The 288,358-nt window shown below is 40.3% G+C and overlaps 5 protein-coding genes and 1 pseudogene across 10 annotated transcripts; 4 read left to right on the top strand and 2 right to left on the bottom strand.

Annotated features, from left to right (window-relative positions):
• Window positions 1-2,905: 2,905 nt before the first annotated feature.
• CDV3 (CDV3 homolog) lies at window positions 2,906-19,368 on the top strand. 4 transcript variants are annotated; one of them, XM_082839738.1, is made up of 5 exons: window positions 2,906-3,480; window positions 4,208-4,284; window positions 13,871-14,016; window positions 15,300-15,459; window positions 16,829-19,368. In XM_082839738.1, exons 1-5 carry the CDS (start codon window positions 3,241-3,243, stop codon window positions 16,830-16,832), a joined length of 627 nt encoding a protein of 208 aa, XP_082695864.1. In that variant the 5' UTR covers window positions 2,906-3,240; the 3' UTR covers window positions 16,833-19,368. The 4 variants fall into 4 exon arrangements, with proteins under 4 accessions (XP_082695864.1, XP_082695861.1, XP_082695863.1 ...); XM_082839735.1 differs by having other exon boundaries at window positions 16,651-19,368; XM_082839737.1 differs by having other exon boundaries at window positions 17,109-19,364.
• Window positions 19,369-54,724: 35,356 nt separating this feature from the next.
• Window positions 54,725-132,306, bottom strand: TOPBP1 (DNA topoisomerase II binding protein 1). The gene is made up of 28 exons (XM_082839221.1): window positions 132,154-132,306; window positions 131,428-131,518; window positions 129,082-129,216; window positions 127,467-127,610; window positions 126,617-126,798; window positions 125,185-125,381; window positions 123,546-123,725; window positions 122,661-122,821; window positions 120,788-120,951; window positions 120,389-120,639; window positions 94,091-94,434; window positions 93,268-93,440; window positions 89,066-89,277; window positions 87,309-87,595; window positions 80,524-80,697; window positions 80,322-80,431; window positions 77,613-77,736; window positions 76,874-77,020; window positions 76,654-76,756; window positions 74,874-75,066; window positions 73,252-73,472; window positions 72,297-72,463; window positions 71,946-72,057; window positions 69,903-70,066; window positions 69,226-69,363; window positions 66,385-66,474; window positions 66,086-66,247; window positions 54,725-55,545 (listed from the first exon to the last, which is right to left on the bottom strand). The coding sequence occupies exons 2-28, from the start codon at window positions 131,509-131,511 to the stop codon at window positions 55,402-55,404; spliced, it is 4,563 nt and encodes a 1,520-aa protein (XP_082695347.1). The 5' UTR covers window positions 131,512-131,518; window positions 132,154-132,306; the 3' UTR covers window positions 54,725-55,401.
• A 13,182-nt stretch (window positions 132,307-145,488) lies between these two features.
• Window positions 145,489-185,784, top strand: LOC309962232 (inhibitor of carbonic anhydrase). 2 transcript variants are annotated; one of them, XM_082839910.1, is made up of 17 exons: window positions 145,489-145,597; window positions 155,126-155,298; window positions 158,533-158,641; window positions 159,458-159,619; window positions 160,891-161,038; window positions 161,855-161,910; window positions 163,864-164,042; window positions 165,372-165,543; window positions 166,437-166,579; window positions 168,610-168,700; window positions 169,859-169,915; window positions 172,822-172,977; window positions 176,099-176,240; window positions 182,447-182,511; window positions 183,140-183,324; window positions 184,579-184,765; window positions 185,591-185,784. In XM_082839910.1, exons 1-17 carry the CDS (start codon window positions 145,555-145,557, stop codon window positions 185,623-185,625), a joined length of 2,103 nt encoding a protein of 700 aa, XP_082696036.1. In that variant the 5' UTR covers window positions 145,489-145,554; the 3' UTR covers window positions 185,626-185,784. The 2 variants fall into 2 exon arrangements, with proteins under 2 accessions (XP_082696036.1, XP_082696035.1); XM_082839909.1 differs by having other exon boundaries at window positions 166,431-166,579.
• LOC309962451 (small ribosomal subunit protein eS21-like) lies at window positions 151,745-151,996 on the bottom strand (annotated as a pseudogene). The gene has a single exon. The product of its transcript is annotated as a small ribosomal subunit protein eS21-like (transcript).
• A 27,314-nt stretch (window positions 185,785-213,098) lies between the features above and the next one.
• TF (transferrin) lies at window positions 213,099-244,389 on the top strand. The gene is made up of 17 exons (XM_082839908.1): window positions 213,099-213,229; window positions 215,186-215,358; window positions 221,257-221,365; window positions 222,144-222,320; window positions 223,062-223,209; window positions 224,008-224,063; window positions 224,590-224,768; window positions 225,497-225,674; window positions 226,884-227,038; window positions 228,983-229,073; window positions 229,673-229,711; window positions 231,042-231,197; window positions 233,962-234,106; window positions 235,273-235,337; window positions 238,883-239,067; window positions 240,316-240,505; window positions 244,190-244,389. The coding sequence occupies exons 1-17, from the start codon at window positions 213,187-213,189 to the stop codon at window positions 244,222-244,224; spliced, it is 2,124 nt and encodes a 707-aa protein (XP_082696034.1). The 5' UTR covers window positions 213,099-213,186; the 3' UTR covers window positions 244,225-244,389.
• A 4,654-nt stretch (window positions 244,390-249,043) lies between these two features.
• Window positions 249,044-287,678, top strand: SRPRB (SRP receptor subunit beta). Its single transcript, XM_082839674.1, has 7 exons — window positions 249,044-249,205; window positions 249,769-249,863; window positions 250,925-251,002; window positions 253,827-253,909; window positions 263,242-263,378; window positions 270,527-270,581; window positions 285,753-287,678. Exons 1-7 carry the CDS (start codon window positions 249,052-249,054, stop codon window positions 285,964-285,966), a joined length of 816 nt encoding a protein of 271 aa, XP_082695800.1. The 5' UTR covers window positions 249,044-249,051; the 3' UTR covers window positions 285,967-287,678.
• The last annotated feature ends 680 nt before the right edge of the window (window positions 287,679-288,358 follow it).

The raw sequence follows: 288,358 nt of genomic DNA, 5'->3' as shown, positions 1-288,358 counted from the left end.
CAGTAGGTACTCATTAAATAAATGTTTTACATAAATGAATGAGTTAATGAGTGGATGAATAGTTAAACAACAAATCATGCAAATACCAGGAAAGCATCAAATACCCATACCAAACAAAAGGTCTCTGGGCCTTTAAAGGTCAGGAACCAGGCTGCCTGTAGAAGTCAGTAGAGGTTTCACCAGAGGAAGTGACCTGAAAGTAGCTGCTCCCCAATTGGAAAAGGTCATCAGTGGAACAGGCCAGGCAGTAGCTCACAGATCTGAGAGAGGAAGCCACAAATGAAAAGTTACTCCCCATTTCCTGGCAAGTCTTTGGCCAGCATGAGCTGCATTCCTTTGAGCTGAGCATGTGTAGAATTTCCAGCCTAGGTAGCAGAATGGAACTTGGAATGAATAGCTCAGCAAAAAAGAACCCAGGGATAATGGGGCTGGGCCCAGCTGCCCTGTGCCAGCTCTTGAGCTCATGCAATATTGGAGCTCAGTGGGCCTTGTCGAGGGAGATAAATGATGTCCTTTGGATTATACCACTTCAGAGGACTCAGAGAGAAATTTCCACATTCAGACAGCATTAGGATACTTAGAAGATGTGCTGAAATACCTGGTAATGTTCCGAGTGCTCGCCACTATTCAACTTTCCATCTACCGAGTACAAATGAAGGTCTGTTTTGCTTTAAAGATGGGGAAGGTCCAAATATCGAGAGAGCTGGATGATGCTTCATGATGAGAACGGGGTGAAGATGAGGATTCAGGGCTCTGTGTAACCCATCTGGAGGAGGGTAGCAAGGGAGATTTAAGAGGAAAACCTGGTAGGAATATATGCTGTCAGTTTCAGGTCAGGGGATTCAAAGTGGAGGAGACCAGCTCCACGCGGGAGACTATTAACTACAGATAATGACACAACCACAAAGACCCTTGTCTCTCTACTGGCCTGACCTGAGTTTTCTACATATGATCAAGTTTGGGGAGCATGCCATCAATCACACTGAAAGATGTAGTAGAGAATTTTACTGCATTAACCCTCAACTGCTGTACCTTCTCTGCTTTTTTCCCATCATTACTTCTTTCAAGACACGGATACATTGATGGGGACCTAAGAAAAGGAGGACTGAATTTCAGTTATTCATATCTAGATCTTCTCTTCTAGATTATAACGGAGTTGAAGGCAGGAATGACAAATTACTCTGCCTGGAACAAAGCACATTGTCTTAAATATAGCTAAATAGGTCCTTCACAGATGATGAAAGAAAGAACAAAAGGAAGGAAGGGAACGAGGAAGGAGGAAAGCAAGGGAGGGAGAGAAAGGAAGAAAAAGAAATTTGATCAGAGATGTTAAGGAAGGTGGGGGAGGGGCAATACTGAACTTGGCCTGCATCACAAGAAGATACCTGGTGTCACAGAAGGAAGTTACCTAGAGACCCATCCCAGGTGGTTGAGGGCAGTTTATGTTTGCGGAATTATACGTAAGCTTGCTGTTGGCCAAGGCCAGGCCCTTGATTTGCTTCTTTGACATATTCTAGGCTTAGTACGTTAATAGTGTAGGTGGAGGGGGCATGGGGGAGACAAACTTTAACGGAAAAACTGTAAAGGAAAAGACCAAGAAGTAGCTCCATTTACTGGCTGTGCTCTATCTACCCCACAAGGCTACTAACATAAGTCTGAGTCATTTCCTCAGTGGTTGTGACAGTTCTCTGTCTTTAGAAGGAGGAAGTGGAAAGTTTAATACCTTACATTAGAGGCCCTTTTTCATATGCAAGGATTCATTTCATTCTCAAGGCCAAAAAGGTACTTAAATGGGACAACCACGTATAGCATGGGCACATTTGGTCCCCATTACTATGGTATGCCATTCCCCTCCTCTTATCAGGGATAAAAAAAAAGGTAGATTACAGTCATCTCGTCAGGGCAGGGGATACTATTTAAATGTAAAATCATTTATCGCATCCAATGTGTATTAAGCACTGCAACTAAGAGGTACTCTTTCCCCAAGTATCTTGCAAGAGCTAACATCTCCATTTTACAGATCAGGAGCTTGAGGGTCAGATTTAGCTTGACCTTGGTAGATAAATCAATATCTAGTAGAGTACAGATAAAACCAATAGATAAAACCAATCTCCTTTTAACTACCTACTGGCTTACTAAGATCTTTTAGTAAATGAGAACTAAACTTCAAGGCCACTGCTCCTCACTTTCATAACAATCATCCCCTATGATGAAAATGAATAGTTGGCAGACCAGAGAGGGTGAAACTACAGAGGCCAGCAGAGCGGATGGTACCATCTTTAACATAGCTAGCTTAACACAGGGCCTTTCCGTCTCGCTAAAGTTCAAACGACTAAAAGGCCCCAGCTCGCCCCTGACGAGCAGACACACGTGTATCGTACGCATGCGCCCAGACGGGACCTACCCGCCCCTTCGACCGGACCTCTTTAGCCAAGTCACCAACCAGCCCTCTAAATGCCCGCCCCCAAGGCTAAACCTTCGACCAATCGGGAGGCAAGAGTCATCAGGCACGTCACATTTAGCATATACCCTCTCCCCGCCCCCAAGCCATGGCCCCGCCCCGTCCGAGACAGGGATGGTCGCCAAAGCACTTCGTTCTGGCATCTGATTGGCTCCTTTTCCAGCCCCGCCTCCGTCTCCTCCCGCCGCCCTCCCCTCCACTCTCCCACACTGGCGGGCGGAGCTAAGTTCGCAGGCGTGGGTGTTGCCTCTCTCTTCTGGGGGCCCGCCCGCCCTCCTCCTCCTCCTCCTCCCTCCCTCCTCCTCCTCCCTCCCTCCTCCTCCTCCCTCCCTCCTCCTCCTCCCTCCCTCCTCCTCCTCCCTCCCTCCTCCCCCTCCCTCCCTCCCCAACCCCCTTCCCCTCCTCTCTGGGCCTGCGTGCGCGCGTCCTCCTCCTTCACGCGCCGCCGCTAGCCTAGCACTCTCGCTGGAACCTCTGGCCCGAACGTTCCCTTTGCCCTCCGGCTGCGGAGCGGGCGGGATCCTGCACGGCTGTCGCTGCAGCCCGGGCGGGCGGGGCGACGGCAGCGGCACGCGAGCCCGGAGGAGGGCCGTACCACCATTCGCCAGCACGCGGGGGGAGCCGCTCGCCCCGCCGCAAACGCCTCGGCGACCCCGCGGGGCTGAGGCGTCGCCGCGCCCGGGAGCTTGAGCGGCGAGCCGGCCTCGACCCCGAGCTCGGAGCCCCGCGGGCAGCGCCCGCCGCCGACCCCACCCATCCGGGCCGAGGAGGCCGCGACCATGGCTGAGATGGAGGAGCGGAGCCTGGACAACTTCTTCGCCAAGAGAGACAAGAAGAAGAAGAAGGAGCGGAGCAACCGGGCGGCGAGCGCCGCGGGTTCGGCGGGCGTCGCCGGCGGGAGCAGCGGAGCCGCGGGCGCGGCGGGCGGTGGGGCGGGCGTGGGGACCCGGCCGGGCGACGGCGGGACCGCGGGCGCGGGGGCCACGGGCCCCGGGGCCGCCACCAAGGTTGTGACAAAGGTGAGGGGCCAGGGAGACTGGGAGTCGGGGCCCGGGCCGCGCGCTTGCGCCCATGTGCCCGCCCCCGCCCGCCTGCCTGCTTGCCTGCCCGGGGAAACGGCCGGGAGGGGCGGCCGGGGCCCGGCTGGCGGGCTGATGGGCGCGGAGGCTGCCACGTGACGCGGGCTTCCCACGGCGGGCCGCCTCGCACTCCCCGCTGGACCCCCGGCACCCCGCTCCCGACCCGCGTCTCTTGGCTCGGGCGAGGACGCAAGCTGGCGGCGGCACCCTCCCGGGGAATCGGCCCGGGTCGGAAGTGCATCTATCGAATGACGTCTACTCTGAGTAATTTAGCGTTCTGATTTCAGACCAGTAGTCTGAGCTGAATTTTCTAACAATCACATTTGTGGCGGCTCTAACTGGCACGACTTGGTCCCGAAGCCCGTAAAAGAAAAGTCTCATGGCAAGATTGAGCTAGACGTTTAGTTGTGGGCTTCCTGTTGATTTCATCTGGCGTTTCCTGGTTGCTTTTAAAGTAACAGGTCTCATGAAGGAACGCGGTGGAAGTAAAGTTTACTCACGTTTGTCCTCCAGCCTAGTTGGCCTTGGGATTGAGCAAGGGCTTTGGCCAGAAAACGAGTCCACACTTTAGGTTCCAGCCGCTTCATCCCTTTTTCATAGTCTGATAGTTGTCTTAGTTGTGTTTTTACAAATAGCTTTAATTGACTAAGTGGTACCTGTTTTACAGGATGAAGATGAGTGGAAAGAATTTGAGCAAAAAGAGGTTGATTACAGCGGCCTAAGAGTTCAAGCAATGCAAATAAGGTATGGTCTGGTTACAGATGTGCTTAGATAACTCAAGGGATAGATACTGTATGTTTGGGGGTTTTTAGCCCCAAAACAGCATCACAGTACTCTTGTGCTTTAGATATGCTTATTAGGACTCTAATGGATTGTGTCTTTTCCTCTGATGGCGGCCCTTCTATATGCTGATCAAATTAGCTGCCAGCTCTAAAATCCTGTGAGAGCTTGCCTGCTTCAAATCTTGGTTAGGCCTTTTGGAGACAGCTAAAATGGATTTTGTGGTTTCAAAATTTTTACTTTTAATATTGGTGGGTCGAAGTTAGTTTTTCTTTTTGTTTCAAAAAATAACGGGTGGTTTTCAGATCCTCTGTGACAGACAAGTTATATATGTATTTGTAATTGAAGCATAGTTAGAGGGAAATAGCAGATTTTACAAACAAGTTATATATGTATTCGTAATTGAAGCATAGTTAGAGGGAAATAACAGATTTTACGTATTCACACAGTGAAACCAACTTGTGTAATTAGCACTGAGGTCAAGAAACTGAACATTACTGGTAGAGGAGAAAGCCCCCTCGTAGTCACTGTTTTCACCCCTCAAATGACCACTAACCTAACACTAGATTAATTTTCCTAGAAACTTATGGAAATGGAATCATACTCTAAGTATATTTTTAAAGTTCAAGAAAACAGTAATTTCTGAAAATTGGATTGGTTGACTTAGAGAATTTGAAATTAACGTATTTTATCAAGTCCAGTCTATGGTAGTCACATGTACTTTAGATTCATGTAAATAAATGTCATGTTTTTGAGGGTCTCATGAAGTAGAAAATCCATTGGTTTAGATTAAAAACCCTTTATTCTCAGTTTCAAGAAATAAGTGATCCCTGGGAATTCCCTGGCAGTCCAGTGGTTAGGACTCAGCACTCTCACTACCAGGGGCCTGGGGTCCATCCCTGGTCGAGGAGCTAAAGTCCCGCACGCCACACAGCACAGCCAAAAAAAGAAGTGAACCCGATGCACTGCCTTCCAGTTTGAAGTCTGTGATTTATATATGCCCGTGACTGCCTAGCACAGTGGAGGAAATACTTTTCCTTAACAAAATACTGTCTTTTGACCTCTCTAGATGGTAACATTTATGGTGTTAAATAACTTATTAAAAAACCAGGGCTAACTTTTATGACATTTGTTGGATACTTACCACAACTAGGCATTCATGTCCTAGGTTCTTTCACGTCGCTGTGTGAGCTTAAGCAAAGTGAAACCTGATTGATAGTGGGAAACTTTTAGGAAATGCAGCTTCCCCACATTTGAAATACCTTCCGTGGTGGTGTGAAGTAGAGGTGATTAGACTGGAGGTTTATTCCCAGCCACTTCTTGGCTTCCTTCGTGTGTTAGATGTTTTTTGTTTTTTCTTTTTTTGGTTGTGTTGGGTCTTTGTTGCTGCGCACGGGCTTTCTCTAGTTGCCGCGAGCGAGGGCTACTCTTCATTGTGGTGTGCGGGCTTCTCATTGCCGTGGCTTCTTTTGTTGCAGGGCATGGGCTCTAGGCACACAGGCTTCAGTAGTTGCGGCACACAGGCTTCAGTAGTTGCGGCACACAGGCTCAGTAGTTGTGGTAAGCGGGCCCTAGAGTGCGTGGGCTTCAGTAGTTGCGGTGCACTGGCTTGGTTGCTCCGTGGCATGTGGGATCTTCCCGGACCAGGGATCAAACCCATGTCCCCTGCATTGCCAGGAGGATTCTTTTTTTTTTTTTTTTTGCGGTACGCGGGCCTCTCACTGTTGTGGCCTCTCCCGTTGTGGAGCACAGACTCCGGACACGCAGGCTCAGCGGCCATGGCTCATGGGCCCAGCCGCTCCGTGGCATGTGGCATCTTCCCGGACTGGGGCACGAACCCATGTCCCCTGCATCGGCAGGCGAACTCTCAACCACTGCGCCACCAGGGAAGCCCAGACCAGCTTTTTTGTACTGCTTTTTTCATTATTTAGCATCTAGTCATTGCCCCTCAGTGGCCATCCAGAGATCTTTCTCTTACCTGCTAACACTGAGAAACATACCTTCTTCAGGAAGCTGCTTTTGTGGATTCTCAGTCACTGTGGAGTCTGGGGTCTGTCTCCGTTGCCTTCATAAATCAACAGAGGGGAATCTAATCAACAGGGGGCTTCCAGGAAAGGCTTGAGAGTGAGAAGCCATCAGAGGGTTAATAATAATGACAAAAACTTTCACTTTATACAGCTGACGCTTGAACAACATGGGTTTGTACTGCATGGGTCCACTTATATGCAGATATTTTTCAATAGTAAATGCTGTATTACACGACCTGCGGTTGGTTGAATCTGCCGATACGGAAGAACTGCAGATGAGGCATGTTAACACCCCTGTTGTTCAAGGGTCAACCATGTACTGAATATCTTTATAAACTTTGTATTAAATGCTCTTGACATTGAAACTCAGTAGGAGTGGGAGTCTACAAGGAAAGACACATTGGTTCAATAGAATGGGAAGTAGGTTACTCACACAAATAGGATATAGTTGATAATGTGGCAAAAACATGGACTTTAAGGAAAGACAGACCTGGGCTTGCATTTTAGCCCTGCTGCTTATGTGTGACCTTGGGCGAGTTACTTTACTTGTGAATGTTATCTGCAAAATTGAGATGACTACTCAGGATTTTTGTGAGGATTTTGAACAGGATGTTCATAATATATCCACTTGGTTAATGTTAATCAACCTCTGTTTAGTGGGTAAATTCGAATGTCTTACTCTTGGGAATTTCTCTGCTATTTAACCATGAGGCACCTGCTTTATAATACCAATATTTGAGGAGAAGGGGTAATGGAGGCACATAATATTATCATGACTAAAGTCCTACTCTGGTGAGTCAGTTCACTATGGACTTAATAGGAGAACATGACATGTTCAGGTAGGCATTAGTATAACCATATAAAGAAAAATCCTTCTCAGAGTTGCTGGAGATCTTGAATGATTGTCTTTTATGACTTGGTCTTACCTTTTGTGCAGAAGCCCTCAGAAGGGGAGAGAAATGAGATCTCTCTCTTCTGTGGAATTGGAGGGGGGTGGTTATGCCTTTAGTTTGTTACCTTTTCTATCCATGAGAGAGACAGCCTTGCTATTTCAATATGAAACAAGGGAAAATGACACTTTGAAGTTGACTTAAAAATATCTTGAAATTCTCCATCTATAGTCTTAATTTTTTTTCTCCCAACTTATTGTGTTGAAAAATTACAAACCTCAGAAAAGTTGCAAGAATAGTAGAATAAGTACCCTTATACTCTTGCTGGAGATGTACAAATCATTTTTGCCACACTTAACTTTCTCTTTAGTTAGCTGCATACAGTCTTAAAAGTTTTTGACACTAGTCCTCGTAGTAAGTTAGCATGCTGGACGTTTGTTGAAGGTGAGTGTGCAATTGAAAGGGGGAGAGTTTTCAGCAGCAGCAAGCATACTGTATTAACGTCCTAGCTCACATTTACCCATTAGCTCAAGATTTAAGGACCAAGAGTATTATGAGGTCATGTGTCAAGTTTTGTGTCTAGGTTAATCTTATTCAAGATCACATTGTTTACAGACAAGTTCTGAGAGGGAAGCCATTGAGATGGTGATAAAAGAAGGGGCCTAGCGCTTGAGCTTAGATTATTGGTTGATAGTAGGACCTATAGGCCTTTCCCATCTTTAAAATGGATTTGAGGAAGAAAGATTTCATTTACTACTTATTACTAAATGGTGAGCATTTGTCATGTTTCAATAAAAAATTGAGTCCTTGGGTCCCAGTGGTTTTCTAGGAATCTTAAGAAATCTAGACTTTTAAACCCATTAGGTAGAGCTGGTTAATTTGTCCTTTGAAGAGAAGAAATTATTCCAGCATCCAAGCTGGATTCGTAGTAGCAAATATTTGTGGGACTGCTGTGTCCTGGATATTGGGCATCAACTGCTGGGTCTTGGAGTTGTAAAAAAATAACTCATGCTCTACTGAACACTAGTAGATCATTTCAGTGATGTGCAGGGGCCGTGGAGTCCAGGAGAGACGCTTAGGTCTACCATGAATGGGTCAAGAAAGAGTCCTTGGATGAAATACAGTGACATTTTAAGCTGCCAACCATGGCTCATCAGGCCATTTCTATCCCCCCAGTTTACTGTTGTAACAGTGATTGGATAATAGGGTCAAATCAGTGGCACTGCCCAGCATTCTGGCAAAAGTGCAGTCAAGTCTGGATTTTGTTTTAGCTGCTTTTGGGGAAGGGGGAGTTAGGATACATAAATTCTCCTGTAATGTCCCTTGAGATAAGGAGGTAAGAATGTTCTGTTCTTTATAGATACACCGCTGTAGAATGTGTGATCCTGATCAGTCTTACTAAAAAAAAGTGAATTTCTCAAATCTCAAAATAGGGAAAATTTTTGTTTCATATTTTAGAGCTATAAAGAGAGTGAAATGAAGTAATAGGCAACCTGAAAGAATATGGGCTCTGGAGTCCCACTGACTTGGCTCTGCTACATTGTAGCCCTGGTGAAGGTACTTAAGTATCTGAATATCAGTCTCCTCATATGTACAATGGGTCTTCTCCCCGCCTTAGTGTTCTTTCGATTTTTAACTTTGTAAAACGGGTACAACACTGCCTGGTATAGTAGATGCTCAGTAAATATTCCTTTTTGTAGCATTATCATTCCCAGTACCCCAAAATAGTGCCTTACAGACTAATGCATATTCAAGACAGTATACTTTGGATTGTGATAATGAATTTACAGTAACATAGTAGTTTTTATTTTTATTTTATTTACTTACTTATTTTTTAAGCATTGTAGTTTTTAAAACATCAAATTTAGCTGATGAGACGTTGTATATTATATTTGGATCAGATGCCAAATTTTAGCCTAGTTGTCTTCTGTGGAAATAATTCTCTGCAACATGATTTTTGTTCTTTGGCATTTGGAGGTTTGACATTTTCTGGAATATGTAAATATGAAAGAGTAGTAGGCTATTTAAGTTATTTCTATCCTGCCATTGTTACTATAGCACTTGGGCAAGGCTTTTAGCACCTCTGGGCCTTATTTCCCTCTGTTGGGTGAAGTGTCTTGACTAGACAATTTCCAATGTTTAGTTTAGCTGATATTTCAGAATCTTATGAAGCAAAATACTAAGTTGTCTTGTGCCTATTATCAATATACAATCCCTCTAATTAAAACAGATCACTCTTATTTTCTAGTAATAGTTTGTAATCTAGAGGTATTTTAGATTTGTGATTTTTTAAATTCATTTCTTCACTTGTCTCTGAGGGTGAAAAGGTGATGAACACTAGACAGTAAAGGAATCTTCTTTTCTTTGAGACTCTCAGCATTCTATCAGACTAAATTGGAGTTTTTCTTCAAACTTTATTTTTTTGCAGATTAGGAAAACAATGTTTTTGTTCTTTAGAACATTTGAAGAGTATAACAGCATAAAGAAATATTCAAGAATTATTCATAATCCCTTCTGCTTAGGGATAATCAATGTTAAAATTTTTTTGGTTTTCAGTTTATTGCAAGCTGATAATTCTGGAGTTTAAATATTAAAATAATTTAAGGGAAAAGCTATTTTAATTCAGTGCATTGTTGAAATTAACCATTTCTAAATGTAACTGATCAAATGAAAGCTATCACAGTTTGGGGATATAAGAGTGTAAAAGTGCCATGAAGTCACTTAAATCTTTGTGGGGATCTGATCACCCTGTCTGGCATGGATTGGGTTGCTGCGACATTGCTAACTACATAGTCAATTACAGCTAGGTCAATTATAGCTAGTCAGTTATACCTGTGCTTTTACTCATGGACCAAGCAAATTACATTTTAGTGTAATTACATAGGTGTGGCTTCAGAGGTGGGTAACTTTTTAAAAAAACTTCTTTTGGGACAATTTTGACATTTGGATACCACTGTTAGACTCCTGGATAAATTATGACTTTCATACTCTTACCTGATCATTCTACTTAAAAGCTTTAGGAAGCAAGATCATACTGCTTAGTGTCCATTTTAAAAGAACATGTTTTCATGTTGCTTTTTTTTTTTAATGAAAACTATGTTTTTTCTTATTATAAAGGTGGTATATGTGGTGCTTATATGAAAACCTAAATATTAAAATGCTGGAGAGGGTGTGGAGAAAAGGGAAACCTCTTGCACTGTTGGTGGGAATTAATACAGCCACTATGGAGAACAGTATGGAGGTTCCTTAAAAAATTAAAAATAGAACTACTGTATGACCCAGCAATCCCACTACTGGGCATATACCCTGAGAAAACCATAATTCAAAAAGAGGCATGTACCACAATGTTCATTGCAGCTCTATTTACAGTAGCCAGGACATGGAAGCAACCTAAGTGTGCATCAACAGGTGAATGGATAAAGAAGATGTGGCACATATATACAGTGGAATATTACTCAGCCATAAAAAGGAATGAAACTGAGTTATTTGTAGTGAGGTGGATGGACCTAGAAACCATCATACAGAGTGAAGTAAGTCAGAAAGGGAAAAACAAATACCATATGTTAACACATATATATGGAATCTAAAAAAAAAAAAATGGTCAGAAGAACCTAGGGGCCAGACAGGAATAAAGACACAGATGTAGAGAATGGACTTGAGAACACGGGGAGGGGGAAGGGTAAGCTGGGACGAAGTGAGAGAGTGGCATGGACATATATACACTACCAAATGTAAAATAGATAGCTAGTGGGGAGCAGCCGCATAGCACAGGGAGGTCAGCTCGGTGCTTTGTGACCACCTGGAGGGGTGGGATAGGGAGGGTGGGAGGGAGACACAAGAGGGAGGGGGGATATATGTATACATATAGCTGATTCACTTTGTTATAAAGCAGAAACTAACACCATTGTAAAGCAATTATACTCCAATAAAGATGTTAAAAAATAATAAATAAAAAGCATGTAATACCAAATGCTTACAGCACTTACCATGTGCCAAGCACTGTTATCAGTGCTTTGTGTCTGTTAATCTTCATAATGGGGCTGTTACCCCCTTTTTACACGAGAAAACTGAGGCATACAGAAGTTAGATGCCGTACTTAGTCTTCCTGGCTAGTAAATGGCAGAGCCTGGGTGTATTGAACCAGCCAGTTTGGCTTTAAAATCTGCTCATAACTGCTTGCTCCATGAAGAAAATAAAGTCATGCATTCTAGCACCCACTTTTTAACATTTACCCAAGAAATCATTCTAGTTGTCTTTCTATCTATATTAGGTGCATAGATTTTTAGTATTGATACGTTGTTGGTTTATGTGACATGATTATTACTTCCATGTTAGTGTAGGCCTAACATTTTAAATGGCTCCATAGGATTCTATTATGTGTTAGCAAAAAGGAAGACTGAAGGCTGGCTTAGCCATACTCCCCACGCTTTTTTCCTCTCAAACTATAGTCTTTAGTAAAATCGTGCTCTAAATGCAGATTGAAGGTAAGTTTGTTCCCTTTCTCGCTTTCTGTTGCCACCCTAAGCCTCTAAATTCTGGAATCATCTCTGGTTGGTGGGCAATAAGTGATGGTACTATTATCTGAGTGTCTTTAAAGAAGACCATTAGCTATTCAAGAAATTTGTCATATAGCCAGAACTTATTTTAATAGACATGGAAAGAAAGCACCCTTAGATGTCATTTTGCAGAAACCAGGATATGCCCTGATGTTCCCAAGGTCACAGTCAGGGTAGGAGTCATATATACATTGTTATGGCCATTGTCATGGATCAGATATCAAAAGGAGAAAATGTCTGAAAGAGTGGAAGGCCAGGGACAGAGCTTTAGGCAGCAGCATGTAGCATTTTCTTTTTTCTTTTTGTTGGCGTTGGGTCTTCACAGCCGCGCACGGGTTTTCTCTTTGTTGCGGTGCACAGGCTTCTCATTGCATTGGCTTCTCGTTGAGGAGCATGGGCTCTAGGCACACAGGCTTCAGTAGTTGCAGCATGCAGTCTCAGTAATTGCAGCACGTGAGCCCTAGAGCATGGGGGCTTCAGTAGTTGAGGCACATAGGCTCAGTAGTTGCAGTGCGTGGGCTTCAGTAGTTATGGCACACGGGCTCTAGAGCACAGACTCAGTAGTTGTGGCACACGGGCTTAGTTCCTCCGCGGCATGTGGGATCTTCCTGGACCAGGGATCGAACCCGTGTCCCCTGCATTGGTAGGCGGATTCTTAACCACTGCTCTACCAGGGAAGTCCTGCAGCCTGTTTTTTTTAATAGAAGAAAGGACAGTTAGATTGATGACAGAGATTGATAAGCTGAAGACCTGGGAAACACCACCACTGTCATGGAAAGTAATCCAGGGAGAAGGTTGGTGGTCTGTGCCAGGTGCATCATCTGCAAGGGCAAAGAGTTGCAAAAAGGAAGTTTGATTTGGCAGTTATCTTTGTGCTGTCAAGCCAGCGGTATAGAGGCAAGATATATGTACTTGATAATTTAGCAAATTCAGGCTTACATAAAATAGTAATAAGTAATCCAACACAAGGAGAAATAAAGATACCTTGCAGAGATCACAGACTTCTGACTCAAGTCGATTCAAGAATAAAAAAATAGGGACTTGCCTGGCAGCCCAGGGGTTAAGAATTCGCCTTCGAATGCAGGGGGTGTGGGTTCAGTCCCTGGTCGGGCAGCTAAGATACCACAGGCCTTATGGCCAAAAAACCAAGAAAACATAAAACAGAAGCAATATTGTAATTCAGTAAAGACATTAAAAATGGTCCACATCAAATCTTAAAAAAAAAAATTAAAAATAGGCATTAAATAGAACAGTTCAGTCAGTCTTAGAATGGTATGTCACCACTGAGGATATATTTTGCATTTATAATCACTAGTAAGCCAAAGACTGAGTTCTTGTATTCTCTTCTTTAAATGCGTGACACATCTCTGATGATAGGGACCAGTTCTATATATTTCCTATGTCTAGACAGTAGAGACTGACACTAATAAAGTATGAAGCACTGATGTAAATACTGAATGCTAACTTGTTTTCCTCTGTTGGAATGTGAATTAATTTTGAGAGTATTTTTTTACATGTACTAAAGGATTAGCAAATGAAATTATACAACTTTTAAAACCCATACATTTGATCACTAAAAATATGCTTACCATAAGTGCCTGTTTGTACACTTTGGTCCTAGAAAAAAATCAAGTAATTGTACTTTTAATCTTTCAAGTTGCCCTTTTCTCTACATTTCAGGTTAGATTGACCTCTCTTCCCTCCCTCAGTAGGGGCTGTTATAAATAATCAACACAGATTGTTAAAAGCCTGGCATGTCAGTACGTTAAATATTTCTAGATATTCTTGAGTGTATGGAGTTTGCAAAAAGGGAAATGGAGACTGTCAGACAGAGAGGTTTTCTCAACCTCTTTCCAGCGATGAATCCTTTTACATGAAGTCCTAATGCATAAAATAGATAAAATCCCCTAATTCTTCCTCTTTTTTTTTTTTTAAAAGCAAGTGAGGCATTTGGGCTTGAAGAGGTTAATAAGTACCTTCTCCAGAATCACAGATCATTATTGGTAGAATTAAGAATTTGGACTGACAGTTTTCCTGGTGTTTCTGTAATTGAATTCACTTGTTTATTTTCCAATAGTGAAAAGGAAGAAGATGAAAATGAAAAAAGAGAAGATCCAGGTGATAACTGGGAAGAAGGCGGAGGAGGTGGTGGTGGTGTAGAAAAATCTTCAGGTCCCTGGAATAAAACAGCTCCGGTACAAGCACCTCCTGCTCCAGTAGTTGGTAACCTTCATATTTCATTTTCATAAAGATGTCTATTTGTGTATAATTTATATGCAGTCAGCTTTCAACTAAATGCATGCTTGCACTGGGTGAGTAGGGTCTTCTTTCCATTCCTAGGAGAGAGATTTGTGTCTGATCTAAAGACTTTCATATCCTCAATAAAGAAATTTGGAAGTTAAGGCTGTAGGCTGCTTAAATCTTACTGCAGCCCTATAGCTTGCCAGATTTACATGTTTAAGCATTTTTTTTCAATGTTTGACGGCTGACTAAGGAATATTGGGTACCTGTGTCTTTTTTTTTTCCATTCCCCATTTTACTCTCTCTGAAGAATGAATTCTCAGACAGGTGGATTTTATCACTCCCAAGAGGATGAAAAGTGCTTCTTGGCTCGGGGGAGAGTGGGAATGGTAAAGAAATCTTAGATCTTACAGTGGTTTGTGGCCCATCAAAGGGCCAGAGTATGTAAACATATGTACAGTGTATCTGTGGTATTAACATTTTTTGCTTGGGGCATGGGGACAGTACTGTTCAGAAGAAAGTTGTCTAAAAAGGCTCTTTTAGGAAGGCAATAAAGAAAAAATGTTGAGAAATAATGCTCTGATGTATGCCCATTTTATACAGAATAATATAAAGAATAACAAATCACCCCCAAATGTTACTGTCCAAAGATCACAGATTACTACCATGCATAGTTTTTCCCTGTTTCCTTCTAGCTGCATTACACTTGAGCTAATGAATGATGTAGAGATGTTCATTTGAAAGGAAGCTTTTGATAACTAGAAAACGTGTGTAAAACACTGAATTCATGTTTAGGTTGGGGGGCGGTGAATGGTATGTAAGAAAAGCTGAAAGGCTGTGTCCTCAAAATCTTGGTCATGGTACAAGACTTTGGGCTGCTTAATTTTTTCTCCTGTTTTACGAGAAAATAAAAAATTCATTGATGATGTAAAAGTGGTCATACTTTGAAAGGTAGTCCCTGATGAGACCTGTCTCCCAGGAACAGCAGATGCCTTTCCCTCTTCCAATAAGTTGACTTAATAGAACTCATTTACATAGATAATTAAAATTGTACATGGAAGAGAAATTGGAAGACTACTTTTACCCTAGAAAAATAGGCCTTTGCTTTTGGACATTTCCTCAGATAACTTTCCTTCTGTTGTTCAGAGACCCTTAATGTAAGTATTGTTTTTTTCCATAACTGTTAAAATGATCAGGAATTCAGGAGTAGCTTATTAAAATGCCAAGCACTTGAATAGTTTCTCTAAACTGTTTTGAAATGTTAGTTACAGAAACCCCAGAACCGACAATGACTAGTGGCGTGTATAGGCCTCCTGGGGCCAGGTTGACCACAACAAGGAAAGCACCCCAAGGACCACCAGAAATCTACAGTGATACACAGTTCCCATCCCTGCAGTCCACTGCCAAGCATGTAGAAAGCCGGAAGTAAGTATTCTCAATATTGTGTTTTGGAGCCCTATCCTTTGGCCAGGGAGTGGGGTTTTTGGGATTTGAAAACCCACCTGGGGTGTTGCAGTAAAGCCCAAGCTGCAGCTGAGAGGCAACTGAGAATTAAGGTGGGACTTATATGCCCAGGACTGGGGGGAGAAGGGGGGAAGGACCCGGGGTGGGGGGGGGCGAGGGGAAAGAGCACCAAAGACAAACTTCGTCTGCAAGTTTCCCTTATCCCTAGTTTATGTCATTCTGTAGCCATGACAAGTCTCATCTAGTGAGAATTCTTAATAAATATTAAGTACATTATTGCTGCTTCTGTGTTCCGTGTAATATAGAAACTAGAAAAGTCAGCAATACTTCATTATATTCCCAGTTAATGTGAGTAGATGAAAGATGTTGGCATTTATAAATCTAATATTAAAAATAATCTTATTTCAGCAGGTACTTAAAATGAATGCTACCTGGAGTTAAATGACCACATATGGCACATCCACATCTTATTTAGGGACATGAATTTTTTACAAAGTAAATAAAATGGGAAGAAATGTAAATGATATCAGATGGAAATTTTTCGGGGTGGCTTTTAAATTAAATCCCAGCGTTTTTGCCTCTTTGAGAGCACAGCTGGCTTGAATTTAAGCCTCCACTTGACTTGTTCCTCTGCTCTGTCCTCCACGAGAGGCAGTGATTCACCACACTCATCTTTATCTGACCCACTCCCATAAAGTAGATGTGTGGAGAGTTCTTTGAATAATGAGTAGAACTTTACTTGAATGAGGAAATTGTTGTTCTTACTTTATGCATAAAGAAAGAGATGTGTATTGTCTATTATTTGCTAAGAGTAACAATGAGTCTTAGAAGGAATCACCATGTCATTAGACAGCTTTTTAACTTTCCAGTTGTCTTGAAGTTGGTCCCAAAATAGGTTTTCAGTTAATAGTATTCAGTAGATTTGCTACCACAGAAAATAGGACCCTAGAGCTTCAGTACAGTATTCTATATTTTCTATTCATTTGAAGCCTTAAAAGTGGTTTTGGTAAGGATTTATATACCAGTTTCCCCCTCCTGTCCCTTCCTCAGGATTTTTCTAAGGGGTGGCTTTTTTTTAAATTCAAGGAAGGATATTTTCAAAACAACCTAGTGAAGAAGAAATATTTACTGATTACATTTCTTTTCCCTTAGGGATAAAGAAATGGAGAAGAGCTTTGAAGTAGTAAGACACAAAACTAGAGGTAGGGATGAGGTTTCAAAAAACCAGGCCCTTAAACTTCAGCTAGACAACCAGTATGCTGTGCTTGAGAATCAGAAAAGCAGCCACACACAGTACAATTAAGGAATGGTGTTTGCTAACCCTTCTAAGGTAACTAGACCACAGCTAACCACCACGGACAGCCATCATCATCTGATCTCTGCTGGATCTACAACTGATGCAGACCACTCAGTATACGGGACCGGCCCTATTGCACTATGGAAGTTTAAAGTATCACAACTGCTCTTTATGTGTATTGGATTTAGGGGGATTTTCATTGTTATATAAGTGTGTCAACTAGATTCAGCAGTGTTCTTTCAGAGTTACTCTGCAAATACAAAATAATCAAAAACTGCAGCCAGTGGTCATTTCAAAATCTTTTTATGTTCAGATACTGAGCCTTCGTAAGGGTTGACTACCTCAGATTTGCTGCACTCATTGTGGACTTCATGTGGATCACAACTTCTGGATAAGAAGGTTACAGCTTTTAAGTGTCGATGTGAAACTTGAAACCAGCTCTACTGGATTCCTATCAGAAATCCTGCAGAAAGTCAGCCATCTTCTGGGTTCTGATCTGCTGTAAAAGATGAAGATTTAAGTGACCTTAATTAACCTGTCCTGTGCCCCATTCATAAGGAACACTCTGTAGTGGGTATTAGACTTCCTGGAACATGCCGCTCTCTAAAGAACTGATGTGTTCAGATAATCTGTGTAGGGCTGTGATTTATAATTTAAACTTTGAGTTGTATTCTGAGGTAACCACAAATTAAATTCAACCAAACTCGGGTCACCATGTGGGAAAAGGGGTGTGTGGGGGGGAATAATCTTATTTTTTTAGTAATTTTTTATTTGGGTAGTACTTTTTCTGTGTTCCATATTAAGGCTTTTTTTTTTCTTTCTTTCTTTTTTTTTTTTTTTTTTTTTTTGCTTAGACTTGGAATAGTTCTTTGACAGAGCATATTGCTTGGCTAAGTAACCTGAAATATGCAGTGGAATTGTGAAACGTCTCGTGAATTTGCCAATCCCTAGAGCAGAACCAGATGGCCTTTGATACAAAGGGCAGTAGATGCAGGGGGCTCTACTTCAGGTGCTGCTAAAGCTTCCTCTAATCAGGTCTAAGTTGTATAGTAAACTGGTGGAAAGAGTATATTTTCTGCTCAGGCCAAGGGAGTCACAGATGTGTCCTTATAAATTCAAAGCAGTGAGAGCAGAACCTCAACCTAAAACCCACTGAAGTTTCATGGATCTTGCATGATCTCTGACAAGAATTCCAGATGCACTTGTGCCGAAACGTTTAAGGTATTAGACGCAGTGATTGTCTCAGCCTAGCTCTGTCATCAACCTCCTGGTGTGTCTTTTTACGTTGTTCATTTGGAGAGTCAGGGGCGAAAGACAGGTGATGTAGCACTTCTGTTTTTAATGATTACAGCTTAAACTATCCAGTAATTTTTAGTCCTGGAAAAGGACATCAGGACGCTACCCAGGATTACTGAAAAGTCTTTCCATCTAATGAGATAGTCTGGTAATTTCCTAGTTTTGTATCTTCGGTTCAATAGAAATATTTCAAAGTGGCATGTGACCACTTGATGCAGAGTCTGGATTTCTCTGTAATAAAATCCCTTTGCCAAATGTAGGAGTTGCAGACTTGCTACTGGCAAGAGTGAAGCAAATGGGTGAGTAAAACTATCCTGATGTGGGAGCATTTTCCTCTAGGAGTTCAGTCTTGATAAGTGTCAGTGCAGGAATCGCACTCCTAGGAGTGTTACAGAGTCATCTGCTGTCAGATGCGAACCATATCTGGGCAATAATGTTGGCATTATTTGAAGTGGCAGGCAGGATGCCTACGTTCTGGTGTACTTGGGTGAGTAGCTGAGCCAGCCAAGGAGAGGTTGGATGAGTGAGAAACAAAGGATTCTTGGTTAATCTGAAGACTTCATTTGAGAACCAAAAATCTTTTAACAAATAACCTCTTGGACCTTGAGCCACATATTTCCCCTAAAAAGTATGCATTTTTTTTTCCAGCAAAATTTCGTTGGGGGTTATGTTATTGAGGAATGAACTGAGACGAATATGTGGAAATGTTACTTAATGGCATAGAAATCTGAAGACCTGCAGGAGATTTAAAATTCCAACCCTTATAACTTTTTAAAAGATTGTGAAATTATCAAAATGCACATGAATCAAGTTTTAATATGCTGTATGATGGGTGGATGAGGCTGTCCATTGTACCATTTCTTTCTTTGAATTCTCAGGCATGGTTTGGCAGTGCAAAAACTCTGTAACATTAACAAATTCAATAAAAAGTAAATATGTAGATTTTGGAGTCTGGTGGTTTTTACTCTTAACTGGTAACTGATTATCTTTGAAAATGGAGAATTGATGACATTCCTCCTTTGCTCTAAGAGTCTGATAATGTCATCTCGAGTGACCTTTCCATTTGAGAAATGTTTGTAGAGTACTCTTAATGTTAAAACCAGACCTGGAATGAAACTGGCTTTGAACCTGTGATGGATATTATTTTCCAAAGATAAACATTGAAATGTATTCTTGTCTTCATTGCTGTATTAAATTGTGTTATCTTAGACCATGGTAGGGAAATCTACAGTCTCTACTATGTAAACTAAAGATTTCAGGGCTTGTCCTCTGAGAAGCTTACGAATTTCTCAAATGAGAGCCATTTTAAATTTCAGGATTTAGTCTGGATTATAGTCCCTAAATTTCTAAACTAGAGGAAGTATATTTTCAGTCATTTTTGGTTGGAGTGTGAAATTTTTGAAATATCAAAAATCAAATATAAGTGTTTTTTTAACTGAACTGTTCATTTTGGAATGTAAGTATATGTATTTTTTTCATACCTACAACTCATTTATTTTGTAACTGGAAGTATGTACCTGTTAATGTTCCTCATCTATTTCACCCATCCCCACACATACCCCTCCCCTCTGGCATGTGTTGTTCTCAGTATCTATGACTGTTTCTTTGTTTTTGTTTTATAAATTCTACATATAAGTGAAATCACTATTTGTCTGAACTATTTCACTAAGCATAATACCCTCCAGGTCCATCCATGTTGCTAATGGCAAATTTTCATTCTCTTTTATGGCTGTTATTTCATTGTATCTATGTAACACATTTTCTTCATTAGGTTGCTTCCATATATTGGCTGTTGTAAATAATGCTGCATTGAACATAGGGATGTACATATCTTTTCAAAATAATGATTTTACTTTGCTCGGATAAATACCCAGGAGTGGTATTGCTGGGTCGTATGGTAGATCTATTTTTAATTTTTTGAGGAGCCTCCATACTGTTTTCCATAGTGGCTGCACCAATTTACATTCCCACAAATAGTGCATGAGGGTTCCCCTTTCTCCACATGCTTGAGAACTCTTGTTATTTGTTGTCTTTTTGATAATAGCCATTCTGACAGGTGTGAGGTGATAACTGTGGTTTTGGTTTGCATTTCCCTGGTGATAGTGATGTTGAACATCTATCTGTATGACTTTTGTGGGAAAATGTCTTCTCAGGTCCTTCAGGTCCTCTGTCCATTTTTATTTTTATTTTTATTTTTATTTTTGGCTATGCCACGTGGCATGCAGGATCTTAGTTCCCTGACCAAGGATCGAACCCATGCCCCCTGCAGTGGAAGTGTGGAGTCTTAACCACTGGACTACCAGTGACGTCCCTGTATGAGTTCTTTTTATATTTGGATATTAACCACTTACCTGATACATCCTTTGCAAATATCATCTCCCATTTAGTAGTTGGCCTTTTTATTTTGTTGGTAGTTTCCTTCACTGTGCAAAAGCACAAAAGCTTTTTAGGTTTATGTAGTCCCATTTGTTTATTTTTTTTTGTTTCTTTTACCTGAGAAGACATTATATATATATATATATATATATATATATATATACACACACACACACACACACACACACACATACACACAAAACTGAGACCAATGGTAAAGAGCATCCTCCGTATGTTTTTTCTTCTAGAAACTTTATGGTTTCAGGTCTTACATTTTGAGTTTATTTTTATATATGATGTGAGAAAGTAGTCCAGTTTATTTTGCATGTAGCTGTCCAGTTTCCCAAATCATTTATTGAAGATGCTGTCTTTTCTGTTGTATATCCTTTATCATAGATTAGTTGATGATAAAAGTATGAGTTTGTTTCTGGGCTCTCTATTCTGTTCCATTGATCTGTGTGTGTTTTTATGCCAGTACCATTCTGTTTTGATTACTATACCTTTGTAGTATACTTTGAAATCAGGGATCATGTTACCTCTAGCTTCGTTCTTTCTCAAGATTGTTTTGGCCTTTTGGGGTCTTTGGTGTTTCCATACAAATTTTAGAATTATTCTAGTTCTGTGAAAAATAGCATTGGTATTTTGATAGAGAGTGCATTGAATCTATAGATTGCCTTGGGGGGTATGGTCACTTTAACAATATTCTTCAATCCATGAGCACAGTACATCTTCACATTTGTTAGTGTCATCAATTTCTTTCATCAGTGAATACAGGTCTTTTACCTTCCTAGTCAGATTTATTCCTGGTATTCTTTTTGATGCAACTGTAAATGGAATTTCTCTTTCTGATAGTTGTTAGTGTATAGCAATGCAACAGATTTCTGTATATTAATTTTGTAACCTGCAACTTTACTGAATTCATTGATAAGTTCTAATAGTTTTTTGGTGGCATCTTTAGGATTATCTGTATACAGTATCATGTCATCTGCAGACAGTGAGAGCATTACTTCATCCTTTGAAATTTGAATTCCTCTTATTTTTTTTCTTGTCTGATTGTTGTGGCTAGGACCTACAATACTGTGTTGAATAAAAGTGGTGAAAGTGGACATCCTTGTTTTGTTCCTGATCTTAGAGGAAATGCTTTCAGTTTTTTACCATATGATGTTACCTGTAGGCTTGTCACACATGGCTTTTATTATACTGAGGTATGTTCTCTTCTGTACCCACTTTGTCGATAATTTTTTTAAAATATTTTTGTATTTATTTTGGTGGCTCCAGGTCTTAGTTGTGGCATGCATGTGGGATCTAGTTCCCTGACCAAGGATCAAACCCGGGCCCCCTGCATTGGGAGCACAGAGTCTTACCCACTGGACCACCAGGGAAGTCCCTTTGTTGAGAATTTTTATCATAAATGGATTTTGAATTTTGTCAAAAGCTTTTCTGCATCTATTGAGATGATCATGATTTTTATTCTTCAGTTTGTTAATATGGTGTATCACATTGATCGATTTGGGGATAAATCATCCTTGCATCCCTGGGTTAAATCCCACTTTTATCATGTTGTATGATCCTTTTAATGTATTGTTGAATTTGATTTGCTAATGTTTTCTTGAGGATTTTTGCATCTGTGTTTATCAATGATATTGGCCTGTAATTTTCTTATTTTCTTAGTATCTTTGGTTTGGGTATCAGGGTGATCGTGGCCTTGTAGAATGAATTTGGAAGTGTTTCTTCCTCTGCAATTTTTGGAATTTGAGAAGGGTAGATGTTAACTCAGTGTTTCGTAGAATCAGCTGTAAAGCTGTCTGGTATTGGACTTTTGTTGGAAGTTTTTGGGGTTTTTTCTTTGTTTTGTTTTTTTGTTTTTATTACTGATTCAATTTCCATTACTGTTAGTCTGTTCATGTTTTCTCCTTCCTGAATCAGTCTTGGGAGAGTGTACATTCCTAGGAATGTATCCATTTCTTCTAAGTTTTCCAGTTTATTGGCATATAAGTGTTCATAGTATTCTCATGATCTTATATTTCTGTGGCATTGGTTGCAACTTCTCTGTTTTCATTGCTGATTTTTACTTACTTGGGCCTTCTCTCTTTTCCTTGATGTATCTGGCTAAAAGTTTATCAATTTTATTTATCTTTTCAAAGAATCAGCTGTTTCATTCCTTTTTTTTTCTATTGTATTTTTAGTCTCTGTTTCATTTATTTCTGCTCTGATCTTTATTATTTCTTTCCTTCTACTTAACTTTGGGTTTTGTTTGTTCTTTTTCTACTTCCTTTAGGTATAAGGTTGTTTGGGTATAGGTATAAGATTTTTCTTGTTTTCTGAGGTTTACCTATAGGTATAGGTATACCTATAGGTATAGGTATAAGATTTTTCTTGTTTTCTGAGGTTTGTATTACTATAAACTTTCCTCTTAGAATGGCTTTTGCTGTGTCCCATAGATTTTGGATCATTGTGTTTTCATTTGTCACCAGGTTTCTTTTTATTTCCTCTTTGATTTTTTTCAGTGACCTATTGGTTGTTCAGTAGCATATTGTTTAGCCTCCATGTGTTTGTACTTTTTGCAGTTGTTTTTTTTCTTGTAATTAATTTCTAGTCTCATGGCATTATGGTTGGAAAAAATGCATCTGTTAAGTCCATCTGATCTAATGTGTCATTTAAGGCCAGTGTTTGTTGATTTTCTGTCTGGATGATCTGTCCATTGATGTAAGGAGAGAGGCGTGTTTAATTTAAAGTCCCCTACTATTGTGTTACTGTCAGTTTCTCCCTTTATGTCTGTTAAAATGTGCCATATATATTGAGGTGCTCCTATGTTGGGTGCATGTATACTTACAATTGTTATACATTAACAATTGTTATATCTTCTTGGATTTACAGTTGTTATATTTACAGTTATTATACCTTCTTGGATTGATCCCTTGATCATTATGTAATGTCTTTCTTTGATTCTTGTTACAGTCTTTGTTTTAAAGTCTGTTTCGTCTGATATAAGTATTTCTGCCCTGGCTTTCTATTCATTTCCATTTATATGGAATACCTTTTCCCATCCCCTCACTTTCAGTCTCTGTGTGTCTTTAGATCTAAAGTGAATCTCTTATAGGCAGCACATAAATTTGGGTCGTGTTTTCTGGTTGTTTTTGTAGTTCTTTTTGGTTCCTTTTTTTGTTCTCTTCCCTTGTGATTTGATTGGCGTGTTATATTTGGCTTTCGTGTTATATTTGGCTTCCTCTCTTTTGTGTGTATCTATTATAGATTTTTGGTTTGTGGTTGCCGTGAGGTTTATACATAACTATATATATATATATATATATATGATTACTTTAAGTTGATTATCTCAAGTTTGAACACATTTTAACAGCCCTGCATTTTCAGTCCCCCATGTTTGATGTTTTTGACACCATATTTTACATTTTCTTGTTTTATGTATCCCTTAACTACTTGTGGATATAGGTGATTTTACTACTTTTTCATATAACATTCCTAGTAGCTTCATAAGTGATTGATCTACTACCCTGACTATATTTGCCTTTACCAATGAGATTTTTCTTTAGTAATTTTCACATTTCTAGTTGTGGTCTTTTCTTTTCCACTTAGAGAAGTACCTTTAACATTTCTTGTAGAACCAGTTTAGTGGTGCTGAACTCTTATCTTCAAATATGTTCTTTGCCTCTTTATTCTCCTGGGACCTCTATCATGAGAACGTTAATACACTTGATGTTGTCCCAGAGGTCTCTTAAACTGTCTTCACTTTTTTTTTTTCTTTTTTCTGTTCAGCTTGGGTGATTTCCACTACTCTGATTTCCAGTTTGCTGGTCTGTTCCTTTCTATCATCTCGTCTCCTGTTGATTCCATCTAGTATATTTTTTTTCAGTTACTGTATTCTTCAGATCTTTTTGAGTCATCTTTATATTTTCTAACTCTTTGTTAAACTTCTCACTGTGTTCATCCATTCTTCTGAGTTCATTGAGCATCTTTATTATTACTACCTTGAACTCTTTACTGGGTAGATTATCTCCACTTCATTTAGCTCTTCCTCTGAGGTTTTATCTTTTTCCTTGTTTGGAACATATTCCTCTATTTCCTCTTTGCCTGATTTGCTGTTTTTATTTCTATGTATTAGGTAGGTGTGTTATGTTTCCTGATCTTGGAGAAGTGGCCTTATGTAGGAGATGTCCTGTGTGTCCCAGCAGCACACTGCCCTCCGGTCACCAGACCTATATTCTCTAGGGGTGCCCGCTCTGTGAACTTCTGGGATTTTCTGTTGTGGTGGAGCAGACTGCCGTGGGCATGCTTGTAGTCATGACTGGCCCCTGGTCCAGTTGGTCACAAGGACCTGCTTAGTGCACAGGCCACCAGCCACTGGTGGGCAGGGCTGATTCATGGGCAGCTGGCTTCAGGAGGTGGCGGGGGGGGGTGGTTCTAGGGCTGGTGCCAGCTTGCTGGGGAGAAAGCTGAGTCCTGGGGTGGTTGCTTGCAGGCCCAGGTGTCCCAGAGCTGGTGTTAGACTGCCAGTGGTTGGGGCCAGGGCCTAGGGCTAGTGCTGGCCCACTGGTATGTGAGGCCAGACCCCAGGCTGCTGGCTGAGGGGCCCAAGGTGTCTCGGAGCTGGTGTCCAACACTGGTGAGTGAGACCAGGTCCAGGGCTAGTGCTGGTCTCACTAAACCCCCACTAAAGGGTGGAGCTGGGTCCTGGGGTCTCTGGCTGTAGGGGCCCAGGGTTCTGGAGCTGGTATCAGCCCACTGGTGGTCAGGGCCAGGTCCTGACATGTCTGGCTTATGGGCTTTGGGGGCCCCACGAGTGGGTGGGGCCAGCTCTTGGGTTCTATGTTATGAGGGGCCAGGTCAGGGACCTTGGGGGCCTCAGGCAGGCCCACATCTGCTGTTGGTCTCCTGATGGGCAAAGCTGTGTCCCCATGCAGATAGCTGCTTGGCTTGGGGGGGCCCAAGGACTGGTGCCGACAAACTGGTGTGTGGGGTGGGGTCCCGGTGCTAATAATCTAGAAGGAGGATTCCAAAATGGCACTTGCCAGCACCAGTGTCCTTGTGATAGAATGAGGTCCCCAGAATGGCTGCTGCCAGCCATTAATGTTAACGATTTACTATTTGGTCATTCTTTGTATTTGATTGAGATTATTCTCAAAGCCCTATTTAAAATAGAACACACACAAGAACACACTTCCTATCACTCTTCCCTCTTCTAAGTTCCTCCATGGATTTTTTAACCAACTTTTTTTTCTGAGATAAAAGTCACCATTTTAAATTGTACAATTAAGTAGTTTTCAATATATTCTCAAAGTTATGCAACTATCACTACTTTTAATTCTGGAATGTTATCATTATCCCCAAAGAAACCCCATACTCATGAGCAGTCCTTTCCTACTTCCCTTCAAATCCCCAACGCTAGGTACCGACTATTATTTTTTCTCTATAGATTTCTCTATTCTGGACATTTCATATAAACTGGGCTTTATAATATGTGGTCTTTTTTGACTGGCTTCTTTCATTTGGCATGTTTGTTTTTTTGTTTATTTATTTTTGGCTGTGTCGGGTCTTCGTTGCAGCACATGTGCGTCTCTCTAGTTGTGGCACACGGGCTTCTCTCCAGTTGTGGCATGCGGGTTTTTTTCTCTATATTTGTGGCTTGCGGGCTCCAGGGTGCATGGGCTCTGTAGTTGTGGTGTGTGGGCTCCAGAGTGCATGGGCTCTGTAGTTTGCGGCAGTTGGGCTCTCTCATTGAGACGTGTGAGCTCAGTAGTTGTGGTACAAGGGCTTAGTTGCCCCACAGCTTGTGGGATCTTAGTTCCCCATCCAGGGATCGAACCCGCATCCCCTGCATTGGAAGGCAGATTCTTTACTATTGGACCACCAGGGTAGTCCCAGTACTTCATTCCTTTTGATTGCCGGACTTGTGTGGATATACCATATTTCATTTACCCATTCATCATTTGATGAACATTTGGATTGTTTCCACTTTGTCCTTGTTATGAATAATGCTGCTATGAACTTACAAGTTTTTATGTCAACATATTTTTCAATTCTCTTGGGTATATATCTAGGAATGAAATTGCTGGGTCACATGGTAACTTTTTTTGAGTAACTACCAAACTCTTTTCCAAAATGTCTGTGCAGTGTCTGAGGATTTTGATTTCCTCATAGCCTCATAATTACTTGTTACCTGACTTTTAATTCTAGTCATCCTAGTTGGCATGAAGTGATATCTCATGGTTTTGATTGCATTTCTGTAATGATTAATGTTGTTGAATATCTGCTCATGTGCTTGTTGGCCATTGGTATAACTTTGGAAAAATTCATCTATGCAAATCCTTTGCTAATTTTTAAATTGACTTTTTGGCTTTTTATTATTGTTATAAGAGTTCTATATATATATATATTCTGGATACTACTCCCTCATCAGATACATGATTTGCAAACATTTTCTCCCATCTTCACTTTCTTATTAGTGTCTTTTGAAGCACAAAAGTTTTTAATTTTGATGAAGCCCAATTTATCTTTTTTTTTTAATTGCTTATGTTTTGGGTGTATCTAAGAAATTACCTACCAAAATCACAAAGATACTTGTTCTAAGAGTTTTGCAATTTAGCTCTTTCATTTAGAACTTTGATCCATTTTGAGTTACTTTTGAATATGGTGTGAGGTAGGAGTCTAACTTCATTCTTTTACACGTGGATATTCAGTTGTCCAGCACCATTTGTTAAAAAGACTCCTCCATCATTAAGACTCCTCCATTATTTTGCACATTAAACATCTTGTTTATCTCCCTCCACTAGAATGTGAAATTGGAGTAGAAACATATGGGAAGTGATGTCAGGTTCGGAGTGTGGCATAGGATTTGGGGAGAGAGGTCAGGTGGAGGGTGGTAGATATGAAAGGATTGTGATCAGAATCTGTATTACAGGAACTTCCCTGGTGGCACAGTGGTTAAGAATCTGCCTGCAAATGCAGGGGACACGGGTTCAAGCTCTGGTCTGGGAAGATCCCACAAGCCGTGGAGCAGCTGAGCCCGAGGGCCACAACTACTGAGCCTGTGCTCTAGAGCCCGTGAGCCACAATTACTGAGCCTGCGTGCCACAACTACTGAAGCCCACATGCCTAGAGCCTGTGCTCTGCAGCAAGAGAAGCCACTGCAATGAGAATCCCACACACCATAACAAAGAATAGTCCCCACTCGCCGCAACTAGAGAAAGCCCACACAAAGCAATGAAGACCCAACGCAGCCCCAAAAAAATGTTTTTAATAAAAAATTTTAAAAATTAAAAGAATCAGTATTACACAGTGGAGACAGAATTTAATGGGATAATCAGAGCTAGGAAGGAGAATCGAGGAAGTAGAGAATCATATACACAGATGCTCTAATAACCAGTGTCTTGAAACTGCAGGCGTATAATAGTTTTAATTTATCACCCAGCTACTTTGACAAGGCATAATGGGGCCTGCAGAATGCAGGCAAGTTATGAATTGCTTCTTTTGTTTGTTTGTTTTTTGGCCATGCTGTGCAGCTTGTGGGGTCTTAGTTCCCCAACCAGGGACTGAACCAAGCCCTGGCAGTGAAAGCTCCAAGTCCTAACCATTGGACCACCAGGGAATTCCGATGAATTGTTTCTAGAGCTTGATATAAAGGTAAAGAATATTATGAAGAATAAATTAATCAAAAGACATAGATAAAGACATAGATAACTGATCTAACTGATAGATAGATAACTAGATAACTGATCTAAATAAGTGTTTTTATTATCTAAAAATCAATGAGAAGGGATTATATCCACATCAAGGATTTAGAATATATTTATATATTTATATATATATATATATATATATATATATATATATATATATATATATATATAAAATCATTAAGGTATTTTAAGCCTTTTGAAATTATAACCCAAGTGAGAACTAGCATTTTAGACAATAACTGGATATAGTAACAGAAGATGCGTTGAACTTAAGTTGTCAACTATTATTTCACCTGCGAATATCCTCCCCACTGAACACCCTCCTGCAACTGCACTCCACAGGGATCCAGTCAGAGCAGGCAGCAAGAAACTTGTGTGTAAGAATAAGATTCTTTGTCTCCAAATAGATGGAAGATAGTGTGTAAGTATGAAGGAAGCGGCATCCATAGTCTGTCTTAATTGGTAATAGGCCTGAGCAGACAGCTTTAATATCAGGTGAAAACATCTAAGGAGGTGGCCACATTCTCCTTAAAGAGCGTAGCAGATTCAACTGAGGGGATGATTTTAAAAATTTATTACAAATATTTAGGGACTTCCCTGGTAGCAAAGTGGTTGAGAATCCATCTGCCAACACAGGGGACACAGGTCCGATCCCTGGTCAGGGAGGATCCTGCATGCCATGGGTCAACTAGACCTGTGCACCATAACTACCTCTAGAGCCCACCAGTCACAATTACTGAAGCCCATGCACCTGGAGCCCATTCTCCATAACAGCAGAGGCCATCACAGTGAGAGGTTTGCACACCACGGGCCCTCGGCAGCAATGAGGACCCAGCGCAGCCAATAATAAATAAATAAAAATAAATAAATAAATTTATTTTAAAAAATTATTGCAAATATTTAGTATGATGTTCTACATATTTGCAGTGCCATTTTAGGAAACATGGTCTTCTGTTTTTGTTTTTCTTTAAACCTGAGAAGTTTTGACCGAAGCTCTCAGGTTTTAAATCTTAAACCAGGGTATTTACCTTTCCTTACTTTGTTATGACAAAGTGGCAATAATTTTCATACCATCTCTTAACTCCTGTTGTATAACTTAACCTTTTTTTCCCCGAAAAACTCAAACTTTGATTTTTTAATCTTTTTTGTGTAAGGAGGCAAAATGTACAAAATAAACTATTGATAATTTTGAATGTGAGTGTATGGAAACACAGAACATTACCTCGGGACAGAGACTGTGTCCTGGATTTTCAACTCCAAAGTTCAGTCAGTGTATCATCCCTAAAAAGACTGCAGCTGAAGTTTTTATCCTGTAGTGACTTTCTTCTTAAGAAGTGAGGCAGCTCTATGGGTTACATCCATGGTTCTCAAACTGCTTCATTTTGGAAAGCCAGGAGATCTTTCTAAAAATACTGATGTCTGTAGGAGGAGGAGTTCAATCAAAACAATGTATCAGAGGGCAGACAGCAGAAGCAAGAAGAACTACAATCCTGCAGCCTGTGAAACAAAAACCACATTCACAGAAAGATAGACAAGATGAAAAGGCAGAGGGCTATGTACCAGATGAAGGAACGAGATAAAACCCCAGAAAAACAACTAAATGAAGTGGGGATAGGCAACCTTCCAGAAAAAGAATTCAGAATAATGATAGTGAAGATGATCTAGGGCCTCAGAAAAATAATGGAGGCAAAGATTGAGAAGATGCAATGTTTAACGAAGACCTAGAAGAATTAAACAACAAACAAACAGAGATGAACAATATAATAAATGAAATGAAAATTACACTAGGAGGAATCAATAGAATAACTGAGGCAGAAGAACGGATAAGTAACCTGGAAGACAGAATAGTGGAATTCACTGCTGTGGAACAGAATAAAGAAAAAAGAATGAAAAGAAGACAGCCTAAGAGACCTCTGGGACAACATTAAATGAAACAACATTCTCATTATAGGGGTCCCAGAAGGAGAAGAGACAGAGGAAGGACCAGAGAAAATATTTGAAGAGACTATAGTTGAAAACTTCCCTAACATGGGAAAGGAAATAGCCACCCAAGTCCAGGAAGCGCAGAGAGTCCCATACAGGATAAACCCAAAGAGAAACACACTGAGACACATAGTAATCAAAAATTAAAGACAAAGAAAAATTTTTGAAAGCAGCAAGGGAAAAATGACAAATAACATACAAGGGAACTCTAATAAGGTTAACAGCTGATTTCTCAGCAGAACTCTACAAGCCAGAAGGGAGTGGCATAATATACTTAAAGTGATGAAAGGGAAGAACATACAACCAAGATTATTCTAACTGGCAAGGATCTCATCCAGATTCAATGGAGAAATCAAAAGTTTTACAGACAAGCAAAAGCTAAGAGAATTCTGCACCACCAAACCAGCTCTACAAGAAATGCCAACAGAACTTCTCTAAGTGGGACACACAAGAGAAGAAAAGGACCTACAAAAACAAACCCAAACAATTAAGAAAATGGTAACAGGAACATACATATCGATAATTACCTTAAATGTGAATGGATTAAATGCTCCAAACAAGAGACACAGGCTCGCTGAATGGATACAAAAACAAGACCCATATATATGCTGTCTACAGGAGACCCACTTCAGACCTAGGGACACATACAGACTGAAAGTGAGGGGAAGGAAAAAGATATTCCATGCAAATGGATATCAAAAGAAAGCTGGAATAGCAATACTCATATCAGATAAAATAGACATTAAAATAATGTTACAAGAGACAAGGAAGGACACTACATAATGATCAAGGGATCAATCCAAGAAGAAGATATAACAATTATAAATATATATGCACACAACATAGGAGCACCTCAATACGTAAGGCAACTGCTAACAGATATAAAAGAGGAAATCGACAGTAACACAATAATACTGGGGGACTTTAACACCTCACTTACTCCAATGGACATCATCCAAAATGAAAATTAATAAGGACACAGAAGCTTTAAATGACACAATAGACCAGATAGATTTAATTGATATTTATAGGACATTCCATCCAAAAACAGCAGATTAGGGCTTCCCTGGTGGCGCAGTGGTTGAGAGTCCACCTGCCGATGCAGGGGACATGGGTTCGTGCCCCAGTCTGGGAGGATCCCACATGCCGCGGAGTGGCTGGGCCCATGAGCCATGGCCGCTGAGCCTGCGTGTCTGGAGCCTGTGCTCCGCAACGGGAGAGGCCACAGCTGTGAGAGGCCCGCGTACGGCAAAAAACAAAAAAACAGAACAAAAACAAAAACAGCAGATTACACTTCCTTGTCAAGTGCACACGGAACATTCTCCAGGATAGATCACATCTTGGGTCACAAATCAAGCCTCAGTAAATTTAAGAAAATTAAAATCATATCAAAGCATCTTTTCTAACCACAATGCTATGAGATAGAAATGAATTACAGGGGAGAAAACGTAAAAAACACAAACACATGGAGGCTAAACAATACATTACTAAATAACCAAGAGATCACTGAAGATATCAAAGAAGACATCAAAAAATACCTAGAGACAAATGACAATGAAAACATGTCGATCCAAAACCTATGGGATGCAGCAAAAGCAGTTCTAAGCGGGAAGTTTATAGCTATACATGCCTACCTCAAGGAACAAGAAAAATCTCAAATAAACAATCTAACCTTACACCTAAAGGAACTAGAGAAAGAAGAACAAAGAAAACCTAAAGTTAGCTGAAGGAAAGAAATCATAAAGATCAGGGCAAAAAATAAATGAAATAGAAACAAAGAAAACAATAGCAAAGATCAATAAAACTAAAAGCTGGTTCTTTGAGAAGATAAACAAAATTGATAAACCATTTGCCAGACTCATCAAGAAAAAGAGGGAGAGGACTCAAATCAGTAAAATTAGAAATGAAAAAGGAGACGTTACAACTGACACCGCAGAAATACAAAGCACCCTAAGACTCTACTACAAGCAACTCTATGTCAATAAAATGGACAACCTGGAAGAAATGGACAAATTCTTAGAAAGGTATAACCTTCCGAGACTGAACCAGGAAGAAACAGAAAATATGAACAGACCAATCACAAGTAATGAAATTGAAGCTGTCATTAAAAATCTTTCAACAAACAAAAGTCCAGGACCAGATGGCTTCACAGGTGAATTCTATCAAACATTTAGAGAAGAGCTAACACCCATCTTTCTCAAACTCTTCCAAAAAACTGCAGAGGAAGGAACACTTTCAAACTCATTCTATGAGGCCACCATCACCCTGATACCAAAACCAGACAAAGATACCACAAAAAAAGAAAATTACAGACCAATATCACTGATGAATATAGATGCAAAAATCCTCAACACAATACTAGCAAACAGAATCCAACAACACATTAAAAGGATCATACACCATGATCAAGTGGGATTTATCCGAGTTATGCAAGGATTCTTCAATATATGCAAATCAATCAATGTGATACACCATATTAAGAAGTTGAAGAATAAAAACCATATGATCATCTCAATAGTTGCAGAAAAAGCTTATAACAAAATTCAACACCCATTTATGATAACAACTCTCCAGAAAGTGGGCATAGTGAGAACCTACCTCAACATAATAAAGTCCATATGCGACAAACCCACAGCAAACATCATTCTCAACAGAGAAAAACTGAAAGCATTTCCTCTAAGATCAGGAACAAGACAAGGATGTCCACTCTCACCACTATTATTCAACATAGTTTTGGAAGTCCTAGTCATGGCAATCAGAGAAGAAAAAGAAATACAAATTGGAAAAGAAGAAGTAAAACTGTCACTGTTTACAGATGACATGATACTCTACATAGAGAATCCTAAAAATGCCACCAGAAAACTAGTAGAGCTGATCAATGAATTTGGTAAAGTTGCAGGATACAAAATTAATGCACAGAAATCTCTCGCTTTCCTATACACTAATGATGAAAAATCCGAACAAGAAATTAAGGAAACATTCCCATTTACCATTGCAGGAAAAAGAATAAAATACCTAGGAATAAACCTACCTAGGAAGAAAAAAGACCTGTATACAGAAAACTATAAGACACTGATGAAAGAAATTAAAGGTGATACCAACAGATGGAGAGATATACCATGTTCTTGGATTGGAAGAATCAGTATTGTGAAAATGACTATACTACCCAAAGCAATCTACAGATTCAATGCAATGCCTATCAAATTACCAATGGCATTTTTTACGGAACTAGAACAAAAAATCTTAAAATTTGTATGGAGACACAAAAGGCCCCGAATAGCCAAAACAGTCTTGAGGGGAAAAAACAGAGCTGGAGGAATCAGACTCCCTGACTTCAGACTATACTACAAAGCTACAGTAATCAAGACAATATGATACTGGCACAAAAACAGAAACATAGATGAATGGAACAAGAAAGAAAGCTCAGAGATAAACCCACGCACCTATGGTCAACTAATCTATGACAAAGAAGGCAAGGATATACAATGGAGAAAAGACAGTCTCTTCAATAAGTAGTGCTGGGAAAACTGGACATCTACATGCAAAAGAATGAAATTAGAACACTCCCTAACACCATACAGAAAAGTAAACTCAAAATGGATTTAAGACCTAAATGTAAGACCGGACACTATAAAACTCTTAGAGGAAAACATAGGAAGAACACTCTTTGACATAAATCACATAAATCACAGCAGAATCTTTTACCTCCTAAAGTAATGGAAATAAAAATAAACAAATGGGACCTAATGAAACTTAAAAGCTTTTGCACAGCAAGGGAAACCATAAACAATATGGAAAGACAACGCTCAGAATGGGAGAAAATATTTGCAAACAAATCAATGGACAAAGGATTAAGCTCCAAAATATATAAACAGCTCATGCAGCTCAATATTAAAAAAACAAACAACCCAATCCAAAAATGGGCAGAAGTCCTAAATAGACATTTCTCCAAAGAGGACATACAGATGGCCAAGAAGCACATGAAAAGCTGCTTAATATCACTAATTATTAGAGAAATGCAAATCAAAACTACAATGAGGTATCACCTCACACCAGTTAGAATGGGCATCACCAGAAAATCTACAAACAACAAATGCTGGAGAGGGTGTGGAGAAAAGGGAACCTTCTTGCACTGTTGGTGGGAACGTAAATTGTTACAGCCACTATGGAGAACAGTATGGAGGTTCCCTAAAAAACTAAAAATAGAATTACCATATGATCCAGCAATTTGACCACTGGGCATATACCCAGAGAAAACCATAATTCAAAAAGACGCATGCACCCCAATGTTCATTGCAGCACTATTTACAATAGCCAGATCATGGAAGCAACCTAAATGCCCATTGACAGACGAATGGATAAAGAAGGTGTGGTACATATATACAATGGAATATTACTCATACATAAGAAGGAACGAAATTGGGTCATTTGTAGAGATGTGGATGGATCTAGAGACTATCATACAGAGTGAAGTAAGTCAGAAAGAGAAAAACAAATATCGTATATTAATGCATGTATGTGGAACCTAGAAAAATGGTACAGATGAACCGTTTGCAGGGCAGAAGTTGAGACACAGATGTAGAGAACAAACATATGGACACCAAGGCGGGAAAGCTGTGGCGGGGTGGGGATGGTGGTATGATGAATTAGGTAATTGGGATTGACATGTATACACTGATGTGTATAAAATTGATGACTAATTAGAATGTGTTGTATAAAAAAAAATTAAAAATTTTTAAAAAACAAAACAAAAAAGTACTGATGTCTGACTCCCACTCCCAGGCATTCTGATTTAATTGGTTTGGGGTGTGACCTGCACACAGGGATATTTTTTCTCTTCAGTTAATTCTAATGTGTGGCAAATTATGGGAACCACTGGGCTATGTCAAAGTGAGAGACAAATGGTCTCTCTGTGACTGAGTGGGAAAACATTCACAGAGCTCATTAGACTATGTAGGAAATTCTTTCTACTGTATTCTTAGCCCAGAAAAGATTATCATATTTCTAAATGCATTATTGGAGACTGTGAAATGGGAGGAAATGGATACTGAAATGGGAAGGGGGAAGACCTGTAAGCTGAAATATTAAGTTTTTTTGATTTTTCCATACACCTTTTTATAGTTCAGTAATTATCAGCATAAAGGCTATGTTAAATATTTCCCAGAAAACTGCCTCACCATCAATATAATTACCATAGCTACTTTGTTTTCCTTCTCATACAGTAATTTGTTTGACTTGTGTCTTGACAATAAGTCTGACCATTCCAGAAGTTACTCACTGTACATGTTAATCTGCCTTACACTGACTACTTTTAATTTGTCCTTCCATTATGTTGCCCAGTGACACCACCTCTAGGTTTTAAGGGTTTCTTTGTAATTCTGAGTTCTCCCTGGTGACTATGAAATGAACATGATTAAATTTACCAGAGACAGGCTTTAGCAACTGCACTATCCTACGGCTCACCTACTCAGCCCTGGAACCTCAGACGCTTCACTGCCCACACTCCTGGCCGGTGGTTTACTTCAGTCACCTTCTAGGGGTTGTTGGGTTGCACTGAAGCATCCTTTTGAATGGCGTGTGGGCACAGAGAGGAATCCTCTTAGGCTTGTCTTTGGCTTTAGATGGCTGGAACTAATGCAGTTGTCTTCCTGGGTTTCTCTGATTTTAGAGTTCAGATGTATGCCTTTAATTAGGACCTGAATTAAACTTGCATGTCAGGGACTCCCAACCTCAGTTAACACCACGTTAGTGTAATGGGGATGAAAGCAGGTTGCAGCTTCTGTTATGTTCCTGTGTCCTTTTCTGACACTCCCTTCTCTTTTTTTAACCTTAGCTTCTCTTTTTTTAACCTTAGCTCTAGTCTGGCAAGAGTGTTAAATAGCAAATCATTTGTTAGAATTTTTTTTTAGAGAATTATTTTTTTAATTAATTAATTTATTTAGGCTGCACCAGGTCTTAGTTGCAGCACATGGAATCTTCGTTGTGGCATGTGGGATCTTTAGTTGCAGCATGTGGACTTCTTAGTTGTGGCATGCATGTGGGATCTACTTCCCTGACCAGGGATCGAACCCGGGCCCCCTGCATTAGGAGCATGGAGTCTTACTCACTGGACCACCAGGGAAGTCCCCATTTGTTAGAATTTTTAAAAATTACTCATATAGTATTTAACCTTGGGCCAGGCACTCTTCAAAACAGGTAACAAATGTTACTCATTTAATTCCTGGCAGTCCCTTAAAGATGGGAAAATAGGTTCTGAAAAATTAGGTAAACTTGCCTGAATCACAGAGCAGGTGATAAAGGAGCCAGGATTCCACCCCAGGTGTTTTGGCCCTGGCGTGTTCTTAACCATGAGGCTTTACTTCCACTCCACTTGCTAGATTTAAGGCTAGAGAAGGAAAGTGGGAAACTAACGTTTCTTCGAATTTGGCTTGAAAATGCCTTTTGCCATATTCCCATCCCAAGGTCGGCATGAATGTCCTAGAGGCTGGTTTCCTTACAGACTCCCTCTCAAAGTAGCAGAAGATAGAGTTCCTGATACTGAGGTGAGGTGTACTACCTTTAAATTTTTTTCTGGGTGTGGGATTTTATTTTTTAGCATGTTTTATGATTCAAATACACTAGTACAGAGAATAGTATAATAGATGTCCTCAAACCCATAGCCCAACTTCAACAATTACCAATCTGTGGGCCACTCTTATTTCACCTGCAAACACGCTCCCCATTTCCCGGATTAATTTAAGCTAATCCCAGACTTAGTTCATCTATAAATGTTTCACCTAGGGATAAAGATCCCTAACCATAACACCATTATCACGCATAAACAACTAACATTTTCTTTCTTTTTTAAAAATTAATTTTATTTTATTTATTTTTGGCTGCATTGGGTTTTCTTTGCTGCACGTGGGTTTTCTCTAGATGTGGCAAGTGGGGTCTACTGTTCATGGTGGTACATAGGCTTCTCATTGCAGTGGCTTCTCTTGTTGCAGAGCACGGGCTCTAGGCACACAGGCTTCAGTAGTTGTGGTGCGTGGGCTCAGTAGTTGTGGCTCGTGGGCTCTAGAGCACAGGCTCAGTAGTTGTGGCGCGCAGGCTTGACAACTAACATTTTCTTAATATCAAATATCCTATTGGTGTTAAAATTACTCTGATTTCTCCTGGTGCTTTACAGTTGGTTTGTTTGAAACAATCCAGACAAGGATGACCCCATTGCATTTAGTCTTTAAGGCTCCTATAATTTTCCCACTGTATTCTTACCACAATTCTGGTCATTTGGCTTGTAGAATTGTCCACATTCTGAACTTAGCAGGTTACTTTCCTATGTCTCCTATAAATGAGTCGTGTGCCCGTTATTAATTGATAGCCTTATTTTGTGGTTCAAGAACTCTGGACCCTGTACACATCTGTGCTTTGCCAACAGAGGGCGCCAGAGGAACACTGCAGAGTTAGCAAGAGGACCGTGTCTTTCTTCAGGTCCTCTGGGAGGATTGACATGTGGAGCCTGGGATGTTCACCTCAGCAGCCCTCGCGGTTCAGCCACCCTCCAGAAGTTACTTCAGCCCATATACCCCAGCAAGTTTCTCTGCCACTGGCAGGTTGGCTGTTGCAGTGGCAGCCATGCTCTCCCCTCGCAGGTTTGAACCTCAGCCTTGGGAGGGACCCTTGCCTTTAAGTTTCTAAGTTCCTTTCTTGTTCACTCTTCCTCAGCTCTAGGACTAGTGGCTGCTTTCTGTAGTTGCTACTGCTGTACCCCTAAGCACACTCTTTTACCCTTTTTAATTGTTAACCACTTTAACTAGTTAATAATTCTTTATATTTTTCCTGTCTAAATTACTGGTCTTTATATTTTTCCTGTCTAAATTACTGGTTTAATTTTTTTCCTGACTGAATGCTGGCTGATGAAATGGTACCAGGAATGGTCTCAGGAGACAAACCTTCAAAGATTGGATTTGGGGATTGGTTTGGTGGTACCTTTGGACTCAAGCAAAATGATGAGCTCCTTGCCAGTGGGAAATGGGATACTCATAATCCACGACATGCATTACAGTTCAGCTACCACCTCTGTTTGTGATGAAGTGTCTGCTGAAGCAAGTGCTTTGGGAGCCCCTGGGACTTGGGCTGCACTTGAGTTTTATGGCAGTAATGATGCCTGCAAGGGCTAGTGTGGGGCTGGTTCTCCATGCACTGGAGTGCTTACAAGAAGAAATGACAAGCTCAGGTCCTGAAACTCTCAGCTCAAGTCACCGTCCAAGGACCAGAGAGCATCCATGGCAGCCCTAAGAGAATCATTTCACGGAGCCAGGGAGCTGATGTTGCTGAAAATCAAACAAGACTTAATTGTGCAGGTTGTAGAATTATGACATCAGTTGAATTCACAACCTCATTAAGTTGCTCATGTGAAATTTAGGATATTGACTGGGAGAGATGGAGGAACTTGGAATGGCAAATTCTGGTTGGACTCAGACTAAACTGAGAGTGTTAAAAAGTCAAGTCTCTCTGAGCCTTCCTTGTCAGTGGACATAGTTTGCCCTCCTGTGTTAGCTGAGGAGGCGAACATTTTCTTGAAAATCCTGAGATTCTTCACTTGGGTCAGAGTGCCTTGCAAAGACATGCTCATTCTCAAGAACTTCTTTGATGCCAGTAGTTGTGTCTGACAGGCTCTAGAGTGCAGGCTCAGTAGTTGTGGCGCATGGGCTTAGTTGCTCCGTGGCATGTGGAATCTTCCCGGACCAGGGATCAAACCCGTGTCCCCTGCACTGGCAGGTGGATTCTTAACCACTGTGCCACAAGGGGAGTCCCTTCTGCCCATTTTTTTAATCAGATTGGTTTTTTGCTATTGAGTTGCATGGATTCTTATACAATTTGGATATTAACCTTTTATCAGTTATATGGTTTACAAATATTTTCTCCCATTCAGTAGGTTCCTTTTCATTTTGTGGATGGTTTTCTTTGCTGTGCAGAAGTATTTAGTTCCACTTGTTTATTTTTGCTTTTGGTGTCAAATCCAAAGTATCATCACCAAGACCTATGTCAAGGAGATCACTGCTATGTTTTCTTCCAGGAGTTTTATGGTTTTAGGTCTTACGTTCAGGACTTTAATCCATTTTGAGTATATTTTTGTGTATGGAATAAGATAGCGGTCCAGTTTCATTGTTTTGCATGTGGTTGCTCAGTTTTCCCATCATTATTTATTTATTTATTTATTTATTTATTTATTTATTTTGCGGTACGCGGGCCTCTCACTGTTGTGGCCTCTCCCGTTGCGGAGCACAGGCTCCGGACGCACAGGCTCAGTGACCATGGATCACGGGCCTAGCCGCTCCGCGGCACCTGGGATCTTCCCGGACCGGGGCACGAACCCATGTCCCCTGCATCGGCAGGCGGACTCTCAACCACTGCGCCACCAGGGAAGCCCCTTCCTATCACCATTTATTGAAGAGATTATCTTTCCCCCATTGTATATCCTTAACACCTTTTTTGTAAGTTAATTGACTATGTATGTGTGGGCTTATTCTCTTCCATTGATCTATGTGTCTGTTTTTAATGTCCGCACCATACTATTTTTTTAAATAAATTTATTTATTTTTGGCTGTGTTGGGTCTTCGTTGCTGTGCGCGGGCTTTCTCTAGTTGTGGCAAGCGGGGGCTACTCTTCATTGAGGTACTCAGGCTTCTTATTGTGGTGGCTTCTCTTACTGTGGAGCACAGGCTCTAGTTACATGGGTTTCAGTAGTTGTGGTGTGCGGGCTCAGTAGCTGTGGCCCACGGGCTCAGCTGCTCCACCGCATGTGGGATCTTCCCAGACCAGGGCTTGAACCCGTGTTCCCTGCATTGACAGGCAGATTCTTAACCACTGAGCCACCAGGGAAGCCCCGCACCATACTATTTTGATGAATATATCTTTGTTATATAGTTTGAAATCAGGAACCATGATGCTTCCAGCTGTGTTATTCTTTCTCAGGTTGCTTTGGCTATTCAGGTCTTTTGTGATTCCATACAAATTTTAGGACTACTATATATATGTATAAAATATATATTATATATATAATATATATTATTCTTTAATCATCAAATTATATATATAATTACATATATATTTTATTGAAATATAGTTGATTTACAATGTTGTGTTAGTTTAAGGGTAGAGCACAGTGATTCAGTCATATAGCTATATATATAGATATATGACAATATATTCTTTTTCAGATTATTTTCCCTTATAAGTTATTACAGCATATTGAGTATATTTTTCTGTGCTATATAGTAGGTCCTTGTTGGTCATCTATTTTATATATAGTAGTGTGTATATGTTAATCCCAACTTCCTAATTTATCCCTCCGCCACCCCTTTTCCCTTTGGTAACCATAAGTTTGTTTTCTATGTTTGTGGGTCTATTTCTATTTTGTAAATAAGTTCATTTGTATCTTTTTTTAAAAAAAGATTCCACATATAAGCAATATCATATGATATTTGTCTTTGTCTGGCTTACTTCACTTAGTATGACAATCTCTAGGTCCATCCACATTGCTGCAAATGGCATTATTTTACTCTTTTTTATGGCTGAGTAATATTCCATTGTATACATATAACACACACACACACACACACACACACACACACACACACACACACACATCTTCTTTACCCATTCATCTGTTCACGGATATTTGTGTGGTTTCTGTATCTTGGCTATTGTAAATAGTGCTGCTATGATAATTGGGGTGCATGTATCTTTTTGAATTAGAGTTTTTGTCTTTTCTGGATATATGCCTAGGAATGGGATTGCTGGATCATATGGTAACTCTATTTTTAGTTATTTAAGGAGCCACCATACTGTTTCTCATAGTGGTTGCATCAATTTACATTCCCACCAACAGTGTAGGAGGGTTCCTATTTCTCCACACCCTCTCCAGCATTTATTACTTGTAGAATTCTTCTTTTTTTTTTTTTTTTTTGGTCATGTTGCGCAGCATGTGGGATCTTAGTTCCCTGACCAGGGATCAAACCCGCACCCCCTGCATTAGAAGCATGGAGTCTTAACCATTGGACCACCAGGGAATTCTATTTGTAGATTTTTGATGATAGGCATTCTGACTGATGTGAGGTGATAGCTCACTGTGGTTTTGATTTGCATTTCTCCAATAATTAGTGATGTTGAGCATCTTTTCATGTGCTTGTTGGCTATCTGTATGTCTTCTTTGGAGAAATGTCTATTTAGGTCTTCTGCCCTTTTTTGATTGAGTTGTTTGGCTTTTTTTTTTATATGAAGTTGTATGAGCTGTTTATATATTTTGGAAATTAACCCCTTGGCATTATATCATTTGCAAATATTTTCTCCCATTCTGTAAGTTGTCTTTTCATTTTGTTTATGGTTTCTTTTGTTGTGCAAAAGCTTGTAAGTTTGATTAGGTCCCATTAGTTTATTTTTGCTTTTATTTTTTTGCCTGGGGAGATTGATCTAAGACTATATTTCTACGATTTATGTCAGGGGATGTTTTGCCTATGTTTTCTAGGAGTTTTATGGTGTCATGTCTTTTTTTTTAAAATAAATTTATTTATTTATTTTTGGCTGCGTTGGGTCTTTGTTGCTACATGTGGGCTTTCTCTAGTTTCGGCAAGGAGGGGCTACTCTTCGTTGTGGTGCACAGGCTTCTCATTGTGGTGTCTTCTCTTGTTGCAGAGCACGGGCTATGGGCATGTGGGCTTCAGTAGTTGTGGCACTCAGGCTCAGTAGCTGTGGCTGGCAGGCTCTAGAACGCAGGCTCAGTAGTTGTGGCGCGTGGGCTTAGTTGCTCCGAGGCATGTGGGATCTTCCTGGACCAGAGCTCGAACCCATGTCCCCTGCATTGGCAGGCAGATTCTTAACCACTGCGCCACCAGGGAAGTCCAGTGTCATGTCTTATATTTAAGTCTTTAAACCTTCTTGAGTTTATTTTTGTATATGGTATGAAGGAATGTTCTTTTTTTTAAAAAAATAAATTTATTTATTTATTTTTGGCTCCATTAGGTCTTCATTGCTGCACGCGGGCTTTCTGTAGTTGCAGTGAGCGGGGGCTACTCTTCATTGTGATGTGTGAGCTTCTCATTGCAGTGGCTTCTCTTTGTTGTAGAGCATGGATTCTAGGCACACAGGCTTCAGTAGTTGTAGCACACGGGCTCAATAATTGTGGTTGGTGGGCTCTAGAGCACAGGCTCAGTAGTTGTGGCGCATGAGCTTAATTGCTCCACGGCATGTGGAATCTTCCTGGACCAGGGATTGAACCTGTATCCCAAATAATTTTAGGATTATTTGTTCTAGCTTTGTGAAAAATGTCATGGGTAATTTGATAGGAATTGCATTAAATCTGTAGATTGCTTTGGATAGTAGGACCATTATAACAATATTAATTTTTCCAATCCAAAAGCATGGGATCTCTTTCCATTTCTTTGAATCATCTTCAATTTCCTTTATCAATGTTTTATGGTTATCAGCGTATAGGTCTAGGATTGTTTTCTTAATTTCACTTTCTGATAGTTCATTATTAGTGTACAGAAATGCAATTTATTTTTGCATATTGATTTTGTGTCCTGCTTCATTACTGAATTCATTATTTAATTCTAACAGTTTTTTGGTGGAGTCTTTAGGGTTTTCTTGCTGTAATACCATGTCATCTGCAAACAGTAACAGTTTCACTTCTTCCTTTTCAATTTGGATGCCTTTTATTTCTTTTTCTTGCCTCATTGCTCTGGCTAAAGCTTCCAATACTATGATGAATAAAAGTGGCAAGAGTGGACATCTTTGTCTTTTTCCTGATCTTAGAGGAAAAGCTTTCAGCTATTCACTGTTGAGTATGATGTTGGCTGTTGGCTGGTCATGCATGGCTTTTATTATGTTGGGGTACATTCTCTCTATAACCACTTTTCTGAGAGTTTCTAAAATGGATGTTGAATTTTGTGAAAAGCTTTCTCTGCATCTATTGAGATGATCATAGGATTTTTATTCTTCATTTTAATATGGTGTATCACATTGACTGACTTGTGGATATTGAACCACCCCTATCCCTTGCATCCCTGGAATAAATCCCACCTAATCATGGTTTCTGATCCTTTTAATGTATTGTTGAATTCAGTTTGCTAATATTCTGTTGAGGATTTTTGCATCTATGTTCATTGTTGGCCTGTAATTTTCTTTTCTTCTAGTGTCTTTGGTTTTGGTATCAGGGTAATGCTGGCCTCATAAAATTGGTTTGGAAGTGTTCCCTCCTCTTTTGTTTTTTTGAAAGAGTTTGAGAAGGATTGGTATTCTTTAAATGTTTGCTAAAACTTACCAGTAGAATCATCTGGTCCTGGACTTTTGTTTGTTGAGAAGTTTTGGATTACTGATTCAATCTCCTTACTAGTAATCAGTGTAATCAAATTTTTTATTTCCTAGATACACCAGAAATACATCTACACGTGGAACAACTCATACAGAGCACCTACTGAACGCTGGCAGAAGACCTCAGACCTCCCAAAAGGCAAGAAACCCCCCATGTACCTGGGTAGGGCAAAAGAAAAAAATAAACAGAGACAAAAGGATAGGGACGGGTCCTGCACCAGCGGGAGGGAGCTGTGAAGGAGGAAAAGTGTCCACACACTAGGAAGCCCCTTCGTGGGCAGAGACTGCGGGTGGCGGAGTAGGGGAGCTTCGGGCCGCGGAGGAGAGCACAGCAACAGGGGTGCGGAGGGCAAAGCGGAGAGCTTCCAGCGCGGAGGATCAGGGCCGACCGGCACTCACCAGCCGAGAGGCTTGTCTGCTCACCCGCCGGGGCGGGCGGGGCTGGGAGCTGAGGCTCCGGCTTCAGTGGGAGTGCAGGGAGAGGACTGGGATTGGCGGCGTGAACACAGCCTGCAGGGCGTTAGTGCACCGCGGCTAGCCGGGAGGGAGTCCGGGGAAAAGTCTGGACCTGCCGAAATGACAAGAGACTTTTTCTTCCCTCTTTATTTCCTGGTGCACGAGGAGAGGGGATTAAGAACGCTGCTTAAAGGAGCTCCAGAGACGGGCGCGAGCCGCGGCTAAAAGTGCGGACCCCAGAGCAGACATGAGACGCTAAGGCCGCTGCTGCCGCCACCAAGAAGCCTGTGTGCGAACACAGGTCACTATCCACACACCCCCTTCCGGGGAGCCTGTGCAGCCCGCCACTGCCAGGGTCCCGGGATCCAGGGACAACTCCCCCGGGAGACCGCACGGGGCACCTCAGGCTGGCAACGTCATGCCGGCCTCTGCCGCCGCAGGCCCGCCCCGCACTCCGTGACCCTCCCTACTCCCCGGCCTGAGTGAGCCAGAGCTTCCGAATCAGCGGCTCCTTTAACCCCGTCCTGTCTGAGCAAAGAACAGACGCCCTCCGGCGACCTACACTCAGAAGCGGGGCCAAATCCAAAGCTGAGCCCCTGGGAGCTGTGAGAACAAAGAAGAGAAAGGGAAATCTCTCCCAGCAGCCTCAGAAGCAGCGGATTAAAGCTCCACAATCAACTTGATGTACCCTGCATCTGTGGAATACCTGAATAGACAATGAATCATCCCAAATTAAGGAGCCGTGTGGATGAAAGGCTCTTGGTGCTGCAGCCAGGAGTTAGTGCTGTGCCTCTGAGGTGGGAGAGCCAACTTCAGGACACAGGTCCACAAGAGGCCTCCCAGCTACACATAATATCAAATGGCGAATATCTCCCACAGATCTCCATCTCAACGCCAACACCCAGCTTCACTCAATGACCAGCAAGCTACAGTGCTGGACATCCTATGCCAAACAACTAGCAAGACAGGAACACAACCCCACCCATTAGCAGAGAGGCTGCCCAAAATCATAATAAGTCTACAGACACCCCAAAACACACCACCAGATGTGGACCTGCCCACCAGAAAGACAAGATCCAGCCTCATCCACCAGAACACAGGCACTAGTCCCCTCCACCAGGAAGTCTACACAACCCACTGAACCAAACTTAGCCACTGGGGACAGACACTAAAAACAACAGGAACTACGAACCTTCAGCCTGCAAAAAGGAGACCCCAAACACAGTAAGATAAGCAAAATGAAAAGACAGAAAAACACACAGCAGATGAAGGAGCAAGATAAAAACCTACCAGACCTAACAAATGAAGAGGAAATAGGCAGTCTACCTGAAAAAGAATTCAGAATAATGATAGTAAAGATGATCCAAACTCTTGGAAATATAATAGACAAAATGCAAGAAACAGTTAACAAGGACCTAGAAGAACTAAAGATAAAACAAGCAAAGATGAACAACACAATAAATGAAATTAAAAGTCCTCTAGATGGGATCAATAGCAGAATAACTGAGGCAGAAGAATGGATAACTGACCTGGAAGATAAAATAGTGGAAATAACTAATGCAGAGCAGAATAAAGAAAAAAGAATGAAAAGAACTGAGGACAGTCGCAGAGAGCTCTGGGACAACATTAAACGCACCAACATTCGAATTATAAGGGTTCCAGAAGAAGAAGAGAAAAAGAAAGGGACTGAGAAAATATTTGAAGAGATTATAGTTCAAAACTTCCCTAATATGGGAAAGGAAATAGTTAATCAAGTCCACCAAGCACAAAAAGCCCCATACAGGATAAATCCAAGGAGAAATACGCCAAGACACATATTAATCAAACTGTCAAAAATTAAATACAAACAAAGCATATTAAAAGCAGCAAGGGAAAAACAACAAATAACACACAAGGGAATCCCCATAAGGTTAACAGCTGATCTTTCAGCAGAAACTCTGCAAGCCAGAAGGGAGTGGCAGGACATATTGAAAGTGTTGAAGGAGAAAAATCTGCAACCAAGATTACTCTACCCAGCAAGGATCTCATTCAGATTTGATGGAGAAATTAAAACCTTTACAGACAAGCAAAAGCTGAGAGAGTTCAGCACCGCAAAACCAGCTCTACAACAACTGCTAAAGGAACTTCTCTAGGCAAGAAACACAAAAGAAGGAAAAGACCTACAATAACGAAACCAAAACAATTAAGAAAAGGGAATGGGAACATACATATCGATAATTACATTAAATGTAAATGGACTAAATGCTCCCACCAAAAGACACAGATTGGCTGAATGGATACAAAAACAAGACCCATATATTTGCTGTCTACAAGAGACCCACTTCAGACCTAGAGACACATACAGACTGAAAGTAAGGGGATGGGAAAAGGTATTTCATACAAATGGAAACCAAAAGAAAGCTGGAGTAGCAATTTTCATATCAGACAAAATAGACTTTAAAATAAAGACTATTAGAAGAGACAAAGAAGGACACTACATAATGATCAAGGGAATCAATCCAAGAAGATATAACAATTGTAAATATTTATGCACCCAACATAGGAGCACCTCAATACATAAGGCAAATACTAACAGCCATAAAAGGGGAAATCGACAGTAACACATTCATAGTAGGGGCTTTAACACCCCACTTTCACCAATGGACATATCATCCAAAAGAAAATAAATAAGGAAACACAAGCTTTAGATCCATTAAACAAGATGGACTTAATTGATATTTATAGGACATTCCATCCAAAACCAACAGAATACACATTTTTCTCAAGTGCTCATGGAACATTCTCCAGGATAGATCATATCTTGGGTCACAAAAAAGCCTTGGTAAATTTAAGAAAATTGAAATTGTATCAAGTATCTTTTCCGACCACAACACTATGAGACTAGATATCAATTACAGGACAAGATCTGTAAAAAATACAGACACATGGAAGCTAAACAATACACTACTTAATAACGAAGTGATCACTGAAGAAATCAAAGAGGAAATCACAAAATACCTAGAAACAAATGACAATGGAGACACGACGACTCAAAAATCTATGGGATGCAGCAAAAGCAGTTCTAAGAGGGAGGTTTATAGCAATACAATCGTACCTTAAGAAACAGGAAACATCTCGAATAAACAACCTAACCTTGCACCTAAAGCAATTAGAGAAAGAAGAACCAAAAAACCCCAAAGTTAGCAGAAGGAGAGAAATCATAAAAATCAGATCAGAAATAAATGAAGGAAACTATAGCAAAGATCAATAAAACTAAAAGCTGGTTCTTTGAAAGGTTAAACAAAATTGATAAACCATTAGCCAGACTCATCAAGAAAAAAAGGGAGAAGACTCAAATCAATAGAATTAGAAATGAAAAAGGAGAAGTAACAACTGACACTGCAGAAATACAAAAGATCTTGAGAGATTACTACAAGCAACTCTATGCCAATAAAATGGACAACCTGGAAGAAATGGACAAATTCTTAGAAAGGCACAACCTGACAAGACTGAATCAGGAAGGAATAGAAAATATGAACAGACCAATCACAAGCACTGAAATTGAAACTGTGATTAAATATCTTCCAACAAGCAAAAGCCCAGGACTAGATGGCTTCACAGGCGAATTCTATCAAACATTTAGAGGAGAGCTATCACCTATCCTTCTCAAACTCTTTCAAAATATAGCAGAGGGAGGAACACTCCCAAACTCATTCTACGAGGCCACCATCACCCTGATACCAAAACCAGACAAGGATGTCACAAAGAAAGAAAACTACAGGCCAATATCACTGATGAACATAGATGCAAAAATCCTCAACAAAATACTAGCAAACAGAATCGAACAACACATTAAAAGGATCATACACCATGATCAAGTGGGGTTTATTCCAGTAATGCAAGGATTCTTCAATATACGCAAATCAATCAATGTGATAAACCATATTAACAAATTGAAGGAGAAAAACCATATGATCATCTCAATAGATGCAGAGAAAGCTTTTGACAAAATTCAACACCCATTTATGATAAAAGCCCTGCAGAAAGTAGGCATAGAGGGAACTTACCTCAACATAATAAAGGCCATATATGACAAACCCACAGCCAACATCGTCCTCAATGGTGAAAAACTGAAAGCATTTCCACTAAGATCAGGAACAAGAGAAGGTTGCCCACTCTCACCACTCTTATTCAACATAGTTTTGGAAGTTTTAGCCACAACAATCAGAGAAGAAAAGGAAATAAAAGGAAAACAAATCGGAAAAGAAGAAGTAAAGCTGTCACTCTTTGCAGACGACATGATACTATACATAGAGAATCCTAAAGATGCTACCAGAAAACTACTAGAGCTAATCAATGAATTTGGTAAAATAGCAGGATACAAAATTAATGCACAGAAATCTCTGGCATTCCTATACACTAAGGATGAAAAATCTGAAAGTGAAATCAAGAAAACACTCCCATTTACCATTGCAACCAAAAGAATAAAATATCTAGGAATAAACCTACCTAAGGAGACAAAAGACCTGTATGCAGAAAATTATAAGACACTGATGAAAGAAATTAAAAATGATACAAATAGATGGAGAGATATACCATGTTCTTGGATTGGAAGAATCAACATTGTGAAAATTACTCTACTACCCTAAGCAATCTACAGATTCATTGCAATGCATATCAAACTACCATTGGCATTTTTCACAGAACTAGAACAAAAAATTTCACAATTTGTATGGAAACACAAAAGACCCCGAATAGCCAAAGCAATCTTGAGAACGAAAAATGGAGCTGGAGGAATCAGGCTTCCTGACTTCAGACTATACTACAAAGCTACAGTAATCAAGACAGTATGGTACTGGCACAAAAACAGAAATATAGCTCAATGGAACAGGATAGAAAGCCCAGAGATAAACCCACACACATATGGTCACCTTATCTTTGATAAAGGAGGCAGGAATGTACAGTGGAGAAAGGACAGCCTCTTCAACAAGTGGTGCTGGGGAAACTGGACAGCTACATGTAAAAGTATGAGATTAGATCACTCCCTGACACCATACAGAAAAATAGCTCAAAATGGATTAAAGACCTAAATGTAAGGCCAGAAACTATCAAACTCTTAGAGGAAAATATAGGCAGAATGCTCTATGACATAAATCACAGCAAGGTCCTTTTTGACCCACCTCCTAGAGAAATGGAAATAAAAACAAAAATAAACAAATGGGACCTAGTGAAACTTAAAAGCTTTTGCGCAGCAAAGGAAACCATAAACAAGACCAAAAGACAACCCTCAGAATGGGAGAAAATATTTGCAAATGAAGCAACTGACAAAGGATTAATCTCCAAAATTTACAAGCAGCTCATGCAGCTCAATAACAAAAAAACAGACAACCCAATCCAAAAATGGGCAGAAGACCTAAATAGACATTTCTCCAAAGAAGATATACAGACTGCCAACAAACACATGAAAGAATGCTCAACATCACTAATCATTAGAGAAATGCAAATCAAAACTACAATGAGATATCATCTCACACCAGTCAGAATGGCCATCATCAAAAAATCTAGAAATAATAATTGCTGGAGAGGGTGTGGAGGAAAGGGAACCCTCTTACACTGTTGGTGGGAATGTAAATTGATACAGCCACTGTGGAGAACAGTATGGAGGTTCCTTAAAAAACTAGAACTACCATATGACCCAGCAATCCCACTACTGGGCATATATCCTGAGAAAACCATAATTCAAAAAGAGTCATATACCAAAATGTTTATTGCAGCTCTATTTACAATAGCCCAGAGATGGAAACAACCTAAGTGTCCATCATCGGATGAATGGATAAAGAAGATGTGGCACATATATACAATGGAATATTACTCAGCCATAAAAAGAAACGAAATTGAGCTATTTGTAATGGGGTGGATAGACCTAGAGTCTGTCATACAGAGTGAAGTAAGTCAGAAAGAGAGAGACAAATACTGTATGCTAACACATATATATGGAATTTAAGGGAAAAAAATGTCATGAAAAACCTAAGGGTGAAACAGGAATAATGACACAGACTTACTAGAGAATGGACTTGAGGATATGGGGGGGCGGGGAGGGTGAGCTGTGACAAAGCGACAGAGAGGCATGGACATATATACACTACCAAACGTAAGGTAGATAGCTAGTGGGAAGCAGCTGCATAGCACAGGGAAATCAGCTCGGTGCTTTGTGACCGCCTGGAGGAGTGGGATAGGGAGGGTGGGAAGGAGGGAGAAGCAAACGGGAAGAGATATGGGAATATATGTATATATATAACTGATGCATTTTGTTATGAAGCTGAAACTAACATACCATTGTAAAGCAATTATACTCCAATAAAGATGTTAAAATTTTTTTTTATTTCCTCATGACTTAGTCTTTGTAGTCTGTATGTTTCTAGAAATTTATCCATTTTTTATAGGTTGTCCAATTTGTTGGTGTATAATTATTCATAGTAGACATCGTAATGTCTCTGCTTTCATTTCTGACTTTGAGTCCTCTTTTGAGTCTAGCTAAGGTTTGTTTCTTTAGTTTATATTTGATATTTGATTTTTCAAAAACATCTCTTAGTTTCATTGATCTTTTCTATTGTCTTTTAGTCTCTACTTCATTTCTGCTCTGATCTTTGTTATTTCCTTCCTTCTAAATTTATAAATTTCGACTTAGTTTTTTCTTCTTTTTGTAGTTTCTTGAAGTCTAAAGTTAGGTTGTTTGAGATCTTTCTTGTTTCTTAATAAGGCTTTTATCACTATTAACTTCCTTCTTAGAACTGCTTTTGCTGCATCACATAAGTGTTGGTATGTTTTATTTCCATTTTCATTTGTTTCAAAGTATTTTTTTATTTCTCTTTTGATGTCTTCTTTGACCCATTTGTTGTTCAGTAGCATGTTGTTTAATCTCCACATATTTGTTGATTTTTCCAGTTTTCTTCTTGTAATTGATTTCTAGTTTCATATCATTGTGGTCAGAAAAGATGCTTGGTATGATTTCAGTCTTCTTAAATTTATTGACTTGTTTTGTGTCCTAACGTATTATCTATGCTGGAGAATGTTTTATGTGCACCTGAGAAGAATGTGTATTCTGTTGCTCTTGGATGGAATGTTCTATATATGTCTGTTAAGTCCATTTGATCTAATGTGTCATTTTTTTTTTTTTTTTTTTTTTTTTGCGATACGCGGGCTTCACACTGTTGTGGCCTCTCCCGTTGCGGAGCAGAGGCTTTGGATGCGCAGGCTCAGAGGCCATGGCTCACTGGCCCAGCCGCTCCGCAGCATGTGGGATCTTCCCGGACCGGGGCATGAACCCGCATCCCCTGCATCGGCAGGCGGACCCTCAACCACTGCGCCACCAGGGAAGCCCTAATGTGTCATTTAAGGCCAGTGATTCTGTATTGATTTTCATTGTGGATGATCTATTCATGAATTAAAGTAGAATATTAAAATCCCTTACAACTATATTGCTGTCTATTTCTTCCTTTATGTGTGTTAATTTTTGCATTATATATTTAGGTGATTCTATGTTGGGTGCATAAATATTTACAAATATTGTATTCTCTTGTAGGGTTGACACTTTTATCATTTGCATAATGACCTTCTTTGTCTCTTTGACTTAAAATCTATTTTGTCCATTATAAGTATAGCTAGTCCAGCTTTCTCTGGGTTCCATTTCAAGGAATGTCTTTTTATATCCCTTCACTTTCAGTCTTTTTGTGTCCTTACATCTGAAGTGAGTCTCTGCTGAGGCCCATATAGATGTTTTTTGTTGTTGATGTATTGTTTTGTTTTTTTATCCATTCAGCTACTCTATGTCTTTTGTTTGGAGAATTTACTCCATTTACATTTATAATAATTATTGATAGGTACATAGTTATTGCCATTTTGTTAATTGTTTTCTGGCTGTTTTGTAGTTCCTCTGTTCCCTTGTTCATCTCTTGCTCTCTTACTTTTTGATTAGATGGTTTTCTGTAGTGGTATGCTTTGATTCCTTTCTCTTTGTCTTTTATGTATCTACTGTGGGTTGTGCTTTGTGGTTACCATGAGCTTACATAAAACAACTTATATTTTTATTTATAACAGTTTATTTTAAGTTGATAACAACTTAAGTTTGATCTCATTCTAAAGCTCTACATTTTTACTCCCCACACCATGTTTTATATTGATGTCACAATTTACATCTTTTAATCTTGTGTATCCATTAACAAATTGTTATTGTTATTATTATTAACAATATTATTATTGTTAAAAAATTGTAGTTTTACTACTCTTGTCTTAACCTTCCTAGTACCTTTATAAGTGATTAACTCACCAATTTTACATTAGATTTTTCTGAATTTTACTATATATTTATCTCTAACAGTGAGATTTATATTTCCATGTTTCTCATTACTAATTAGTGCCTCCAACCCTCTTTCAGCTTAAAGAAGTTCCTTTAACATTTCTTGTAAGTCTGGTCTAGTATTGATGAACTTCTCTAGCTTTTCCTTGTCTGGAAAACCCTCTATCTCTCCTCCAATTCTGAAGGACAAGTTTGCCAGCACAGTATTTTTTTCTTTCAGCACTTTAAATATATCATGCCACTCCCTTCTGGCCTGATGTCTTCAGAAAGTGAGAGTGACCCCAGGGCATGGGGTTTTTGGGTTTTATGGGCTAATTTCATAGGCTAATGAGTGGGAGGAATATTCTTGCTATTTCAGTGAAGCGTGGGTATTTCCCAGGTATTCAGCCACTGCCCACTTTTCTGGTCCACGTAAGGGGGAGTGATTTTTAGTATTACAACAGGGGTCCCCAACGCCCGGGCCACACAGCAGGAGGTGAGCAGCGGGTGAGCCAGCAAAGTTTCATCTGCCCCTCCCCTTTGTTCCCATTACCGCCTGAACCATCCCCCACCCCACCACCCCCCGTCCGTGGAAAAATTGTCTTCCTCGAAACTGGTCCCTGGTGGCAAAAAGATTGGGGACCACTGTATTACAATATAGGTATAATAAGCTAAAGGTCAATGACCAGACTATTCTTGAAGGCTCCTTGGTTTCAGCCAGTTCCAGCTCCTTTTTATTGAATCCCAACAGCTGTGCCCCTCCTTCATTTTCTAGCTGTTCTGTCCTCCCTTTTCCTTCCTGTCTTTTAACAGGTTTGGACTAGAGCAGTGGTTTGTCTTTTTTGGGTGGGAAGCCACAGATGTGAACTCTAAAACTCTGAGCTCTACCCTACGAAAGCGTGCTTATGCCATTCCTGAGCATTATGGTGCAGTTTGTGAACCTCTGCATGGTAATATTGTTATTAGTCTGCTGGGGCTGCCAAAAGAGAATACCACAGAGTGGGTGGCTTGAACAACAAACTTCTCACAATTCTGGAGGCTAGAAGTCTAAGGCTGAGGTGCTGCCATGGGTGGCTTCTGGTAAGGCATCTCCTCCTAATTTGCAGACAGCTGCCTCTGTGTCCCCACATGGTCTTGTCTTTCCTCTTTCCTCTGTGCCCATGAACTCCTGGTCTCTCCTCATAAGGCCACCAGTCCTACCAAAGTAGGGCCCCATTCATAGGACCTCATTTAGCCTTAATTACCCCCTCAATGGCCCAATTTCCAAGTACAGTTATGTATGGGGTTAAGTTTCAATTTACGAAATTTTCTTTTGGGGGTTGAGGAAGAAAGACACGATTCAGCCCATAATATAAATACTGAGTATAACTGAGTGCTGTGTCTGCACCGAGGGCCCTGCTTCTGTAGGCTGTCTCAGAGAGCACGTGCTCTAAGTGGTTTGCTCCTGAAGCCCACACACTACCTTACAGCTAAGGTGTCTTATTTGTTGAATTAATGGTGATGAGATCAGACCAATGAACATGAAAAATTCGTGGAGGAATATAAGATGCTTATTTAAGCGGCACAGATTAAAATACTGTAGTAATACTAAGGAGAAAATAAGAATAATCAAGGAAAGATTTTTGTTTTTTTTTCCTTTTTAAATGAGATACCTACCTATGCTTGGAATTATTTGCATGCTAAGAAGAACTTGCTGGCATTAGGACATTTACAGTCTAAGAGCCAAAGCCTGAGTTGAAATGATTTATGCAGGGTGTAGACCGATCTGGAGCCTTAAAATTGTAAACTGTGTGTTGAAGGCCTGAACTGAAAAAATAGTTCATAATCTTGGCAGAAAAGAAAATGGTACATTAGTTAATTTTTCCTGGGATAGAGAAATAGAATAACATTTGTTTTGTCAACAGTGTGCTCATCAAGATTTGTAGAGTAACTATTTCAAAGAATTTTTAAGTAGTGAAATTCAGGGAGAAACTTACTGCAAACTGCCAATGAAAGGACCCAACTAACACAAAATGGCTCTAATAAAACCAGGCCCATGTGTTTTTTTGCTTGGGGGAGGGACAGGAGTACAGTTTATGTAACAGTGCTACCTGTTTGGCAGTGTAGGAATTCGTATTGTGAAGGGCAAGGATAACCCCTACTCCATTTAGAGGAAAACGTGATGAAAACTTCAGGGGTTTGATGTCCAGGTTGAGGACTTTAATCCATCACCATTTGAATTTGGCTTTAAAACAATTATTAGGAATTGAACAGTTTACATCAAAATTACAGTCAAACAAAATGAGGTAGCTTTATAATTAGAGAATTGTGGTCATGCATGCAGTACCTGGTGTTTAGGTTTAGATTAATAGAGGCTACTGCAATTTTGTAGTTCCTTTTTTTTCAACCCACTAGACCAATATTCTATATAAACAACATCAGAAACATGACTAGATTCACTTTTTAATGTGTTTTACAAATCTTTTATTGCTTCAACAAGAAAATGGATACCAGAATGCTTTTCTTTTTAAAAACTTATTTGAACTACTTTGAGTCACTACTTTTATTCTTTACTGTCCTTATTTTCGAAGTTTTGGCGTCCAGACTTGGAAAACCTCTTGGAGATTTGTATAAACATGCATATACATATATACACACACATTAAGTTTAAAGCCTCAGTTCCTCATTAAACCTTGCGCTCAGGCTCCTGTTAAAAAGAGGTAAAATGGTGAGAAGCTAAAAATCATGGAAAACAAGAATAAATCCCAATTGATAATTTCCTTGTTGTTATGAATTAAAACAGACATTTTAAGGCAAAATCTATCACCTTGCTAAAACTTCTACTAAGCTACAGACTCAGATATTTACAAGAAAATAAATAAACAAAAAGCCCTTTACACATGTCAATATGGTTTAATGACAAGTTAGCTGAGGAGTTGCACTTTGTTATTTTAGGTAACTTTCCATTCAGGAACAGTTAATATTTCAATGATTAAAATTTCAGGTGTTAAAAACTAACTTCAAGCAGGGTCATTGTTACACTGAAGCTGAATTCTTCAAGTTCTTGTCTTTAAATTACTATACAAATCCATCACAGTTACATTCAAGCTATTAATTTAAAACACATTTAATGTTTGGTAACTGAGTAAATACAATTACTGTACTCTAGGTCGTTTGATTTTATTTTTCTCTGTAGGAGCTTTCCTCTTTTGTGAGAATCCAGGCCCAGGTTCCTTATTATTCTGAAGAAATGAAACAGCTTCTGGTAGACAGTAATTTTCTACTTGAGGAGGAGATTCCTATAAAAGGGGATAAAAACCCCAACATTGTTCATTTTTTTCAGATTTCAAACTGTTAATTAGGTAATAGATTCCTTTACTCTGCTTTATGACCAAAAAACTTAAACATTTGTCTTTCAAGGTAGCTATTTAGCACCTGTCACCATTAGTGACAGATCCTGTGTAACAAAATTTCACCTTTTATCAGAAAAATGAGTTTATAGCTCAGGCAGAGTGGGGCTAGCTCAGATCTTAATGGTTTCATCTGTAAAATATGGATTAAGTACAGAATATGGAAAATATGGTAAAATACAGTTAATAGCTATCATTTAACTGTGAGATATTATGTTTAGTGTAAATTTTTGAAAATCTTTGAATGGAATGGGATGAATTCCCCTTTTCATTTTTTATGGCTTTTAGTCTGAGGAGAAGCCCCTGTCTGTGTCATGTTGACTGGCTAAAACTTTAACAGAAAACTTTGAAGAACCAGAGGACAGAATGGCAACCACAGCACTAGAAAATGAGGTGGGAAATTCCAGAAAGTTTGGGAGGAGCTCCAAACTCTGTGTTATAAACACTGACCAAATCCTTGCTTGACCCCTAAATCATGTATGTGCAGAGACTCAAGGTAAGGCTCAAAGAACCCAACTAAGATTTGAGCTGCCACTCACTGCGGAGGGTCAGCCAAGTAAACTGCCTGCTAAACAAATAAAATGGTCCTCTTCAGAAGAACATGACAGGATCTAGTCTCTACAACTGATTTGTAATTTCTAGGATACATCCATAATTACTATACACGTGAAGAAGCAGAACATGAACTATTCTCAAGAAAAAAAAAATCACCCCCCCAAAATGGAAATACTTAAGTATCAACTTAAGAAAAAAATATACATATACTGAAAATTACAAAATGCCCATGAAAGAAATCAGACAATCTAAATAATGAGATAAGCTGTCCTCAGTGACTAAAAGACTTAACATAGTAAAGATGTCAAACACTCAAACTGATCTGTAGGTTTAATGTAATTCCTATCAAAATCATAGAAAGGTATTTTTATAGACAAACAGACTTATTTAAAAATTTACATATAAAGACACAGTCAAAAAGAAGTACAGGCCCTAGAATAGCAACAACAATTTTGAAAAAGAGGAATAAAGAGGAAGGAATCACGACCTAATATTAGGACTTATTATGTATACAGTAATTAAGAGTCTTGCAGAGGGAAAGACACATAGATTGATGGAACAGAACAGAGAATGCAGAAATAGACCCACACAAAATGCACATCTGAATACTGACCAAGGTGCAAGTGCAACTAAATGGAGTATAGTTCTTTTAACAAATGGTGCTGGAGCAACTGGACATGCTGAGGCAGAAAACCCCTCAACCAACCTCCTAACAATTTTGACCTAAACCTTATACCTCTACGTATTATCAGACATAAAAAGTAAAAACTATAAAACCTTTTTTAAAACTTGTTTTGCAAAAATTCCTGTTAAGAGGATAAAGGTAGGGGATCCCTGGTGGTCCAGTGGTTAGGACTCAGTGCTTCCACTACCGGGGGCACGGGTTCAATCCCTGGTTGAGGAACTAAGATCCTGCTAGCTGTGTGGCTAAGCCAAAAAAAAAAAGAGGATAAAGGTAAATGGATGAATATATAAGCCACAGACTGGAAGAAAATATGTGCAAATACATATCCAACAAAAGACTAGTATCTATTATAAACAACTCTCAAGTGTAAAAAAAAACAATTCAATTACAAAGTGGACAAAAGACATGAAGAGACGTTTCAAGGAAGAGGATATGAACATGGCAAATAAGCACACAAAAAGATGTTCACTTTGATTAGCCATTAGGAAAATGCAAGTTAAAATCACAAGAGAGATCATATACCAAATGAAATGGCTAAATAAAAAATGACAACTAAATGCAGATGAGGATACAAAGAAACTGGATCACTCATACATTGATGGTGAGAATGTAAAATATGCCCACTTTGTAAACACACTCTTGAGAATTTATCCCAGTGCAATGAAATCTTATTTTCACATATGAAACTGTACATAAACGGAAACAACCCAGATGTCCTTCCATAGGTTAATGATTAACTGTGGTACATCTGTACTACTCAGCAATAAAAGGTAATAAAAGTATTCATTGTTGCATAAGAATGCAACAATCTGGATGAAACTCAAAGGAATTTTACTGAGTGAAAAAAGCCAATTGCCAAAGTTTACACACTATTATTAATTCCATTTATTTAAGTTTTAAAAAATGAGGGATTCTTGGGCTTCCCTGGTGGCGTAGTGGTTGAGAGTCCGCCTGCCGATGCGGGGGACATGGATTTGTGCCCCGGTCTGGGAAGATCCCACATGCCACAGAGCGGCTGGGCCCGTGAGCCATGGCCACTGAGCCTGCGCGTCTGGAGCCTGTGCTCCGCAACGGGAGAGGCCACAACAGTGAGAGGCCTGCGTGCCGCAAAAAAAAAAAAAAAAAAAAAAAAAAAGAGGGATTCTTGTAGTGATAGAACTGTTCTGTATCTTGACTGTGGTGACAGATACATGAACTTACACATGATAAAACTGCAGAAATCTAAATACACAAATATACGTGAATAGAAGTAAAACTGGGGAAATCTGAATAAGCTTGGATTGTATAAAGCCAATATCCTGGTTGTAAGGATATCCTTGTTTTTGCAAGATGCTACCCACTAGTGTAACCTGGAGAAAGTGTACATGGAATCTCTCTGTATTATTTCTTACTACTGCATGTAAATCTACAATTATTTCCAAATAAAAAGTTTAATTAAAAAAAAAGTAACAGAACATCTTGCTCATGACCCAGATGTTGGAAATAGTAGACAATTGCAACATAGCTATTATAACTGTTCTTAATGATATAAAGGAAAATATGCTTGAAATGAGTGAACAGAGGAAATCTCAGCACAAAAACAGAAACCACAGAAAAGAACCAAAGAGATTTTAGATATAAACAAGTAATACTTAAAAAAAAATTTTATTTATTTTTGGCTGTGTTGGGTCTTCACTGCTGCATGCAGGCTTTCTCTAGTTGTGGCAAATGGGAGCTACTCTTCGTTTTGGTGCGTGGGCTTCTCATTGCAGTGGCTTTCTTGTTGTGGAGCATGGGCTCCAGGCACGCAGGCTTCAGTAGTTGCAGCATGTGGGCTCAGTAGTTGTGGCATACAGGCCCTAGAGCACACGGGCTTCAGTAGTTGTGGCGCACAGGCTCAGCAGTTGTGGCGTGCGGGCTCTAGAGCACAGGCTCAGTAGTTGTGGTGCACAGGCTCAGTTGCTCCGTGGCATGTGGGATCTTCCCAGACCAGGAATTGAACCCGCGTTCCCTGCATTCGCAGGCAGATTCTTAACCACAGAGCCACCAGGGAAGTCCAAAAATATAAGACTTAAATCAAAGTCTCACTGGATAGGATTAAGAGCAGATGAGAATAACAGGAAAAAATCAGTGAAGTTGGAGATAGATACACAGGAATTGGGCAATCAGAAGAGCACAGAGAAAAATAATTGCAAATAAGTGAATACAGGCTTAGGGGCCTGTGGGACAATATCAAAAGAGTAACATGAGTAACTGAATTCCCAGACAGAAAAGAATGAAGCAGAAAAATAGCAGAATGAAGAAATAATGCCCCAAATTTCCCAAACTTGGTGAGAGACATAAGTTTAAAGAAGCTTTGTGAATACCAATCAGGATTCATACAAAGAAACCATACCTGGAAATATAAATGGTTGAAAATCAAAGATGAAGAGAAAATCCTGAGAACAGCCAGGAGAAAAATGACACATTGCATAAAGGGGAACAATTCAAATTATCATTAACTTCTTATCAGAAACAATGGAGGCCTTAGGACTTCCTCAGTGGTCCAGTGGTAAAGAGACCACCTTCTAATTCAGGGGACACAGTTTCGATCTCTGGTCAGGGAACTAAGATCCCACATGCCCTGGGGCAACTAAGCCTGTGCGCCTCAACGAGAGAGCCCGCATTCCACAAAACTACAGAGCCCAGGCGCTCTGGAGCCCATGTGACCCAACTAGAGAGAGAAAAAAACCCACACACTACAACAAAAGAGAAGCCTGTGTGCCACAATGAAGAGCCCATGCCACAAAGATCCTGCATGCCTCAACGAAGATCCCAAGTGCCACAATTAAGACCCAACACAGCCAAAAAACATTATTTATTTTAAAAAATAAATATTTTGTTAAAAAGTAAAAAGAAAAAGAAACAATGGAGGCCAGGAGAGAATGAAGTCTTTATTGAAGTACCAGAAGAAGAAAAAAAACTCAACCCCAAATTCTATATCCTGCCAAGAATCTTCAAGAATAAAGGTAAAATAGACATTTTCAAAAAAAAGAGAAAAAAAGAAAACCAGCATTGGTCCCCATCATATTTGTACTACAAACTAAAGAAAGTTCTTCAGGCTGAAGGAAAATGATACCAGATGGAAACTTAGATATTCAGAAAAAAAAAACACTCAAAATGGTATACATTAGGGTAAATATAAAAGACTTTTTCCCCTTTTGATTTCCTTAAAATACATTGGATTGTTTAAAGCAAAACTTACTTAAAGTATAACACTGTACTTGTGGGGCTAAAACAGATAGATGGGCCAGACATTAAATATTTTAGTAGTTGCAAATTTCTGTTGCGACTACTCAACTCTGCAGTTGTAGTGGAAAAGCAGCCAAAGAGAATATGCAAATGTAAGAACGTGGCTGGGTTTCAATAAAACTTTATTAATAAAACAGGCAGAGGGCTGGATTTGGCCTGTGGGCTATAGTTTACTGGCCCTTGGTTTGAAGAACAGGGGAAGCAAAGGAATCTATATGGTTCAAGATTTCTGCATTTTATGCAGTGGCACAATATTAACTCTAGGAAGATTATGAAAAATTAAGGAAGTATATTGTAATCTGTAGAGCAAAACACCCCCGCCCCTCTAAAAAAAAGAAGAGAAGTTTTTGCTTTAAAAAGACAATGGAGGGTCTTCCCTGGTGGTGCAGTGGCTGAGAATCTGCCTGCCAATGCAGGGGACATGGGTTTGAGCCCTGGGCAGGGAAGATCCCACGTGCTGTGGAGCAACTAAGCCCATGCGCCACAACTACTGAGCCTGTCCTCTAGAGCCTGTGAGCCACAACTACTGAGCCCGCGTGCTGCAACTACTGAAGCCTGTGCACCTCGAGCCCATGCTCCGCAGCAAGAGAAGCCACAGCAATGAGAAGGCCATGCACTGCGATGAAGAGTAGCTCCTGCTCTCCACAACTAGAGAAAGCCCACGTGCAGCAATGAAGACCCAACACAGCCAAAAAAAATAAAAATAAAAAGAGACAATGGAGGGGATTTCCCTGGTGGTCCAGTGGTTAAGACTCCACACTCCCAATGCAAGGGGCCTGGGTTTGATCCCTGGTTAGGGAACTAGATCCCACGTGCAGCAACTAAAGATCCTGCAAGCTGCAACAAAGATCCCACACATGGCAACAAAGATCCCCCATGCCACAACACAGCCAAATAAATAATAAATAAATATTAAAAAAAAAGACAATGGATGAAATGGAATTCTAAAAAATATTAAATACCAAAAAAAGCAAGAAAAGAAGAACTGACGAACAAAGAACTGAAGAGACAAGCCAAAAACAAATGGCAAAAAAAAAAAAAAAAAACAGTATCAGTAATTACGGACTAAACATTCCAGATAATAAAAAGCAAGGCCCAACTATGTCCTGTTTACAAAAAAGCCATTTTAAATATAAAGACACAAATAATTTAAAAATTAAAAAAAGATAAATTAAATACCTGGGAAAAAATTTAACCAAGGAGGTAAAGCATCTGTAAACTGAAAACTGTAAGACACTGATGAAAGAAACTGAAAAAGATACAAATAAATGAAAAGATAAGCTGTGCTCATGGACTGGAAGAATATTGTTAAAATATCCTTACTACCCAAAGCAGTCTGCAGATTCAATGCAATCCCTATCAAAATTCCAATGGCATTTTTCAGAGAAACAGAACAAACAAACCTAAAATTTGTATGGAACCACAAAATATCTCAAATACCAAAAGCAATGTTAAGAACAACAAAGTTGGAAGCATCATGCTCCCTGATTTCAAACTATATTACAAAGCTACAGTAATCAAAATAATACGGTATTGGCACAAAAACAGATCAATGGAACAGACTAGAGAGCCCAGAAGTAAACATATGCATACATGATCAATTAATTTACGACAAAGGTGCCAAGAATATACAATAGGGAAAAGACAGTCTTTTCGATAAATAGTGTTGGGAAAACGGAACCCCCACATGCAGAAGAATGAAACTCGACCACTATCTTATATCATACACAAAAATAAACCCAAAATGGATTAAAGACTTGAACATAAGACCTGAAACCATAAAACTCCTAGAAAAAAACAGGCAGCAAGCTCCTTGACACTGGTTTTGGTGATGATTTTTTGGATTTGACACCAAAAGCAAAGTAACAAAAGCAAAAATTAACAAGTGAAACTATATCAAACCAAAAAACTTCTGCACAGTGAAGGAAACCATCAACAAAATGAAAAGCCAACTTATCAAATGGGAGAAAATATTTGCAAATTATATATCTGATAAGGGTTAATATCCAAAATATATACAGAACTCATACAACTCAACAGCAAAAAAAAAAAAAATCTGATTAAAAAATGGGCAGAGGATCTGAATAGACATTTTCCCAAAGAAGACATACAGATGGCCAACAGGTACATGAAATGGTGCTCAACACCACTAATCAACAGAGAAATGCAAATCAAAACCACAATGAGATACCACCTCACACCCATTAGGATAACTAACATAAAAAAGACAAGAGATAACACATGTTGGCAATAACATAAAAAAGACAAGAGATAACACGTTGGCAAGGATGCAGAGAAAATGGAAACTTTGTGCACCATTGGTGGGAATATAAATGGTGCAGCCACTCTGGAAAACAGTATGGAGGTTCCACAAAAAATTAAATACAGAACTACTATATGGTCCAACAGTTCCACTTCTGGGTATTTATCTAAAGGAAACAAAAACACTAACTCGAAGATATCTAACAGCCAAGACATGACTGTCCAGCAATGAATGAATGGATAAAGAAAACTGGTATGTACACGTACACACACACACACACACACAAAATGGAATATGATTCAGCCATTAAAGAGGAAATCCTGCCAATTGTGGCAACATGGATGGACCTTGAGGGCATTATGCTAAGCAAAAAAAGTCAGAAAGAGAAATACAAATACTGTATGATCTCTTGTTAAGTGGAATCTAAAAAAAACAAAACCCTCAAAACTCAATAGATACAACAGAGAACAGACTGGTGGTTGCTTGACAGAGGCAGGGGGGTGAGGGGTGGGCAAAATGGATAAAGGTGGTCAAGAGGTACAAATTTGTTATAAAATAAATAAGCTGTGGGAATATAATACACAGCATAATGGTTATAGTTAATAATACTGTACAGTATATTTGAAAGTTGTTGAGACTCAATTTTGGAAGTTCTTATCACAAGATTAAAGAAAATTGTAATTATGTGTGGTGATGGATGTTAACTAGACTTACTGCGTAGATCATTTCGTAAAATATACATATACTGAATCATTCATTATTTTGTACACCTGAAACTAATGTTATATGCCAATTGTATCTCAATTCAAAAAAAAAAAAAAAAAAAAGGTGGCCAGACTCATCATTTAGGCAGATCAGAAGACTCCTCTTTGGATAAAAATGAAACAATTCAAGAAGCACATAAAGTTATGAATCTAGGAGACGTGTCCAATAACTAGTTCATCCACACCATCTCACCCAGCTCAAAATGGACAAGACCCAACTATGCTCAGTACTTCTAAGCAGCTTTTTACCCCCTATTTTTTTTTAAGTGATATTTAAAAAAATTAATTATTTATTTTTACGTTTGGCTGTGTTGGGTCTTCATTGCTGTGTGCAGGCTTTCTCTAGTTGCGGCAAGCGGGGGCTACTCTTCATTGCGGTGCGCGGGCTTCTCATTGCAGTGGCTTCTCTTGTTGAGGACCATGGGTTCTAGGCTCGCAGGCTTCAGTAGTTGTGGCACACGGGCTTAGTTGTTCTGCAGCATGTGGGATCTTCCTGGACCAGAGCTCGAACCTGTGTCCCCTGCACTGGCAGGCTGGTTCTTGACCACTGTGCCACCAGGGAAGTCCCTACCCCCTACTCTTAATCATGGACAGAAAACCAAGAATTACTAGATATCTGATAAATTCCTCTAACATGGAAGATAAAAACCCAGATAAAGGGAAAAACACAGCTTGGTAGAAGTAGAAACTATGCAGAGATAAGAAAACTTAAAAAAAATACATCAATAAATCCTCTGAGAGCTCACAGAAGGTATTAATCAATGAAACAAGAAAACATTAAAACAATAAAATATAAATTCAAAAAATGAAAACAGGTCTAAAACATGATAGCAAAATGAAGTTGATAGAATATTGAACTGCAAGAATCTCTCAAAAAGATAAAAATAAGTGAAAAATAATAAAATCTAATATACAAATAGCAGAAGTACAGAAGGAGAGAACAGAAAGTGGGAAAAAAAACCCTCATCATTGAAATAATTCAAGATTTCCCAGAACTCAAAGACAGAAGTTACCAGACCAGAAAGGGCCCAAGTGCCCAGCATAATATAAACAGATCCTCATGAGAGTGTATCATTTTGAAATTTCATAAAACTGGGGCAAAAAGAACTTCCTAAGTAGATTACAGTTACATATAAAGGATTAAGAATCAGATGGCTTTAGACTGCTCAATGGCAATACTAGAAGGAGACAAACAATCAAAAGTCTAAGAGAAAGCAGTTTCCAACCTAGAATTTGAGGCCCAGCCAAACTATCAGTCTAGTAGGAATGAGAATAGAAAAAAGAATTTCCACACATAGAAAGTCTCAATTTACCTTCCATGTGTTCCCTCTCAAGAAGTTACGAGAAGAGACCTCCATCACAATGAGACAGCAGATCAGGATGACATGCAATTCAGAAAGAGGAGATTCAACAGAAAAGAGACAAATGGTGGTGAATGGAGCTCCCGGGACGATGGCAGTGTACAGAAGTAGACAGAGGGTGACAAAGATCCCTGCAGCCACCACACCTAGTTTCTAAGCTGAAGTCAGAACACTGGGGTGAGCCTATCTCAGAGTCCTATCTGTGCTTGGCTTATCTTGGCCATGAACTTGACATGAAGCTGCTGCTCTCCCCTCCTTAGCCTGCTGCTTCACACTATAGAAGTGTTCTGTTTTGACTTACTCCTGAGAGCTAGAGATAGGCAATAATAAGCTCAGATGCAGAAATACAGAGCAGCTCACTCCCCCAATGTGTTTCTCCAGACATCTAGTATTTGACACACATTACAACCCTGAGAAAGGCAGGAACAACCGGGAAGGAGCAACAGGGAGTTCCTATGGGACTAGCAATCTTCTATTTCTTATCCTTGGCACCTGAATGACATTTTGCTATTCTTTAACCAGAACATATTTTCTATACACTCTTTTTTATGTAAAAAGAAAAAATACCCCCAAATTATAGCACATGTACAAGTTTAACACAGCACAAGTTTAAGCAATTAATCTATGTTGGGTCCCATCTTAGATGGCAGCTGTATCCCTGAAACGATCAGAAATTTCTGGAGGGATGAGGTATGGGAAGTTCTCTACATTCCCCCAATCCCTGCCCTTTTCCCAGTGGGTAATATTTTAAAACCTCATGTCTCAACAAATAGAGATTTTTAAAAAGTTATTTAGATGTTCAAGGAGAGCTAGTACTGGTTTACTAAGTCCTAATCAATACACCCCACTGCTTTATGACAGAGGCTTTGCATGCATGTTTCAGGCACTCCTATTAAAAGCTGACCAACTTCCAAAAACAAGCAACAACCACCACAAAGCAGGTTAGTTTTGGCTTCCCCCTACTTCTACACTAACCTGTTTGAAATCCTTTGTTGTAAGACATTTACAATCATGTGTCATATCTTGCTGATTCCTGATGGCATTTTAGGCACTCCGGTGTCAAGATTTTTCTTTGCCCATTCAAATCACCCAACATAGGCCAATTCTGAACAGGAGTATAGTGAGCCCTCCATGTAGTAAGTGTTTCATTTCCCTTACTGTCTAACACAGGTATTTACAGTGTATCAAAACAAAAGGTCAAGAAAATTTAAAAAGGACCCTTGGGTAAATGTTTCTCCTTGGACTCGTGCAATCAATTTCTGCTTTCTTTATATTCCAACATTTTAGAGGGCACTTTTAGAGGTACCCAGATTTTTATACCCATTTCATATTTAACTTCTAGGCTAAATGTTTACATAGGTTTTCATTATTTTAAAAAATAGACTGAAACTGAAAGGGGTTGAATGGGGGAGACTAACAAGAGATTAACAGTCTATGAATAACAAGCCGAGGGTTTTGTTGTGCAGTTATGTCTCTATGCATATAAGCACATTTCTGGTGGTGAGGAGGTCAGGGACAGGATCTTACAAACCTGCATAAGAAAATCAGCAATGTATTCCGTTTTCAAGCAGTACACATTCTGGGCAGCAGCTTCTGCTATATTAACTCCCAAGTCATCTGGTTTTAGTTTATTAAAGTCAGAAAAGAGATGTGTAGCTTCTTTAAATAAAGATACAGAATGACCAGGTAGCACCTAAGGAAAAAACACAAAGCATCACAATCTATCAGTGTTTCAAAGTAGTTCAACTGTATAATCTACACATAAAGGATTACCATTTCACAAAGCACAGAAAATCAAGAATTGATCACAGCAACCTTGTCAATACAAACCTTTGCTCCTCCTGACTGAAGAAGGCGTTTGAATCCTGCTTCTCGGGACTGATCGACATGTAAAATAACCTTCCACCCACTAAATGCCCCCTACAAATAAAAAAATAATCAGTGTTGAAATTATTTGGAAAAATAAATGACAAAATAATATAAAAAATACATTATTTTCTCTGTCAATGAATAACCTTATAACCTTTACTTCTGATGAACACACTGATAACTATCTTGGTCAGAATACTCTGAAACACATAGCCACGGTGTCTGGCACACAGCAGCCCATCAATAAATACTTGAAGAATGAAGGAAAATGATTTAATGATTTGGTAACATTAAAACAAAGCAACGTGACATTTGTTTAGTCTTTTCTACTATTTTTTTCTTAAAACTAATCAAAGGTAGAGCCTAAAGCACAGCTTCTTAGATGAGATGAAGCCTCCAGTTAATATTTCTCTTGAAAATATTTACAAATTTGAAACATAAAATATTTAAGTACAGAATTAGCAATTAACAGAAGCCTGTGGAATTACTTTAAAAGAAAGGGAATCAAGGCTAACAGGGACTTAGAGACAGCAGAGAACTCAGAATATAACACAAAAGATGATATAACTCAGGTTCTTAACCTTTCTGTGAGCCATGGATCCATTTGGAAGTCTAGTAAAACCTATGGATCTGTTCTCTAAATAACTTAAAAAAAATAACAGCTTATATTGAGATGTAATTTCCATACCATATGAATGTTTTTTAAATGTCCAAAATAAAATACAAAGTATTACAAAAGAAACCATTTTATTGAAAAGTATCAAAATGTTTCAAAATTTGTGACATAATAATAGACGTGCTTCTATATTAAACCCATCATAGGGTTGAAAATACGGTTCAGTCAAAAATGCATTAAGGGACTTCCCTGGTGATCCAGTGGTAAAGAGTCTGTCTTCAAATGAAGGGGATGCACGTTCGATCCCTGGTCAGGTCCCAGGGATCCCACATGCCGTGGGGCAACTAAGCCTGTGTGCCACAACTCCTGAGCTTGCATGCCTCAACGAGAGAGCCTGCGTGCTGCAAACTACAGAGTCCACATGCTCTGGAACTCACGCGCCACAACTAGGAGCCCATGCACCCTGCATGCCACAAATAGAGAGAAGCCCGCACGCCAATGAAGAGCCCATGCACTGCAATGAAAGATCCCATGTGCCTCAATGAAGATCTCATGTGCCACAACTAAGATCCAACACAGCCAAAAAAAAAAAAAAAGCATTTAAATACACCTAACCTACTGAACATCATAGCTTACCAGCCCAGCCTATCTTAAATATGCTCATAACACTTATATTAGTCTGTGGTTGGGCAAAATCAACTAACACAAAGCCAATTTTATAATAAAGTGGTTGAACATCTCATGTAATTTATTGAATGCTATACTGAAAGTGAAAAACAGAATGGTTTTAAGTATATCGGTTGTTTACCCCCATGACCACGTGGCTCACTGGGAGCTGTGGCTGCTGCCTCTGCCCAGTATCACCAGAGAATACTGTACTGCATAATGCTAGCCTGAGAAAAGACCAACATTCAAAATTCAAACTATGGTTTTTACTGAATGTGTATCACTTTTGCACCATCATAAAGTCGAACCATCGCCAAGTTGGGGAGGTCTGTATGTACTATTTTAAAGTTGTGACAAACATAAACAGTATTTCAAGTTGCAATCATAATACAAGCAAAAATATCTGATTCCTGTGGGGCAAAATCATAGTACTGTTCATAGTGTTGCGATTTGTTGCCTAGACTTACAATGAAGGAAATGTTAACTTTCAATTAGAGGTTAGTAAAAATAAGGATGTATTTCTTCCCCCATCCAAAGTGTATAGCCTTCCTGGATCCCAATGTTCATTGTAGCACTATTTACAATAGCCAGGACATGGAAGCAAGCTAAATGTCCACCAACAGAGGAATGAATAAAGAAGATGTGGTACATATATATGATGGAATATTACTCAGCCATATAAAGGAACAAAATTGGGTCATTTGTAGAGACGTGGATGGACCTAGAGGCTGTCACAGAGTGAAATAAGTCAGAAAGAGAAAAACAAATACTGTATATTAACGCATATATGTGGAATCTAGAAAAACGGTATAGATGAACTTATTTGCAAAGCAGAGAGACACAGATGTGGAGAATAAACGTATGGATACCAGTGAGGGGAAGGGAGGGGGTGGGATGGATTGGGAGACTGGGATTGACATATATACAGTACTATGTATAAAATAGATAACTAATGAGAACAGAATGTATAGCACAGGGACCTCTTAGTGCTCTGTGGTGACCTAAAAGGGAAGGAAATACAAGGAAGAGGGGATATATGTATACATGTGGCTGATTCACTTTGCTGTACAGCAGAAACTAACACAACATTGTAAAGTAACTATACTCCAATAAAGGACAAAACAAAACAAAACAAAAACAAAGTGTATATAGCCTTCCTGAATTTGATCTATAAAACTCCTTTGGGAGAGTCTGTGGACCCCAAGTTGAGAAGCCCTGAAGCTGGATGCTAGAAAGACTCTTTGGAAGAAATACAGTATGGGTCACATTTTACACATATAAATGATTTTTAAGAGAGCTATCAACATTATATATATCTTACTGCTGATCATAATTAGAAGAATTAGAAATCAACACTAAGCTCAATTTAGAATGTCCAAATTAAGTATATCAATCAAGTGATAAAAGACAAATAGAATTATTCTTATTTTGTCAAGCACATTCTCTGAAAAAAAAAAATCTGGACTAGTCATGACATCGAATGCCATTTATACTACCTACATAATTATATACGTTAATACCTCAATAATGCCTGATTCTTGTCTTTGCTGGATTTTCTTCCTCCATCTCATCGCTGCAAGTGCTAGTTTTCGTTGCTGTACACTGATTCCAGTCAAAACATCAAGTATGGAACTACTTCCCCATTCATAGTCTTCTTCCTAGAGAATTAGTCCAACAAACTTTTGAGTTCATAGAATATGTCCTCAAAGAATCCACAATCTAATAAGAGTTACAAGCTATACATTCCATTCCTCTAAATACAGAGGATACTAAGTAAGCATCAGTTTATGAGCATGGAGGAAATGTAGATTAATTTGGCTTCGTATGAAAGTCAAGTATATCTGGCTTTTAATTAGAAATCAGAAGAATATTGCATACATTTCTAAGAAACAGATAACTATATCTTAGCAATTGGTAATAGATTATTGGGCTTCACCTACTGTAAGATGAACTTCACAGAAGGACATGGTCTCAAAAGAGGTATGTATTAACAGCTTGATTACCTGTCTACACAGGCGAGATCCCTGAATGATCTTGATTGAAAACGTCAAAAAGTACACGATAGATATTACTGCAATGGTCAGTTAGGAACCAAAATATTTCAAATAATTAGCTTAATATTTTATGTGCTGGAATCAGTTATTAAGACCTTTACTTTTAAAGAAAAACAACCCTTCACATGAATTTGCATACACACCAGCATGAAGCGCCCAGCAGTCCTGCAAGCTTCAAGGTAGGAGCGATGGAGCACCCACTTCCCAGCTGCCACTGAAGCTAAATACTTCTCGTTTCGAAGTGGATGTCCCACAACAATGTGTGTACAGTTGGGATCAAAGCACTGCTTCTCAATCACTAATCCACCTTGATTAGAAAAAATATAGGTACTTTATTGATTCTTAAATTTTCCTCAGGGAAAATGTACCTCAACTATGCAGAGGAATTATTTATAAACAAAATGTAGCAATAAACAAACCCCCTAACATACTTTACATATATTTTTTAATAAAATAATGTTTATTATGAAAATTTAAACTCCAACAGTAGATAAAACAGTAAAATGAACCCCCATACACTGGCTACCTAGGTTCTAAGATTATCAAAATTTCACCATCCTTACTTCAAACTACCCCGTTTTTGGCTTAACCATTTTAAAGCAAATACCAGATATCATTTTAATTTATCCCTATGTATTCAGTATGCATCTCTAAAATACATGGAAATTTTCTCATACAGCTACAATGCCACTATCAGATCTAATATAATTAACAAAAATTCTTTGCTCTCTCAATACTAAATCCTTGTTCAAAGGGGGAAACTATTTCTTCTGCTTTTAGTGGAAATAAGGTCAGTAGACCCACACAGAAGCTTGGGAGGAAAACACTAAGTAAATAGAGATGAAGAAGGTGGGAGCTGAACCCTTTTTTCAGATATGTATTATGAAGTCTGACTTTGAGGACAGAAGAAGGCATAAGTAAATGTAAGCTTATGTAAAGCATGGCTTTTGATTACACTTTAGAGGTTAGGCAGAGTATCAAGAACTTTCTAAGATTCCAACAAAACAATGGAACTCCACTCATGCTTTACAGATGACTAATAATAGCAACAAGACTTTTTGAGCACTTACTATATACATGCCAGGGACTGTTGAAAGTTGAAAGTATTAACTCATTTAATCCTCACAACTCTATGAATGCACTATTGTTATGTGCAATTTACACATGAGGACACAGGTACAGAGTAACTCACCCAGAATCACAGTGACAAAAGAACAATAGGTAAAAATTCCATTACTAATATCAATATCTAACTCTACATAACAAATTTATTCCGTGACCAACAGAATAAATAGTTCTCCACATCCTTAAAAGGATAGCACTAAATGACATTTAATCTTTTCTTGATGATTCAGGGCCACTATTAAAAACAACCATTATTTCTTAATGTTTTCTCTAGGTCAAGCTGTCATATTAAGTTCTTCCCAGTAATGTTCTTAACTCTATAGGGCTGCTTTGTTCAATACAGTAGCCACTAGCCACATGTGGCTACGGAACACCTGAAGCACAGCCAGTCCAAGTTGAGATGTGCTGTACGTGTAAAATATATCCCAGATTTCAAAGACTTAGTAAGAAAAAAAGGTAAATTATCTCACTGATATTTTATACTAATTACACATTGAATATAATATTTTGCATATACTAGGTTAAATAAAATATATATTTAAAATTAATTTCACCTCTTTCTTTCCTCTCTTTAAAATGTAGCTCCTAGAAAGTTTACCTTCCTAGTATGCTGCTTTCAGAATGGTGTCAGATGGAGAGCCTGACAACTAGTGGAATAAGAATGTCACATGAGGAGGAGCTCCTGTCTGGATGTCACTGTACCTTCAACTTCATAAAAATGTAGTTTTAATCATATTTTAAGTCTATAATTCCATTGATTTTGTCCAAGGTTTCAACAATGAACAAATGCTCAAAGCAGCATAAGATTCTTAAACCTTAATGGTTGGTTTCAATTTAAATCTTTAAATATTTAAATCCTATGACCCAGTGACTTTAGATTTAGATTAGAGCTTTATAAAATCAAAGTTCTACTGGTGACTCAGTGTATGGTCTGAGGCAAGTTACCCATCTTTTTAATCTCAATTTCCACAGCTTACAAATGATATCAATAATTAGCTACATTTGACTTCCAAATAAGGTTACTATATGGGACATTTTTGACCTAAGTAAAATACTTGTACCTAGTTTTTCAATCAGATGACAATAATCAATACGTTCTTGAGGATTCAGAGATGACAACTGAAATATGTACTGTTTTTTTAAGTCTTCATGAGTCTCCTCTATCGTTATAATCTGGAATGGAAGAGTTTATTTTAGAAAAAATTAACATTAAAAAGTTATCAGGCCTATGGTTCTTTTATAGTGACATTTTACTTAGTCGTCTGAGTTATCAAATATAGAAATAATAATAGAGTGCAAAGAAATGCAGTTTTCAACATTCGATGAACCCTTGATATTGATATCAATAAATTCTGAATGCAGCATAAGAGTAATATCCAAAAGCCTTATCACCAAACTAAGGATAAACGAACCTTTTCTCTAGGGTGTGGAGCCACAGGTGGGTTGGCTAGGGGGAAGGCAATGCTGGGGGCTTGAGGCGTAGGGATCAGGTGGCTGTCTTTTATTGGAGTTTCCAGTTCTTCAGAGATCGGGTGTTTTGGGGCTTCAGTCACACATATGTTCTCAGGATCACAGACAGCTGAGGGCAATAAAATGCTGCAGTGTGATGTTATCCAAATACGACTAAGAACAAAGTCTGGGAAATACCCTCATCTGTCTTAGCCAAGATGAAATTAAACACAAATTCTGGAATGTAAAGAGTACATGCAAAAAAAGTAACCTATTTCTAGAGCTTATAATTAAATGCAATTAGTTAGCTTTAAAAGGGCAAATCTCTGTGGGTTTGCCTAACCCTTTAAGTACCACGCTCTCACCAGTAAAATGTAAACAAAATTTTAAAAGTGAGAGCAATTCTACACCTCAAGAAAATCAGAAGCAGAGATAAATCTATATATCTAGTATAGAGATATAATCATGTGAAAGAGAAAGGGGGGTAAAATGACCAATGATGAGAGATGGGAAGTATTTTGTTTTCAAGGTAAAGTCCAAGGAAGTTGGATAGGGAATCCAGAAAGAAACACATACAACTCCAAATGTAGGTATGTGCTGGGTGGAATTCAGAAGAAGACTTAAATGTAACTAAGATGACTGGAAGAAAAACCAAGCATTAACTACACAACACAAAAAGGACTGGAAAAATGTACAGGAAAAAAATGCCTAACCCTAAATTTCCAAATTTAAGAATCAAAATATATTTTTCAATTTACCCAAATCTAAGGTTTGGGTTTAAACTTAAAACATCTAGTGAGTTTTTCATTTGCATGTACAATTCAGAGAACCACAGTAACCACAGGTGCTTATCTGTTTATTGTCAAGAGGTCAACATGTACCTAATACAAACAACTAAATAGATTTCTTTCTCATTACCCTGTTCAGCAATTTCTGAATCATGTAAAGGCTCCTGGAAAGGAGAATCCTCCAATTTTTTAACATCAGCCTGAAGCTCAGAGTATTGTGTGGGACAACTAGGCCACTGCAAATTGCTGGCAAGTCTTGCTCTCTCTTCCCTGGCTGTAGGGTCATCCCAAATGATCTGTTCATTTTGGGAGGGCTCTGTGTTGACATCAGGTACTGTTTGACGAGATTGCCTAAGGAATAAAAGTCACAATTTTACTAACGGATAGCCATAACAAAATCCCACTCATAAATTCTGTAAGTCTTGTAAATTGGTGGTTCACCTTTATATGTCCACCATCTAGCACATAGTAAGCACTTGAAAATACTTATTGAATAAGTGAACTTCGGGAAATGTTTAATTTTTAAAATGTTTCTTCCAGAAACTTACCTGTTTTACCTAGAAAATGAAACACATATTTTGACTGAATGTCCATATATTTAAAACTTCAAAGGGGGAGTTTACTGTCAAGAAATTTTAAAAAATTCTAAATGATTACTGCTTTTAAAAAGGGATTTCTCTTAATTATATAGTCTTAGGGTAACATGGTAATGTTTAGAAACCTGGTTACTTTGCTGACCAATCAATAGTTGTATTTTTATCACTGGAAATAGTAAGAACTATAATTACACAGGAAGTGTACTATCTACAGGCTGCCTTAAAAGCAGGTTCTTTTGGCTACTGGTAACCAAACCTCCCAAAGTCTAGGTAGAACAGCCTTACAGTGAACTAGGGTGAAACATGTTTTTATGGTATAACTGTAACAATTCCACTGGAAAGTAAATAGAATTCCAATATCTTCCTTCACTGTGTATACTGAATATTTCAATTCCATATATATATGGAATCTTAGTAAAAATAATTTGCCAAAGCTGATGGTACTCCCAAAGTGTTCATTTGCCTCAAATACAAGGAAGATGGCCTTTTATTCTCAGAGCTTATTTATTTACTCTGACTTTGACACAAGATTTAGGCCCTCTAAAATGATAAAACATGATCTGGTCTATTAAACAAAAAACCGTTTTTGCTCAGTACTCAGATAAAAGAAATAGTCTCATGAAATATACAGTTAATGTAGATAAATGCACAGTTAAATTAATTCAAGATATAAGTACCATAATTCATCAGAGATTTTTCTATCAAGGAAAAGATGAAGTTATTCTACTGAACTTAAGTCACATCACACTAAGATCTGTAATCACCTTCCCTAGAAGACAGATTTATAAAGAGAATACAAAACACATGTAGTTCCAATAAGAAGTAACTGCTTAAATATATATATACACATATATATATGCACTTACTGTTTAATACCAATATTATTTAATTCTAATATTAAGAACTGAGGGGACTATCCATTGAATCAATTTCAAACAAGGCAAACTGGATCTTAAAATCATTTCTTTCTCAGGGGAGGTAATAAAATGTATTAATCATGCCTCACAGGAAGCAGTTGCTTCGTATGGAATTAACCTCTGCTTCCTGTCCCCAAGTAAGAATTCTAGAACTGCCTGGAACAAGAGAAGGAAGAAGGAAAAGTTAGGAAGGAAGGGAGGAAGGAAAAGCTATTCTGCCACCAGCGACAGGTACGGACCTCAGTGCCTCTAGGACTCTACTTCGTCCGCTGCGGGCAGAGCGAGCGCTGTCAGGGGTTGAAGAGGCACTGTTACAACCACTTCTTGAAAGGGAAGTCCTCTGCCCTTGGGGTTTCACTAGTGAAGTTGCAGACATTATCTCCTGCAGCTGCTTTTGAAAGTTCTCTCTCATCTCCAAGGTCTGTGTCAGAGCTTGAAACAAACACAAATACACCAATCAAGGGAAGTTTCTCCTTTCTATCACACCCTATTCACATTAACTATTTTGTCTAGATTTGGTTGAACATAAATTTATTAACTTGACATTTATCAGATACTTACTATAGGCTATAGTAATGTACTAAGACTATGAATCCTGCAGAACATAAAGGCAACCCTTACTACGAGGACTGTAGAGGAAATAATCAGGAAGCCCTTTGCAGACACTGTGCTAAGACCCACAGTCGTCATCCTTTTGTAGAGCTCCCTGCCTGCTTCTGACCCTCTCATGTTCTGTACTACACCAAGGTACATTACAGTCATTTATGATTTTCCCCTATGGTCCTCAAAAACACAGACCACAACATACTTATCTTTGGTTTCCTTGTAGACTAAACATTGAAGTAGGTACTAAATAAAGATTTTTGGAATGAACAGAGTGTGACTAACTAAACAGGTAAATCATAGACAGGGAAAGCTATGGTAGGGTGAGAAAAATAGAAAATATTAATCTATTAAAAAGAGGACACCTATAGATATAAGGTTATTCAATGCTGTACTCTTTATAACAGCAAGAAATTAGAAATAAACTACATTCCCATCAACAAAGAACTGGCTAAATAAAGTGGGCCATTCATACTGTGAATACTATACAGTTGCCAAAAAAAGGGAAAATGACTGAAAAAGATCCTATGTACTAATAAAGACACTCCACAGGTAGAACTGCTAAATAAAAAGATCAGGATCAAAGTATAAAACAGAATATACAATAGTCAGTATTTACGCATTTTTTTAAGTGGGGAAGGAGAAAACTTATTTATTTATTTTTGGCTGTGTTGGGCCTTCGTTGCCGCGCACGGGCTTTCTCTAGTTGTGGCGAGCGGGGGCTACTCTTTGTTGCGGTGCACGGGCTTCTCATTGCAGTGCCTTCTCTTGTTGCGGAGCACGGGCTCTAGGTGTGCAGGCTTCAGTAGCTGTGGCACACAGGCTTAGCTGCTCTGCGGCATGTGGGATCTTCCCGGACCAGGGCTCGAACCCATGTCCCCTGCATTAGCAGGTGGATTCTTAACCACTGCACCACCAGGGAAGTCCCAGAAAACATGTTTGATTGTACGCATGAAACAGCTCTAGAAGGCTCCATAAGAAAATAACATCAGAAGGGTGGGAGAAACTTTTCACACCTCCTTCTGCACCTTTAAAACCATGTGAATTTATGTTAAAATATATTGTGCACATAATAAAACTTTTTGAAAGTCACTGAAAGGAACTGAACCAAAGGACAAATGTTTAAAAAATTACCAACTCCACCTACCTTTAATAGAATAGGGCTGTGTCACATTAACTCTGTAAAATACCTAGTTCCACACATTTCACAGGTTTCACACTAAAATCACTTAAAGCTTTGTTAACTATTACTTAATGATTGGCATGGAACCTCAATTCAGCCCTCAAACATATGCTTTACTTGTATTCAGCAACATAGAAAAAAACTTTTATTTGTCCATCTGATGCAAAGGAAGCATTCCATATTAAAGATACATATTTATAAATTTTTTTTGTTTGTAATTTGAAATATTTTACCTCCTTTAGAGTCATTCCTGCCATTTCCATTTGATGTTGCTGGTTCTTTATTACTGGTAGTCATACTGTCTATATCATTTTCTTCTATAGGCAAATGATCTGGCTATTGAAGGAGAAAAATTACCATTTCTCAAACCAAGCCCAGTATAAGGTTTCATAGCAGTATATGATTGTACATTCAGCTTAAAGAGGGGGTAAATGTATCATCGATATCATCTACCTCATCATCCTTCGTTGTCAAATCAGCTGAGAGTAGTCGGTTATTACAAAGTCTGCCATCGTGCACTGCACTGATATCCAAGCTCATTTTGGGATTATAAGTATGTGGATAAAGAGATTCAGGAAGATGTTTATACTCTTGGGCACACTGCAATACAATGGTGTGCTTTAAAACAGGACTGAAAAAAAATCTTAGCAAATAAATGATGTTAAGTAGAATAAAGACAGCCAATACATTATGTTCTAAGATGGCAAGAGTCCACAAAATTAAAGTTTTGAAAAGTAGTTGACACTTAAAAATTCCATCAAATGACAAACTGTCCTCACTTTTTAAATGTCATGTCCACTAAAGTATAAAATCTAATTCTATTTCTATGCTTTTGCCAAGGTATCTATCACATTCCAGGCAATACCCAGAAAGAAAAGGAAAGGGAAGAAGAGGAAAGAAAAGAAGCTGTATTGGCATGCTAAATTAATTCTCCTCAAATTATTATAAAATTTTCTTTCATACCATTTTTAATTAGCAAAAAGAATCAGAGAATCTGAAAGAGTACCCATTAAAGACTCGTTAAGCATTTAAGGATTAAAGATCTTAATTTTTTGATGCCAAAGATATGAAATGTGTAATTAACTAAGGTTATCGAACTTGTTTACATACAAAGAAATGGGTTTGTGCCTTGAAATACTGTTTACATGCATTTTCATTTAATAGGGAGGGGAGGGAAAAAAGTATGGCTTACTTCTAAAAGCCAGTGCTCTGAAACAATGTGTATTCCTCTCTCTTTTACAGATTTATACTCCCGATTAGTGTCATTTGGTCTCCCTTGATAAATGAAATGAGTCACTGTCTCATCAAAACTCCACCTGAAACAAGCAAACACACAAAAAAATGAATACCTGAGAGAAATAACTACATTTGTTTAAGATGATCATTACTGTCTATAAACAGAATACTCTGACCTTCTCAAAACTTTCAAGAACCAGAGTAAGCAAAAAACATTAAATGACAGGCTCCACTTTCATTGTCAAATTTTATACATATATCTCTAGGTATATAAATGCAGAGACATATTTAGAAGGATATTCTTGAAAATATTACTTTCCTTTGTATACTTTTCTAAATTTTCAATTTTCTTTTATAATATCATTTTATAAAGGTGATATAACAATAAAAGTATTTTCAAGTTAATGAAATGGCAAAGCATCCAATCTGTCTTCCAGTTGTTGGCAGTCACTATTCACTGTACATTTGCTCTGTGCCCCATAACACACTGTACTTTACATAGCATTATTTCATCCATTCCTCACAACAATCCTAAAACAATGTATTATTTTACTCATTTAACAGATAAGAAAACTGAAGGGCATGGTTAAAGTAACCTGTTCAAGGATATTCAGTGAATAAGAGGTAGAGCCAGTTTTGACTTCAAAACTCACACTCTTAGCTATTACATTATGCTCCTGATTTCTTTCCATTTAATATTTTCTTGATTATTTTAGGAAAATAATCTAAAAAAGTAAAATATGTCATCCTTCAAAAGATCAAGTAAAAATCAAGGAGGAAATAAAAAGTGTAATTCTAAATGTAATCACCAAAATAAAGGGAGGTTTCTCTTTATGGATACCTAACATACTTCCCATTTCCTAATTAAGAAATATCTCTGAACGTGTTTTTTTTTTTTTTTTTTTTTTTTGCCACGTCGCTCGGCTTGCGGGATCTCAGTTCCCCAACCAGGGACTGAATCCTGGCCACAGCAGTGAACGCCCAGAATCCTAACCACTAGACCACCAGGGAACTCCTATTTCTGAACTTTTTAAATAGCCAAGTTAAACAAATTAAGAAGGAATATTCCCTCCTAAATTATATTATAAACATTCTATTTCTCACTGTCCATGTGTCCTTAGAAATAATAGTGAAAAACCCCCTGCTAATTGAATTGCCAGTCTTTCTAATAATTGTTTCTATTTCTGCTGTGAGGTAAAACAGTAAAATGTAAATAAATTATCAAGATAATTCAAAAAAAAAAGGAATATCTTTTGCCTGAATCATCTTGGTTTACATCTGACTCCACTGTGATAATACAAAAACTGTGCCTTTTAGTCCTTCAAGAACAGACCATCAATGGTTGTAGACAGTAGATGGAGATAGATCAGGAGCTGGCAAATTTTTTCTTTCTTTCTTTCTTTCCTTTTTTTTTGGCTGCACTGCATAGCATGCAGGATCCTAGTTCCCCGACCAGGGATGGAACCTGTACCCCCAGTAGTGGAAGTGCAGTCTTAACCACTAGACCACCAGGGAATTCCCAGGACTGGCATTTTAAATCTTATAGAAACACAAGTCGTATATGTTCCTTTTAAATCTTACATCAAGTCCACATCCAAATGGAATACTGAAGGAAGCATTCAATTTTGACAAATATGAATACTCTCATAGGGCTATTGTGAGAATGAAATGAGATAATACTTGCCTCATACTAAGCCCTCAGCAACTAGTAATATAAATATAATAGTAATTATATAATATTAGACAATTACATAATAATTATTATAGAATAATATGTCTATAAAATAGACAATACAAATAATAGTTATAATAAGTAAGAAACCTTTACCCTTCGACAATAGATGAATTAAACACTAAGGTGCTTATAACTATCACAGACCCATTTTATTTTTACATTCTCCTGATCTAATTTCTTTATCAAAAAGAAAGATAACTGAAATGACTTACCAAAGGGAAAGATAAAGCTAATCATGTTCCTCAAACTGTTTGTTACTTGTAAAACCAATCAGTGTGCTATCTATGAATGGCTGAAAACAGGTGATCAAGAAAGCAAGCACCACAGACAATGGAGGAATACAATCAATTCAGGATTGGCCGGAATAGGCAAGGGTCTCTCATTCCCTGATACTGATGCCATTTATGCTAGAGACCTGTCTCTAGTTTGGCTGTCAGGTTGAGAGTGGATCTGATAAACTATGCCTCCAGAGTAGTAAAAATGATAGAAATTCAAACATCCTCAAAAAGACACTTTTAATTCAGGAGTGCTGCAGTACTTAGTACTACTTACAGAAAGGTTCTAATTTGAAAATCACTAAGAAACATGCTTAATGTCAGACCTAAATGTATTACTAGACTATAAACTCCTTGAAGACAAGGATTTTTTTCTAGATTATACTCATTCATGGATCCCAAGTTTTTAGAATAGTGAGTGGCACAAGTTCTCATATATTTGTTAAACATGCCCTAAAAACATACTTGTAAGAGTGAATTGATATGGGAGAGAATATTTTAAAAGGATGTGCTAAATTAAAAATCAATTGGAGAGATTTTGTAGATAATATGACAAACTAAAAGTGAAAATAATGTTTTTGTAGATGCTCACAACAGTTTTAGGTTTCCCTATAAATTTAGGCCGTACCACCAAACAGAAAGATGAACCAACTACCTGTAGTCTGCACCTAGAGAGGCTGCAATCCCATTTAGTTCACTCTGCTTCTTACTGAGTTTTTTACTAACACATACCACTACCTTGTGAAGTGGCTTTGGAGCTTCTTCCTGCCCATGGAAAATAAAAGAAACAGATCAACGATTATTGTTTTAAGTGTTTTTTATCTAAAACTTCCTTATAATGAGAGATTTAATTCTACCTTTTCTGACTGGGCATCTTTCAGTTGAGGGCTGGCAGAAAGAGCGACAGTATTTCGAGAGCTATTTGCCAAAGCAAGTTTCAAGTTTCTGACAATGACTTCTGAGAGTGGTGTACTCAGTTTCCTTTTCTGCTGGCTGGGACCTCCTGGAGTTTCCAAGGCTGCAAGTGCATCCTGTATGTATGGATGGGGAGAGGGAGAAAGGAAGAGAGGAAAAGGAGAAGAAAAGGAGAGAGAAAGGAAGAAGAGGGGAGAGAAGGGAAGAGAGAGAGGTAAACAGAAAAAGGAAAAAGGGAGAAAAAAGAGGTAAAGAGAGAAAGGGAATAATCCTCAATATTAATTGGATTATAGTTTTAACCTCCTCCAGTTTTCCTCTAAACAACAATAAAAAGACTGAACTAGTATCTATTATGAAGAAAAGAAATTTCATACTGTCCAGCAAATTAGTTCAAAGAGACTGACAAGTTTACATTTTCAGCAGCACTTACCACATTTGTCTGATCTTAGAGTTGAAGTTGGTTAAAATTAATGATACCAAAAAACAAAATAAACGAACAAGTAAACAAACAAAACACACAGACGGAAACAAGTAAGCAAGGATGGATATAAATAAGACATGAACTATAAAGAAGGTTAAAAAGTTAGACTGAGCTGAGAATTGTGAAAAATCTTCAAAGGTACAAAATGTATTCCTGTTCCCAAGCCACCCACAATTCCCTCGTGAGCAGAGGCCACTGCTGTCCAGGGCTTGTGCTCATTCTCTTTCCCACTACATAGTATTCCATGTATACAGCAGAAAGTATTTAACCAGTGCTCAACTGATGAATATTTAGATTAACAATCTTTTGCCAGTATAACAATGTAGTGAATAACCTTGTACACACACATTTTGTACACACAAGAGTAAAGGGAACCATTTAAGCAAAATGTGCGCACCAACACTGACATTCTCATGAGCAAAGCATTAGTGTTTCCCAACATGCTTGACAGCACAGTGGGTAATCAGATTTTTCTTTTTTGCCAATCTGATAGGTTAAAAAATATATCTGCATGCTCTAATTTTCCATCCTCTTATAGTGAATGAGATTAAACATCTTCATGCATGTATAGTTTTCCATCCTCTTATACTGAATGAGATTAAACATCTTCATGCATGTATAATATTTCTATTCAATTTTTTGTGACAGATATCTCTTCCTATCCTTCGCTTATTTTCCCATTAGGTTATTAGTCTTTTTAAAATATCCACTTGCCTAAATATATCTGTGTATATTTTTATGCACATATATACCCACTATGATATACACATATTTGTTCCCAATTTGTCATTTGTCAAATTTTTGCCATGGAGAATTTTTTTTAAAACAAATACTTTTATTGCATATTTATAAAATCTGCATAGTTGAATGTAGAGAATTTTTTAATGCTGTCAAATTCATATGAATCTTTTATTTCTTTTGGTATTATGTTATAGTTAGAAAGGCCTTCCTCACAATGGAATTATTTAAAAACAAACTCACTCTCTCATGGCCTGTTCTAGTATTTTTATGCCTTCCTTTCTTGTACTTAAGTATCGGATCCTCTGAAATTCATTCTGATGTAAGGTTTGAAGTTTTATCCTAACTGTTTTCTCAGATGGCTACCCAGTTGTCTGATTTGAATGTCCCCTTAGTCATATAATGCATTCTTCTATCTATGGGGTGTAATCTTCTGCATTGATTTGATTATTCATGTAACAATAACACACTGCTTCAATTACTGAAGCTCTATAAGATGTTTTAATAATTAGTAGGGCTAGTGCCTTCCCTTAATTATTCTTTTCAGAATTTTTATACTATTTCTGCTTACATTTTTAATAGGATCTATATTATCTTTTTAGATCTTTAGGATGTTTAATCCTTTTTTTGAGAACATGGTACAGCTTTCTATTTGCAAAAGTTTTTTTTTTGTTTTTTTTTTTTTAATTTCTCTGCAGCATTTAAAAGAATTCTTCATATACAAAAGAAATCAGAGCTCCCACACCATGTCTACCCGCCTTCTGAACCTATGCCATGAGCACTGCTTTCCTTCTGGTACTTTCCCCCGCTTAAACATTAGATCCCAACCCCTCTCACTAATTCTCCCCTCTCATCTGCACCATCAACTGGATCTCTACTGATCCATCACATTGGCATACAGTTATTTCTTCCATTATAAAAACAAAACAACCTTCTTTTGATCATACTTTGCCCTACAGCTAGCACCCCATTTCTTGATTCCCCTTTACAGTAAGACTCCTCAAACGCATAGTTTATAGTCAATGTCCCGAACTCTTCCCACATTCCTGTAGGAACCCACTTGCTTCCACCTCCACAATGTCACAATAACCCTTATTGTTAAGATCACCAGCGTCCACAATGCCAAATCCCGTGGTCAACATTCTATTCTCACCTTTGTTGATCTTTCAGCAGCATCTGACATAGTGAACTACTCCTTCCTCAATACTTTCTTACTTGGTCTCTAAGACAATCTCTAGGCTGTCTCTTCCCTCACTGGTGGCTCCTCTCAGTCTCCTTTGCTGTTTCCTTCTCTAAATGTGAGCCCCTATGGGTGTTCCTTAGACCTTTTCTCTTTTCTTCTTCTGCTCTCTTGGCATCTCTTCTTATATGGCTTTAAATATTACCTACAAACTCGGATCTCCAAATTTCTTTCTCTAGCCCAGACCACTCACCATTCCTCAAACTCCAGGCTTTATGTGTAACTGCCTATCTGACAAAAGTACTTGGATGTCTAACAGGCATCTCAAACTTTATGTGTCCAAAACACGAGCTCTTGATCTTTAGGCTCCAATCCCAAAGCATTCTATTCAACTCAGTTGACTGGCAGCTCCATTTTTCTAATCTCAGACCAAAATTCAGAGAAGCCAAATTCTAAACATTTAAAAACTCACCATGTATTAGGGAAAATTGATTGAGAATGATCAATATCTAGACATATCCTTGTAAAACTATTAGACTTTAAAAATAAAAGAAAAATCCACATGGCTTTCAGGCAAAAGGAAATAATTTACAAAGACAACATAATTAGATTGGCATTACAATTTTCAAAAACAACATACATAAAAGCAAGGTAGGGCTTCCCTGGTGGCGCAGTGGTTGAGAGTCCGCCTGCCGATGCAGGGGACGCAGGTTCGTGCCCCGGTCTGGGAAGATCCCACATGCTGCGGAGCGGCTGGGCCCGTGAGCCATGGCTGCTGAGCCTGTGCGTCCGGAGCCTGTGCTCCGCAACGGGAGAGGCCACAACAGTGAGAGGTCCGCATACCGCAAAAAAAAAAAAAAAAAAAAAAAAAAAAAGCAAGGTAGCAGTGGACCAGCATTTTCAGGAAACTCAAGGGAAAAAAAAAAAAGCAAACCAAGAATAGTACATCTGAACAATTTGTTGAAGAATCAAGGCCTTAGTAAAAGTTTTAAAGGTGCAGAACTTCATTCCTACCAAAAGAGGACAGGGAAGCTTCACAAAGGACAGACAGTGAGCATTTCATATATTTAAATGCAGAGTTAAGATTAAAACAAGGGTGAGGGCCATGGGTTGAAGAATATATAAACATTTTATTTTCTGACAAAGTAGACAAATGTAACTAAAAATAGTGGAAGGGAGAAAAGGTGGAAACAGGATAAGATCATTGACTGCAATAGAAGCAGTAAGCAGGGGATCTAGACATAATTTAAAACTGTCATATAAAAGGTTAAGAAGGGGGATTAAGAACGCTATAAGAAACCATGAGGATAAAACAAACACTTTCCTAAATACCAAAAGGAAAAAAAAACACAAAGAGGACACAATAAGTGAAGAAACATATAATAAAAATATATAAAACATAATCACAAAGCAATTACAATATAATATATGACAGAAATGAGACCAAATACAATATAAGTCATATTAAATGTGAATGTGCTTAACCTGCCTAACTGAAACATTTTCAAAATGGTTCAAAAAGCAAACCCAACTCTATGCTGTATACAGGAGACCTACTTAAAACACAGCAATCCAAAAAGGCTAAAAATGAAGGAATGCACAGATTTATAAGGGAAATGAAAACAGTAAGAGAGAAGCGATTGAAATCCTGATACCAAAGTACACTTCAAGCCAAAAGCATTAAATGAGACAAAGGACACATTCCTACTTACATAACAGTTATGAATATCTATGCACTAAGTAATACTGCAATTATCTATTCAAAACAAAAACCACATCAGATGCAGGGAGAAATTAAAAACACACCAATATTAGGAAACTTGAAAATACCACTTAGTATAAGAAGAGTTAAATGAACAAAAAATAGTAAAGGATATAAAAGATCTAAACAATATAATCAATATGTCAGACTTTTATCTATAGAGAGAAAACCCTGATAAAGAATATATCTTCTTATCAAAGAATGTTCTCAAAAATCAAAGAATGTTCTCAAAAACTGCTCATATATCAGGGTACAAAGAAAAGATCAGTAAGTTCTGTGAAGTAGAAATATTACAAACAAAAGTCTGATCACAATGCAATAAAACTAGAAATTAAAAATGAAACAAACAAAATCCTTCCATCTGGAAATTAATGAAAACTCTACATATCTGAGTAAAAGGTTATGTGAGTATTCCTTATACTATTTTTATTTTGCAACTTCTTGTAAGTTAGGAATTATTTCCAAGTATAATATTAAAAAAAAAAACTTATAATACTTCTTTGGCAAGGATGGGGAAACTGGGTGCTCAATACACTGTTGGTGGAAGTATAAACTGGTACAACCATTTGGACAGCCTGTCAGTCTCTACTGAAGGTGAAAGATGACCCAGCGATTTCACTTCTAGGTATATACCAAAAAGCAAAGCATGTATACATATTCCAAGAGACATGCACAAGAATGTTCATAGTAGTCCTATTTGTAAGAGCAAAAAACTAGTAACCACCTAAATGCCCATGAACAGTAGACTGAATATGTAAATTGTGATATATCCATATACTGGATTATTACACAGTAATAAAATCAATGAATTATAGAGATAGCAACATGGACAAATCTTCTAAATGAAGGTTGAACAAAAATAGACAGACTCATAATACATGTTATGATTCCACCTATTTAAAAGTGAAAAACAAGCATAACAAAGCTAGTGGTAGAAGTCAGGAGTATTACCTTTGGGGAGGAAGGAGGAAGAAGTGATGGGAAGGGGGGACTTGAGGAAGATTCTATAGAATTGGCAATGATCTCTTTCTGAATATGTATTGTGTCTTCCCAACTGTTAACACTAATGTTTCATTTATCAGCACATTTGTTGTACTTTTCTGGATGTGTGTCAATTAAAAATTAAGTTAAATAAGGGGCGCTTTTTATTGTGAGGGCTAATGTATGTTCAATTTTGTGACCCATATGGAATCATGGGTCCTTCTGTTTTCAGAGAAAAAATTCAAAATACCATATTACATCAATTTGAAGAACCACTGATTATAAGATGAAGAACTATTTTATATATCACAAAAGACAGAGAGAGAAAGACACTGCTAAATACACTATGACTAAACAATGAAACCTTTAAATGTGTTTTGTACCTTCACTGAGACTATTTCTATTTCAGAACCATCAGCTTTTCACTGCAAGGTAGAAGAATGGTCTCAATGACTAGAAATATTTCTACTATCTTCTTGTCTCCTAATATTATTTCATTTACTATTCAAAGAGTCTATGAGCTTTGAGACCTTGGAAATCATCTAGATATGCTCCATGATTTTACAGACGGGGATAATGAAACCCAAAGAGGTTGACTCGCCTTAAAAGGCTGCAAGAGGAAAAGCAGAGGCCTGACTCTAGATCTTGCAGTTCCCAAACCAGTGGTTTTCCTCTACTTCTTAAGGCACAAGGAACAGTGTTAATCACAGCACAAAATGTTACTTCAGAAGAAATTTGATCAAAGATTTAGCTTGGAGAAAACTGTCCCGGGTATCAATTTATATTTATTTTCTAAAGATGAACAATCTGTAAACTTTAAGTCTGCTCCAAAACATACTAGTAAAAATTATTAAACTCTATGAGTAAAACCTCAATAGATAAACCGTACAATAATTTTGCAAAGTCATGGATAAAAAAAAAACATGGTTTGAATAGCCATTCGAAAGGCCAAAAACTACTAAAAGAATAGTGAAGAAATTATCTTTGGGGAATGAAAGGAAACCATTTGAGAAGCTTGAATTAGCCCTTGATTTGTGAATGAATTTTTCAGAAGGGGAGCCATACTCCAGTGCTCAGAAGATCAAAGAAAGATGCACACTTAACTCATCTTTTTAAGGGAAATGATTGAAAAGTAAAGTGATAACAGACATTTTCAGAAAGAGCACCGGGTGTACACCTAGAATCAAAACGTAAGTAGCAATGTGTTTATGTTATTTTACAGTTTATGAAACTATTTCATCACACAATTACACTTAATCCTTATGATAAACCTGTAAGTTTTCAGAGTAAGTGATACTATGCTCTTTGTACAAAAGGAACTAATGCTCAGATACGTTAAATGATCTGTGAGTCATACCGTTCATGGCAGATATAAGACTTGAATCCAGATGTCCTGATTTCACACCATATATATCTCTAGCTGTTACCTCAAACCTGGATATATGTAGGGATTCAATACTATGCATCTATTTGCCAACAATTCTGGAAGTTACTACTACAAACTTCAGAGGTGATGGAGAACTTGGTGCTTTACTTTATAAGCTATAAAACTGTTATCTCCAGGACCACTTTCTATAAGCCTTACCTTCACATCAAAGGAAGGCTTGAAGAGTTTGTCCTTGGACAGAAACTTTGATGGTGTATCCAGGCATAATGAGGGCTCCTTCTGAAGTGGTTGTCCTGCTGCAGGGGAGACTGAAGCCTGTCCGGAGTGCTGTGAGATCACTGCATGGAAAGCTTTACTCTGAAAGCGGTTCATATCTAAAGGTGTAACGGCTGTTTTTCTGTGAGTTTCCAGGTCTGTGACAGGATGCTCTGGAGCATCTGGATTTAGATTCACCCCGTTTGTTGTCTCAGTTTCCAAACTTTGTTCTAGAGATTTAAAATGAAAAGAAACAAATGTGAGCCACTAATGTCTTTTGTGTCTAAAGAGGCACACAAGAAGTGATGTTTTTACATCTTATTGTGAGTTTTCATGTGAATTCTCAAGTATACTTCAAACCACAAAGTTATATACCTACTTTCAAAGAAACAAACCAGACAATATACTAAAATATGTGTTGAGTTAGACAAGTACATCAACTGAAAGAAATAATTAATGAAATTAGATTTCCTGTTTCATCTTGTTGTAACTTGAAATATTCTCAATAAACCTCATAATTTGCCCAAAATTATATAAATAATGTCATCTTAGTCAATGGCAGAGTAAAAAAGAAAATCCCAATTACATGTACTCAGAGTTAACAACTACGGTCAGGTTTTTGGAAAGTGCTTAATGAAGTTTTAATATTACTTTGCCTGCATTGTAAAATTTCCAGGTTGTCTAAATAAAGTAGTAAGTATGGGCTTCCCTGGTGGCGCAGTGGTTGAGAGCCCGCCTGCCGATGCGGGGGACACGGGTTCGTGCCTTGGTCCGGGAAGATCCCACATGCCATGGAGCGGCTGGGCCCGTGAGCCACGGCCGCTGAGCCTGCGCATCCGGAGCCTGTGCTCCACAATGGGAGAGGCCACAATAGTGAGAGGCCCGCGTACCGCAAAAAAAAAAAAAAAAAAGTAGTAAGTAATAGCTTTGAGAAGCTTCCCTGGTTTGCCCAGGGATGCCACCATCTTACAAGAGAGGCTACTGTGTCCTCCCACCCTGCCTCCTACCTTTTTTTCAACATTTAACAAATACACTTATTAGACGGCTGCTCCGTGCCAGGCCCAAACTAGACAATGAAAATATATAATGCACAAGACACATGTACTCCTTGCCTTTTCAGAGCTTATGGTTGAGCGGGGAAACATGAAAGTAAACTACAACGGTAACACTGGGATGAGAGCTACAAAAGGCCAGGGTGTTATGGCAAGACAAAAGGCCATACGTGGTGAGTCAAGGAAGGCTTTCCAGGGAAAGTGATATCCAAGTCGAGAACTGAAAGATAAGGAGAAACAGGCTAGCATGAAGCAGGCAAGAGATAACATGCAAAAGCCCAAAGATGAGGAATAGAGAGCACTTTACTCACAAGATGTGTCAGTATGAGCCACTGAAGGAACAGTAAATGGGATCTAAGCTCATTAGACTTCAAACACTGAGACCCTAGAATGCTCCTATATTGTTCTGTACCCTGTAGCTTTCAAATAGTGCCTACACTTGATAGTACAGATACAAATTAAACATTTGTGTTATGAACGCATATTTATTTGGCCCCACACCCCCAATAATGAGTGCCCAAGAGTGGCTCACATGAAAGGGAGAAATTTTAATGACCTGTCCTAAAAATAAGTTTTAGCACATTCATATCCCAGAAACCATCAAATTGTAAAAATATATACATAAAAGGACAAAACAGAAGTATGAACCTTCTTTAGGTGAATTTTTGATCAGAAAATGGCTTTCATTTGCTCTCTTTCCCAATCTAGCAGTCTCCAACAGCCAAGCTATAGTGACCGCTGGTAAATTCCACTTCTTGGCAGCTTCATATTTAGAACCACCTGGTTCTTTCAATACAAGATGTGTACTGGCAAACATGCCTTTCTTTGCATTGGATTTGCGAACGAAGAATTCTTGAACACTGAAAGTTACATTTAAAGAAAAGCAAATGTCATATGCATAATTAGCCAGCAAAGTAAGAATGAAGTTTCTAATACAATGGTTTTGTTAGAGTTCTGAATATATGAAAATACTCACAGATTAAAAGTTGGCTCTATTTCTTAAATTAAGCTAATCCCCTTACAAGTGCTTACTCTAGAATGAAATTAAACTTTTTATAAAAACATAAGCAAATTAAACTAGACTTACAAGAAATAACCAGAAAAACCATCTATTTAATTAGTCATCACCCATCCACCTTGTCTTTCCTCCCAAAAGAAGGCAGCATGGAACAACTACGGGAGCAAAGGAAGAGTATGAATAACACATTATATCTTTTAGCCCACTACAACTTCTCCAAGTATTTTCACATATTTCATTCGATCCTCTCAATATTTGTGAAATACCAATATTTTACAAATTATTGTAAAAATACGACCTGAGAAAAGATGCAGAGAAATTAAACACCTTCCTCATGATCACAGAATATTAAAGGAAATATGGGGGCAAAAACAGAATATGAGATATAAACAGAATTGTCTTTTCTTTTAGGACTTCTGGGGTTTTAGGTCTAGATCCCCACTTTTAAGATGTTTTTAATATTCCACATTTTTCCTAGTACTTTCACAGATTCATTTTTCACATTTAACCCACTGATCAATTAATTTGGTACTTATTTTGGGATGAGATGTTGCTCCAACTTTACTGAATCATATTTATTAAATAAACCATCTCTTCCTCAATAAGTTGAAATATCACTTTTATCATATACCAAATTCCTGTTTGTGTTTAGGTCTATTTCTAGACTTTCTGCCTGTTCACTGAACTTTCTGCTACTTACAGACACACTATTTTATCTAGTGAGGTTTACAAAATATATTTAAATAACTATTCTATTTCAGAATTTTTATGACTTTCCTGCTTGCTAATATTTTCTTTGAATTTAAGAATTAGTTTGCTTATTGCCCTCTCTAAAAAATTTCTTTATAACGTTTAGTCTTCCTGTCCAAGAACAGATACATCTTTCATACTGTTTAAGTCTTATTTATTTCCCTCAATAGCATTTTACAAGTTTCTGTAGCTCTTCCAAGTTTCCCTTTAAAATTTTTTTAAAAATCGAAGTATAGTTGACATACAATATTGTATTAGTTTCAGGTGTACTACGTAGTGACTCGACATTTAAATGCATTACAAATGATCAACACCAAAAGTATAGAAGCCATCTGTCAACATACAAAGCTAGTACAGTATTACTTTTTTCCTTATGCTCAATATTACATTCCCATGACGTTTTAACTTTATAACTGGAATTTTGTACCTGTTAATCCCCCTTCACCTTCCCCTCTGGTGACTACTAATTTGTTCTCTATATCTAATTTGTTCTCTATGAGTCTATTTTGGTTTTATTTTGTTTGTTCCTTTGTTTTGTTCTTTTAGATTCCACATCATGTTGCTAGGTGTTTTATCTCTTATTCCAGATTTAGTAAGAGACCTTTGTTTTCATTAGCTCTTCTAACTGGTTGTACATATGAAGGTCAGTGACTTCTGTATATTAATATTCTACATAACCACTTTGCTGAATTTTTCTGTGAGCACCACTTTAGTGTGTTGCCATATTTTGTTATTGTTATTTGTTACAATTTCAGTTTTTTCCAAAAGCTTACTGTTTGGTATAATCCAAGTACACAACACAGCAAAAAAGGAAACATACAATTTAATGAATTATCATAAGATGAAAACCCTTATATCAACCACCCACGTCAGAAGACAGAATCTTACCAGTCACTCCAGAACCTCTCCAACGTGCCTCTTCTCAGTTACTAACCCCCTTCCCTCCCTTGCTAACAGTAGCCACTATTTGGATATTTATGATCATCACTTCCTTACTTTTCTTTTGTTTTATCACATAGTGCATCTTTAAACACTACATTTAATTTTTTATGTCTTTTAGCTTGCAGGTTCCCTCTTCTTTCCTTGCCCCCTTGTTGAAGACACTATAATGTAGAGTTACTTCAGAGTCTGGATTTTGCTGATTGTATTGCTGTGCTGTAGTAGAACATGTTATTCTCCTGTATTTCCTATAATTCAGTAGTTGAATCTAGGTTTTATTAGATTGAGGTTTCATTATTTTGCTAAGACTACTTCAAGGTGGTGATGTATTCTTCACAAGGAAGCATATGTCTGGTTTTCTCTTTAGTATGTGATTAACTGTTGGTTTTCAATGCCTAGAATCTTTCATTTATTAGGAGTCACAATCTTATCATTCCTTTTTCACTTATTTGTTGGAATACTTCTATAAAGGGAAATTGTCTTATCCATTATTATGGTACTCTGATACAGACAGTATAGGAAAGGCAGGATAAATACTTTGATCCTTTCTCTTTATTTACCAGCTTTCAAAATAATGAGTTGGTTTCCTAGCATCCTTCAAACATGACCAATTAGCTTAGTTTGTTTGGTGCCATTATGAAGTTATGATTTAAACATTATTTGATGTGTCTGGATCCACTGCTATTATTATCTCTAGTGACAACTTTTCCTGTCTTTAGCCAGTGGAGGTTCTTTTGACACAACCCTTCCTACTAGTCTTCAATAATATATCAATACTTGCTCTCTGTTCTGACAAAATGTTCCAGACTCACTGGTATCTTTTCTGCCCCAGACCTAGAACTGATCATTTCTTTAAGCTTTAGTTTCTTTTAGTGGGAAGTGGTATTTTAAGGTCACAATGTGGGCACTGGTGTTGCTTGTTACTATCAGGTTGATAATGATTTCTAGGCTTAAAAGTGGTTTTGAATTCCTCTTTGAATCAAGAGTTACTAAAAAGTTCTAAAATGCTGAGTTGATAAAGTCTTTTCATTTTCTATTTCTCCTACTCATTTCTAATTTTGGGGCTTTTTTTTTTTGTACTGTGATTACAGAATATGGTCTCCACTCTTTCTACTTCAGGGAACTTACTGAGGTTTTCTTTGTGGCCAATTTCTATACAGGCAACGTTTATGAGTGTTCCACAGGTGCTTGAAATGGTATGGTCACTGTTTTAGAGTGGATAGCTAACTATGCTGTTTAAATCTGTATCCTTTCTTGTTTTCCATTTGACCTGTCATGAGGTAAAAGGTATGAATTAAAGTCTCTTACAATTAATGTTTCTGCTGATTCCTCATTGAATTTCCTGCTGTTTTTGTTCTATGAATGGTAGTCATGCTGTATTTGGTATATACATATTTTTTACCTTCAGTGTAAATAGCACTCTTTATTTACAGTGCTCTTCTTTTTCCTGTTTAATGCCTTTTGATTTGAATCCAAACTTGTCTGACGTTAAAACTGCAACACTCTCTTTTCTTTTGATATATCTTTGCCCATCTTTTTTTTTCCCCAAATGTTCTGAATCATTTAGGTTTAGATGTGTCTCTTGTTTAAAAGCATTTTAAGCGCTGCTTAATGATATAATCTAAAAGAACTTTTCCTTTAATGTAAAGTTTAGTTCATTTATATTTATTTATATAATGAGTTTTCTACTTCCTTTTTAAACAGCCACCATTAAAGTTCACTTACAGGTTGGGCTAATCTGGATTTGGGAACTTTAAAATTCATTTTCTTTCTCCCAAAGTATTCATTATTTCTGCTTAACATTTGCACTGCAGAAAAACAATGAATGTACACTGAAAAAGAATAAATCATCCAGATGGCATATGGAAGGGAATAAATAATGCTTAGATAAGCAACACTCAATAAGGACCCACGTATCAGCTTTAAATATTCCCTTTCCTGGTAGGTAAGCATTAACACTTGGAGCCTTAATATTTGCCAGGCATCCGTCTAACAGCATTCTCCCTCTCCCACTTTGAGCCATCACATAGATATGCAACACACTCCTCATAAATATTATAAAGACACCCAGTGAAATCCTAATTTGAATGCTCTTCTATAAGTCAAAACAAATAAAAAGTACACCAAGACAGCAGGTACATACCTTGCTCCAAGGCGATTTGCTAAGAATGTCAACGAATCTTTTTCAGCTCCTGCACACTGGCTGAATGAAAGGACACAATCCTCTAAAGGAGTCATTCCTGCCATTACTGGGACTGGTGTGAAGAGAGGATTTGACTTTGGATCAGTTAAAGTCTGATAGTCTATACAAGTTACCTTTCAAAAACAAGAGAAACAATAACATCAACCTGAAATAAGCGACTAGTGGTTAACACTGGTTCAGTTACAGTAACAGTAATTTTAGTTTAGATGAAAACCAATTTTACTTTCATATAAATGTGTATATATGCTCATTCTCAACACATTTAAAATTATAACATTAAAGAAATACATACACACCAATCCGTTATATAGGATGTTAAAATCAGTCAGATTTATCATCGAATTTATTGAATTTTGCTTAAAATTTAATTTCTTCCAATGTATTATCACTTTTTCTCTTTGAAAGTTGAAAAATAAATCAATGATGAAATTATTAGTGATAAGCCAACAAGATGGAATAATACAAAAGTGTATGTCATGTTTTGGTAGTAAGAAAACTAGGAAAATTGAAATAATATGAGATGACCTGGAGTAACTTCCTAAGAAGGAACACTGCTGGTGTAGCCCCTCTATTCTACCAGGATTAGGACCAAGAAGCTTGCATAGTTTATTATTTACACTTTCCATTGTTAAAAGCAAAATCCAGACAGTGCTCAAACTCAAATACCAATTTACTGAAACTGAACTGCCTAAGAAATAAACGTGTACTCTTAGTTTCAGACATCCTTCAATACTATATTTCAACTGCTACAGTGTTTTCTTACCAGCCATGTATTTGTAACAACTTCTCCCACAGTTGCCTGTACTTCACACCCCAGCAGAGGAACCACAGCATAATCAGCAACAACTCTGCTCTGAAGTGACACAATTTTTCCAGCATTTTCTCTTATGATAGTTGCAATATTAAATTCATTTTCATTACTAAAACCTAAAATAAGAAAACTCTTTTGGCTAAATAAACCTTCTTCAGTAATTGTAGAAGCATCAGGGAGGCAATGACTGACGGAAGACTGGTTTTCTTCTTGCAGAGAAATATGAGTAGAATCAATAAGGGGCTCCACATGAGCAGAATCATTAAAGGGTCCAACTTCAGACTGCGCAACTTCAACTGGAACAGAAAAAGAAATGTTTTCTAACAGGTATTTTATTTTATAAAGTTTATTTCCTAGTAAGGATATTAAGGTAACATGGAACCTGAGAACTGTGACCACACATATAAAACTAAGGCTTTATAAGTATACAATGAAGAAAGAATATGAACCATCCCATTCTCTGGGTTCCCAGGAGTGTTATCAGTATTACTATCCTAGGACAACAGCAATCATGTTACTATTCTAAGTATTACTAGTGTACTAGAAAACTCTAATTAGTTGAAAATTATGAAGCTCCAATAACTCCATGGGCCTGTTTGAGTTCCGAAACTGGTTCAGATAATTCACAACAGAATTAAAAAAATATCATTAAGGAAAAAAATGGAAGCAACAGGCCTAAGTGGTCAAGCCCATCACATGGAAATAACTGAATAAATGCAATAATAAGAGAATTATGGTTACTTCCCTTTCAAAAATTTCTATAAAGTTTTATAATGAAATTGGAGCTATTTAGCTTCTATACAGATTCTTAAGAAAACAACTGATCAAGGACCCAACAGTCTCAACAATTTCATTTCAGGATAAAGTTGGCTTATAAATGGGTAGTAGAAGAAAAAAAACATAGATATTTTAAAATATAAATGTCAATAATGAAAATGCAGCTGCTGCCAGTGTCCTAGTCCTCACAGTGAGACACAGCTACCCCCTGCCTCTGCAGGAGACCTTCCAACACTAGCAGGGTGTTAGACACTGGAAAAGTCCTGGTTTAAAAATAAAGGGATTAGGAGAGGGCAGACAGCAGAAGCAAGAAGAACTACAGTCCTGCAGCCTGTGGAACTAAAACCACATTCACAGAAAGACAGACAAGACGAAAAGGCAGAGGGGGCTTCCCTGGTGGTGCAGTGGTTGAGAGTCCGCCTGCCGATGCAGGGGACACGGGTCCGTTCCCCGGTCCGGGAAGATCCCACATGCCGCGGAGCAGCTGGGCCCATGAGCCATGGCCGCTGAGCCTGCGCGTCCGGAGCCTGTGCTCCGCAAGCAACGGGAGAGGCCACAACAGTGAGAGGCCCACATACCGCAAAACAAAAACAAACAAACAAACAAACACACAAAAAAGGCAGAGGGCAATGTACCAGATGAAGGAACAAGATAAAACCCCAGAAAAACAACTAAATGAAGTAGAGATAGGCAACCTTCCAGAAAAACAATTTAGAATAATGATAGTGAAGATGACCCAGGACCTTGGAAAAAGGATGGAGGCAAAGATTGAAAAGATGCAAGAAATGTTTAACAAAGACCTAGGAGAATTAAAGAACAAACAAACAGAGATGAACAATACAATAACTGAAATGAAAAATACACTGGAAGGAATCAACAGCAGAATAACTGAGGTAGAAGAATGGATAAGTGACCTGGAAGACAGAATGGTGGAATTCAGTGCTGTGGAACAGAATAAAGAAAAAAGAATGAAAAGAAATGAAGACAGACTAAGAGACCTCTGGGACAACATTAAACGCAACATTCGCATTATAGGGGTCCCAGAAGGAGAAGAGAGAGAAAAAGGACCCGAGAAAATATTTGAAGAGATTAAAGTCAAAAACTTCCCTAACATGGGAAAGGAAATAGCCATGCAAGTCCAGGAAGCACAGCGACTCCCATACAGGATAAACCCAAGGAGAAACACGCCAAGACACACAGTAAGCAAACTGGCAAAAATTAAAGACAAAGAAAAATTATAGAAAGCAACAAGGGAAAAACGACAACATACAAGGGAACTCAAATAAGGTTAAAAGCTGATTTCTCAGCAGAAACTCTAAAAGCCAGAAGGGAGTGGCATGACATATTTAAAGTGATGAAAGGGAAGAACTTAAAACCAAGATTACTCTACCCGGCAAGGATCTCATTCAGATTCCATGGAGAAATCAAAAGCTTTACAGACAAGCAAAAGCAAAGAGAATTCAGCTCCACCAAACCAGCTCTACAACAAATGCTAAACGAACTTCTCTAAGTGTGAAACACAAGAGAAAAAAAGACCTACAAAAACAAACCCAAAACAACTAAGAAAATGGTAACAGGAACATACATATAGATAATTCCCTTAAACGTGAATGGATTAAATGCTCCAAGCAAAAGACACAGGCTCGCTGAATGGATACAAAAGCAAGACCCATATATATGCTGTCTACAGGAGACCCACTTCACACCTAGGGACACATACAGACTGGAAGTGAAGGGATGGAAAATGATATTCCATGCAAATGGAAATCAAAAGAAAGCTGGAGTAGCAATACTCATATCTGATAAAATAGACTTTAAAACAAAAAATGTTACAAGAGACAAGGAAGGACACTACATAATGATCAAGGAATCAATCCAAAAAGAAGATATAACAATTATAAATATATATGCACCCAACATAGGAGCACCTCAATACGTAAGGCAACTGCTAACAGCTATAAAAGAGGAAATCGACAGTAACACAATAATAGTGGGGGGACTTCCCTGGTGGTGCAGTGGTTAAGAATCCGCCTGCCAATGCAGGGAACACGGGTTTGAGCTCTGGTCCAGGAAGATCCCACATGCCGCGGAGTAAGTAAGCCAGTGCGCCACAACTACTGAGCCTGCTATCTAGAGCCCATGAGCCACAACTACTGAGCCCATGTGCCACAAGTACCGAAGCCTGTGCACCTAGAGCCCATGCTCTGCAACAAGAGAAGCCACTGCAATGAGAAGCCTGTGCACTGCAACGAAGAGTAGCCCGCTCCCCGCAACTAGAGAAAGCCCACGCACAGCAACGAAGACCCAATGCGCCAAAAATAAATTAATTAATTAATAAAAATAATAACAGTGGGGGACTTTAACACCTCACTTACACCAATGGACTGATCATCCAAACAGAAAATTAATAAGGAAAAACAAGCTTTAAATGACACAATACACCAGATATATTTATAGGACACTCCATCCAAAACCAGCAGATTACAGTTTCTTCTCAAGTGCGCACAGAAGATTCTCCATGATAGATCACATCTTGGGTCACAAACCAAGCCTCAGTAAAGTTAAGAAAACTGAAATAGTATCAAGCACCTTTTCCAACCACAACACTATGAGATTAGAAATCAATTACAGAGAAAAAAAACGTAAAACCCACAAACACATGAAGGCTAAACAATACGTTACTAAATGACCAAGAGATCACTGAAGAAATCAAAGAGGACATTAAAAAATACCTAGAGACAAATGACAATAAAAACATGACAATCCAAATCCTATGGGATGCAGCAAAAGCAGTTCTAAGAGGGAACTTTATAGCAATAGAATTGTACCTCAAAAAGAACCAAACATCTCAAATAAACAATCTAACCTTACACCTAAAACAACTAGAGAAAGAAGAACAAACAAAACCCAAAGTTAGCAGAAGGAAAGAAATCATAAAGATCAGAGCAGAAATAAATGAAACAGAAACAAAGAAAACAATAGCAAACATCAATAAAACTAAAATCTGCTTCTTTGAGAAGATAAACATAATTGATAAACCATTAGCCAGACTCATCAAGAAAAATGGGAGAGGACTCAAATCAATAAAATTAGAAATGAAAAAGGAGACGATACAACAGACACTGCAGAAATACAAAGCACCCTAAGAGACTACTACAAGCAACTCTATGCCAATAAAATGGACAACCTGGAAGAAACGGACATATTCTTAGAAAGGTATGACCTTCCAAGACTGAATCAGGAAGAAACCGAAAATATGAACAGACCAATCACAAGTAATGAAATTGAAACTGTGATTAAAAATCTTCCAACAACAATAACAACAAAAATCTTCCAACAAACAAAAGTCCAGGACCAGATGGCTTCACAGGTGAATTCTATCAAACATTTAGAGAAGAGCTAACACCCATCCTTCTCAAACTCTTCCAAAAAATTGCAGAGGAAGGAACACTTCCAAACTCATTCTATGAAGCCACCATCATCCTGATACCAAAACAGACAAAGATACTACAAAAAAAGAAAGTTACAGACCAATATTACTGATGAATATAGATGCAAAAGTCCTCAACAAAATACTAGCAAACAATCCAACAACACATTAAAAGGATCATACACCATGATCAACTGGGATTTATCCCAGGGATGCAAGGATTCTTCAATATATGTAAATCAATCAATTTGATACACCACATTAACAAACTGAAGAAGAAAAACCATATGATCATCTCAATAGATGCAGAAAAAGCTTTTGACAAAATTCAACACCCATTTATGATAAAAATTCTCCAGAAAGTGGGCATAGAGGAAATGTACCTCAGCATAATAAAGGCCATATACGACAAACCCACAGCAAACATCATTCTCAATGGTGAAAAACTGAAAGCATTTCCTCTAAGATCAGGAACAAAACAAGGATATCCACTCTCACCACTATTATTCAACATAGTTTTGGAAGTCCTAGCCACGGAGTCAGTGAAGAAAAAGAAATAAAAGAAACACAAATTGGAAAAGAACTAAAACTGTCACTGTTTGCAGATGACATGATACTATACATAGAGAATCCTAAAGATGCCACCAGAAAACTACTAGAGCTAATCAATGAATTTGGTAATGTTGCACGTTACAAAATTAATGCACATAAATCTCTTGCATTCCTATACACTAATGATGAAAAATGTGAAAGAGAAAATAATGAAACACTCCCATTTACCACTGCAACAAAAAGAATAAAATACCTAGGAATAAACCTACCTAGGGAGACAAAAGACCTGTATGCAGAAAAGTATAAGACACTGATGAAAGAAATTAAAGATGAAACAAACAGATGGAGACATATACCACGTTCTTGGATTGGAAGAATCAATATTGTGAAAATGACTATACTACCCAAAGCAATCTACAGATTCAATGCAACCCCTATCAAATTACCAATGGCATTTTTTATAGAACTAGAACAAATAAATCTTAAAATTTGTATGGAGACACAAAAGACCCCGAATAGCCAAAGCAGTCTTGAGGGAAAAAAACGGAGCTGGATGAATCAGGCTCCCTGACTTCAGACTACACTACAAAGCTACGGTAATTAAGACAATATGGTACTGGCACAAAAACAGAAACATAGATCAATGGAACGGGATAGAAAGCACGGATGTAAACCCACACACCTACGGTCAACTAATCTATGACAAAGGAGGCAAGGATAAACAATGGAGACAGTCTCTTCAGTAAGTGGTGCTCGGAGAACTGGACAGCTACATGTAAGAGAATGAAATTAGAACACTCCCTAACACCATACACAAAAATAAACTCAAAATGGATTCGAGACCTAAATGTAAGACCAGACACTATAAAATTCTTGGAGGAAAACATAGGAAGAACATTCTTTGACATAAATCACAGCAAGGCCTTTTTTGATCCACCTCCTAGAGTAATGGAAATTAAAAACAAAAATAAACAAATGGGACCTAATGAAACTTAAGTTTTTGCACCGCAAAGGAAACTACAAACAAGATGAAAAGACAACCCTCAGAATGGGAGAAAATATTTGCAAACGAATCAATGGACAAAGGATTAATCTACAAAACATATAAACAGCTCATGCAGCTCAATATTAAAAAAAAAACAACCCAATCTAAAAATGGGCAGAAGACCTAAATAGACATTTCTCCAAAGAGGACATATAGATGGCCAAGAAGCACATGAAAAGCTGCTCAACATCAATAATTATTAGAGAAATGCAAATCAAAACTACAGTGAGGTATCACACCTCACACCAGTTAGAATGGGCATCATCAGAAAATCTACAAACAACAAATGCTGGAGAGGGTGTGGAGAAAAGGGAACCCTCTTGCACTGTTGGAGGGAATGTAAATTTATGCAGTCACTATGGAGAACAGTATGGAGGGTCCTTAGAAAACTAAGAATAGCATTACCATATGACCCAGCAATCCCACTACTGGGCATACACCCAGAGAAACCATAATTCAAAAAGACGCATGCACCCCAGTGTTCATTGCAGCACTATTTACAATAGCCAGGACATGGAAACAACCTAAATGCCCATCAACAGATGAATGGATAAAGATGTGGTACATATATACAATGGAATATTACTCAGCCATAAGAAGGAACGAAACTGGGTCATTTGTAGAGATGTGGATGGATCTAGAGACTGTCATATGGAGTGAAGTAAGTCAGAAAGAGAAAAACAAATATTGTATATTAACACATATATGTGGAATCTAGAAAAATGGTACTGATGAACCGGTTTGCAGGGCAGAAAATGAGACACAGATACAGTGAACAAACATATGGACACCAAGGGGGGAAAGTGGTGGGGAGGGGGTGGAGGTGGGGTGGTGTGATGAATTGGGAGATTGGGATTGACATGTATACACCAATATGTATAAAATGGATAACTAATAAGAGCCTGCTGTATAATAAATCAAATTAAATTTAAAAAAATAAAGAGATTAGGAGCAGTTGCTCTACTGACTTGCTGTATAAAAAGAAAAAGAAAATGCATTCCGTAATATGCAATAAATATTATGAAATCAATGCTAAAAGTTTAAGAGGTAAAAACTTAGTATGTTCTTGAAAACTCTAGTGGTGCTGTGTTGAAGGGTAATGCCTTACAGCAGAGATAGGCAAACTACAGCCTAGGGGCTAAAGTGGGCCCATGGCCTGTGTATTATCGTTTTTACATTTTTAAATGGTTGCAAAAACAAAACAAAACAAAATAGAATGTGTGACAGAGGCAGAATGTGGCTGGTAAAGCCCAAAATATTTACTGTCTGGCCTTTTACAAAAACAGTTTGCCAAGCCCTGCTTCATGGGATTCCAACAAGCCTGGAAGGTATTCAAGGATTCTTAACATTTATTTATATAGGCACTGTGCCTAAGTGCTTTACATGCATGTAATTAATGGTCATGATACTATTAGGCTCATTCTATTGCTGTATCTATACCCTTTCTTCAAGAAGAATACCAGGCTTAAAGAGGTTATGTAACTTACCTAAAGTCATACAGTTATTAGGTGGCAGAAATGAGATATAAACCGAAGTCTGTCTGACTCCAGGGTCCATAACATTATGTTATAGTGCCATCTTCTTATTTCTATCTTCATCTTCAATAGACACGACCGTTTTCACTTTTAAACTAATTACTGTTTATATATACTTTAATTCCTACTTAATACAAGTATTTAAATTGCTCTTACTGACACTCTGAAGAAGCAGTTTTGTCTAGAGCATTACTGATCAGTAGGTCAGGAGACTCTATGACCCTCAGTTTCATATTATAAGGAATAAGGGATAACAGTATATTTATAATTTATAGAGATGTATGAGGATGAATAAGCTTAGATGGAAGTAAAGGTGACATGATACTATAAAACATTTTGGAAAGTAGTTTTAAAAATAGATATTTCTAATATAAAATGTAAAAACAAAATATTTTGCCATTAAAATTGTTCACAATCACATCTAGGAGGAAAAAAACAACTTTGTTTGATGTCTATATATAGGTGGTGAGATAGGAAGAAGGAAGAAGCCCAGGGGAATTTTAGACTACTATAAAAACAAACTAGAAATACTAAGTTTTATAAATGATAAGTAAAACCCTGAAGTTATTAAAGACACAGAATAAATTAACATGTTCTACAGTAGTTCTTCCCATTTATTTTAGAAATAAAACCCTTTCTCAAATAGATGTCATTCAGTAGCCCAATAGACTACCAAATAATAGGCTTTTTGACAAGACTATTATTGAAAAAGCTCTCTCAAATCAAAAGTAATTTTAAGAGGTAACTGAAAATACTTGATTACATTCTTCTAAATTTGATGCTTGGGGATTCACTGAGATTTACTGTCACTAAATCCTTTCAAAGTCAGTAGACTACTAGCTGCTTTAGAAAGGAAGGTTTGAGAAACCAACTGCCTGCCTCCAGCAAGTACCCTTGTTGAAGGATAATGCATAAAACTACTTCCAGTCAATCTGCGGCTTCTTTATACTAGAACATCCTAAAAAATTAGGATGATCTGATATGATACACTACTAAAGCATAAGCAAGTGGTCTGACAAAAGTCAATTCTGCAGTACACCATGAAGAGAAACAGTGTGGATAAAAAAATAAGAATACTGAAAGTTCCCTTCTAGAAATATGGTAGGCTAGATATTCAAAACCCACTCACTAAAAACACCTAAAATACAGGATGAAATATTAAAGGTATCCTTATAAATACATAGCTGAGTTTGCAAGAAAGCAAGAGAAATTCTCAAGGGCTAAAAAGGAAGTAGTAGCATGAATTCAGATCATTAAGTGATTACTAAAGCTAACGATTAACATCTATTTTGGCAGTGACCTATACCCTTAGAATTTAGGGATATCACATAGAGGGATAGGAGTCAAGCCTTTGATCTCACACAAATTAGACGTGGGGCAGAGTATTCCTTACCACTCAGAAACACTAAAGGGAAATGCCTTCAGTGAAAATGTCGACCAAAACCCAATCAACCACCACCACCACCAAGTCCACCCTGCAAAAGGAGATGACAAGTACACTTTATTTTTCTGAGGCACAGAAGAACATTTATGAAAATCACTTCCTAAACACCTCATAGACCAAAGATATGATAAAATTAGAAAATATTTAGACTTGAACAATTACAAAAATGCTACATAAAAGATCTTTTGAAATATAACTGAGTTACTACTTGCAGAGAAATCTACTGACATAAACACTTAGATAAAAAGACTACAAAAAAACAAATTGTGCAACTTAAGAAATCAGAAGAAAAAAGAGAAGAAAAAAAGAGTAAGACAATAAATTAATGAAACAAAAATCAAACTTGGTTTGTTAAAAAGACTAATGAAACTGGTATTTAAATCTCCTAGAAAATATAGCTTACCAAAACTTATTCAGGAAAAAATAGAACAATGAAATAGTTTCATATCCATTAAATAAATCCGTACTATAAAATCAGGCCAGGCCATTAGACCAGGCCGTTAGACAGATGAGTTTCATCACACATTCAAGTATAAGGGAACTCGAATCGTACATAAACTGAGATTAAAGAAAAAAAAATCATACATAAACTGAGATTAAAGAAAAAAAAAAGTAACTCACCAATCCATTTTATCAATAATAACAAAACCCAACAAGGACAACAAGAAAAGGAAAATTATAGGCCAATATCACACCGAATAGATAAAATCCTAAATAAAATATTAGTAAACTGAACACAGTAAAAAAAAGATGAATATATCATATCCAGAAGAATTTAAACTTGATTTAACAATGTAAAATCTACTAATGCAATTTACCACACCAAGAAGAAAAAACCATATAATTCTAATGAGCAGAGGAAAAGTACATAATACCCAGATCACAGCCCTAAAGAATAAAAACTACAAAACTTTTAGAAGAAAACATACAAGAAAAGCATCATTACATTAGATTTGGCAATGATTTCTTAATTATGACACCAAAAACACGGGCAATGAGAAAACAATAGATAAATTGGACTTCATCACAATTAAAACTTTTGTCCATCAAAGAACACAGGGTGAAAAGGCTACCCAAAGAATGGGTGAAAATATATGCAAATCATGTATCTGATAAGGGATCAACATTCAAAATACATAAAGAACTCCTACTACTCAGGAACAAAAAAATCAACCCAACTGAATAAACATTTCTCCAAAGAAGATTTATAGATGGCCAATAAAAACATGAAATGATGCTCAGTGTCACTAATCATCAGGGAAATGCAAATCAAAACCACCAGTGAGATACCACTTCATACCCATTAGGATGATGTTTATTAAAAAAAAAGCAGAGAATACAATATGTTGGTAAGGATGTGGAGAAACTGGAACCCCTGTGCATTGCTGGTGAGAATGTAAAGTGGTACACCACTGTGGAAAACAGCAAGGTGGTTTCCCAAAAAATTAAACGTAGAATTACCATATGACTTATCAATTCCACTTCTGGGACTGTATCTAAAAGAAATGAAAGCAGGGACTTGAACAGATACCTGTACAGCGACGTTCACAGCACCATTATTTACAAAAGCCAACCACAGAGAAAACTCAAGTGTCCATCAACAGAAAGGAAGAGACAATTCCAACATACAATTAACTATTATTCAACTTAAATAAGGAATGAAATTCTGACACATGCTAAAACATGGATGAAACTTGAGGACATTATGGTAAGTGAAATAAGACACAAAAGGACAGATACTGTATGAGTCCATTTATATGAGCTACCTAGAATGGTCAAATTCAGAGACAGAAAATAGAATGGTGGTTGCCAGGGACTGGGCAGAGGGAGGAAGACAGAGTTACTATTTAATGGCTATAATCTTTCAGTTTGGGAAAATAAAAAGTTCTGGCATGAACGGTAATGATGGTGGCACAAGAGTGTGAATATAGTACCACTAAATTGTACAACTAAAAATAGTTAAAACGGTAAATTTTATGTTAGGCATATTTTACCACAATTTTTAAAAACTCAATACCCAAGGAGAGGAGGAAGATGGTGGAAGAGTAAGACGTGGAGTTCACCTTCCTCCCCACAGATACATCAGAAATACATCTACACGTGGAACAACTCCTACAGAACACCTACTGAACGCTGGCAGAAGACCTCAGACCTCCCAAAACACAAGAAACTCCCCACGTACCTGGGTAGGGCAAAAAAAAAAAAAGAATAAACACAGACAGGACGGGACCTGCACCAGTGGGAGGGAGCCGTGAAGGAGGAAAGGTTTCCACACACTAGAAGCCCCTTCGCGGGCGGAGACTGCGGGTGGCGGGGTGGGGGGAGCTTCAGAGCCGCGGAGGCGAGAGCAGCCACAGGGGTCCGGAGGGCAAAGCGGAGAGATTACCGCACAGAGAATCGGTGCCGACCAGCGCTCACCACCCCGAGAGGCTTGTCTGCTCACCCGCTGGGGCAGGTGGGGCTGGGAGCTGAGGCTCGGGCTTCGGTCGGAGCGCAGGGAGAGGACTGGAGGCGTGAACACAGCCTGACGGGGTTCGTGCACCACGGCTAGCCGGGAGGGAGTCCGGGAAAAAGTCTGGACCTGCCAAAGAGGCAAGAGACTTTTTCTTCCCTCTTTGTTTCCTGGTGCGGGAGGAGAGGGGATTAAGAGCATTGCTTAAAGGAGCTCCAGAGATCGGCGCGAGCAGCGGCTAACAGTGCGGACCCCAGAGATGGGCATGAGACGCTAAGGCTGCTGCTGCCACCACCAAGAAGCCTGTGTGCAAGAACAGGTCACTCTCCACACCTCTCTTCCTGGGAGCCTGTGCAGGCCGCCACTGCCAGGGTCCCGGGACACAGGGACAACTTCCCCGGGGGAATGCACGGCGCACCTCAGGCTGGTGCAACGTCACACCGGCCACTGCTGCCACAGGCGCACCCCGCACTCCGTGGCCCTCCCTCCCCCCGGCCTGAGTGAGCCAGAGCCCCTGAATCAGCAGCTCCTTTAACCCCGTCCTGTCTGAGCGAAGAACAGATGCCCTCCGGCAACCTACACGCAGAGGCAGGGCCAAATCCAAACCTGAACCCCAGGAGCTGTGCAAACAAAGAAGAGAAAGGGAAATCTCTCCCAGCAGCCTCAGGAGCAGTGGATTAAATCTCCACAATCAACATGATTACCTGCATCTGTGGAACACCTGAAGAGACAACGAATCATCCCAAATTGAGGAGGTGGACTTTGAGAGCAAGATATATTATTTTTTCCCCTTTTCCGCTTTTTGTGAGTATGTGTATGCTTCTGTGTGAGATTTTGTCTGTATAGCTTTGCTTTCACCATTTGTCCTAGGGTTCTATCCAACCGTTTTTTTTTTTTTTACTTAAAAAAAAATATTTTTTCTTAATTTTTTTATTTTATTATACCTTATTTTATTTTCCTCTATCCTTTCCTTCCTCCCTCCCTCCCTTTCTTTCTTTCTACTTTTTCTCCCTTTTATTCTGAGCAGTGTCGATGAAAGGCTCTTGGTGCTGCAGCCAGCAGTCAGTGATGTGACTCTGAGGTGGGAGAGCCAACTTCAGGACACTGGTCCACAAGAGACCTCCCAGCTCCACATAATATCAAACGGCGAAAATCTCTCAGAGATCTCCATCTCAACACCAACACCCAGCTTCACTCAACGACCAGCAAGCTACAGTGCTGGACACCCTATGCCAAACAACTAGCAACACAGGAACACAACCCCATCCATTAGCAGAGAGGCTGCCTAAAATCATAAGTCCACAGACACCGCAAAACACACCACCAGACGTGGACCTGCCCACCAGAAAGACAAGATCCATCCCCATTCACCAGAACACAGGCACTAGTGCCCTCCACCAGGAAGCCTACACAACCCACTGAACCAACTTTAGCCACTGCGGACAGACACCAAAAACAACGGGAACTATGAACCTGCAGCCTGCAAAAAGGAGACCCCAAACACAGTAAGTTAAGCAAAATGAGAAGACAGAAAAACACACAGCAGATGAAGGAGCAAGATAAAAACCTACCAGACCTAACAAATGAAGAGGAAATAGGCAGTCTACCTGAAAAAGAATTCAGAATAATGGTAGTAAAGATGATCCAAAATCTTGGAAATAGAATAGACAAAATGCAAGAAACATTTAACAAGGACCTAGAAGAACTAAAGATGAAACAAGCAACAATGAACAAAACAATAAATGAAATTAAAAATACTCTAGAAGGGATCAATAGCAGAATAACTGAGGCAGAAGAACAGAAAGGGACCTGGAAGATAGAATACTGGAAATAACTACTGTAGAGCAGAATAAAGAAAAAAGAATGAAAAGGACTGAGGACAATCTCAGAGACCTCTGGGACAACACTAAATGCACCAACATTCGAATTATAGGGGTCCCAGAAGAAGAAGAGAAAATGAAACGGACTAAAAAAATATTTGAAGACATTATAGTTGAGAACTTCCCTAATATGGGAAAGGAAATAGTTAATCAAGTCCACCAAGCACAGAGAGTCCCATACAGGATAAATCCAAGGAGAAACACGTTAAGACACATATTAATCAAACTGTCAAAAGTTAAATACAAAGAAAACATATTAAAAGCAGCAAGGGAAAAACAACAAATAACACACAAGGGAATCCCCATAAGGTTAACAGCTGATCTTTCAGCAGAAACTCTGCAAGCCAGAAGGGACTGGCAGGATATATTTAAAGTGATGAAGGAGAAAAACCTGCAACCAAGATTACTCTACCCAGCAAGGATCTCATTCAGATTTGATGGAGAACTTAAAGCCTTTGCAGACAAGCAAAAGCTGAGAGAGTTCAGCACCACCAAACCAGCTCTACAACAAATGCTAAAGGATCTTCTCTAGGCAAGAAACAGAAGAGAAGGAAAAGACCTATAATAACAAACCCCAAACAATTAAGAAAATGGGAATAGGAACATACATATCGATAATTACCTTAAATGTAAATGGATTAAATGCTCCCACCAAAAGACACAGACTGGCTGAATGGATACAAAAACAAGACCCAGACATATGCTGTCTACAAGAGACCCACTTCAGACCTAGAGACACATACAGACTGCAAGTGAGGGGATGGAAAAACATATTCCATGCAAATGGAAATCAAAAGAAAGCTGGAGTAGCAATTCTCATATCAGACAAAATAGACTTTAAAATAAGGACTATTAGAAGAGACAAAGGACACTACACAATGATCAAGGGATCGATCCAAGAAGAAGATATAACAATTTTAAGTATCTATGCACCTAACATAGGAGCACCTCAATACATAAGGCAAATACTAACAGCCGTAGAAGGGGAAGTCGACAGTAACATATTCATAGTAGGGGACTTTAACACCCCACTTTCACCAATGGACAGATCATCCAAAATGAAAATAAATAAGGAAACACAGCTTTAAAGGATACATTAGACAAGATGGACTTAATTGATATTTATAGGACATTCCATCCAAAATCAACAGAATACACTTTTTTCTCAAGTGCTCATGGAATATTCTCCAGGACAGATCATATATTGGGTCACAAATCAAGCCTTGGTAAATTTAAGAAAACTGAAATTGTATCAAGTTTCTTCTCCGACCACAATGCTATGAGACTAGATATCAATTACAGGAAAAGATCTGTAAAAAATACAAACACATGGAGGCTAAACAATACACTACTTAATAATGAAGTGATCAATGAAGAAATCAAAGAGGAAACCAAAAAATACCTAGAAAAAAATGACAATGGAGACACGATGACCCACAACCTATGCGATGCAACAAAAGCAGTTCTAAGAGGGAGGTTTATAGCAATACAATCCTACCTTAAGAAACAGGAAACATCTCCAATAAACAACCTAATCTTGCACCTAAAGCATTTAGAGAAAGAAAAACAAAAAAACCCCAAAGTTAGCAGAAGGAAAGAAATCATAAAGATCAGATCAGAAATAAATGAAAAAGAAATGAAGGAAACAATAGCAAAGATCAATAAAACTGAAAGCTGGTTCTTTGAGAAGATAAACAAAATTAATAAACCATTAGCCAGACCCATCAAGAAAAAAAGGGAGAAGACTCAAATCAATAAAATTAGAAATAAAAAAGGAGAAGTAACAACTGACACTGCAGAAATACAAAAGATCATGAGAGATTACTACAAGCAACTCTATGCCAATAAAATGGACAAACTGGAAGAAATGGACAAATTCTTAGAAATGCACAACGTGCCAAGACTGAATCAGGAAGAAATAGAAAATATGAACAGACCAATCACAAGCACTGAAATCGAAACTGTGATTAAAAATCTTCCAACAAACAAAAGCCCAGGACCAGATGGCTTCACAGGCAAATTCTATCAAACATTTAGAGAAGAGCTAACACCTATCTTTCTCAAGCTCTTCCAAAATTCAGCAGAGGGAGGAACACTCCCAAACTCATTGTACAAGGCCACCATCACCCTGATACCAAAACCAGACAAGGATGTCACAAAGAAAGAAAACTACAGGCCAATATCACTGATGAACATAGATGCAAAAATCCTCAATAAAATACTAGCAAACAGAATCCAACAGCACATTAAAAGGATCATACACCATGGATCAAGTGGCGTTTATTCCAGGAATGCAAGGATTCTTTAATATATGCAAATGAATCAATGTGATACACCATATTAACAAATTGAAGGAGAAAAACCATATGGTCATCTCAACAGATGCAGAGAAAGCTTTCGACAAAATTCAACACCCATTTATGATAAAAACCCTCCAGAAAGTAGGCATAGAGGGAACTTTCCTCAACATAATAAAGGCCATATATGACAAACCCACAGCCAACATCGTCCTCAATGGTGAAAAACTGAAAGCATTTCCACTAAGATTAGGAACAAGAGAAGGTTGCCCACTCTCACCACTCTTATTCAACATAGTTTTGGAAGTTTTAGCCACAGCAATCAGAGAAGAAAAAGAAATAAAAGGAATCGAAATCAGAAAAGAAGTAAAGCTGTCACTGTTTGCAGAGGACATAGAGAATCCTAAAGATGCTACGAGAAAACTACTAGAGCTAATCAATTAATTTGGTAAAGTAGCAGGATACAACATTAATGCACAGAAATCTCTTGCATTCCTATACACTAATGATGAAAAATCTGAAAGTGAAATCAAGAAAACACTCCCATTTACCATTGCACAAAAAGAATAAAATATCTAGGAATAAACCTACCTAAGGAGACAAAAGACCTGTATGCAGAAAATTATAAGACACTGATGAAAGAAATTAAAGATGATACAAACAGATGGAGAGATATACCATGTTCTTGGGTTGGAAGAATCAACATTTTGAAAATGACTCTACTACCCAAAGCAATCTACAGATTCAATGCAATCCTTAGCAAACTACCACTGGCATTTTTCACAGAACTAGAACAAAAAATTTCACAATATGTATGGAAACACAGAAGACCCCGAATAGCAAAGCAATCTTGAGAACGAAAAACGGAGCTGGAGGAATCAGGCTCCCTGACTTCAGACTATACTACAAAGCTACAGTATCAAGAGAGTATGGTACTGGCACAAAAACAGAAATATAGATCAACGGAACAGGATAGAAAGACCCAGAGATAAATCCACGCACATATGGCCACCTTATCTTTGATAAAGGAGGCAGGAATGTACAGTGGAGAAAGGACAGCTCAGGAAGTGGTGCAGGGAAAACTGGACAGGTACATGTAAAAGTATGAGATTAGATCACTCCCTAACACCACACACAAAAATAAGCTCAAAATGGATTAAAGACCTAAATGTAAGGCCAGAAACTATCAGACTGTTAGAGGAAAACAGGCAAAACATTCTTATGTCATAAATCACAGCAAGATCCTTTTTGACCCACCTCCTAGAGAAACGGAAATAAAAACAAAAATAAATGGGACCTAATGAAACTTCAAAGCTTTTGCACAGCAAAGGAAACCATAAACAAGACCAAAAGACAACCCTCAGAATGGGAGAAAATATTTGCAAATGAAGAAACTGACAGAAGATTAATCTCCAAAATTTACAAGCAGCTCATGCAGCTCAATAACAAAAAAACAAACAACCCAATCCAAAAATGGGCAGAAGACCTAAATAGACATTTCTCCAAAGAAGATATATAGACTGCCAACAAACACATGAAAGAATGCTCAACATCACTAATCATTAGAGAAATGCAAATCAAAACTACAATGAGGTACACCTCACACCAGTCAGAATGGCCATCATCAAAAAATCTACAAACAATAAATGCTGGAGACAGTGTGGAGAAAAGGGAACACTCTTGCACTGCTGGTGCGAATGTGAATTGGTACAGCCAGTATGGAGAACAGTATGGCGGTTCCTTAAAAAACTACAAATAGAACCATATGACCCAGCAATCCCACTACTGGGCATATACCCTGAGAAAATCATAATTCAAAAAGAAGCATGTACCAAAATTTTCATTTCAGCTGTATTGCCCGGAGATGGAAACAACCTAAGTGCCCATCATCGGATGAATGGATAAAGAAGATGTGGCACATATATACAATGGAATATTACTCAGCCATAAAAAGAAACGAAATTGAGCTATGTGTAATGAGGTGGATAGACCTAGAGTCTGTCATAGAGAGTGAAGTAAGTCAGAAAGAGAAAGACAAATACCGTATGCTAACACATATATATGGAATTTAAGAAAAAAAAAAGTCATGAAGAACGTAGGGGTAAGACAGGAATAAAGACACAGACCTACTAGAGAAGGGACTTGAGGATATGGGGAGGGGGAAGGGTGAGCTGTGACAAAGCGACAGAGAGGCATGGACATATATACACTACCAAACGTAAGGTGGATAGCTAGTGGGAAGCAGCCGCATAGCACAGGGAGATCAGCTCGGTGCTTTGTGACCGCCTAGAGGGGTGAGATAGGGAGGGTGGGAGGGAGGGAGACACAAGAGTGAAGAGATATGGGAACATATGTATATGTATAACTGATTCACTTTGTTATAAAGCAGAAACTAACACACCATTGTAAAGCAATTATACCCCAATAAAGATGCTAAAAAAAACCAAACATGTACCAAAATGTTCATTACAGCTCTATTTACAATAGCCAGGAGATGGAAAGAACCTAAGTGTCCATCATTGGATGAATGGATAAAGAAGATGTGGCACATATATACAATGGAATATTACTCAGCCATAAAGAGAAACGAAATTGAGCTATTTGTAATGACGTGAATGGACCTAGAGTCTGTCATACAGAGTGAAGTAAATCAGGAGGAGAAAAACAAATACTGTATGCTAACACATATATATGGAATTTAAGAAAAAAATGTCATGAAGAACGTAGGGGTAAGACAGGAATAAAGACACAGACCTACTAGAGAATGGACTTGAGGATATGGCAAGGGGGAAGGGTAAGCTGTGACAAAGTGAGAGAGTGGCATGGACATATATACACTACCAAACGTAAGGTAGATAGCTAGTGGGAAGCAGCCGCATAGCACAGGGAGATCAGCTCGGTGCTTTGTGACCACCTAGAGGGGTGGGATTGGGAGGGAGGGAGACGCAAGAAGGAAGAGATATGGGAACATCTGTATATGTATAACTGATTCACTTTGTTATAAAGCAGAAACTAACACACCATTGTAAAGCAATTTTACTCTGATAAAGGTGTTAAAATTTTTATTATCAAGTATTTAATACATCTAAAAACATATAAAGAATAATGAGTAACCATATACTACTAATCTACCTATTAGAAAAAATAAAATATTTTACGTGGCCAAAATTCTCCTGTGAATCCCTTTCCATTTTCTTTGTGGTTTACAACATGTATATAACTGTAAGTAATATATACACTACTTCATTTTGCGTGTATTTTGACTTACATAAGTGATACATGGTATGTACTCTTTTGCTATCCTAACCTCAGCATGAGAGGTATTCATCTCATCCAAGTAACTGGTTATGAATGTACCACACTAGTATATGAACATACCACAATTTATTTTTCCACCTAAGGATATTTTTATTGTGTTTTTTTTGGTTTTGCTTTGTTGTTTTGCCAATACAGTACAAACCGTACTGCTGAGATTGTTCTTATGCATGTCTCTGTGCACATGAGCAAGAATTTTTCTAGGGTTGGCTTCGCTGATTCCTGAGATATGTACAATATTCCACTTTCTTACATAATGCATATTGCTTTCTGAAGTGTTTGGTCTAGTTTACCACTTTATACTAGAACAATAGTAAGGATTCCTATTGCACATCCTTTCAACATTTAGAATTTCCCATAAGGCTTGAAATTCTTATTAATTTGATGGATGTAAAGTGGGATCTCATTGTGGTTTTAATCTTATAACTGACTGCTAATAAGGTAGAGCATCTTTTTGAGTGTTATTTGATGAATACTTTAAAGTAGTTGGATTTTTCAATCTTATTTTGTGGTCTGTGGTTTTCTATTTTATACAAGTTTTCCTATCTGAGGGTCATAAAGTTACTTTTATGTATATTTTTTAGAGGTCTTAAAGTTTTGCCTTCCCACGTTACGTCTTCAATCCACATGGAGTTGATTTTTGTATTTGATAAGAAGTGTTCAGATTATCCATGTGGATAATCACTTGTTTTCAAACTTTTTATTGAACAGGCCATCCTTTTTCTACTAATTTGCACTGCTGCCCCTGTCATTTATTAAGGGTCTGTTAAATGGGGATCTGTGTTTAAGCTTTTTATTCTGTTCCATTGAGATACTGCAGTGATAAACCATCTTATTATAATAACTTTGTGTAAAATGTTTTGATATCTGAAATAAAAGGACTCTCCAATTTTCTTTACAAAAGTGTCTTACCCTTTTTTGGACCTTTGCTTCTAATTTTTTAAATTAGTTTGTCAGTTTGCATAAATCAGTATGGGAATTTGGTTGGGATTCTATTAAATTTATAATTTGGAGCAGAATTGACAACTTTACAATGAAAAATTCTTCCTTTCCATGAATATAGAATATCAGCATACAGTTTTATCTTTTTTTAATGTTTTTCAATAAAGTATAACTACACTCATAAGATCCTGCACATGCTGTGTTATAAGTATTCCTAATTTTTTGTTTTCTATTTATATTATGTTCATTTGTTCTTTTTGATATTTTGATTTTTATGTCTTAAAATTACATTTTTGAACTGTTTGCTGGTATATAAGAATGAAATATTTTTAATATTAGATATCATATTAAAAGTTTTCTATAGAACATTCTGTATATTGAGTTTTTTTTTTGTTTTTTTTAACATCTTTATTGGAGTATAATTGCTTTACAATGGTGTGTTAGTTTCTGCTTTATAACAGTGAACCAGTTATACATATACACATGTTCCCATATCTCTTCCTTCTTGCGTCTCCCTCCCACCTTCCCTTTCCCAACCCTCTAGGTGGACCCGCTAGGCAGATGTTTCCCACTAGCTATCTATTTTACATTTGGTAGTGTAAATAAGTCAATGTTACTCTTTCACTTCATCCCAGCTTACCCTGCCCCCTCCCTGTGTCCTCAAGTCCATTCTCTACGTCTGCGTCTTTATTCCTGTCCTGCTCCTAGGTTCATAAGAACCTTTTTTTTTTTTTAGATTCCATATATGTGTTACCATATGGTATTTTTCACTTTCTGACTTACTTCACTCTGTAAGACAGACTCTAAGTGCACCAACCTCACTACAAATAACTCAATTTTGTTTCTTTTTATGGTTGAGTAGTATTCCATTGTATACATTGCCACATCTTCTTTACCCATTCATCTGTCCATGGATACTTAGGTTGCTTCCATGTCCTGGCTATTGTAAATAGTGCTGCAATAAACATTGTGGTACATTAACTCTTTTTGAATTATGGTTTTCTCAGGGTACATGCCCAGTAGTGGGATTGCTGGGTCATAGAGTAGTTCTGTTTTTAGTGTTTTAAGGAACCTCCATACTGTTCTCCATAGTGGCTGCACCAATTTACATTCTCACCAACAGTGCAAGTGGGTTCCCTTTTCTCCACACCCTCTCCAGCATTTATTGTTTGTAGATTTTTTGATGATGGCCATTCTGACAAGTGTAAGGTGATACCTCATTGTAACTTTGATTTGCATTTCTCTAATGATTAATGAGGCTGAGTATCCTTTCATGTGCTTGTTGGCAATCTGTATATCTTCTGTGGAGAAACGTCTATTTAGGTCTTCTGCCCATTTTTGGATTGGGTTTTTTTTTTTTTTTTATATTGAGCTGCATAAGCTGCTTGTATATTTTGGAGATTAATCCTTTGTCAGTTACTTCATTTGCAAATATCTTCTCCCATTCTGAGGGTTCTCTTTTCATCTTGTTTATGGTTTCCATTGCTGTGCAAAAGGCTTTACGTTTCATTAGGTCCCATTTGTTTACTTGTTTTTATTTCCATTTCTCTAGGAGGTGGGTCAAAAAGGATCTTGCTGTGATTTATGTCATAGAGTGTTCTATGTTTTCCTCTAAGGGTTTTATAGTGTCTGGCCTTATATTTAGGTCTTTAATCCATTTTGAGTTTATTTTTGTATATGGTGTTAGGGAATGTTCTAATTTCATTCATTTACACATAGCTGTCCAGTTTTCCCAGCACCACTTATTGAAGAGGCTGGCTTTTCTCCATTGTATATTCTTGCCTCCTTTATGAAAGATAAGGTGACCATTATAGGCAGGGGTTTATCTCTGGGCTTTCTATCCTGTTCCATTGATCTCTATTTGTGTTTGTGCCAGCACCATACTGTCTTGATTACTGTAGCTTTGTAGTATAGTCTGAAGACCGGGAGCCTGATTCCTCCAGCTCTGGCTTTCTTTCTCAAGATTGCGTTGGGTATTTGGGTTCTTTTGTGTTTCCATACAAATTGTGAAATTTTTTGTTCTAGTTCTGTGAAAAATGCCATTGGTAGTTTGATAGGGATTGCATTGAATCTGTAGATTGCTTTGGGTACTATAGTCATTTTCACAATATTGATTCTTCCAAAGCAAGAATATGGTGTATCTCTGTGTTTGTATCATCTTTAATTTCTTTCATCAGTGTCTCATAGTTTTCTGCATACAGGTCTTTTATCTCCTTAGGTAGGTTTATTCCTAGGTATTTTATTCTTTTTGTTGCAATGGTAAATGGGAGTGTTTCCTTAATTTCTCTCAGATTTTCTGTCGTCAGTATATAGGAATGCAAGAGATTTCTGTGCATTAATTTTGTATCCTGCTACTCTACCAAATTCATCAATTAGCTCCAGTAGTTTTCTGGTAGCATCTTTAGGATTTTCTATGTATAGTATCATGTCATCTGCAAACAGTGCCAGTTTTACTTCTTCTTTTCCGATTTGGATTCCTCTTATTTCTTTTTCTTCTCTGACTGCTGCGGGTAAAACTTCCAAAACTATGTTGAATACTGCTGAGAGTGGGCACCCTTGACTTGTTCCTGATCTTAGAGAAAATGGTTTCAGTTTTTCACCTTTGAGAAGGATATTGACTGTCAGTTTATCATATATGTCCTTTATTAAGTTGAGGTAGGTTCCCTCTGTGCCCACTTTCTCGTGAGTTTTTGTCATAAGTGGGTGATGAATTTTGTTGAAAGCTTTTTCTGCATCTACTGAGATTACCATATGGTTTTTATCCTTCAATTTGTTAATATTGTGTATCACATTGATTGATTTGTGTATACTGAAGAATCCTTGCATTCCTTAGATAAACCCCACTTGATCATGGTGTATGACCCTTTTAGTGTGCGGTTGGATTCTGTGTGCTAGTATTTTGTTGAGGATTTTTGCATCTATGTTCATCAGAGATATTGGCCTGTAGTTTTCTTTTTTTGTGACATCTTTGTCTGGCTTTGGTATCAAGGTGATGGTGGCCTTGTAGAATGAGTTTGGGAGTGTTCTTCCCTCTGCTGTATCTTGGAAGCGTTTGAGAAGGATAGGTGTTAACTCTTCTCTAAATGTTTGATAGAATTCGCCTGCGAAGCCATCTGGTCCTGGGCTTTTGTTTGTTGTTTTTGTTTTTTGTTTAATCACAGTTTCAATTTCAGTGCTTGTGATTGGTCTGTTTATATTTTCTATTTCTTCCTGGTTCAGTCTTGGAAGGTTGTGCTTTTCTAAGAATTTGCCCATTTCTTCCAGGTTGTCCATTTTATTGGCATAGAGTTCCTTGTAGTAATCTCTCATGATCCTTTGTATTTCTGCAGTGTCAGTTGTTACTTCTCCTTTTTCATTTCTAATTCTGTTGATTTGTCTTCTCCTTTTTTTTCTTGATGAGTCTGGCTAATGGTTTATCAATTTTATCTTCTCAAAGAACTAGCTTTTAGCTTTACTGACCTTTGCTATCGTTTCCTTCATTTCTATTTCATTGATATCTGATCTGACCTTTATGATTTCTTTCCTTCTACTAACTTCGGGGTTTTTTGGTCCTTCTTTCTCTAATTCCTCTAGGTGTAAGGTTAGGTTGTTTGAGATATTTCTTTTTCCTTCAGGTAGGATTGTATTGCTATAAACTTCCCTCTTAAAATTGCTTTTGCTGCATCCCAGAGGTTTTGTGTCATGGTGTTTCTATTGTCATTTGTTTCTAGGTGTTTTTTGATTTCCTCTTTGATTTCTTCAGTGATCTCTCGGTTATTTAGTAGTGTATTGTTTAGCCTCCATGTGTTTGTATTTTTTACAGATTGCTTTCCTGTAACTGATATCTAGTTTCAAAGCGTTGTGGTTGGAAAAGATACTTGATACAATTTCAATTTTCTTAAATTTACTAAGGCTTGATTTGTGACCTATGATATGGTCTATCCTGGAGAATATTCCATGAGCACTTGAGAAGAAAGTGTATTCTTCTGCTTTTGGATGTAATGTCCTATAAATACCAATTAAGTCCATCTTGTTTAATGTCATTTAAAGCTTGTGTTTCCTTATTTATTTTCATTTTGGATGATCTCTTCATTGGTGAAAGTGAGGTGTTAATACCCCTACTATGATTGTGTTACTGTCGATTTCCCTTTTATGGCTGTTAGCATTTGCCCTATGTATTGAGGTGCTCCTATGTTGGGTGCATAAATACTTACAATTGTTATATCTTCTTCGAGTGATCCCTTGATCATTATGTAGTGTCTTTTTGGTCTCTTGTAATAGTGTCTATTTTAAAGTCTGTTTTGTCTGATATGAGAATTGCTACTCCAGCTTTCTTTTGATTTCCATTTGCATGGAATATCTTTTTCCATCCCCTCAGTTTCAGTCTGTATATGTCCCTAGATCTGAAGTGGGTCTCTTGTAGACAGCATATATATGGGTCTTGTTTTTGTATCCATTCAGCCAGTCTATGTCTTTTGGTTGGAGCATTTAATCCATTTACATTTAAGGTAATTATCGATATGTATGTTTCTATTCCCATTTTCTTAATTGTTTTAGGTTACTGTAGGTCTTTTCCATCTCTTGTGTTTCCTGCCTAGAGAAGTTCCTTTAGCATTTGTTGTCAAGCTGGTTTTGTGGTGATGAATTCTCTTAGTTTTTGCTTGTCTGTAAAGGTTTTAATTTCTCTGTTGAATCTGAATGAGATCCTTGTGGGTAGAGGAATCTTGGTTGTAGGTCTTTCCCTTTCATCACTTTAAACATGTCCTGCCACTCCCTTCTGTCTTGCTGAGTTTCTACTGGAAGATCAGCTGTTAACCTTATGGGGATTCCCTTGTATGTTATTTGTTGCTTTTCCGTTGCTGCTTTTAATATTTGTTCTTTGCATTTAATTTTTGATAGTTTGATAAATATGTGTCTTGGCGTGTTTCTCCTTGGATTGATCCTGTATGGGACTCTCTGTGCTTCCTGGACTTGATTGACTATGTCCTTTCCCATGTTAGGGACAATTTCAACTATAATCTCTTCCAATATTTTCTCAGTCCCTTTCTTTTCCTCTTCTTCTTCTGGGACCCCTATAATTCGAATGTTGGTGCGTTTAATGTCCCAGAGATCTCTGAGACTGTCCTCAATTCTTTTCATTCTTCTTTTTGTTTATTCTGCTCCCTGGCAGTTACTTGCACCATTTTATCCTCCAGCTCACTTATCCATTCTTCTGCCTCAATTATTCTGCTATTGATTCCTTGAGTATTTTTTTTTTCTTTTTTTTTTTGCATTATGCAGGCCTCTCACTGCTGTGGTCTCTCCCGTTGAGGAGCACAGGCTCTGGACGCGCAGGCTCAGCGGCCATGGCTCACAGGCCCAGCCGCTCCGCGGCATGTGGGATCTTCCCAGACTGGGGCATGAACCTGTGTCCCCTGCATCGGCAGGCGGACTCTCAACCACTGCGCCACCAGGGAAGCCCCCTTGAGTATTTTTAATTTCAGTAATTGTGTTGCTCATCACTGTTCGTTTGCTCCTTAGTTCTTCTAGATCCTTGATAAATGTTTTTTGTATTTTCTCCATTCTGTTTTTGAGATTTTGAATCATTTTTACTATCATTACTCTGCACTCTTTTTCAGGTAGGTTGCCTATTTTGTCGTCATTTATTTGTCTTGCAGGTTTTTACCTTACTGCATCGTCTGCAACATAGTTTTTTGTTGTTTCTTTTTTTTTTTTTTTTTTTGATGGATGGTGCTGTATTCCTGTCTTACTGGTTGTTTGGCCTGAGATGTCCAGCACTGGAGTCTGCAGGCAGTTGGATAGAGCCAAGTCTTGGTGCTGAGATGAGGACCTCCAGGAGGTGTCACTCCAATTAATATTCTCTGGGGTCTTATGTTCTCTGTTAGTCCAGAGATTTGAACTCAGAGCTCCCACCACAGGAGCTCAGGCCTGACCTCCGGCCTGGGAACCAAGATTCCGTAAGCCTCATGGGGGAGGGGAGGGGAGGGGAGGGACAGATCAGTACAATATCAAAGAATAGAAAACAAGATACAATTAGAAAGATATGAAATATATTAGAAAAAATAAAACTATAATTGAAACAACTGTAACAAAATAAAACCACAACAGAAAAAAAAAAAGGGTGGAGGGCGGGAACAAGGCAAAACAAGAGAAGAATAACAAAGTATAAAGAGTAAAAAAATAAGAAATGCTGCCCACAACTCTTTACTGGCAATTTTGCTTACCACACTGAGACTACATCCTGAGATGGCAGTCTACAGTGCAGCATTATACCCATCAAAGAGCACAATTACCAAGTAAGAGGCATTTGTTACAAGGTTAAAATAAAAGTTCAGGGTGTTACAAACTCATACAAACCAAGTAATGCCTGTGTATAAAACAGATCTAAGAGGAACAAGTGAGTTGAAGAGAGAAGAGGGAGTCAGAAGGTCCAGAATCCCTTAGCCTTGCCTGCTTAAAAAAAAGAAGTGACACACACAAAACTTCAAGGGAAGAAAAACGTTAGTTTAACTAAATTCTAGAGAACCTGGCAGAAATCACATATGTATGTATTCTGCTACCAAAATATTTAATGACTGTAAACACTAATCACTCTTTCTTACCTATGGTTGGGTTATTAGTCGCATATTGAGAGAGCAGATCTTCATCAGTTTCCTCATGCTTTTCATTTGGAGCAAAGTCTTTCTTAGAGAAGCTGCTCTTCTTCCTTTTTAAAAGGGTTGTTTTACTTTCAGGTTGGTCTGAAACTGGAATTTCCACGGGCTGGTAGTTAGCATGGATATATGGCTCTTCAGGAAGCATATTACCTTTACTAAAACACTCTAGCAACCATTTTGCTCCCACTACGTGAGGCCTACAAAAATAGTACATAGTTATATATTAGTTTAAACTATAAGGACCACAATCCCACTTGTCATGCAGTTTACATAATTGCCAGGACATTCAATTTAAAAAAAATTATCACAGAGTAGAAATTGCTTTGAATTAAAAACTGACAAAACCTGTGGGCTGATTTATCCCAAAACTGCTTCAATTCATCATCATAATCTCCCACAATAACATGAGTTACATCTTCATTGAGCTGATTAAAGCGAACTCCACCTCCACTGTTAATAAGTCTTCTCAGTTTATCTAGCTTTCTGCCACTAAAACCGCAAAGATAGATCTGCAAAGAAAGAAAACATTTACTTTAGATTAATGTATTTAAAATGACTTATTTCTCTCAATAGAAACCTATTTATTAAAAGCATATATCTAAATCCATTGTGCGTGAATAAGACAACTCTTGTTTACACTTTAAGATACATTAAGAAGTGACGTATATTCTGAAGGTCTGAATTTTAAAATATTCTTAAATTTTATCATTTCTTCACAATCCCATAGCATTATTACCCTTTACAGTAGACACTACTTGATAAGTATTCTGAGGCTTTAAATAAAATAGAAGCCAGAATAATTCAATTATCTTCTGAACATTAGTGCATAGCAATTTCTAAAATCAGGTAGCTTCTTAAATTGTTCTTACCACTTTTAAATTTTAAAGTAATTAGAGAAATAAACTGGCATTAAACACTTGAATTCAGAAAAGCTAGGTTTAAATTTTGGTTCAGCTGCCAATGATTAACCACATGACCAGCTCAAGATACTCAGACTCTTTAAACCAATTTTCTTACTTATATATTGAGATATCTTTTTCACAGAGTTGATTAAACAAGAAAATTTAAGTCAAAGAGCTAAGCAGAATGCTTAGGATGATATGTAAGCAGTAACTTATTTTTAACTATCAATATGTATATATATACTTTTGGAGGCACGGATGGGGTTATGTATGTATTTAAACCAATTTAATCACTATAACAATCTTCTTCAACTCTATTTTACATAACGTGTCTTTAAAAAACTTCTTAATGACCAATCTATTCCTAACTGCATTTATATCCCAAACTAAATAACCTCCATCACTAGAATACACTTTAACAAAAATGAGGAATCATATGTTTTTCTATACGAATAATTAAGTCATATTCAGAATTAGTATAGTCTAGATAAAAGATTACACAACACACTTCCTGTTCTGCTAGTAAACTGCTAAGTTTTAAAAGTATAGAAAGGAAGGTAATTTGCCCAATTTCCTTAACAATAAAATAAGGTTAAATCTTTGCTACTCTAGAATTAATGCTTAGCCTATTGATTCTACAAACAAGAATATATTAAGTATTCAGTTCTAGGAGATATATATATGATGATCCCAACAAAGGCACTTATAAGATAGTTACTCAGACACTAAAAAATAAAATAGCCCAAGAGATATTAAACAAAGCAGTACATCTAATGGTTAGGAATATAGGCTTTGGAGTAGATGTCTGGCTACTTAATGTCTGTGAGATTCTGAACAGGAAATTTAATCCTCTAAGTATCAGTCTCAATATTATCTGTTTTAGAGTTATTTGTTGGAATTAAATGGGATTATATATAAAACGTATCAACAATGTATATGAAATAATTAGCACACTGTCTAGTATGTTATAAACACTTAATAAATGATAGCTATAAATAAAAATTCATTAAGTGGTTCAGAAACTAAATGCTCTCAAAACACAGTAGATGCAAAGATTAAGGTAGTTATTAGGAAGGTTCAGAGAAGAGTTGAAAAAAATGATATGAACTTTTAATGGATGAGAGATGAAGGTACACCCCAGGCATAGAGCCCCTAAGCTAAAAGATAGACATGGCCTAATGAGTGCATCTGCTTAGCTAGAGTGGAGGGCTTATGTAAATGAGGAACAAGCCCAACTCTAAAGGGTCTTCAAAGTGAAGCTACAAGTACTAAAGTATATTATCACTTACTGCATTTATTACATGATAAAGACATACCCGACAACCATCTAATAAATCTTCAGGTGCCTGAAATGCACTGACATCCAGATTTTCAAGTGTAGGCTCCACTTTGCTATTAAGAACTGAACTACATATCGATTCATTTATGCAACTTGCACTGATGTTGGAAATATGGCTGACATCTGAAAGAGCATAACCTACATATTGAAAACAAAGATGTAATTTATGGAGATAAAATAATTGTGATTACATATTTTCCTACACATGAACTTTTCCTATACAAAAAGAGCCATGAACAATTTCTAAAGTAAGATTCAAATGCTTTTACTGAAATCTTGGTGGCAAAGTATGAAAAGGGAAAATGAAACTAATTAAGGCTCATATCTTATTTAAATGAAAATATATTTAATACATTCTCTTAATAGTGACTTGCTTCCAATAAAAATCTGAAGTTGCTGGCTTTAAGTCCAGGAAAGTTACATTTGCAAAAAAATTTATAACATTTGTTAAACTGCCAACATTAATACCTCCAAAACAGAAATGGTTTTAAATTTTATATGAATACAGATGATCTATAACAATTGCAGCAAACTAATAAAGAAAATGTACTAATACCTGCCAGTCAAGTTTTAAAAAATTAATTCTCTTAAGTCTTTATTAACATTCTTAATTTCTTTAATAATCTTGTGCATTACATGAGGGTATGAAAGTACGCACTCATTATAAAAAGAAATATCAGGAGTTCTGGACTAATTTTTTAATACAATTCGGTTATTTTATTATACAATTATACCTGGAAGCATAGCAAGAAAAGATGGAATTTCCTACTGTACCTCCCTGATCCTATTAACAAATCAATTCTTACACAGAAAACTGACTGTCTTAAAACTGATTGTTTACTTTAATCCGAAAGATACTTACTATTAGTTGTGTTGATCTGGCCAGTAGGAGTTGAAGTATCAGGCATAGTCTTTGCTTCTGGTCTAGGCTCTGTCTTATATATGGATTCATCCTGACAAAAACCTTTCTCAACACTGTCAAAAAACCACTGCACAGTCACACAGTGTACATTCCATCTCCTGGCACATTCATATTTTTGACCTATTATGTTCATTAAGAAAGAGAAACAGAGAGAGAGAGAAATGCAAACCATTAAAATCTTTGCAGAAATATTTAAATGACAGGTTATAAAAAAAATCTACCTGGGACAAAATTAAAGTTACCAGCAATTACTCTTACTTTTAACAGTATACTATAGTGTATTAAAAGGTAATATATTAGGTTATTGCTCAATTATATTTTCTATGTGTTGTTAAATACACATGCTATGATGCTATGTGAGGGGGTTTATCTTTTACAAAACTGCACAGAGACAGAGGCAACTGTGGGGTAACTCAATATTTTCGAGTACAGCCTCCATCATTTAAATTCTTTAAACCATTTTCTTAATCTGTAACATGGGGATAACTCACAGAATTATGTGGTTTAATAAACTGTATAAAATAACCGTGAAAATTATAAATGTCTGCAATATAAAAAACAGCAACTTTCAAGAGACTATTCCTATGTCAACAGGATTCTACTTGAAGTCCAGGATAGAGAGGCAAATAGTTAAATAAGTCATATTAAAAATACGTATCTTTTATTGCCTTAAAAAAACTTTTTAACACAATGTATTTTGAAATGGTATAGAGAAACTGAGGACAATATATAGTAAACAATAACAAGAAAGGTTTCTTTGACGTTCATGAGAGCTGAGAGATGTACTGTCTTTAGATTCAGAAAACCAATAGCAGTTATCAACTTTACTCACAATCATAATATCATAATTGGCCATACCCAAAGTTCTCACTTAAAGACAATTATTAATTTTAATTTTTTCCCTAATTTTACTTATTTAGGGAGCTTAATAAAACACAGTACAGATATAAAAAGATATAATAAAATTATTAATAAAACTCTGCTCTTATCAATTTTTATATATTTTAAGAGTACTGGTAAAAAATATTCTCCAGAATAAACGTTATAGAACACCAAAATTAACTGCAATTTTAAGGAATTCTTCTTCTTGGTAATATATTTTTCTTCTTTTAGTTGTCTCATGTTCTGCAAGGTGCATCTTCAAGTTAAAACTTGTAGTTCATTGAGTAAGGTTAATTCATTCAACTAAAAACTAAGCCAAGCCTTTAAAATTTATAATTAGAAAGAAATGTAATTTAGCGACATCTATTAGCTTTCTTGTCATTCATCCAAATCTCTCATCTCTTAAGTACTGGGTAACCGTGTGGGGACTTAAAAAACAAACAAAAAAAGATCTGAAAATAAATTTAGATAAAACCCCACTGGAAATTTTTGTTTTTTAATATTTATTCAATGACCTGATAAAGACTTGGGAAGTCATGTAAGTTTTCTAAAGATTATAAACCAAACTATGTTTGCAAGAAAAAAAACCATAGCAGATTTATGACATGTCAGAAATAAAAGGTATTCTATAATGATCTTAAAATGTTAAATAGTAGAAAATGTTGCATTTGTTCATTTGGGAAACAGTTTTTTTTACCTTTTGGTTCTTGCACAATGAGGTGTGTACACTCATTCATTTTCAACTGTCCCATATATTGACCTCCATGCTTAACTGTGAGTTGCTGAACTGCTTTCCTGTCTAAGCCACGTAAGCCAGTGACACAGATTATGCAACCAAGAAAAATAGGACACTTGAAGTCTTCCATGTCTATATCGGTATATCTAACTATTTTTCTGGGGAAAACAAACAATAAAAAAGAAAAAAACATTAACATATTAAATATACCAGATAGTTTAAATTTACCAGAAGAATAATGACAAACAACAGAAATATCACTAATGCTTTCCTCATTTTTTAGGATTTTAATCATTATTAAGAAAAGGGAAACTGATAAACACACTTTGAATGATACTAATTCCTCATGTAGCTCAAACCATGTCTCTAATAAAAACTAATGTTTCAGAGTCTCTCAAATAAAACTGTTTTACGGGAAAATATATATTTCATTAACTGTAAATCCATGCTGGTGAAAGTGGTGCATTTTCCAAAATTATAAGTCTAAATTTCTACCTAAAAACCCAAAGGTTCCTTGGTTGCCTACTAGAAAAACAGACTTTTAATTCCTCCATTATACTATATAAATAATAAGGAATGCTTTTTGGCAGAATGCCAACAAAAATATCATTATCATTCTGTTGCAGTGCTAGGCAGATGTGCTGACGAAACAGGCTAGGAATGAGGGTGCCAACATGGAGATGTGCTTAGGATGTGCTAGATGGTGTTGAAAGGAAGACTGGAAAATGCCTGTTTAATTCAAACAGTGGTACCTGGACTTATTGGTTGTTAATCTAATTCTAATGGAAACTCAATTCTATCCTTTGAAATAGGCTCTAAGCTCCATGAGGGCAGGGATGCTGTCCTGTTCTGCTCTCCACTTATATCTAATGCCTAACTCAGGCCAGGTACATAAAATGGGCTCAGTTAATGTTTACTGAATGATCACATCTCAGTTAATGGCTTATATGTGTTTATATTCAACCTTATCCCTCCCTCTTTTGGGAGGGAATACGAATGCCAAAGTGGCTAAAATTTACTCTCCATCTTAACATGTTAGCACAGTATTGAAGGATAAACGCAACATAAAAGCTACAGTTGCCACACTGATTTTCTCAACTATTTTATAAATGTTTACTTCTGAAAACCATTTTATTATCAAAGCATTGCTTACCTTGTAGCTAATGCTAAAGCCCATAGCCCATTCCACCTATCAACTTATACCTCGATAATAAGAGCTTGTAGATTACCTTTTGTTTTCATTGGAGAGAAGAGTAATGATCCTATTTTTGTCCCCAAATAACAAATCCAAAGAGGATACCATAAAACCTCCCCTATGAAAACCCACAATGTGCCAAAGTGATTGAATGTATCATTTATTCAAATCTAGAAAATATCTGAATATCTTTCTTACTTCTCTTGTGACTTCTCCCAAAGTGTTTTTACCCAAGAAGGAAGTAAAATAGGTTTCTTCAGGTTTGCAGCAACTAAATACTTTTTGCTACCAACTTCTCCTGCAATAAGGTGAGTTACTGATATGTTAAGGTCTCTGTATATGCGTCCACCCATCATTTGTACATATTTATGAACTTCTTCCTATAGCCCCAAAAGAAAATATATTGTTAATACTGAAACAAACAATATCTCTTCCATTTTTTTATACAATACCCCATAAACATCTTTTGTTGTTAGCTTGAATGCACAAATGTTTCTCACCACTATAAAGTTAAATAATTAATGAAATTACTTTTTGGAAGATAAAGTATAAATTTTAGAATAATTACCTTTATATACATTATTTTCCTACATTTATCTCTTGCAACTCCATGAATTTAATTATGTTGGTTCTACAGTAAACACTATATAATATACTACATACACATTGATACTTAAAAAATACAAATTATATATAGAATATATAAAAACATATATTATATGTAAATCTCAATCCTTTTTTAAAAGATTAAGCAACTACGGTGGAAAAATGTGACTCAAAAACAAACAGGGAAAATTACACAAGGAAAAAAGTGAGTTTCCTTTTTAAATCAAAACAAAAAACTTCAACTAGCCAGTTTGCAATAAAAGATTCCACTGTATTCAATTTATTAAAAAATAAAAAAAGATATACACTGTCATCTTGACTTAGTTATCAGTCATAAACACCAAGTCAAGGTCTTTCAAAATATACCCTACACAGTGACAAGTTAAGTGTGGAAATACATACATATTGACCATGATATTCCACTCAATACTGCAACACCTACCCTTTTATCATTTTCCAGGCTTGTACAAGATATGGTTACATCAGACATAACCATGTTATAAACTGGATGTTCAGCTCTTGGGACACATCGTTGGTGGTGCATACAAAATATGACTACTTGAGGACCAACAATTCTGCAGCCAAGCTACAAAAACAGAGAAAGTTTACTAAGTAGAAAAAGACCTCCAGTCTTATAAAATTACATTTTGTAATACTGTATTTACCAATTCTTTACAGAAGTTGATGACCACTGCAGAAAAACCACCAAATTTTTACAAGAAAAAAAAAAACCATTATATAACTTCTCAGACACATCACACGTTAACATACACACACAAGCAAATCAAACAATGCAGGCTATCAAAAGAAATAAGCTCCAAAAGCCACACTCACTCAAAATTGCCATTAAAATTCTAACTTCTGAAACAAACACAATCTTAGTGATAGGAGATATGAGTAACAGTCTTATGCCATAATAATTAGGAAATATCTACATTTACTTTTCAAATGAAGCAGCCAGCCAATGAAGCGGTTAAAAAGTGTTGAGAGCCCAACTAACCCCCCTGTAAAAAACCTATTCTGCTACAAAAAATGTATAATCCTAGGCAGTTCCTACATTTGCTTTTTAAATACTTTGTTCGCAACTCAATGTCTTTCCAAGAAAGACCTACAAAGACTTCTCCTAAGGTATCACTTTCACTGATAACTGAGAAACGTGACAATCTTGCTCAACATCAGCACATCCAACCCAGACTAAAAAGCCTACAGCTGCCAAAGTCACCAAAGCATGACCGATGTAAATATCTACAGGGTAAATGATTATTGCTATCTTTTCCATCAGTCATAAGAAAACTGAGTTTTCTATGCTATTGATTCTATCTTACAAGCGGTGTTATTTCCAAAAGGAGGGTAAGACCAACAATGCTTTTGGCAAAGGTGGGCACAGACCTTCCATATACTGTACAGACAGTACTGCATCTACCTACTCTTCTATGCTTTCTTCTCCTTCAAACAAGAATCACTTCTTTGTAATCTGGATGTAATTACAGCCAGTTTACTTTTATTTCAATGCTTCTCTCTTGTCCAGACACCGAAAAAGTAATGAGTCAGTAGACTCTAGAATCAACAAAAAGAAATAAGATGGCTCAATGGTATATTAGCAATGCTCGGTCCCCAAATGCTTCCTTTAGCATATAATTTTTCAGACCCTATACAAAGTACAGGTACTAAAATTCAAGAGCACACAGGAAAGACAGTAAGTAACCCAGGATTATGTTGAAGTCTTTTCCTACTCTACTATTTTTCCCTAATATATCTTGTAATCAAACTGAGTTTAAGTACAGTAGCACTCCATCAATAAAATGCTTCATTACTACAGGGTTAAATTATTCTAAGTGAAGTTAAATTCCCTGAAATATAAAAATTACATACTAACCAAAGCCTACTGTAATATGATTTACCTTGAAAAATACTATTCTGGTCTTCTAAAACCAAAGGATTCCTCTCAATTCATAATATGCAAACTACTTCATGATTAGTAAAGAACTTACGTCCACTGAAGCAAAAACAAACCAAAAAACAGACTACCTGAAAGAACACACTAAAAGTTAGCAAACCTTTTTGAGATGATCAAAGACTTTGCCACTAAAAGGGTCACAGATATAAAGTGATCTATCATTCTCCTTCATTTTCAATGCCTCTTCTTCTGTAATAATCTGAAGATATTCTTCTGATTGGAACTCTTTCATTGACTGAAAGAAAAAGTAAGAATGCATATGAAATAATTCACCTGTATTTATGTCCTATGAACTCTACCTTTAAAATCCATCTCAAAACCAGCCTTTCTCCTATTGAAAGGAACCGTCATCTCTCACTAGACCTGTGCAGAAGTCTCCAAAGTGGTTCCTTCTCCCTCCCTTCCCCTAAATCTATTCTCTACCCAGCAGCTGGTAATCTTTTTAACAATACAAAAAAGGTCATGTCACCCTGTTAAAACCCTCCAGTGGGGCTTCCCTGGTGGTGCAGTGGTTGAGAGTCCACCTGCCGATGCAGGGGACACGGGTTCGTGCCCCAGTCCGGGAAGATCCCATATGCCGCAGAGCGGCTGGGCCTGTGAGCCATGGCCGCTGAGCCTGCGCGTCTGGAGCCTGTGCTCCGCAACGGGAGAGGCCACAACAGTGAGGGGCCCATGTGCCGCAAAACAAACAAACAAACAAAAAACCTCCAGCAGCTTCCCACCACACTCAGAATAAAATCCACGTTTCTTACAATTGCCTACAAGACCATAGAGTCTGGCCCCTGCCTGTCTCCCCACACTTACCTTCTTCCTCTAATCCCTTTTGTTCCCTCTTCCCTAGCCACTCCTGCTTTCTTTTGCAACCTACAACAAACTAAGCATGACCTCATTTAGAGGTTTTACTCTTTTTCCCGCTGCCTGGAATACTCTTCCCCCCAGGACTTCACCTGACTTACCTTACTTCAACCACATCTGCTCACATGTCACTTCCTCAGAGATGCCTTTCCTTATCACCCTTTTCTAAAATATTCTTTCCCTATCCCTCTAGTGTATTTTATGAAGAAAAATAACATAGATAGTGTATATATATATATATATATACACATACACACACACACATATACACATTTTGTTTTTGTCTCTCTCCCTTCTAAGAATGAAAATTTTATGATCTATCTTATTTGCCAAAATATCCTGGCTCCCAGTAAACACTCGAATATTTTCTGAACAAATTTTGAAGTCCTTATATTAAATACTTAGGGTGATCCTTTTAAAATGATTAAGTCAGATCATGTTACTCTTCCGATTAAAAGCCCCCAGTGGTTCTCCATCTCACTGGAAGAAAAAGCCAAAGTCTTTACCATGGCCCACAAGGCCCTTCATGACCTCCTTACTCTTACTCTCTAAAGCACACCTTAGCATTCTTTCCACCTCCCTTCTTCACTACACTACAGCCACACTAAAGCAGGACAGACACCGCAAGCACTTTCCCAGGGCTTGTGTATGATTATTTCCTCTGCCTGAAACCTTCCTCTGCAGATATCCACATGGCTCATTTTCTCACCTCCTTCAAGTATACTTAAATATCATCTTCTCCATAAAGTCTACCCTGATCACACTCCATTTAAAATAAATTGTAACTTTCCCTTCTCCCCCAACAAACAACCTCCAGAACACCTTAAGCTGCTTTGTTTTTCTCTTCCCATAGCACTTGGCACCTTTAACATTACAGTTTACTCATTTATATGTCTGATTAATGTCTATTTCCTCCAGCTAGAATAGAATGTAAGCTCTGAGAAAGTATGGATATTTGCCTGATCTCATCAGTGATATATCCCAAGTACTAGAACAGTGCTTCTCAGATGATGGACATTCAATAATTGTTTGCTCAATGAATGAACTTTAAAGAAAAACCTGCTACAACAGTGTTCCTTAAACTTTAACGTACACAGGATCTTGTTAAAAAGCAGATTCCAACTGGTAAGTCTGAGTTGGGGTCCAACTCTCAGGCCATGGTGATGCTACTGTGGTCCGTGAGTAGCAAGGCTCTACACTACCTAGATAATATAATACTGTACATAATGAGACATAGTTAACAATTAACAACAACAAAAATGAAGTGTAACCAATATAGGACTGACTCAAATTTTTTCAACACACAAAGGTCTATGGTTACTAGACAAAAGAAAACAATTTCCAAGAATAGTAGGTCCATCACTGTCAATAGAAATGTCATTAAAGATTTCAAGCCCCCCAAAATACAGTGATATACTAATATCAATTCAAAACTGTGTAACAATGAGATACTTATGAATGTAGACTACAGTAAAACTATCATGAAAATAAAATAACTATGACTAAGACAAAAAGGCCTAATAAATCAAAAACACTAAAAACAAGAAAATGAATTCACAGCATCAAACAAGACATTTTCAAGTAGTCTTACCTCAAGAGCTTTAAAAAAACATTCAGAATTGTCTGAAGACTTTAAAAACTTCACAAAAAGCGGTTCTTTGTCATTGTGGGACATTTCTGAACTGTCAAAATAAAGGAACCATGAACAAGAACAAAAACACATTACATATTAAGTTAAATGTTTTAAAGCACCTATTCTGCGAAGACAAGAATGCCACAGCACAAACATTCCGGCCTTGCCCATGAATTCGTCCATTACGATTTGTAACAAACACTGGAATGTGGGTACAATCAAGGAAAAAGATGACAACACCAATCCTTGCAAATCAGAGAACGAAATTAATGTACGCTAAACAATATATCTAGGACCTTTGCTCTGGGGCTAAGTCCCCTAAGCCAATAGTCATTCAATTGCATTATGCTTAAGGATGCTCAGAACGAATCGGTCCCTGTGGGTATCCGCGGCCCTCGAGGTAGGTTCAGCCCTCAGTAAATGGACTTCAAATATAAACATGAAAGCCAGCCAGCAAAGTCAGGCGCCTAAAAGGCCGGACGCTCTAGCTCCCCAGGTCCCAGGGAAAGGCCCGGCTCTCGGTCCAGCCGCAGTTTCTCCCTCTCCGGCGTCTAAGTCCTATCCGCCGGTCCAGGGGCCGGTTACAAGGTCCGGAAACCAGGGCTCGGAAGGCCAGAGGCAGCATCGCGACCCCCCAGCGGGGCGGCGGGAGGGAGCTGGGTCCTTACTCCGAGCCTCACTCACCTCGGTGGAGCCTGGGAGTCTCCAGGCGGCGAGTGGGGGGCCCCGCGGCCCGTGGGACGGCGGCTGGGGTCGGGCGCCAGCCCGGCGCACAACCGCCGCCCCCTGCGGCGCCCCCGGCCCTAGCAAGCGCAGACCCGGAAATTGCCGAACCGCGACCCAACTTTCGCGCCAGCCGCGCGGACGTGCCCGCCCCTTCCGGCGGAAGTGACGCCACCGCAGTTGCGGGAGGAGGGCGGAGACGTAAGGCTGCGGAGGTGGGTGGGGCGCGTGGCGCGCTGGGCCGGGGGCAAGGGGTACCAGGAGTGTTGAGGTCGGAGCCTCGAGGTGGGAGCCTCGCGATCAGGGCTTGCAAGCGCGGGCCTGTGCTCCGCTGGGAGCTGGCCAAGCGCCCACGGCTAGCGGGTGGGGCCGCAGGCCAGAAGTTCCTTAGAGGAGGCCCTAGCACATCAAAAAATATAGGCAGGAAAAAGGTTTCTTTAATAAATATTTTATACTGAGAAACCATATATTATCATCCAAAACAACTCTGTGAGGCAAATAGTGGTATCTCCATTTTACAGATGTAAAAACTGAGGCTTAGGGAAGGTATATGACGGGTTCAAAGTCACAGTAAGTGGTAGAATTAAGACTGCATCCAAGTCTTTTTGATTCCATGGACTGGCGGACTGGATTCTTTTTCCTCCAGTATAGTCCGAATGTACTCAGCAGCTACCACAGCCAAGAGGTCTAAAGGGAAGAAAGATGTCAGGATGACGTGAATTACACACCTGGTGCAAAGAGGTCTTTGCCAACTTCTTCAGGAGTGCCACACCACCCCCTTCAGTGAGCATCTCATTTTCTTTCTCTGTAATTCCCCGAGTGTTGGGCAGATTCTGGGATGGAACCTAATGTTCAAATAGCACAGCTCAGGGGAGAGGAGGTGAAATAGGACTGCAGGATCTCCGCTTGTTGACGGCCAATGACAAACTGCTTAGTTAGCATTTTTCCTCATTTTATTCTTGACTACTGAGATTGAGAAAATCAGGACTTGAGTAATGTGACAGTTTCATGACCTGTACTTCAATTGTTTTTAGTGTCTCAAGATGGCAAAGATCAGCAGTGTGTGAACACACCTGTGGAACGTGAGTCAGAATCAGTAACACTGAGGCTCAAAGGTAAAGGCCTGTTGTCAGGGAGGGAGTGAGGAAAGCCTTACAAATAAACCAAAGTTAGTAGAGTTGTTAAACAAAAAGAGAGAGAGAGAGATGACACTGCCGCAGTCCATCGTGAAGGAGCAGGTCTGTCGTGGGGCTTGTCACAGTGGACAGAGGGCTCCTGCTTGGACTGCTTCTGCTCACTCTGCTCAGCAGTCCTCTAGAACATGCACATCGCTGGCCGCATCACGTAGATGGGCAAGTGAGACTCAGGGACGGTGTGACTTGCCCAGGGCCACACAGCCGGGAAGTGGCTGCACCTGGGTTTGGGCAGAGGCGCCGTGACTGGAGACCCCTGCCCTTCCTGACCCACTGCAGTGCTCCCTGTCACATACTGCCACCCATGTCTGCACCGGGGCAGGAGCCCGTTCCTGACATTTCTGGGGCCCAGTGGATGCCTCAGAGGGGGAGGAGGAGGGGAGTCATAGATGCTGCTACTGAAGAGGAGGAGGATGAAGATGAAATCAGCCCTTTAGCTTTTAGTGGCTGGCTTTGAATAGCTGGGGAGTGACCTCCTCTTCAGAATAGGAGACCAGGTGATGAGTTTTCCCATCTGTGTCTCCACATGGGCAGAGAGGTTCTGTGTCTGTCCCTGAGGTACCTAGTCTTGGGCATTGGCTAGAGCAGTGGTTCTCTAGGTAGTGTGGTGTCTGGACCAGCAGCATCAGCGTCGCCTGAGAACTTGTTAGATGTGAGCGTTCTTGAGTCTGACCACAGGTCTGCTGGGGTCCAGGATGGGGCCGCTGCTCTGTGTTTTAGCAAGCCCTCAGGATGATTCTGATGCATATTAACGTTTGCTTGAATAGCAGTCCCTTAGGGAAAGGTGAAAATGGTTATATGGGTTGTGGTCCATGAAGATATTGGTGACCGCGGGGAATAGTTGTGATGTGTCCTCAGGCAGCTGCCTGTGAAGTTGGGGTCTGGGCATTAACTTCCCCCTTCCTTCCCTGTTTCCTTGGCACTTCTGTCACCTAGAGCCAGTCACTCCAGACCCTGCTTGGAGTAGAATTAAAGGGAACTTTATGTGTTTGTAAAATGAAAAAATACAGGAAACAAATGACAAAATAGTTACTTCTAAAATATGGGTGGTGGGAATATGAGTATTTCTTGTTATGTTTTGCTACGTAAGATTTCTGAAAACTAGAACATAAACTAAAAGTAGATTTTTTTTCAGGGATAGGGTTTTAGATTTGTTTCCAGTGCTGTAAATGAATAAATATGTACAAATAAGGGGATGTATAATTTAAAAATGAGATTAGTAAACCATCTTTCTTGCTGCAGAAATAGTCTTTGCAGTGGCAAAATACTTATTTAAACTGTTGTCTTCAGTACGTGGAAGGTAGAACATAGGCCTACTGAGTCTGCTGAAGTGTTGGGAAGAGGAGGTAAAATAGAATGTTAGTGGCACGTGTTGTTTGCTATTGGCTGCATTTAATTAGGCATTATAAGAAAGTGGTAAACTCAGGGAAGAACTGGCTTGTTTGCAAGCAAAAAATAAAAGGAATTAAAAAGTCCAAAACTGGCGATTTGCAGGGTTGGAAAAGCTGACTGCATCTAGGCTCTAAAAGTAAGAGAGAAACCCAAGAGAGGTTTTCCAGAACAAACGTACATTACAACCCATCCACGTGGAAAAGACCTAGTTAAGAGTGTGGTCCTCCCACCCAAGCTGGGTAGGCACCATTAATTGAGAGAGAAAGGTTTGGGGCCAAGGATAGCAATCAGGCATGAAAATTAGTCCAGGAGAGAACTGTGGTGTGGCAGCTACTGTAGGGGAGCAGCTCTGCCATGGCTTCCTGGCAGACGTGCACACATCCATGCAGGCTAAGGTTGGGATTGCAGCATATGTGAGCCAAAACACTCTGTGATCCTGCAGGAACATGAGAGGATGGAGGCCACCTCCCACTTGTCTTCCTGCCTCCCCCGGAAGGCTGTCATCAGATAGTTTCTCATCACCTCCCAGATCCTGATGAAGTGTGGGGCTTTCTGCACCACTCCCCTCAGAATAGAGCTACAGAATATAAAACGACTTAGCTACCATCTAGATTTGGCCCCCCGGTGATGGGGTTTCCCACAGCTCAAGTTGCAGCCACCAGCCCCTTCAGTGTTGTCCTTTTTGGTGTGTGGGTAAGGACCCAGGGAGCTGGCACCTTTGGCTTCTTCCTTTTTGCTATCTATGGAATAATAAACGTGTCTCATGTATCTTCACCAGCCTCATCAGTCAGGCCTTGCCCTTGACCTTGTCTTGTATGTGTGAAACTGACTGGGAGCAAATAGATCTGAAGGTTACTAAGGTTCTGAAGGTTCATTGTTTTGTGAAGAAAACCAGAAATCCAGAGTATTCAAACTTTATACAACCTTCAAGCTTGCATAGTCGGAAGTGGGTGAAAAGTCATACAGCCCCCACGGAGCACAAGCTCCTCAGTACCCCGTCCAGACCTGGCTAGAGAGGATAATATTGATAGAAAAGGAAGACCATCCCAGAGGGAGGGGCCAGGGACCTTGGAGAGCAATGAGCAAAGGAACTGCTTTCAGAGAGCAGAACCTGGATCTAATCAGGCAGAGGAACCACCCAATGCCTGCCCAGTAGGACTTCAAAGTTAATGCTGATCAGCAACAGCTAGGAGTCTCCCCTCCTTCCCTTTCTGAAAAGGAATTTTATTGTAATTATTCTGTCCCTGCTCCACCATTGTATATCAGGTATGCGACTGGGTCGGGGTGAGGGGTGGGCAACAACTGGTCTTGTTAGTCCACATGTCACTGGACCATCCCGTGGACTCTGGCTGAGACTGTGTAGCAGATCCTTAGTATCCCATACATATCCCCTCAGCCTTACCACTCACAGACATATTGGGAAACTTCCAATTGCCAGCACCTGCATTCCTTTGCATGAAGCCATTCTCTGACACCAGGAGTCTGCTTAGCCACCTGCACAGTATCCCAGAAGGCAAGGGGATTTATGACCCATGGGAAAAAACCCTCAAACAATGACTGACAGAAGTTCGTGTATAAAGACTCTTGTTTGCAAGCCTCTTAATGGGATATTCTACCCTGGCTCCCAGAGTTTCCCCAGTGGAATTAAGCCCCAGTCTCCACAGTGATAACTGACCTGTCAGTACATCCTTTGGATGCCTCTTATCCCTGTCTCCCTTCCCCATTCTCTAACCTTTGTTTCTTCACTTACCAAATAAAACATTTAGAAAGGCTTGTCTAAAAGTGTGCTTTCTGGGGAAACTCAAACTGAGACAAAAGACCCAAGGCATGTGGTCCTCTTTGATAGTGTGTGTTGTTGCTGGGACAAAGTTGCCCAAACCAGGGATTCCAGTTCCCATCCTATTTGCATCTCCGTGGGATCGTGTGACTGAGTTATAGCCAATAGAATATAGGTAGAAGTGATGTTTAGCACTTCCAGGCCTGGCTCATGGAAACTTCTTGTACCGCCTTACACAATTCCTTATTCTAGATGTCAATACACAAGGCAATCTTGGAAACCACATGTTGAAAATGGCAGAGCATCTCTTAGCCTGGATCTCTGAATGACTGACCAGAGCTATGAAGGTGAACCCCCCATCCCTGCCTCTCCAACCAAACAAGACCACTGCTGCCATCTGGGTTTTATATTAGCAAGAAGCCAACTTCCATTATGTTAAACCATTGAGATCGGGAGTTTCATCTGTTATGTCAACTAGTACCAACCTAATCAATTCTGAAGTTGCCAGGGTTTAACCAAATGTGCTGCCACTTCAAAAACTGTTTTTATTACCACAAAGGGCCTTGGAAAGAGGAAAGTGAAACTGCTTCGGAGACAAATGCCAGAGGCCACATGGGGAGAGCTTGGACTTGGAAGCAGGCTGCCTAGTTTGATTGCCGGCTCTGACATGTACTGGCTGTCTGACCTTCGGCAAGTAACTTAACCTCTCTGTACTTCGCTTTCTTTCTGTATGAAATGAGGATGACAATAGCACCTACCTTATGGAGTTGCTATAAATTAATATCTGAAAAGCACTTAGCTCAGTGCCTCGCACACAGTTAATGATAAATTCACAAATTCCTAATTTTCCAAAGGCCATAATGAAGTCTTTAACTTGTTTCCTACAATACAATCTCCTAACCTCCTGCTCTGCTGTTAGGGAGATTGTGCCAAAACAACAGAGATGGCTTTAGGACTATGGATGTCCTTCCTTTGCAATATGACTTTGTTCTGGTACACAGGAATTTTCCAGAGTTTGCTCCACTCAGAGGTCAGAGGGCATCTTGGTCTATTGGATTTAGGCTGTGTTAGCTTTAGGTAGATCATTAACCTTAGGAGCAATGCTCACCTCTTGACCCTATTTGATTTTTGTCCACAGGCCTACAGAGAAGATTGTTCAACCTCCTTTTGAGTCAATCCTTTACATGCATTTATTCATAATAATTATCATATATTTGATCATTTTTTTTTGAGTCTTATACCAGGCACTGTTTTCCAACCTAGGGTTAGCATGTTGAACAAGAAGAATGTGGTCTCTGCCCTCATAGACCCTATTTCCTTTCAAAGGTATGAATAAATGAGGAGTTAGAGCAGTTGTGAGCACAGTAACTTGTAAAATTCATTCATTCAGTAACAATGTACTAGAATCTTCAAAAATAAAGATTAAAAATTAGTAGTTAATGTCCTCATTTGTGCTTCTGTAATGGTGAAGTAGCTTGTTCAAGAACTGTGCTCTTGTTGAGCACATCTAGATGTGGATAAAGCACCAGAAAACCTATTTAAGAGCATTAGACATTAGAGGTGCCAAATTTCTGGAAAAGGGAAGGGGTAAACCAGGGAGGTGAGATGACATTCTGCAACCACATTTCCTTGGGGGAATTTGCCACTTCCTGGTACAAGGTAAGAGGTATCTGGTTTTGCCTGAGCAGAGGGCTACTGCTAGCAGAGCTTTGGCAGTCTCACGGCTGGAAAGACACAAGTGGAGACAAGATCCCAATGAGAAGGGAGGTGCAGAGAACTAAGCCTGATAAATGACCAGTTCTCCCCTTAAGATATTTGGCACAATTTGAAGTTCTGTGGAAAGGGAGGCAAAAAATATAATTCTACACCTTAGAGAGGTCCCAAAGAATATACCAGGTGTATCAGTTTCCTATTGCTGCTATAACAATCACCACAAATTAAGTGGCTTAAAACAACAGATTTATTATATTACAGTTTTGTAGGACTAAAGTCTGAAATGGGTCTCACTGGGCTAAACTCAAGTTGTCAGCAGGGCTGCTCTCCTTTCTGAAGGCTCCATAGGAGAATCCATTTTCTGGCTTTTCCTGCTTTAGAGCTGCTCACGTTTCTTGGCTCATGACTGCAGCCCATTCCATCTTCAAAGCCAGCAACTGCAGGCTTTCTTTGCCTTATTCAAACACTAACCCTTCTGCTTCCCTCTTCCACATTTAAAGGACCCTTGTGATTACATTGACCCTCACAGATAATTTAGGATAATCTCTTTATTCCCAAATTGCCTTGCTAGCAACTTTAGTTCCATCTGCAACGTTAATCCTCCCCTGCCATGTAGCATAACATATTCACAGTTTGTGGGATTAGGACATGGATGTCTTTGGGGGTCCATTTTCTGCCCACCACACCAGGCTTTCAGTGGGTAGACATAGGAGCCTATCAAAACTGCAGGCTAGTCTTGATTCAGCCAAACCTCGATTGGATGAAAGTGATCAGTCCCCATTTTATCTTCTTAGTAGAATAAAAGGATGAAAAAGGTGGAGAATTTCATTTGAGAATTGGAATCTATGAAGAAGAAATAAAAATGGAAATTCTACCAGTGAAAAAGGCAATCGTTCCACTAAAGATGCAAGAAAAAGTGTCTTTGCACTTGTGGCAGCCAAGACTGAATGGGAGAATACAGGAATTACAAAACCATGGAAAGAGAATTTTTGCAACTCAGAAATAACATTCTAAACAGCAAAGAGCCTGTTTTACTCCCCCTAAAAAGTCTGAAATTTGAGTTTACATGAAAAAGGCAATAATTTGTGTCAATTTCTCATTAAGTATATTTAACAATACAATAGATGCAAAGAAGAGAGGATTAGTAAACTGAAAGTTAGTTTAATATAAAATATCCAAACGGAAACACAAGGAAAAAAATGGAAATACAGAAAAAGGCATGATACATGTGTGCATTTGAAAAAGATTACTACAGGGACTTCCCTGGTGGTCCAGTGGGTAAGACTCCACGCTCCCAATGCAGGGGGCCCCGGTTCAATCCCTGGTCGGGATACTAGATCCCGCACGCCGCAACTGAGTCTGAATGCCGCAACAAAGATCCCGCACGCAGCAACAAAGATCCCATATTCCACAACTAAGAGCAGCCAAAATAAAAAAATAAATATTAAAAAATGAGATTACTGCACATACAATTATAGTTGTAGAAGTAGAATCAACAGAATAGGCAGGAGGGATATTTAAACAAACAATGGCTGAGAATTTTCCAAAAGTGATAAAAAAAATTAGCCCAAACCTTCACAGCTAGGGTAAAATCACACTTAGGCATATGATGGTCAAACCAAAGAACATGAAGAAGATAAAGGGAATATTTTAAAAGCAGCCAGAGGAAAAAGACAAATTACCTTCAAAGGAACAACAGTTGACCTCAGTTGACTTCTCAACAGAAATTATAGACAAAAGAACACAATACAGTGACATTATTAAAGTTATGGAAGAAAAGAACAAACTCTACAAACTGTTAGTTAAAAACATTAAAAATCCTGAGAAAATGCTCTGCCAGAAGATTTGCACATTAAAAACAGATGAGCCAAATAGAAAACAAATATAAGGTGGCAGATAACACTCTAACATATCAGTAATTACATTAAATGTCAACAAACTATATGCCAATTAAAGTCTAAGATTGTCACATGGAGTTTTTAAAATATATGCTGCTTGTAAAAGACACACTTTAAATATAAGGACACAGAAACACTGAACACAAAAGGATTAAAAAACATATGATGCATACAATATCCAGAAGAAAGCTGGTGTAACTACCCCAATATTAGACAAGACTCTAAAGCAAGAAACATTACTAGAGATAAAAAGAGGCACTTCATAATGATTAGAATTATAAAGGGAATAACCTAACAGTAAGGTATCACAATCTCAAATATGTATGTACTCAAAAACATAGTTTTAAAATATATAAAGCAAAGGTCAGCAGCGTTAAAAGAAGAAATAGACAAATCCACAATCATAGTGGGGAACACACTTCTCTCCAGTGCTAATAGAAAAATCGGATAAAAACAATTATAGAGCTGAACAACACAATTTTCAACGTGTGTGTGTGTGTGTGTGTGTGTATATATATATATAAAACACATATGTATGTATTTGATTTATGTATAGCATTATAAATAAAACACTTTACCCAACAGCCATAGAATACTCATTATTTTAAAATGCATATTAAACAACAAAAAGTAACTGTATGCTGGGCCACCAAACAACCTTCAGCACATTTCAAAAGACTGAAATCATTCTGAGCATGTTATCGTACCATAGTGGAACTCAGTTAGACATAAATAACAAAAGATAACCAGGAAATTGAAAACACTGGAAATTAAGCAATACATTTCTAAATAAACTATGAGTTAAACAAGAAATCACAATGAAAATTGGAATATATTTTGAATTAGAATATATATTTGAATATATTTTAGATAATCATAAAGATATAATAATATATCAAGAAAAAGGAAATTTGTAGCCTTCAATGCATATATTAGAGTAGAAGAGAGGCTGAAAATCAATGATCTTAACTTCCTTTTATAAAATCCAGAAAAAGAACAAAGCCCAAAGAAAGTCAAGAAAGCAGAAATCAATAAGTGAATTTACCATAAAGAAAATCAACAAAGCCAAAAGTTGGCTCCTTATGAAAATTAATAAAATAGGTAAAACCTTGGCAATACTAATCAAGAAAAAGGAGAAAACATAAATTACCAATATCAGAAATGAAAAAGAAAATTATAGCAAGGATCCTCCACACATTAAAAACGTATAAGAGCTTCCAGGTTGGTGAACACTTTCACGTGCTGGGAGGACGGTGCATCCCAGTTTCTCAAGGACAGAAGCTCCTGTAACAGGACCCTTCCAAACCTCACCAATGAACCTCTTCATCTGGTCATTCATCTATATCCTTTATAATAAACTGGTAAACATAAAAAATGAATAAAGATAATATTGTGCACAACTTTACATCAATAAATTTGAAATTTAGATGAAATGGGTAAATTTCTTGAAAAACTTAGCAATACCAAGACTTGAAGAATCAGAAAATCTGAACATTTCTTTAGCTATTAAAGAAATTTAATCTGGAATTGAAAACCTTTCCACCAATAAAACTCTAGACATGGGTGTCTTCACTGAGATATCAAGACTTATTATAAAGCTACAGAGACTGAGACAGATATAAGTGGAAGGGTTGATATATAGCTTAGTGGAACAGAGTGGAGAGTCTAGAAACACATAGACAGTTACCTGATTTTTGACAAAGTTTATACTAAAGTGCAGTAAAAAAAGAATTATCTTTCAAGTAAATGGTGCTGGGTCAACTGGGCACACATATGGAAGGAGAAATGAATACAGGCTTCCATCCCATCCCATTCACAAATATCAGTTCCAAAAAGATCTAGGCCATGTGCCTTAGCCTTGTCTTCTATGACATCATGCTATAGTTTATATATATATATATATGCTATAGTTTATATATATATATATTTATATATATATATATATATATATATGCTATAGTTTATATATATATATATTTATATATCATGCTATAGTTTATAACATGCTCAGTTTATAACTGTAGTTATATAGCACAAATTACAGGGTCTATACATCATTTGTTAAATTCCAGGAGACCTACTGAGTGAATATTTGGGGCAAAAAAAGGTCATGTTAAGAAAAGTCATCTACTTCTTTTAACCTAATTTCTCGTTCACATGAATGGAAAATAAATGTCTGTGTTTTTTTTAAAAAATCAATTCCAGGTGGATTCTAGATCTAAATGTGAGGGGTAAAACTATAAAGCTTCTAGAAGGAAACATAAGAGAATATTTTCATGAACTTGGGACAGGCAAAGATTTCTTAAACAGTTTACAAAAAGTGCTAAACATAAAGGAAAATGTTGAAATAGGACTCAGAAATATATAAAACTTCTGTTTATTAAAAGACACCATCAAGAGAGTGAAAGAAAACCCATAAAATGGAAGAAGATATTTGAAATACATATGTCCTTCACAGTTCTCATATCTAGAATAAATAAAGAACTCCTACAACATAAAAAATGTGAAAATAATCCAATAAAAAGAAGATATCTGAATCACCAATAAACATGTGAAAAAGTGTTCAACTTTATTAGTCATCAGGGAAATTAATATTAAAACTACAGTGAACTTCATCATATGCTCCAGGAGAGCTAAAATTAAAAAGTCAGCCCAAACCAAGGGTTGACAATGATGTGAGGCAACTGGAACTTTCATACGCTGGTGGGAGTGGGAGGAGAGTGGGAAGTGTACAACTACTTTAAAAACAGTGTGGCAGCACTTATTAAAGCTGAACATAGGCATATGCTGTGATTCAGCAATCGTGCCCTGAGTCCCAACGTGGAATCTCTGGCCTCTAGTGTCTTTGGCATGGGGGGGCAGCAGGTGGCCTTCAGGACTTTGTGTCACCATCACAGCAGGCCCAGAGTAAGGGTTTACACCATAGCAGTCTCTGGGACAAACCCCGTGCCAAGAACCCCCTGATGAGTGTCTCACCAAGGAGGGGACATGTTCATCCTTTCCTTTGAGATGGTGTTCAGCAGATTGCTGGTCTAGAGGTTGCTTTAATCTCTGACCAGAAATATGTTGGCTATTTCCAGCTCATGAGCATATGGGATGTGGTCTCAGGGACCCTGACAGCCTCTCTGCACAGCATGGACCTTGTGTGACCGAGGCTCCTAAGCCTTTCTCTGTGCCCTCCAGCTGGTCTTACTCCAAAGCCCAGACGGTCACCTTGAAAGCTGACCAGATGTGAGAGGTCCCCTCCTCACTCTATCCTGTCCCTAGTTATCTGGCACATAGAGACAATACATTTCTTGAATTGAAAACTCAACTTAGCTGGCTAGAGGTGGTGTGAGGGGGAGAGAATGGGGACAATCTCCCATTAGTTGTACAATGATGGTGATGTCTGTAAGATATGGAAGGAAGAGGATACATTGTTTACTTTGAGGTATATGTGTGAGAGTGTGTGTGTGTGTGTGTGTGTGTGTGTGTGTGTGTGTGTGTGTAAGAGAAGGGGAGGAGAGCCCAGGTTTGTGTATAATAGTCTCATGCCTTTGACCTTGTGAATTCTGTGACTTACAACCTCTTCCTACTCCCTCAGGACTATCTCTGGCCTCAGTGGAAGGCAGGGTTAATCTCTGACAGAGGGAAGAACTTTTCATAATTTTGGTAGGAGCTGAAACAAACAACAGTATTTCCTTAGCAAAGATTCACCCTTTGCGCACAAGAAGAGGGGGGCAGAATAAAGAGTTATGGTGGGCTAAAATAATAAACTGTTTAAATTCAATTATAATACATTCTTACAGTCTTAAGACTCAGTTTTGAGGATGCTTTATTAGATGAGTCTTGGTTTGTGGTTTGAATTACTATATTGCCAGTCCTAATACTTACCTTGAGAGAAAGTCTACTTAAAATGTATCCAGGGCAAAAGACTTGAACAAGAGGGCATTTAAATAGCTAATAAGCATATAAAGATACTCAACCTCATTAGTCATCAGAAAAACTCAAAATTATGGTGCAAAACCAACAACACTCCCAGCAAAACAGTAAAAATGTGGAACAGCCAAACTCTTGTACTCTTAATGTGGGAGTGGAAATTGGTTCAACCACTTGGGAAAAGTGTTTGGCAGTATCTATGAGTTGAACATATGCCTACTCTATTACCAAGCAGTTACTCTCCCAGGAAAATATCCTGCAGAAATGTATACCTGTGTGCAGGAAAAGACATGTATTAGAATGTTCACAGCAGCACTCACTATAAGAGCCCACTAGAAACCACTATCATCAACAGGCAGGATAAATAGCAAGTCCTGCATATACAATATGGGATCATATGCAACACCAAGATCTCCTGACGGGCAACTATACACAACAACATAGATGAATCTTACAAATGTAACCAGAAAGAAGTCAGATGCAACATTGTACATATTGTATGATTCCATCTCTGTAAAGTTAAACAATCAGCAGAATTAGTCTATGTTGCCAGAAGTCAAGATAATGGATATCTTTGTGGGGAGATGGGAAGTAATTGGAGGAGAGGCACCCCCCACTCTGTTAACGTTCTGTTTCTTGATGTGGGTGCTGGTTACAGGGGTGTGCTCACTTGGTGATAATTGCTCAAGTTGTATACTTAGGATATGTTAAGTTTTATGTATGTTTATTACACTTCAAGAAAAATTTTGAAAAATCTAAATTCGGAAGACTTCCCCCAGGCAGAGCTCATAGACTTCAGGAGGATGGGGCTGCGGGCTATACTGGTGAGTAGAAGCAGCCCTCCCAGGGTTCAGCGCTTCACTTGACCTCAGACTTCAGCCAGGGTTGCAGGAGACGGTGTCAGGGGGATTGGGGGTGGGGGAGGGACCCGGAGTGGGCAACCGAGACGCTTTTGGAGGAAGAGTCTGAGGATACCTGAAAATTGCGTTCAAAACGTTGTGTATGCGTGTGCACATGCTCTCCTGGGGGAAGGGTCCACAGTGTTCACCTAGTGGACCGCCCCTCAGTCCCGAAGAGTCTGTGTTGGAGACATCGAAGAGTTGCTTGTCTAGATGAAGGTCCGGGGGTCAAGGAACCCGCATTCTAGTAACTAACCTGGGGCCCGGGCGGTCACTCTCATCTTGGGCCTCGGCTTCTCTGTCCAGCGGGCTCCGGGGTTGCTGTGGTTCGTACCTCCGGGGTGCGGACTACTAGCCCGCGAGCAGAGATCCAGCCTCTCAGTTCCGGGCGCTGGGCAGAGGTGCAGCCGCAGCGAGCCCCTGCGAGCTGTCTGGGAGAGGGGTGGGGGTGTGGCGAGGGCGATGGGCCGGAAGGGCGAACCCTTCGGAGGAGGCGGATCCGCTCCCTCGCGGGCAGGTAAAGTTGGCCGAGGCCCCGAGAGCCGGGTAGGAGTCGCGCGCCGCCGAGGAGAATGAGGCTCGCGGTCTGCTCCGTGCTGTGCGCGGGGGCCCTGGGTGAGTGCGCACTGGGAGCCGGGTGGGGGCCGGCCGTTTAGGATGGGACCGGGTGCCAGCCGAGGGTCAGCCACGGCGGGACACTGCACTGTCTCGTCTAGGAGGCTTCGAAGCAACCCAGCGCCTGGCTGGCTCCAAAGTGCCTTCCACCGCCGGTGGTTCATCAGTGCACCTGACCAACTTTCGCCCTTGCAGAAACCCTGCAGGCTAGGGCAGGAGTTCGCAAACTCTGACCAGCTGACCAAATCCCGCCAGCTGCCTGATATACAGCCGAACGAGCTAAGAATGGGTTTTACATTTTTACATGTGTGAAAGAAAATAAAAAGAAAAATAGCTTGACACATAAGAATTATGTGAAATTCAAATGTCAGCGTCCATAAATAAAACTTCATTGCAACACGATCATGCTCATTCAGGTATTTGTCCATGGCTGCTTTCAGGCTTTAAGGGCAGAGTAGAGAGTTGCCACAAAGACTGTATGGCCCACAAAGCTAGTAATTGCCTAGCTAGCCCAGTACAGAAAAAGTTCATGACCCCTGGCCTGGAGGCTGTTCGTCCAGTTTACAGTGAAGGAAACAGGGTCAGAGGAGAGAAGGGATTTTTTCCGAGGGCTCAAGGACTATTATTAAGAGGGGGAGGGGCACATCAGGTAAGCTTGTCATGTCAGGTATCTAACCAGAAGGATCTTTCCTGCTCTGAACTGTACAATGCCTCCCATCCCGACTACACACTAGGCAGGTGGAGGAATATAGGGGAGAAACAATCACCCTAGAATGGAATCCACCTGCCACTCGGTGCCATGTGACTGGGTGGTCCCTTGCCCTCCTCTCTGAGCTGATTTCCTCCTCAGTTCAGTAGAAATTACTTTTTCACAGCAAACACACAGTTGCTGTGAAAGTGACATGAAGTCATGTACCTAAGGGCAGAGCTGTAGGCACAGGTGAGTTATCACTGGAAAAAAAATCCTGCACGTAAATGTAGGGGACCCCGTCCCGTGTTGGGGGGCTGTCAGGGCTCTTGGCTGGGTAACTGTAAGGAAGGTAATGGTGCAAAGTCACTAACCTCATGCAGGTGGAGACCCCTGCCTGGCGGGACAACTGGGTTCTGTCCAGCCCTGATTCTGTCAGGTCTCAGGCTGTCTTAAATCATTTCTGGGGTAGGGTATCTATCATGGGGGGAGGAATAACCTGGGCTGAGCAGAAGAAGGCAGGAAAGGCAAGGAGTGCTTTCAGGGATGGGGGTGGCCCTCCTTGGCCCAGTGCTGCCACCTAGGGCCACACGGGGAGCTCTGATGGGGCTGGGGAAGGCTGGCAATGTTGCTACAGCTGTGGTCCAACTATGGCTGCAGAAAATCCAGAGTGCAGCCCCCTGGCCTCTCCCGTATTCTTCCTGAACAGGGCTTCTGTTGTTTGTTCTTCCCCCATCCCCTCTCTTGGCAGTGTCAGGCACTGACCAAAAGTTCACTTTCCCAGTCGGCTCTGTGTTTACTAAACAGAGGCAAGAGCTGCCTCTCCCTGGCCCTTCGCCCACTCCATCCCAACATTCCTTCTCTCTTGGCCACTGGACAAGGCTGGAATCGAGGACGTGCTTTCTTCAAAGCTCAGTGTTCTCTTCCTATAAAAACCCTTCTGGTGGCAGATGACAGGAATGTAACCAAACTAGCTTAAACTAAAAGTGTCAGAGGAGTGGGAGTGGTGATCAGTAGGCCTTGCAAGAGCCAAGAACCAGGGGCTCAGTACAGCCTGTACCTCCACCTTGGCTGCCACCTCCTTTCTCTACCTTTTGCTCTTCCGGGGAAGAGATTTCTCCACGCAGTGAGCATGTGGCCACCAGCAGCTTTTCCCTTCTAGAGTAGATTGAAATATTCACAGTGGGCTCTGATTGCCCCTTCTTGAAATTGTCACATAGTTGGATGGAGTGTTGTTGATGGCTGGCCTAGTTTAGGTTACTTGACTCCATTGACACTTAGCTTGCTTGCACATACTCTTTCTTTTTAAAATCATTTTTATTGAAGCATAACTTACTTTTAATAAAATGGTCTCCTACAAGTATACATACAGTTCAATGAATTTCAAGAAATATGCCTACCCCCATAACTACCACCACAATCAAAATATAGAACATTTCCATCACTCCCAAACTGTCCCCTACCCCTTCCCTGTCATTCGCATTTTTTCCCACTTTAGGTAAGTTTTTCCTTTTCTAGGATTTCATGTAAATGGAATCATGCACTACATAGTCTTTTGTAACTGGCTTGTTTCATTCAGCACAATTGTTTAGAGATTTATCCACATTGTTGTATGTATCAAAGTTCATTCCTTTTTATCGCTGAGTAGTATTCCATGGTATGACTTTATCACAGTTTGTTTTCCATTCATTTGTTAGTGGATGTTTAGGTTGTCTCCAGTTTGGGATATTATGACTAAAGCTGCTATGAATGTTAGTGTACAAGTCTTTGGGTGGACATATATTTTCATTTGTTTTGGGTAAATATCTAGGAGTAGCATTGCTGGGTCATAATGGTAACTTGTTAAGAAAATGTCAAACTTTTTTGAGTAGTTGTACCATTTTCCATTCCCACCCACAGTATGATAATTTCAGTTGCTCCACATCCCGCTAACACTTGGTGTTGTCAATATTTTCACATTTAGCCATTCTGATAGGTGTGTGTACTACCTCACAATGGTTTTAAATTGCATTTCCCTGATGAGTAATAATATTGTAGCTTAGCTTTCCATTTTCTTTTTTTTTAATTAATTAATTTTTTTTGAATTTTTGAATTCTATTTTTGTAAACAGCAGGTTCTTATTAGTTATCCATTTTATACATATTAGTGTATATATGTCAATCCCAATCTCCCAATTCATCACACCACCAATAAAATAATTAATTTTATTTATTTATTTTTGGCTGTGCTGGGTCTTTGTTGCGGCACATGGGCTTTCTCTAGTTATGGTGAGCGGGGGCTACTCTTTGTTGCCATGCGCGAGCTTCTCATTTCAGTGGCTTCTTGTGTTTCAGAGCACAGGCTCTAGTCTCGCTGGCTCAGTAGTTGTGGCGCATGGGCTTAGTTTCTCCACGGCATCTGGGATCTTCCTGGACCAGGGCTCAAACCCGTGTCCCCTGCATTGGCAGGCGGATTCACTGTGCCACCAGGGAAGCCCTCCATTTTCTAAATGATACCTTCTGAAGAGCAGATGTTTTACATTTTGATCAGGTTCCCTTACCTAATTTTTATTTTTTGTTATTATGTTTTGTGTCCTCTCTAAAAATATTGATATAATTGGTTACCCCCAAAGTTGCAATAGTTTCCTCTTTGTTTTATTTTAGAAGTTTTATAGCTTCAGCTTTTATGTTTTGGTCTATGATACATTTTTAGTTAATTTTTGTGTATGGTATAAAGTAAGAGTTGGGATTCACTTTTCTCATATGGATATCCAGTTATTCCAGGACTTGTTTTCGAAAAGAATATCCTTTCTTCACTGAATTACCTCTGCAGCTTTGTTGAAAGTCTACTGACCCTATATATATGGGTCAATTTCTAGACTCTCTGTTCTGTTACATTAAGCTTTATATCTCTCCTTGTGGCAATATCACACTGTCTTGGTTACCGTAGCTTTATAATAAGTCTTGAAATCAGGTAGTATAAATCCTCCAACTCTATTGTACTACTTCAATGTTGGTTTGGCCATTTAGATCTTTTGCATATCCAAACACAATTTTGAATCAGGTTATCAAATTCTATAAAAAACAATTAGGCTTAGATTATTATTGAGATAGCATTTAATTTATAGATTATTTTGAGGCTTGGCATCTTAACAATATTGAGTTTTCTGATCCATGAACATTCTATATCTATTTATTTAGGTCTTCTTTCATTTATCTTGGAAATTTTTTGTAGTTTTCATGTACAGTTCTTGTTCATAATTTGTTAAATTTATCCCTAATATTTCATATATATATCTATTTTAGATTTTTTTTCTTATTTTCTTTCATTCTTCTTGGCTGTATCAGGTCTTAGTTGTGGAACGCTGGATCTTCGTTGAGGCATATGGGATCTTTAGTTGCGGCACGGGCTCTTTGTTGTGGTGCGCAGGCTTCTCTCTACTTGTGGCATGCAGGTTTTTCTCTCTTTCGTTGTGGTGCGCAGGCTCCAGGGCGCGTGGGCTCTGTAGTTGGCGGCAGGTGGGCTCTCTTGTTGAGGCATGTGAGCTCAGTAGTTGTGGCACAAGGGCTTAGTTGCCCCACGGCATGTGGGATCTTAGTTCCTCCACCAGGAATGGAACCTGTGTCCCCTGCATTGGAAGGTGGGTTTTTTTTACCACTGGACCACCAGGGAAGTTCTGATATTTCATATCTTTGAAAGCCATTGTCAGTATTATTATTTATTTATTTATTTATTTATTTTTTGCGGTACGCGGGCCTCTCTCTGTTGTGGCCTCTCCCGTTGCGGAGCACAGGCTCCGGACGCACAGGCTCAGCGGCCATGGCTCACGGGCCCAGCCGCTCCGCTGCACGTGGGATCTTCCCGGACCTGGGCACGAACCTGCGTCCCCTGCATCGGCAGGCGGACTCTCAACCACGGCGCCACCAGGGAAGCCCGTAAGTAGTATTTTTAAAGTTTCATTTTACAGTTTTTTCTTTTTAGCTTTGTAGAGATTCAACTGATTTTAGCGCTTTGACCTCAGATCCTAAGACCTTTCTAAATCATTTATTCCTTAAAATTTTCTGTGTAGAGAAACATGTTATCTGTGAATATAGACAATTTTCTATCTTCTTTTCCAACCTGTATGCCTTTTGTTTCTCTTTTGAGCTTTGTTAAAATGGTTAAGACCTCTAATACAGTGTTAAACAGAAGTGAAGAGAATGTCAATCTTTGCCTTGTTTCTGACCTGAAGGGGAAAGCATTCAGTCTTTCACCATTAGGTATAATATTAACTGTGGGGTTTTTTGTAGATGTTCTTTATCAGGTTGAGGACATTCCTTTCTATTCTTACTTTGCTTGGAATTTTGAATTGGCAAGTGCCTTTTCTGTTCTATAGAGATAATCGTATGAATTTTTCTGTTTTATTCTGTAATATGGTGAGCTATACTGATTAGTTTTTGCACATTAATTCAACTTCACATTCCTGGGCAAGGGATAAACCTGTGTGTGTGTGTGTGTGTGTGTGTGTGTGTTCATGTACTTAAGCATTTTTTTTTGGCTGCGTTTGATTTGTTAATATTTTGTAAATGATTTTTGTGTCTATGTTCATGGGGGATATTTGGTTGTAGTTTTCTTTACTTATAATGTCTTTGTTTGGATTTGGTATCAGGTTAATGCTGGCCTTAGAAAATAAGTTAGGAGTATTACTTTCTCCTTTACTTTATAAGATAGTTTTTGCCACATTGGTGTTATTTCTGTTAAGTGTTTGATAGATTTCATGAGTGTAACCACTTGGGTCTGGAACTTCCTTTAACATTCATTATAGTGCAAGTTTGCTGTACCCAAATTCTCCCAACATTTGTTTGTCTGGAAAAGTTTATTTTTGCCTTCAGTTCTGAAAGTTATTTTCATTGGTTTTAGATTTCTAGGTTAGCAAGTTATTTTTCTTTTAGCACTTTAAGGATATTCCATTGTCTATGGCTTGTGTGGTTTCTGACAAAAAGTCTGAGATATTTATTGTCTTTGCTCCTCTGTACCTAATTTTGTCTCTTTTCTCTGGTTGCTTTAGAACTGGGAGTTTGTAGTTTTCATAATATTAGGAAAAATTCTGGCCAAATCTTTCTTCACATATTTTTTCTTGCCCCTTCCCCCCTTTTTTATCCTGGACTCCAGTTACACATATGTTAGATCACTTGATACTGTATGACAAGTCACTGAGGCTCTGCTCATTTGTTTTTCTATCTTTCTTTCTCTCTGCTTCATTTTAGATAGTTTGTAGTAATGTCTTCTAGATCATCTTTTTTCTTCCGCATATCTAATCAGCTGTTAATCTCATCCACTGGAATTTTTATTTCAGATATTCTATTTTTCATTTCTAGGAATTCTTTTTGGCTCCTTACATCTTATATTTGTATCCTCATTATGCTCATGTTTTTCTTTTCTTGGGGGTAGGGTTCACTATTTACTTATGGCAAATATTCCACATCCATGATCCTCTCCAGTCAGAAGTTCTTTGAGAGGATGCCATGGGCCTTGGCCAGTCAGAGAATGGCATCATCTGACTCTCCCATCCTGTGAATGGCCCCACAGATAGCCTAGGTTTTGAAATGGGTGTTGAACCTGCCTGTTACTTTGTTAACCTCAGCCAAGTTCACCTGGACTGACGCGTGGTCTTTGGCGCCGATGATGCAGTTGCTGGCAGAGTATTTCTGCGGCAAATACAGGTCCACGAACTCTCTGGCATCATTTTGCATGTTGAGGGCATGTCTGGTGGCACCACAACAAGCATGGGAGCAGAAAGGAAGCGCCGCATCCCCCAGCAGTGCTGATGTTCATGTTTTTCTTTAACGCTCCGCGCATACTTATAACATTTAAAATAGCTGTTTTAAAGCTATTTTCTGTTAATTTCCTCATCTCTTTCATTTCTGGTTCTGATTGTATTGACTGATTTTCCTCCTGGTTACATTTTCATGCACCTTCACTTGTGTATTAATTTTATTGGTTGCTGGATACTGTGAATTTTACCTTGCTGAGTACTGTATTTTGGTTTTTGCTTTTTTTTTTTAATTTAAGGAGTGTCAACCTTTTTTTCTGACAGGCACTCATAATGTCTTCAGATCAGCTTAACCTTCTCAAGACTATTTTTCAAGATGTTTAGGCAGTGTCTAGAATACCCTTCTTTCTAGATCTAGTTTAGCTTACTTATGGAATCTTTCATAAATGCACTATTTATTCAATAAGATTTTCTCCACTCTGAATGGTGGGAACCCAAATGATTCCTAACCCCATTTGAGTTCTGAGAAATGTTTGGTTTTGGCTCCCTATCAAATTTTCTTTCCCTAGCAGTTGTCCTTGCCTGGCCTCCACAATGCTCAAATTGATATTTAGCCAGAATCTCCAAGGTGTGACAATTCTGGATCTCAATCTGTCTTCTCTTTCTCCTCTCTTTTTGCATTCCCTGCTCTTTGGTACCCTGTGCTGCACATTCTAATTGCCTCCACCTTACCAAACTATGATCTCTGTCTCCTCAACTTGGGGTGACCATCGGACTGTTTCTTTTCTCTTCTCTGCCCTGCTATCTGGACATTTTGTCCAGGAAGAAAGCTAGTGTGATTACAGGGCTTACTTTATTTGTTTCCCTTCTCTCGGGGATCACAGTCCTGCACTTCCTGTTGTCCAATGTGTTAAAACATTTTTTTCGTATGTTTTTCCCCAGGTTTTTTTTTTTTTTTTTCCTCACCTGTTTAAAGTGCTAGGGCAAGTCCCATATCAGTTATTTCTCATAGGTGGAAACAGAAGCCCATCCTGGTTTGATTTTTTGTTTGTTTGTTTTGTGTTTTATTTGTTTTGCATTTGTTTAGTTCCCTGCTTTAGTACCATGTTTTTGTCCAGACTTTAGCGTTTCCCCTAACGATGTGAATATCATTCACCCTATTTTATACTCACACTGAATGAACTAGTGATTACCACTGGGGAGAGGGTGGGGATGAGGGGCAATATATAGGTAGGAGAGGGAATAAAAGGTTATTATAGGATTATATGAAATTATCTGTGTGAAACTTTTGGAAATTGTAAAGCATGGTAGAATTTAAAGAATCTTTCATTCAATAATAAATAAATAAATAATTTAAAAACATCAGAAATTCAAAACTTCAGTTTTAATCATTTGACCATAAGCACAGGTGACTGAAAATAGACTTTCAAAAAGGCTTTCTCAGTAAGTGCAAACCTTTGAAAAAGAAAAAAAAAAAAACGCAATTGTATACAGTGGCTCTTTGTGTAACTTAACCTGCTTACAAAGCTATTTTCATTTATAGAGTTGTATTGTCTCTACAGTTATCAGTCATTTCTAAGAGCAGAAACGTTTTAAGAATCTGTATTGGCAAGCAGAGTAAACATGCTTTGAAAGGCTCAAAATGCAATATGAGCTATTACTCCACACACTTCTATTCTGCGCAAGGGCATCCGTCCTGACAGCTCCATTCTCTCACTGGCTCTTCTACCCTGGTGGCTACTACCGAAGGCCTGTTCAAAACAGAGCTGAAGCACTCCATTTGTCACTCCCTGTCTTTGGTATGGGATTCTCTCTAAGGAAATTTGACATCTCCTGTCCCATTTATTTTGATATTTCCTACTTGCAGACAGTTAAAACACAATACAGGCTTTGGAGTCAAACAGACCTGGGTGTTTCAAGTATTAGCTTCATCTCAAGTTATTTGATGTCTCTGACAGTTTTTTTTGTTTGCTTGTTTAAACTCATCTACAAAATGGGAACACCAGTATTTAACCAGCAGGACAATTGTGGGCATTCGAAGAGGGTCATGTGCCTGGCCCACTGCCTGACACACAGGGCCTCCTCAAAAATTCATAGCTGTGACTGCTGTTACTTGCCTCTGCTAGATTTCATCTAAGATGACATTTTGCTCAAATACCACAGTTCTGTAAACAGCATTTTGCCTTTGCATTATTGTTAACACTAATTACTACAGCCTAAAGTGCCAGTGAAATGAACAGACACTGATTTTAATGCCCCAGCAGTTACTACCATGTAAGGTTAGAGTATCTAATGCCAAGACAAAGATTAAATCATTAGGCCCAAATCTTCCTTCCCATAATGCTATTTTCTTTTTTGGTGTGAAATTCACTAAAATGAAATTAATCATTTAAAAGTATACAATTCAGTGGTATTTAGTATGTTCACAGGGTTATGCAACTACCACCTCTATCTAGTTCCACCATAGTTCCAACACCCCAAGAGAGCATCCTGTACCCATCCTCCTCTTCCCCAGCCCCTGGCCACCACCAATTTGCTTTCTGCCTCTGTAGATTTACTTATTCTAGATATTTCATATAAATGGAGTCATATAATGTGTGGCCTCTTGTGTCTGGCTTCTTTCATTTAACGTATTATTTTTGAGCTTTATCAGTGCTGTAGCATGTAGCAGTACTTTACTCTTTTTACGGTAGATTATATTCCATTTTGTGGATGTACTATATTTTGCTTACCAATTCATTCATTGCTGTGCATTTGGGTTGTTTCCAATGTTTCCCATTGTGAAAAGTGCTGCTCTGAATATTTGTATATATGTATTTGAGTATCTGTTTTCAATTCTTTTGGGTATATACTTATGAGTGGAATTTCTGGGTCATATGATAATTCTGTATTTAACTTTTGGGGGATGCTTTGGCTTTTTTCTCCAAGGGAAAAGGCACAACCAGAGAAATGGGACCTGAGAATTTATGTGAATTTATGTGGGCCAGGCAGCCAGTCCAATTTGTGTCTACCCCTCTCAGCCAACCCTTGACCTTGTCTTTACCTTCTTCTTACAGCAGAGAAAGGTGAGTGCTGTGGGTCACTTACACCCCTGGCCTGTCTCCCGTAGGGCTGTGTCTGGCTGTCCCTGAAAAAACTGTGAGATGGTGCACTATCTCAAGTCATGAGGCCAATAAATGCTACAGCTTCCGTGACAACATAAATAATGTCCTTTCAGTGGAGGGTCCTCATGTCACCTGTGTGGAGAGAACCTCTTACCTTGAGTGCATCAAGGCCATTGTGGTAAGTCACTGGTGCCTAAGAAGAGTGGAAGAAAATCCATACTTTCTCCTTTTTTTGTACTTGTTATAGTTTATTGCTTCAGAACAACTTTCTCCCCCAAGGAACTAGACCATGCTTTAGAGGAGAAAGAAATAAGCTAAATACTTGAAAGTACAGAGACTATGTGTAGATGAAAATATAGGTGCTCAACATTCATTAATAGTGAAAACAACAATAATAATAATTAAACAACTGATAGAGAAGGATTCAGTGAAAATGGCCACAGTAAAGCAAGGCCAGAATTGCACTGAAAGAGAAATCTATAAAGACTCAGAAATAAACAAGAAGCTGTAGTATCACTATTATTACTTAATATTGTTTTTGGAATTTCCTAGTAATGCAATGATATAAAATACATATGAGATAGAAACAAACAAAATATCAATATTTTCAGATGCTTGCATGCCTAGAAAGTACAATGGAATCAAGAGAAATGTTACCATAATTATTAATGAAAAAATTAGTTTGGTAAAAGATAAATATATCACAATTAATGTCATTTTCATATATCAACAGTCACTAGTTGGGGAAAAATAACCCCAAATTGTGATCTCATTTACATTTAAAATGATATACAGAAAAATGTTGCAGGGAAAAAATCATATGAGAGATCCGCAAGATTATTATAAATGTAATACAAAAGTCTGAGACAAATGAACAGTACTTATTAATAAATTAAAGCATATGCCATATTCCCAGATGGGAAGACTAAACTTCGTATATGTGCACATTTTCCCAAAGTTAATTCATAAATTTAATATAATTGTTATCAAAATTATATTATAAAATTTAAAAAGTCAGTAAAATAAGTTTATAATTCTTAAGAAGAAGTATGGGTGAGAATATAAAATAGTATTATGAAAAATAAAATGAGCTGAGGAGTAGCTGAGGCCTTCCTGCAACTATAACATATTTAATAACAGCATTACAAAGAACAGGGTCCTCGGCCAGATGTAGAAGATCTGGAAGAGAACAAAATTCAGACATATTCCGAGCTTTCTATACATACATCCATCTGTCTAATTATCTACATGATATGATGTAGTTGCAAACTATGATGAATGTCCAACACTAAGGCAGTCTGGTCCTAGGCTTAATGGTTACATACACATAGATTTAGATATTGTATGATAAGGCATACTTTACAAACAAATGTCTGAGAAAGGATTCTTTAGTTGGACAACTGGATAGCCATTTAGAAATAAAATCAAGTGAGATTTTTAATCCATTTACCAAAATAAACTCCCAGCTTGACTCAATTTGACTAATGTAGATAGATATAAAAAGATAAATCACAGAAGTAGACAAATTTGGAAACGTAAAAATTTTAAGTCTCTGACAAAGGAAAAAAATTAAAGCCCTAAGCATACAGAAAAATATATTCACATCAGCTATAATGAAACAGTGTAGTGTAAAAGCTATGTAAAGATGTCATTTAAATTTATAAGAAATGCTTAAGAATAACAAGCTATAAACAAACTACTCACAGAAATGACAACTAATAGACGATACAAGTAAGGAAAGGAAAATGTTCATCCTTTATAATAATCAAAGGATGCAAATAAAACCACCTTAAGGTAGCAGTTTATATCTCGTAATGTGATAACATTTCTTAAATGATAGTATTTCTTGCCAGTAGTTTTGCGTGAAATTGGTATGCATTGCTATGGGCATTAGAAATTATAAATTTCTACATCATTTCTGGAGAAAAATTTGGAAATATTCAGTAAGGGTCATAAAGATGTACACAAACTTTATTTATTTTCTCTAATTCATTCATATTTATATATGACCTTATGCAATTGTGGGACCTGGTTAAGAGATATCTGTAAGACTATTGTCTTTGCATCTGATACTGGAACTTGAGGAGGAGGTGGGCAGGAGGGGGAAGATGTGTGAAAAGCAGGAAAGACTGAGAACCATCTAGAACCTCTGTCATGAGCTGGAGCCCATGGGGATGGACTGAAACCTGTTCTTGTTGCTTCTGACCTTGATGGTGTTCACAAGGCCTTCTTGTCTTTTACCTTTATACTAAATCCCTCCTTTTCTTAAATTGGTTTCTGATACATGCAACCAACAGAATACTAACTTGATATATGTATATACATATGTATACATATACTTATATATGAATACACATTGTAAAATATATGTAAGAAAAAATGAGATGGAGTAAAGGGAGGCAAGTATACAGAAATGTAGTATTAAATTTATAAAAAGCCAAATTACTTTAAATGTCAATTAAGAAATGAATAAAAAGCACTATTTACAATAGCCAAGATACAAAAGCAACCTCAGTGTCCATCAGTAGATGAATGGATAAAGAAGATGTGGTGTATATATACAATGGAATATTACCCATAAAAAAGAATGAAATCTTGCCATTTGTGACAACATGGGTGGACCCAGAGGGTATTATACTAAGTGAAATAAGTCAGGCAGAGAAAGGACAAATGCTGTATGATTTCACTTATACGTGGAATCTAAAAGACAAAACAAATGAACAAATATAACAAAACAGAAACAGAGTCATAGATACAGAGAACGGGTGGTTGCCGGAGGGGAGATGGGTAGGAGGAGGAAAGATATAGGTGGGGGAGATTGAGAGGTACAGACTTCCAGTTGAAAAAAAAAGATTTCCATGAGGAAATGAGGGGTAGGGAATAATCCAACCTCATTTTTGAGAAGAGGCTGTGAAGTTACTGCTTCTCTCAGGGAGGAAGGAATTCTTGGCTGAGAGATCCTTGAAGAGGGAATCCAGACTCAAGAGTGCAAACCATGACTTCTTATGGGTGGAAATATTCTACAACTCATTCACTCAATTCAACATTTATTGGACACCTACTGGCAGTCGGTGCTGGGATTTGGCGGGATAAAACAACACAGTAACATCCCCACCCTGGAGGAGGCTGCATTTCAAAGGGGAGGACAAACAATAAATAGGTTTGTCAGATGGTTGATAAGGGCTCAGGAGAGAAACAGAGGGCTTCCAGCATTTATGAGGTGGCAGTTTTAAGAGCACAGTCGGAGGAAAGCTCACTGAGAAGGCTTTTGAGCCAACACTAGGGAGGCAGAGGAGGTCTGAGCCATACCAAGTATCCATGGCGATACTTGTCAAGTGTCCCTGGCAGAAGGTTGGGTGAGTCTTCCTCAGAGGTGAGGGGCTTCATTCATGTCTGGCCTTTTCTCTTTCAGGCAAACAAAGCAGATGCTGTGACCATTGATGGAGGTTTGGTGTTTGAGGCAGGCCTGGCCCCCTACAACCTGAAGCCTGTTGTGGCAGAATTCTACGGGTCAAAAGATGGTGCGTCTTCCACGGGGACCCAGGTCTCTGTTCTGACACAGCAGCCACAGCAGAAGGCAGGGACTCTGTTGGCATTACACTTGCAGGGAACAAAGCTGCTGGAGTTCTTTAGACTGTGAGAGGCTGTTACCTCCGCTAACTCATGGGGGCTGGGATCTTGGCTCTTTCTGGGAAGCTGTGAACTCTGAGCATCCTGATGGGAATGCTGCTTGTGCTGCTGAGTGAGAGCGGACATGTTGTCCAGAGTCCACTGCCCGCCCGGTGGGGTCGCCCATCTCTGGAGACACACAGACCTGGACAGCCTCTCTGTGTGCCAAGTCCTCTGCAGTTGCTAGACAACACAGTTTGAAGAATGGGGTTTGGGGAGGCGAAGAATGGGGTGCCTGCCATACTTGTCCATGAGTGTCACCAGTGTGTGTGTGAGCACGGTCTGTCTCAATTTGAGTCCAGCTTGCAGGGCCCTGGCGAAACCCTGGAGACGCCCTCCATACCTTCCCCCCACACCTTCATCTTTGTGCCCAGGCTGCAGACAGAGAAGGGAGAAGAGCCCATGGGGAGAAACAGTAAATCTCAATGACTGGGAGCTGCAGGCCCTGTAATAGCTGGTGCAGAAAAAGAACTCAAGTGTATTGCCTTGAAGAGGGGCAGTTTCCTTTCTTCTGTCAATCAAGGGCCTTTCCCTTTCCTTTTCTGCCTGCTTACCAGGAGATGTTGCAGGTCCTAGGATCCCCCCAAGTTCCATTGCACACACTCTGTAAGATGAGTGGCAATGACGTGGCATCTTCCTTTGGCCCTTCTTTCTCTGCTCCTTTTCAGATCCACAGACTCACCATTATGTTGTAGCCGTGGTGAAGAAGGGCAGCGATTTCCAGCTGAACCAGCTCCAAGGCAAGAAGTCCTGCCACACAGGCCTGGGATGGTCTCCTGGGTGGAACATCCCCATCGGGATACTTCTTCCCTCTGACTTGGTTGAAAAAGGTAAGCTGGCTGGGACGGGGTGCCCTGAGGCAGGGCTCCTACTCCCAGCACCCACGTGGATTCTATTGGGGCCTTACGAACACTAACAGGCGTACAGGTTTCATAAACTCCAAGATGGGGACAACCTGCTTTAAACGTGTGCTGTCTGGGTTTGCTGCACCAGCGAGCCTTGGGAACTGGCAGCTGAGTCTTTCCTTCTCTCAGCAAAGGAACCCCGGTCTCTGAGCTCCTGGCAGCCCCACATTCACGGTAATCCCAGCAGTTTGGCTTGATAAGGGCCATCGTGGAGGCTGATGAGAAAGGGGAACTGCCTTCCAGCTGCCCAGGAAGGCTCACTGGGGATGATCGCCATACCGCCAGCAGTCAGGCCTCAGTGCTGTGGGTGAGGGCTTGGGATGAAGGTGAGAGGGGATGAGTGGACCAGAGCTATGATTTTTTGTGTACTCCAGTCTCTTGTTCAGTTCAGATGAGCCATGGTGAGCCTAGGGTGCCTTTTCAGCCCCTGAAAGATGACAGCCAAATTTTCTGTGCTCTGCAAAATTGTGTCTTTTTGAGCCCTGCCGGCTCTGCAGCATTTATGTTTCACCTGTGTTTGGGGCTGCAGAGGTCAGATGGGGTGCTGCAGCCTGGGCCACAGCTCTGGCCATGTTTGCCCTTTCTTGGGGTTCCTGCTTGCCCCAGTGTCAGATGCTGTGGGACGTCTGTCTGGGCGGTTATGATGCGGCTGTTGGCACACCCCCGCGCCCATGAGGCAAGTTAATCCAACCCCCTCCCATGAGTTCCTGGAAGAGGGATCCCCGGGAGCCACCACAGACCCTGGATCAGAAGAGGAGAGGGGTGGGTGGGACCACGTCCTGAGATAAGGAAGGGCTGTCAGGGGTTCCTGCGTGTTTAGAGTCCTGCGGCCTCCCCCACCACCCCCGAGCCTCCGTGTTGGTGAGCTAACCAGGTGAGTGGTGCTGGGGCTGCAGCTTGGGTCAGTGCAGCTCAGCAGTTTTCGTGCCCTTCAGGGGACAGGCTGGGAAGCTTCTTTTGGGCTGGAGCCCCGGGACCACGCGTGAGCCAGCCACGCCCTCAGACCCGGGCACTGTCGGCCACCTCTGCACACCCACTTCCTCATGACAGTCCCAGGCAGTGCATGCAGACCTCTGGGCTCTCACATACGGACACACACACACACACACACACACACACACACACACACACGCATGCATGACCAAGGGGCCCCGGCAGCTCATGCCCTGAGGTCCGTGTGTCTCCGTGTTGAGCAGCAGCGGCTAAGTTCTTCGCGGGCAGCTGCGTCCCCTGTGCGGATCAGACAGCTTTCCCCAAACTGTGCCAACTGTGTGCGGGGAAAGGGACGGACAAGTGTGCCTGCAACTCCCACGAACCGTACTTCGGCTACTCAGGGGCCTTCAAGTGAGTGGGGCCCCCTTGCTCCTCTTCCTCACTCTGATGATGGGGAAACTAAGGCACAGTGAGTGGACGGGGCCTGCCCCAGACCACCTAGAGTGTCGGTGTGAAACACAGGGTCTCGAGTGCCTCCCACGGCCCACCCTCGTTCCTGCTCGTCCTGAGGGGCAGTCCTCTGTGGGGGAGCCCCGCTCGTCTCCCCAGATGGAGGGGTCTGGACCAGGGAGGTCTCTGGGATCCATGGACACAGGCTTGGACTCCCAGCTGGGCCAAGGGCTGGGAACCCTCCCCCACACCAGCTGCTTCTCTCTACCTGAGTATCTCTGTGTCAGGGACGCATGCTGCTTCTCCCCACCTCCCTCTCAGCCCCCTGCCTGCAGGCACCTCTCCATACTCCACGCCCTGCAAGAGACATAGCTGCTGCTCAAAACCAGAGCAAAACTGGCCGGGAGTCCAAGCCTGTCTAGAGTTTTTAACCTCTATGTAAAAGGCTTTAAACCTTTTTTTTTTTTTTTAATCTGTTGCTTTTGGCTGCCTTCGAAGAGGAAGGTGGTGGGTTCCTCTTTTGCAGCCTCCCTCCCCAGAGTTGCCTGGGATGTAGCTTAGGGGGCTCCTGCTTGCTTCAGACCTGGCTTGGCTGTGGGGATTCAAAGGGTCTTCAGACAGGGCCATCACCTCTGTGAGGACGGACTGAAGCCTGGGAAACTGTGGGTGAAGCCCTGTTAGCCAGTGGCCCGGGGCAGAGCCTGGGGAGGGGGGTACTGGGGGAGGGGCGAGACTGTGCTGTGGACAGTGCCTGACCACAGCTGTCCTGGTCCTCAGGTGTCTTCAGGACAGTGTGGGGGACGTGAGCTTCGTGAGGCACATGACGGTGTTTGGTAAGTGCCGGATGGAGGAAGAATCCTGCGGGCCACCCTCTGGCCAGAGGAACTCATTCCTTCCTGAGCCGCCTTACATCTAGAGATGGGTGGTGCTAAGATCTTAATGAAATAGGAGAGTTTCTGTATAAAAAACACTTCCACTATTTGTACTTTGTTTAGTGCTCAGTTTGTTCAGTCTATAAATCTACCAAACAAATCTGAGCATTTAAGCATTACTTACCAACTAATAAAACAAGTTTTAATAATCAGATTCTCTTAGTCACTGAAATACCAGTTTCCGATCTAATCACTTTCTCCTGAATACTTCATTATGAAGGGCTCCTAAATGCTTTAATCACCTTAAACAAACACAGATTATTATAATGATTTCAGAACTTATTAGCACATCTATAATTAAATCTGTTGCAAAAGCATTACTACCATGGACAAAGATGTATTTCTATGTTAAAAAAAAAAAAAACCTTCCAGAGTTTTGGGCAGTTTATCAGAAACAAACAAACAAAATAATATTTCAGACAAGTTCAGTTTACAGATTCTGGGTTTTATAACCAATTAAATTTCTGTTAGATACAAAACACACTTGTATCACTTAGGATGTTTAAACAAGAGATGTGTATTTTATGCTAGGTTCATTTTTTAAAATGTGCCTGCCACCTCAAGGAGAATTTTGAGCCCTCACTTTTTCCAGGGGCCTTGGTTCCTCGCAGCCTGGTGTCTTTCCCTGACATGGAGCAGAAGTGTAGTGGCTTTGTTCCCTTGCTCAGCTGTTCACAATTCACTGTCCCCTCATTATCACACACTGACCTGGTTTGCTAGCATTTTGGCAATTCATGTGTATCTTATCATCAATAATTTTAATTAGTGGTGTCATCTATGGGTTTTGTCTCCCAGAATCAAAGTTGTTCCCGATAGCCGTCATTGTTATTTCCTCTGGCTGCTCAAGTTGGCACAGTTAGGCCAATGGGTAGCATCTTCTAATGCTCACCCTGGAGAACTGAAAACATCCTCACTTTCTGAAAACAACCAATTGTCCGAGACCATCCCAATTTCCCTTTGCTGAAAGTCACATGTCCACTATTATATAAGATCCCTCATTGTCTTTTAAGCAGAAGTTTCTGAGTTTCATTGTCCTAGCTTGGCGCTGTGTCAGCCACAGACTAACTCAGACTTTGATGAGTTCCCTTAACCCTCTTAGCCTCAGTCTCCTCATCTCTAGAATAGGATAATCTGGATAATCTACCAGCCTCCCCCAGTTGTTATGAGGATTAAACGAGACAGAGCATGGAGAGCCTTCAGGTCAGTCTTTGGTGTGCTGTGAGCTCTCAGAAAACGTTTGCTGTCACCATCCTTGTTAGCAGAGCCTTGGGCTGAGCATGCCTCCTAGCCCTGGGTCTCTCTGCAGTGAGAACGTGTCATTTCATCTCCTGAGGGCTCAGCATCCTCACCTGTATAAAATGTATTTGGAAAAGATTGTCTTTTAGTCCTCCTCAGGCTGTTAAAAAATGATTAAAGAAGACAGTTTAGGTGATACAAACTTCAACACTTCTTGAAGTGGGCAGTCTCCATTCAGAGAACTGCAAAATAGGGCAGAAGGCAGGAAGCTTTGATAGGGTAAAGAACAACTAAGAGAAAAATAGATAATATCTGATTGGCTGGGGCCACATTGCCAAGGATGAGAAGGAAGAAGGAAGGAAGTATAGACCCAGAGTTGGCTTGGCACTGGGGGCCTGGCTGACTGGATAGACTGCGTTTCTGGTCAGGCAGAACATTTACAGGCACAGGAAGTTATCTAAGTTTCAGTGGTGACGTGGCATCCCAGGCAGGAGCGGCTCCATCTTGGGCTTAGAAAGTTATTTCAACAAATCCCCAAACAATCTGGGATACAGGGAGGGGCAGGGACCACACCTCCTTCTCTGCCTGCCGTCGGCTCATGTGGGCTTCCCTCCACAGAGAACCTGGCTGACAAGGCTGACAGGGACGAGTATGAGCTGCTCTGCAGGGACAACACCCGGGGGCCTGTGGACGAGTACGAGAGGTGCCACCTGGCCCGGGTCCCTTCCCACGCTGTCGTGGCACGAAGCATGGGCGGCAAGGAGGACTTGATCTGGGAGCTTCTCAACCTGGCCCAGGTAGCCCCACCCACCATCCTCTCCTCCTGCGTAGGGGTCCCTGCTTGGATTTGGGGCACTCTCGTTGACTCCCTTTTAGCCACTGTGGAAGTCGTGGGTGTCCAGCACAGCGGGAACCATGCCACATGTCCTCCGCTTCACTGATAAGCCCTCGGTCTGGATACGTGATGGGCAGCAGTGGCCATAAAACTCCCTCCCTTGGCATCATCAACGCCATGGGCCAAAGACTGCACAGAAGCCCCTTGTTGCCCCAATTTATTCTTCTCAGTTGTAAAGAGGTCCTCAGGCTACAATGCAGGTGCCGTTCCTCCATGAGGTGCTCCCCTCTTATCCCATTGGTGGGGACCCCTCAGCGGCAGGTTCCCGGCTGTGAGCATTCTGTGTCCTGCGCCGGCGGCCCTCTCTCCCAGCCCGCCCTCATCGGTCACCTGTCCCATCTCTGTCAGCACCCTCTGCTCAGCACTGGGTGGTCAGAGATGAACTAGACACAGACCTGCCCTTGGGTCACTCACAGACGACTGTGGAAGATACGGTGAGCACATTATAGACACAGATAATCACCAGAGGGCACAACCTTGGGGACATGGATTATGCACTTTGAAGGGACTGACTTGCAGGGCATATCTGGAAAGGTTCCTGGGCCCCGGGGTAAGCTGTGGGCACCCCAAGGAAATGTGGGGTTTGCCAGAGAAGGCAACATGCAGAGCCACTGCAAAAGCAAAAAGCAGACAGACGTCGCAAAGAGCGTGTGGGTAGGTGTTACCGTCAGCTACCATCAGGAATGGCTTTGGGCCAGTCAGTGGGAGTTATACGCAAAGGGCCCTTCGCTTTTTGGGGGGGCCAGAAAGAGGAAGGGACTGCTTGAAGGCCTTCAGTGGCAGGCTTGGGGTGGCAGATGCGCCCAGGACTTCTGATCTCCAGGCTTGATGGTCCTGGATCAGCACCCACTCCAGGATGAAGCCCACCGGAGCCACTTGGGGCAATCAGATGGCCAGCAACAAGGCCACCATCACTGGCTGCCCCATGGGAATGCAGCATAGGAGAGGGGCAGCTGCCTGGCCCATGGTGACCATTACCCTTTATGCAGACCTGGGGGCAGCCTCTGGCAGTCTCCCTGAGGTCCACAAAGCAGACAAGCTGGGATTTGCTGGAGAAGATTTGAGAACCCCATGAGCCACAGGGACTTTGGAGGGCCTTGGCATGGTCTTTACTCTCAGGCACTCATATTTCTCTCGCTCTCTGCTCTCCTTGTCTGGTTTGGGGTTTGGTTTTCCTTTACTTCCTTATGCTAGCCTCCTTTCTTCACTGTTTCTTTTATCCTTTGAACAGGAAAATTTTGGAAAAGACAAGTCAGCAGAATTCCAGCTCTTTGGCTCTCCTCATGGAAAGGACCTGCTGTTTACGGACGCCGCCCTTGGGTTTTTAAGAGTCCCACCTAAGATGGACGCCAAGCTATACCTGGGATATGAGCATTTTTCTGCCATCCAGCATGTAATGAGTGGTGTGTAAGGTCCTGCGGGGGGACCTGGAGAGCTTGGACATGGGGCAGGGTGTGGCCATGGAGGTTTTCCTGGTGCCCACAAGCCTCACCTCACCCAACCTTCACTGGGCTGCAGGGCCCAAGGGAACTACCACCTGCATTGGGTTCATGCAAGGATTTTCTGCTGATCTGGGGAAAAGGCCTGAATTAGGGGGTCACAAAAGGCTTTGAAACACCTTCAGATTACAGGCAACTTGAAGTAATGATGGTCCTGGCTCCCTTGTGTGAACCAGGGTTGCCCCACCCTGCAGTAGGTAGCCCATCCTAAACTGCAGTGGGAACACAGCCTCTGCCACCACCGGGAGCACAGCTAGAATTTCAGAGGGTTTTAATCCAGTGCCTGCTTTCCCTTGGATCTCCATGGTTTATTTCTTCCTTCCTTCCTTCTTTCCTTTTTCTTCCCCCCTTCATTTAGTTAACCAGTAGTTATGGAGCATCTACCAAAGCCCCTGAGATTGATGTGGGCGTCAGAGCAAGCAGGCCCACCCAGAACAAATGACACTGGCTTCCAACTAGGGGATGCTCCCTCGGTGGGAGAACCCCATCCTGGAAGAGAAACCCCAGAAGGCCCTGAGCCAGGCTGGTGCTCAGAGAGGCCTCCCCTGGGGTGGTGACGTCTGAGTAGGGGAGGTCAGGAGGGTGCTGGCTCTGCCTTCACTGCTCTTTCTGGGAACCGAGTTCACCATTTCTCCTGGGAGGTGATAGGCAGCAATGAGCAGTGACATGGGCATGAGACACTGCTGCCAACTCTGCTGTTGGGCAGCCGCTCGTAAGACAGTGGCGCTAACCGCCCCCCTCCACTCCCCCATCTGGGGGCTTCCTTTGGATCCCTGGCTCTTCTCCACCAGACCTAGGGACAGAAGACCCCCAGAGGGTGATGTGGTGCACAGTGGGCCAGCATGAGAAGGCCAAGTGTGACGAGTGGAGTGCCCTGAGCGGTGGCATCTTGAAGTGCACCGCGGAGGAGACCACCGAGGGCTGCATCGCCGCCGTCGCGGTAAGGAGGGCCCCGTTCCTGCAGTTGGGCTTTGACACTCAGACACGCAGCGCTTCTGCAGTCTGGCGGTGAAGCCCCCTTCCCAGATGTCTTCCCATCAGCTGTGAGGCTGAGACGCACTTGTTACGTGCTGCCCTCCCCCACCCCCCACCCCCAACTCTCCAAAGCCACACCCTGCTGCTCCCACAGGCCCGTCCCGCTCGAGGGCCGGCGGAAACACAGAGCAGCCCAGGACCCAGACTGCTTAGGAGCTCAGCTCTGGAGCCCAGGGAGCTCTGAGGGGTCCTGCCTAGGAAGCTGGGTGACACCCCAGGGTGTGGTCAGGACCCCTGTGGATTGGGAAAGCAAATCAACCTTTTCAGTTCTCTGGACAGGTTCAGGTTTTTTTCTGGGGATAAAATTATTACATGCTGGAAGAGAAATGAAAAATAAATGATATCATTTACAACTTTATAACTTAGAAATCAGCACCACATAATTTCTGAGTTATGATGTTGTGTTGGTATCAACCGTCCATTTTCTCTATGAGCAGACAATATTTTTGAGATTAGAAAAAAATTTATAAATAAAAGATTGAAAAAATGACAAGCGTAGGAGACTACAATTTTTCTTAAGAAAGAAGATCTAATTTTGGTAAACATCCCTGGGACCAATTTCTAAGATTAAAGTCTTGCTATTTATACAGTCTCCTAAATTTGTCAATTATAAGAATTAAATGAATTTGAGCGCTTGTAACATTGCCTGGCATATAATAAGCAGTCTATAAATGTTAACAGTTGTTATTATGATTTCAATTCTTGAGCACAATTGGTGCACTTTTTAGGTAATGAAGTATTCATTTAAAATGTTCTTAATGGCTACATAATAGTCCACCAAATATTTATTCAACCAATCTCTAAATGTCTATATCTGAATGATTTCCAAATCCTTTGCTGTTATAAATAATATAGGATTGAACATTTTTGTTCTATACCCATCAATATTTCTAAGTATATCTTTAATATTAATGACAGTGAATATGTCTGGAGTTACTTACTATGTGCCATGCATATGTATGAGCTCTTCACTTGTATTAACTCATTTATTCCTCATGATGAGCCTATGAGGTAGATTTTTCATCCATTTTGTGGATGAAAAAACGTACCTAGAATAGTATTTAGGGATGTGTCCTTTGGATTAGTCAGATCCTGGAGGCTGACACATTCCATAGTGGTTATGAGCAGAAGCTAAGGAATTAAACTACCTAAGTCTTAGTGACCATCTATTGGATAAATTACTTAGCTTCTCTCTGCTTCAGTTAACTAAGGTATAAAAGGGGGAGAATTATAGTACCTACCTTACTGGGTTCTGTGAGGGAGTACATGAGGAAATCATTGTAAAGTGTTTAGAAAAGGGCCTGGCACATAGTAGGGGCTTGATAAGCTTTTGCTTCTATAGTTACTACTGTTTTAAGATAGATTTCTAGAAGAGCAATTAACAGGAGAAGAGCAAAGAGTGCCTGTGTCTGTGTGTTTGTTTCTTGATGACCTTATCTATGAATATAAGTATGCATTTTTTTGTCTCTCTTGTTGGAAAAGTTCATTGATTAAAATCATAAGTTAATTATTAATGAATTATTAATTAGAGTACTAATGGGGTTATAAGAACAGAATTGAACTATGCCATACGGAAGAAAATGTGTTCCATAGAAACAGATTAGACACATACTCTGAGTCTGATTGTCGAGTGAGTGACAGTGGTCACAAAGAAAGTGTAGTGATGGCATGTGCAGTACTCAGAATGGGGTCTCATGCGAGGGCACAGAGATGACCAGGGAGCATGACCTGGGTTGGGTGCTTGCTTCTGGGTTAACAGGCTAAAGGCATGTCCAGCTTTCTAAACCCTGTGTTTATGTGGCAGAAGCTCTGGGTCATACACCATTTGGTTTATCACAGGGACGTGTGACATTAAGCCAATGAGATGGAAACCTCTGAGGATGAGACAGGATAACAGCCTCACTGTTGTGCTATTGGTTTATTTCTTAACTTCAGAAAGGAGAGGCTGATGCCATGAGCTTGGATGGAGGCTTCATCTACACAGCGGGCAAATGTGGTCTGGTGCCTGTCCTGGCAGAGAACTACTGTAAGTGGAGGGGAGGGTCTCCGTGTTTTCTTCCTTCTGGGCTATGGACACAGAAAGGTGAGGAAATAATTTAGTTCAGTGTGGAGATAACAATAGATGTTATCTGGAGTGTAGGGAGCTAGTAGATAACATCTATCTTCCCCAGAGTCAGAACCAGTTAAGATATAGATGCGGAACTTAGGCTGAAAGAAATCAAAATAAAACCTTTATTACTGAAAGAGTGATATTGGAGGGCATGGCATAGAGCTAGCCATGGGGCTTGTCAAATTGTCCTTGAGTTAGAGTCACCCACCAATTCAGGAGGACAGGTCTGCTGGCAGACCGCATGCTGAGGGCAGAGGGAAAACACATTCTGTCATAGGTGAGATCGAAACCACCCTCTCACCATTCTCTTCAACAAAGAAAGAGCCACAGGTGCCTAGATCCTTTTGCCAAATTTACTAATCCAAAATTAGCTCACCCAAGATGCACTGGGACGTTGAGGGATGGGGCCACAAGGTCATGGTCTTTGTGGGGATCCATCCACCTGGAAAAATACAGCCAGGGGAAAAGAGGATTTCACCACTATTTGTTAAATGCCTCATCTGCTATGCAGTGAGTGAGAAACCATACGTTATCCTTCAAAACAAAACAAAACAACTCTATGAAGTAAATAGTGGTATCTCCATTTTACTAAGGCTTGGGGAAGTTGAATGATGTGTCCAAGGTAGAATAAAGACTGCAACCAGGTCTTTCTGAACCATGGGCTGGATCCTTCCCCTCCAACACAGCATGACTACAAGGATTGTCTACACAGCCCAGAGCTCTGAAGGGAAGAATGTCCGTATGCCTAGAATCACATAGCAAATCGAAAGGATCTCTGTCAAGGTCTTCAGTGGCTTCTGTTCCCCACCCCACCCCCTTCAATGAGCATCTCATTTTCTTTCTCTGTAATTCCCTGAATGTTGGGCATGTTCTGGGAGGGAACCTAATGTTCCAGTGGCAAAGGTCAGGAGAGAGGAGGTGAAATAGGACTGCAGGATCTCGCCTTGTTGATGGCCAATGATAAACTGCTTAGCAGCGTTTCTCATTTTATTCTTGACTATTGAGACTGAGAAAGTCAGGACTTGAGTAATGTGAGAATTTAATGACCTGTACCTCAATTCTTTTTCTTTTTAGTGTCTCAAGATGGCAAAGAGCAGCTTGGGTCTAAGTGTGTGAACACACCTGTGGAAGGTGAGTCAGAATCGGTAACACTGGGGCTCAAAGGTAAAGGCCTGGGCTTCCCTGGTGGTGCAGTGGTTGAGAGTCCGCCTGCCGATGCAGGGGACACGGGTTCATGCCCCGGTCCGGGAGGATCCCACATGCCGCGGAGCGGCTGGGCCCGTGAGCCATGGCTGCTGAGCCTGCGCGTCCGGAGCCTGTGTTCCGCAGCGGGAGAGGCCACAACAGTGAGAGGCCCGTGTACCGCAAAAAAAAAAAAAAAAAAAAAAAGATAAAGACCTGTTGTCAGGGAGGGGGTGAGGAAAGCCTTACAAATAAACCAAAGTTAGTAGAGTTGTTTACAAAAAAAGAGAGAGAGAGAGAGAGAGAGATGACACTGCCGCAGTCCATCGTGAAGGAGCAGGTCTGTCGTGGGGCTTGTCACAGTGGACAGAGGGCTCCTGCTTGGACTGCTTCTGCTCACTCTGCTCAGCAGTCCTCTAGAACATGCACATCGCTGGCCGCATCACGTAGATGGGCAAGTGAGGCTCAGGGACAGTGTGACTTGCCCAGGGCCACACAGCCAGGAAGTGGCTGCACCTGGGTTTGGGCAGAGGTGCCGTGACTGGAGACCCCTGCCCTTCCTGACCCACTGCAGTGCTCCCTGTCACATACTGCCACCCATGTCTGCACCGGGGCAGGAGCCCGTTCCTGACATTTCTGGGGCCCAGTGGATGCCTCAGAGGGGGAGGAGGAGGAGAGTCATAGATGCTGCTACTGAAGAGGAGGAGGATGAAGATGAAATCAGCCCTTTAGCTTTTAGTGGCTGGCTTTGAATAGCTGGGGAGTGACCTCCTCTTCAGAATAGGAGACCAGGTGATGAGTTTTCCCATCTGTGTCTCCACATGGGCAGAGAGGTTCTGTGTCTGTCCCTGAGGTACCTAGTCTTGGGCATTGGCTAGAGCAGTGGTTCTCTAGGTAGTGTGGTGTCTGGACCAGCGGCATCAGCGTCGCCTGAGAACTTGTTAGATGTGAGCGTTCTTGAGTCTGACTGCAGGTCTGCTGGGGTCCGGGATGGGGCCGCTGCTCTGTGTTTTAACAAGCCCTTGGGATGATTCTGATGCATATTAAGCTTTGAAAACCATCGTGATGGAGGATCTTGAGATGAAAACAAGTGCTCACCTGGGTTTGGAATTTCTTATGAGACAGAAGAGCTGCAGGAGGTGGGTGGGCACACAAGCTTGGGGTCTTGAGGCCCTGTACCGCCCGCCTCCACAAAGGCCTCAGGGGGGCAAAGCCACTCACCCTGCGGCAGCTGCCCTTTGTTTGCAGCAGGACCCCAGCCCTGGGGTCAACTATCCCTCTTCCCTCTGCTTTCACGGCTTTCTGTCTTCTCTGAATTGGATCTGTATCTTCAACTCTAAGGGCTGGCATTTGGTTGTTCTGATTATAAAATACGTAAAGTCAGAAAGAATTCTAATTGATTCACAAGTGATTGAAATTTCCAGGAACTGCAGTGATATACAAATGTAGGTCAATGAGGATGCTTAGAAGACGGTTCAGGGTAATGGAGAAAGTTAGATTGGAGTAGAGATGGAGAGGGGTTAATCCCAAAGCCACACACACACACACATGAGATGACAATAAATAATACCATTTGTGCAGAAATTGTTACAGCTCAAGAAAGGCACTGTAACAGTATTTGGCCGCCGGAATGGCGTAATAGAACCCAGTCGGATAGACAAGAGCTTGCGGTGGCCTCAGGAGAATCTGCTTCACCAAGAAAGGGGCTCTGGTACTGCTTCTGCATTAGCAATATGGCTGGAAACCTATCCATGTAACCTCCCCTTCCCATTCCTAACGTACAGTGTGCTCATATTAGCATTACTGTTACCATTTCACTGAGGAGAAATTTAGGATCCTAGATGCTAAGCGACTTGTCTGAGATCATTTAGTAACTGGTGAGGCAGGTCTTCCACTGGCATGTTGATTCCCAAATTTTCCAGGCATGAATATATAGATACCTCATCCACAACAGCAAGACAGGGTGTGTGTGTTGGGGGTGGTGGGAGTGGTGGTGGTGAACCACATTACCCATGATTCCAGTCTCTAAATTCAGCCTTGCAGTTTAGGCCTTACTCAACAAGCAGGATTCTGTTACACTCTACTGCAATAGGAATACATCAAGTACCAATGGTGTTCCCATAACAATCAGGAAGAAGACAAGAATGCCCACACCCACCAACGATATTTGACATTATTTTGTAAGTGAATGCAGAAAGATAAGAAAAATATTTAAAAAATATATTGAGGAAAGGAAGAGATTAAATTGTCATTATTAGAAAATGGTATTATTGTAAACCTAGAAAATCAGAGACCTGACTTTAAAAAAGAAGTCATTAAAGCCCTTTCTTTTGGACTTCTATTCAACAGAAATATTTAAGCAGGTGCACACTCCATACAAAGCTTTATTTAGATAAGTGATTTTTCATAGGGAAAAATGGGTCACAACTTAAATGCCCACCAGTAGGGGGATTATAAAACACTGTACTTCTATGCAGTGGACATAACTTAGATTCAACTAATAAATAGAATGAGACAGCCATATCTATTTCTACTGAATCAAAAAGGTATATCATTGAGGAAGAATAAAGCAGTGGCAGAAAAGAATGCACTGGCAGGATTCTGTTGAAAAAGTATGAAGTGTGTGTGTGTAAATATTTGTGAGTGTATGCCTGGAGACATATCTGGAGAGCAGTAGAGTTGCTCTGTTTGGCTGAGTACCTAACAATGATGGTTACTGGGAGGATCTGCTAGAGCAAGGTGAGGGCTTCAAGCTGTTCCCCCTCCCCTGGGAGACTGGCAGGCAGCAACTCTGCAGTACATTTTGGGAGGGCCCTGGAGGTATTGAAATTGCATCCTGGTATCTCTGTTGCAAGGTTATTACGTCGTGGCAGTGGTCAAGAAGTCAGATGCTGACCTCACCTGGGATTCTCTGCGAGGCAAGAAGTCCTGCCACACTGCAGTTGGCACTTCTGCAGGCTGGAACATCCCCATGGGTTTCATATACAACAAAACTGGGTCCTGTAAATTTGGTAAGTGTGCTCTGAGCGGTGGTGCGGCAGCCCCTTCCTTGGGCCTGTGCCTGTGTAGGGGAGAAATTCAGTTCAATGAATGGCATAAGTGGATGGTGTGGACAAGGTCTGGACAGCCATGTGAGTGAGCTTCACATCTCCTTAGCAGGACTCCCCTTTCTCCTCTCCCATTGCTTCTGAGGGGAGTGGTTTGGCCCAAAGGGCAGATCTCAGGGAAATACGCTACTCTTTATGTCTTTCAAATCTGGCTCAGGGAAGAGACCTGGGTTGCAAAGCAAGAGTGGGTCATAGGGAGGCTTCCCTGGTGGTGCAGTTGTTGAGAGTCCGCCTGCCAATGCAGGGGACACGGGTTCGTGCCCCGGTCTGGGAAGATCCCACGTGCCGTGGAACGGCTGGGCCCGTGAGCCATGGCCGCTGAGCCTGCGCGTCCGGAGCCTGTGCTCTGCAACTGGAGAGGCCACAACAGTGAGAGGCCAGCGTACCGCAAAAAAAAAAAAAAAAAAAAAAAGAGTGGGATGTAGGGGTGCACATGTGATATGTGTGTGTGTTTGTGTGTATGTGTTGTCTTTCCACATAAACTGAATTGGCTGCTTTCTTAATTGAAAACCTTACACCAGTAAGTTTTGAGTGCTTTAGCTTTCACTTTCACCCTCACCTCTCTTAAATTTCCGTATTAGTCGTTTCAACAACGCTCTTGCCAATACCTAAAATGCTCCTGCTCCCCGGCTTTCCCCAGCCATCTGACAAATCCGAGCCCTGCAGGAACCCTGTCACCTGCTCTCTTGGCCCTCTGCACCTGATCAGCTGAACACAGCTGGAGAATGTCGCAGGGCAGAGCAGTTCATTCCATGGAGATGCTCCAGCTGCTGACCCCAGCGCTCCCTGCCCTGCCCTGGCGCTCACGAGTACCCCCGCTGTTCCTCTGCTCCACACCCACACTTCCCAATAATTATCCTAATGTCCTAGTTGTCCGTACACTTCCATCCCACGCTTACCTACCTATCACCCTTTCTGAGCACATGATCTCATCTGCACCTGCAAGAGATACTTCAAACCCTCAGGAAGGTTCCCATCAACACCCCACCGCCAAAACTGGGGGCTCCTGCTGGCTGCACCTGCTCAGCCTCCCTCTACAACGCAGCCCATCCTCCTACCTGCACTTGGCTGTGGGCCCTGCCTCGCCCCTCCCCAGAGCTGCACCCTCAGTTACTACCTCTTCCTCTGGTATGTTCAACAATTTCTTTCAGCATGTGAACGCACCCAGTGTCTTCCACCTTTAAAAACCCTCCTTCTCCCCACGTTCCCCTCCAGCTCCTGCCTTCTGTTTCTCCCCTTTATGGCCAAACCTCATAAAATTGTGGTCTCAGCCACTCACCCCACTCACGGCTGCACTCACTGCCCTCTGGCTCCTCCACCTGGTTCCACAGGGAGAACTCTGGTCAAGGCTACCGGGACCTCCATGTTGCTCAACTGGAAGGATGGGCTCCAGTCTGTGCTTCCATGACCTTTCCTGCTTCAGATCACCTTAAACCACCATCTCCTGGCTTTTGTGAAAACACACTGGCTTCTTTTTTCTCCTACCCCTACAAAGTCCCTTTCCCAACCTAGTTAATAAATGTTTGAGTTGCTTAAAGCAACTTTTTTCCCCACTCTAAACTCAACCCCCAAGCCCTCACATCCATGCCTATAGCCTAGATAACGATCTAAACAAACATTATACGTACAAAGCTAGGCACATAGCAAGCACTAGATAAATGTTTGCTGCTGTACGATTATTGTGTCTATATGCTGATAACTGTCAAGTTTTTGTCCCTGGCACAGATCTCTCCTTGCTCTCCAAAACTATGTATATTGAACTGCTTGTTTGACATTATCTAGTCCAGTATTTCAAAAAGTACATTAAACTCAACCTGTACAACATGGAATGCATCATCTCTGCCGATCCTGGCCCTGCTCCAGAGCTGCCTAGCTTGGTGGAGGCCCCCCACAGTCCATCCACTGGCCCCAGCTGGAAATGAGTCTGCCAGCCACCACACACCTGTCCATCACCAGTGATATCAGCTTCTCCTCCTTCCACGTAGCTCCTCCCTCCCCTTTGTGCTACTTCAAGCTGCCCTCATGTCCCCTGGACCCCTGCAGTAGCCTGCTGCCTACACCCCACATCTGTCCTGGCTCACCCTGCTGCTAGACCCCTGGCCCAACATTGTCTAAAGCCCGTCAGAGGCTCCCCATTTCTCTACAAATAAAGAACAAAATATACACAAAGGTGTAAAATATCACATGTGGTCTGGACCCTGACCCCTCCCACTCACTGGACCACTGGGTGGTCCAGGACCGATGGCCTCCATTAAGCTCTCTGTGCTGTTTGCTCCCTCCCCCAACTCCTGCCCTAGGCCTTTGCAGATGCTGCTCCCTGTCTGGAAAACTCATCCCTTTGCCCTTCACTTGGGTAATTCCTATTCATTCTTCATCTCTCCACTTGAGGCCTCTCCCTGACTCCCAGGTATGCACCAGGTTCCTTTATCTGTAGCCGTGGAACTATGTTCTTTTTCCCAGAGCACGGTGGGGAAACACGATGATAGGGAAACATAAATTCACTGGCGTGGTTACTTGAGTCGTGACTGTCACCACAGAAACTTGGGGTCCAGGAGGGCGGGGCTTGTGTGATTTCCTCACCACAGTGCCCTGGGGCTCAGCGCAGGGGTGGGCAGCTGGGCCTCTTGGGCCCCTTCCTGGCCTTTGAGTCATGATGGCAGACCTTGTAAAGATGGACAAGGGCAGTAGAGATCGGAAAGCATACAGGACAGGTTCAACCACCTAGGACTTCCAATTTTGTCCACTCTCTTAGGGTTTAAACCTGTGTCCACCCGTCCACACCACTGACCTGTGCCAGGCCTGCTGTGATCTCAAAGACCCTTGTCCCAGCTTCAGCAAGGCCCCCTTTACTCTGCTTCAGCTGCAACCTTTTTTTTTTAAATTCCATAAGCTTCTTGTTTCTAATCATATGGTACTAAATACCTGAGTGTGTCTTTATGTCACTCAGGCAATTTTAGGAACAAAGTCTGAGGCTTTCTTGCCAGCACAGTCAGGAAGAGCTGACCTCTCGTGTCCTCCTGCGCAGATGAATTCTTCAGTCAAAGCTGTGCCCCTGGGTCTGATCCAGCATCCAGTCTCTGTGCCCTGTGCAATGGCAGTGGCACGCCAGCCCACACGTGTGCTCCCAACAGCCACGAGGGATACTACGGCTCGAGTGGGGCTCTCAGGCAAGTAGCATCTGTCCACCACCTTTCGCTTTGGCACCAGCCTGGTGAATTTCCTGCCCTTTCACCTCTCTCATCATCCCACCATCTGGGTGCTGCATTTAGGAGGAGCCAGAATTAGAGAACAGAACTGCAGATTCCCAGGGGCCCTGAGGACTCAAGCCCAGCCCCTTCCTGGAGCACTCTTGGGCAGAGCCAGCGGACTCAGGGCACCTGGGGAGAGGCAAGACTGATGGACACAGGTCACAACCCTGCTTCTACTTTTGATCTGTTCTTCTGTGTGATTGTGGACAAGTCACAGGATCTTTCAGAGACCCAGTTTAAGATCAAAGGAAGGACACTGGCTACATGCTTCTTACACCTGGTTGAAGAGTATATTTAAAAACACATATTCCTGGGCTCTTCCATCCATTCAAGAAATATTTATTGAGCACCTAGTATGTGGCAGGCACTATTCTAAGTAGAGAGGTTAGAGCAACAGCAAGACACACGGCCTCTGAGTCTCGTGGGGAGAGTAAAACAATAAATACTTAAAGCACAATCACTTCCTGACTGTGATAAGTGCTGGGGGTGGTGGTGGTGACCAAGGGGGGGTGATATGGCAGTGACTCAGGGACAATCTTAGAAAAGGTGGTCAGGGAAGGCCTCGGGATCAGAGGGGCCATGTGAACTGAGGGTTAAATGTTGAGAGGGAATCAGGCCTGAGAAAATATGGAGAAGAGTAATCCAGGAAGAAGGAACAGCAAGGACAAAGGCTGGGGCTGGACAAAGGATGCCATATTTGAGGCCAGAGAAGACGCCAGAGTAGAGCATTGGGAGGGAGGGGATCAGGTGAGGGAGGAGGCTGGAGCTGCAGGCATTGGCTGTCTCGGTGCCTTGCGGGCCTGGCTAAGGAGGTAGAGTTAATTCTCAGTATGAAGGGCACCCTGTGGAGTTAGGGTGTTGTGGAGAACGCGTGAGCCTCTAGAAAGGAGCCTTCTATTCATCACACTGCCAGACTGCTTCATCCCTCCCTCTCCAAAGTTGGGTCACTTTCATAAGCCGTACATAAATTACATATTTTCACAGATCCCACTACAAAAATATATGCTGAACATTAAACCTAGGCTAAAATAGTTGAACTTCTCTTTACACTGGGAAGTACATTGGTATTAGGGTCCATGGTCCCATTTTGGTATGATTACAGTAGAATCACAGAGACCTAGAATTCTGTCCTCGGAGTTCTATCCAGAACCACGGAAGTTCCAAAGTGCAGACGAGCACACGAAGAACAATCTTAGCTCTAGACATCTCATCCTGCCCGCCACCACCTGCCTGCCTTTGCATGCCTTCTAGCTTCCCGGCTCCACCATTCCTACTGACCTGAGGTCCGTTGATCCTGTTCACACCCACCCTCATGTCCTTTTCCCCCTCCGGATGCAGCATACATTCCACAGCCAACCGTGATAATTATTCCCCTGGGCACATCCTCAAATGCCGGTCATCTCTCCTGGCTGAACCTCGACCTGGGTTGGGTGCAACATTCTACTTCGGTGCCAGTGCCTCCAGGCTGACTGGCCTCCCTTTAAAGTAATGCGAACCCAGCTCAGATGAGCCAGAAGTCTCTAGTCCGTTACTACCCCACGCTCCTACAAGACCATTCCATACTCTTTCCTCTCCTCAATCCTCCAACACTTCTTCCTCCATCTGTCACACCTTTGTTTCCTATTTCACCTGAGAAAATTGAAGCAATCAAAAGAGAAACTCCACAACGTCCCACCGCCACATCTGCCGAGTGCTGGCATGTGTGCGCCCCTGGACGCTGCCCTCCCTCCTTTTACTGGGGAGGAGCGGGCCATCTCCTCGCCGAGCCCAGCCCTGCATCTGCAGCGATTGTCTCCGGCAGGCAGCCCGCTCAAGGGCGTTGCCCCAGCGCTCCTCCCCCTCTTTTCTCCTGTGTTCTCGCATCTTATTCTCTACGGGATCATTTCCATCAGCATACAAACATGCTGCTGTTTTCTCACCTTAAACATAAAGAAATAAGTAAAACCTCTCTTGACCTCACTTTCCTCTGCAGCAGCTTTCCATTTCTGTCCTCTTTACAACAAAATTCCTTGAAGGAGGATATTTTAATGTCCTTGCTCGGTTCACTTTCTCTCCTTTCAATCTCCCCAAAGCCTAGTTTAGGAATCTGTTCACCTCCCCCACCCCAACCAGTGGAGTTGGTTTTATTATTGTATTTAAATTATCTACAGAAAACATTCCTCCTTACTGTTGGCACGTGAGAAGAGTACTCCCACCATACCTCCCCACTCCCCGCCTCCCAACCCCCTCCCCTGTATACCACCTCCCACCACGCAGCTGAAACTGCACTTTTAAATTGCCAGGGACCTCTGTGTTGTTAAATAAATCCAAAGCCCAGATCACCGACACCACCGATCTCTTCCCCCACTTGCATACATTTTCTTCCCTGGCTTCAGGACCCCACACTTTCTTGGATTCCCTCCTCCCTCTCCTGTTGCTGCATCTCGGCCTCTTTGCTGGCTCTACCTCATTCCCCAACCTGTACAAGTTGGCGTGCCCCAGGGCTCCAGCACTGGTCTTCTCTCTTCATGCTCAGACCTTGGTGGTTTTATCTAGTCTCGATCTATCTATATGCTGACAATTCCCAAATTTATGTTCCTGTTCAGACACCTCTTCAAAACTCCAGATGAAACTCCAAACGCATATATCCAACTGCCTCCTGGGCATGTCCACTTGGTTTCTAATCACCAGGTCAAGTTTAAATGTCCCAAGCTGACCTTTTGGAATTTACACACTCCCACCCAAACCAGTACCTCCTGAGGTCTTCGCCATCTCAGTTAAAGGTAACTCCGTTTTTCCTTTAGGAAAAAGTCAAAGTGTGTGATAACCATGTCTACTCTCTCTCTCTCAAACCCCACGTCTGGGTCATCATCAAATCGTGTTAGCTCTGCCTGCAAAGGGTAACGAGAATTGTCCTCATCGCCCATCTCCAGTGATACCACCTTGATCTAAACCACCATCATCTCTCCCTGGATTATAACCCCCAACAGATCTCCATGCATCTGTCCTATCCTCCTCCCCCACTCTCGTTGCTGTGTTGTCTCAACACAGCAACGAGAGTGATTCTGTTTAAAGCATTTCTCTGCTTAAAGCCCCCCAGTAATTTTCCATATTACTCAGAGTAAAAGTCAGGGTCCTTCTTTGACCTGTGTGGTCCCTTTGAGATCTGGGAAGGCTCTGTGTGACCTCATCTCCTACATCTTTCCTCTTGTTGTCTCTGCTTCATCTGTGATCTTGGCATCACAGCTGTTTCTTGAAGATATCAGGCACACTCCTGCCTCAGGGCCTTTGCACTTGCTCTTAACCCCACCTGCAGTGCTCCTTCTTCTCATAGCATCATGGCTAGTTCCCTCATTTCCTTTAAGATTTCTCAGGGAAGTCTTTCCTGGCCACTCTCTGATTTTACACACATACCCTTGCCAATATTTCATATCCGCCTTTCTTGCTTTATGTGTTCTTTAGCACTTTTTACTCTCTAGAATACTATACATTTTATCTGCTGATCTTGGTTCACATCTTTTTTCTTTAATAAAGTGAATAAGGACTTTGGTTGCAAGCGAAAACACCCATATGAACCATCTTAAGGCAAGGGCATATTTTAACAGGTGCTGTGGGAGCTTCCTCCTTGTAAGGGCTGAGACCTGAGCCTCAGGAGTAGCCAAGATACTTTAAGGCGAGGGTTGCCAGGTAAAATTCAGGCCATCCAGTTAAATTAGAATTCCAGATAAATGATGAATGAATTTTTAGCACTCTGCTTCTCTTCTCTCTCTCTCTCTGCACATCTGCCTCATTTCTCTTTCCCTGCAGGGTGGTTTTCTCTGTTTCTCAGTCTACACAGAGGGAATGTCTGTGACCAGCAGCCCCAGCATTGTTACAGGTCTTTAGTTATAAAGAAGCAAACACAGGCCATAACGTATTAGTCCCAGGTCCCAGGACATAGGATTGTCAGCCCAGTTCAGGTGAAAGTTTCCCGCTCACATAACTCATGCTGTGAAGTTGCATTGTGAAGTTCCAGCTGCCTCCGCTGTGACCAGATGGATTAAAGCAGATGGGGGGGGGGGGTCAGTACTCAAAAAAGTAGTAAAGCTAGGTAGACCGAACAAAAGCCGAGAATTTAAAAATAAAATTATACAAAGGGAATTTTGTTTTCTTAGGTATAAAAATCATATTATAATACTACTTTATATGGTAATGCTGTGAGCAATACAGGCTGGTTTATGTGAAAAATGACAAATAAATCAGTGGAAGAGAAAAAATTTCCAAGACAGGTACATGGACATACTATATTTAATCTAAAACAAAGATGACATTTCAGATCACTGGGGAAAGGATGAACTTGAGAGATCAAATAAAATGAGTACAGTGAACCTAGCTCCTGGATCTGGTGACCTGGGCAGGAGGAGATTCAATACTGAGTCAGTCCCCTAAGATGACTGGCAAGGGTCAGAGAGTCATGTGCAGGGGTGCTGATGGCAAGTGCGATGATCCTTTCAGGTGTTTGGATGAGTCCTGGAGAGAGGCCCATTGCTAAGGGCAGTGTGGGGTCAAGGCAGGGCTTATTGTTTGTTTTTACAAGAAGTGTGGAAGCTGATGAGAAGAGTGAAGAGGGTTATAGAAGAGAAAGAGGATGACTACAGTGGAAAGTGCCTGAGCGTGGGTGAGGTGCAGACCACCCAGGGAGGAGACTTTTGCTGGAGAGAGACCTTCCCTCCTCCTTTGTCCCTGGAGGGCAGGAGCGAGCTGGAGACTTGGGCTGCCAGATTTGGCAGAAGGATGCTGAAAGGAAGCCCAAGTGATGATTTCTGTGTTTCCTCTGGGAAGCCAAAGCACATGTCAGAGTGTGAGTGTTGGGTAGGGGTGTGTGGAGAGACAGAGGTTTACAGGAAGTGGGAGAACGTTTTGGAGTCCATGCTCTATAGAGTTGAGGGGGTGCTGTCTCAAGCTCTATAGAGCGGGGGTGAGGGGGCACTGTTTCACACTTGAGCACAAATCAGAATCTCCCAGAGAGCTTGTTAAAACACCGATGGCTAGACCCCACCCCCCAAATTCCTGAGCCAGTAGGTCTGGGGTGGGGCCCGAGAACGTGCATTTCTAACTAGTTCCCACTGGTGCTGATGCTCACACTTGGAGAATCACAGATCTAGAGCAGAGAAGGGACAACAGGAATGTCCAGGTGAAGTCAACGATCGGGAAGCTCTGGTTTACCTCACTGCCGAGGTACAGACACACCTGAGGCAGACGATCAGGCTCTTTCAGGACTGAGATTGTACTGGCCAGGGTGGAGGGCGTGGTGTTGAAGCAAGGAAATAGAGCAAGATGGAGAATTGAACGGAGTAGCTGAGCCTAGCTAATGATAGAGGGACCCGAAGATTAGGAGAGAGAGAGAACTGGATCAATTCCAACTGATTGAATGTCACAAAACTGATTTTTAATGCGCTCAACATTTCTCACAAAGAATGCACCTTAGGGCTTCCCTGGTGGCGCAGTGGTTGAGAGTCCGCCTGCCGATGCAGGGGACACGGGTTTGTGCCCTGGTCTGGGAAGATCCCACATGCCGCAGAGCAGCTGGGCCCGTGAGCCTTGGCCGCTGAGCCTGCGCGTTCGGAGCCTGTGCTCTGCAACGGGAGAGGCCACAACAGTGAGAGGCCTGTGTATCACAAAAAAAAAAAAAAAAAAAGAATGCACCTTAAACACACAGAAACATTTTTCAGGGGATTAAGCATGAAAAATATCTCATGATGCACATTAACTTTTGTTAAGGCTGAGTAGACATATGGATGTGATAGGACTCCTTCAGAATCACATCTTCCACGCTGATTTTAATCTCTGATGTGTGTTTTGATCCAACCAGAGAATTATCCTTGGATATCCCTATTAATAGGAGAACACAAGCAGCTCTTGTGGAGAAACCAATCAGTGTTTAAAACAAGGAACCAAACAATAGGTATCTACAATAGAATCTAAATAAGCAGACTTCTTTTTTCCACGGCATTTCCCCTTGAGTCCCCAGGGACAGCAGGCATCACAGGAGCGTGTGTGGTGTAAGTGGCCCGGGGTAGGGCTGGGAGCTCCCAATGGTTCCCTCTTGGAGCCTCTCCCTCCCACTGCTGTGAGTCCTCCTTGCTGACCTGACCCTCTCTGTGCAGGTGTCTGGTTGAGAAGGGAGACGTGGCCTTTGTGAAGCATCCCACGGTCCTGCGGAACACTGACGGTAGGCGCCTACGCTGTCCTTTCCTTTCTCGGAAAACTCAGAGTCCTTCCTGGGAAATCATTCCCCAGATGGGCAAGGGGGAAGTTTATTAACCCCATCAGACTCTGGTGACTTTGGTCTAACCTTTTTTATTTAGGGAATGAGAAAATTCTTCATGTCTGGGCAGACTTGACAGGGTTGGTTATCACATTGGTCTTGAACTCAACTGACAAACACACAGCTGCCACAGTCCATATGAGCACATCTGGCTGTCTTGATTTTTAGGCGTTCAGGATACAAGTTTTTGTCAGCTATGTGTATTGCAAATATCTTGTCCCTCTCTGAAAAGGCTTGCCTTTCACTTTCTTGATGATGTCTTTTGATAAACATTCTTCATTTTAGGATGGTTCAATCCATCAGTCTTCTCCTTTCTGCCTAGTGCTTTTCAGGTCTGTTGAAGAAATCTTTGCCTTTAAGAGAATCTATGAGTTTATGAATGTTGCTCTTCTGCTTTATTGTAAAGGCTTTATTGGGTTTTTTTTGTGCCCCTGTGATTCTCCCAGGCACTGGTGGTCGGTCACACCCCCCATTGAGGGTGCCTTGACCAAAGCTGTCAGCTGTAGCCCGTCCACCTCCTCTCTCTCCCCAGGAAAGAACCCTGAAGCCTGGGCGAAGGATCTGAAGCAGGAGGACTTCCAGCTGCTGTGCCTCGATGGCACCAGGAAGCCTGTGACCGAGGCTCAGAGCTGCCACCTGGCCATAGCCCCAAGTCATGCTGTGGTCTCAAGGAAAGATAAGGCGGATTTTGTCCGCAGAATGCTCTTCAATCAACAGGTGTGGGAATTCAGTCCTCATCCCCGAAACGAATGCTTAGGTTACTTGCAGAGCTGCACAGGCCACATCCCAGTCGCATGCCCTTTCTCCCTCGGCAGTGGGCCCTGACTCTGATGAATGCGGAAGGCTGGCGGCTGCGCTCACTTCTTGCTCTGGGGCTGTCTAGGATATCACAGTGGACTGGAAGAGTCCCAGACGCATGGGTATCTCAAGCGTCTCCCTGAGACTCACTTGACTCTCTAAGCAGAGTCGTGGTACCTCTTGGGCTTGTTCTGTCACAGATATAAGGGAGTTGGCCCTGTGCCCTTCACAGTAGGCTGGACTACATGTGGAAAAGGCAGAACGGAGGTTACTCTGTGTGACCTAGGGAGGATCCCAGTGTGTTTCCTGGACCTGGGTAGGCTGAGACTGTTTTGGTTTCGTGAAAGTCAAAGAGCCAACATTCAGACAACTCATGACCTCTACAGGCAGCCAACAAGGGATGACCCTATGAAGTAGTGGCTGTCTGAATCAGATGATCTTAAGGAAACCCAGAGCCTTGTCTGCCTTTTGCCCTAGCACACCCCATTCCTGGAGGAGCCCCAAATGAGTAATACATATCTTAGCACATTCTGCCCACACATCCCAGTTAAAAGGTGATGACCCAGGGACAGGTGGAAATACAGAGGCTCTTGGTCATGGACTTTTGAAGGGATGGGTCCCACACAGAGCAAGCTGTCACCTGGGCTACAAGGAAAGTGGACAAAGGAAGGGGGGAGGGGCAGGAAGCGGGGGAGGGGCAGGGTCAGTGCCTGGGGCAGGTCCAGAGAACAGAAGAGGCAAGGTAGTAAGGGCTCCGGCCACAGGAAGACATGGAAGGATGACCCAGAGAGTTGAAAACATCTGGCAGTGATTGGTTGGGATAGTGATACAGCTGTGAACTTGGAGCTCTTTCTATTTAGCAGTTGCTTTACATACATCATCTCAGTATTTAGCGTAATTACCTCCATATACAAATGAGTAAACTGAGGTTCACTGAGCTCCGTCAAGAATTTTCTTAATGTCACTCGACAGGAAAAGCTAGGGCCTGGATTTGAACCCAGAGGCCATGCTTTGTGCCATTTTACTACGGTACCTCCTAAGCTGTCTCTGTGTCCCAGGTCTCCTAGGGCCTGGCTCTGAGCAGTCCAGCAGACTCGGGGCTTCTGAAGCAGAACACACAGCTCCGTGCTGCCCGGTGCTGCTGGTCACTCGCTGTCTGTCTGTCTAACCCAGGAGCTCTTTGGAAGAAACGGGTTTGAATACATGATGTTCCAGCTGTTCAAATCCTCAAGCAAGGATCTGCTCTTCAGCGATGATACAGAATGTTTGGCTAACCTTCAGGACAGAACAACTTATCAAAAATACTTAGGGCCAGAGTATCTTCATGCTATTGCTAACATGAGACAGTGCTTACACTCTGGTGAGTAGAATAAACACCAAGGAGCAATAACGTGGGGGTCAAGGTAAACATGTTTGTCTTAAGGACAACAGTGTGCCAAGCCTGGGCCAGTACGAATAGGACAAAAAGATTAGGAAGGCTTGCTCCTGGCCCTGCAAGAGGATTCAGGCTTACCAGGGAGGCAGTCAATTAGGCCACAGTATAAGACACTAACTGAAAAGGCCAAATCATTTGAAGGAGCCAGAGAGTGCAACAGAACTGAAGATCATTTGGAAATTAAACTTGTTTACATGTATATTTCCATTTTTTGGCTAATAGAATGAAAATATCTGTATGTGGGAGCACTTCAGTGTAGGGAGGAGGTTGGAAATGACACACACATACCACTCATAGTGGACCAATTTTCAAAGATTTTAAATAAAATGTATAATTAATATTAAAATAAACAAGTGTTGTTAGCCTAAGCAGGCCACCTCTACATATATACATATGTAGAAGTGGCACTAAGTAAGTCATTTCTCTCTATTTCTATGTACTATAGACATGGCATAGCTGCCTCAAAAAAAATAAGTTGGAGAAATAAACTTAGAGCTGGAATAATCAAATTATTGGGAGTGTGCCTGAATTTTTGTTAAATTATATCATGTGTTAGAGACGTGGAGAATAGGAGGAGAGGAAAATGTAGATGTTTAAGGATAGCACTGACATCAGTTAGAGGAGAGAGAGAGAGATTTTTTTAAAAAAATCTTCATTACCTACCATTTACTTTTAGAAAATAGGAAGAGCGTCATACTTAATAAGCACAGGCAGTACCTGACGGTCTTTCTCTTATGTTACCTCTCACAGAACTTCTGGATGCCTGCACATTCCATGGAAATTAAAAATTGATCCAAGTGGGCAACCGCAGAGATGCTCAGAGCCTGCAAATCCAGTGGGGCCACATTCTCACTTGTCTGCATGGTGGGTCTGTGTTAATATCAGTTAATCTTTATAAGTGTGTCCTGTAACTGATGCAAAAAATAAAATGAATAAAAATTATTGTGTCTTTCAGAAAACTTCATGAAATGTTCTCAGATTTTGGCAGGGGCAGAAAATGGTTTGTTTATACTAGAATTGTGCTTCTGAATTTAGTATGTTTTAAATTATATCTTTTTTTAGACCTCTACCATACTAGCTCAACTTCCCTCCCTATTGTTTGATGGTTTTACCCAAGAGTCACTTAAATAGAATTTAAGCAATAAATCTGTCTGAAGGGAGTCTGAGTGTGCAAAAAAAGCATTAGTGTGTGCAGTATCAAGGACTGATAAGGAATGAGTTTCTGCATTTTGAAAATATATTTGAGCATTTAAAATCCATAATGTCAAGCGGAATCAAACTCCTGATCAGATTAATTGAAAAATATGAAAATTACCGCAAAAATCTCATCCTACTACCTTTTTGCAGTAAATTTCCTAGAAGTGTGATTTACACTCATTTAAGTCAGTTTCTTATCAGAGATTTTGCCTTATCTATTATTACCATGATTCCAGCCTATGGTAGTGCCTCAATAAATGCTGCATGGGAACCCAAGTTATATATTGTGAAGTGTCAGTTTGGTGTATGGACTTCTGCTTCTGCCTGTGAATGAGTAACCAGTACAGGATTTGCTGTCCTTCCATAAACAACTAAAAAACTGGAAAAAATACATGAAACAAATGTTCTCAAACATTGGGCTATAACAGTGCAGGACTATGATCCTTGAAAGAAGGAAAAGAAAAGAGGTGTGCAGAGTGATGACCTTACTTTTTCCTTAGAGGAAATTTCCAGATCATGGCAAAGGGAGCAGGAACCCAAGAGAGCCCATCACACTGAGTTGAGGAAACAGAGATAGGAGTTTGGGGAAGCCAGAGTGACTGGAATTTGTATACAGAGAGATCTGTACAGGAGTCTCCTTGAAATGTTTGGCAAAATACTAATCTGCTTGTGTATAGAATGAAACTGAAGTCCGTCAGGCTAGGCAAAGAATGACTGTGAGAGGCCCATAAGCTGAACAATGCCCAGGGCTCCCATGGGGCCAGGAGTCAATCACATTCCTACCAACCAGTGTGAAGAGACCTCACTGAACACCTAAGCTTTTCTCTGAAGGCAGCTGGGGCTGAAATAGCTGTAGACTAAGGGCTGCTCCATAACTGCCCTTACTGAGAGTGACACTAGCCTTGGTGAGATCAAGCAGCTCTGCAAGTCACCTGACTGCCCTCTAAAATAAACCTCAATACTCACTAAAGGAATACAACAAAATCTAAATATTCAACAGTGTGACATGCATAATATCCAGCATCAGATACAAAGATTACCAGATGTGCAAAGAAGCACAAAATGTGACCCAGAGTCATCAGAAAAATCAACCAGTAGAAACTCACCTAGAAACCACAGAGATGATGGTATTCAGACAATTAACTTTAAACAGTTGTTATAAACAGGCACAAGGATTTAAATGAAAACATGAAGAGAATTCCCTGGCACTCCAATAGTTGGGACTGGGAGCTTTCACTGCCAAGGGCCCGGGTTCCATCCCTGGTTGGGGAACTAAGATCCCACAAGCCATGTGGCCAAAAATACATACATACATACATACATGAACATAACAAAGTAAAAAGTGTAAGGTTTCAAAAAGAACCAGTGAAAATCTAGAGCGGCAAAATTTGTGTTTCAAGGAATTTGTTTGATCTAAATTGTCTATTTTTGCCATAAAATTGCTCAAAATATTTCCTTATTATTATTTTAATATTTATAATATAGGTTGTGTAGTGATATCTCTTCTTCTATTTTTCATACCGGTAATTTGTATTTTCTTCTTTCTTCTTGACCTGTGTAGCTGTAGCTTTATCAATTTTCTTGAACTTTTCAAAGAATGAATTTTTAGTTTTATAAATTTTCATATTATTATTTTTAAATTTTATATTTATTTAATTTATTTATTTTTGGCTATGTTGGGTCTCTGTTGCTGCACTCAGGCTTTCTCTAGCTGAGGCGAGCAGGGGCTACTCTTCATTGCGGTGTGTGGGCTTCTCAATGAGGTGGCTTCTCTTGTTGCAGAGCGTGGGCTCTAGGCTTGGGGCTTCAGTAGTTGTGACTCCCCGGCTCTAGCGCGCAGGCTCAGTAGTTGTGGCACATGGGCTTAGTTGCTCCGCAGCATGTGGGATCTTCCCGGGCCAGGGATCGAACCCGTGTACCCTGCATTGGCAGATGGATTCTTAACCACTGTGCCACCAGGGAAGTCCCACTATTATTTTTTAATCTCATAGATTCTTAAGGTGCAAGCTTATATCAATATTTAGCCCATTTTATTTTTCTAATATAGACATTTAAAATGATAAATTTCCCTCTAAGCACTGCTTTAGCTGAATCCCACAAATTTTGATATGTTTATTTTCATTATCATTGAGGTACATTTTTTTCTAGTTTTTCAAAGATTTCTTCTTTGATCTGTTGATTATTTAAAAGTTCTTTTTAATTTCCAAATATTTGGCAATTTTCCAGATATACTTTTGTAATTTATTTCTAATTTAATTCCTTTGTGGTCAGAAGATATATATTCTATATAACTTCAATCCTGCTAAATTTATTGACTTTTTTTTTTTTTTTTGGCCAGCATATGACCAATCTTGGTGTATGTTCCATGTATACTTAAAAAAAAAAGTATTCTTAATTGTTTGGTGTAGTTCTGTAATATGTAGTGTAGTACTATAAGTAGCAGTAGGTCAAGTTGGCTAAAGTTATTGTTCAAATCCTCTGCCTTGACTCATTTTCTATCTACTTTTTGCATTAATTACTGAGAGAAGAGGATTGAACTCTCCAACTATAAGTATGGATTTGCTCATTTCTCGCTCCAGTTTAAATAGATTTTGCTTTATATATTTGGAGGCTTTGTTACATACACATTTAGGAGATTAGGCTTTCTTGATGAATTGACTCCCTTACCATTATGAAATGTTCCTAGTTGTCTCTGTAATACTTTTTCTTTTTAAGTCTGTTTCATTGGATATTAATATGACCACTCCACCTTTCTCATGATAGTTTGTGCTTGGTTTATTGTTCTACATTCTTTTACTTTTAATTCATCTGTTTCTTTCTATTAAGGAGGGTTTCTTATAAAGAGCACATAGTTTTTTTTTTATTCAGTGTGACATTCTCTTCCCTTTTAAATGATGTGTTTAGTTCATTTATATATAATGTAATTTTTGATATTTGTTTTCTATCTGTCTCATCTGTTCCTTGTTCCTTATTTCCTCTTTTCTGCCTTCTGTTGGATTAATTGAATAATTTTTAGTATTTCATTTTACTTCTCTGTTAGTTTATTAGCTATTATTTTATTTTTAATATCTTCTCCAAGGTTTGTAATATACATCTTTAGATTAATACCAGCATCAAATAACATTATATCACTTTGTGTCTAACATAAGATCCTGTACAGCTTCACTTTCCCCAGTGATGTGTGGATAAACTTTTAACAACCAGATCTTCAAGGTAAAAAAAGCCTTGATTTGTGTCATTTGCCAGTTTCATGGAGTATGTACTCTCGCCATGGATGATTTCAAGCTATCAAAGTAATGTCAATGAATTCAGAGTTGAGTAGAGATATACACAATCAGCCTTTGCAAGCCATCACAAGCTGGCTGTACTACCCCACTGATTTCCCTGTTTTATCTTTTGTGATCTTACTATCATACATTTTACTTCTACATATGTTAGAAACTCCACAGTATATTTTTATTATTTTTACATCAAGCTGTCAATTACCTTTTAAAGAAATTTAAAAATGAAAAAAATCTTATAATATTTACCCACATCTCTACTGTTTCTAGCTCTCTCCATACTTTTGTGTAGGTTATAGATTTTAGATATTTTGAGGCTATGTCTTTCTGGCATGCTTTCATTGTCTGTAGATATGTTATTTTTCTTCTTATTTAATTTTCTGTAATAACTTTGTATAGTATTTGACCGCAGTACTTTTGGTTACTGAATTTTATGTGAAATTTGCTTTCCTGAACTTTTAGACTAAGGCTATTTTCAGGAAAGATTTTCTAACTTTACAGAGCTCCGTCTTCTGTTGTTTTGTGCATTATTCAAAAACATAGTAGCTTGCTTTCTTGGGTTTTTTGGTTTTATTCCCTTGTCCACTTTGGTCTAAACCTTCCTTTTACTTAATCCTTGTTTTCCCTTTCCTACACAAATCTGATTCCACGTTCAGCAGTCTCTTGCACCAGACTGCTCCAGGTCCTTTTGTCCTTCTTGGGAAAGGTATTTTCACATCTCGTCCTAGGCTGTCTCCCTACAGGATACCCCTAGGAAGCCACAGGCATGCTTATCCTTCAACCTGGGGCTTCTAGGAAGACTCTCTTCTAGAGTTTCACCTGCTACAGAGTCCTCAGGCTCTGTTGCCTGAAGCCTCAGAGACTGTTGCCTCTGATGGGCTTGAGTCTCTGCCACCAGTTTCCGCTACCAGGAGAGCCACCCTTGCAGTCTTGAGTGGATTAGACTTGAGGCAGGAGCCTGAAGATCCTGGTCCAACAAGGACTTCTCCCTGTCTGGGGAAAAGCTATCAAGCACTCTACCTCTACTTTTTCCCAATTCTAAGACTTGGAAAAAAGACAAGAGCAGATAATAAATGTTTAGAATTTCAACACGTTTGGGGTACTAATGGACCCCTTTGAGTATTAATAAAATCTTGGGACTCTCACCATCATAACACACACACACACAGACACACAGACACACACACACACCCCTTGGTGTATAATTTTTGTGTATTCATAGCTCCAGTCCACTGATTCTTCTGCAACCTCACACCACTTTCCCCTGGGGTGGAGGGGTGGAGATAGAGGCTACTTAATCTATTTTCAGGCAGATTCTACCCTGAGGGGTTAATAAGTCTTGTCGCACATATAGACAAGTTGCATGTATTTATGTAAAAGGCCTATTTGTGGAACATTTAGGACAACTAAAAGGGTAGGATAATTTAATTGTAGAAACCAAGAGTTGACACCAATTGTCTACAAATCTGTATAGATCAAAGGTTTACTTTGAAACAGCTAAGAAACCAGGTGGACTTTGCTATCCTCTTCCCACACAGAGCAGGGACATCAAACAATGGCATTTGCTGTCAGGGCAGTAGAGGAATCTGCAATCTGTTTCTTTTGCCCCAGGAGCACTAGACTCTGCTCAGCTTAACAAGCCACTCCTCATGGGCCCACCTGAAGATCTCAGGACTTGGTTTCTCTTGGTGAAAGAGCATGGGAAGTGAAATCCCTAAATGACTTAGAAGACATTATGAATGACACCTTTCAAGAAAGCATGTCACAGGATGGTGGGGATAGCTCAGGATATTGAGTCCAAAATCCTGGGTTCTGGCTTTGTCTGCTGGGCACCCTACCAGTTATGTTCTCTGGCTGGGCTTCAGTTTTTCTCTCTATAAAATGAGATTATTGTACTAGATGGTCTTGCAGGGTGTGTTTTGCTGAAGGGTCCGTTAGCAATGGAAGGTGCCATGAAGATATTATGTGGGGTCACTTCATTAATTCACTGAATATGTTGTTAGTACTCAGTCTGTGCTGAGTGTTCCATAATAATGATAGCATTGCCCATCTATTGGTTACTGTTACATGTCAGGCAGGACTAGCACTTTAATAGCACTGTAAGTAATCTTCGAAAGGACCCAAGAAGGTCTCATATTCCTATTATTAAAGAGAAAACGTGCTAGGAATAGGTAAGTAACTTGTCCAGCATCATGTACCTTCTAAGTGGCCTATGATTCAAAACGAGGAGTCTCTGACTCCAATTTCATACCCATTTTATTCTACAGATTGCACATGATAATACCCAGTATCTGTCCTCAAGAATGGACAGGTGAATAAAAAGCGTGCATAGGTAACTAGCATAAGGTGAAAAAAACTTTGCAGCATCTGCTTGCTATATTCTTTATGATGCATTGTCTAGGATCTAGTGGTGAGCATGCTTGCAGGGCTCCCTGATGTGGTGTGACTCAGGAGCTGGGGTCACAACACTGCGCACACGGGAATTGAAGGGGAAGATATTGGTCATGACATAAATAAAAATAAGAAGGAGAATAATGTGCTGGGTACTGTACCAGGTGATTTACTTTAATTGCTAATTTAGTTCTCATAATAACCCTATGAAGTAGGTATTATTATTCTCATTTTCTAGGTGGGAAACAAAAGGTGGTGAGAGTGAACTAACTCACCTAAGTCACTAAACAACTGAAAGTCTTACTGAATAGAAGTAAATGACCAAATCACACTAGATATAGTGGTGTCCCCAGTCAAGGAGAACCAGGACCAGGTTCTCCTCTTGTCCCAGTCTTTGCAGTTGTGATCATTTCTCATGTTTACTTAATGCTCCTTCTATCACCACTACATTCTTGCTTAGCACTGGGCAGGTGATTTCCAAATACAAATCTGGAAATTAACTCCACTTCTAGGAGCAGATTCCTCTACCTGAGATCCTTCTTTCATTTTAAAATGAAGACTCCTTGACACCCTGGTGTCGTGGCCCACTTTATACCAGGCTCTTAGAATTCCTCAGCCTTCCTTTCCCCTCCATAGTATCCCGCTGTATGGCCTGGGAGAAGTCAATTGCCAGAGGGGCTTTTGAATAGATGTTCCATCCTGGGACAGATCCTGCCTGTTTCACAATTTTGTCTGAAATCAACCCTGCCATGGAGCTCTAAACTGTGCCCCAGCCCTGACCTCTAACTCTCTTCCCATCTTTGCCAGACCTGTCGGAGTGTCCTGCCAAGAGCATGCCAGAGAAGACCAACTTTCCCTGCACACCTGCCTTTGATCAGGGACTTTTGTTCCTTTACACATGACAGTTTCCATAGTCCACTTAGCTCCAGGGTCAGTGGCTTCTGCACCTATTGGCCTAGCGGTCAGATACAGCCAGGTTAGGTTGAACATTATACTGATAAGGAGAGAGTTTTATTAGGAGGTTCTTTTGCATGCAGAATAGACATCTCTGGCTTTTGAAACAAGGACAAACACCAGCTAGTCTCTCCCAGTACATTATAGAAGAATGATTGTGTTGAGGAAAAGGAGCCCAGAGCTTTGTTTAATGGTAAAAAATGTTAACTATCTCTGTTCAGTTTTTCCTCATTCTGCACAGGATCCTGCTCTCTGCCCTTCACAGTTTACTGTGTGACTGTGGAGACAGGTTAAAAAGCTCCTCTTCCTTTTCCTTTTCCCTACTTTTCTCTTTCTCTTCCCTTTTTTGTTCTTTTCTTCAGTTAAAAAATACTTATTTGTTCTCCTTCATTTCCTCTCCTTGAGATGGCCAGGGGGAGTGAAGCCTGAGGGACTGGGGCCAAAGAGGCAGCTGGAGGATCAGGAGGTTGATAATATACAGGGGAATGGAACAAAGAGCTAAAAATATTGAGAACATTAAGATCCAGCTTTCTCACTGTCAGGAGGAAGGGAGTTGCAAATATGGGGAGGGAGAAAACTAAAAGATTTGCTGCGATGTTCAACTTGAATTGGAGGAATCAGTGTGAACTCATGGTTGGAGAGAGAGAGAGAGGGAGGGAGGGAGAGATGGATGTAGATGTGTGTTATTATGGAAATCTATATCTATATATCTATATCTGTATCATCTATACATATGTTGAAAGATCCTAGTATCAATTTCTCTCCAAAGCAGTTACCACACCTAGCACCCATATTTTGGTTCCTAAATACCATTCTATACTAAAAGGATAAAGTTTCTTAGAGAAATGAGATTCCTGAAACAGAGATTCCAGAGCTAGTATAGGGAAAGTATGAGATAGGCCTGAATGTCTTATTCCGCCAGAAAGTGATGTGCCTAAAAAATTATGGGGCTTGTAACAAATACACAGGAGCAAGCGTGAAGGGCCACAACAATCTATTCATCAAAATAAATAGAGGGAGGGTTCTGGGAAGATGGCAGAGTATAAAGCACCAAGAATCAGTCTTCCCACTCAAACAACAATTACACTGGTAGAAACTGTTCGATGTAAGTATTTTTGAACGTTGGCATCCATTGAAGGCTTCCAAATTCCAGGGGAATGTTTAAAGGGTAAACTGCCATTAATTTCAGTCAATTTCAGTTCTTAGCCTAGCAGTGGCTACCCATCTCCCTCCCCCATGCCCCACATCAGGCAGCTGTGTATGTATTCCTGGAGCAGCTTGCACACAGCTTGTGGGATCCAAGGTGGGCAATAAGGATCCTGTTATGAAATATTAGGGATTTGTGTTATGGTCATTGATTGCAGCTTCTGAACATGGAGGTGCAGATACAGAGGAGGGAAGCCATTGTTACTGCACTTCTCCTCTTCGTTGCAAGACCCTCCTCCTCTGAGTGACTTCCAGAGGGTTTAAAGGGCCAATACCTTTTTACCACCCCCCCTCACTTTTTTCTTTCTCTCCCTTTTGAAAATGAGACATTTAATACTAGGGCATTAAAAAGCAACTGCATATTCAAGAGAAATTAGAAAGTCATTGTGCATACCCAGGGAAAGGAGCAGGATCAAAAATGACTGAAAAGATCTTAAGTTTGTACTTCAGCTGATCCTTGGCACAGAGATAGTCTACAGCAATAGAAAACAAAACAAAACGGCAAACCCTGAGGAAGGAGAATCTGATTTCCAGAGTTACTATATTGTTAGATTCAAATGTCCAGTTTTCAACAACAACAACAAAACAAGGCATACAAAGAAACAGAAACGTATGGACCATTGAAAAGAGAAAAAAATCAACAGAAACTGTTCCTGAAAAAGACCTGATGATGGGTCTACTAGATGAAGACTTTAAAACAGCTGTTTCAAAAATGCTCAAGAGAGAACTAAAAGGATATGTGCAGAAAGTAAGCAAACAAAAAAATGACGTATAATCAAAATGGAAATATAAGTAAAGAGATAGAAAACCTAAAAGAAATTCTGAAGCTAAAAGTATAATAACTGAAATAAAAATTCATTAAAGGAATTCAAAGGCATTTTTGAACAGGGAGAAGAATCAGTGAACTGAAAGGCAGGACAATTGAAATTATTGAGTCTGAAGAGCAAAAAGAAAAATTATGGAGCAAAAGTGAACAGAGAATAAGGGACAAGTGTGTCTTCATAATGTAGAATAACATATACATTATGGGAGTCCCAGAAGGAGAATAGAAAGGAGTAGAGAGAACATTTGAAAAAATAATGGTCAAAAATTTCCCAGGTTTGATGAAAGACGTGAATATAAATCCAAGAAGCTCAGTGAACACCAAGTAAGATGAACCCAGGACCCACACCAAGACATATTATAACCAAACTGTCAAAAGTAGAGACAAAAAAATAATCTTGAATGCAGAAAGAAAGAAGCAACTCTTGACATACGAGTGATCTTCAACAAGGTTATTAACAAATTCCTCTTCAAAAACTTTGCAGGACCACCACTTCCCTGGTGGTCCAGTGGTTAAGACTCTGCACTCCCAACGCAGGGGGCCTGTGCTCAACCCCTGGTCAGGGAAGTAGATCCTACATGCTACAATTAAGAGTCCACATGCCACAACAAAGATCCCGCATGGGCAATGAAGATCCCGCATACCCCAACTAAGACCAAGCGCAGCCAAATAAATAAATAAGTATTTAAAAACAAAACTTTGGAGGACAGAAGGCAGTGGGCTGGTACATTTAAGGTGCCAAAAGAAAAAACACTATCAATCAAGAATCCTATGTCTGGCAAAATTGTTCTTCAAAAGTGAGGGAGAAATTAAGACTTTCCCAGATAAACAAAAGCTGGGGACATTTGTTACCACTAGACCTGCCCTGCAAGAAATACTAAAGGTAGTTTTGCAGGTTGAAATCAAATGACACAGGGCTTCCCTGGCGATGCAGTGGTTAAGAATCCACCTGCCAACGCAGGGGACGTGGGTTCAAGCCCTAGTCCGGGAAGATACCACATGCCTGTGCACCGCAACTACTGAACCTGCATTCTAGAGCCTGTGAGCCACAGCTACTGAAGCCCACGTGCCTAGAGCCTGTGCTCCGCAACAAGAGAAACCACTGCAATGAGAAGCCCTCACACTGCAAGGAAGAGTAACCCCCACTCGCCACAACCAGAGAAGGCCTGCGCACAGCAACGAAAACCAATAGAGACAAAAATTAAAAAATTAATTAATTAATTAAAAAAAGAAAGAAATCAAAGGACACTAGACAATAACTTGAAGACTTATGCAGAAATAAAGATCACAGTAAAGGAAAATACATGAGTGATTATAAAAGCTAGTATTATTGTAACAAGGGTTTATAATTTCACATTTTGTTTCCTACATATATAAGAGACTAACGCATAAAAATTTATTAGCTTATGTTTTCAGACACAATGTATAAAGATGTAATTTTATGAAATCAACAGTTGAAAGGGGTGGGGAATGGAGCTGTAAGCAAGCAGTTTTTGTATGTTATTCAAGTTAGGATGATATAAGTTCAACTTAGAGTGTTATAACTTTAAGATGTAATCTCCATAGTAACCACATGGAAAATAGGTATAGAATACACACAAAAGGAAATGAGAAAGAAATTAAAATGTTTCACTACCAAAAAAAAAATCAACTAAACACAAGAGAAGACAGTAATGCTGGAAATGAACAGAAAAATGCTGTATGGCATGTAGAAAACAAATAGTACTATGACAGAAGTCCTTCCTTATCAGCAATTACTTTCAATGTAAATGGATTAAACTCTCTAATCAAAAGACAGAAATTAGCAGAATGGAAAAAAACATGATATAATAAAACATTGTCTGCAAGAGACTTACTTTTATCCAAAGACACAAATAGATTGAATGTGAAATGATGGAAGAAAATATTCCATCCAAATAGTAACCAAAAGAGAACAGGATTGGCTATAATAATATCAGAAAAAATAGACTTTAAATCAAAAAAGTTTATAACAGACAAAGAAGAACATTATATATTAGTAAAGATTTCAATACAGTAAAATGATATAATAATTACAAACATTTACAAACCTAACAATAGACCATCAAAATATATAAAGCAAAAATTGTCAGAATTGAAGGGAGAAATAGACAGTTCTACAGTAATAGTTGGAGACATCAATATCCCACTCTCAATAATGGACAGAATAACCAGATAGAAGATAAGCATGGAAATAGAGGACTTCAACAACTCATTAAATCAACTAGATCAAACAGACATATACAGAACACTCCACCCAATAACAACAGAATACACATTCTTTTTAAGTGCAAATACACATTCTTTTCAGGATATGTTAGGCCACACGTTAAGTCTCAATAGACTTTAAAGATAGATATAATATAAAGTATCTTGTCTGACTAGAACAGAATACTGTATGCTAACACATATATATGGAATCTAAGGGAAAAAAAAAAAAGCTCATGAAGAACCTAGGGGTAAGATGGGATTAAGGAAACAGACCTACTAGAGCATGGACTTGAGGATATGGGGAGGGGGAAGGGTAAGCTGTGACAAAGTGAGAGAGTGGCATGGACATATATACACTACTAAATGTAAAATAAATAGCTACTGGGAAATAGCCGCATAGCACAGGGAGATCAGTTTGGTGCTTTGTGACCACCTAGAGGGGTGGGATAGGGAGGGTGGGAGGGAGGGAGATGCAAGAGTGAAGAGATATGGGAACATATGTATATGTATAACTGATTCACTTTGTTATAAAGCAGAAACTAACACACCATTGTAAAGCAATTATACTCCAATAAAGATGTTAAAAAAAAGTGGGTGCTTAGGAATTATCTTAACAAAAGAGGTAAAAGTTTTGCACAATGAAAACTACAAAACATTGCTAAAAGAAGTTAAAGAAGACATAAATGTAAAGACCTTCCATGTTTATTGATTAGAAAACTTAACATTGTTATGATGTCAATACTACCCCAAATAATCTACAGATTAAATGCAATTCTATCAAAACCCAAATGACTTTTTTTCTCAGAAATAGGAAAAAATCCTAAAATTCATATGGAATCTCAAGTGATCCTGAATAGCCAAAACACTTTTGAATAAGAACAAAGCTGGAGGACTCACATTTCCTGTTGTCAAAACGTACCAACAAACATAACATTATATTTTATAGATTTCAAAAGAGTATGGTGCTGGCATAAAGACAGATACATAGATCAAAGTAATAGAATAGAAAACCCAGAAATAATCACTGACATATATCCACAAAGGAGTTCAAGTCATTCAATAGGTGAAAGGATAGTCTTTTTGACAAATCATGCTAAGAAAACTGGGTATAAACATGCAAAAGAAAGAAGTTGGGCGCTCACCTAATACCATATAAAAATTAACTCAAAATTATTTAAAGACCTAGACTTAAGACATAAAAAGTATAAAACTCTTAGAAGAAAACATAGGGAAGAAGCTTGATGACATTGGATTTGGCAGTGATTTCTTGGATGTGACATCAAGGCACAGGCAACAAAAGCAAAAACAGACAGATTGAAGTTTATGAAAATTAAAACTTTTGTGCATCAAAAGATACTATGAACAGTAAAAGGTAACCCACAGAATGGGAGAAAACATTTCCATGTTAGATATCTGTTAAGGGATTAATACCTAGAATATATAGAAAACTCCTAAAACTCAACAAGAGAAAAACAAACAACCAATTCAAAAACGGGCAAAGAACTTTAACTTTTTTGAAAATAAATTATATGAATGGTAAATAAGCACATGAAAAGATGCTCAACATCACTAATCATTAGAGAAATGCAAATTAACTCTACATTAAGATACCACATACTCATTGGAATGGCTCCTATCAAAAAAAACAGAAAGTAGTAAGTGTTGGTGAGGATGTGGATTAATTAAAACCCTGTTGGTGGGAATGTACAGCCATTGTGGAAAACAGTATGGAGATTTCTCAAAAAACATTAGATGTAGAGTTACCATATGATCCAGATATTCACTTCTTAGTATATACCCAAAAGAATTGAAAGCAGCGTCTTGTAGAGATATTTATACACTCATGGTTTATAGAAGTATTGTTTGCAATAGCTAAAATGTGGAAGCAACCCAAGTGCCCATTGCTAGATGAATGGATAAGCAAATATGGTATGTACATACAATGGAATATTATTCAGCCTTAAAAAAGAAGGAAATTATTGACATGTGCTACAACATGGATGAAACGAGGATATTATGGTAAGTGAAGTAAGACAATCACAAAAGGCAAATAGTGTATGATTCCACTTAAATGAAGCACATAGTGTAGTCAAAATCATAGAGATAGAAAGTAGAGAAGTGGCTGCCAGGGGCTGGGGGTAAGGGAAAATGAGGAATTATTGTTTACTGGTGTAGAGTTTCAATTTTGCAAGATGAAAAGAAATCTGGAGATGTATGGTGGTGACAATTTGCACAGCAATATGAATGTACTTAATATCACTGAACTGTACACCTTAAATGGCTAAGATGATAAATTTCATGTTATGTGTTTTTTACCACAATAAAAAATGGAAAAAAAAGAATAATAGTAAAGTATTATAACCCACTGAATATAAAAGAAACCCCAAAGCCCATGCTGATAAAAACAAATAAAAGGAAATCAATAAATAAATGGAGAAAGAGAAGTACTTGTTTATTTTAGAATGGCAATTGATAAATGCACAAGGAATGATATAATCAGAAAAATCACTATTTGGTAATCAATATAGTAATAATGATTCAGGCAAGAATCATCAATGGATGCTAAAACTGGAGGATGAAAGTCTGATGAGGAACAAAATGTTAAGTAGTTTCAAAGTGTCTCTCCACAGACTACTCATTAATTACAAAGGAAAATTTACAGTGTAGAAACCTGTCAGACACCACCTTAACCAAGCAAATAAAGGTTACAGAAGTGATAATGGAACAAATTACTATTGTGTTCCTTCTAATGCAATACTCTGAGAACCCAGCCTCACTTCTGTGATGTTGCTGTCAAAAATGCACACCCTGAATCAAATCATGAAGCAATTTCAGACAGACCCAAATTGAGGGACTTTCTGTAAAATGCTGTTAAATGCAAAATAACATGTTAAATCACACCAGCCAAATCCAGAATGTTGGAAATTCCAAAGGACAAATGATGCAGTTTCTTCAACAAGTAAATAGCATAAAGGGTAAAAGAAAAGAGCAGAAGAGATTTAAGATATATAACCAATTCAATGCCTAGATCTTGTTTTAGGTTCTAATTTGAATGAGGTAATAAAATTTTTTGACAACCAGGTAAACTGGAATATTAACTGGGAATTAGATAATAATATGGAATAATTGTTCATTTTTGACAGGTGTGATAAATGCATTATGGTTATATATTAAAAATCCCTTAGCTGTTATAGATGCACACTTTTGTGGGTGAAGTAATGCACTGTCTGTTACTCCAGAAAAAAATGGGAAAGTGGAAGGATGGATGAAATAATATTGGCAAAATGTTGACAATTGATGAAGTTGGGTAAGGTGTACATGGGAGTTTATTACATCATTTTCTCTACTTATGTGTATATTTGAAAATGGCATATATCTATGTAAAAGAAGGCAGAGGAAGAGAAGATGAATCTGGAAGAGAAGAGGAATCTGAAATAGACCTTAAACCATAGCTAGAGTTTAATTTGCTTTTTAATGTGAAAGAATTGGAATAAACATAAGAACTAAATTATATACCAACTGTGGTGGATGTATGTCTACAAATACTTATTTAGTGGACTGTATATAATTTTTTTTCATACTACTAATCCAGTGTAAATTTATAGAAAGCACGTAGGTAATTTTATTGATAATGAACAGCTGAATTGGATAGACATGGCAATTATATTTCAGATGTCAGTACTTAGAGTTAGGCAGAAAAGTTTAGAAAAATCAAATGCATTTTGCTCTAATCTTGGAATGCTACAACTTACACAACGAAACAAATGTCTATTTAAGGTCTTTTGCATTTCCTTATAAACTTTAGGATTACATTGTCAATTCCCACTAAAAAATATTAAAAACTTATTAGGAGTTAGATTGGGAGTTCACTGAACCTATATATTATAATTTGAGGAGAACTGACATCTTTATAATATTGAGTCACCACTCCATTTTCTGCGTATAGCCTTGCATTAACTTAGAGTTTCTTTAAAATTTCTCATCAATATTTTACAGTTCGGTGTGTAAAAATTTTAGACATCTTTTGATAGACTTATTCTTGGTCATTTGTGATTCTTATACTACTTTAAATAGCATTTTCATTAAAAAAATTTTAATCTAGGAATATAATTGATTTTTGTATATTTATCTTGTATCCAGCAACACTGCCTGACATTTTTCTTTTTTTTCACATTTTAAAAAATTAATTAATTATTTTATTGGAGTATAATTGCTTTACAATGGTGTGTTAGTTTCTGTTTTATAACAAAGTGAATCAGTTATACATATACATATGTTCCCATATCTCTTCCCTCTTGCATCTCCCTCCCTTCCACCCTCCCTATCCCACCCCTCCAGGCAGTCACAAAGCACCGAGTTGATCTCCCTGTGCTATGCGGCTGCTTCCCACTAGCTATCTACCTTACATTTGGTAGTGTACATATGTCCATGCCTCTCGCTTGCTTTGTCACAGCTTACCCATCTCCCTCCCCATATCCTCAAGTCCATTCTCTAGTAGCTCGGTGTCTAGTAGCTCTGTGTCTGTCTTACCCCTAGGTTCTTCATGACATTTTTTTTTCTTAAATTCTATATATATGTGTTAGCATATGGTATTTGTCTTTCTCTTTCTGACATACTTCACTCTGTATGACAGACTCTAGGTCTATCCACCTCATTACAAATAGCTCAATTTCGTTTCTTTTTATGGCTGAGTAATATTCCATTGTATATATGTGCCACATCTTCTTTATCCATTCATCCAATGATGGACACTTAGGTTGTTGCCACCTCCGGGCTATTGTAAATAGAGCTGCAATGAATATTTTGGTATATGACTCTTTTTGAATTATGGTTTTCTCAGGGTATATGCCCAGTAGTGGGATTGCTGGGTCATATGGTAGTTCTATTTGTAGTTTTTTAAGGAACCTCCATACTGTTCTCCACAGTGGCTGTGTCAATTTACATTTCCACCAAGAGTGCAAGGGGGTTCCCTTTTCTCCACACGCTCTCCAGCATTTATTGTTTCTAGATTTTTTGATCATGGACATTCTGACAGGTGTGAGATGATATCTCATTGTAGTTTTGCTTTGCATTTCTCTAATGATTAATGATGTTGAGCATTCTTTCATGTGTTTGTTGGCAGTCGGCATATCTTCTTTGGAGAAATGTCTCTTTAGTACTTCTACCCATTTTTGGATTGGGTTGTTAGTTTTTTTGTTATTGAGCTGCTTATAAATTTTGGAGATTAATCCTTTGTCAGTTGCTTCATTTGCAAATATATTCTCCCATTCTGAGGGTTGTCTTTTGGTCTTGTTTATGGTTTCCTTTGCTGTGCAAAAGTTTGAAGTTTCTTTACATCCCATTTGTTTATTTTTGTTTTTATTTCCATTTCTCTAGGAGGTGGGTCAAAAAGGATCTTGCTGTGGTTTATGTCATAGAGTGTTCTGCCTATGTTTTCCTCGAAGAGTTTGATAGTTTCTGGCCTTACATTTAGGTCTTTAATCCATTTTGAGCTTATTTTTGTGTATGGTGTTAGGGAGTGATCTAATCTCATACTTTTACATGTACCTGTCCAGTTTTCCCTGCACCACTTATTGAAGGGCTGTCCTTTCTCCACTGTACATTCCTGCCTCCCTTATCAAAGATAAGGTGACCATATGTGCGTGGGTTTATCTCTGGGCTTTCTATCCTGTTCCACTGATCTATCTTTCTGTTTTAGTGCCAGTACCATACTGTCTTGATTACTGTAGCTTTGTAGTATAGTCTGAAGTCAGGAAGCCTGATTCCTCCAGCTCCGTTTTTCGCTCTCAAGATTGCTTTGGCTATTCGGGGACTTTTGTGTTTCCATACAAATTGTGAAATTTTCTTTTCTAGTTCTGTGAAAAATGCCAGTGGTAGTTTGATAGGGATTGCATTGAATCTGTAGATTGCTTTGGGTAGTAGAGTCATTTTCACAATGTTGATTCTTCCAATCCAAGAACATGGGATATCTCTCCATCTATTTGTATCATCTTTAATTTCTTTCATCAGTGTCTTATAATTTCTGCATACAGGTCTTTTGTCTCCTTGGGTAGGTTTATTCCTAGATATTTTATTCTTTTGGTTGCAATGGTAAATGGCAGTGTTTTCTTGATTTCACTTTCAGATTTCTCATCATTAGTGTTTAGGAATGCCAGAGATTTCTGTGCATTAATTTTGTATCCTGCTACTTTACCAAATTCATTGATTAGCTCTAGTAGTTTTCTGGTAGCATCTTTAGGATTCTCTATGTATAGTATGTCATCTGCAAAGAGTGACAGCTTTACTTCTTCTTTTCCGATTTGGATTCCTTTTATTTCCTTTTCTTCTCTGATTGCTGTGGCTAAAACTTCCAAAACTATGTTGAATAAGAGTGGTGAGAGTGGGCAACCTTGTCTCGTTCCTGATCTTAGTGGAAATGCTTTCAGTTTTTCACCATTGAGGACGATATTGGCTGTGGGTTTGTCATATATGGCCTTTATTATGTTGAGGAAAGTTCCCTCTATGCCTACTTTCTGCAGGGTTTTTATCATAAATGGGTGTTGAATTTTGTCAAAAGTTTTCTCTACATCTATTGAGATAACCATATGGTTTTTATCCTTCAATTTATTAATAGGATGTATCACATTGATTGATTGCATATATTGAAGAATCCTTGCATTCCTGGAATAAACCCCACTTGATCATGGTGTATGATCCTTTTAATGTGTTGTTGGATTCTGTTTGCTAGTATTTTGTTGAGGATTTTTGCATCTATGTTCATCCGTGATATTGGCCTGCTGTTTTCTTTCTTTGTGACATCCTTGTCTGGTTTTGGTATCAGGGTGATGGTGGCCTCGTAGAATGAGTTTGGGAGTGTTCCTCCTTCTGCTTTATTTTGGAAGAGTTTGAGAAGGATAGGTGTTAGCTCTTCTCTAAAAGTTTGATAGAATTCGCCTGTGAAGCCATCTGGTCCTGGGCTTTTGTTTATTGGAAGATTTTTAATCACAGTTTCCATTTCAGTGCTTGTGATTGGTCTGTTCACATTTTCAATTTCTTCCTGATTCAGTCTTAGCACGTTGTGCATTTCTAAGAATTTGTCCATTTCTTCCAGGTTGTCCAATTTATTGGCATAGAGTTGCTTGTGGTAATCTCTCATGATCTTTTGTATTTCTGCAGTGTCAGTTGTTACTTCTCCTTTTTCATTTCTAATTCTATTGATTTGAGTCTTCTTCCTTTTTTTCTTGATGGGTCTGGCTAATGGTTTATCAATTTTGTTTATCTTCTCAAAGAACCAGCTTTGAGTTTTATTGATCTTTTCTATCGTTTCCTTCATTTGTTTTTCATTTATTTCTGATCTGATCTTTATGATTTCTTTCCTTCTGCTAACTTTGGGGGTTTTTTGTTCTTCTTTCTCTAATTGCTTTAAGTGCAAGTTTAGGTTGTTTATTCGAGATGTTTCCTGTTTCTTAAGGTAGGATTGTATTGCTATAAACTTCCCTCTTAAAACTGCTTTTGCTGCATCCCATAGGTTTTGGGACATCGTGTCTCCATTGTCATTTGTTTCTAGGTATTTTTTGATTTGCTCTTTGATTTCTTCAATGATCACTTCGTTATTTAGTAGTGTATTGTTTAGCCTCCATGTGTTTGTATTTCTTACAGATCTTTTCCTGTAATTGATATTTAGTCTCATAGTGTTGTGGTCGGAAAAGATACTTGATACAATTTCAATTTTCTTAAATTTACCAAGGCTTGATTTGTGACCCAAGATATGACCTATCATGAAGAATGTTCCAATAGCCCTTGAGAAAAATGTGTATTCTGTTGTTTTTGGATGGAATGTCCTATAAATATCAATTAACTCCATCTTGTTTAATGTATCATTTAAAGCTTATGTTTCCTTATTTATTTTCATTTTGGATATCTGTCCATTGGTGAAAGTGGGGTGTTTAAGTCCCCTACTATGAATGTGTTACTGTCGATTTCCCCTTTTATGGCTGTTAGTATTTGCCTTATGTATTGAGGTGCTCCTATGTTGGGTGCATAAATATTTACAATTGTTATATCTTCTTGGATTGATTCCCTTGATCATTATGTAGTGTCCTTCTTTGTCTCTTCTAATAGTCTTTATTTTAAAGTCCATTTTGCCTAATATGAGAATTGTCACTCCAGCTTTCTTTTGGTTTCCATTTGCATGAAATATCTTTTTCCATCCCCTTACTTTCAGTCTGTATGTGTCTCTAGGTCTGAAGTGGGTCTTTTGTAGACAGCAAATACATGCATCTTGTTTTTGTATCCATTCAGTCAGTCTGTGTCTTTTGGTGGGAGCATTTAGTCCATTTATACTTAAGGTAATTATTGATATGTATGTTCCTATTCCCATTTTCTTAATTGTTTTGGGTTCACTATTGTAGGTCTTTTCCTTCTCTTTTGTTTCTTGCCTAGAGAAGTTCCTTTAGCAGTTGTTGTAAAGCTGGTTTGGTGGTGCTGAACTCTCTCAGCTTTTGCTTGTCTGTAAAGGTTTTAAGTTCTGCATCAAATCTGAATGAGATCCTTGCTGGGTAGACTAATCTTGGTTGCAGGTTTTTCTCCTTCATCACTTTAAATATGTCCTGCCAGTCCCTTCTGGCTTGCAGAGTTTCTGCTGAAAGTTCAGCTGTTAACCTTATGGGGATTCCCTTATGTGCTATTTGTTGTTTTTCCCTTGCTGCTTTTAATATGTTTTCTTTGTATTTAATTTTTGACAGTTTGATTAATATGTGTCTTGGCGTATTTCTCCTTGGATTTATCCTGTATGGGACTCTCTGTGCTTCTTGGACTTAACTATTTCCTTTCCCATATTAGAGAAGTTTTGAACTATAATCTCTTCAAATATTTTCTCAGTCCCTTTCTTTTTCTCTTCTTCTTCTGGAACCCCTATAATTCGAATGTTGGTGCATTTAATGTTGTCCCAGAGGTCTCTGAGACTGTCCTCAGTTCTTTTCATTCTTTTCTCTTTATTCTTCTCTGCAGTAGTTATTTCCACTATTTTATCTTCCAGGTCACTTATCTGTTCTTCTGCCTCAGTTATTCTGCTATTGATCCCATCTAGAGGACTTTTAATTTCATTTATTGTGTTGTTCATCTTTGCTTGTTTTATCTTTAGTTCTTCTAGGTCCTTTTTAAATGTTTCTTGCATTTTGTCTATTATATTTCCAAGATTTTGGATCATCTTTACTATCATTATTCTGAATTCTTTTTCGGGTAGACTGCCTATTTCCTCTTTATTTGTTAGGTCTGGTGGGTTTTTATCTTGCTCCTTCACCTGTGGTGTGTTTTTCTGTCTTCTCATTTTGCTTATCTTACTGTGTTTGGGGTCTCCTTTTTTCAGGCTGCAGGGTCGTAGTTACCGTTGTTTTTGGTGTCTGTCCCCAGTGGCTAAGGTTAGTTCAGTGGGTTGTGTAGGTTTCCTCGTGGAGGGGAGTAGTGCCTGTGTTCTGGTGGATGCAGCTGGATTTTGTCTTTCTGGTGGGCAGGTCCACGTCTGGTGGTATGTTTTGGGGTGTCTGTGGACTTATTATGATTTTAGGCAGCCTCTCTGCTAATGGGTGGTGTTGTGTTTCTACCTTGCTAGTTGTTTGGCATAAGGTGTCCAGCACTGTAGCTTGCTGGTCGTTGAGTGAAGCTGGGTGCTGGTTTTGAGATGGAGATCTCTGGGAGATTTTCGCCATTTGATATTATGTGGAGCTGGGAGGTCTCTTGTGGACCAGTGCCCTGAAGTTGGCTCTCCCACCTCAGAGGCACAGCACTGACTCCTGGCTGCAGCACCAAGAGCCTTTCATCCACACGGCTCAGAATAAAAGAGAGAAAAAGTAGAAAGAGAGAATTAGTATAAGTAGAAAGAAAGAAAGAAAGAAAGAAAGAAAGAAAGGAGGGAGGGACGGAGGGCGGAAGGAAGGAAGGAAGGAGGGAAGGAAGGACAAAAAGAAAGATGAAGTAAAATAAAATAAGATAAAATATAAGAAAGTTATTAAAATAAAAAAATAATTATTATAAAATTTTTTTAAAAAAAACAAAAAACGGACGGATAGAACCCTAGGACAAATGGTGAAAGCAAAGCTATACAGACAAAATCTCACACAGAAGCATACACATACACACTCACCAAAAGAGGAAAAGGGGGAAAAATCATAAATCTTGCTCTCAAAGTCCACCTCCTCAATTTGAGATGATTCGTTGTCTAATCATGTATTCCACAGTTGCAGGGTACATCAAGTTGATTGTGGAGCTTTAATCCGCTGCTTCTGAGGCTGCTGGGAGAGATTTCCCTTTCTCTTCTTTGTTCTCACAGCTCCCAGGGGCTCAGCTTTGGATTTGGCCCCGCCTCTGCATGTAGGTCGCTGGAGGGCATCTGTTCTTCGCTCAGACAGGACGAGGTTAAAGGAGCTGCTGATTCGGGGGCTCTGGCTCACTCAGGCCGGGGGGGAGGGAGGGGCACGGAGTGCGGGGCGAGCCTGCAGCGGCAGAGGCCAACATGACGTTGCACCAGCCTAGGGCGCGCCGGGCGTTCTCCCGGGGGAGCTGTCCCTGGATCTCGGCACCATGGCAGTGTAGGGCTGCACAGGCTCCCCGGAAGGGGGGTGTGGATAGTGACCTGTGCTCGTACACAGGCTTCTTGGTGGTGGCAGCAGCAGCCTTAGCGTCTCATGCCCGTCTCTGTGGTCCGCGCTTTTAGTCGCGGCTCGCGGCCGTCTCTGGAGCTCCTTTAAGCAGCGCTCTAAATCCACTCTCCTCGCGCACCAGGAAACAAAGAGGGAAGAAAAAGTCTCCTGCCTCTTCAGCAGGTCCAGACTTTTCCCCGGACCCCCTCCCGGCTTGCCGTGGTGCACTAACGCCCTGCAGGCTGTGTTCACGCTGCCAACTCCAGTCCACTGCCAACACTCCGACCGAAGTCCTAGCCTCAACTCCCAGCCCCGCCCCGGCGGGTGAGCAGACAAGCCTCGCGGGCTGGTGAGTGCCGGTCAGCACCGATCCTCTGTGTGGGAATCTCCCCGCTTTGCCCTCCGCACCCCTGTTGCTGTGCTCTCCTCCGCGGCTCCGAAGCTTCCCCCTCCGCCAACTGCAGTCTCCGCCCGCGAAGGGGCTTCCTAGTGTGTGGAAACCTTTCCTCCTTCACGGCTCCCTCCCACTGGTGCAGGTCCCGTCCCTATCCTTTTGTCTCTGTTTATTCTTTTTTCTTTTGCCCTACCCAGGTACGTGGGGGGTTTCTTGCCTTTTGGGAGATCTGAGGTCTTTTGCCAGCGTTCAGTAGGTGTTCTGTAGGAGTTGTTCCATGTGTATCTGGTGTATCTGGTGTATCTGTGGGGAGGAAGATGATTTCCGCGTCTTACTCTTCCGCCATCTTCCCGGAAGCCTATCTAACATTTATTTTTCTAATACTTAATCCAGTTTTTTAGAATTTTATACATTTTCAATCATATCATTAGTGAAAATAAGAGTTTTATTTTTTCCTTTTCAATCCTTTCATATTATTATATCTTTTTCATACCTGAGCAGACTGGCAGGTAGGGCTACAAGTAAAAATGTTGAATAGAAATGATAATGGTAGACCTTCTGATCTTTTCCTTGATCTCAAAGGGAAAACTTTCATTCACCATTTCACCACTGAATATGATGGTTTCACATATACATTTCTTATGTATATTTACATATATATTTCTTTTATGTATATTTCACACACACATGTACATACTCTTTATCAGATTAAGCAAATTTCCTAGAATAAGTTTGCTGAGTGTTTTAAAATGAATGGTTGTTGGATTTTACCAAATGCTGTTCCTCTACCCACTGATGGTCATATAACTTTTCTCCTTTATTCTGTTAATGTGATCAATTACACTGATTTTTTTTTTTTGAAGATAACTTGCATTCCTGGAATAAACTCAATTTGGTAATGATTTAGTATCCCTCTTAGATGTTGCTGGATTCAATTTGCTAATATTTTGCTTAGGATTTTTGCATCTATGTTCATAAAAAGAATTTTTTTTATCTTTCTCATAATATCCTTGACAGTTTTTGGTTTTTGCTGTACTTGCCTTAAAAATTTAGTCAAGGAGTATTCCTTCTTTTTCTATTACCAGGAAGAGTGTGTGTAAGAAGAATTCTTCTTTAATGTTTGGTAGAATTCATCCGTGAAGCTATCTGGTCCTGGACTATTCTTCATGGAAAGGATATTTTTATGGGCTCCCCTGGGGAAAGAATAGAAACCCAAGAACCATCCATTGTTCAGGGACTTCTGAGGGGTAGAACTAAGAGAGAGACAGAGGTGGTGGTGTATGACATTACAAATTACCTGGCATTTTCCTAAAAAGACTCTGCTCTTTGTTACCAACTATCACGCCACACATCCCTGAGCTGGCAGGTCTCCAGGATAAGGAGTCTACGAGTGTAGTTCTCCAGCTGCCTGATCCCACCTTCCCAATGACTACAGGCAGGTCTTTCAGAGGAGAAGCCTTGGTGTTGGGCAGAGAGCAGTGAGGGAGAGGGGGAGGAGGGACGGGTTCAAGCAGATAGAGGCCCTTTGTTTGCTCTGCTTCTTTGTAAATGAGGCAACATTTAGAAACAAATATTGGTTCAGAGGACCAATGCCTTCATGCCATCTCCTTTAGGTCAGCTACCCAACCTTCCTGCATGTACACACAAGTCCACCTCTTTCAACAAGAGGGCCAATCCTGTTGAAATTTAAAAGTTTTATTCAGCTTATGGTGGAAGATTTGGATCATGACTTAGATTCATCTGTAAATGGAAGTTCTCTTCTCTCTCTCTCTCTCCTCCCTCCCTTCCTCCCTTTCTCCCCTCCTCTCTGGACAAATAAAGAGAAGATCAATATAGAAAAAAAAAGGAGACAAGATCAATATTTAAAAAAAAAAGGAGATAAGATCAATATCAAGAAGGCAGCTGTGGTCTAGAGAAGGCTGGGACTTAGGAGATTTGATTTCAGGTTCCAGAGCTCTGTGAATGAGGACCTGTCATTTTACTGTAATGTTCACATCTAAAAAATGGGGGACTGATCTTACCTCCTTAGGCAGTTAGTCAAGATCACAAGGTCTTGCCCCAGAACAGTGCCTGGCATGTGGAACAGCTGAAAACATGATCCTTTCCTTCCATCTGAGCATGATAAGCCAGTGCATGCCTGAGGTGCTGCAGCTGGGGCACCCACACCTCTCCCAGAGACAAGCCCCTCTGCAGCAGAAAATGGGGGCTGTGTGTCTGTGGAGAAATGGCAGTCCTGGAGTCCTCTGGTCTGTTTCTCTCTCAGTGTGACCCCAGACAAGCCTCTTGGCCTGTGTGTGTGTCCCTGTTTCATGGGAGAGGCAGTGTCCCTGGTGGATGGGTACATACGCTCTGGAACCAGACAGCCTGATTTTGCACCTGGCTCGCCAGCTGACCTTGGACAAGTTAATAACCCCTCAGGGCCTCAGTGTCCTCATCTCATCTTTAAAATGAGGATTCTAATGCATTGATCTCAGAGGGCTGTGGTGAGGGCCCAGTGAATCTCTCAGCAAGTATTAGCCATCATTAAGCTGTAAAAGAGGGACAATGAGCTTCCTGACTCCAGAGTGTTTCTAGTAAAGAATTAAACACCATAAGGGAGAGCACAGGGACAAGTGTCATGGGCCACCAAGGACACAGAACACTGACACTTTCACCTCTCACCACCACACACCCCCGTGCACATTATAGATGTGGGCACAGCCATACAACCAGGGTCATGCACTCATGTACACCCACAGCTGGCCTCACCCCTGCCTCCTGGGAGTGGCAGACACAGGCCTCTATCCTGTCCTCCTGAGCAAGAACCAAGGCTCTTGTGAGTAGATGCTGCGGATCCTGTTCTCCATGTCTCCTCTGGCCCTTCTTCAGATCCCGTGGGCTCTGTACTTCCTCCCCTGCGTGTCTTAGGCTCAGACTCAGAGGGCTCCACTGAGGCAAGGCATAGGCTTGGCTGGCCCAGAGAGGGCTCAGCCTGGCCAGAGTGCTCTCTCTGAGGGCTCAGGCCAGGCTGTAGGCCTGTCCCCAGAGGAGCTGCCTCAGGAAAGGCTCACTGTGTGAGTGCAGAAGGGGCCCGGGGGGAGGATCAAGATCCATCTGCCTCGCATACCCTCCACCAAGCTCCCATGTGTTCGTGAATTAGCTCAACATTTGACAACTCTCCTTCCTGCTTCTGGGCAGACTCTGCAAGCTCCCTGCAGGACCTGTAGAAGGCATGACCTGAGTGTGGGCATCCTGCTCTGTGGAGTCTCTCCCAGCCAGCCCTGCCCCTGACTTTCCCCCTCCATTCTTCTCTCTGTACCTCAAGGTGCCCCATGAGGGCAGGCCACCCCCTAATGCCTGCTGCAGTGGGCAGCAGGAATTCGCCCCTTCTGCCAAGATTCTGGGTTTCCCATGGCTTGAGCCGGAGGGTCCACAAGGGCAGAGACACAAGCGCAGCAGCCGCCACTCTTCTTCACGATGAGGCAGGGATTTGGAGGGTCAGGCTTGTCTTATGTCCCCCCGTAAACAGAAAGTCCCTGCTAAAGTAGCGCTCTCTGAAATGGGGCGTGTGTAGCCCCCTGTACATGAGACAATCTATTGGGGTGTGGGGAGTTTATGCTAGCTTCCGATTATATTTACTCCTCATGCAAAAGATGAATAAGTTAACACTCACTCTTGTTTCATATGAGGATTGGCACTGCCTCCCACCTGGTCTGCAAGACAGGCAGACGCATGTCATGGAGGGCCTTTGAGGTTCCTGAGGGAAGATGGGTGGGGAAGGGGATGCTGGAAGGCTGTGACTCCCTGAACTGTCCTTTACTTTTGGCTTTTGTGGTTTCACATTTTGTGGTTTGCATATGCCCAGTAAAATGGATGTACAGATTAAGTAACGTGATTTAACTCATCAGATCTCACAAAATGCATGAGTGCCTTAGAAAGATTCCTGCAAAGAAACTAGACCTAGAAGATGATTCCGATATCACAAACACAGGTGAACTAAAATAAAATGGCACTACTGAGATATCTTCTAAGTCTGGTGTAAATTAGTGTAAATAAAACCAAAAACAATGCTAATCTGATTGGGTTGGATAAGTAACTTAAGAAAACCCTGAAATTATCTTGACTCTCTGGAATATGGACTTACATCTACTATCAGGAACTTTGCCCCTTCCTTAAGTGTATATTTTGCCTTGAGATATTTTTCATTGTGTATAAGGCAGAGTATAGAGAGAGACATTTTAAAATGAGCGTTTCATCTTTGTCTCATTGTTTACAAATTTTCTATTCCTTTCATGATTGAAATATACACAATATTAGTTTAAAAAGTGTATATATATATATATATATACACACACACACAATGTACAGCCTCACTATTTTTCCGGATAAGGATGGGCAATCAAAATGGTTTGGAGACCACTTTTCTGGAGGGAGCCAGAGATGACCCAGGGCAATGAGATCAGGCCACATCCTCTCCTGGGTTCCTTTCTTTGTGTTCATGTGTCACTTGTCCTGAGTGTCACAGAGTCTTGATCACATTCCAGGGCAGCTTCTTGTAGGAGAGACATTGTCTCTCCTGTGACTGTGTCCCTAGCCTAGGTGTCCAGCAGGCTGCATGAAGGGAAGGAAGTTTACCAGTCCAGGATCCTGTGCTCAGGAGGACACATGGGGAGGGACAGCTCCTCCGTGGGCCTTTAAGGGTCCAGGAAGGAGTAGGATTTCTGGATACACCTGAGAACAAGTGAAAGAGGTTGAGCCTGTTGTCTTTGACTTGTGGTCAGCCTTATTCTTCTCTCACACCCTCTCCCAGGAAGGTCTCTGCCTGTCATTCTCCTGTTCTGGTGTGCGTTTGGGGCAGTCCCTTCCTTCTTCCATCTGTAGAATGAGCACATAGGTTGGTTCAGGACCAGCTGTGGCACCCTGGGATTCAGAAGCAGAGCCACCCCCGCCTCTTTCCGCTGCAACCCTGCTCCTGGCACAGAGCAAGCGCGCGTTAACAACGGGGTGATTTTTCTTTAATTCCCTTCCAGTCAGCATTTTTGTGTTGGATTCCACCCACGGGTCTGTCCCAGAGGTCAGGAAATGAGGTGATCAGCCTGAGAGAGGAATGAAGGGGGAGGGCTGAGGGGCGATTGGGCAAGCGGGCTGCACAAACAAAGGGGGTCAAAGATTGTGCTTGGCCAGCCCCGCGGGTGATAAAGGGGCGCGGGGTGCAGGGACGTGGCCCAGAAGCCGGTCCGTCTGTGCTCGGCACTCCGCTTCGCAGACCCGGGAGGATGAGGCTCGCCGTCCGCGCTCTGCTAGCCTGCGCGGTCCTGGGTGAGTGCGGTCGCTGGGAAGGCCCGCAGAGTCGCCGGCCCTGAATACCGGAGCCCGCCACACCATCCCTGGGCTCCGCGTTGGAGCTGGAAGCCCGGACCTTTCCTTCGCTTCTCCCCGCTGCACCCTTGCATCTGCTTCATCACTGCCTCAGGGACAGCTCTTCGCTTGTGCGCACCTTATGGTCCTGCCTGTGCCTCTGCCACATTTTCACCCCCTCCTTGCTTCCTCCTCGTGTCCAGAAAACCTTGTAGTAGCGGAACACAATAAATTAGAGCACTTCCATCACGGTTTATCAAATCCCTTTGCTGCGGTCTCAATCAAGTCCAAACTGCTTAGGATGGCATTCAAGGCCTCCCCAGATCTGGTCCCATCTCCACTGATAGTCTGATGTCCCATGGGTGCCCTTGGTGCTGACCATGCCCCACTAATGAGGCAGGGCAGTTGAAGGGTTTGGAGCATGGGATTTGAAGCCAAACTTTTTGCGTCCCCAGCGGTGAGGGGGGTAGTACAGCCTGGCCTGGAAAGGTCCCGTGAGAGTAAATGAGGCTGTGGATCCAGGCACTAGTGGAGTGGACTTTGCTGCACACATCTGTGCTTCGAAGCCTGTCACTGTTAGGCCCCCTTTGTCCTCTAACTTTTGCTGGCCAGTCGTGGTGCATCTATAATACCTTTGGAGCCTTCTGTGTTTAGTTACTTGTCTTTCCTGAAAAAGTTAACCCTTGAGAGTCGACCCACCTTACTTGCCTTTGCTTACCTGCCCAGCCCCCAATCCTAACCTCAGAGAATCTCACAGGGCTGTGGAAGGTAAATGCATGACTGAGGACAAATTCCTGCCTTTGGGATCTCAGGAGGGGCAGTTTGGGGAGGGCCTGGAGGAGTGGTTTTTGGGAGAGTCTGCCACTGACTCCTTGTTGCCTCCTTTGATATCCCATGGGCAGAGGTGGAATAAAGGGTGGTTGGGGGACAGGCTTCCTGTGGCCCCTCTTTTTCCATCCTGGAGAACTGTTCCCTCCCCCTCTCTTGCTTTGTGCATTGCGAATATTCATCCGCTTCCTTGAGCCAGCCCTGTGCTGTTGATCCACAGAGTGGAGATGACAGAGGGCTTTGCGGACAGTGCCAAATGCTCATATCATGGGGACAACACATCTGCAACCCCATGGATTAATTGCCACAGACATGGCTGGCTTTAGCTTCTCATGGTGGCAGCCAAAAAGCCTAATGGTAAAATTGAGGGAGGGGTCATTGGAAACAGAGAGAAACATTGAATATGTGGAGTTTCTAGTTATTCTTGGAACAGAGGATGACAAATGAGCATCACAGGCAAATTTATTGCCTCATCAATCATGTACCCCTATGTACTGGCCAAGCACATGGAAAACAACTCAGAATGTTATCTTCTTTTGTTCCCTGGGCAGAGACCAAAGTCTGGAGACCTGATTTCTAGGCCAGTCTCAGCTACTAACAGGCTGGGTAACCTAGGGTAAAGCATTACTCTCTGAGCCCAGTTCCCTCATCTCTAAAAGATAGTAATTACTGGATGATGTAATTCCTTCCCTGCTGGCTTCCCAGAGTTGTAGCATTGAGCCAACACCTTGACGTAGCTGAAAATCCCCTGTGTATCCTGAAGCTTGTATTCCATGGCAGGCCACGGGTCATGAGGTGAATGAAGGAGGCTCAGAGAACACAGAGGAGAAGCTTATTGTCTCCAATTGAGAGCTGATAGTCAAGTCGGCATACCTCTGGCCATCACAGTCTGGTCAGTGGGAAACTAAGAGGACATTAGGGTGCCTGTCACTCGTCCCCAGACTCAGAACGCAGTGGAAACTCTGTCCCTTGTTGTTCATGGATAGGAGTGGGAGTGGACATGATGGAGGGGAAGTAGACTTCACGACCCTCCAGAGGGTGCTGCTGTCTCTCCCAGTGGCACAGGGACCTCTGACCTCTCTCCCCTAGGGCTGTGTCTGGCTGTCTCAGAGAAAACTGTGAGGTGGTGCACCGTTTCAAGTCATGAGGCCACTAAGTGCTCCAGTTTCCGTGAAAATATGAATAAAGTCCTCGCTGATACTGGTCCTTTTGTCTCCTGTGTGAAGAAGACCTCCTACATCGATTGCATCAAGGCCATCATGGTAAGTCGTGGCTGCCTAAAGGAGAGCAGAAGAAAATCCATACTTTCTCTTTCTCCTGTTGTTTTGGAATCATTCTGTACTCACAGGTAGGAGCCTGCTGTGTGGGGCAGTCAGCCCCTAGTGCTAGTAAAATCACTTTAGAAATGGAAATACGAGCAGTCACCTTTAATGAGTCTTAAAGCAAAATCTAACATGTTCTGAAAGGGGACTCTTTTGAGCCACCAAATTCTCTGAACTCAGAGAAGAAAACAAGAATACATGCTATCAGAATGACCATGTAACACTATTTTGGAGGTTCCTGATGCATCACAAGAAGTAGATGAATGGTACACACAGGGAAGAGGAATACATAGTCATGATTGCAGTTGATAGCTGATCCTTTTGTCTTCTAGGTTTTCCAAAATACTCTTCACTCCTTTAACATTGTTCCTGCACATTTGAACGTGTGTCAGACCCTGTGCTGGGCAATGGGGCTGCAGTAGTGAATTTAAACACACATGCTCCTTACTTTTGAGGAGTTTACAGTCTAGTCAGGAGAGAAGAAAGACATGAAAACAAGTAGATGTGAAATTTCAAATTGTGTCATGTACAATGGAGGGAAAGAAACAGAACTTTCAGAGGAAACCTGCTTTGGCCTGGGTGTCAGGGACAATCTCTCTGAGAGGGAGCAATGAACCTGAGACCCCAGGGATGAGCATGGGTAAGCCTGCCAAAAGCTATGGTAGAATACACCAGGTAGTGAACCATAGCATGTGCAAAGGGCCTGAGACAGAGGAGAGCTGGGCTTGTTTGAGTTTCTGTAGGGAAGGTAGGGTGACTGGAGCAGAGCAAGCAGGAGACTGGAAGGAGGAATGAGGTGGGAGAGGTAGACTCAGCCAGATGGAGCATGATTAACTCAAGGAATCAGTGATTTGGTATAAACAACTGGTCTGGGGTGTGTGTGTGTGTGTGTGTGTGTGTGTGTGTGTGTGTGTGTGTTTATTGAACCTCAGTTACTATCATGGATTAATTATAACTCTTGATTTATGACATAATTTCAGCTTTGGTGTATGCATACCCCTCTTTGTTTTTAAATATGTTAATAATATAAAATAATATTATCCACAAACCCACCAGAGGTTCTCAAAACTTCATCACTGCCAATAGCTTATTTCTTGGGCTACTACTGTGTGGCAGCATTGGATTCTATGGGAACAACACCACTTGGGGTAGTGTAAGCCACTGGCCCTACTTACAACTAGTGTGTTTCCCCATCCAGTGCAAACAGAATCCTAAAACTTTCTTGCCTTTTATTTTAATTTAAGACATATAGGTATGTGTGGATGATTGTACAGTTTTGCTTCTTAAAATATTTTATAAACATGCCATCGCTATGTGTTGTCTTCTCATACTTGCTTTTCCCTCCTCAATATTATGCTAAGTTTTCACACATGTTGTTGAATATAGCTATTGTTCATTCATTTTCAGAGCTCTACAAAAGTCCATTGTGTTAGTATACCACAATTTATGTTTTCTTTTCTGGTCATAAGACATTTGGATTTTTTCCAGTTTTCTGTTATTCTAATCAGTGTTTGTGGAATACTTTTATACAAATCTCCTGGGACACAAGAATTACTAGTTTCTCTTTAATATCTATGTAGGAGCAGAGTTTCTGTGCCATGGGATATGTGAGTATTTGACTTTGAAGACGATGCCAAATGTATTTGGTTTTTAAGCAAATCCAATGTGGTTATTCCAATTTCCACTCTCACCAGCAGTGTATGAGAGCATAACCCATATCATTCTTGGTGAATTTGATACTTTATTATTATGAAAAAATCACTATCTCTGGCAGTACTTCTTAACTAAACTCTATTTTTCTGATATTAGCATACATACTATATCAACTTTCTTTTGGTTAGTATCCTCTTCCTATATCTCTTTCCATTCCTTTATTTTCAACTTTCTGTGTGCTGATCTTTCAGGTGTGTCTTTTGAAATTTGTATATTGCTGGATTTTGTTTATTAATGAAATCTGACAATCTTATTTATTTTATGTGGTAAATTTAGACCGTTAATAAATTATTTTTTTTAATAAATAAATAAATTTATTTATTTATTTTCTTTGTTGGCTTCGTTGGGTCTTCGTTGCTGCGCACAGGCTCTCTCTAGTTTTGGCGAGCAGGGGCTACTCTTCGTTGTGGTGCATGGGCTTCTCACTGAGGTGGCTTCTCTTGTTGAGGAGCACAGGCTCTAGGCACGTGGGCTTCAGTAGTTGTGGCACGTGGCCTCAGTAGTTGTGGCTCGCGGGCTCTAGAGTGCAGGCTCAGCAGTTGTGGCGCGTGGGCTTAGTTGCTCCGCAGCATGTGGGATCTTCCCGGACCAGGGCTCGAACCCGTGTCCCCTGCATTGGCAGGTGGATTCTTAACCACTGAGGCACCTGGGAAGCCCAAATTATTATTTTTATTATTGATAAATTTGTGCTTATTTCTGCCATTTACTTTTTGATTTCTCTTAGTCCTGCTTTCCCTCTGATTTCTGATTTTTCCTTTTCTGATTTTTAAAAATGGAGTTCGTACATGTGTGTTCATTTGGATTGTTTTCCCTTTATTCCACCTTTCCCCCTACTGAAAGTAAATTTAAACAATGTATATATTTTAATGACTTCCCTTAAATTTTTACTGTACAATTTTAGCTTAACAAAATGTTAATAGTAAAATAATCTTGACCGTTATGTCCTTCTGAAACAGCAAAAGAACTCTGGAATGTAGTAGCTCAGACTTTGCTCTTCCCTGTGTAGATATTACTATTTGATATTTTATGTCTATCTTGTTTTAACCCTGGAATGTAGATACTTCATGTATTTGTTGGCAGTATACATAAAATACTATATAAATATATATTTATATATGTGTGTGTGTGTGAGTGTGTGCATGTGTAAGTTTGTGTATGCACCCAAAAGTTCAGAAAGAGGGAAGGAGACGGAGAGAGAGAGAGGCAGAGAGAGAAATTTGGACTTGTTTACATTTTTGCCATTTCATCTGTTTACCATTCCTTCTCTTTTTAGTTTTTTTAAGTTTTAAAAAAATTTTTGGCTGAGCTACATGGCTTGCGAGATCTCAGTTCCCCAACCAGGGATCGAATCCAGGCCGTGGCAGTGAAAACACTAAATCCCAACCACTAGACCACCAGGGAACTCCCTACTATCCCTTCTTATATTTCAGACCATCCTTCTGGGACAAGTTTTCCTTTTGAAATGTGTTCTTTTGGTGATACTTTAGAGTCAGTATCTTGGTGTTAAACTCTCTCCATTGCTTGCTTGTTTGTTTTCTCTGAAAATGCTTTAATCTCCCCCTTATTCTTGAATGGTAATTTTGCTGAATGTATAATTCTAGTTTGATATTTTTACACTATTTAAAAATACCATTCCACTGTCTCCTGAGTTCCACTGTAGTCGTTGAGAAGTCTGATATTATCCTATTATTCCCTCAATCATCTCTCTGGAAAACTTTGAGATTTCATGTCCTTGGTTGGTGATGTTCCATAGATTCGCTATGATATTTCCAGTTGTAGAAATCTTGTTACTTATCTTGCTTAAAGTATGTTGGATCTGTGGAATCATGTTTTTCACCAGTTCTGGAAAATTTGCTGCCATTATCTCTTTAAATACTGCCTTTTCTTTAGTTCCTTTTTTTTTTTTTTTTTAATTCTAGGATTCCAAGAAAACATGTTAGGCCTTCCTTAACCTAGCATCTATATCTTTTAATCCCTCTTTCATAGCTTCAGTCTCTGCACCTCTTTTTTGGCAGCATCTGGGATGAATTCTTCAGATATAGCCTCCAGTTTCCTAATTCTCAATTTAAACACGTCTAATCAACTTGTTGCCCATTCATTCACTTTTTTTTAATTTCAACAACTATATTTTTTGCTTCTAGAAGTACCAGTTTAAACAGCTTTTCTTTTTTATTCCTGATAATTTCCTTTCTATGCTTATCTCTGTGATTGTAGCCTTCACTTTGTGCATAAAGCACATATATAGCTCTTCTCCATTGTTTCTGACCATTCCAACATCCACAACCCTTGAGAGCCCAAGTCTGCTGTTCCTGCTGATGCCCATGCATTGTGGCTTACCTTCTTTTGGGTTTGTTTATCTGCACCTGGGAAGTCATGCTTGACTTTAATCCTGCCCCTCCCTGCTGGTTCAGTTTCCCTTCAGAATCCCTGTTGCTCTTGTGGACTCCATGAGTTAGGCCTTGGCTCCTTGGTTCCTGAGCCCCTGAGGCCCCAGTGATTCCTGCCCAGGATCCTGGTGTCTGGGCCAAAAAAGCCCCAACCTCACTGCTCTAGGATAAGCTCTTATTTGTTTACTCATTTATTTTTATTCTGTGGTGTGTGAGGTGGGTGGGGACAGTCTCTGGAGGTTTCACCTACCTTTTGAGATACCAAGAAAACCATAAAGATTGTTTCATATATGGAGTCTATTTGTGGAATAAAAGAGTCCTTCACCATTGTGAATGTATTTAATGGCACTGAAAGGTACTCTTAAAAATGGTTAAATGATAAATTTTATGTTGTTATTTAATTACAATAAAATAACAAAAACAATTCCAACTATTGAAAGAAAAGTTTCAGCTAGACAAATATATGGTTTGGTTTACATTATTATTTTATTTCATTTAGAAATACTATTACCTTATTATTTATCTATAACATGACATAGATCATAGAGCTATAGTCCCTGCCTTGTAATTTAATCCATAAATAGTAAGAACTATTTATGGAGTACTAGCAAGGGCTTCAAGAAAAATCATTTTGATTAAAGATATTTGAAGCAAGAAAAAAAGCAATAAAAGTATGTTATGAAGTGCCTATATAAAAGATGGTGCTTCTCACTTCAAGAGAAAATAAATTCTAGACCTAGTGGGAAGGTATCTATAATATTGGTTATAGTGAACCAAGTGAACTACTGGTTTAAAGATGAGAATTAGTGGAAGCAAAAACTAAAAATGAAAACCAAAAACCCAGCAAGTAACAGTAAATGGGAGAAATAAACCCACACTACGTGGATTCGAATCCCAGCTCCATGACTTACTAGCTATGTGGCTTGGGGAGGTGACTTAAAGTTTCTGGGCCTCTATTTTTTAATGTGTAAAATGGAGCTGAGTTGGACAATGGTGTCTGTGTAGTTGATTAAATGAACAATCAGCCATAATGGAAGTAATAGTTAGCATTTAACACTCAGTTCAGAGTATAGGCTAGAAGTTAAAGCCAGAGAAAGCACCCGTCCCTGAACAAAAGACTCCTGCAGTTATATGGACCCAGGACAGGAAGAAAAAGTACTGAGTACTGAATCAGAGTGGAGAAGGATGTCTTCAAGGCTCCCCTTCCCCATAGAGAATTCTCCACAGAGGCATCTGAGGAAGATCTCAGCAAAAGGCCCAAAATAAAGAGGTCACCAAATGAAAGGACCTGAACTTGAAATGTAAATATGTGTAACAGCATGGCCAGGCAGAGGGACCTGAGTCCTTGACTGCAGCCCCTTCAGAGCCTGTGGTGCATGGGCTGTGCACCCAGTCTGGTGTTGGGGGGCAGCTTTCCCCCAAGAGGCCTGCTGGTAAAGCCTCTGTAATTTAGGTCAGTCTTGAAAAATCACGATAGTTTTCTGGGCTAGCAGCTGGACTCCTCACCAGGGAAAACAGAAAAACGATCCATTCTCTCTCTTTGCAGGAATTAAGGAATATGGTGGCCAAATCCCCTCACCAGGGAGGTAGAGTTAACTGAAGCTTGTGGTGTTGTGCAGCTAGCTATTGGCCAAACTGAGTGTTCTTCTGGCCCCAGATCCAAGGAGCACCACCCAACTATAGATAGACCTTGCTCAGAAGTAAGGGCTTCCTCAGACTCTGGTCTGTTCTCTTCCAGGATAATGAAGCAGATGCTGTGACGTTGGATGGTGGTTTGGTATTTGAGGCAGGCCTGAAGCCCTACAACCTGAAGCCTGTAGTGGCAGAGCACTATGGCCCGAAAGCTAGTAAGTTCTCCCCGGGGACCCAGGAAGGTGTTTGTGGCCCTTGTTCTCTCCCGGTAGATGCTGAGTCTTGTCTCATTCAGGCAGGTAATGGAGATTAGCTACTGAAGAGCCTGCCCCAGGGGGCAGTGAGTGGGGAATGAGGGGCCCTATCAACCACCACAGCCACAACCCAAGGCCTCTGGGAACTTTGGGCTGGTTGAGGACTGGTGCTCAGGACACTGACCTCCTGGGCAGGCTGTGTGCAATCTGAGCTGCACCACTGGGGTTTAAATGTGTAAAGAGCAGCTCTCCAAGAACCACAGGTGCCACACGCAGGGGAGAGATCACACAGGAGCATGAACTTGGAGCCCTGACAGCTTTGCATCTCATCTGAGAGCAACTCCACTGTCCCTGGGGCTGTGTGAGGGACAGAAATACTTAGAGAAAGTCAGGACTGTGGCCTCTGTTGCCACAGTTCCAGTTTCCAGGGGAGCTTGGCTTGGTAGTTGTAGGCAGACACTCCCTGCAAGGCCTGGGTGGGCAATAGCATTGGGGCATGTGTGCATGTGGCTTCTTGCTCCTGGGTTTGCCTGGAGGGTTGTTACAAATGTCTCCTCTGTGGTCCTTCCTTTCCCATGTAAGCCTAGGAAAGTTTTTCTGATCCTTCCCTCTTTAGAAGCCAACCCAACATAAACGTTACCTCGGGGTTCCCCTTCCCTACTCAGGAGCCCAGTAGTGATGAGCAGTGCTTCCCTGGGGCCCAGTTTGAGAGTCTTTCATCCACGCTCTCCCTTTGCAGAGCCGCAAACTCAGTATTACGCTGTGGCCGTGGTGAAGAAGGGCACTGAGTTCGGTCTGAAAGAGCTCAAAGGCAAGAAGTCCTGCCACACAGGCCTCGGCAGATCTGCTGGGTGGAATATCCCCATGGGCTTACTGTACTGGGACTTGCCTGAGCCACATGAATCTCTTCAGAGAGGTAAGCAGGCAGGAGGGTGAGTGCCCTCAGCAGGCATCTCTTCCTCAGATGCCCACATGGGCCACACTGGCGTCACTCAACATGATCAGGTGATGATATGTGATGACTCTGGGAGTGGAGGTGGGAGGTTAAACAGCTTTAAACTGGCAGGTCTGCTGCACCAGCAGCCATTAGGGGCTGTCACAAGTCCTTTTATCTCTGAGCTCCTGACACCCCACCAGAGGTTGTCCTGAGGAGTCGGGGGAAGGGAACAGAGGGCTTCAGTCAGGGCCAAGGTTGCTGGGCCCCACTGTTCACTTCCCTGGGGTGCTTTCCTGTCTGTGGCTGATGCTTTTCCCATTCTGCTGGAGCTTTCCCTGGTGGCCATCTGCTGGCCATGAACTTGGCGTACACCTCTCCAGGCGGGTCCTCCATTTCTCACGCATGGATCCCAGAGGAGACCTGTCTCTGAGCTGTTCCAGTCTGACAAGGCAGGGAGGGGGGCTGACGGTGACCTGGTCTTGGAGGGTGGCTGGCACAAGCCTGGTTCTTGGGGAGGGAAGAGGGAGGAAAGGGGTTAAACTCGTCCCTTTTTGGAAACCCTTAATCTTGAAGAGTGAACACTTGTAAAGGCAAACTGGGTCTGGGGGTGCTGGTTTTGTCTGGGTCTCTCTGTCCCATCATGAGCCTAAGCTGGGAGCTGTAAGTGCCTCTGGCCAGGCTGGCTCACGCCCTGTGCTTCTGTGTCTCTGTGTTGAGCAGCAGCGGCCAGTTTCTTCGCGGGCAGCTGCGTCCCCTGTGCGGATCAGTCGGCCTTCCCCAAACTGTGCCAACTGTGTGCAGGGAAAGGGACGGACAAGTGCGCCTGCTCCAACCATGAACCGTACTTCGGCTACTCAGGGGCCTTCAAGTGAGTGAGACCGGCTTCTGCTCCATCCGGGCTCCTAAGTGTCCAATGTCCTTGGCTGGAAATCTCCCCTGGCCCACAGCAGAGCCCAGTCTTCAAAGGGGCAACCAGGGGGCCTAATCGCCTCAGTGACACAGGGACTTAGTGACACAGCTGGGACTCCCCAGGCCAGGCCGGGCCAGTGCATACTCTCTTCATGTGACATTGACAAGGAAGCCCTCTCCTGGGGCTCCTCTTTCCGTTTCCCCAGAGTTCTCTCACTGGACTAGGCAGAGCCTGAAATGACGGGCACGGCCCTAGTGTCCATGCTGCTCTTCAGTGGCGGGCCCTCTGCTCTCCACTGCAGCAGCGCTGGCCGCTCAAGGCGCTGGCCTCTCTCCTGGCTCCTCTCACTGTCCCTGTGCAGGCAGCTCATGTGGCTGATTTCTTGCTCCCTCTCCTCCCTTGGTTATACTCTAAAGTTTTAGAGCCAGCCAAGGGCACCTTTCCTCCCTCAAGAGACACTATGCCTTTATCCTCCACCAGAAGTTTGAAAACACTTTTCTCATTGAAACATCTTCAGTGCCTTTTTGATGCTTTGGGGCACATGGTGAGGGTCCTCCAGGTCCTGTGAGCTCACCCCCCTATCTCCATGGTACCCTGGATATCAGTGCCCCATGGTGCCCCCTCAGCTGTGGGTCTTCGTAGAGGCCTCCCCCAGGCCCTGCCCTTTCCCCAAGGCTGGACAGTGTGGTCAGACCCTCAACCTGAGGAGAAGGGCCAGCCCTGCAGGAACCCTCCTAATATGTCTCCTCCCCACAGGTGTCTGATGGAGGACGCTGGGGAAGTGGCCTTTGTCAAGCACACCACGGTATTTGGTAGGTGACAGGAGAAGCATCTGCAGGTCCCTTCAAGCAGAAGGCCTTCCTTTGCTTCCTGCCTTCTTCTACATGCTCAGTAGTCAGACATGAGCATAGTGTGTTCCTCCTTTCTCACTGCTGGGGTGTTTACCTGTGCAGAGGCGTGTGTCTGTGGGGTCCCCGGCTGGACTCCTGGGCTTCATCCTATCGTTCAACTTCCTAGACACTGGGACCCTTCCTCCTGGTCAGTGTTGCAATAGCAAAGGATTGGGAGGAGGTCTGGCCGGCCTTGGCCTGTAGTCAGCCTGCTGAGATGAGACCTCTTGTGGGGTGTGGGCAGTCACCCCTGCACGGGACATCAGAAGCTTTACCTGTAAATTGGCTGTGGGATCCTGAGCAAGTCAGTTTTCTTCTGGCTCAGTGTTTACTCTAGGCTTCTCGGCTCACACAGTTTATGATTCAGTGGGGTTTTGCAAGGGAGCGGAAGGGGCACCACACCTCACGCTCTGCCTGCCGTCGGCTCACGTGGGCTTCCCTCCCCCAGAGAACCTGCCTAACGAGGCTGACAGGGACGAGTATGAGCTGCTCTGCAGGGACAACACCCGGGGGCCTGTGGACGAGTACGAGAGGTGCCACCTGGCCCGGGTCCCTTCCCACGCTGTCGTGGCACGAAGCATGGGCGGCAAGGAGGACTTGATCTGGGAGCTTCTTAACCAGGCCCAGGTATCGAATCCCCATCCTCTTTCCTGCTTAGCAGTTCCTGCTTGGATTTGGGGCATTTTCCTGCACTCCCTTCTTGCCACTGTAGAAGCCCTTCTGTGTTCAGGATACAGTGGGGACCATGCCACACACCATCCACTTGTAAGAAAGCACCCAGCAAAGCCTTCTTGGACTTGCACAGAGCCTAGTCCTGCATTATCATCTGTCAGACCCTTACGTTCTGGACCAGTGACATGAAGCTGCTCCTTCTTGCTCTATTCCATATCTCTCCCATTGGAAAGGAAATGATCTCTCTTCCAAGGTCCTTCAGCCTGACTGCAAGGGAGCTGCACACACAGCCAGCTTTCCTTCCCTAGAGCAGCAGAACACCAGAACTGAGCCAACTTTCTCTTATCCGGCCCTCCCATCTGTCCATCTGTCCATCAAGGCAGCCACACAGTGTCAGCCTCTGAAGGAGATGTGTTTCTTGCACTCAGTGAGCTGTCATCCAGCCAGGGAGACAGGCACAGAAACACATTCAGTGAAATTGGGTGTTTGTTATATGGCCCAAGAGGGCTGTGAATGGAGAAGGTGCTGGGTGGGAAAGAACAGATCCGACTGCTCTCTCTCCTGTCATCTTGAAAATTTCACTTTTTAATTTAGTTTCCTGAGTTTTAAAATTTTCTTCGGTCCCATTTTGCAGCATCCCTTGTTGCTGTAGCCATTCAGATCTGTGTTTTTACCACACACAGGAACATTTTGGCAGAGATACCTCTGAAAGCTTCCAGCTCTTCAGCTCCCCTCATGGGAAGGACCTGCTGTTTAAGGACTCTGCCAATGGGTTTTTAAAGATTCCTCCTAAGATGGACTCCTGGCTCTACCTGGGATATGAGTATGTCACCGCTCTCCGGAATCTAAGAGAAGATACACGTAAGTGTTTGCGAAGGATCGTGTGGCTCTAAGAGCTTGGAAAACTGGTGAGGGTGTGCACCAGCAATAGAGTCTTTCCAGGTATTGAACACCTGTCCCAACAATCCTTTGTCTGCCCTGCCTGTGCAGCCCAGTGTTAGATGAATGCTAAATGGCATCACCAATGGGCATTAAAGGAAATTCATGCTTAAAATGATTTGTATTGATACCAGCACTGTTTCCCTTATATAAATCAAGGCTACCCTACCCACTTTGTGAAGCCAGTTAGCCTGGCATGAAGTAAGTCAACTAGAATGAAATTGCTACAAATGTGCACATCTGAAGCCAATGCTATGGTCAACATGTGCCATGGTGAAGCTGGAGCTTTAGACAGGTCGATCCTGCTTCTGAATTTCCTTGGGTCATTGGGGATGTGTTTGAACCTTCATTCAACAGACATGTATTGACCACTTATCTATAAACTGTGCAACGTGCTGGGCATACAATGGTGAGTCAAAAATATATTAAATTCTGCTGTCATGGAACCTTCAGCCCAGTGGGGAAGACAAATGTTGAAGGAATAGTCACTCCATTGAATGATCAATTAAAAATGAGAGATTTCCTCAGCAGAAGGAAAACAAAAACAAAAACCCAGAACAAAATATCATGGCTCTAGAAGAGTGCAAAACAAAGAAAGACAGGTCCCGGAATTGAGGTAAGGCTTCCCTGAGGAAGTGCCTCTTGAGCTGGGTCTGAAAGTTGGGTTGGTGTCCATTTATTCAGCCAACATTTATTGTACTGACCATGAGGCAGGCACTAAGGGTGCCATGGAGAACAAGACAGGCATGACCCTAGCCCTGGCCAAGCTTATGTTCTCCTGCAGGGAACAGACAATAAATAATGAATAAATATATAACAACAGCTCAGATGGTTAAGTGCTATTTCTAAACAAAGAGGGGAAAAAAAAAAAAACCCAGCCTGAAGTGATAGAGTGCCTTGGGGTCAGGAGGAAACTTGACTTCTTATAAGAAACAATTTTAAGTTAAATCTAAATGGTAAGAAGCCAACTAAGAGACTGTTATTACCTTTGATTTCTAAGAGATTAATTCCTTGAATGGAATCTGTTTGTGTATTGCTGAAAAATCCTAGCATTTTCATGAAGACAGTAGCATAACCAGCAGGCAACATCTGGGCCTCTTCTAATCTCTGGTTCTCTTCCTTATGTCCTAGGCCCGATCGCCTCAAAGGATGAATGCAAGAAGGTGAAGTGGTGTGCAGTGCACCACCAGGAGAAGGCCAAGTGTGATATGTGGAGTGTGAGCAGTGAAGGGAAAATAGAGTGTGAATCGGCAGACAGCACTGAAGAATGCATCGCCAAGATAATGGTACGTCACTCCTGCCTCTGTAGGGCAGCATCCCTGCCACTGTTGCCCACCTGTCCCCAAGGGTGAGTGAGTGTTCCTGGGAATGACACGAAAAGCCGGGTTCCAAGGAACCTTGCCCTCACTGTGGGAGACCAGCCCCACCGGAGCCTCAGGACCTTTGGGCTTCTGGATCTGAAGGGCTCCTTAGGGCTTGTTTCCTCCTAGTGTTAGCACCCAGTGGAGGGCAATCTGAGCCATGTCTGCTTAGGGAGGCTGGACCTGAGTGTGGGTGTGCCCGAAACCCACGGTGTGTCATGGCAAGTGAGACAAGTGTGACAGGATCGTGTTATTGTGCAAGCGGGTAGAAGTTTAGCCTTGTTGATCACAAGAGCATTCCATATTTGCTTTTAGATAATGTTGAAAAATTGGAGGATATAAAGAAGAAAATACATAAAAACTAATTGTAACCTTATAACTCAGAGAAAATCCTGTTAACTGGGCTCATATCATTCATACAATTTACTCTCTTTTCTCACCTAATCTTATCTAGGGAGCTTTTCCCTTGTCACAAGTCATTCTTTGAAAACATGATTTTTAAAAATATATTTTAGTTTATTTTTGAGAGAATATACACTATTCTGTTTACAGTGGTATATCTGGGGACCAAGTTTATGGGGGACTTTCATTTCTTTTTTTCCTTTTTTTTAAATTTTTATTTTCCCTTATAGTTTATTACAGGATGTTGAAAACAGTTGCCTGTGCTATACAGTGGGACCTTGTTGTTTATCTGTTCTATGTATAACAGTTTGCATCTGCTAACCCCAAACTCCCAACCCATTCCTTCCCCAGCCCCCTCCACCTTGGCAACCACAAGTCTGTTCTCCAAGTCTGTGAGTCGGCTTCTGTTCTGTAGATAAATTCATTTGTGTCATATTTTAGATTCCACATATAAGTGATACCATATGGTATCTGTCTTTCTCTTTCTGACTCACTTCACTTAGTATGATAATCTCTAGGTCCATCCATGTTGCTGCAGATGGCATTATTTCATTCTTTTTTATGGCTGAGTAATATTCCATTGTATATATGTACCACATCTTCTTTATCCATTCATCTGTCGATGGACATTTAGGTTGTTTCTATGAAAACATGTTGATAGCTTAATGTTGATAGCTATTCCAGAGTGTGGATGTGCTACAATTTGTTGAGCCATTTCCTTGCTATTGAGCATTAAGTTTGGTCCTATCTTATTGATATTATGAATCACACTTGCATGCTTTTGCCCACTTACACATTTTGCCCAAATAGTTTCCCACATATCTGATTATTCCTTTAGGGTATATTCCTCAAAAGCATATTTCTAAGCCCAATGGGAAACTTGGCAGTCTTGTTGAATTTAAGCATTTCTGAAATTTGGGGCTTATTAGCTCTATTAGATCATTATATCTAACAGAACATTTGAGTTTATTTGACTCATTCATTAAAGACCTTGTATTGATCAAGCACCAAAATAGCACCCAGCCAATGTGGCCGAGATTCGGGTCTGGGGCCCCCATCAGGAGGCGCTCTGTGCCACAGACACAGCCCTGAGTCTCTGACTCCGCTCATTTGTCTTACAAATGAGAATTCTTGGTGTCAGAAAGGTGTTGTGAGAGTGTCTCTGGGACAGTGTGCCCTATGAGAGGACAGGGGGACTGAATGTGGGTCTTTCCTTCTGAAGAAACTAAGCAAAGCACCCAGAGTTGATCATCAGTTCATCATGGTTTGGGTGAAAATGGGAGTACATTTTATTTTCTATGTTGGGTGTGCCTGACTGATCCTTTGGGGGTCCAGTACCAGCAGCTTCTGTCTCGCTGGGCCTTCATGACCTGTGCTGGCAAGGCTGCTTCAAGGAAACAGCTTGGAGGGCATGTGGGACAGAAGATGGTCTCTTTTCACCTGCTGTGATGTGCTGTGTCTTTGCAGAAAGGAGAAGCTGATGCCATGAGCTTGGATGGAGGCTACATCTACATAGCAGGCAAATGTGGTCTGGTACCTGTCCTGGCAGAGAACTACAGTAAGTGGAAGGGGCTTCTCTCAGTGTTTCATTTCCCCTGGGCCATGGAGAAAGGAAATGGAAAATCACAGCCTGATTTATGCCACATGGGCCATAAAGCTCTTGCTTACTGAGCACCTCCTACTTCCTAGGCTCTGGGCTCCCTCATCTCTAGTCCCCAACAGTTTTCTTGAAGGATGGGATCTTCTATCATACCTCCCACAAGGGAGTTGGAGGCTTTGCACTGGGAAGTTCTAGCTAAAAGTGACCCCTCTGCAGAGGACATCTAGATTCTCAGTTGGGATTCCTGGCAGGTCTTCTTGATTCCAAAGCTCACACTTCTCCTGTTGCCCTGGTGCAGGGATTCAAGTACGGTTGGCAGAGACCACTGTGGCCACAGGACAGATAGGGTGGGAAACTTGAAATTTACAATTTTGGACTACATTCCAGAGGCCAGGGAGCTAAAGTGAACTTGTATAATCCAGACAGCCTGGACCTTTTGGGAACTGGTGATATGTAGACAGTTTTCCTGGCTCTTTTAATTCTGAGCTGCACATGGTAAAGACGATTTCCAATCTATAAATGAGTATTTAATGACTTCTTCATTTTCTCCTCTACAGAAAGTGAGGGCCAAAATTGTACAACCACACTAGAGGACGGTGAGTTGAGATTGGTAACCTCATGAGTTTAAGATAAATTCCCATTGCTTTTGGGAAAGGGTAAGGTAAGTTTAAGTTCAAATCAAAAGTAGATAAGAGACCAATTTTCGGAATGCAAAGGAATCATGGAAGTAGAGTAACTGGCAATGATGATTACTTTTTTACACTTGCTATGACTTGCACATGGGAATTTTCATTTAATGCTATAAGGTATGTCTTGTTGTCCTCTAAGGATGCATAAGAGGACCAACAGCTCAGAGAGATTACAAGTTGTCTAGACTCCAACATCCAGCAAGCAAATACAGGCCCTCCCCACCACTCCTGACTGCCTCACATTGCACGAGGCCAGCAAAGTTTTAGATGAGAGTTAGCAGCAGCCCAGGAGCCTTGCTGATACGTGCCTGGCAGGGCTGAAGGGAGAGGCTCATACCGGCAGATGTCTAGGGGCCTGTGATTGCTCAGCCTCCCAGCCAGAGCTAGGCCCAGGAACCCAGGCCAACCTGGCTCTCACCCAGCGCTCTGGCTGGGGGTGGATCTGGAAAGATGTGGCAGCAGAAAGACAGGAAATCTTATCAAAGTGGGCTCTGGGGCCCACACTCAGGTCCCTGCAGATCATTTCCAGCCATTAGTGTGCAAGTCTGTCCTCATCACTTTTCCCAGTTACAACCTTCAGCCTCTCCCCATCACACTAGGAACCAAGCTCTTCAGCCGAAAACAGAACCATTCTTATTCCATGAACAATAAGATTTGTGTCTTTTCTGTTGGAAACAATTTCCTGAATTAATTAAATTGGAAAACTGAAATCATGAGTTGATATTCTATTACCAGTTTTAAAGATCAGCATGTATTTGCAGCTAATCATGGCAGCTAACTTGATTTTGACAGTTTCCACTTTGCATATTTATTGTGCTGCAAACCTGTATTCTCCTTATCACAAATTATCTGGCCAGAATATCCCTGTGGTTTATTGCTCATTTACTACTCTTTCCTAATGTGCCCTTCAGTATCCATTCCTCTGCTATTCCACAGTGGAGAGTGAGTTGCTGGTTTATGTCAGTAGCTTCATGCATTTGGGGAAGGGTTATACACCAGCCATTGCTCTGATGGTTATGTATTCTTACTACTTTACTTTTTAAGTTCAGATTAATCTCCACCTCCTGGAATGACTTGTATCCACCCCCCCCCAACCCCCCGTCAGTTATTGGGAAGACCCTTTCAAAGAGAGAAGGAATGGTTTGGGATAATTCTACTCCTTAAGGAGATGGCAGGTTTAGACACTCTAGAGGGCCCAGGGGTGTTAATACTCCCTATTTAGGTGTCTTTCTTGCAGGGTACCTTGCTGTGGCTGTGGTTAAGGAATCAGATACTGATCTCAACTGGAACAATCTGAAAGGCAGGAAGTCCTGCCACACTGCAGTAGACAGAACCGCTGGTTGGAACATCCCCATGGGTCTGCTCTACAATAATATTAACCACTGTGAATTTGGTGAGTGAGCTTTGAGAGGGTACTGTTGTCAGGGCCAGGTGGGAAGAGGTGTACTGGGGAGAGTGTGGTATGGTACAAGATGCTGTGGCTGTGGCTCTATGGTAATACAATTTGGTTTAGTGAACTTCAAGAAAATATCTAAAAGGAATGGTAGGGCTGGGAGGTGGATCAGAATGGTTCTTTTCAGTTGCACATAATGGCTTAAGTGAATATGCATTTACTTTTCTCTCTCATGAAAAAGACCAGAGACAGCAGTCCGTGGCTGGTACTCTCATTAGAATCCCAGGCTCCTCTCTCTTCCTGCTGCACCATTCTCAGCATGAGGCCTCCATCTTCAAGGTCACTCATGGTTGCCATTATATCCACGATCCAGGCAACCTCAAGGAACAAAGAGAAAGGGCACTTGACGTATGTGCCACCTTGTTAAAGGAGCTATTCAGGAACTCTAGCCCAATTACTTCAGCTAACTTCTCATTGCCCTGAACTTAGATACATAGTCACATTTAGCTGTAAGAGAGGCTGAAAAATGTCGTTTATTTGGGCATGTTTCTGTCCCAAATAAAACTAGATTTTTGTTCAAAAAATTAAAAGTAGAACTACCATATGATCCAACAATTTCACTTCTGGGTATTTACTGGAAGAAAACAAAAATACTAACTCGAAAGGATATGCACCCACACGTTCACTGCAGCATTATTTACAACAGCCATGACACGGAAAGAACCTAAGTGTCCATCATGAATGAATGGATAAAGAACTTGTGGTTTATATATATACAATAGAATATCATTCAGTCATAAAAAAGAAAGAAATTTTGCCTCTTGCAACACCATGGATGGACCCTGAGGGCACTATGTGAAATAAGTCAGGCAGAGAAAGACAAATACCGTATGTTCTCATTTATATGTGGGATCTAAACAAAAATAAAACAAAATAACCTGAGCTCATAGACACAGAGAGCAGATTGGCAGTTGCCAGAGGCAGGGGTTGGGGGTGGGCAAATTGGGTGAATGTAGTCAAAAGGTAAGAACTTCGGTTATAAAATAAATAAGTCATGGGGATGTAATGTACATCATGGTGACTATAGTTAATGCTGTATTGCACATTTCAAAGTTGCTAAGAGAGTAGCTCTTAAAAGTTCTCATCACAAGAAAAAAAAATTTAATGTGATACACCACATTAACCAATTGAAGAAAAAGATCATATGATCATCTCAATAGATACAGCAAAAGCTTTTGATAAAATTCATCACCCATTTATGAGAAAAACTCTCCAGAAAGTGGGCATAGAGGGAATATACCTCAACATAATAAAGGCCGTATATGACAAACCCACAGCTAACATCATACGCAACAGTGAAAAGCTGAAAGCATTCCCTCTAAGATCAGGCACAAGACAAGGACTCCCACTGTTGCCACTTTTATGCAACATAGTTTGGAAGTCCTAGCCAAAAGAAAAAAAATTTTTTTTTCTTTTGCGTTATGCGGGCCTCTCACTGTTGTGGCCTCTCCCGTTGCGGAGCACAGGCTCCGGACACGCAGGCTCAGTGGCCATGGCTCACGGGCCTAGCCTAGCTGCTCCGCGGCATGTGGGATTTTCCCGGACCGGGGCATGAACCCGTGTCCCCTGCATCGGCAGGCAGACTCTCAACCACTGCGCCACCAGGGAAGCCCAGAAAAAAAATTTTTTAACCCTGTATGGTGATGGATGTTAACTAGACCTATTGTGGTGATCATTTCACAATATAGTCACAGTAGCGAAACATGTTGTACTCCTGAAATTAATGTTATACGTCAATTATATCTCAATAAAAAATTAATGGAGAAAAAAATTAAAAGAAAAAGAAAAGAAACTTGATCTTTGTTATGAAGAAGCAAGGGGAAATGGCCATTGGGTGGACAGCTCCAAGCCCTGCCACAGGGCTTTCTAGGCAATGTGGTATGAGGGGTCTTCAGGTTTCTTTAAGATCTTGGCAGTTTCACCAAGTGACTGCTCAGCTCCTAGGCCCCTTCAAAGTGGTGGAAATCAGTTTATTCTCTGTGTCCTCTGAATATCTTCAGGTATGAGCTTAGTTCTACCTCCTAAAATCTGTGTGTAATTTCACCATGGACATGTTTTCTCATGGTTCTTATTTTCTTTAACTTCCTGAGTACTTCCTCCCTGCCACCTCCAAATATTTGTAGCTACTTCAAAAGGAGGGTCTCTAAAGACAGTTATGAACCAGGCAAGTCCTGTGTGTGTGTGTGGGGGGGGGGGGTGCATTCAGGAGTTCTGTTGCCCACGAGCAAGGGCAGCACTTCTGCTCTCCTGAGCCTCCTGGCAGTTTTACAGCTATGGGAGAGCAGCTGAACTGTGTGTGAAATTCCCCAGCACTTTCTCAAGGTTGGAGTTCTAAGTTCTGTTAAAGGCTCTTCTAATAAATATCAGAGAAAAGAAACACCAAAAACAAGTGGCACAGCTCAGGGAGTAAGACCTTCAATTTTACCCCTTTTAGTCAACTTTCATATCATTTCCATCCCATCTCTCTAGGTGAGTGAGACACTATTGGTATGCTGATGGAATCCCCTCCACCTGACTTGTAAAGTTTCCCAGCCTCAATTAAGTTTCCTTTCAAAGCCTATACCCTGGCAGGTCCTGAGTTGATGGCAGGTCACATAATGAGTATGTTCTACCTATCCTGGGCCATACACACCTGTGATGTGTTAGGTAAAGGCCACTGACATTGACTCAGGAAGAGCTGACTTTCTCTTATCCTTCTGCACAGATAAATTTTTCAGTGAAGGCTGTGCTCCTGGGTCTCTGCGAGATTCCAGTCTCTGTGCTCTGTGCATTGGCTCAGAAGGTGTTCCGGGAAGGGAGTGTCTTCCCAACAACCATGAGAGATACTATGGCTATTCAGGGGCTTTCAGGTGAGTATTATAATCCTCATACAAAAATAATAGTAATCCCAGCCCTGACGAGATTCCTTTTTAGGAACGCAGGTGAGATTCTTACATTCCTATCCCATTAGTCCTGCATGTTAGGGTGTCACGTTTACAAACATAAGTAGAAACCTGTGAGAAGAGGCATCCAGCTCCCTCCAGGACACGGTCTCCAGACCTGGCTGTCATAGACAGCAAAGACTGGCAGTATGGTACAGGTCAGAAGTTCTCAGCGGGGGGTGATTTGCCCCTCAGGGGACATTTGTCAGTGTCTGGAGATGTTTTTGATTATCAGTGGAGTTGGGGGATGCTACTGGCATCTAACTGGGAGAGGCTGCTAAACATCCTACATGCGTAGGACAGCACCCTACAACAAAGAATTATCTGGCCCCTAATGTCACTAGTGCCAGGTGAGGAAACCCTACCATAATTGAATAAACACAGGAGTCAAGCATCTGGCTCATGCTCTTCCATTCACCTCTGGGGGAACCTACAACCATGGAAATATATCAATACAAAAGTAAAGTACATGACTTCTACATCTTTGGTTACATTTCTAGCTCATGGAGTCTCTATCATTTTTAAAGAGACATCTGGGCACTTTACGACCTTATTAGTTTTTAACTATCCTGTCTGACTTGGGCCTGTGTCACTTAGCAGTTCATGAATCCATCAACTTCACAATGATGGTGGTATTGTAACTAAAATCCTCACTAGGGAAGGAAAAACAAAGATTATCCCAACTTCCCAGGTACAACCAGCTTGTGAATTAGAGTAAGAACAATTCACAGCCCACAAGTTTACAATTTTACAAGGAGACTGTGAGTAAGGAATCACCTTGAGGGAAAACTGCCCCTCTAATATCTGTGTTGAAACTAGGAAATGGATGTAGCTCTATTGGAGAAAATGGCCAGAATTTAGAATTTAGAGTGTAGAAGTGAGATTGTATAACTACAAAGCATATCAGAGGTTTTGTTTTCTTTTTATTACTTACATTAGTAATATGTAGGATCAGTGACAATAGATTAGTGATCAAATGGGAATCACAATTGCTGATATCAGATGGCCAGCCCTGGATCTATAAGGTGGCCTTTCTGAATGACAGATGTGTCTCTGACCTCTTTTCTTCTCTCTCCCTGTCTGGGACTCTGCAGGTGTCTGGTTGAGAAGGGAGACGTAGCCTTTGTGAAGGCCCAGACTGTCACAGAGAACACTGGTGGTACGTGCATAACCTTTGTCACCATAAATCAGGGTCGCTGGTTCACTTGTGTCCAGGATGTCTTTGTGGAAGTGTTATGGACACTGTCAGGGTCCAGAGCTCTGATTCTCAACCTGTTTGTTCGGTGAAGAGAGAAGTGTTTGCTTGGATAGGCAGAATGGTAAGGACCATGGGCTTCCCAGTGGCCCTGAGTCTCTCCCAGGAACCTTCCTACAGGTGCAGGCACTCTGCCTCCTTTCCCCTAAATACTTCAGTGCACATTTCCTAAGAACCAGGACTTTCTCTCACATACCTACATTACAATTAGGAAGATCAGGAAATTTATACTAACATGGATTTAATACTCATCACGTCCACAGTCCCTATTCAAATTCTGTGAGTTGTCCCCAAAAGGTCCTTTATAACTATTTCTAGGTCCAATATATATGTAAATATATTATAGGTCCACTGGGAAAAACATACAGACAGTGGCACCCCTGTAGGAATGAGCACCAAGACCTTGGCTTCTAGAACCATTCTCCAATAGAAGGAACCAAGGCCCCTTGGAAAAATAGCTGATTCTGTGGCTGGGGCAGGAAAAGTATAAGGTGACCCTGGAACATCATGCTGAAGAGCTCAGAGAGATGGGACGTATCAAAGCACATAGGAGCCATTGTGAAAGCCCTCCACTGGCCAAATCTGGGACATTTTGAGCTTGAAAAGACATAATAATAGTAGTAAGAAATGATAACCCATTGAATAAAATAGGAACGCATAAGTCCATCCTGATTAAACAAATGAGTATAAGGGAAACATCTTCCTTATTGTAGAATGCTAATTACAGATGCAGAAATAATTATGAAGTTAAAAAACTATCGTTTGGCAACCAAGATAGTAATAATTGATTCAAGCAAGGATCATCAATGGGCACTAAAACTAGTGGGTGAATATTAGATGGCCATGACATTAACAAACAAGACAAAAATTTTAAAAATGTCAGTAAGAATGAGTATTCCACCTGCCCACTCTCTATCACTAACTGCTTATATTCCCCACCTAGAGTCCAGGCAGCTATTACTTCCCTCCTTCCCTCATGTCCCTTTACTCAACCTCAGATGTTTCCAGCAACTCATTTAGAATGAACTAGTACAGGACCAACTCCTCTAAGACGCATTCCCCAATGGCACACCTCCATCCCACAACAGAATCCTCTGTCCATATTGCTCTTATTATTGAATTCATCACGTTCCGTAATAAACTATGGCCACAGGGAGCTCTTTTTTTCTCTTCTTACATCCCAACACCAACCATAGTACATGGCACACAGAAGTTGCTAAGTACTTACTTGAAGGAATAATTGGTTTGGTTAATTTTTCTTTCTTCCCTCCTGTTACTTTTGCTTTTTCCTTTAAGGGCTGTCCTTTTTCCTGTTACCTGAGTGTTACCCTAGGCTGGTTCTTTGTCATCCCTTGATTTCTCTTTGTACCCTTCCAAGTAGGGCTCCCCTCTCGAGGCCGCAACTCTCTTTGCAAAGACTCCAAAAGCCTTACCTCCTGAGGGGAATTTATAGAGGAGGCCCACCTCCCATCTAAATAACATCCCAGGATCTCTGTTTGCCCTGTGGTCATTTTTATGTACAAAGTACACTGGCACTGCAACCTCAACCTGTATAAATCCAAACTCCTCATACTTCTCTCAAAACCCAGTCCTCTTCACACAGCCTTTGTCCCCATGGAGGTCTTTATTATATGCCCTGCCAGTCGAGCCTAGATTAATTTTTCAGTCAGTATGTTTTTTGTTTCTTCGGAATATGTATGTCTTCATTAAATTCTATGGTATGTTGTGATATGGAAGAACCAGGATACGAACGCATAGAGACTGTATGATCTAATTATATAGATATGTGTCTGCATATCATACGAGTAATGCACCAATGTTGAAAAGAGACTAGAAGTAATGCACCAATGTTGAAGGTGAATGCTGTGGGATTATACTGGGTTTCAAAGTCTTCTTCCTTAAACTATGTAGCACTTTACAAATTAGCTGCAGTAAACAAGCATTATTTGTAGTGGAAAGAAAATTTTTTATCATGCCCTTCTAGATGCCCACTGCTCCTAACCCAGACCAAATCACCTCCCATCTCATTTTTCCTAGTTGTCCTATTTCAGGCTCACACATTAACACTGATTTCCATTCATAAGTTCTCATAGACCCACTTTTCTTCCTACCTAAGTGCCACATTCCATCCCACACTCAGGGCCTTGAGGATCTGAGCATGTTTAGCCTGACTGCCCAAGACTCTGTTCCAGTGGGACTATCCTCCACCCAATAGGAACACCGGGCGCGTACCTGTCCGTGAGTCTTGCTGGAGCCCTCCATCCCCTCACAGAGAAGCATTCCTCTCTCCTCCTCTCAGGCCTACACATGTTACAGGACACACCTGAAAACTTGCCTTCTCCAGCTAGCCTTCCTGAGTTAATGTGCTCTCGCTGTGCTGGTTCCCTAGCTCACACAGCGTTTAGAGAGTGTTACACAAAATACAAAATGTTATTATCTGTGCCCTGCATTTTTGATTTTGGTATGTGTGCTATTTCCCCCCTCCAATAAGACTGTGTCTTGCAGAAGGCTGAGGACATGGTACTGAATAAATGCTTAAAGTACTAAGTAGAACAGAATGGGTTTGGAGAGAATAAGGATGGATTTCACTTGGAAGGTGTTGAGTTGGAGGGATGGGTAAGAAAAGAAAGGAGAAATGTTAAAAGGTGAGCAAAGATATGTGCAGGTACTGGTGGGAGGAAAGGCAGGCAATTTGGAGTTTTCTATAAAAACCAAAAGCGTACCTTTGGAGAGTGTAGGAAAAGGGATATTTTTGCTCTCCGTATAAATTTAAACTTTTAAAATACTGCATTCATATATTAGTTTTTCAATTAAATGAGAAAATTAAATTAAGCAAAAGACTGCAATCCTGTATTTTAGGAGAGAAGCAAAAACCAGGAAAACTTATTTGAGAATTGCCTTAGGAGGAAGGAGCTTAAGCCTTGAGAATAGGTGAGATGTTCTTTTTTCGGAGAGAATACAGAAAAGATGAAGCAAGGGGCTGAGAACAGGATATGGACCTGTATGCACAGAGGCATGCATGCATTCCACATAGAACTAGAATGAGTGAGCCAGATTTCACTCATAAAAGTGAAATCTTTGGCCCTTCCAAAAGGGCCTCTGGGGAAAGTTCTTTTGCTTGCTAGTGCCAGATGGTACAGCACAAACCTGCTTAGAGGGTCACATTCTTTCTACACTGGAGCAGGAGATCCAAATGCTTTGGAATTTAGAAGAAATGAAGATCATTTTGAACATCATCCATAGAATGTGGTTCCCCCTCCCCTGGCTGGGTGGGCAGATTGAATGGAGTGGTCTCTGGGAATTCCTGGTAACTCTCTTCCTCTCCACATTACTGTAACCCCTGCTGGCCACTGGGTCCAGGCCCTCCACACGCCAGTGGGTTGGTCACATCTCCCCAGTGAGGTGTGCCTTGATCAAAACTGTGGCTGACCCACCTTTTCTGTACCCAGGAAACAACCCTGAAGAGTGGGCAAAAACACTGCAGGAGGAAGATTTTGAGCTGCTGTGCACCGACGGAACCAGGAAGCCTGTGAAGGACGCTAATCATTGCCACCTGGCCCGAGCCCCGAATCATGCTGTGGTCTCACGGGAAGATAAGGCAGCTTGTGTTTGCAGCATATTAGACAGACAGCAGGTATGGTGGCACAGACAGGGCCTCCAACCCTTTCTTCCTGGGTGCGTGTGGATTATTTGGGGATTTCCCAGCTGAGTCCCAGCCCTACCCCAGCATTCTTTTCCTGGAAGTTAGAACTGGGAGGGCATGGATTGTGGAACTGGATCTCCCAGGCCTCGCTCTGCTCACTAGAGATCAGACCCCATCTGATGCATGTTTCCCAGGGTCCAAGTACCTGCCTTGCAGCTCGACGCTGACCTTGCTCTGTGGTACCCTCATTTTCCCCACTTCTGCCTTTTTTAAAATGAAGGTGACATCCTATTTCCCAGCCCTTCTAGATACAAGTCATGAAATGTGGACTGTGTTCCTCTTGCTTAGGCATACTAAGAACCATTCCAACAGGCAGCAGAACCCAGGAACCTACCCTGAGGGAACTTGTCCTCTGGGGAAAACAACCAACCCAGGGCTGGCCTTGTGGGGAGAGAGACTGCCTGAGTATTTTAATCCTAAAGACCCCTTCACCCACAAACACCACCCTCCCCTCAGTGACAGCTTCCTGTCTGTTGATCCACCATTGGTTTTCTTCTTTTAAAAATTAATGATCCACCATTGGTTTTCTTCTTTTAAAAATTAAGATAGTTACCTTTGTGAGTCCTCTGAAGGTAAATGGTACTAATAATTAGTATTTAATGGACATTTCTTAAGTGCTAGATGGAATGCTAAATGTTCTGTAATCATTATTTCACTTACAATCTTAGAAGGCCTGGAGGAGTTGAGCCTCTTATCAAGATAGGATCAAAGATGAACTTTTAAGTTCATATGAACTTAAAAGTCAGATATGAACTTTTAACAGCTACCTGTACTACTCCTCACTGGGTTGCTCATATTTAATATTTTCTTTGACAATAATACTTAAAAGGGATATGCTTCTTCCCTCTCATTTCCTGGAAGCCACCCCCAAGACCGTGGCCAACAAAGTGAGGAAGAGAGATAAGAGAAGTCAGCAGTGGGCAGGAGGCAGGGACTTCCCCAAGGAGATGGGACCAGGATAGACCCTACAGAGGACTTTGGGGCCTCATGGAAGTACAGATTTGTGGTCCATAATTGTATGAATGCCAGGTGATGGATGTGGAAAGATCCTGAGGCATCCTCTGCAGCTTCCCTTTCTTCCCAGGGCTGGTTCCCAGCTTCCAGTCTCCTCCATCCCATCCATGTGCTCCCAGCAGCTCTTTGCCACAGGTCCTCATGCACTTTCTGTCCATTTGACAGGCTCGATTTGGAAAAAATGGAAATAACTGCCCGAGCAGTTTTTGTTTGTTCGACTCAGAAAACAAGGACCTTCTGTTTAGGAGTGACACTAAATGTTTGGCTGCACTTCCGAATGCAACAACGTATGAAACCTACTTAGGAACTGAGTATGTCACAGCTGTGGCTAACCTGAGACAATGCTCAACCTCAAGTGAGTAAGAGGAACAGCATTGGGGAATCTGCAAAACGAACATGTGCGGGGTTCTGGGTGCTGGATACAAAAGGAGGAGCGGGCTGCAGTCCCCAGGAGATGACCAACAGACAGGATGAAATGCTGAGGGAACAATGCAATCCCAGCATGAATGAAAGGCTAACTTGCATGGGCTGATCGTAAGGGGGCACCGGCTGAAGGCACTGAGGTAGTGACTGCCAGGACATACAGAATTCCATGCTATTACTAAGAAAAGGAAGAGAGTTATGTGCCCATGCCAATTACTCTGCTCTAAACACCTTTTTATACAGTGCTGCCTTGTTCAAGATGGTAGCCTCTAGCTACATGTGGGTATTTAAATTTGTATTAGTATTAAACAAAATTTTAAATTTAGCTCCTCAGTCACACTAGCCATAATTCAAGTGCTCAATAGATACATGTGTCTCCACACAGATGAGCAAAGAGAACATTTCCAGCATTGCAGAGAGTTCTTTTACATGGTGCTGCTCCTGAAAGCTTGAACAATGATAAGTTCCAGTAACTCTAAAGTTGCCATACACACCACAGGCATACCTCGGAGATATTGCAGATTCAGTTTCAGACTATTGCAATAAAGGAATATTGCAATAAAGCAAGACATATGAAGTTTTTGGTTTTCCAGTGCACATAAAAGTTATGTTTATACTACAGTATAAAGTGTGCAATAGCATTATGTGTAAAAAGTGTCTAACAAGGTACGTGCCTTAATTAAAAAATACTTTATTGCTAAAAAATGCTAACCATCATCTGAGCCTTCAGCAAGTCATAATCTCTTTGCTGGTGGAGGGTCTTCCCTCAGTGGTGATGGCTGCTGACTGATCAGGGTGGTGGTTGCTGAAGGCTGAGGTGACTCTGGCAATTTCTTAAAATAAGACGACAATTAAGTTTGCCCCATCAATTGACTCTTCTTTTATGAAGGATTTCTCTGTAGCATGCAATGCTGTTTGACAGCATTTTACCCGCAGCAGAACTTCTTTCAAAATTGGAGTTCCATCCTCTCACGCCCTGCCGTTAGTTTATCAACTAAGTTTATATAATATTCTAAATCCTTTGTTGTCATTTCAACAATCTTCACAGCATCTTCACCATGAGTAGATTTCATCCCAAGAAACCACTCTCTTTGCTCATCCATGAGAAGCAACTCCTTATTCATTAAAGTTTTATCATGAGATTGCAGCAAGTCAGTCACATCTTCAGGTTCCTCTTCTAATTCTAGGTCTCTTGCTATTTCCACCACATCTGCAGTTACTTCCTCCACTGAAGTCTTGAACCCCTTATAGTCACCTATGAGGATTGGAATCAACTTCTCTCAAATTCCTGTTCATGATGATATTTTGACCTTTCTCCATGAATCAAAAATATTCTTAATGGCATCTAGAATGAGGAATCCTTTCCAGAAGGTTTTCATTTGACTTTGCCCAGACCCATCAGAGGAATCACTATCTATGGCAGCTATAGCCTTATGGAATATATTTCTTTCATAATGAGACTTGAGAGTCAGAATGACTCCTTGATCCATGGGCTGCAGAATGGATGTTGTGTTAGCAGGCATGAAAACAACATTAATCTTGTACATCTCCATCAGAGCTCTTGGGTTACCATGTACATTTTTAGTGAGCACTCATATTTCGAAAGGAATCTTTTTTTCTGAGCAGTAGGTCTCAATAGTGGGCTTAATATATTCAGTAAACCATATTGTAAACAGATGTACTGTCATCCAGGCTTTGTTGTTCCCTTTATAGAGCATATGCAGAGAAGACTAAGCATAATTCTTAAGGGCCCTAGGATTTTTGAAATGGTAAATGAGCATTGGCTTCAATTTCAAGTCACCAGCTGCATTAGCCCCTAACAAGAGAGTCAGCCTGTCCTTTGAAGCTCTGAAGCCAGGCATTGACTTCTCCTCTCTAGCTATGAAAGTCCTAGATGGCATCTTCTTCCAATAGAAGGCTGTTTTGTCTACATGGAAAATCTGTTGTTTAGTGTAGCCACCTTCATTAACTATCTTAGGTAGGTCTCTGTGTAACTTGCTGTAGCTTCTACATCAGCACTTGCTGCTTCACTTTGCACTTTTATGTTCTGGAGATGGCTTCTTTCCTTAAACCTCATGAACCAACCTCTGCTGGCTTCAGACATTTCTCCTGCAGCTTCCTCACCTCTCTCAGCCTTCACCGAACTGAAGAGAGTTAGGGCCTTTCTCTGGATTAGGCTTTAGCTTAAGGGAATGTTGTGGCTGGTTTGATCCTTTATCTAGGCCATTAAAACTTTCTCCATATCAGGAATAAGGCTGTTTCTTATCATTTCTGTGTCCACTGGAGCAGCACTTTTAACTTCCTTCAAGAACTTTTCCTTTGTGTCCACAACTTGGCTAACTGTTTGGCACAAGACGCCCAGCTTGTCTTTGGACAGGCCTTCCTCACTAAGCTTAATCACATCTAGCTTTTGATTTAAAGTGAGAGATGTGCAACTCTTCCTTTCACTTGAACATTTAGAGGCCAGTGTAGGGTTATTAACTGGCCTAATTTCAATATTGTTGTGCTGGTGGAGCAGTCAGAACACACACATTTATCGATTAAGTTTGCCATGTTAATGGGCATGGCTTGTGGTGCCCCAAAACAATTAATAATAGTAACACCAAGGATTACTGACCACAGATCACCATAACAAATATATAATAATAATGAAAAAGTCTGAAATATTTCAAGAATTACCAAAATGTGACACAGAGACATGAAGTTAGCAAATGTTATTGGGAAAATGGCGCCAGTAGACTTGCTTGATGCAGGGTTACCACAAACCTTCAATTTGTAAAAAACACAACATCTGTGAAGTGCAATAAAGCAAAGCACAATAAAATGAGGTATGCCTGTACTTATCTAGAACACCAGTTTTCTAAGAACTAGAATACAGTAAAACACACCTTTGTACTATAGCTATGTTGGACATCATTTAATGACTTGGAATCATTTGGAAGATGTGGGAGAATACCATGTAGCTATAGGGAGGTTCTTCTTCAACTGCAGAGTGCAGGTCCATAAGCCACAGTCCTTAAGATACTGATTCCCAGGTCCTGGGGATACTGATTCAGCAAGTCTGTGCCAGGTCCAGGGTTTCTGCATTTAAACAGCTGCCCACATAATTCTGGTATAAGGAAGGATCCATGGCCACTGTTCTGAGTACCCAGGTTGTATTTACCTAACCTATATAGTCTGTGAGGGGGTGGAGACTCTGTCCCTGCTGTACCCTGCTCCATCCCCAGCTCCCAGGACGGAAACTGGCACGTGCTGGGTGCTTAGTGCATCTCATTATGTTAGTTCCTCACTTGGATCAGAGAGGACAGTCCTCCCAGGCTCGTTCCAGCCACATGGACTCAGGCGTGTGAGCCCTGCCCGTAAGACACAAGATGGGGGATGATGTAGGGCAGGGAAATCCTGTTACCATTCTTGGTGTGAGACACTGCCCACTGTAGGCACAGGAGCTGTGCAGGCAGGAGGAGGAGGCCACTAGGAGAACGGCCAGGTCCACCCATCAGAAGAGCAGGGCAACGGGTCTGAGCACTTTTGTATCAGGCTTAACTGTTGATTCACTTAACAGAAAACAAATATAGGTAGATATTAACTGCCCTACCCCTCTGCTCTGTCCCCACAGAACTCCTGGAAGCCTGCAGTTTCCACAGACCTTAAAATCCAAGAGTGGGGCCACCACCTGATGGAGATGGGAGCTCACCGGACCCATAAGCTTCCCCTGGTTTTGCTGGTCTGAGTGGTTTGGTTGCCTTCAGTTTGGTGGTGGCACCTCTGCGGGACAAAATAAAAATAAAAGTTATTATTGGTTTTATCTTTTAAAAACTTCATTTTTTCCCTAAATGTTTGGTCTGGAAGGACTAAATACATGTGCAACTAGCCCTTCCTTCAGAGCTCGAGATTCATTTGCTCTTTCCCATAGCCATACCTCCTGGGTACAGTCCAAGTAGGAATTCTTTCTAAAAGGGGTCTGCATGGTCATTATAATATAATCAAGTGTATAAGGCTGTGTGTGTGTGTTGTGTGTGTGTGTGTGTGTGTGTGTGTGTGTGTGTGTGTGTTGCTGGGGAAGGGGGAGGAAGGAGGATGCAGAGTAAGTATTGAGATGGAGCGTTCAAGGCAGTACAGAAAAAGAATATAGACGATTTACACATTTAAAATATTTTCCATAAATTTCATCAGGTATACGTGAAGTCCTGACTCTTACTGCTTGGAAAAGTGAATCACTGGAAACTCTTCTTGCTAAAAATCATAGCTTGACCCCACCTCCCATGGCAGTCACTGCCCTGTCTCCTCGCATTCTTAGTGGAGCTCCTGAAAGGTGGAGCCTTATTCTTCCCACCCCTCACTGGTTATTAATGGCTGAATACAGAGAAATCAGTTTTCTGCTCTACTCACATCCCTGCAGCTACTCGGGTCAAGGTTACCACCCACCTGCTAGCTGTGAAAACCAACTTGTTCTTTCATCCTTGAGTCTGTTTACTAACTTGATATGGCTGACCACTCACCCTTCCTTGGAACCCTCTCCCAGTTTCTCTGACACAGCAGCTCTTCGCTTTGGTTCCTACCTCTCTGTCCTCTTGTGGTCTTACTGTGGGCTCATCCTACCAGTTCTGAAAAGTAGGGTAATCTTCCCGGGGTTCTTCTCTTGATCCAGTGCTTTTCCAGGCCCTCTGTAAGCAATGAGAATGACTCCTGGGCATCTACATCTATTGTGCTCACCCCTGCTTCCAGCATCCCACACTCACACCTCCTCCTGCCTGTGCATCTATACGGTAGAGTTCGCACAGCAATCGGAAGCCCAACAGAAAGAAAAGTGAGGTGATCATCTTACCCCTTCCCTCTCCTGCTTCCCTAATCCCACTATTGTTTCCATATATTTCATACTGGGTAAAGACATGGTCTGCTACCCACTCACAGGAGTCATAAACTGAGGAGTCAAATTTCAATTCACTCTTTCCCCTCATTCCACATCCAATGTCAGCAAGTTCTGCTGATTTTGCCTTCTAAACAACTCTTCAGTTTGCCCCTTTGTTTCCTAACTCCTCTACACTTTGGGGAACAGCTGCAGGTAGGGGGTTCTGAACACAACAGTCCACATCTCTCAACTTTCTAGTAACCAAGGAAACAGACCCTGGGTCCACTTTGCAGACCAGACCTGATGTTCACTTTTTACATACAGCCCTGCTTTGCTTTGAGTCTAGCAACACTCTGCTTTATGTAATATCCACCTAAACTCCACCCTCACCTCAAATCCTATAATAATTCTTTCTTTTCCTTTGTTTGGTGAGATGTCCCACCATTCCTCTGGCGTGTGGTCTGTCTTATTGCAATGAGCCAACAAATCTAATTTTATTAACAATGCGCTGAGTACCTACCATGATCCAGGCACTGTTCTAGGGACTGTGAACACAGCAAGGCATATTATAGTCTCTGAAAATAATTTCTGTCTATTTTTATTTATTCCTCCCTCTAGACTGCCTTCTTGTCAGTATATCTGTACAATGTCTGAAATCATGTTCACCAGATACTATTGGTATAAAAACTAAGGTGATTTGTGTTTTTCTTCTTTGATCTTTCATTATTATATTGAGTTTTTAATATAATAAATGTCTCATTTTAATTCTTTTTTTAAAAATCCTCCATTTTTTCAAAGAAACAGAGTTAAAGAGATAAGCCAGAGTAGGAGAATCACATGATTGGTGTCCTTGAGTCTGAGATAGGTTCCATTGTGATTTGGAGCTGCTGGGAACAGGAGAGAAAAATGCGTCCAGTGAATGAGACATTTTAATTAATGGAAGAGAAGAAAAAATTGTCTATGTTGGTTTTGTTGTAACTCTCCATCTGCTGTTAGAATCAGGCAGCAGAGCACTTTCAGCCAGCAGCAGTCAGTGTCTGCACGTCCTTCCTTGACATCCATCCCCACAGAGCCCCTGGGAGACTGCGGAGTCCCTGAGACGGAGACGTGAGAGGACAGGAAGCCTCCGACGCCATTCTCTCCTGCTCTCATTACTGAGAATGGCAGCACCACCTTCTAAGACGGGTGGAAGGTGTGCACATTTCTTCTGCCTTCATAATACGCAGGAAACAAATTGAAAAACAGCAGGACCATGTCTTATCAAAGCCCTGCTTCCTTATCCCCAAATTTCACCACCAACACGGCACTTGTTCACTCACGTAGCTCTGACTAAAAATCCCTATACACTGAGGACATTTCTGGTAGGTGTTCTCCATGCCTGGCCCTTCCTCCTTCCCTGCATTTTTAGTCCCTAACAGAAGTTATTATAAAGGAACTGTGTGTGTGTGTGTGTGTGTGTGTGTGTGTGTGTGTGTGTGTGTGTTGGGTGGTGGATACAGAGCAGGGATCAAGACCATAAGAAAGAAAAGAAATAGAATGTGGTAAGATTACTGTCAGTTCTGACAGTTTTAATTCATAATGCTAATTTAAAATATAGAAGTTGGTTTACTAAATTTAACCTCCCATCCTAAACATCCTTCCTTAATCTGGAGTCCCTGTTGCCTACCTTTATCAATGAAATGCCTGGAAAATGAATTTTACTGTGTTAGAGCATATAGTCAAGCATAAAGGAGCCCGACTGCCTGGAATCAGTGGGTAGGTTACTCAATCCCTGTCCCAGTTTTCCCTCTGTAAAATTGGGATAATGGGTCATTGTGAGGATTAAACAAATTAATAAATTTAAAGTATTTAGAACAATGCCTGGCTCTAGCAACCACTCATTAATGTGAGCAATTATCCTCATTACCTTGTCTCCCCCCGCCCCTCCCCGCTGTTCCCCCTGAGCTCACTTTTCACTCAAGCCTTCAACCTCTGCTGCAGAGATGCTGCTGGCCAATTCCAGGACACGTTTTACTCCTGTGTCGCTGACCCTCCCTTCTCAGGCTTCTTTGTGGGGTTCCCTCTCCTCCTCATTCCTCATGCTCTCCACAATTTAATGACCGCTTGTTTACATATGACTTCCAAATGAAAATCTAGCACCTATTGCTGACTTCACATTTGTTTACTGTATCACCTGCTTGATATACGATTTCAGACTTCCCAGAGACACCGGGAACTCCATATACACAAAAGAGAGGCAGTTTTCATCCTGGCTATGTCCCCAGCTCCAAAGACCCTTCAGCTGAGTTCTCTGATTCGCGTTAAGCACTTTGATCTTCCCAGCAACACACACCAAGTGCTTCAGATGCAGTCTTGATAGCTCTCCTTCTCCTTAACTCAGCTTATCCAATTAATCACTAAATCCTATATATTTTCCTTCTAAATATCTCTCATGTCTGTGCCCTCCTTTCCACTTTCCACATTTCCCTGGTTCAGACCCTGTGCATCATTTGCCAAAACACTGCAACAGCCCCAGCTGGTCTCCCTGCCTCCAGTCTTTTCTCTCTCAAACCATAGTTCTCCATTGATCTGCCAGTCATCTATTTCACTCTCAACTGAAACTTCTTACTGCACTCTAGATAAAGTCTAGGTTCCTCAGCATAGCACACGGTCCCTTCATGTCTGGTTTTTGCCAACATTTCCTGCTTCATCTCCTGCCACTTCTGCTGAAATGACACCTGCTTAGTGACAGAGACTGCAAACTGACAGCCCCTAGGCCGGCTACTTCTGACCCTATGAGGTGTTTTATTTGGGCTACAAGTTTTCATTACTTGCTGAAATTTAAAAAGTGGAAAATTTCTCTTAAAAACCTTTCTTTCTGGCTTCTCTTGAAAAACTGAAGAACTGGCCACCTTGCTCCCACATACCTGCCTGGCAGAGTGGTGGCTGCCCCCTTAGGGCAGGAGTGACAGTTTTCAACAGGCTCTGCCCGTCCCATTGACTTTCCTGGCTGCTTCCCTTAACGTAGGTATCTCAGTTGCAGCCCTGGATTTACAGTGTAGGGACACTGAATTGCTCTTTTCTTCTGCACAGAGCACCCTTTCTCCTGTTTCACCTGCAGAGGATAACTCATCCTTCATGGCTCAGTTCCTGTCGTTTTTCTCCGGGAGCTTTTCTCTGAACCCATGTGGACTAGGCGCCCCTTTCTGCATTCCCATACCGCACCTTACATCTTCGGTCACACCTCCTGCCACGTGATTTTCCGATGAAATATTTGTGTAATGCTTGAGTTCCTCACAAGACACCTCACCTCACGAAGGGAGCGACTAGAAATCTTCAGCAGAGATTTCTTGAGCCATTTATTTTATTCATCCATCATTTTGTCAACAACCATGAAGAGAGCGGCGACATCTGACTCATATCTTAAAGGATGAGCGTGTAACTCATACTTGTGTCTGGCAGCTCAGTCTTTTCGGCGGGAGCGCAGTGTCCAAGAGAACTACAACTACCATCAGGACCTTCGGGGTCCCGGCCTCCGAAGGAGGAAATATAACCTAGGAACTACCACTCCCGTGATGCTCCGCTTCGGACGCCTGCGCAGAGCCGAGGGCCACGTTGCTTTTGCGGTGCCGGGTAGCAAGGTCTCAGCCATGGCTTCCGCGGACTCCCGGCGGATGGGGAACGGCGGCAGTGTCGGAGGCGCCTTCCAGCTCTACCTGGACTCCTTGCGGCAGGAACTGTGGCAGAGGGACCCGACGCTGCTGTCAGTCGTGGTGGCGCTCGTCGCGGTGCTGCTGACGCTGGGTAAAGAGGCGGTCGGTAGATATGGCGGGTGCAGGGCTGGCGGGGATCCGAGCTTGGACTGGGCTTGTGCAGACCGCGGACGCGGAACGGACATGGCACCGGGGGGGCGTCTAGAGAGGGGGACTCACCCCTTATACCAACCTGCCCTCCTGCCTGAAGCAGCAGGAGCAGCGCAGCGTTACTAGCCCCTGTTCTGCGTGAGCGCGCGGTTCTCTCCCTTTCATTGCTCTTGCTACGAAGACTCCAATGGTCGTCGTTCCAAGTTTGAGCATCCTATGTTTGCGAACTGGGCGCTGGGGATACAAAGCTAATGAGCAAGATTGCGCTTGAAGAGTACGTCGTCGGTGTAGGGGCTGCAGATGCAAAAAAATTGACAGTTGTTAGTGGCAGGCACTCAGCGGAGTCCCTAAAAGAATAATGATTATAATGGTGGTAATAACAATGGAGGTAAGTTCCAGGTGAATGAAGTGTTCTGTGGTAGACTTAATTTCCCACAGCCCAACCATACATGCATATTGTTGATAATCAAGGCATAATTTTGGTTGTTTTTCTCTATTCCACAGTGTTCTGGAAGTTCATCCGGAGCAGAAGGAGCAGTCAAAGAGCTGTTCTTCTTGTTGGCCTTTGTGACTCCGGGAAAACATTGCTTTTTGTCAGAGTAAATGCTTTGATTTACACCTCTCTTAAACTTGATAGGAAATTTGAGGGCACCCCATTAGTCCTGTGAGGTGTACTTTGGAAAAGAAGCTGTGCTGACAAATTGGGGAGTTAATTCTTGAATCACTTGGTAGGATGAAAAGACTCTTGAAAAGCTCTTAAACTGGAATTTGACCATTTCTCTTCTCTTGTACTTGCCAGATACTGACATTTAACCCTTATCCCATTTAAGGGTTTTATATACTAACTACTTTCATGTCATGGCTAAGGATGCCAGACCAGCTGAAGAGATAGAGGGCAGTAATCTGTATACAGTGTATAATTCTTCTGAGACTTTGTCAAAGAAACCTTTTTAAAGGGTGATTCTTCTTCTGCCTATTGGCTGCTTAGGCTTCTTTTCACTAATATTTATTTTGAGTCCATGTAGTATTTTTATTTATTTATTTATTTATTTTTTGCGGTATGCGGGCCTCTCACTGTTGCGGAGCACAGGCTCCGGACGCGCAGGCTCAGCAGCCATGGCTCACGGGCCCAGCCGCTCCGCGGCATGTGGGATCTTCCCGGACCGGGGCACGAACTCGTGTCCCCTGCATCGGCAGGCGGACTCTCAACCACTGCACCACCAGGGAAGCCCTATGTAGTATTTTTAAATGTTTGGTTTTTGCTACAGAGAGTAGCGGAGGTTTTCTTCTGATTACTCTTCTTTTTGAGAGTATAAATTATTTCCCTTCCACTTTGATGATTGTAAATGTTGATGGAAGGTCAGTAAATTTGGCCACTAACCGTTTGAAACTATTATTTGAAAATAATAGTTTAAAAATAATAGTTATCCCCCTCCTCTCGTTAAGGAGAGGGGAATGAAGTTTGCAATTAATTAGATTTTTGTACAAGCAAAGGAAGAAAGAAAAAAAAAACTAATATGGTCCTTTTCAGCTATTGCAAGTAACATTCGTTTATTTGACCTTACACCTAGGAGAGTTAGAGCAAAGTTACTTTCTTTAGGTTTGCTATTTATATGTTTACTCTGATCTCCCCCATGTTGTGTTTTGTTTTGTTTTACAGTTGTTAACAGGCCTTTACAGAGACACTCAGACTTCCATCACTGACAGCTCTGCTGCCTACAGAGTCAACAATAACAGGGTAAGAGGTTCCTAGAATGTGGGGAGTCTGACAGTTTTACTTTACTTCGGTGTGTCAGGAAAAGACATTTCTGGGATAAATTAGTCTGAGGGCATAGGTACGTTCATAGCTTATTTTTATGGATAAATATTGTGCATGTGACAAATTCTTCTTTTGACCATCCAAGCAGTGGACTTAATCATGCCCTCCCCTGCTTTGTTGTACCTTATGCACACTGATTATTTATTAATTTTTGTTTCTGTGTCTTAATTCCAACTTTACCATGAGTTCTTAAGAGAGAGCATTAAGCCTTTTTCTTTAGTACATGTATATGGGACAAAAATTCAAAAGGTTAGAAAGGATATTTGGTGAAAAGTAATTTTGCCTTTCCTATCCCTTCTTACAAGTCTTCTCTTTGGAGGTAGTAACTTACCATTTTCCTGTATAGTCTTCCAGATGGTCTATGCTATACAAACATATCTGTATATCTTTACTTTTTTCTTTTTTAACACTGTGTTCTACCCCCTCCCGTTTGTTTTTGTTTTTAATTTAACAATATAACTGATACAGCTTGGATTTGTTTTCATTTTTTCTTCCTCATTTGCATACATAGTACTACCAGGTTGTTTTATGACCTGCATAGTATTCCATTACGTGGCTATACCATACAATTTTTTTTTTCCTTTCTTAAAGCCTTTACTTTTGAGACATGACAGAAAAATCTTACAGGTACACATGGAAAAGTAGTACATGATCACAGTTGAATGTGAAGACAGTATAATCAGAAAGCTTTTACTCCTGTCAACTAATGTTGAGTTTTTATTTAATAAGAGCCCTATTAACAGACATTTAGTTTTTTGGTTGTTACAATCTTGCTTTTACAAACAGTGTTACAGTGGATATCTTATGGAGTATACATGAGTATATTTAAAAAACACCAATAAGGAATCGTGAGAAGGACTTTTTATGTACCTGTATGGCCCCAGAATGTAGATAGTGACTGCCAAGCCAATTATAATGCTTAATAGGTATTTAGTGAGTGAGTGGAAGGAAGGTGGGTGGATGACTGATTGGAGGCATTAGATGAGATGTATAGATGGATGAATTAGAATGGTGATTTTAGAGACTTTTTCTCCCTCTCCTTGGGTCCTCCCCACCCCCGCCCTGCCCTTTTCTGGTACCTCCAGTATTAAACATTGTAAGCAAAGATAAAGAGACATCCTTTTAAATGTCTTAGAGGTATTTTTTTTCTTTTTTCAATAATGGCACTGTTTCTGACTCAGACCTTTTTAAACTCCCAAGGATTCAGATTTTGAAATTTCAGATTTTGGAGATCTTTAATTCTTGGGGCACTTGTACTAGATATTTTAAGTGGGGTATTCCAGGGTATGCTTTAGACCTGTACTTTCCAACAGAGTAGCCACTGATCGTGTGTGACTGTTGAGCACCTGAAATATGACCAGTCCAAATTGAGGGCTGCTATAAGTATAAAATATACATTAGATCTTGAAGACTTGGGATGAAAAAAAGAATAAATATCAATTTCTTGAATTTTTTTATATGTTATAAAGCTAATTTAGATATACTGGGTTATGTAATACATATTTTTAAAATTTTACCTGTTTCTTTTTACTTTTTTAATATAGCTATCAGAAAACTTAACATTACAAATAAGACTTGCATGTTTCTATTGAATATGTAAAACATCCCTCCCTTTTTTACTTCTTTTCCCACCCTCTTTATGTTTTAGATTTAGTCTCTCAAAATAGTAATGTATTTAGTACTGTACCTTATGGATTGTTTATAGTATGTGTTGTGGTGCTGATTATGAAATGTGATGGGGGTCCCAACCTGAGGTCCCTACACTACCAGTATAAAAATAGAAAAAAGGCTAATATACTTCGTGTATTACCTATAAAAGATTAAACAGACTAAGTGACAGATCACAGTGTATCCAGCTGTAATTATGTCAAATCTGTGCATAATGCTGACTTCCTCCTGCTGAATAGTGGTTGAGGCTGGCTGTGGAGAAGGCAGAACATATGAGAAATGATCCGTGGGTCTGATAAATGTACCGGGGCTATACCCGAGAGTCTTAGGATTGAGCATTGCCACATCTGCATTGAACCTGAGCTCAAGAATGAAGGCCTGGCATGAATAGCATGTAAGTGGGCACTTAATCAGTCTGCTCCGTAGTGGCACAACCCCGCCCTGTTCAGTGATTGTCACCTGGATCAAGAATTGACAAAAAACATTGACAGAGTTGGAACAAATAAATGGTGTGTCTAGTGGACATATATTTTAAAATTAGATTGCAGTAGAAATATAAAAGAATGTTTTGTTTTTATAAAGGTTGGGATCCCTGCAGTCGTAACATGTTATATGATAAAATGTAGGTTCTTATATTATTTAGTTTGTGAATATTTATTACTGTTTTCACATGTTTTTGCTTTTATTCATACTGGTATTTTTCCCAGCCTCAGGTGGACTTTCCTGACTTCCCCATACAGGGTCAGGTTTCTCACGTACCCTCAGAACATTGATCAAAGTTGTAATTTTACATTTACATGTAATTTTACATTGTGTTGACCTTTCTGATTATATTATAAACTCTGTTAGGGCAGGACCATGTTTTTGTCCATTGTTAAATCTCCAGAGCCTTCACTCCATGATTTATAAATAGAGGATGCTCTGTGAACATTTGTTTGATTCATTAATCAGTTACAGTGACCTTTTCTGATTCATTAATTGGGTACCATTCTGATACCTGCGATCTGATATGAAAGATTTATGTTGTAAATGTGAATCCGGACTGAAACATTAATAATATTGCTGGCATCCTTAGGGCACTAGCCTGACCTTGATTGACCTCCCTGGCCATGAGAGCTTGAGACTTCAGTTCTTAGAGCGGTTTAAGGCTTCAGCCAGGTAAGTAGGAAGTGGGAAGGGCTTGTCTGAAATCTGTATATCAAGGCCAGCTATGTTGTTTGCTCTCATGGTATTCTGGAGGCATCCTGGTGTCCTGGAGTGGAAAGAGCATGGACCCTGGGGTCAGCATTTCTGTGTTGCAAGTCCACCTTCACTTGGATTATATGAGATAATATTTGAAAATATTTCTCAGAGTGTTCAGAACGTGTTTACCCTTATTATGATGTCAGTAAATTTTTCATTTACTCTGAGGACAAATTTAGTAATGTGTAGAACTATTAAAATCTGAAAAAAGAATTTTAAAGCTAGGTGGCATCTGAGAAGATATTAAAATCCAACATTATTTATTTCTATCCTTAAATTATCTAAAATTGACGCCTGAAAAGTACAGAAGAATATTTTCATATTTCTTTTAGTATTGTCCTAGTATTACTGACTCTTATTTCCTAAATTTCTTGTGCTTCAGCTTAAGATGCTTTATTCTTGTGTAGTCTCTAACACTGGTAGGAGCTTGAGGAAAATCAAAATACCACATTTCATTTATTTTAAGACACATTTTAACATCTATGAAATTGGAATGCCACTTATAGTTAATGGTGTCATAGTTTAATTGGCAGTATTTTCTTTCTTAGTTGAACCTGAAATAATGTGTTTTAATTGATGGAATCTGGGTTGATGGAATGAGGTAGTTGTTTCTTTCCTTATTTTTGAAGGTATCTTGTTTTGTATTTTGTTGTTGCTTCTTGGCCCACAAGGTGGTGGTGATGAGCAATCTGTCATAGTTGAGACTGTTGCTTGATTTAAAAAAAAAAAAATTGGGCTTCCCTGGTGGTGCAGTGGTTGAGATTCCGCCTGCCGATGCAGGGGACATGGGTTTGTGCCCCGGTCCAGGAAGATCCCACGTGCTGTGGAGCGGCTAGGCCCGTGAGCCATGGCTGCTGAGCCTGCGCGTCCAGAGCCTGTGCTCCACAACGGGAGAGGCCACAACAGTGAGAGGCCCGCGTACTGCCAAAAAAAAAAAAAAAGACTATTTTTAGAGAGTTTTAGGTTCACAGCAAAATTGAATAGAAGGTACAGAGATTTCCCATATAACCCTACCCCTACACATGTCTAACCTCCCCTATTATCAGCATCCTTCACCCCAGTGGTTCATTTGTTGCAACTGATGTACCTAAATTGACACATAATAATCGCTCAGTCTGTATGTTACATTAAGATTCACTCTTGGTGGTGTACATTCTAGGAATCTGAAGAAATGTACAATGATATGTAGTCACCACTATAGTATCTTAGAGAGTAGTTTCACTGCCCTAAAAATTCTCTGTGCTGCCAGTTCATCTTTCTCTCCCCTAACCCCTCACAACCACTCATCTTTTTATTGTCTCCATAGTTTTGCCTTTTTCACAATTTCATATAGTTGGAAACACACAGTATGTAGCCTTTTCATGTTGGCTTCTTTCACTTAGTAATATGCATTTAAGTTTCTTCCATGTGTTTTCACTGTTTGGCAGCTTATTTCTTTGTAGTGCTGAATAATATGCTATTGTCTGGATGTACCACAGTTTATCCATTTACCTGTTGAAGGACATCTCGGTTGCCTCCAAATTTTGGCAGTTCTGAATTAAGCTGGTATTTGTGTACACATAAGTTTTGGGGTAAATATCAAGGAGCATAATAGCAGAATCATATAGTAAGAGTATGTTTAGTTTTGTGAGAAATTGCCAAACTCTCTTCCAAAGTGGCTGTACCATTTTGCATTCCCACCAGCGATGAAAGAGTTCCAGTCACTCTACATCCTGACCAGCATTTAGTGTTGTCAGTGTTCTGGGTTTTGCCATTCTAATGGGTATGTAGTGGTATCTAATTGTTGTTTTAATTTGCATTTCCCTGATGACATATGATGTGGAGCATCTTTTTATATTTGCTATTTATAAGTTATTTAAATCTTGTTTGGTGAGGTGTCTGTAAAGATCTTTGACCCATTTTTTAATTAAGTTGTTTGTTTTCTTACTGTTGAGTTTCAAGAGTTCTTTTATATATTTTGGGTAACGGTCCTTATCAGATATATCTTTTGCAGATATTTTCTCCCAGTCTGTGGCTTGTTTTCTCATTCTCTTGATGTTGATTTTTGTAGAGCAGAAATTTTTATCTTTACTGAACTCCAGTTTACCATGGATTATGTATATAAAAAGTCATTGTCAAACCCAAAATCATCTAGGTTTCCTCCAGTGTTATCTCCTAGGAGTTTTGTAGTTTTGGTTTACGTTTAGGTGTGTGATCCTTTTTTTTTTTTTTGCGGTACTCGGGCCTCTCATTGTTGTGGCCTCTCCCGTTGCGGAGCAACAGGCTCCGGACGCGCAGGCTCAGCGGCCATGGCTCACGGGCGCAGCTGCTCCGCGGCATGTGGGATCTTCCTGGACCGGGGCACAAACCCGTGTCCCCTGCATCGGCAGGCGGACTCTCAACCACTGCGCCACCAGGGAAGCCCCTGTATGATCCATTTTAAGTAAATTTTTGTGGAGGGTGTAAGTTCTGTATATCTAGATTCATTTTTTTGCATGTGGATGTCTAGCTGTTCCAGCACTATTTGTTGAAAAGACTATCTTTGCTTCATTTGTTGCCTTTGCTCCTCCATCAGAGATCGCTTGACTGTATATATGAAGGTCTCTTTCCGGACTCTGTTCTATTGATCTATTCTCTCACCAATACCGTGCTGTCTTTGTTACTATAGTTTCATAGTAAGTTGGTAACATCAGTTCTCCAACTTTATTCTGCTTCAGTATTGTGTTGACTATTCTGGGTCTTTTGCCTCTCTGAATCAGTTTGTCAGTATCCACAAATAAGTTGCCAAGATTTTTATTGGGATTGCATTGAGTCTATAAATCAAGTTGGGAAGAACTGACATCTTGACTCTATTTAGTCTTCCTATCCATGAACGTGGAATATCTCTCCATTTTTCTAGTTCTACTTCAGTTTTGTTGATCAGAGTTTCATAGTTTTCCTCATATAGATCTCATATGATTTGTACCTAAGTTTCATATTGTGGGATGCTAATGTAAATGGTATTGTGTTTTTAATATCAAATTCCATTTGTTCATTCCTGATATTTCGGTAAGCAATTCACTTGTGTATCAACCTTGTATCCTGCAACTCTGCTGTAACTGCTTATTAGTTCCTGAGCTTTTTGGTTGATTTTTTCAGATCATCTACAGTCATTTCATGTGCGAATACAGACATTTTTATTTCTTCCTTCCTAATCTATATCTTTTATTTCCTGTTGTTGTCCTAATGCATTAGCTTGAAATTACAGTACGATGTTGCAAAAGCAATGGTGAGATGGGACATCCTTGCTGTGTTCCTGGTCTTAGCAGGAAATCTTTGATTTTTTTTCACCATTAAGTATGATGTTAACCATTTGATTTTTGTAGATATTCTTTATCAAGTTGAAGTTCCCCTCTATTCTTAGTTTACTAGGAGGTTTTATCATGAATGGTTGTTTGATTTTGTCAAATGCTTTTTTGGATCTGTTGATACGATTGTATGATTTTTCTTTTTTAGTTTATATATCAATGAAATGATTATGTTAGATGATTGAACGTTGAACCAGCCTTTCATACCACTTGGTGGTTGTGATTTTGTGATTTATAATGAGAAATGCATATTTGGTCTTCATCCCTGTTTCTGGCACCGAGCTCATAAAACCCTTAGAATTTCCTAAGTGATGAGAGTGATAAATGTGTCTTTTGTTATGTTTTTGGGGTGAGTTTTGGAAAGCACCTAAGGATGGGGGCTGGGTGCCGGAAGAACCAACCATATGATTAGAGAGTTGGAACTTTTCATTCCCATCCAGGGAAGGGAGAGGAGAGAGGCTGGAGGTTGAATCAATCACCAGCGGTCAGTTGTTCAGTCAATCACGCCTATATAATTATGCCTCCATAAAACCCCAAAAGGATGAGGTTCATAGGGCTTCTAGGTTGGGGAACCAGAATGCTTCCACATGCCACCCTGCAGGGCCCAAACTCCGTGGGGACAGAGGCTCCTTTGTTCAGGATCTCACCATATGTATCCCTTCATCTGGCTGCTGATTCATATCCTTTAATATCTTTTGCAATAAACTGATAATTTAGTGAGTTAAATGAGTTTCCTGAGTTGAGCTGCTCTCACAAATTAATTGAATCCAAGAAGGAGGGGTCATGGGAACCTCTGATTTATAGCCAGTCAGTCAGAAGTACAGTTAACAACCTGGACTTCTGACTGGTGTCTGAGGTCCCTGCTACCAAATTAATCAAACCGAAGGAAGGAGTTGTGAGACCTTCGAGTCTGTAGCCTGTTGGTCAGAAGCACAGGTAACAATCTGGGCTTATAATTGGCATCTGAAGTGGAGGGCAGTCTTGTGGCACTGAGCCCTTAACCTGCGAGATCTGATGTTACCTCCAAGTAGATAGCATCAGAATTGAGTTGAATTGTAGGGCACCCAGCTGGTGTCAGGAGCATTGCTTGGTGGTGGGGGAACCCACATCCCCCACATTGGAATTGGGTCCAGAACCAATCATGGTGTATAATTCTTCTCATACATTGTTGGATTCGATTTGCCAATATTTTCATGAGGATTTTTACATCTGTGTTCATGAGATATTTATCTGTAGTTTTCTTGTAATGTCTTGGTTTGTGTTTAAAGCAATGCTGGCCTCATAGAATGAGTAAGAAAATATTCCCTCTGTTTCTATTTTTTGAAAGAAATTATAGAGAACTTGTATATTTTCTTCCTTAAATTTTTTTAAATTGAATATTTGTGGCATATAACATTGTATAAATGTCCTTAAACATTTGATAGAATTCACCAGTGATCCCACCTGTGCTTAGTGCTCTCAGTTTTGGAAGGTTTAATTATTGATTCAGTTTCTTTAATAGATACAGGGCTATTCAGATTGTCCGTTTCTTATGTTAGTTTTGGCAGATTGCATCTTTCAAGGAGTTGGACCATTTCATCTAGGTTATTACATTTTGGGGCATAGAGTTATTTATAGTATCCCTTGATTGTCCTTTTAATGTCCATGAATCTGTAGTGATATCCCCTTTCATTTCTGATATTTGTAATTTGTGTCTTCTCTTTTTCTTAGTTAGACTGGCTAGAAGTTTATAAATTTTATTGATCTTTTCATAGAACCAGCTTTTGGTTTTGTTGATGTTCTCCATTGATTTCCTATTTTCTATTTCGTTGATTTCTGCTCTTTCATTATTTCTTGCGTTTACTGTAGATTTAAATTACTCTGATTTTTCTAGCTTCCTAAGGTGGAAGCTTAGATGATTGATTTTAGGTCTTTCTTCTTTTCTAATAAATGCATTCAGTGCTGTAAACTCCACACGGTATAGAATTCTAGGTTTTGGGGATTCTTCTCTCAACACCTTAAATATTTCACTTGACTCTCTTCTTGCGTGCATGATGTCTGAGAAGTTGGATATAATTCTTACATTGCTCCTCTATAAGTAAGGTCTTTTTCCTTCTGGCTTATTGTGGGATTTTTTTCTTTATCTTTGATTTTCTGTAGTTTAAAAATGATAATGGCTAGGTATAGTTCTTTTAGCATTAATCCTGCTTGGTGTTTTCTGAGCTTCTTGTGGTTTCTGTGAATCTGTGCTTTGGTGTCTGACATTAATTTGGGGAAATTTTCGGTCATTATTGTTTAAATATTTCTTCTGTTCTTTCCTCTCTTTCCTCTCCTTCTGGAATTCCCATTACATATATGTTACACCTTTTGTAGTTGTCCTGCAGTTCTCAGATATTCTGTTATGTTTTTTTAAGTCTTTGTTCTCTTTGCTTTTCAGTTTTGGAGGCTTCTATTGAGATATCTCAAGCCAGAGATTCTTTCCTTCAGTCATGTCTAGTCTACTAATAATTCCATCAAAGGCTTTCTCCATTTCTGTTAGGTTATTTTTTATCTGTAGCTTTCTTTTTAGTTATTTGTTAGAATTTCCATCTCTCTCCTTATATTGCCCATCTGTTTTTGCATGTTGTCTACTTTATCTTTTAGAGCCCTTAGCACCACAGTCACAGTTGTTTTACATTCTTGGTCTAATCATTCCAACATCTCTTCCATATCTGAGTCTAGTTCTGTTGCTTGCCCCTTCTCTTCAAACTCTTTTTTACTTTTTAGTATGTCTTGTAATTTTTTCTTGATAGCCAGACACAATATACTGGGTAAGAACTGCCCTTAGTAACGTGGTAGAGTGTGAGGGGAAGGGAAGTGTCCTGTGATTAGGTCTCAGTCTTAGTGAACCTGTGTCTCTGGACTGTGAGCTTCATACTTGATTCTCAACTGATTCCTCAGTAAGTTGTATTTTTCTGTATATATGTGTTGTTCTCTCCAATTTGGTGGGGAGTGATTTGCTGTATAACCTCACTTCTCTGATGAATCTAAGTGCTGTTGAGTTTTCAGTCTGGTTAGCTTTTTACTTGTTAGAATGCAGTGGTGACTTCCAGCTTCTTTCATGATGGACTGGAAACTGGGAGTTGTGTGACTTTTTTTTTTTTTTTATTCCTCAAACAATTGATACAAATCTAGAACTGGCAAATTTTGCTATAATTGGGTTTTAATTTCTAATTAAAATTTTTTTTCCATTTTCAGTTATAAATTTTTTACAGTTCACAGTGTAATTACTCTTTGATCCAAGTATTTTGGGTAGCTAAAACGTTCAAAGTATGTAAGATACAAATGAACTCAAATCATAATCACAATAAATGCAAATTCAAAAGACATTTACTACAGTGGACCCTTGAACAGCATGGATTTGAACTGTGTGGGTCCGCTTATAGGAGGAATTTTTTCACTTAATATGTACTGCACAATCTGTGGTTGGTTGAATCCGGCAATGCCAAACCTCAGATACAGAGGGCTGACCATGAAGTTACACGCAGATTTTTGACTGGAGGGTCAGGCCTCTAATCCCCACATTGTTCAAGGGTCAACTTATAGTATATTGATCTGAGGCTTCTAGTTTTTTAATCCTACCTTTTTTGGTTAATCAAGTTTCCCTAATATCATTTTTCCCCCTCTGCTGGCTTGAAAGTATGCTATTTTTTCTTTTTTCATTGTTACCCTCTACTTTTTTTTTTTAAACTTTGATTACTTAAGTTTAAAATCAATAATACTGGTTTTCTTTCACTGGAACTTAAAATACCTTACTTTGATCTTCCTCACATCTTCCTTTCATTTTATTTCTCTTTCTTCTTTTTTAACACCCAACAGTTACTAATATTTTTCTCCATCATTCAGTGATCACCTAGAATTACCAGGATGTTTATGGATTTCTTTTTTCTCTATCGCTTCTTGCCTCTTACTCTTTCCTTTTGATTCAGTTTTCTTTCACGTATATCTTTTGGATATGTTTCCAGAAATGGTGAATAAGAGATAAAAGTTTCTCATCTTTTGTTCATTTGAAACTTTTTTCATTGGCCTTCATTTTTGAATAACTATTCTAGCCGAGTATAAAATCCTGGGTGGCAGTTATTTCTGTTTTCACATTGAAGGCATTACTCCTGACTTCAGATATCTGTTGTAGATGGGAAAGCAGTGCTCAATCTAATTGTCATTTCATGATACAGAATCTTATGTTTTTTTAATCCTGTATTCAGGGGTAGATTATCCTTCTGTTTAGGGGTGATTTAGCTTTATCATGGTTGGGATTCAAGTGTGCTATTTCAGTTGAAAGATTTGTATCTTCAGTTCTGGAAAATGCTCAACAATATCTTGTTAGGTAGTTCTATTTCCAAATTCTCACTTTCACCTCCTGGAACTCTTATTAACATCATTGAACCTTATCATTTCTGCTCTTCTTGTCTCTTCTCTGTCATATCTTCCAAGTCTTTTTACCTTACATATAGTTGATATTTTCGTCTTTATTTTGTAGTTTATTATATCCTTTTCAGCTGTAGTATTCTCTGCTTAACTTTTCCATTGGGTTGTTACTAATTTTGTTCTTTACTTGTAAAAACATATCTTTCAAAATCAGCCTTTTTTTTTTAGTACTATCTTTATTCTTTTATTATGGTGTCTAGTAGTCTTTTAAATAATTTAAAATATTTTACTGATTGCTTTATTATTTTTAGTTTTGAGTGCTGATTAATCTGCCTTTGTGGTTCTCCCTCATAATGGTTTATTTACTGTGCTTTGTAATTTTGATCCAGATACCCTGTTCAAGGGGGTTAGATTTTGCTGTTGATGTTGTGGTTGCTGTTTTGTTTTGTTTTTTAAAATTGCTTTAGGTTATGAAAGCCTCTCTCCAGAAGGGGTTCATATTTCCTTCTGTTGGGGGCCATAGGAGTTCATTGAGTCTGGCCCAATTTTTATATATCTTCCTGCTTGGGGATCTTACACCATGAGATAGTGTAAGTTCATACCCTGTTTCTGTGTGTGGCACAGGAGGCCTGGTGATTCAATTCTTCTTGGATTATTTTCCCACACTGTTGTCTGTTAGACTGCTTTTAAGTACTAGGCTTTGCACAGAGTGTTCAGTTCCAGCTTTCCAACTCCATGTTGGCTGTTGCACATCTCCTGGGCTTTCAAACCCTTGTTCCTAAAGCCTATTATCTGCTGTTTTCCTGGACTGCTTTGCTTTAGCTTAGATATCTCTTTATTTCTGGCACATGAGGATTCTCACTGTTGCTGCCTTAGGTTGGGCCCTGCCTGGTCACTCTGCTTCTAGTTTGATTATCCTCTTAGTTGTATTTGTAATTTAGGCACTAATATTCTTTGTAAGACAGAAAAGCATAAACTCTTTAGGTCAGTGTGTTGCACCCCTTTGCCGTCTGACCTGGTTTTCCTTCATTTCCCCACCTACCTGTGTATTAGCTTACCTTGAGTTCTCCAAAGCATGTTGTTCCACCACTTTGTGCCCTGCACATACTACTTTCCAGACAGTCTTTGCCACAGTAGTATTTTGTCTGGCTAAAATTCACTCAACTATTACATCCTCCTTTAAGTGTTCCTGACCTGGTTTCATGTAAATTATCTTCCTCTTTGTTTCTATTATAGCAAGTACAAGGTCTGTCCTAGTGTTTTATCACATGGTTTTGTATATGACAATTTGCTGGACTTGAGGGGAGGCATCATTTTCTTTTGTCTTTTTAGATACAGTCATTGATACATAGTAGCACTAAGTAGTCCTTTGTTAAGTATTTGTGTTGTATCATTACTTGTGCAGACACCTGTATGTGAGTTTGTTTTGTTTTAATCATTAGGATTGAATTGGGCAAAATTAAGGGTATCATTTTTCAATATAATGCTGCACTATTGCATGCTCACATGGCAGTTTTTCTTTTTTTCCCCCTCCAGGGCTATTGTGTTTGTTGTGGATAGTGCAGCCTTCCAGCGAGAGGTGAAAGATGTGGCAGAGTTTCTGTATCAAGTCCTCCTTGACAGTATTGGTCTGAAGAACACACCGTCATTCTTAATCGCTTGCAATAAGCAAGGTACTATCATGTTTTCTGGTAATAATAGTTGAGATTTTTCTGCGATTGCTACTAAGAATTAATACAGTTATCTACAATTGTTATTACTGAGGATGAGAGGTGATTGGTAATGAACTATAAATTAAGGATTTTAAATCTTAAAATTTATTTATACTCCAGCATTTTCATTAGTCTCCCTTACCAGGCTGTTCTAAGGAGCGACAAAGGAGTGATTGTTATCATTTATTCTTTGATACAGTGTTTTATTTTTAATCGTAAATCATTTTAATTTACCAAGTTAAGTTCATCAGATCGACAATATGTCGTATCAGATACACAGTTGAGGAAGGACAGGATGGAGTCTCTCCTTTTAAACAAGTTTGCCATCTAGCACATTTCATCAAGGAGAGTTTGCAACCTTGTAAGAATGAAAAACATTTTAGTCTCAGCCAGTAAAACTAGGCTTCAGTTTTATTACCTTTAAAATCAGATTAGGAGTGATGTCAGCATCATGAGGTGTGAGACACCTTCTTTGTCTCTCCCCTTCATTCTACAACTAGTAAAACATCCAAAACTCAACAAAGGTTCCTCTGCCCAACACACTAGAATGCTGGAGAGATCCACAAGTCTACTTCTGAAGGTGGGTGGACTGGAACACATGGAGGAGGTAGAACTGGGGGAACAGTGGACGAATGTCTACAATCTTAGCCTCTGGCCACAGTGGCTGAGCCTGAAGCCCCGGAGAACCCTATAGCAACAGGGAAGACAGCACACATGGCTCCAGCCTCCTGGCTGCAGTAGCTCCTTTGGCCACAGGGACCCGCAGCAGCAGTGGTGGTGGGGCCTGTGACCCCAATCCCCTGGCTCATGGCAGTGCTGTATGCAAACCCGACAACCCCAGATGTGGCGAAGGTGTCCGTGACTCTGTCTCCTTCACTTTTCCCCACACCCCCCCCCCAACTGCTCAAGCAGTGACAGTGAGGGTACCAGTGACACATCTGGCAGAGGTAGTAGAGGGTGGAAAGTGCCAATTCTCAAATATGGTCAGAGGCAGCTCAGGTAAGAAAAGCCAAAAACCTGTGCTATAGCAAGAAAAAGAAAGGAAAGGTCTCTATTTTCCAACTTGTTGAACTGTAAGAATCAAGGAGAAAAAAAAAGCTTTACCTACATAAGAAAGGTATTTGCTACTTCAAATGCACTGGCAGAGGAACAGTTTGTCAAGTACCATGTAAAACCACAGTACACAGTGTAACGAAAAGAAAATGACAGTTCTCCAGCAGCCAAACTTAAGTCATGGAAGATTGTAATCTAACTGATAGAGAATTCAAAATAGCTGTTATGAAGAAACTAAACAAGCTACAAGAGAACTCAGGAGGGCAGTTCAGTGAGCTCAGGAATAAAATTAATGAACAGAAGAAATACTTTACCAAAGATATTAAAAGTCTAAAAGAGAACCAAACAGAAGTTCTGGAGCTGAAGATGTCAATAAATGAGATGAAGAATGCATTAGAAAGCACTGGAAATAGAGCAGACCATATGGAAGAGAGAATTAGTGAGCTTGAATATAGAGATCTAGAAATGATTCAAGTAGGAGTGGCAAGAGAACTAAGATTTTTTTAAAAATAAGATTTTATGAGAACTATCCAACTTCATTATCCTTCATAAAGATAATGGTTATCCCAGAGGAAGAAGAGAGGGAGAAGAGAGCAGAGAGTTTATTTAAAGAAATAATAGCTGAGAATTTCACAAAGCTGGGGAAGGAACTGGATATACAAGTCCATAAAGCTAAGAGGACATTTAATTATCTCAATGCTAAAAGGTGTTCTCCAGGACACATTATGTTAAAATTGTCAAAATTCAATGATAAAGAATTTTAAAGGCATCTGGAGGAAAAAAGACAGTAGCCTACAAAGGAACCCCTATTAATCTATCAGCGGATTTCTCAGCAGAAACTGTATAGGCCAGGAGAGGATGGGATAGCCTGCTCAAAATATTATAAGACAAAACCTCTGCCAAGAATTCTTCCAACAAACTTATCCTTGAGATACAAAGGAGAAATAAAGACTTTCCCAGACAAAAGCTGAGGGAGTTCATTACCAGTAGACCTGCCTTACAAGAAGTGTTGGAAGGAGCTCTCCTACCTGAAACAAAGAGGCAAAAGTACGCAAAACTTTGAGTAAGGTGATAAATAGATAGAATCAGAAAATTGCAACTTTACATCAGAATAGGTTGTTAATTATAAAGGTTAAAGGGGAAAAAGCAGTAAAAATAATTATAGCTATTGCAGTTTGGTAATGAACTCACAATATAAAAAGGGATAATTTGAGATGACAAAAATGTAAAAGGGGAAGAGGAAAAGAACAGAACCCATATAATGGCAAATGAAGATAAGATCCTATCAGTGGAAAAAGGACTGTTTTATCTATGAGATGTCTTATACAAACCTGATGGTAACCACAAAATGTAAGTCTAGAGCAGAGACATGAAACTAGGAGGAAACTAGTAAACCACCAACTAATATGTCAGGCAGAAACAATGGAGATATAGAGCAAACAAAAGATATAGAGGAAACAAAAGATGAAATGGCGGTACTAGTCGTCATTTGTCAATAATCACCCTAAATATAAGTGGATTGAATTCACCAATCAAAAGACACAGAGTGGCTGGATGTATTAAAAAACAAGACCAGCTATATCCTGTCTCCCAGAGACTCATCTCAGCTCTAAAGACAAACATAGGCTCAAAGTGAAGGGATGGAAAATGATACTCCAAGCAGATGGCAGCCAAAAGAAAGCAGGTTTAGCCATCTCAGATCAGATCAAATAGACTTCAAGCCAAAGAAGAGAACAAGATGGACTTATATAATGATAAAGGGGACAATCCATCAAGAAGATGTAACATTTATGAATATATAAACATCTAACATAGGAGCACTAAAACATGAAAGGAATTATTAACAGATCTAAATGAAGAAATTGACAACAATAATGGTAGGGGAGTTTAACATCCCACTTACATCAATGAATTGATTATCTAGACAGAACGTTAACAAGGAACCATTGGCCTTAAATGAAGTATTACATCAGGTGGAATATATACACACACACACACACACACACACACACACACACACATACATACATACATATATATATACATGTATATAAATAAAACATTCCATCCCAAAGCAGCAGAATACACATTCTTCTCAAGTGCACATGGAACATTCTCAAGGATAGACCATATGCTGGGACACAAAACAAGTTTCAATAAACTTAAGATTGAAATCATATCAAGCATCTTTTCCTACCACAAAGATTTGAAACTAGAAATCAACTACAAGAGGAAAGCTGAACAAATCACAAATATGTGGAGACTAAACAACATGCTACTGAACAAACTATTAGGTCAATGAGGAGGAAAGGAGGAAATAAAAATCCCTGAAGATAAATGAAAATATGTCATACCAGATCAATAGGTTGCATCAAAAGCAGTACAAGTTTATAGCAATACTTGCCTACCTCAAGAAACAAGAAAAATCTCCACAGTCCTTACACCTAAAGGAACTAGAAAAAGAACAAATTAAGCCCAAAGTCAGTAGAAGGAAGGAAATACTAAAAGCCAGCAGAAATAAATGAAATAGAGACTAAAAAGATAGTAGAAACTAAGAGCTTGTTCTTTGAAAAGATAAACAAAATTGACAAGAGAGGCGGCTCATATAAATAAAATCAGAAACGAAAGAGGAGAAATTACAACAGATCCCACAGAAATACAAAGGGTTATAAGAGAATACTGTGAATAACTACACCAACAAATTGGACAGCCTAGAAGAAATACATACATTCTTAACAAACAACCTTCCAAGACTGAATCTTGAAGAAATAGAAAATCTGAATAGACTGATAACTAGGAAGGAGATTAAAGCAGTAATCAAAAGCCTTCCAAAAAAACCAAAAGTCCAGGACCAGAGAGCTTCACTGGTAAATTCTACCAAATGTTCAAAGAAGATTTAATACCCATTCTTCTTAAACTATTCCACTTATGATAAAGACAATAAAATGGGTATAGAAAAAATGTACCTCTACATAATAAAGGCTATGCATGTCAAACCCACAGCTGACATCATACTCAACTGTGAAAAACTGAAAGCTATCCCTCTAAGATCAGGAACAAGACAAGGATGCCCACTCTTGCCACTCTCATTCAACATAGCTAAAGACTCCACCAAAAACCTATTAGAAATAATAAATGAATACAGTAAAGTTGCAGGGTGCAAAAGCAATATACAAAAATCTGTCGTGTTTCTGTACACCAACAACAAACAAGCAGAAAGAGAAATTAAGAAAACAGTCCCATTTAAAATTGCAGCAAAAACAATAAAATACCCAGGAATAAATTTAACCAAGGATGGGAATTCCCTGGTGGTCCAGTGGTTAGGACTGCACACTTTCACTGCTGAGGGTGCAGGTTCAATCCCTGGTCAGGGAACTAAGATCCCACAATACAGTAAAAACTATAAAACATTGTTGAGAGAAATAGAAGACACAAAGAAATGGCAAGATATTTCATGCTCATAGACTGTAAGAATTAACATTGTTAAAATGTCTATTTTACTTAAAGCAATCTGCAGATTCATTGCAGCAATCCCTGTCAAAATCCTAATGACATTTTTTTGTAGAAATGGAACAAAAATTCCTTACATTTGTATGGAACCATGAAAAACTGTGAATAGCCGAAGCAATTCTGAGAAAAAGGAACAAAGCTGGAGGTATCACATGCCCTGATTTCAAAATATTACTACAAAGCTATAGTAATCAAAACAGCATGGTATTTGGCAGAAAAACAGACATACAGGTCAATGGAACAGAATTGAGAGCCCAGAAATAAACATATGGACAATTAATTTACAACAAAGGCACAAAGAACATACAATGGAGAAAGAACAGTCTCTTCAGTAAATGGTGTTGGGAAAACTGTACAGCCACATGCAAAAGAATGAAAGTAGACTATTATACCATACACAAAAATTAACTGAAAAGTGTATTAAAGACTTGAAGACCTGAAACCATAAAACTCCTAGAAGAAAACAGGGAGTTCGGACTTTGACATGGGATTTAGCAATATGTTTTTGGATCTGTCTCCTCAGGCAAGGCAAACAAAAACAAAAACAGGTGGTACTATATCAAACTAAAAAGCTCTGCACAGCAAAGGAAACCATCAACAAAATGAAAAGACATCCTACTGACTGGGAGGAGATATTGTCAAATCATATTATCTGATAAGGGGTTAATATCCAAAAAATATAAAGAACCCATACAACTCAACAACAACAAAAAACCTGATTTAAAAATGGGCAGATAACCTGAATAGATGTTTTTCCAGAAAAGATATACAAATGGTCATTGGGCACATAATGAAGATGTTCATCACTAGTGAAGATGAACATCATTAACTATTAGGGAAATGCAAATCAAAGCCACAATTAGACATTACCTCACACCTGTTAGAGTGACTGTTGTCAAACAGAGAAGAAATAACATGTGTGGGCGAGGATGTGGAGAAAATGGAACCCTTGTGCACTGTTGATGGGAATGTAAATGCAGCCACTGTGGGAAACAGTATGGATAGTCCTCAAAAAATTAAGAATAGAGCTACCATGGGATCCAGCTATTCCACTTCTGGATATTTATCCAAAGATAATGGAAACACTAACTCAGAAAGATATTTGCACCTACTACTGTATGGTGATGGATGGAAACTAAATTTTTGATAGTAAGCACGGTGTAGTGTATACACAAATTGAATCATAATGTTGTACACATGAAACATGTTATAAACCAATGTTACCTCAATAATGAAATAATCTCTCTTTTCTAAAAATAAGATAGACTAGTTGATCTTTAGTCCTCTTTCAGACCTAATCTCATTCTATGAAAAGCTTAATGCATTTCTCAAAGGTGAGTTAGTAGTAACCCTAACAATGACTTATCGTGAATCAGTCTTAGGGTCATTACCTGACCTCTTTATTTCTTCTATATTTATTTGGCTTCTGCTGGTGCCAAACCAGTGCTTTTTTATTACTAAAGTGCACTTAATGCTGTAACATACCATCTTAGTATCAGCTGGAAATGTTCTTGGTTTAGTTTTATATGACAGGCAGGGTATTTCTACTGGAATGAAGGGTCTTGTTAAAATCACAAAGCTGGTAGCTTCTCTTCTTGTTACATTGGCTGGACTTATGTATACAACATATGTGTTGATTTCAAATGTCTGTAAGATGTAGAAAACTTCTGTGAAAGAGCTTCTCAATTTTAGGGTCACCAGCTTAATTGTAAGCATAATTGTAATATAAATATTTGTGCAAATATAAAGCTTACTTTGATAATGGAATACTAGTGATAAAAAGCTCTTTAAGCGGGCTTCCCTGGTGGCGCAGTGGATAAGAATCTGCCTGCCAATGCAGGGGACACAGGTTTGATCCCTGGTTCAGGAAGATCCCACATGCCACAGAGCAACAAAGCCCATGTGCCACAACTACTGAGCCTGTGCTCTAGAGCTTGCGAGCCACAACTACTGAGCCTCTGTGCCACAACTACTGAAGCCCGCAGCCTAGAGCCCGTGCTCTGCAACAAGAGAAGCCACCGCAATTAGAAGCCCACACCCTGCAACAAAGAGTAGCCCCCACTCGCCGCAGCTAGAGAAAGCCCGTGTGCAGCAACAAAAACCCAACACAGCCAAAAATAAATAAAATAAGAATAAAAATAAATTTTTAAAAAAAAGCTCTTTAAAAAAATGGTGGGGTTGGTGGGAGGGATAAATTGAGAGTTTGGGATTGACATATACTTATTACTATATTTAAAATAGATAACCAACAAGGACCTACTGTATAGCACAGGGAACTCTGCTCAATATTCTGTAATAACCTAAATGGGAAAAGAATTTGAAAAAGAATAAGATATATGTATATGTGTAACTGGATCACTTTGCTGTACACCTGAAACTAACACAACATTGTAAGTCAACTATAATCCAATGTAATATAAAAATTTTTTTAAATGGTGGGGCAAAGAAACTTACTGGTTTAAATAGGAATTTTCCATATGTGCAAGAAGTCTTGGGAAAAGACCCCTTCTGCTTTAAACAACAGCAGTGTCTTTATTTCTTTACAGACATTACAATGGCAAAATCAGCAAAGTTAATTCAGCAGCAGCTTGAAAAAGAAATGTAAGTAAGAATAAGTCCTGTTGGTTAACTGTATCTCTTAACACTTAGGAAATATGTATATATTGCTTAAGGTCTTTGGTTTTGTATGGTTATCACAATTAGCCTGAAGATTGGTGTGAAATATACTTGTTAAATAATTGACAACAGAATTAATGGAACTGTAAAAAGTATTAATGGGATGTTTATAGATATTTAAAATTTTCGTGGAAAGAAAATCTCAGGTTTATTGCGACTACAGCTCAATTTGTTTTCCCACTGTTTCTAGACCTAGTTTATAGTAGATATGAAAGGATTTAAAAACTAAATTTGAAAGCCATGGAAATTTTTGTTGACAGAACAAGAAAGGAACATTTCAGAAGAATATAAAAATCTATGATACTATTTTGTAGTGTGTTTCTTGTTTTCAAGCTATGTGGCGATATCATTTAGCTTGATTTTAGTGTTTAAAAATTTGTGAATTGAGCTATAAGCTTTTGAATTTTAAGGAATCTATGTCTCTGTGTTCTGCTGATTTGTAAGAGTTAGCTAACAGGTTGCCTACATAGGAGATACAATCAACATTATAATAGAGCAAGTTATGTTTTCTTATGCTGTTATGTAAGGATATTTTTAATAAAAAAATCTGATAAGGAAAAATTGTACAAACTCAACTTTTAGTAAATTTTTTCCAATTATCATTTACATTCTCCTTTGCTCATTTAATAAGCACCTATAATTTGTCTAACATATGCCATGACCTGCTCTAGGATGTGACTATAAGAAGTGTGATGTTGTTCCTGTACTCAGGAGCTTAGAGTCTAGTAGAATACGGTTTGCTTCAGGGGTTGACAAACTCCTCCTGAGGGTCTGCCAACAAAGAGTGGTTTTGCATTTTTATAGGACAGGTAAGAAAAGAAGAAAAGTAGAAAAATATGTGGCAGAGACTAAATATCACCCACAAGCCCAAAATATCTAATTTATGGCTCTTTACAGAAAAATTTTACCAGCCCTGGTCTGTCATTTTCTGTGGCTTTTTTTTTTTCAATTGAGAATGATATATTCAATCCCATGTGCTTTAAACTTTTTAATATATAATAGAAGAAAAGTTAGCCATTCAATTAGATTTATCAAAGACATCATGCCTTCAAATTGAATATCAAAAGAACATTTTAACCCCTTTATTGAGGTATAATTGATATGTAAAAAGCTGTGAATATTTAATGTATACAACTCAATTTGGGGATAAGCATACACCTGTGAAACCATCATCACCATCGAGGCCATAAAAATATCCATTACTTCCCAGAGTTTCTTCCTACGTACTTCATTATTTGTGTGTGTATGTATTTCATGAGAACACTTAACATAAGATCTACCCTATTAACAAATTTTAAGTGTACAGTGAATACTATGCTATATATTAGATCTCTAGCACTTACTTATTTGCATAACTGAAACTTTATACCCTTTGACCATCATCTCTCCATTTCCCCCTGCCCCCCACCTTGGTGACCACCATTCTACTCTTTGCTTCCATGTGTTTGACTGTTTTAGATTCCACATATAAGTGTAATTAATCATAATGGTAGTTGTCTTACTCTATGTTATTTCACTTAGCATAATGTTCTCTAGGTCCATCCATGTTGTCGCAAATGGCAGGAATTTCTTCTGCAGGGCTAAATAATATTCCATTGTATATATGTTCCACATTTTCTTTATCTGTTCATCCTTCGATGGACATTTAGGTTGCTTCCATATATTGGCTATTGTTAATAATGCTGCAATGAACATGGAAGGCATATACCTCTCTGAGATTCTGATTTCAGTTCCTTTGGATAACTACCCAGAAGTGGAATTGCTGATTCATATGGTAGTAGTTCTGTTTGTAATTTTTTGAGGAATCTCAGTGCTGTTTTCTGTAATAGCTGTACCAGTTTACATAGCCACCAACAATGTACCAAGGTTCCCTTTTCTCCATATCTTTACCAACACTTATCTTTTTTTTTCTAATGTTAGTAATTCTGTCAGGTGTGAAGTGACATCTCATTGTGGTTTTGATTTGCATTTCCCTGATGAATAGTGATGTTTAGCATCTTTTCATGTACTTGTTGACTATTCGTATGTCCTCTATGTCTGTTCAGGTCCTTTGCCCATTTTTTAAATTGGATTATTTGTTCTTTTGTTACTGGGTTGTATGTTTTGGGACAGATCCAAAAACATATTGCTAAATCCCATATTTTGGATATTAACCCTTATCAGATATATGGTTTGCAAATATTTTCCCCCATTCCATAGGTTACCTTTTCATTTTGTTGATTCTTTCCTTTGCTGTGCACAAGCTTTTTAGTTTGATATAATCACACTTGTTTATGTTTGCTTTGTTATTTGCTTTTGGTCTCATATCTTAAAACTAATTTCCACAACACCAATGTCAGTGAACATTTTCTTCTTGGATTTTTATGGTTTCAGGTCTTATATTTAAGTCTTTAATCCATTTTGAGTTGATTTTGTGTATGGTATAACATACACAGTTTCATTCTTTTGCATGTAGATATCCAGTTTTCCCAGCACCATTTATTGAAGAGACTATCCTTTTCCTATAGTATACTCCTGTCATCCTTGTTGAAGATTAGTTTACTGTATATGCATGGGTTTGTGCTGGGTGCTCTATTCTATTCCATTGATCTATATGTCTTTTTATAGTACCATATTGTTTTGATTACTATAGGTTTACAATATAATTTGAAATCTGGAAATGTGATGCCTCCAGATTTATTGTTCTTACTCAAGATTATTTTGAGTATTATAGTTCTTTTGTGGTTCCATATGAATTCTACCATTGTTTCTTCTATTTCTGTGAAAAATTCCATTGGAATATTGATTGAGATTCCATTAAATTTATAGATGGAGATTTTTTTGTTTGCATCGGGTCTCAGTTGCGGCACGTGGGATCTTCGTTGCGGCATGTGGGATCTTTTGTTGCAGCCTGCGAGCTTCTCTCTAGTTGTGGCGCGCAGGCTCCAGAGAGTAGTTTAGGGAGAGTGGACTCTGTAGTTTGCGGCACGTGGGCTCAGTAGTTGTGGTGTGCGGGCTTAGTGACCCCGCGGCATGTGGGATCTTAGTTCCCTGACCAGAAATAGAACCCACATCCCCTGCATTGGAAGGCAGATTCTTAACCACTGGACCACCAGGGAAGTCCCCTATAGATGGACATTTTAACAATGTAAATTATTCCAATGTATGACCAAGGGGCATTTTTCCATTTATTTGTGTCTTCAGTTTCTTTCATCACTGTTTTATAGTTTTCAGTGTACAGATCTTTCACCTACTTTGTTAAATTTATGCCTAAGTATTTTATTGTTTTTGATGCTATTATAAATGGAATTGTTTTGTTAATTTCTTTTCCTGATAGTTCATTAGTAGCGCATAGAAACAGAACTTGTTTTTGTGTGTAGATTTTGTATCCTGCAATTTTACTGAGTCTGTTAGTTCTCATTTTTGGGGGGGTCTTTTATGTTTTCCTATATTTCAGATCAAGTGATCTGAAATCAGAGATAATTTTACTTCTTCCTTTCTGATTTTGATGCCTTTTGTTTCTTTTTTGCCTAATTGCTCTGTCTAGGACTTCCAGTACTATGTTGAATAGAAGTGGCAAGAGTAGGCATCCTTATCTTGTTTCTGATCTTAGAGGAAAAGCTTTTAGCTTTCACTATTGAGTATGATGTTATCTGTGGGCTTGTCATATATGACACTTGTTATTTTGAGGTACATACCTTCTGTAACTATTTTGTAGAGTTCTTATCATGAAAGGATGTTGAATCTTGTCATATGCTTTTTCTGAATCTGTTGAGATGATCATAAGATTTTTATCCTTCATCCTGTTAATGTGATATATCCCATTTATTTATTTAGGTTCTCTGATGTTACATATATACATGTATATGTACACAATTATTTTATCCTCTTGATGAATTGGCCCCTTTATTATTATACGATAACCTTCTTTGTCTCTTGTGACAATTTTTGACTTAGTCTATTCTGTTGATATTTATGTATTCAGCCCTACTCTCTTTTGTTTATCATTTGTATAGAATATGTTTTTCTGTCCCTTTACTTTGAACCTTAAATGGAGAGTGCATCTCTTGGAGATAGCATGTACTTCAAGCTTGTTTTTTTATCCATTCATCCACTCTGTTTTGATTGGTAATTTAAACCATTTACATTTAAAGTAATTATTGATAGGTAAGAACTTATTCTGTTTTGTTGATGGTTTTCTGACTGTTTCATAGTTCCTTTGTCTCCTCTCTTCCTTTGTAATTTGATGATTTCTTTTGTATTGTTATGCTTTGACTTTTTTCTCTTTATTTTGTGTGTCTACTACAGGTGTTTTCTTTGTAACTGTCATGGCTTATATAAAACATCTTATAATACTGACAGTCTAATTTAAGCTGACAACAACTTTGACTGTATACAAAAATTTGTATACATTAACTTCTCCTTCCCCCACATTTTATGTTACTGATGTCACAATTTACATCTTTTTATATTGTGTGTCCATTAATAAATTATTGTAGTCATAGTTATTTTTATTACTTTTGTCTTTAGTGTTTATGCTAGAGTTAAAAATGATTTATGTGTCACCATTACAATACTAGAGTATTCTAAATTTTAGTATATTCTTACTGTTACAGTGAGTTTTATACTTTCATGTGTTTTCATGTTCTTGATTAGTTTTATTTCACCTTGAAGAACTCCCTTTAACATTTCTTATAAGGCAGGACTAGTAGTAATGAACTGCAGCTTTTGTGTGTTTGGGAAAGCTTTTGTCTGTCCTTCATATCTGAAGGACAGTTTTGCTGGGTATAGTATTCTTGGATGGCAGGTTTTTTTTCTTTCAGCATTCTGAATATACCATCCCACTCTCCACTGGCCTGCAAGGTTTCTGCTATGAGATCCACTTCTAGTCTTATGAATTTTCCCTTGTTTGTGACAGATGGCCTTTCTCTTAATGCTTTCAACATTCTGTCTTTGACTTTTGTCAGTTTGATTATAATGTGTCTCATTAAAGCTCTCTTTATGTTTAATCCATTTGGGGTTTTAGGGGCTTAGTGGATCTGGATGTTCATTTCCCTCCCCAGATTTGGGAGTTTTCTATCATTATTTTTTTAAATAAGCTTTCTGATTCTTTGCCTTTATCTGCTCTTTCTGAGACTCCCATAATGCATATATCGGTTCCTTTTATGATGTCCCATAAGACTTTCTTCACTCTTTTTCGCCTTTTCTTTTTGTTTTTCTCACAGAGTAATTTCAAGTTACCTGTGTTCAAGCTCTCCAATTCTTTATTCTGCTTGACTGAGTCTGCTGTTGAATTTTTCACATCCAGTCATTGTGTTCTTCAGCTCCAGAATTTTTGTTTTTCATGGTTTCTATATCTTTGTTGACTTTCTGATTTTGTTCACCTATTCTTTGCCTCATTTTGTTGAGTTTTCTGTGTTATTTTGTACCTTATGGGACTTTCAGATGATTATTTTGAATTCTTTGCCAGGCACTTTGTAGATCTCCTTTTCTTTAGGGTCAGTTATTGGTGATTTATCTTCTTCCTTTGGTGGTGTCATGTTTCCCTGATTTTTCATGATCCTTGTGTCCTTATTTTGGTGTCTGCACATTTGAAAAAGTAATGACTTCTTCTAGTCATTATAGACTAACTTTGTCGGAGTAAGCACTTCTCTAGTCAGTCCAGCCAGAGATTCTGGGTGGGCTTGCTGCTGGAGTCCCTAGGCAGGTTGGCCTTGCTTCTGGGTTTGTGGGTGGGTGGGCCTAATGCCTGGGTCCATGGAAACTGGCCTGGAAACTGAATCTGTCATGGCTGGCCAGGTAGGTACCTGTGTCTACTGGGGCTGGTCAGGAGCTAGGTTCCATGACACAGTAGGTGCTCACTTCACCCTCCTTCCCCCGTGTGAATCATATCTCTCCATGCTGCATTGTTCAGGCTTGCAGGAGCAGTAACGTGGGTAATGTGGAACTGTCCTTTCTACCCTCTTCAATGCATCTTTTCTTATTTCTGTGTTATACCCAGGTGCTGTCATCTCTAACCTGGATTTCTTATCTCTCATGAAGGTATTCTTCTGTGTGGATGGTTATTCAAATTCATGTTTCTGTGAGAGGACTTGAGCTGAAAACTCCCATTCTGCCATCTTGCTGGTATCACTTTCAGTGGTTTCTGTCCTTTCTGAAATTGCATGTTCATCACCTCTTCTCCTATTCTTGATGTTCACTCTTTTGAGACTGCATATTGCTTGTCATTAAGCTAAAAAAATTGGAATTAGCTGATTTGTTTTTCTAAACTTTCTGTGCAATTGTTGAGAATTATCTTTTGGACAAAAACAGGCATAATATTTGTACATCCATTTTTTTAAACAGCATAGTCCAAGTCTTCCCATGTTTAAAACACATTTTCCTTAGTCCATTTGTTTTTCACTCTAAAGGGCCGTAGAAAAACAATACAGAAAAAAATGCTGTATTATACGGCAGTGAAATAAAATGTTAAAAAGTTATAAAGGGGGCTTCCCTGGTGGCACAGTGGTTAAGAATCCGCCTGCCAATGCAGGGAACACAGGTTCGAGCCCTGCTCTGGGAAGATCCCACGTGCTGCAGAGCAACTAAGCCCTTGTGCCACAACTACTGAGCCTGCACTCTAGAGCCCATGAACCACAACTACTGAACCCGTGCTCCTAGAGCCCATGCTCCGTGACAAAAGAAGCCACCACAATGAGAAGCCTGTGCACCACAACGAAGGGCAATCCCCGGTCACCGCAACTAAAGAAAGCCCACGTGCAGCAACGAACCCAACACAGCCATAAAAAAAAGAAAAGTTATAAAGGTTAATATCAGTTAAATTAGGAGTCTAAATTTAGTTTAATCCTGTGTTTAGGAGAACTAGGCCTTATCAGCTTTGAAGCATTTGATAGTCCTCTGAATCCCAAGATTTACTATGTTTACATGGCCTTATGGCAAGAGCTGAATATAATGTTCGTCTTTTTTTCCTTTTGAGTTGTTTTTTAATTGTAAAATATACTACATGTAAAAGAGTATATGTGCCACATATATTGAGTTTAAAGAATAGTAAGGTGAATACCCATGGATGCACCACCTTGCTTAGAAGGCCCTATGTGCTCCTCCCCAAATGCTTTTCCCTGTATTAATTCTTTGTTGTTGTTTTTTTTACAACTTTATTGGAGTATAATTGCTTTACAATGGTGGTGTTAGTTTCTGCTTTATAACAAAATGAATCAGTTATACATATACATATGTTCCCATATCTCTTCACTCTTGCGTCTCCCTCCCTCCCTCCCCCCCTCCCTATCCCACCCCTCTAGGTGGTCACAAAGCACCGAGGCTGCTTTGCGGCTGCTTCCCACTAGCTATCTATTTTACGTTTGGTAGTGTATATATGTCCATGCCACTCTCTCACTTTGTCACAGCTTATCCTTCCCCCTCCCCATAGCCTCAAGTCCATTCTCTAGTAGGTCTGTGTCTTTATTCCTGTCTTACCCCTAGGTTCTTCATGACACTTTTTTTTCTTAAATTCCATATATATGTGTTAGCGTATGGTATTTGTCTTTCTCCTTCTGACTTACTTCACTCTGTATGACAGACTCTGGGTCCATCCACCTCATTACAAATAGCTCAATTTCCTTTCTTTTTATGGCCTAGTAATATTCCATTGTATATATGTGCCACATCTTCTTTATCCATTCATCCGTTGATGGATACTTAGGTTGTTTCCATCTCCTGACTATTGTAAATAGAGCTGCAATGAACATTTTGGTACATGACTCTTTTTGAATTATGGTTTTCTCAGGGTATATGCCCAGTAGTGGGATTGCTGGGTCATATGGTAGTTCTATTTGTAGTTTTCTAAGGAACCTCCATACTGTTCTCCATAGTGGCTGTACCAATTCACATTCCCACCATCACTACAAGAGTGTTTTCTTTTCTCCACACCCTCTCCAGCATTTATTCTTCCTAGATTTTTTGATGATGGCCATTCTGACTGGTGTGAGATGATATCTCATTGTAGTTTTGATTTGCATTTCTCTAATGGTTAATGATGTTGAGCGCTCTTTCATGTGTTTGTTGGCAGTCTGTATATCTTCTTTGGAGAAATGTCTGTTTAGGTCTTCTGCCCATTGTTGGATTGGGTTGTTTGTTTTTTTGTCATTGAGCTGCATGAGCTGCTTGTAAATTTTGGAGATTAATCCTTTGTCAGTTGCTTCATTTGCAAATATTTTCTCCCATTCTGAGGATTGTCTTTTGGTCTCATTTATGGTTTCCTTTGCTGTGCAAAACCTTTGAGGTTTCATTACATCCCATTTGTTTATTTTTGTTTTTATTTCCATTTCTCTAGAAGGTGGGTCAAAAAGGATCTTGCTATGATTTATGTCATAGAGTGTTCTGCCTATGTTTTCCTCGAAGAGTTTGATAGTTTCTGGCCTTACATTTAGGTCTTTAATCCATTTTGAGCTTATTTTAGTATATGGTGTTAGGGAGTGATCTAATCTCATACTTTTACATGTACCTGTCCAGTTTTCCCAGCACCACTTATTGAAGAGGCTGTCCTTTCTCCATTGTACATTCCTGCCTCCTTTATCAAAGATAAGGTGACCATATGTGCGTGGGTTTATCTCTGGGCTTTCTATCCTGTCCCATTGATCTGTCTTTCTGTTTTTGTGTCAGTACCATACTGTCTTGATTACTGTAGCTTTGTAGTATAGTCTGAAGTCAGGAAGCCTGATTCCTCCAGCTCCATTTTTCTTTCTCAAGATTGCTTTGGGTATTCAGCATCTTTTGTGTTTCCATACAATTGTGAAATTTTTTGTTCTAGTTCTGTGAAAAATGCCAGTGGTAGTTTGATAGGGATTGCATTGAATCTGTAGATTGCTTTGGGTAGTAGAGTCATTTTCACAATGTTGATTCTTCCAATCCAAGAACATGGTATATCTCTCCATCTATTTGTATCATCTTTAATTTCTTTCATCAGTGTCTTATAATTTTCTGCATACAGGTCTTTTGTCTCCTTAGGTAGGTTTATTCCTAGATATTTTATTCTTTTTGTTGCAATGGTAAATGGGAGTGTTTTCTTGATTTCACTTTCAGATTTTTCATCATTAGTATATAGGAATGCCAGACAGTTCTGTGCATTAATTTTGTATCCTGCTACTTTACCAAATTCATTGATTAGCTCTAGTAGTTTTCTGGTAGCATCTTTAGGATTCTCTATGTATAGTATGTCATCTGCAAAGAGTGACAGCTTTACTTCTTCTTTTCCGATTTGGATTCCTTTTATTTCCTTTTCTTCTCTGATTGCTGTGGCTAAAACTTCCAAAACTATGTTGAATAAGAGTGGTGAGAGTGGGCAACCTTCTCTTTTTCCTGATCTTAGTGGAAATGCTTTCTGTTTTTCACCATTGAGGATGATGTTGGCTGTGGGTTTGTCATATATGGCCTTTATTATGTTGAGGAAAGTTCTCTCTATGCCTACTTTCTGCAGGGTTTTTATCATAAATGGGTGTTGAATTTTGTCGAAAGCTTTCTCTGCATCTATTGAGATAACCATATGGTTTTTATCTTTCAATTTATTAATATGGTGTATCACATTGATTGATTGCGTATATTGAAGAATCCTTGCATTCCTGGAATAAACCCCACTTGATCATGGTGTATGATCCTTTTAATGTGTTGTTGGATTCTGTTTGCTAGTATTTTGTTGAGGATTTTTGCATCTATGTTCATCAGTGATATTGGCCTGTAGCTTTCTCTCTTTGTGACATCCTTGTCTGGTTTTGGTATCAGGGTGACGGTGGCCTCGTAGAATGAGTTTGGGCGTGTTCCTCCCTCTGCTATATTTTGGAAGAGTTTGAGAAGGATAGGTGTTAGCTCTTCTCTAAATGTTTGATAGAATTTGCCTGTGAAGCCATCTGGTCCTGGGCTTATGTTTGTTGGAAGATTTTTTTTTTTTTTTTTGAGGTACGCGGGCCTCTCACTGTTGTGGCCTCTCCCGTTGTGGAGCACAGGCTCCGGACGCGCAGGCTCAGCAGCCATGGCTCACGGGCCCAGCCGCTCCACAGCCTGTGGGATCTTCCGGACCAGGGCTCGAACCCGCGTCCCCTGCATCGGCAGGCAGACTCTCAACCACTGCGCCACTAGGGAAGCTTGTTGGAAGATTTTAAATCACACTTTCAATTTCAGTGCTTGTGATTGGTCTGTTCATATTTTCTATTTCTTCCTGATTCAGTCTTGGCAGTTTGTGCATTTCTAAGAATTTGTCCATTTCTTCCAGGTTGTCCATTTGATTGGCATAGAGTTGCTTGTAGTAATCTCTCATGATCTTTTGTATTTCTGCAGTGTCAGTTGTTACTTCTCCTTTTCTAATTCTATTGATTTGAGTCTTCTCCCTCTTTTTCTTGATGAGTCTGTCTAGTGGTTTATCAATTTTGTTTATTTTCTCAAAGAACCAGCTTTTAGTTTTATTGATCTTTGCTATCGTTTCCTTCATTTCTTTTTCATTTATTTCTGATATGATCTTTATGATTTCTTTCCTTCTGCTAACTTTAGGGTTTTTTTGTTCATCTTTCTCTAATTGCTTTAGGTGCAAGGTTAGGTTGTTTATTCGAGATGTTTCCTGTTTCTTAAGGTAGGATTGTATTGCTATAAACTTCCCTCTTAGAATTGCTTTTGCTGCATCCCATAGGTTTTGGGTTGTCCTGTCTCCATTGTCATTTGTTTCTAGGTATGTTTTGATTTCCTCTTTGATTTCTTCAGTGATCACTTCATTATTAAGTAGTGTATTGTTTAGCCTCCATGTGTTTGTATTTTTTACAGATCTTTTCCTGTAATTGATATCTAGTCTCATAGTGTTGTGGTCGGAGAAGATAGTTGATACAATTTCAGTTTTATTAAATTTATCAAGGCTTGATTTGTGACCCAAGACATGATCTATCCTGGAGAATGTTCCATGAGCACTTGAGAAAAATGTGTGTTCTGTTGTTTTTGGATGTAATGTCCTATAAATATCAATTAAGTCCATCTTGTTTAATGTATCATTTAAAGCTTGTGTTTCCTTATTTATTTTCATTTTGGATGATCTGTCCATTGGTGAAAGTGGGGTGTTAAAGTCCCCTACTATGAATGTGTTACTGTCGATTTCCCCTTTTATGGCTGTTAGTATTTGCCTTATGTATTGAGGTGCTCCAATGTTAGGTGCATAAATATGTACAATTGTTATATCTTCTTCTTGGATCGATCCCTTGATCATTATGTAGTGTCCTTCTTTGTCTCTTCTAATAGTCTTTATTTTAAAGTCTATTTTGTCTGATACGAGAATTGCTACTCCAGCTTTCTTTTGGTTTCCATTTGCATGGAATATCTTTTTCCATCCCCTTACTTTCAGTCTGTATGTGTCTCTAGGTCTGAAGTGGGTCTCTTGTAGACAGCACATATATGGGTCTTGCTTTTGTATCCATTCAGCCAGTCTGTGTCTTTTGGTGGGCACATTTAATTCATTTACATTTAAGGTAATTATTGATATGTATGTTCCTATTCCCATTTTCTTAATTGTTTTGGGTTTGTTATTGTAGGTCTTTTCCTTCTCTTGTGTTTCTTGCCTAGAGAAGTTCCTTTAGCATTTGTTGTAAAGCTGGTTTGGTGGTGCTGAACTCTCTCAGCTTTTGCTTGTCTGTAAAGGTTTTAATTTCTCCATCAAATCTGAATGAGATCCTTGCTGGGTAGAGTAATCTTGGTTGTAGGTTTCTGTCCTTCATCACTTTAAATATGTCCTGCCAGTCCCTTCTGGCTTTCAGCAGAGTTTCTGCTGAAAGATCAGTTGTTAACCTTATCGGGATTCCCTTGTGTGTTATTTGTTGTTTTTCCCTTGCTGCTTTTAATATGTTTTCTTCTTATTTAATTTTTGACAGTTTGATTAATATGTGTCTTGGCGTGTTTCTCCTTGGATTTATCCTGTATGGGACTCTCTGTGCTTCCTGGACTTGATTAACTATTTTCTTTCCCATATTAGGGAAGTTTTCAACTATAATCTTTTCAAATATTTTCTCAGTCCCTTTCTTTTTCTCTTTTTCTTCTGGAACCCCTATAATTCGAATGTTGGTGCGTTTAATGTTGTCCCTGATGTCTCTGAGACTGTCCTCAGTTCTTTTCATTCTTTTTTCTTTATTCTGCTCTGCAGTGGTTATTTCCACTATTTTATCTTCCAGGTCACTTATCCGTTCTTCTGCCTCAGTTATTCTGCTATTGATCCCTTCTAGTGTATTTTTAATTTCATTTATTGTGTTGTTCATCATTGGTTGTTTCCTCTTTAGTTCTTCTAGGTCCTTGTTAAATGTTTCTTGCATTTTCTCTATTCTGTTTCCAAGATTTTGGATCATCTTTACTATCATTATTCTGAATTCTTTTTCAGGTTGACTGCCTATTTCCTCTTCATATGTTAGGTCTGGTGGGTTTTTATCTTGCTCCTTCATCTGCTGTGTGTTTTTCTGTGTTTTCATTGTGCTTATCTTACTGTGTTTGGGGTCTCCTTTTCACAGGCTGCAGGTTCGTAGTTCCTATTGTTTTTGGTGTCTGTCCCCAGTGGCTAAGGTTGGTTCAGTGGGTTGTGTACGTTTCCTGGTGGAGGGGACTGCTGCCTGTGTTCTGGTGGATGAGGCTGGATCTTGTCTTTCTGGTGGGCAGGTCCACGTCTGGTGGTATGTTTTGGGGTGTCTGTGGACTTGTTATGATTTTAGACAGCCTCTCTGCTAATGGGTGGTGTTGTGTTTCTATCTTGCTAGTTGTTTGGCATAGGGTGTCCAGCACTGTAGCTTGCTGGTCGTTGAGTGACCATGGGTGCTGGTTTTGAGATGGAGATCTCTGGGAGATTTTCGCCATTTGATATTATGTGGAGCTGGGAGGTCTCTTGTGGACCAGTGTCCTGAAGTTGGCTCTCCCACCTCAGAGGCACAGCATTGACTCCTGGCTGCAGCACCAAGAGCCTTTCATCCACATGGTTCAGAATAAAAGGGAGAAAAAGAAGAAAGAGAGAGAGAGAGAGAGAAGGACGGAGGGAGGGAGAGAGGGAGGGAGGGAAGAGGATAAAATCAAATAAAATGAAGATAAAATAAAATAGTTAAAATAAAAAATAATTATTAAGAAAAAAAAATTTTTTTAAGGAAAAAAAAAGCGGACAGATAGAACCCTAGGACAAATGGTGAAAGCAAAGCTATATAGACAGAATCTCACACAGAAGCATACACATACACACTCACAAGAAGAGGAAAAGGGGAAAAAAATCATAAATCTTGCTCTGAAAGTCCACCTCCTCAATTTGGGATGATTCGTTGTCTATTCATGTATTCCACAGATGCAGGGTACATCAAGTTGATTGTGGAGCTTTAATCCGCTGCTTCTGAGCTGCTGGGAGAAATTTCCCTTTCTCATCTTTGTTCGCGCAGCTTCGGGGGCTCAGCTTTGGATTTGGCCCCGCCTTTGTGTGTAGGTCGCCGGAGGGCGTCTGTCCTTCGCTCAGACAGGACTGGGTTAAAGGAGCAGCTGCTTCTGGGGCTCTGGCGCACTCAGGCCCGGGGGGGAGGGAGGAGCACAGAGTGCGGGGTGGGCCTTTGGTGGCTGAGGCCGGCATGACGTTGCACCAGCCTGAGGCGCGCCGTGCGTTCTCCCGGGGAAGTTGTCCCTGGATCCCGGGACCCTGGCAGTGGCGGGCTGCACAGGCTCCCGGGAGGAGAGATGTGAATAGTGACCTGTGTTCGCACACAGGCTTCTTGGTGGTGGCAGCAGCAGCCTTAGCGTCTCATGCCCGTCTCTGGGGTCCGCGCTGTTAGTCGCTGCTCGCGCCGGTCTCTGTAGCTCCTTTAAGCAGCGCCTTGTTTTTTCTTGCCACCTGCCTGCTTGAGTTGGGATGTCAGTCTCCTCCTGCCCTTGGACTGGGCTTTACACCATCAGTTATACTGGTTCTCAGGCCTTTGGACAGGGACTGGAATTATAACCACTCGCTTTCCTGGGTTTCCAGTTTGCAGATGGCAGATGATGTGATTCTTAGTTTCCTTTATCACTCATATTTTTCTGGGCAGTTAAAGCATTTTTCAGTATGAGGAATATATAATCATGGTTCTCTCATTGTCCAGAACTGGGCACGTGGCCACGTCCAGCAGCAGTAGATACTGACTTCTTCTTCTCTGGGCTCCAGCCTGCTGTCCCCACGACTGTCGCGGCTTCGGCCCCCGGGGCCCCTCCAGAGCCGGCAGCCTCAGTGTGGCTGCCCTCCCCTCGGGCTCCGGGGCAGTTCCATGACAGCGGAGGGAAGAGACCCCGAGCCGGGAGTTCCAGCTCTGTGGAAACGTGGGCTCCGTTCTCTAATTATTTGTTTTTAAAATACGTTTTACATCTATGTGTGTCTTTCTAAGCAAGGTATTTAGTTTTCCTGTGGATTCTTCACTAGTTTTCATGAAATCTTACAGCACCAAGAAACGCTTTATTTTGTAAGAAAGCAGATTGTCAGCCTGTATTCCTCTGCTTCTGGACAGCAGAAAGGGGGAGAGAAGTAGACAAATGAGCCTTGCTTTTGCAATTCTTATTAGGGCCAGCAGGTGGCAGTTAAGTGACTTAAATTGGGAAAGTGTTAGTGGTTAAAGAGATTGGAGAATAGTAATTGTATCCAAACTGGATATGAGAGTCTGTAGTTTGTGGATTTCTAAGCTCTGTATCCAGATAGACTCAAGGTAAATATAAATACCCTATCTACCCACACTTCACTTTCAGAAACTTTTCAGAAAGGTTTTATAATACTTACAGCGGGTAATTTAAAACTGTATCTTCAAATGGCATCATGCAGGAAATCCTAGTAGAAGGGGGCACTGGACTGGAAGAAGGTTGGTGTGACCTTGGTTCACTAGTGCCCTCCTGTCATCTGGCCATGTTAGGTTGGATCCGTATCCTGTCTGTCCAAGAGAGTGACCTGTAAATGCAAATATTCAGCAATCCTAATAGCATAATTGACAGTTTTATGATGAAGTATTTAAATGAGTGCTGAAATATTTAGGAATTAATATGACTTCCTAAAGGCCTTTAATTGTTATATAAAAATTAAGCTCTTTTTGCTTCCTGACTCATTTTCCTTTTGTCTCACAGCAATACCTTACGAGTCACCCGTTCTGCTGCCCCCAGCATACTGGACAGTTCTAGCACTGCCACTGCTCAGCTGGGAAAGAAAGGCAAAGAATTTGAATTCTCACAGTTGCCCCTCAAAGTGGAGTTCCTGGAGTGCAGTGCCAAGGGCGGAAGAGGGGACGCTGGCTCTGCTGACATCCAGGACTTGGAGAAGTGGCTGGCTAAAATCGCCTGAGGGCCAGATGCAAACACAAGACGCGAATGTGTATGTGTGTGACTGACAGTTTTGGAAAAGGATGTGGTGGTCTGGAGTTGATAAAGAAGGGGTACAAATATAGTTAGGAACTTTTCCTTGTTCTGGAAACAAATTATTGTTGAAACCAGTGTGGAAGTTTTTAAGTTACAGTTCTCCCTTATTGCATTCAAGCTAGTTAGTTTTATTTGATTCGTGTCTTCCCTTTTCAAAGTGTATGTAAGGTCCCTTTAGCATATGCTTGATGTAAGGTCAAGGTCTAACAAGCCGACCTCACGTAGAGAGGATATTATCATGAGAATACAATATCATCTAAAATGTTTTCTTGTCCTCTGCTTCTGTGCTTTGGTCTCTTTTTCCTGGAAACAAACCTGTCTGTGTATGGAACTGGGTGATTTCCAATTGCCTTTGACATTCATGGGCAGTACATCATCTAGTCCTCTGTGAATTTTCAGATTTGTAGGTGCAATTACAGTATGGTCTCCGACATGTGAAGGAAGGTTGAAAACAGCAGGGCTGTGTTGACAGTGGTCTGTTCTTCATCAGCTCAGTGACTTGTCCACACTCCAGCCTCATAGCACTTAGGTTTCAAAAACATGTTGTGAACCCTAGGAGTCGTCCCCAGGTGATAGAACTATAAGTTCTAAATTCCCAAATGCTACTGAAATGTACGTTCTAGTGGTTTCCCTTAACTGGGGAATATGTGGAGATTTAGAAGCTGTTCTGTTTTTCTGGATGCGTGAATGCTCCTGGGCTATCTTCATGTGCTGTTTGATGAGCTCCTATCTTGTACTGTCAGCTTGAATGCTGTGGAACAAATACAAAATGAAAAAAGTTCTCTGTAGATTTTTAAAGTGCATGTTCACTGATGGTTTAAGAAAAATGGCATTTTCAAAGTGATGTTCTTCGCTGTCTTCTTAAATGTATGGTTTTTTTAATGGCTTTTATAAATGATTAATACATTTCTTGGTAAACAAAACAGCCTGTCTAGCTTAAAGCATTTAAATAGAGTGGTAGAGTAGGTACAAATGGGAGCACGTTTTAGGATTCAGGCCCAACTCCAGGTTTCCAGGGCCTAATGATTGCAGTGTACATAAGAAGAAACTCTTCAATCCCTAGCTCACACACTCAGGGACAAGCCAACTAAAGCCTCAAAGGAGACAAGAGTGGCTGTGGATAAGTGAGACACTAATCACAGAGCAGTGTGGGAAGTGTAGTTAACAGGAGAGGCACAGGGTGCTCCAGGAGTGTGCAGTGGGGCGCCTAACCCAGTCTTGAGGGATGGGGAGAGGCAAAGGAGAAAAGCATGGAGCTGATGACGTCCCAGTGAGTGTGGCCCCCACGTACATACACTACGGCCCAGGCCTCTGCCTGCTGTCTCCCCTTCCTGTGTGTCACTCTGGCTCCGAGTGAGGGGACCCCAGGGCCCCTCCTCCCCCGCCCGCACACCCTGCATCACACACCTTGCTGCTGGAGTATGAAATAAACCCAGGCTCGCGCGGAGAAGACGTTAAGAGTATGACCGTGGCAGGGTTCTTAACTGGGAAGCCTCACTGCTGCTAATGTTATTAGTCTTTTGGACTCTTTCTTGCCCTTTCCTTATTAGCCAAGTAGTAATTTAAGTGGGTAAGATCAGTGAACCGGAAGCCCAAAAGGAATCTGATGAATGTGACATGTTCACATAATCATAGGTAATGCTCACCTGAATAAACATGAATGGCTTGATGCTTCCTTAAGAGGCATGTGTGTTCTCTCAGCTTTTTTGATGTTTTTTTCTGGTAATAAACTGTTTTATTTTATTGGAGGAAGCAATACACAGAACAAGTGACTTGAAGAAGGGGAGCAAGGTTGAATTTTATTCAAGACCTAAAGATGATCTTTTGCAAAAGGAAAGTTATGTCTCAAACAGTGGTTCTCAGATGTTAGTGTGCATCAGAATTAACTGATGCTTGTTAAAGAGCTCACCTGAGGACCCTGCTTCTGAACATTCAATTCAGCAGTAGATCGGGTGTGGTCTTAGGAATCTGCATGCTTAACGTGACCTCTACCAAGCACCTGGGGCTCCTGGGCGCACCCTCACAGGTGATGTGGCCTCCTGTAGTATCATGCGTGCCTTTAGTGTGTTTCGTTTCTAAGTTCTTTGGGCCACAAGCCCTGTGTAGTTTTGCTCACAGGGTGAAGGAAGCAGGCAGGCCGCATAGTCCCATCCTGCTTCCTAACCCTGTGCCACGGTCATCCCACTCTTGTGGGTCTGGGCCAGGGTGAGGTCATGGTGACTAGTCCTTGGGAGCTTGGAAGGGTTTTCAATGGGAGGTCAAATTATTTTCTTGTGGCACTGAACCCGTTCAGCCAAAGTAGGCCCATTTCTTCATGG

The sequence above is a fragment of the Leucopleurus acutus genome (genome assembly GCF_964270905.1).
Source record: "Leucopleurus acutus genome assembly, chromosome: 5".
NCBI lineage: Eukaryota > Metazoa > Chordata > Mammalia > Artiodactyla > Delphinidae > Leucopleurus > Leucopleurus acutus.
The sequence above is the reverse complement of the archived record's forward strand: the minus strand, read 5'-3'. Positions and strand labels throughout refer to the sequence as shown.

Bases quoted from the DNA above. Each gene is read 5' to 3' on its own strand.
- CDV3 (XM_082839735.1), top strand. From the start codon at position 3,241: ATGGCTGAGATGGAGGAGCGGAGCCTGGACAACTTCTTCGCCAAGAGA. The intron at 3,481-4,207 runs GTGAGGGGCCAG...CCTGTTTTACAG, and splicing joins CCACCAAGGTTGTGACAAAG to GATGAAGATGAGTGGAAAGA. The intron at 15,460-16,650 runs GTAAGTATTCTC...CTTTTCCCTTAG, and splicing joins AAGCATGTAGAAAGCCGGAA to GGATAAAGAAATGGAGAAGA.
- TF (XM_082839908.1), top strand. From the start codon at position 213,187: ATGAGGCTCGCCGTCCGCGCTCTGCTAGCCTGCGCGGTCCTGG. The intron at 224,769-225,496 runs GTATCGAATCCC...TACCACACACAG, and splicing joins AGCTTCTTAACCAGGCCCAG to GAACATTTTGGCAGAGATAC. The intron at 240,506-244,189 runs GTGAGTAAGAGG...CTGTCCCCACAG, and splicing joins GAGACAATGCTCAACCTCAA to AACTCCTGGAAGCCTGCAGT.
- LOC309962232 (XM_082839909.1), top strand. From the start codon at position 145,555: ATGAGGCTCGCGGTCTGCTCCGTGCTGTGCGCGGGGGCCCTGG. The intron at 165,544-166,430 runs GTGTGTAAGGTC...CTTCTCCACCAG, and splicing joins CATCCAGCATGTAATGAGTG to ACCTAGGGACAGAAGACCCC. The intron at 183,325-184,578 runs GTGTGGGAATTC...TGTCTAACCCAG, and splicing joins GAATGCTCTTCAATCAACAG to GAGCTCTTTGGAAGAAACGG.
- SRPRB (XM_082839674.1), top strand. From the start codon at position 249,052: ATGGCTTCCGCGGACTCCCGGCGGATGGGGAACGGCGGCAGTGTCGGA. The intron at 249,864-250,924 runs GTAAATGCTTTG...TTTGTTTTACAG, and splicing joins AAACATTGCTTTTTGTCAGA to TTGTTAACAGGCCTTTACAG. The intron at 270,582-285,752 runs GTAAGTAAGAAT...TTTGTCTCACAG, and splicing joins CAGCAGCTTGAAAAAGAAAT to CAATACCTTACGAGTCACCC.
- TOPBP1 (XM_082839221.1), bottom strand. From the start codon at position 131,511: ATGTCCCACAATGACAAAGAACCGCTTTTTGTGAAGTTTTTAAAGTCT. The intron at 80,432-80,523 runs GTAGAATTAAAT...TTCCATGGGCAG, and splicing joins AAGATGCCCAGTCAGAAAAG to GAAGAAGCTCCAAAGCCACT. The intron at 73,473-74,873 runs GTCCGTACCTGT...TTTATTCCTTAG, and splicing joins AGAGTCCTAGAGGCACTGAG to GCAATCTCGTCAAACAGTAC.